General features: G+C 36.4%; 7 protein-coding genes, 1 long non-coding RNA gene and 2 pseudogenes across 20 annotated transcripts; 3 read left to right on the forward strand and 7 right to left on the reverse strand.

Annotated features, from left to right (window-relative positions):
- Positions 1 to 2,595: 2,595 nt before the first annotated feature.
- Positions 2,596 to 6,235, reverse strand: LOC18433176 (anthocyanidin 5,3-O-glucosyltransferase). Its single transcript, XM_006843277.4, has one exon. The coding sequence runs from the start codon at positions 4,588 to 4,590 to the stop codon at positions 3,145 to 3,147; it is 1,446 nt and encodes a 481-aa protein (XP_006843340.2). The 5' UTR covers positions 4,591 to 6,235; the 3' UTR covers positions 2,596 to 3,144.
- Positions 6,236 to 33,194: 26,959 nt separating this feature from the next.
- On the reverse strand, positions 33,195 to 36,795 carry LOC18433180 (UDP-glycosyltransferase 88B1). The gene has a single exon (XM_006843275.4). The coding sequence runs from the start codon at positions 35,376 to 35,378 to the stop codon at positions 33,864 to 33,866; it is 1,515 nt and encodes a 504-aa protein (XP_006843338.2). The 5' UTR covers positions 35,379 to 36,795; the 3' UTR covers positions 33,195 to 33,863.
- Positions 36,795 to 39,076, forward strand: LOC148783819 (protein FAR1-RELATED SEQUENCE 11-like; annotated as a pseudogene). Its single transcript, XR_016040207.1, has 4 exons — positions 36,795 to 36,927; positions 37,572 to 38,031; positions 38,120 to 38,446; positions 39,059 to 39,076. The product of XR_016040207.1 is annotated as a protein FAR1-RELATED SEQUENCE 11-like (transcript).
- Positions 39,077 to 40,365: 1,289 nt separating this feature from the next.
- Positions 40,366 to 41,926, reverse strand: LOC110007177 (uncharacterized). Its single transcript, XR_002280767.2, has 2 exons — positions 40,947 to 41,926; positions 40,366 to 40,684 (listed from the first exon to the last, which is right to left on the reverse strand). It is a non-coding gene; the product is annotated as an uncharacterized LOC110007177 (long non-coding RNA).
- Positions 41,927 to 60,003: 18,077 nt separating this feature from the next.
- LOC18433179 (WRKY transcription factor 22) lies at positions 60,004 to 62,154 on the reverse strand. Its single transcript, XM_006843274.4, has 3 exons — positions 61,174 to 62,154; positions 60,971 to 61,084; positions 60,004 to 60,867 (listed from the first exon to the last, which is right to left on the reverse strand). The coding sequence occupies exons 1-3, from the start codon at positions 61,572 to 61,574 to the stop codon at positions 60,411 to 60,413; spliced, it is 972 nt and encodes a 323-aa protein (XP_006843337.1). The 5' UTR covers positions 61,575 to 62,154; the 3' UTR covers positions 60,004 to 60,410.
- Positions 62,155 to 65,802: 3,648 nt separating this feature from the next.
- LOC18433183 (Tic22-like family protein) lies at positions 65,803 to 100,494 on the reverse strand. The gene is made up of 9 exons (XM_006843273.4): positions 99,872 to 100,494; positions 89,632 to 89,726; positions 79,880 to 79,959; positions 75,025 to 75,066; positions 74,826 to 74,953; positions 68,466 to 68,646; positions 67,485 to 67,663; positions 67,103 to 67,330; positions 65,803 to 66,442 (listed from the first exon to the last, which is right to left on the reverse strand). The coding sequence occupies exons 1-9, from the start codon at positions 100,300 to 100,302 to the stop codon at positions 66,199 to 66,201; spliced, it is 1,608 nt and encodes a 535-aa protein (XP_006843336.2). The 5' UTR covers positions 100,303 to 100,494; the 3' UTR covers positions 65,803 to 66,198.
- Positions 100,495 to 108,732: 8,238 nt separating this feature from the next.
- On the forward strand, positions 108,733 to 145,634 carry LOC18433182 (pyruvate kinase family protein). 9 transcript variants are annotated; one of them, XM_088864285.1, is made up of 7 exons: positions 108,733 to 108,793; positions 109,615 to 109,801; positions 110,988 to 111,071; positions 111,729 to 111,824; positions 113,795 to 114,273; positions 114,402 to 116,093; positions 145,147 to 145,634. In XM_088864285.1, the coding sequence occupies exons 4-7, from the start codon at positions 111,759 to 111,761 to the stop codon at positions 145,289 to 145,291; spliced, it is 2,382 nt and encodes a 793-aa protein (XP_088720411.1). In that variant the 5' UTR covers positions 108,733 to 108,793; positions 109,615 to 109,801; positions 110,988 to 111,071; positions 111,729 to 111,758; the 3' UTR covers positions 145,292 to 145,634. The 9 variants fall into 9 exon arrangements, with proteins under 9 accessions (XP_088720411.1, XP_088720414.1, XP_020522264.1 ...); XM_088864297.1 differs by having other exon boundaries at positions 108,786 to 109,051; XM_088864288.1 differs by lacking the exon at positions 110,988 to 111,071 and having other exon boundaries at positions 108,733 to 109,051.
- An 8,680-nt stretch (positions 145,635 to 154,314) lies between these two features.
- On the reverse strand, positions 154,315 to 188,326 carry CNGC1 (cyclic nucleotide gated channel 1). 4 transcript variants are annotated; one of them, XM_088864325.1, is made up of 9 exons: positions 188,258 to 188,326; positions 183,822 to 183,985; positions 178,512 to 179,325; positions 169,511 to 170,060; positions 167,845 to 168,057; positions 161,343 to 161,623; positions 160,609 to 160,720; positions 156,503 to 156,739; positions 154,315 to 155,432 (listed from the first exon to the last, which is right to left on the reverse strand). In XM_088864325.1, the coding sequence occupies exons 5-9, from the start codon at positions 167,857 to 167,859 to the stop codon at positions 154,734 to 154,736; spliced, it is 1,344 nt and encodes a 447-aa protein (XP_088720451.1). In that variant the 5' UTR covers positions 167,860 to 168,057; positions 169,511 to 170,060; positions 178,512 to 179,325; positions 183,822 to 183,985; positions 188,258 to 188,326; the 3' UTR covers positions 154,315 to 154,733. The 4 variants fall into 4 exon arrangements, with proteins under 4 accessions (XP_088720451.1, XP_011622946.1, XP_011622947.1 ...); XM_011624644.3 differs by lacking the exon at positions 178,512 to 179,325; XM_011624645.3 differs by lacking the exon at positions 178,512 to 179,325 and having other exon boundaries at positions 183,822 to 184,017.
- Positions 181,114 to 181,985, reverse strand: LOC148783820 (alpha-aminoadipic semialdehyde synthase pseudogene; annotated as a pseudogene).
- Positions 188,327 to 218,782: 30,456 nt separating the features above from the next.
- LOC18431121 (putative protein phosphatase 2C member 13, mitochondrial) lies at positions 218,783 to 239,535 on the forward strand. The gene is made up of 8 exons (XM_006841250.4): positions 218,783 to 218,934; positions 229,558 to 229,685; positions 229,791 to 229,889; positions 230,011 to 230,169; positions 234,335 to 234,421; positions 235,798 to 235,889; positions 236,698 to 236,772; positions 239,042 to 239,535. The coding sequence occupies exons 1-8, from the start codon at positions 218,828 to 218,830 to the stop codon at positions 239,201 to 239,203; spliced, it is 909 nt and encodes a 302-aa protein (XP_006841313.2). The 5' UTR covers positions 218,783 to 218,827; the 3' UTR covers positions 239,204 to 239,535.
- The last annotated feature ends 21,291 nt before the right edge of the window (positions 239,536 to 260,826 follow it).

Genomic DNA, 260,826 nt, shown 5'->3' on the forward strand with positions numbered 1-260,826 from the left:
AACACAAGATTCATAAGCTTCTTCATGAATCTCTATCACAGGATCTTGAGGCCAAGAAACTTGTTGAAAAGGAAACTAGTTCTTGAGTGACCAAACTGGAGTGGTCAAATTCGTTAGGGATTGTTGATACTGGAAATTGTTTGTGGAAGAGTTATAGAAAATCAATTGAGACAGAACCTCACTCTGATACCATGTTAGAATTCGTGGGAGCATACATACATAGACATTGAATGGAGAATGGAAATAGAACAGAACACGACTTATTTATGTGTTTCAGACCGAAGCCTTATGTCCATGTATCCAAAAGTCAATGGCTGCATCTTCACTATTTTGGATCACACAATTAGAGGAGATAATTATGGTATAATAACTTGATGACTAAATAACTTGATCTCTATCTTCCAGATACTTAACCTTATCAAGAGATATATATCCATACATCCATAATGATGTATATCAATATGAACCCACCGAAGCCATGGATCCAAAAGTCAATGGCTGCAACTTCACTATTTTGGATCACACAATTAAAGGAGATAATTATGGTATAATAACTTGATGACTAAATAACTTGATCTCTATCTTCCAGATACTTCACCTTATCAAGAGATATATATCCAAATATCGATAATGATGTATATCAATATGAACCTGAGATATCCATATCTCAACAAACCTATCACATGTCTGGGTGTTTGTTATCCATTATATTTATAACTCATTGCAATAGATGGACATCTTTGACTCAAATTTATAGGTGGAAAAATGAAGTGTATAATAATTTTGGACCATTTGATTGAATAGAGGGAAAACAAGGGTATGATATTTACAAGTAAATAAATCTAATGTCTAATAGTTAATATCGACAAAAAATATAAAATTTAGAAACATAAATCTGCAATCATTTTTTAATAAAATTAAAAAATATATAAATAAATTCATACTTGTAATGTGAAATAGTGGATAAAAAGACTTGAAAATAGATTTTGAAATGGTATGAGCTTGTGCTATTTTATTTTATTTTTAAATATTTGATAAGCGAGTAATGATCAATGAAGCAATCTTAATATTATTTTTTATTTTTTTAATATCCCATGTGCTATTATTATTGTTTTTTATATTCCCTATAAGCTAATTTATTCATTAGTCATTGCAATAGAAAAAACAAAGAAGAATAGTGCCATATCGAAGAAATGTGGAGAGCAAACGGCAATATAAAATAGGTGCAACCTTAAACAATCCAATTAAGATGCACCTTAAAATTTTATCATAACATATAATTCAGTTATAAAAATTTCTTAGTATTATCTTAAAATCTATTTTCATACCTAATTAGAAAATTTTAAATTTAAAAAATTGTTAAAATTAAATCGATCTATAAATACATGAAAATCTTAAAAATGAACGTTCCAGATAATGTATTGCAAAATGTACTATTTCTAAAACTCAAAAACATTTTTTTTTATGTTCATACATCCCAATGTTGAGATGATCGGAAGGGTTTATTCAACATTAAAACAACATTTTCGATAGCTTTTTGAGGTGCATGATTCTTACATTTTAAAGTTACAGCCTTATATAAATTTTTTTCATATAAAATTACTTAAACATTGGAAGCCAAAGCCATATATTTTGTTGGACATGTGTCCGGTAATGCAGAAGCCAACATATGGGGAAATCAAAAGCCACGTGTACAACTCAAGATGTGGGTAAATCATGAGCCTCGTGTCTCACATCGGCAACTCAACATTTGAATGGCTTATTGGTTGGCCACCACTATGCTTTTTAAATTGAAAAAGTTCAAAATTATAACGGGTACGGATTCTTTAAAATGCAACTTTAACCGATCCAAGGTGCACCTTAAAATTTTATTATTACATGTAATTTTGTTATTAAATTTTTTTATTATTTTAAAATCTATTTTTATATCTAACTAAAAAATTTTAAAATTTAAAAATAGTTAAAATCAAATAGATCTATTATATGAAAATTTTGAAAATAAACGGTCTAAATAAATCTATTATATAAAAATTTGAAAAATAAACGGTCTAAATAATACGTTGCAAGATGCACTATTTTTAAAACGTAAAAACCTTTTTTTTTTTTTATATTCGAACATCTCAATGTTGAAATGATCCATTAAAAAGTTTTTTCAACATTAAAACAATATTTCCGATAGATTTATGAAATACATTTGTGATTCTACATTTTAAAGTTACAACCCTATATAAATTTTTTCCAATTATAAATTTAAAAATTAAAAAAAAACGGAACCACCACTATGCTTTTTTAATTGAAAAAGTTAAGAATTATAAATTCAAAAATTAAAAAGCAAAGGAACTAATTGATGCATCCAATTATCTTTGAGCTTTTTTAATTGAAAAAGCTTAAGACTTATAAATTAAAAAAATTAAAAGCACAAGATCTGGTTGAAGCATCCGTTATCTCTAAGCTTTTTTAGTTGAACTAGTTGAGAGTTACAGAATTAAAAACTGAAAAACATAGGAACCACTTGAGGCATCAAGTTCTCTATGCGCTCTTTTAATTGAAAAATTTGAGAACTATAACATTAAAAATTAAAAAAATCAGTTAAAAGTTCCCTATGACAAAACTGGTACGAACTACTTTGAATAGATCGATTTTAGGGAATTTATCGGAATCTCGATATATTACAAGATCCATAATTGATAAGAAAAAATTTGATCGGCATCCCCCATTTTTCAAACCTTGATATAAACGTCACCCATTTTATTTTCATAAAAAAATAAGCCAAACGTCTTTTGCTTCTCTAGGGGCCGAACTACCAACTACATACCTCGAGAATTGCTTGTTGGGCTCAGCTATCTATCATGTCGAAGCAAGTTTAAACTTGCACTACAAGTAATATGCACCTCAAGACTTTATTGAAAAATGACATTTTGTGATATGGATAACGCACCAATCGATCTTTTTTACAAGATTTAAATGACATTTCATTAAAAACTTCCAAGATTTAAATTTTCCATATACTCAACTTCCAACCATAAACATAATTTCTAATTGAGAGAGATATAAATTAAAAAAAAAAAATTATATTATCTCGAGTGCTCAAATTTAGTTGGTCAGCGTTTCTTGTACGGTTACGTCCAAGGTCCAATTTCCACCTCAGGCTTCTGTTTCTAAGGAGGAGGGGAGGTGTTTTCCGGCATTGACCATAGCCTCGAGGTTCTTAAGGGAGGATCCACCCACTCTAAGCGCCCGGGCCGCACTGTCCTTAACGGCCGCCATCCGCTCCCTGATCCGCTTCCCGACCTCCGACTCCATGAGCTCCCGCACACACCGAGCCACCTCCTCGGCCTTCACGAATCCGTCGTCTCCCCTCTCGACCGCAACCGCCAGCCCCATCTCCCCCACCATCAGAAATGCGTTCATTGCCTGCTCTGCATAAATGGGCCATGCTGCCATTGGCACCCCCGCGCACACGCTCTCCAGCACAGAATTCCACCCGCAGTGGCTCACGAACCCCCCCACAGCTGCACAGCTGAGCACCGCCGCCTGCGAGGCCCATGACTTCATCACCAAGCCTTTATCGGCTGTACGCTGCAGGAACCCCTGTGGCAAAAGCTCCTCAAGGTCAGGCTCTGAGGGCCGGAGTCTCTTGGTCCTGTCATTGTCCTCCCTCGGAGGACTTCGCACCACCCAAAGAAATCGTTGCCCGCTGTTTTCGAGTCCGACTGCGATCTCCCGTATCTGTGCCTCGGAGAACCTCCCCACGCTGCCGAAGGAGAGGAAGACTACACTGCCCGCCGGTTGAGAGTCCAGCCACTGTAGTGTGTCATTGTCACCACCACTCCGGTCTTCGCCACCAACAAGAGGCCCAATCCAGTAGACCGGAGGTCGAGGGACACCTCCATGAGTGTGATCCATGAGGGCCTGCAGGGCTTTCAATCCGAGGGGCTCGAGCTCTTCGAATGAGTTCAACAGGATGCCTTTCCCTTGAGGTACCTTCGCTGAATGGTAGAGGAACCACTCATAGACCTTTTTATTTCGATCCTGCATCACCTCTGGAATGAGTGATGGCGGCAAGGGTGGTAGGCCCGGGAGCACAAGGTCGCAGGCGAGGTCGCGAAATTTCCCAGGATTTTGCTTGTTAAGCTCTGGGAAATAGAGGAACACGGTCAGGAAAGCGGCGGCCGATGCATAGAAGAAGTAGGCCGGCACGCCGAGGTCAGTGGCCACATCGAGAGCGGTGCTGCAAAAGCTGTCCATGACAAAGGCGCGAATCACAGTCTTCTCGGATATCGACTGGAGGGCTTGTGCTACGGCAGGCTTGCAGAGGAGGAGCCACTCGAACATGAAGGTCAAGCTATGGTCGATTTGTGTCACCGAGAGCTCGACAGGAGGGAGCTCAATGAAGGTGATGGCCTGAATTTCAGAGGCGACGCGGCTCATGTAGGGGGCGGTGGCGCCGGTCTCGAAGGGCGGTGTGGTGATGAGGATGGTGATGGAGAAGGACGGGTGGTGGCGGAGGATGAGCTTGCCGAGCTCCACCATGGGGATTAAGTGGCCGATGCCAGGAGAAGGAAAAAAAACCATTGTTTCACACATCATCACAGCCTCTGCTCAACACATCGATTACTTCCAATCGAATGCAAACTTAAGTTTTTTTAGGGTTTGTCATTCATCATTGAGGGTCAGATTCACGCCACCTGGTTTGTGATTCAGAGGGTCAGATTCAGGCCACCTGGTTTGTAATTCAGAGGGTCAGATTCATGCCAACTGGCCCATTTTTGAAACAGTTGCAGGAATAAATCCTACTTTATCTAAAGCTTAGGCTCTAAACAATGAAATTAGAACCTATCTTCAAATAGTATTTAGAAATGTGGTTTCAATACTGTAAATTTTTGTGATAGCTTTAAAATATAATTTTATTTTTATTTATAACGTTTAAAGCTTTAAAAATAGTGTAGTTCAATAGATCTATGAAAACTTGAAAATTGAAAGTTTAAAATGTATTACAAAATACACTATTTTCAAAATTTGAAATATTTTTTTTTCTCATGTCCTTGCATCTTGATGTCAAGATAATGCATCAAAACGATTTCTTCTAGTATGATTTTTGTGGTAGGCTTCAATTTAATTGTTTAAAGCCTCGGCTCTATATAAACTTTTCTTCAAATAAAGTAAATCCTGGTATCAAATCTTTATTTGAAAAGCACTTTCGGCATCCAAATCTTTAGGGTGGCTCTAAAATTGATTTTCAATACGAATTATGAAATTTGAAGATTAAAAAATGGTATAAAGCTTGTAAATCCGTGGACACATATTTTTAGGGTAAATGGTCGGTCTAGACAATGTGTCGCAATGTACATTATTTTTAAGATTTACAATCTTAATGTTTTTTCACAATCATAATGGTCATGGCTAAGATGATTGATTTAAAGGTTTTTGGACAACGCTATAATTTTTGGTGAGTTTTAAATTGTGCTTTTACTTATTTTGACAGGACCGCAGCCCTATCAAAACGTTTTCCAATTTTAAATCTTAAAACGAATGCCTCATAGTAAACATGGCGGCTTGTCACATCTAAGTTTAGAGGAAGTTTTAAAAAGCTGTCATGTATAGTAGAAATAAGGGATACCTCAAAAACTTACTAGAACATATTATTCTTATACTGCAAAACCTGCAAATCGATCATCTTGGCCTTCGGATATATGGATATAAAAAAGTTTTATTTCAAGTCTTGAAAATATTGCATCTTGCAGTGCATTATCTGAACCATCCATTTCAAACATATCAAGCATTTATAGATCTATTCAATCTCCACTATTTTCAGAGCTTTAAATTTCACATTAGGGACAAAAATAACTTTTTAGGCCGTTACAAAAATCTCTAATACCAAAATTACAACGTTTAACATAATTCAAAGGCATGCCTTATTTGGATTGTTTAAGGTTGACGCTTTACGCAAACTACGCCCTTCAAGTTTTGGCCCATAATAATACTCTCTGTAGTTTTGGCCCCTAATAATACTTTTTGTAGAACCTAGAGAGGAACAAGGTTCGTGTTGAATGAGAGAGGGATTCTTGCCAATTTCATTTAAGCATTTTTTCGTTTTTGGGTAATTCAATGGGCCTCCTATCCATTTTCTCAAATAGATTAAAAGTTAGTTTTTTGAAGTTGTCAAATTTAATGTCATTGAAAACCATAATGTAGTGACTAAGATGTAGGGGTGCCATCACACCCCAAACCCTTTTCCCAATATTTCATTTAAACGTAATGCCATGCTAATAATGGCGTTCTTAATTGCTCTCCCCCATTAAAATGGGAAAATGTACCCTTATAAAATTCAAAATTCCCCATGCTGAGATGTTCCATAATAATATGTAGATGAATAGGGTTTGACTCTTGTATTACTAAATAATGATGCCTTTAGCGAACAAATTGGTTCATCAGAGACTATCAATTTTACCAGCAAGAGGGCCATAGAGTGTGGGGACACGAGTGCTCGTTAAGACTCTTGTTATGATTTGGATATGAGCCATAAAGAATAAGGATTGTTTATAAAAGAAATTATTTATCTTTTATAAATAGAAGTCACAATTATTTTCACTCATTAGATGTTAAATTGGATGGTTTGGAATGAGTAGCGAAATCCTAAAAATTTTTAATTTGGAACTTTGTGTCTACTCAATCACACTCTTACAACCACCTATTTTAAAACTGAAGGGATAAGAATGATTGTGACCTATATGTATAAAAGATAAATAATCTATTTGTAGACAATCCTTAAAAAATATGTCATATCGAGCGAGAATGTAGAGGACTGCGAGGGCAGATGCCAAAGTCGGATGAGGTTTCTATTAGGCCTAGGTTTTATGAAATCAAAATAAAGTCTCACCTCAAATCTCGTCCAGAAAGCCCTTTCGGCAACGAAAATCTCCATAATGGCTCGAAAATCAATTTTCAATACCGACAATGAAAATTGAAATTAAAAAAATGGTACAGATCCTATGGATCTATGAATACTTTTTTAGGGCGAAATAGATGATCTAGATAATTTTTTATAATATACACTACGTTTAGAGATTGAAATCCTTTTTTTTTTTTCACAAACATAATAGTCAAACTAAGATGATTGATGTAAAGGTTTTACAATGCTCCAATTGCAATTTTCTATGAGTTATGAAGGGAGGCTTTCCTTGTTTTGATGGGCTGCAACCCTATCAAGTCATTTTCCAAGTCTAAATACACCATGCATTCATCTACGTGTGTGTTTATTGAGAGATGACCCACCCTCCATGGTGTACATGTCTAGAAGGATTTACAACTGAAATTTACAGCAACTGCAAGAATTATTTACAACTGAAATCTACAACAATATGGCAGTCTATGTATTTTCTGGTATGCTTTTATAGGCCAATCATGAGCTTCTACAAGCTAGACTGATAAGTCCTGAGCTATATTGAATTAGATCGACAGATGTGATGGGACTGCATAGTTAACACACACGTTATTTGATAAGTCATGAGCTTTATTGAATTAGATCGACAGATGTGATGGGACTGCATAGTTAACACACACGTTATTTGTATCGATCTTGAATCAAAATTTGTAGTGATCCATTATCTAGACTATGATGATCATGAATATAAAAAATAAATTATAATAGCATAAAATTTTAAAACATTTTTACTAAAATTTTTTCCTATCCATTAGATAGGAATCTTTAGTTGTGGGTGTTCATCTTAAAGGTGGACGTTTGTGATTGTGCGGGCTAGTGAGTTCCCCAACTCACAAAACACTTTTCATTTTTAAAAATTAGCATATTTGCACTTTTTAACTTTCTCTTTTCATAATAGTCATTATAGATGATAATTTTTTTCTGTTTCATGCCTAATTATAAGTATGCGTGTTATCCCATGACATGCTAACTTTTTCTAGTTTCTCTAATATTTTAAAGTTTTAGCATACTTGCACTTTTTAAATTTCTATTTTCATAATAGCCATGATAACATAATGCTTTGTTCTCGTAAAAGATAAGCGTCAATGCTAGACTATATCTTGCAATCATCTCGCTAAAGCGATCTTATAATTATATTTTCGTCCTCAGCAAAAGTACGAAGTATTAATATACGGAGATAGACTACAAAGATACCAATTATCTTTTTGAGGATTAGATTGAAAATTGGATGGTTTGGAATGAGTTATGAAGTTCAAGATTTTTTTTTTTAATTTTATATCTATTTAATGATAATGGTTTCTTTGTAGACAATCTCTAATATATATAGGTTCGAGACACAATACACGTATGTGAACCGTGTATGTGGCACACAAACGACGTCAAGATTCCATATGCCTCATGTGGACCTAGGGCTGGGAATGGGGCGACCGGTGCTGGCCCTGATCCCTATAGGGTAGGCCTAGGCCCATCCCGACCCTTCTCTGATAGGGCCAAAAAGGCACTGGCTTAAGTCCAACCTAACCCTTTGGAGGCAAGGCAGGGCCGAGTTGAGCCAAATGGGAAAAAAAATGAAAAAAATTAAAAATAAAAAAAACAAAGGGCGGGACCAAAGAAACAATAATTGTGAAATTTCAACAATGGGAACAAAATCCCAAAGAGAATAAAAATGATTTAGTTGTTCCGTTGACACATAGAGGAAGCAACATATGGAGGTGACACAATATTATCAATGCGGTGGTAGGCTTGAAATCAACTCCATCAATGATACAAATCATGACGTCCGAAGTTCAATGTTACAAGAAGGTCCACCACTACAACCGGTTCTTTGGAAGACAAAATGATTAACAAAGGTCCACAAGTCTATCGAAAACTGAGAAACTTACAATCAGGAAGTGAACCAGGAAACTCCTTCCTAATGTGAAATGAGGAGGAAGAGGATCGGTCAAAATGGCTAGTGACTCCAACGGATACATTGAGCCCCCTTTGTTATTCAAGAGAAAAAAGACCCCGGTTCGGATAGGTTATGTTATAAAGAGACTTCCTCATTTACAGTCTAACCCTATCCTGGCCCAAGTTTGGCCCTGGCCCACCCTAGGACCATATTTTGTGGCGGAGGTCCAAATTTTGAAGGGTCGGGCCACTCAGCCCTGGTCCACCTTCGGGCCATATTTTGTTGTTGCTGACCTAATTTTTAGGGCTGGGCCACCCAACCATTGCCACCATTATGTGGACTCAACTTGCCATGGGTCCTATGTGAAAAGCCTTTTTGGTGAGTTCTAACTCTAGAAGGGAAAATTGTTTCATGCAGGTTGGACCGCATTTCTACATATGTGGTCCAGAAGCATCTATCGTAAAGATGAATGCAAGTAGGTGTTCCATCTAAAAATAATGAAAAATAACGGTCCAAATGTTTTCTTATTAGAACTATTATTTCTAGTTTTTAAAATTTATTTATTTTTTCATATTCATGCTTTCCATGCTAGAGATTATATGTTTTTAAAAATTAAGTCTTAAAATCCATCTCCAAAATAGATTTATTAAGAGGCCCTCATTTTTACATATGCGGGCTTGGCCGTATAGAAACCGCGTCCTTCTAAAAGTATTTAGAGTCCACATGATTAAGAGTTTTCATTCTCCAAGAAATCCATTCGGAATTAAAAGTTAAGGAGAATTCTTTGGAAGGAGGATTACTGTTTTGGAGAAGGATTAAGCTTTAGGAAAGTCTTCTGAGTTCTACTAATATTGCAAAAAACGGTAAAAGTCTTTTCTGAACAAAGAGTTCTTTCAAAGTTAAATTCAGCTAAATTTAGACCTAAATTAATCTAACCTTGAAAAGTCCAAGCACTTTAAACTTTTTAAAACTAATCCATATTAAGCTAATTTAGACCTAAATTATGGAGGATTTATATTATTTAAAATTTTCCAATAATCAATTAAAAAATAGGTAAGGGCTAGTATTCCCACTCATCTGCCAAAAAAAAAAAAAAAATGATTAGAAAAAAAAATTCCATATCAACGACTTGGTGTGTATCGACAACAATGCGACACAAAGGATGTGGTACATATCGACACACATCAGTAATCTAGGATGAGGTGGAAAATGTCCATGTCTGTTCCAAGGGCCTCTAGTATCAACTTTAGGTTTGTGTGCCCTAGGATTTGATGATTTTCTGTTCCAATTGCTCCCAAGGTTTAAGATTGAAAGTTCTTAGACCAATTTTGAGCTTATCCCTGAGACCTTAAACTTGGGGATTATCTTTCTCCACCTGCCCAAGCTCTACTCTGACCTAATAGTCTCAGAAAATTGCCTTGAGGTCTAGTCCACCATTTAGAAGCCTTATAGTAGCCCTACAACAATTCATTTAAATAAGGAAAAATTTTACATAAGGTTACAACTTTAAAGTGTAGAATTAAAGATGCACTTCAAAAATCCATCGGAAAATGTTGTTTTAGTGTTGAAAAACACTCTAATTGATCATCTGGATATTGAGATGTATAAATATGAAAAAAAAGAAAAAGATTTTGAGGTTTAGAAATAGTGCATCTTGCAACACATTATCTAAACTGTCCATTTTCAAGATTTTCATATGTTAATAGATCTACTTGATTTTAACCATTTTTGGAATTTAAAATCTTATTATTAGATATAAAATTTGGAGGTACGCCATAATTGGATTGTTAAATGTTGCAACCTTATACAAACCACACCCTTTAAATAACCTAGGAAATCCACTGAAATTATAATCCTTCGTTGAAAACTTTTATTATAGACCATCGCTCACTTGTAGTCCAAAGGAGTACCAATTCTAACTCTTGGTTGGCTCGTTAAGATGGCATGCCTTGGCTGAAAGCTCAATGCAATGGTATGGCAATGGACTACAATTTTTTTAAAAAATTCATAACAATCTCACATAAGTCCATATGCATAACATGCTCCACAAATTACAGCAGCACAACATTGCAAGAGGAATCGAAACTACACAAATGTGGCTGATACAAGGCACAAGACAAACCTCTAACTTGCTCTTACTCTACTCTTCCATTCATAGCAAATGAGGTTGCTATAAAAAAAATACATCTATATATTTAACATTGCTAAAATGAATTGTATAAGCTATTAGCTCCCAGCCATCAAATTTTCATCGGGTGGTTCAAAATTTATATCCCTATCTGAAATTTAATCTTTTGTCTAGAAATCAGATCGCAATGAAATTTTGGATGTGTGTACTAAAAAATTAGGCACACAATTAATATATATATATAATGACCAAAATACCTTGAAAAATGAATGATGGGGTAATTTGGTCATCTTAAATTATTGAAAGTAATGCTTTTATATTTTTATATGGTGCGCAATAGTGTTTGGTATATACACTCAAATTTTCATCTTAATCTGATTTATATAAAAATGATTAAAATTAAAACAGGGATATGAATTTTGAACCACGAGATGAAGATTTGACGATTGGGAGCTAATAGATTATACTAAAGGACAATGTACTTTATAAATAAAATTTCAAAGCACTAATTTCTAAAATACCATTGTATCTTAGTAAAAATTTCTGATTTGCCGTTATTTAATGATTAAGTTACATACTAAAATAATTTTAAACAAAAAATAATGATTTTTTCAATAAATACGCCGATCACAACACATTTTAACGTTAACATTTGTATATAAATATCCCCTAAAATGAACATTGTAGACCCCCCAATACTTTTATTATCACACCTTGTTTTTTCTTGTATGTACCTTCAATCAAAAAGTCAAACAACATGAGACTAAAATGCTTTTCTCCTTTCTCACTTTCTCTACCGGGCAAGCTTTCTATGCTTCTCCTACAGCATAGAAGTTTTATCCTCCCCCTTATTCAACCGTTCATTCTAAATGGAGGGCTAAGATTGCCCCAATCACAATGTCACGTCTCTACACTATTTTATTTTTAATATTTTTTTCTATAAACTATTTTGATACCAAATTTTGGACGTTCATTCCTCTATTAAACTCGCACTAGAGAAAAATACAAAAATATATTTTCAATTAATAAAATGACTAAAATACTTCTAAAAGTTTCAAGGGGTATTTTGATCATTATATTTTATCGAAAAATTATTTTTAATATTTTGTATTGGTGTACCCCAATGAGAAGATGATATGTATCAAATTTCATATTCATAAATTTTTTATAAAAAATCTAAAAATAAAATACTTTGAGACGTCGGATCTAAGATCAAACTGTGAGTGGCTCTCTTGATCAAATATGGACAGATGGATGGTAGAGAGAGGATCAAACTTCTATGTTTTAGGGCAAGCATAAAAAATTTTCCTTTTTCTACCTGCCTTCTCTCTCTTTCTCTCTCTATCTACCATCTCTCTCACTCTCTCTTTCTTTATCCAAAAAAATAATCTCGAAAAAACCCAACACTTTCCTCTCTTTTTTTACCACAAAACCGACCACTTCCCTACTCGCTCTATTTCATTGGTAACCTCTCCTCTCTCTCTAATAGAAAACCCATCTTTACTTTGCAACTCGTGCAATTCCCCAATCATCGCTCTACAAAAATCCATACATTTGTGCAATTTGTGTGTATATTTCTCTCAATTTCTCTCGCTCTATATTTCTCTCTATTTCTCAAGGTTTTATGTTGCATGTGAGAAAATCCACCTCTTGAGAGCTCAGAGATCAACAAATTTTGGAAGGTGAATTATTTGTTAGGGACAGAAAGAGGGCGGCGACATAGAGAAAGAGAGATGAAGTGTGAATTATTTGTTAGGGAGAGAGAGAGGGTGGAGTCAGAGAGAAAGAGAGAGGCCGGGTAGAAAGACAGTGAGAGAGGGTAGGTAGAGAGAAAATGGGAATAGATAAGGGTGGGTAGAGAGAGAAAGAGTGAGGGCGGGTAGACAGAAAGTGAGGGTGGATAGAGAGAGTGAGAGAGGAGAAGAACATTTTAGTTTAAAGTTTTTTTTGACTTTTAACTAGGGGCAAATGCTAGAAAAAGGTGTTTGAGTTTACCATGTGATATTAAAAATATGGGTGCGTTTGTATAGAACCAAGGCTCTAAACAATCAAAGTAAATCGAGCCTTTATATATTGCGGAGAAATATTGTTTCAATACTAAAAATCTTTGTGATAGCCTTAAAATATATTTCCATCTTTAATTATAGAATTTAAATCTACAAAAATACTATAGATCGAGCAGATATATGAAAACATGAAAATCTTGAAAATTGACCGCCCAAAAATACGTTACAAGATACACTATTTCTAGAACTCAAAATCTATTTTTTTCTCATGTCCATCCATCTTGAGGTAGAGATAATCAATTTGAGCATCAAAACGACTTTTTCTGGTGAAATTTTTGAGGTAGGCTTTAATTTGATTGTTTAGCGCATCGGCTCTATATAATTTTTTTCCTAAAACATATTAGGGGAGGACGTCTACAAAGTTCAAAGTTCAATTTGGGGGTATAAATATATATATATATATATATATATATATATATATATATATATATATATATATATATATATATATATATATATATATATATATATATATATATATATATATATATATATATGTGTGTGTGTGTGTGTGTGTGTGTGTGTGTGTGTGTGTGTGTGTGTGAGCAATGATCTAATGCAACGACACTTCTAGAAAACCATGTTTGTGGTATTTGTATGAATTCAAATTTTGCACACACACTCTCTTCATCTCAATAATCAATCCCCCAAAAAATAAAAGTTCAATTTGAACCCTAGATATGGTCAAAATGAGTCCCCTCAAAAAACGAATCTAGACCATTAATTTTGTGAATTTCAAGATCTTATCCTTTTATAAACTCAAAATCATTTTTTTCTTTTTTAACATTGCTCATCTAATGATAATAAAACCATCCAACAAAATTAGAAATGAAAAAAATCCTTCTAAGGCCTAGATCTAAGCGTCTCACCAAAATGAACGGCCTATGTTAATTGGGCTAAAAAAATACTTTCTAAGTTGTGTTTTCAATTTTTTCCTTTTTTGTGATTGTTCATTAGAATGAAAAGAGTGCATATTTCAAAATTTGGATCAAACTAATGGCTATAAGATGGATTTTTAAGGTTTTTGCATCATATTATATACAACGGTTGCATGACATCATTGCTCTATTTATATATATGTAGGAAAATGCTGAGATTAGTCCACTAACTCATATGAACATATGAGTTCATATGAGTCCAATGGTCTAGGTTCAATCTGGGCAGATCTGACGATCACAACCTCATTTCGTATTTGAATTTTAATTTTTTTTACAAATCCAAATTACTTGAAATTTTAGGCGTGTGTTCTTCAAAAATAGGATAATCTAAGAAAAATATCAAAAAAATAATTTGCAAGAAATAAATTGACCAAAATACCCCAATAATATTTTAAGGGTAGTTTGATCAAATTATTTATTTCGAATTATTTTTAAAATATTTTTATTAGGTGTTCGTTGAAAAGAATGGACGTCTAAAATTTCAGGTTATTTGGATTTGTATAAAAAATATTAAAATTCAAATACAAAATATGGTCGTGACTGTCAGATCGGCCCAAATTCAATCTGGGCCGTTAGGCTCATATGAGCTAGTGGGCTAATCTCAACATTATATATATAAGATACTACAAAACACCTATAGGCGAAAATGAACACTGATTTAGCCTATCATCATCACCGTCCAAAATTCATCGCAAGGTCACGATTGTATGAAAGTGTTTTACTTTTCTTTTTTTTTTCTACAAATCGGAATGATCTTTTTTTTTGCAAATTATTTTTTTTATATTTTATTGGGTGTGCCTCACTAAGACGTACACACACTCCAAATTTCAGATCATTCCTATTTCTAGAAAAAAAATGAAGAAATAAAACATTGTCGGACAATCGTGACCGTACGATGAACTTTAGATGGTGATAAAGATAGAAAAAATCACTGTTTATTTTCGCCTATAGGCATCGGGAAGACTTTTCTGCTATATATATATATATATATATATATATATATATATATATATATATATATATATATATGAAAAACACGACGCAATGCCTACATGCAAAAATGAACAGTGATTTGGCCTACCCCCATCATCGTCCAAAGTTCATCGCACAGTCACGATTGTCCGGTAGTGTTTCATTTTTCATTTTTTTTTTTACAAATCTGAATGACTCGAAATTTGGAACGTGTATTTATCAAAATAAAAGAATCTTTGAAAAATATATAAAAAATATTTTACATGAAATGGGCAAGAGGCCACCCGAGCCGGACCTCGAGGCACTACTGCCAGAGGGTTTCCTAAAACGGACAGCAGGCGAGGGCCTGGTGGTGAAGACATGGGCTCTGTAGGTGGCGAGGTTGAACCACATGGCAGTCGGAGGATTTGTGACGCACTGCACTGCGGGTGGAACTCTGTGCTGGAGAGCGTCTGCGCTGGGGTGCCAATGGCAGTATGGCCCCTCTACTCGGAACAACATGTAAACGCATGGCTGATGGGTGGGGAGATGGGGTTGGCAGTGGGTGCAGCGGAGAGAGGGGAGGATGGGGTGTGGGAGCCGAGGCGGTTGCTAGGGTGGTGCGAGAGCTGATGGACTCATCACGGAGCATGAGGGTCAGAGAGCTGGTGGCTAAGCTCAAAGAGAGAGCGGCCGCCGCTCTGGCCGAGGGTGGAACATCTATCACCAACTTGGCTGGGCTAGTGAACGCATGGGCGGAGGTGCCACCACCACCACCACGCTGATGTCACTTTTTGAAAGAAGCATGTTGAATTCTCCGCCAAAGGATAATATAGGTGCATTACGATTTGTTAAACAACTTGATAATGTAGAATTCACTGATATCCAAGAGAAAAAAAATGAAAACAAAACAACGTATTATGGAGGAATGATGTTTGGGTATTATCCAACAACGAAGTGATGAGTATTGGTTCATGTATCTTTGGTAAGGAGAGGCGTTTTTCGCACCACACGTTTTCAATCTCGTCTCCTTAGAGTGGGGTCGATTCCTATCCGCATCTACAAATAAAAATATATAAAAATTGGGAGTGTCCACCAAGATACCATTTACTAAAAACAATTGTTGAGAAAAAAAATGGATTTTTAATTTTGAAAATAATGCATCTTGGAACATATTTTTGGATTATTAATTTTCAAGTTTTCATAGATATGCTCGATCTACATTATTTTTTAAGCTTTAAATTTTATAATTAAAAATAAAAAAATATTTTAAGCTTATCACAAAGATTTGTAATATTTAAACCATATTTCTTGACACTATTTGAAGGTGCACTTTGCTTTGATTGTTTAGAGCCTTGACTCTATACAAACCCCACCTTTTATTTTTTGTCAAATTGGAAGGTTTGGAGCAATGACAAATTTTTTTTTCAAACTATATGTCTATTCGATGATACTATTACGACCATCCATTTTGAAATTTAAGGGACAAGAATGATTGTGACCTCTATGTACAAAAGATAGATGGTCGTTTTGTATACAATCCCATAAAAATTTATATATTTTATACTATATAATTAGTATTATTTATATGTAACTAATATTAATATGTTTGGGTTGGTTGGTCTCAACTCAGACCCAACCCACTCGATAAGATCCATGCTCGTCCCAAACGCAGAACCCAATTAGGTCAAGGTCAAATGGATCCAGACCCAATCTAAACCTAGTCAGGCCGAGCACTACATATTTGTCATCTATATATATATATATATATATATATATATATATATATATATATATATATATATATATATATATATATATATATATATATATATATATATATATATATATATATCTTTCTCTCTCTCTCTCGGGTGTGGTTTCTATAAGGTTGCAACCTTAAACAATCCAATTAAGGCGCACCTCTAAATTTTATCATCACATGAAATTTTGGTGTAAAAATTTTTTAGGATTATCTAAAATCTATTTTCATATCCAATTATAAAATTTTAAACTCCAAAAAAGTTGAAATCAAGTAGACTACAAACCTATGAAAATCTTGAAAATAGATGATCTAGATAATGTGTTGCAAGATGCACTATTTCTGAGACTCAAAATATATTTTTTTCTCATATTCATACATCTCGATGTCGAGATGATCAATTAGACAGTTTTTCAACATTAAAACAACTTTTTCCAATAGAGTTTTGAGGTGCATTTGTAATTCTACATCTTAAGGTTGCAACCTTATGTAAACTTTTTCCCCTCTTTCTCTCTTTCTTATTTCTCTAAATCTCAACAAGGAAAAAAAAAATAGTGGAAGGGAGAGAGAAACCATCTCTTTAAGAATCCCTTTAAGTTTCTAGCTATAACAAATTATATAATAGTCTAGAATGCTTTCCTCTGACCATATGCCTATTTGCCTCCATAAGTTGTCTGGCCCGAGACTTTTCTGGTTGGATATTAACTAGTTGGAAGAGCCTGTTGTTGTTGTTATCATAAAAATTGATGGGGTAGTTGTTATGTTCTAAGCAGTTTTGGGTACTAAATTCTCAAAAAACTAGTCTCTATTAAGCACAAAATTATTTCTTGGAAACAAGAAAATCAATTTCAGCTTAAGGCCTTGATACTACATTGATGTATATTGAAATGCTGGAAAATTATACTCAAGAAAACCATCATCTTTCAAAGGACATGGTGATCAATAAGAATATTTTGCTTATTAAGTTAGATGATTATCTAAAAATAGATGAAATTTATTGGAAGCAGAGATCTAGAGTCAAATGGCTTAAGGAGGGATACAAGAATACTAAAATTTTTCATGCGATTGCAAATACTAGCAGAAGAAAAAATGACATCTCTTCTCTAAACTTGCCTAGAGTTTTGGAGGGTGATTCGTTGGGTAGGAATAATAACATCATTGTCCACTTTGAGAAAGCCTTTTCAAGTGAATTTCAGCTAGGAGTTATTTTAGATGGAGTACCCTTCGAGAGTCTGCCTTTTAATTTCGTGTTGGAACTTGAAAAAGAAATTATTGAAGAGGAAGTCAATCTGGCTGTCTTTGCTCTTCCGGAGGATAAGGCCTCTGGACCAGATGGATTCCCTTTTGTTTATTTCCATCGGCTTTGAAGTTTAGTTAAAAATGATGTGGTCTTAATGGTAAAAGAATTTATGATATCTGGCAAAGTGCTTAAAGGTGTTAACTAACTCTTTATCTCCTTAATTCCTAAGAAAGATATCATTACTGAAATTAGTGACATCAGACCCATCAGCCTTCTATCTAGTCTATACAAAATTATTGCAAAAGTCATTGCTAAGAGATTGAAGCGTAATCTTCCTTTTGTGATCTTTGATGAGCAATCTATCTTGACCAAGGATCGTATAATTATAGATAGCATTCTTATTATTCAAGAATGCATTCACTCAAGGAAGTTAGCAAAACAAACAGGAGTGACCATCAAATTGGATATGGAAAAAGCTTTTGACAGAGTTGAATGATAAGTCCTTCAAGAGATTATGAGAAGAACGAGGTTGGGCTCTAAATGGATTTCTTGGATTCTGGGGTGCCTCTCCTCGGCTCATTTCTCAGTCGTTATCAATGGCAGCCCTAAAGGTTTTTTCCAAGTCTCTAGGGGAATTGGACAAGGAGATCCCTTATCTCATGTTTCTTTTTACTCTAGTTGCAAAAGGCTTCAGTATGATGCTTAAGAATATTGTGAGGTCTAGTCTCTTTTCAGGGTTCCAAGTTTCCCCTTCATGGCTAGTCATTTCTCATTTGCAGTGCGCAGATGATACCCTGATCTTTTGTGATGCAAATCATGATCAAATCAAGAACTTGAGCACCTTTCTCTTCTGCTGGTAGTTAGCTTTAGATCTCATAGTTAAACTTCCATAAAACATTGATAGTGTGCATTTCTTGTCCCAGTGCCCTAGTGGACTCTCTCGCTTCTGTTTTGAGTAGTAGCGTGAATAAGTTCCCTCTCAAATACTTAGGGGCTTCTATCTCTGATAGTAAGCTATCTTGGGCAATTTGGGACTCTCTCATTTATAGATATCAAGTTAAAATAGACTTATGGAAGACCAAAACCTTGTCTTTGGGTGGCTGTATCACTTTGGTTAAATCTCCTTATATAAATCTGCCTATTTATCTGATGTTTATTTTGCAAATGCCCAGAGAAGTTATAAAGCACATTGAAAAATATATGTGCAACTTTATATGGGGGAATGTGGAGGAAAACCATAGGAAGTTTCAATTGGTGAATTGGAATAGGATTTGCACTCCGGTTAAATCGGGTGGTCTTGGAAAGATGAAATTCATGAATTGGGTCCTTTTATCTAATTGGTGGTAGAGAATTTTTCAAAACTCTTCTCATCTCTAGAAAGAGGTCTTGATTGAAAAATATGGTTTTGATCACATTTCTCATTCGATCAAGAAAGGTAGAGGTTGGAATATTTACTTCACAGATATGGAAGGACATCTTCAACTGCAAAAGGATAGTGTCAAATAATATTAGGTGGTTAATTGGTAATGGGGGTAACACTATCTTTTGGTTTAATAGATGGCTTGGTGATGCTCCTCTTTGTTCCTTATTTACAGCTCTCTTTTCCAAGGTTGTGCTTCTTGCTGCGAAAATTTCTGACTTAGCATTCCCTTCACTCTCGGGTGTGGTATGGAATATTAATTGCATTTATAACAAGCTTTCATATTATGTTATTTTGCAATTACAAGTCTACATCTCTCCTTGCTTTGAAGATGAGGGTATTTAGAAGATTGAAAACGATGGGGTATTCTCAGTTAGGTCTGCTTATAGACTACTCTTCATGGATATAGTTTGTTTGACTGATGCCACGCTTGGATTTATACAAAAATGGCGAATCCCCATGAAAGTACAAGCCTTCAATTGGGTTGCTTTTCAAGATTGATGCCTCACAATAGATAATTTTCACAAAAGGGGCAAAGTTCTACCAAACATTTGCCTTATGTGAGAAGCTGATGAAGAGACTGGCACCCATTTCTTCTTCCATTGTCCATTTTCTGCTTGTTTATGGTATTGGGCCTTCTCTTTATTGGGTCTCTTTTTTATGATACCTGTGAGTCTTGTCTGTGTGATTAACCACCTTAATGCTCCTGGATTACCAAAGAAAGGTGTAGTCATTTGAAAAAAAATTAAAAGTATTCTTTTATGACAAATTTGGTTGGAAAGAAACATGAAAACTTTTGATGCGGGGGGGGGGGGGGGGGCAAAGATCGAATTTTGCAGTCTTTATGGGATTGGTTCTCTTTCACTTCTGAAGGTCATAGGGTTCTTCGGACTGACCTTTATGTCAATCTAAGAAACTTAGCATTTTCTTTCTCATATTTGGGTCGTCCTCTTAGGATCTGACAGTTACCTCCAGAGGGCTGCTTCAAACTCAATTTTGATGGAAGCCCTTTAGGTAACCCAGGGTCTACTGGTGTTGGTGGACTTTTTCGAAAACATGGCAGTATGGTTCTCTTCTCTTATGTTGGACCTTGTGGCAATACTATGGCTAGTCAAGCTGCAACCCTCTAACAAGGATTACAAATTATTGTTGATAAGGGCTTTTTAAGTGATATTCTAATTGAAAGAGACTCCTTGAATGTTGTTAATTGGTGTAAACAAGAGCAGAGTGTCCTTTGGACGTTGCACACTCTATGGGTTAAAATACATGTTCTGTGTGTTACACTAAGATTGCAAATTTCCTTCAATCATACCTATTATGAGGCCAATGACATTGCAGATGGACTTGCCAAGAGTGGCGTTCAACTTCCTTCTCTGCTTATTTCTTATGCTTTGGTTTCCTCATTGTAATACCATGCTTTTTAAGCACCAATATAATACAAGCTCATAACATTTGTTAAAAAAAAAAATTATTATGTTTGGGTTGGTTGGTCTCAACCTAGACCCAACCCACTCGATATGATCCATGCCAGTCCCAAACGCAAACCCAATCAAGTCAAGGTCAAGTCGACCCAGATCCAATCCGGGCCTAGTCGGGCTGAGCACTGCTTATTTTTCATCTCTCTCTCACTTATGCCTTAATCTCAACAAGAACGAAAAATAGTGGAAGGGAGAGAGAAACCATCTCTTTAAGAATCCCTTTAAGTTTCTAGTTATAACAAATTATATAATAGACTAGAGTGATATACCTTCATTAAAATTTTAGGTAAATTATGAAATGCTCCATTTATAGGCAGAAACTACAAAGAAGGTTGATCAACCTATATTTTTTATTTTTTTCAAAATTGCCCCTCGAAAAACCTTTTTTTTTTTTGGTAGGGCAATACTTTAAAGCTTGGGACACTGTCCTAATAACAAAAAGGCTAAAAAAACAAAAACCAATAATCAGAATTTGGGTTAACCAAGTGGCAATTTTGAAAAAAATAAAAAAAGTTGGGTTGACCGACATTCTTTACAATTTTCACCTATAACCGAAGCTTTTTTGTATTTTACCTAAACTTTTAGAGTCCATACGTAAATCACTCTAATCTATTATATAAAAACTTACGTTATATAGTGTATAATAATATAAAATAATAATAATAAATTACATACTATACAAGATTATCACAATAAAATAAAGGAAAAAATTTATATAAAGTTGCAACCTTGTACTGTTGAAGTAAGGTGCATTTAAAAAATCCTACAACGGAGAGTTTTCTGGCATAGGAGAACCCTCCAACCAATCATCTCCACTTTGAGATGAATAGACATAAAGAAAAAAAAAGAATCCAAGCCCAAAAAGTAGTGCATCTTCTAACAAATTATTTGGACTGTAAGTGTTTCTTGATCTGCTTAATTTGTGCTATTTTTAAAATTTTAAATTTTATATCTGAGAATAGGTTTTGAAGCTATCATAAGGTCTTTCATGCCAAAACAACATCTCTGAGTAAATTTTATAGGTGCACCTTACTTCTACAATATAACGAGGCAATCTTATACAAACCTCACCCTAAACTAAATAGTACATATAAAATATTTGGGTCGGGTCAACCTAGACACAGACCCGACCCAATATGCTGTCGGGTCCCAACTTTTAGACCCAGACCCGACCCATGGCATCCAAAAATAGGACCTAGACCCGGACCCAACGTGCTATCGAGTCCCAACTTTTAGACCGAGACCCGACCCAACATGCTATCGAGTCCCAACTCTTAGACCCAGACCTAATCCATAGCTCCCAAAAATAGGACCTGGACTCGTATCCGAACCCAAGCTAGACCCAAATTTAGTTGACTATCGGGCTAGCGGGTCGACCCGCTCCATTGCACCCCTACTTTAGGTAAGGATTATGGGCTTAGGTCTATATGGGGGCATTTGGAAAGCCAACCTAAGAAGATTCTTGGTCGTGGTATTGTGCAATATCAGAGAAGAAAAGTTTTTACTCGAGCTATTCTAGTTTGGGTGTTATGGCCATTCTATTTTGGAGTGTCTTTTTTAATGTTTTGAAGCAATAAAACGAGGAGGGGTCCTTGCTTCTTCTTCTTTTTTTGACACATGGTAATTTGTTTTTTGTCCTACTAAATTTTAACTTTTACCCTATTTTGCCATTATATTTCTTTGAATTGCCTTAACTCTACTCCTTGTTATTCACATCTTCAAACCATACTTGCATACATGCATGCCCCATAATGGTCTACCCCTTTCTATTATTAACTAGGAAAATTTGAGAATGAGACTCTACTTTTGGTACAAGGTGGTCACATTCATCTTGATCATTAGATGTAAATTGGATGGCTACAAATATTTCATTAACCAAGTTCAAACTTCAAAAAAAAAATTTCTCGAACTTTATAATACATCTAAGCTATCAAATTTTACAAGGGATAATTGCAAGTAATTGTGACCACTTTATATTAAAAGTAAATGATCCACATATTTTCTCCATCCCACTTGCTCCGTAATGATTTAAAAATTTGAAATCCATTTAGCAATGGACGTTTCTCTATTGACATTTTCTTTATTAAGTGAGGAGGGGGTCCTTACTTAGTTTTTTGTTACGTGTTATTTTTTTTTCAATTTTTTCCTTCTAAATTTTAATTTTTGTCCTATTTCTGCCATTCTATTTCTTCGAATTGCCTTAACTCTCTATTCCTATTCATGTCTTCAAACCACATATACATTCCCAATAATGGACTACCACTTCCTATTATTAATTAATATTGTCCACATATGTTCTCTATCCCACTTGCTATTAATTACCATAGTGATTTAAAAATAATGAAATCTATTCAGCAATCGACCCCACACAATGTCGATATTGAGTAAGGGCATTTTAATAAAGGGTGAGGTATGTATAAGGTGTGAACTTTGTACTATTGATGTGAGATACACCTCAAAAATGTGCCAAAAATATAATTTTGGTGTAGCAAGGCCTTGCTATGATATGAAAATCTATTGCTGCCCATGTTTTTGCTCGGCTTCTCGTACCTGCTTCAAAAAATTAAGACACCCCAAAATAGAATACCCATGACACCCAAAATAGAATAGCTTGAGAAAACAATTGTCTTCTCTAATATTGCACAATACCACGACCAAGAATCTTCTTAGGCTGGCTTTCCAAACGCCCCCATATAGATATAAACCCATAATCCTGACCTAAACGTAGGGGTGCAAGGGGCCGGGTCAAGCCGATGGGTCAACTAAATTTGGGTTTGGGTCCGGGTCTTATTTTTGGACCCTATGGGTCAGGTCTAGGTCCAGGTTGACCTGACCCCACCCCGACCCAAATATTGTAGATGTACTATTTATTTATTGTGATAAACTTGTATAGTATATAATCAATTATTATTTTCATTATATTTTTATATACTATATATTGTAATTTTTTATATAATGTACTATTATATAAAGTGTTATAGCGAAAAGCTTAAAGGGATTTTTAAAGAGAAAGTTTCTCTCACCCTTCCACTATTTTTTTTTGTTCAGAGGCATAAATGAGGGAGAAATGAAAAATAAGCAGTGCTCAGCCCGATTAGGCCTAGGTTGGGTTTCGATCATTGTTCGAAAAATCGCCCGATCTAACCACTAACCGCCTGGTAAGATCGGAACCGGTTACTGGCCGGTTCCAGTTTTAGGTGGTTAGGGTGATCAACCGGTGTTTAAAAAAAAAATTCAAAAAAATGTATATAAATTCTCAAAAAAAAAGAATTTGATTTGTAATACATTTTTAAATATTCTATATATTATGGTAAAGATTAAAAATTGTTTTTGTCATTAATAGTCAGTTTTATATTTTTCCATCTTTTTTAGAATGGGTTAATATAAAATAGGTTAAAATTCATTTTATTTTAATTTTCAACTTCAATTGAATGTGTTTTATTTTAATAATTTTTTATATGCTTTCCATATTTTAGTAGATTTCTTTTTGTATTTTTTTTTTTTTTAAGATTTTTTTGACCGCTCGGGACTTGCCCAATTAGAGCGGCTGACTCGGCCGGTTTACCGGTTAGGCCGGTTAAACCGCTTCCAGGCCCAGGTCCGGTTAACCGTTCCGGTTCGATTTTGATAACACTGGTCTGGATCTAATTGACCTTGACCTGATTGGGTCTGCATTTGGGTTCATATGGATCTTATCGAGTGGGATGGATTTAGGGGTGGCAATGGATGGCGTCCAGGTTTTGGACCTCCACCCAACCCGTTGGGTCCAAAAGTTGGACCCATACCCATACCTGTCGGATCTCGGATCTATCTTGTCGGGTCCCGAGTCTAGTTGGGTCCATTGCCACCATCAATATGAGCTTTGTTTTTTTGTTATTTTTGCCCTTTCTTTATTATCTTATACCCATATTATTGACAACAATATTACAATCACCTGCCATGATATTTCAAAATGTCTGATTTGTCATTTAATAGCTAAAGATGACTACAAATTGTTTTTTTTTATGAGTCAGTGGAGAGGGAGCCCCTACCATCATAGGAATTGAGCTTAAGATGTAGCATTGCAAATCGTCAAGTATTAACCAATTAAGCCAAGGCTTTTGTAACAATCCTAAAATTTTTTTTAAAAAAAAAAAAAAAAAAAAAAGGGGGGGGGAAAATGATGCTTTTAATAGGTGACGGTCTGATTGAGTATGATGGTCCTTGGGAACCATCACTATTTTCAAAACTTTTGCTTTGGATTAACTTTTGCTTTGCCTTTATTTTTTTCCTTTGCCTGCTTTTGCCTCCTGCTGCTTGCAGCTGGCAGCGTCCTTTAGCGGACGTGGTTTTCGTACGATAAAAGTCTGCTTTTAACGCGACACCTCAGGTATGAGGTAGAGCGTAATAAAACAATATAATAATACGTTATAAGAATTTAAATAGGGGATGTGAGCACTCCTACCTTAAAGCAAAATTTTGAGATCCCTCTCTCTCTGGTCGAAACACAGTGAACTTCTCTCTCGAACCGAATTTTTTATCGGAAGCTCTCTCTCAAATAATTGTGGGTAAGTGACATCGTCTTTATGAAAAATAGTCTATTTTTAATAAATAGTGATATTTCCGTCTAGGATCTTTATTTTATCAGTTTTATGTGTAAGTGACTTCATTGTCTCGAAAAATAATCCATTCTTTTTAAAAATAAAATGAAATAATTATTTCTGCTTATTATCATGAATTTTAGGCGAGATAAATTTTATGCGCACGTGACCTCATTATCTTGAAAAATAATCTTTTTAATAAAAATTGTGATATTTTATCTATGTTAGAAATTTTGAATGCTGTAAATTAGAAAAATAAATTTATTTATTTTTCTTGTCTATTGTTAGAAATAAATGTGATATTTCTGCTTTTAGAAAAATTGTGATATTTCTTTCTACTGTTTTGAATATTTAGACATTGTAAAATTCATGTGCAAATGACTGCCTTATTATTTAAAAATTGACATTTTTGCAATTGATTATAGTATTGTTGTGAAATGTTTATTTGTGAATTGATATTCCATAAATTGTGATAATTCCGTATTCTTGAATTTTTATAAGAGTTTTTTTTTTATACATATTAAATTGGCAATTATGCTAGAATGCCTTTACAAACTGCTACCTTTCTAAATTTGAGCCCAAAATATTTGATTTGGTTATTTTTGAAATGTTATAGAGAGTGACTGTTATTAATGGTTTAAGTGAAATTCATATTAATGGTTTCAGTGATATGTTGAGTACATGATATTACTATTTTCGAATGTTTAAAGAGATTTAGAAATAATTTAAGTATGCAATGGACGCATCCGGTTCGCCGGTGAGGTATAAGTGGACCTATTTGGGACGTCGGTAGGGATTAAGTGGACTCATCCGGTACGCCGGTGAGGTATAAGTGGACCTGCAGGGATTAAGTGGACCTATCTGGGACGCCGATAGGGATTAAGTGGACCCATCAGGACGCTGATGGGGTATATAGGTGACCTACTTGGGATGCCAGTAGGGTATTTTGTGAAATCCTTTGAATTATGTACTGCCGTTAAAAGTGTTATAAGCATTTCAATTACTCGGATTATACTTAATTATGCAATTATTGAAAGTGAAATTGTTGATGCATTTCTATTAATAGATCTCATTTTGGAAAATATTGATATCTTTCAATCATGATTATTTTTAGGATTATGATGATCACTTACTGAGTAGCCAAACTCATCAAACTATGGTAAACATTTTTTCAGGATAACTATGGATTCATTTTGAGTGCTAGTCAAGATCAACCTTGGAAGATACTGTTGTTGTGCTAGCTTTCTTTACTTACTATGTAAGACCTCGCCACTGTAAATTTGTCCTATCAATAGATGTATATATGTTTTGTCTGTCACATCTCAAGAATAACAGTACTATAAATTCTTGGGGTGTGACAATTATGGTATCAGAGCAGTAGGTTTAAGATCCTTAGGAAATTTGAAAGGAATATACTTAAAAATCACATTTATTGTGTGTACAGACCGGGATAAAGTCAAGATCCAGAATAGCTGAAGCCAATGTGGAAGGAATTCACAAAGCCTTGGAAAATATGGTTGATTTAATGCAACATCAGATGAAAAACAACAATCCACCCAAGCAGTCAGTTACAGGAAATGGTGGGAGCAATATCGAACAATTTAAGAAATTAAACCCACCTTTTTTTAAGGGTGTTGTAAACCCACTGGAAGCCGAGGGATGGATTATGCAACTGGAAAAAATATTCGAGGTTATGGAATGTCCTGATGATAGGAAGGTGGCCTTGGCAATTTTTATGTTAGAAGGTGAGGCACAACACTGGTGGCGAATGGCAAAAGGAGTATTGGTAAAAGAAAATAAAACCTTGACTTGGGAAGTATTTCTAGAGGCATTTAATGAAAAATATTTCCCAGATTTTATTCGAGACCAAAAAGAAATGGAATTTCTAGAATTAATCCAAGGAAATAAGACAGTAGCACAGTACGAGGCCAAGTTTACTGAATTGGCCAGGTTTGCACCACATATGATTAATAATGAGGCAAGAAAGGTGAAGAAATTTGAAAAGGGTCTCAGGCCAGCTATTAGAAGCAGAATATCAGTCTTGAAATTAAGAACTTATGCTGAAATAGTGGATCGTGCTCAAATTGTCGAAAAAGATTTTAAAGATTACCAAAAGACGAAAAATCAGAACAGTCATGTTAGACCTACATCATCTAATCGACAACAGTTTGAAAGGCCAAACAAGAAGCCAAGGCCCTCGCCATTTCAAAACCCAATAGAACCATGTAGAAAATGTGGGAAAAATCATGGATCAAACCCTTGTTATTGGAATACCGGAGCCTGTTTTAAATGTGGAAAATTGGGACACCGGATTAAACAATGTCCTAGCTTACAGACACAACAGCTTCCAAAACAGGGAGAGATAGCTCCAAAGCCTCAGATGAAGGGAAGAGTATTTGCGATTACCGAGCAAGACGCTCAGGCCTCAAAATCAGTGATCCAAGGTACTTTTACTATCTTTCAAAAAGTAGCTCATGTTTTGATTGATCCTGGATCTACTCATTCATTTGTGTCACAACACTTTGCATGCCACTTAAAGGTAGAACCAGAACAATTAGAATACATTCTAAAGGTAGCCACACCGATAGGAGACTCAATTAACACCAATATAGTGTACAAATCATGTGTAATAAAGATAGAAGAAAAGGAACTGTTGGTTGATTTAATACTCCTGAAAATTCAAGATTTTGATGTAATCTTAGGCATGGATTGGCTTTCTGCATACCATGCAAGTATTGATTGTTATAAGAAAATTGTTACCTTTAGTATTCCGGATCAACCAGTATTTTACTTCAATGGTGTCAAAGAAGACTCCCCATCATATTTAATCTCTTGTATTCGAGCTAATCGCCTCCTTCAAAAAGGGTGTCAAGGCTTTCTTGCCTATATCAAAGAAGATAGGAAGGAAGAAATAAATTTGGATACCACTCCGGTTATCCGAGAATTTCCCGACGTTTTTCCTAAAGAATTGCCAGGATTACCGCCTGACAGGGAAATTGAATTCTCCATTGAATTATTGCCAGGGGTAGCACCAATTTCTGAGGCACCTTACAGAATGGCTCCTGCAGAACTTAAAGAACTGAAACAACAATTGGAAGAATTATTAGATAAAGGTTTTATCAGGCCCAGTGTGTCACCTTGGGGTGCTCCAGTACTGTTTGTCAAAAAGAGAGATGGGACTATGAGATTGTGTATTGATTATAGACAGTTGAACCAAGTGACAGTGAAAAATGAGTATCCATTACCTAGAATTGATGATTTATTTGATCAATTACAAGGATCACAAGTGTTTTCAAAAATTGATCTTAGATCTGGATACCATCAGCTTAAGATTAAAGGTGAAGATATACTCAAGACAGCTTTCAAAACAAGGTATGGCCATTATGAATTTTTAGTTATGCCTTTTGGATTAACTAATGCACCGGCTGCATTTATGGATTTGATGAATCGAATCTTTAGGCCCTTTTTGGATAAATTTATTGTGGTATTCATCGATGATATTTTAATTTATTCCAAGAATCAGAAGGAACATGAGCAGCATGTAAGAATGGTATTGCAAATATTAAGAGAAAATAAATTGTATGCCAAACTTAGTAAATGTGAATTTTGGCTTGAACAAGTGACATTTTTAGGACATGTCATATCAAAAGAAGGTCTATCAGTTGATCCTTCAAAGGTTGAAGCCGTTGTTAATTGGAAACAACCAAGTAATGTGACTGAAGTTCGAAGCTTTTTGGGATTGGCAGGATATTATAGAAAATTTGTAGAAGGATTTTCTGGAATCGTAATCCCATTGACTCGATTGACACAGAAAAATGTCAAATTTGAGTGGACAAGTGAATGTGAGGAGAGTTTTCAATAACTAAAAGTTCGATTAACTTCAGCACCTATTTTAACTATTCCTGAGGGGAGTGGGGGATTTGTGATTTATAGTGATGCTTCACATAAAGGTTTGGGCTGTGTATTAATGCAATATGGGAAAGTAGTGGCATATGCATCTAGATAGTTGAAAGAATATGAGAAAAAATATCCAATTCATGATTTGGAGCTAGCTGCAATAGTATTCGCTTTGAAAATATGGAGGCATTATCTATATGGTGAACAATTCGTAATATACACGGATCATAAGAGTTTGAAATACCTTTTCTCTCAGAAGGATTTAAATATGCCGCAGATAAGATGGATGGATTTCTTAAAAGATTATGATTGTACAATCCATTATCATTCAGGAAAAGCCAACGTTGTGGCCAACGCTCTAACTAGAAAATCTACGGGAGTCTTAGCTCATCTAATGATCCAAGAAATGCGATTGTTAGAGGAAATAGTGGATTGGCATCCAACTCCGTCCATTAATGGTGTGGTAAGTATGATTGCTAATATTAAGGTGGAACCCCAACTAATCCAACAGATTCGATTGGCACAAAAGAAAGACCATCAGCTTATAACAATTATAGAAGAGGTGAAGCAAGGAAAGAGAGATGAATTCTCTATATGTAGTGAGGATTTGCTAAGATTCAAAAGTCGGGTTTGTGTCCCGAATGATGAGAGTGTAAAGAAAGCTATCTTAGAAAAAGCACATCATTCTCGTTATACAATACATCCCGGAAGTATTAAAATGTATCAGGACTTGAAGAAAACCTTTTGGTGGAATAATATGAAAAAAGAGGTAGCACTATTTGTGTCTACATGCCTAACATGCCAGCAAGTAAAAGCTGAACATCAAAGGCCCGCTGGGTTGTTGCAGCCTTTATCGGTGCCAGAATGGAAATCGGAGCACATCTCTATGGATTTTGTCTCTGGCTTTCCTAGAACAAATTCAGGACATGATAGCATTTACATTAAGGAAATAGTGCGGTTGCATGGAGTTCCTGTCAGTATTGTATCGGACAGGGATACTCGGTTTACTTCTAAATTTCGGGCTAGACTACAGTCAGCCATGGGGACGAGACTCGCCTTTAGTACTGCCTTTCACCCCCAAACTGATGGACAATCGGAGAGGACTATCCAAACCTTGGAAGATATGCTGAGGGCCTGTGTTATTGACCTTACAGGAAGCTGCGATGACCATTTATCCCTGATTGAGTTTGCTTATAATAATAACTTCCAAGCCAGTATTCAGATGGCACCATATGAAGCCCTATATGGAAGGAAATGCAGGTCACCCATATGTTGGGACGAGGTTGGTGAAAGAAAGCTTTTGGGGCCAGAAATTGTCCAGATAACCACAGATAAAATAGCATTAATTCGTGAAAGGCTCAGGACAGCTCAGTGTCGGCAAAAGAGTTATGCCGATAACCGAAGGAGAGATCTTGAATTTGAGGAAGGTGATCGAGTTTTCTTAAAAATCTCACCAATAAAGGGTATTATGAGATTCGGCAAGAAAGGAAAGTTGAGCCCACGTTACATCGGACCATTTGAAATCCTGGAAAGAATTGGAGGTGTCGCTTATAGACTTGCCTTACCACCCGAATTGGCAAATGTCCATAATGTCTTTCATGTATCTTCACTACGAAAATATCAGCCCGACCCATCCCATATCTTAAAATATGAATCTTTACCGATCAGGAAGGACCTATCCTTCATTGAGCAGCCAATTTTGATACTGGATAGAAGGGTGCAAGTGTTGCGTAACAAGGAGATTCCATTAGTCCGTGTATTATGGCAGTACCATTCAAGAGAAGAGCCGACTTGGGAACGAGAAGACGAAATCAGAGCAAAATACCCCTATCTTTTTCAGTAATCAGGTATACAAATTTAGAGGACTAAATTTCTTTGAGGGAAGAATGTAACAATCCTAAAATTTCAAAAAAAAAAAAAAAAAAAAAAAAGAGGGGGGAAAATGATGCTTTTAATAGGTGATGGTCTGATTGAGTATGATGGTCCTTGGGGACCATCACTATTTTCAAAACTTTTGCTTTGGATTAACTTTTGCTTTGCCTTTACTTTTTTCCTTTGCCTGCTTTTGCCTCATGCTGCTTGCAGCTGGCAGCGTCCTTTAGCGGACGTGGTTTTCGTACGATAAAAGTCTGCTTTTAACGCGACACCTCAGGTATGAGGTAGAGCGTAATAAAACAATATAATAATACGTTATAAGAATTTAAATATGGGATGTGAGCACTCCCACCCTAAAACAAAATTTTGAGATCCCTCTCTCTCTGGTCGAAACACAGTGAACTTCTCTCTCGAACCGAATTTTTTATCGGAAGCTCCCTCTCAAATAATTGTGGGTAAGTGACATCGTCTTTATGAAAAATAGTCTATTTTTAATAAATAGTGATATTTCCGTCTAGGATCTTTATTTTATCAGTTTTATGTGTAAGTGACTTCATTGTCTCGAAAAATAATCCATTCTTTTTAAAAATAAAATGAAATAATTATTTCTGCTTATTATCATGAATTTTAGGCGCGATAAATTTTATGCGCACGTGACCTCATTATCTTGAAAAATAATCTTTTTAATAAAAATTGTGATATTTTATCTATGTTAGAAATTTTGAATGCTGTAAATTAGAAAAATAAATTTATTTATTTTTCTTGTCTATTGTTAGAAATAAATGTGATATTTCTGCTTTTAGAAAAATTGTGATATTTCTTTCTACTGTTTTGAATATTTAGACATTGTAAAATTCATGTGCAAATGACTGCCTTATTATTTAAAAATTGACATTTTTGCAATTGATTATAGTATTGTTGTGAAATGTTTATTTGTGAATTGATATTCCATAAATTGTGATAATTCCGTATTCTTGAATTTTTATAAGAGTTTTTTTTTTATACATATTAAATTGGCAATTATGCTAGAATGCCTTTACAAACTGATACCTTTCTAAATTTGAGCCCAAAATATTTGATTTGGTTATTTTTGAAATGTTATAGAGAGTGACTGTTATTAATGGTTTAAGTGAAATTCATATTAATGGTTTCAGTGATATGTTGAGTACATGATATTGCTATTTTCGAATGTTTAAAGAGATTTAGAAATAATTTAAGTATGCAAGTGGACTCATCCGGTTCGCCGGTGAGGTATAAGTGGACCTATTTGGGACGTCGGTAGGGATTAAGTGGACTCATCCGGTACGCCGGTGAGGTATAAGTGGACCTGCAGGGATTAAGTGGACCTATCTGGGACGTCGATAGGGATTAAGTGGACCCATCAGGACGCTGATGGGGTATATAGGTGACCTACTTGGGATGCCAGTAGGGTATTTTGTGAAATCCTTTGAATTATGTACTGCCGTTAAAAGTGTTATAAGCATTTCAATTACTCGGATTATACTTAATTATGCAATTATTGAAAGTGAAATTGTTGATGCATTTCTATTAATAGATCTCATTTTGGAAAATATTGATATCTTTCAATCATGATTATTTTTAGGATTATGATGATCACTTACTGAGTAGCCAAACTCATCAAACTATGGTAAACATTTTTTCAGGATAACTATGGATTCATTTTGAGTGCTAGTCAAGATCAACCTTGGAAGATACTGTTGTTGTGCTAGCTTTTTTTACTTACTATGTAAGACCTCGCCACTGTAAATTTGTCCTATCAATAGATGTATATATGTTTTGTCTGTCACATCTCAAGAATAACAGTACTGTAAATTCTTGGGGTGTGACAGCTTTTATCCTAAATGGGTTAGCCAGTGAAAATTTGGACCCCTACCCTTTGGTGAGAAAAGAGTGGAAGATACCATCATGGGGCTCAACGGTACTAATGCAAAAGCCACGGCCCATTCTCAAAAAGCAATCAAACCAATAGCCAAGCTCATAAAAACTAGTTTTTTGGGATAGGGATTAATTTGGACAATGACTACAAATTGTTATTCTATATGATCATTAATACACCTAAACGAATAGAGCATGAAATATTTTATCTTTAATAGTTTATGGGTATGGGTCGGGTACAATCAGATCTGAACCAAAACCCGAAAAGTGTTCAGGTCCAGGTTTTGGACTTAGACCCGACCTACGGGTCTAATATTGGACCCATACCCAGACCCATATCGGGTATACCCGTCGGGTCTCGGGTCGATCCAGGTCCATTGCCACCTTTAGTTGGGTCTAGGCTAAGACCAACCAACCTAAATATATCAGTATAAGTTATATATAAATAATAGTAACTTTTAATAAAAAAATATAAATTTTTATATTTTTATTTATAGATCCGGACTGCACTCGACACAATCGACCCCTACTCCAAGGAGACGACATTGGAACAATGTGATGCTGAAAAGCCCGTGTGTGGTACACGCTACACTGGAAATGCCATGTCAATGATACCGGGACCAATAATCAGCACTCCTGGTGGATAATACCCAGCACCATTCCTGGACCACATATTGCTTTTTTTTAATATTCTCCTTTGGGTCAGAGAATTCTACATTATCAACTTGTTTACAAATCGCAACGCACCAATATTATCCTTTCGCGGATAATTCCACAAGCTTCTTTCCAAATGTGACATCAGCGTGGTGGTGGTGGTGGTGGTGGTGGCCCCTCAAGCCATGCGTTGACTAGCTCTGCCAAGCTGGTGACAGACGTTCCGCCCTCGGCTAGGGCGGCGACCGCCCTCTCTTTGAGCTTAGCCACCCGCTCTCTGACCCTCATACTCCGTGATGAGTCCATCAGCTCTCTCACCAACCGGGCCACCGCCTCCGCCCCCACCACCCCGTCCTCGCCTCTCTCCACTGCACCCACCGCCACCCCCATCTCCCTCTCCCCAACCATCAGCCATGCGTTCACATGTTGTTCCGCGTAGAGGGGCCATGCTGCCATTGGTACCCCTGCACAGACACTCTCCAGCAAAGAGTTCCACCCGCAGTGCGTCACAAATCCTCCGACGGCCATGTGGTTCAGCACCGCCACCTGCGGAGCCCATGTCTTCACCACCAGGCCCTTTCCTGCTGTCCGTTTCAGGAACCCCTCTGGCAGTAGTGCCTCGAGGTCCGGCTCGGGTGGCCTCTTGCCCATCTCCTCACCCTCTGCAGGTGGGCTTCGCACCACCCATAGAAACCGATGCTCGCTTCTCTCGAGTGCCACCGCAATCTCGTTTAATTGTGCAGCTGAGAGCCTCCCCATGCTGCCGAAGCAGAGGAACACCACAGTGCCTGCAGGCTGTGTGTCGAGCCAGCTGAGTGACTCACTAGGGTTTCTAGAATCACCGGCGGCAATGAGAGGTCCAACACAGTAAGTCAGGGGCATTGGGACACCAGGTGCGCATTCCTCGAAGGCCAGGGCACGCATCCCGAGTGGCTCAAGGTCATGAAAAGAGTTGATGATGATCCCTCGCCCTCGTGGAAGCCGAGATGCGTGGTGGAGGCACCACTGATAGAGCTTTTGGCTGCGATCCTGCATCGAATCAGGAAATACTGATAGAGGCATAGGGGGTAAGCCTGGGATGAAAAGGTCCCGATCCAGGTCCTTTAACGTCCCAGGATTTTGCTTGTGAAGCTCCGGGAAGTAGAGGAATAGCACAAGGAAGGCGGCGGCAGAAGTGAAGAAGAAGTATGCTGGGATGCACAGCTCCTCTGCATCCTCAAGAACAGAGGTGCAAAAAAAGTCCATGATGAAGGCTCGTACAGGAGTTCTTCGAGAGAAGGACTCGAGAGCTTCACGGACGAGGGGCTTGAGGACGAGGAACCAGTCCATGAAAGTGGCGCACTGGTTGGGTGGTAGCGAGAGCTCGTGGAAGCTGATGGCGGGATATTCAGCAGCTATACGGCTCATGTAAGGTGCAGTGGCGCCAGTGTGGAAGGGGGGGTTAAAGGTGAGGACATGGATTGAAAAGGTTGGGTAGTGGTGGAGGATGAGCTTCCCGAGTTCCATCATGGAAACCAAGTGCCCCATGCCGGGAGAAGGATAGAGAACTATGCTTTCGCTCATCTTAAAGGAGTGCAGGCACATTCCACAGCGAGATTGATGAGGCCACACATGGAATGATGATATATATAGGGATTGTATACAATCAGACCAGACCATTTACTTCTGCAAATCTCAAATATTGTATAGAACCGAGGCTCTATGACTGAAAATATTTGTTATAGCTTCAAAACATATTTTTATTTTTAATTATAAATTTTAAAATTTAAAAAATAGTGTAGTTCGAGCAAATTTATAAATACTTGAAAATATTAAAAATTGGCAGTCCAAAATTCGTTGCAAGATGCACTGTTTACTATTTCCAAATTTTGAGATCCATTTTTTTTCTCATGTCCATGCATCTTGATGCCAAGATGATCAATTTGAGGATATTTGGACATCAAAACAACCTCTTCTGGTGAAATTTTTTAGGTGCGCTCTAATTTCATTGTTTAAACCCTCGGCTCTATATAAACGTTTTCTATATATATATATGAGAAAAGTTAAAATGTAGAATCACAGATGCACCTCAAAAATCTATGGAAAATGTTGTTTTAATGTTGAAAAAACCCTCTACTCGATCATCTCGACATTAAAATGTATGAAAATGAAAAAAAAAAAAAAATGGTTTTGAGTCCCGGAAATAGTGCATCTTGCAACACTATCTAGACTGTCCACTTTCAATATTTTCATATATTTATAGATAATTGGAATTTAAAATTTTTTAATTAGGTATAAAAATTGATTTTAAGATAATACTAAGAATTTTTTATAACAAAATTACTTGTTATGATAAATTTGTAAGGTGCGCCTTAATTAAATTGTTTAAGGAAGGCTTAGATCTAAACATCTTATTAAAAAGGATGGCCTATATTAATCAGGCTAAAAAAATACTTTCAATGTTGTGTTTTCAAATTTTTCTTTTTTGTGATTTTTCATTAGAATGAAAAGAGTATATATTTTAAAATTTTGGTGAGATACTTAGATCTAGGCCGTAGAAGGATTTTTTCATTTCCAATTTGTTTGGATGGCTTTATTATCATTAGATGAACAATGTTAAAGAAGAACAAAATGATTTTTAGTTTATAGAGGCTATAATCTTGAAATTCACAAAATGAATGGTCTAAATTTTTTTTTTGGAGGAGACTCATTTTGACCCTATCTAGGGTTCAAATTGAACTTTTTTTTTTGAAGGATTGATTATTGAGATGAAGAGAGAGTATGTGTAAAATTTGCGGTTATACAAATATCACAAACATGGTTTTCTAGAAGTGTCGTTGCATTACACTATGATACAACCGTTGCATTGGATCATTGCTCTATATATATATATATATATATAACTTTTCCCAACGTGTATAGGCGAAAATGAACAGTGATTTCGCCTGCCCTCATCACCATCCAAATTTCATCACACGGTCACAGTAATCCGGTAGTCTTTCAGTTTTTATTTTTTTTCTACAAATCCAAATTACTTGAAATTTTGAGCATATATACATCTTACTGAGGAGCACCTAATAAAAAATAAAAATAAAAAATAATTTACAAAATATAAATTGACTAAAATATCATGATTGATACAACATATAGCAAGAATATGTATGGTATGCCTCTAGGAATTTGGGTTGGTACTAACAATCATGGTGATACATGTTTCTTTGGTTGTCTTGCTATGTGACGAAAAAATTGAGTCATTCTCTTTGGCAATGAAGGTATGCACAATATCTTGTACTCTTTTTTGTATTATATAGATATTCCTTATAATGATGAGCATGTGTACATGTGTTTTATTTCACCTGGGGACTATTTTATTATGGGAAAGCTTTCTATATTCTCCCTACAACATACAAGTTCTACCCTCCCCTTTATCCAACCGTCTATTTTTTATTGCAGGGCTCAGATTGCCCCAATCATAATGTCAGGTCTCTACATTGTTTTATTTTTAATTTTTTTTTTTTTTATAAACTATTTTGACACCAAATTTTGGAAGTCCATTCTTCTATTAAACTCGCACTAGCGAAAAATATAAAAAAGTATATTTTTAGTACAATAAAATGATCAAATTACCCTTGAAAGCTTCAAGGGGTATTTTGATCATTAGTTTTTATCGAAACTTATTGTTAATATTTTTTGTAGGTGCGCCCCAATGAAAAGATGGCACGTACCAAATTTCATCTTCAAAACGTTTGTATTAAAAAAAATTAAAAATAATATACTTTGAAACGTCGTATCTAAAATCAAACGATGAGGGGCTCTCTTGATAAAAAATGGGTAGCTGGATGGTAGGGGGAGGATAGAACTTCTATGTTGTAGGGACAACATAGAAAGCTTTTATTACTGTGGCCAATTGTTGGTTTAAGGAATGGAAAGCACCCACAAACAATTCTAACACACCAAGACAAAGCTCTCAGAGAGGCAATACACCGTGGATTACCAAATACGATGCACGTATATTGCATATGGCATATGTTATCAAAATTTTCCAGATGGTTTAAAGCACCTCTTGGCTCATGTTACAATGAGTGGAACTGCGAATTTCACAAATTATATAATTTGGAAGTAGTAGAAGATTTTGAAATTGGGTGGTATTAAATGCTTGAATTCAAACAACCATATTAATAACTTGTGGGAATCACGAAAATCTTGGGCTTTGCCATACTTGAGAGGTCATTTTTATGCTGGTATGAAAACCACAGGTCGATCAGAGTCGATTAATTCATTGATGCAGCAATTCCTAAAGCCACAAACCCCACTCAAGGAAGTCATACATCAAGTATATGAATACTTACATTTTTGCGATACCATTGTGATTATCTATAATTATATTATTTTGTGCTTATTTGCTTTCTTGATTTTTGTAGATTGCAGATGTTGTAAACACCAGAGATCAAGCAATTTTTTGGCATACAATGAAACAAAAGTACCACAACATCACTCTTCTGACTAATATACTAGTTGAAGAGCATGCATCTCGTCTTCTGACTCCCTATGCCTTTTTATTGCTGTTAAAGGAACTTGTGGCATCATCCCAATATGCAACACATCAGATTAATGAAGCAACTTATGAGGTTACTCATTATTCAAAGAAGGAACATGGGAACAAGGTTACTTTAATGCCTGAGGATATGATTTTTTGCAGCTGCCAAAAATTCGAGTGTATAGGTATTATATGCAGACATGCAATTTGAGTCCTCCATAAAGTGTGTTACTTTTTCCAACTTCCAAAGCAATAATTGCCAATACGTTGGAGGCGTATCATATCAATGGTTCCAAGTGTTGCTCTAGCACTTCAAGAGGTTATCCTGAACGGGTTCAGACATTGCAATCAATGGCTTCAATAATTTCGTCAAAAGGTCCAAGAATCGATGAATGCTACAATTTTATTTATGATGATTTTTCTAGGCTATTGTCTAATGTTATCAATGGCTTTTAGGGACTTGTCTGGGTGAAACACATAATTTGTTATGTACAGGTGAGGAAGATAGCTCCGATTCTAGTTCTCAAACCATGGGTGTAAAGAATCATATACGTTCAATTACGAAAGGACGACCTAGAGCAAAGAGGTTCAAGTCTGCAACTAAAAACACTAAGAGGCTTAGGTACTGTAAAGTACTCTCATGTGGTCAAAGTGGTCACGATTTTAGAAATTGTCCTTCGAGAAAACTTGGCGATGGAGATGAAGGTCCATTTGAAAAACTTCCTAGTACACAAAAAAACTATAGAAAGAAAAGAAAAAAGAAATCTTGAAACTTTTTTTTCCATGTTGGATCTTCAACTATGACTCATGGTATCTTTCATAGGGGCCATTGTCTTTGTAATTGTATGCCATGAGGGCATGTTTTTGGGACCATATGTGTGTGTTTTGTTGAAGAAGACATTGATTTGTATGTTTTGAATCATAAACATGTTCTAATGAAGAGTTTATTTTGATGCTCCTTTGATAAGTCTCTCTCTCTCTCTCCCCAACTGAAATGAAAAATGAATGTTCTATGAGATTCTAAGCTGCCGAAATGATTATAAAAACTGTAAATCTTGTATGGGAAGCCTGTTATTCCTTTTCAAGTGTTCAACAGACACCTTTGATTGTTTTCATGTGGCTTGTTATTGTCTGTGCTGCATCTTCATCTTGATCAAACACCATGACAGCAAGGAGTGGAAAGAGTTCTGAGGTAGAGTCAGCATATCTGCTAGTGTTTTCAGATGGTATGTCTTCATTGTAGATATAATTAAGGAACTAAATGTTATTGGCTTCTTATATTTGAAGAATTTTTGGCAATCCATTGTCATGAAAAAAATGGTTGAACATTGAGCCCGACGGGCATGAATTCAATGAGGATGAAGTTGATACTAAGAGTGAGGATTAGGGCGAGTAAACTGTTATACAATGGCTAAAAGAGATATTAATTGGACTTTATTTTTGTTCATTTCTACCATTTTATAATTCTAATTGTATGCACATTGTGTAAAGATGTAAAAAGTGTTGAAAGCGAACCCACTAGAAGAGAACAGATGAATGAATTTACTGTTGTACTTTGGAAATGGGTTTTAGATCAATTGACAATGATTGTATATTAAATTTAAGACCTTTTTGTGTGGCCAATTGAAGAATTGCTTGTGTGAACACCTACACTCAATTATTGCTGCCATTTCCATGAAGCAATTCCTTTGCATCACAATTGCTTCCATTTCCTGCTACCATTGCAGCAATTTTCATTTTAACTCCTTTGCATTACAATTTACTACTGCCATATCCATGGGAAGCAAAATCATCAAAAGGAAAAATTGTCTTTATAGTTGTATGCCACCAGGGCATGTTGTATGGGACCATATGGGTGTGTGTTGTTGGAGATGACATCAATTTGTATTTTTTGGATTATAAATAGATCTTAATGAAAAGTTTATTTTGATGCTTCTTTAACAAATCTCTCTCTCTCTCCAATTGAAATGAAAAATGAATATGCTCTGAGATTCTATGCTGCCTAATCCATTTTCTTTTACTTGTTTCAATTTTTTTCTTTTTTAGTAGAGAAAGAAATTAATGTGAATTCTCATTATAGAGTGAGAAAGAAATTAATGCACATTCTCATTATGGAGTGAGAAAAGAGTGAACTAAACATAAAGCAAATTCTCATTATGTAGATCTTATGACACAAAGTGGACCTAAATCATTGGAATTCAACCTCAATGAATTTTTATTTAAGTACAAATCTTGAGACAGATGACATTCATATCTATAAGCCTCTCGAAAACATAATCCCTCAACCCAGTAACAAGCACTTCACAGAATAATTGAGGCCAATTGGGTAGCTTGACTGCCTCACTCCCAAGAAGGGGAGCCCGGTCCTTAATCCCCAACTGCATTGACATGTCCATGGTAGCTTGATTAGCTCAATCCAAATAATAGGAGCCCGGTCACTTGTCCCCAACTGCATTGACATATCCAAAAGGAATGGAGCATATAAAGCAACCAGCAATGGTTAAGAGCTAAAATAATGAATCCAAAAGGAACTGCATTTCAAAACACCTCTAGGAAGATTCTAAGCTCCAAAACAAATATTCTAACCATGACAATATTGAGAGTAGTGCATATTTAAAATAGAGTGAACATAATAATTTAGTCCAATAAATTGCAATTTGATACAATCATCAAACCACTATAACCCAAGTCACCAACAATAGCAAGCCCACCATAAAGAAACATAAGAGGGTGCAGTTATGTCATGCACCAAGGTATCCAAGCCAGAAGAAGAGTGGAAACTGAGCAAGTGCAGCAAAGAGCAGCAGATAGTGATTTATGCTCAAGGCCTTATCATAGCTCCTCACCTCAGCAAACAATATCCTCTTATACGTCTTCACTAAGAAAATCCCCAGCACAAGCAAGTCCATAGCATCACGAAATAATGTAAGTAAAAATGCGAACAAATGAAACAAGTGCAAGGTAAAACTCATGTGAAGAGTTCTATTTTGAAAACAAAGCTATAAAAGTAGCATATGGTTCTAAGAGAAATAGTCAATTTGCATTCAAGAGAATGCTATATATTCAAAAGTTAATGTTATTGACTAAACAACTGAGACAAAATGGGATAATTAATCACTTCTTTTTTTTCTATGGGCGAGAGAAAAACATTATTAGACATAACAAGGTGTATAATTCTAACAGGAGTATTATTTCAAACTCTTTCGCTACACTCCCTTTATTATTACTCTGCCACTTTGTGAAAACTCCATCTTTCTCCCACATTCTCACTCCACCTCTAAGATCATCCATCTCACTCTCTACCAAGGAGGCTTGGGGAGCTGCTCCTACCCCTAAAGAAAGAGATGTTGATAATGACAAATACAGAGAGAAAGGGGAAATGCCCTTGTTTCACCATCACTGCATAGGGGCTGTAATGCAATCGCCACATCTAGGATAAGGCTACATTTTTATGCTCACAGAAGTTCAGGCAGGGTGCCCACAAATAGGCAACCTTCTTGCTGTTTCCCCAACTTGGAGACCTTCAAAACCCAGATTTTTAAGCAGGGTGCCCACAAATAGGCAACCTTCTTGCCGTTTCCCCAACTTGAAGATCTTCAAAACCCAGATTTTTAGGCAGGGTGCAAAGCAGGGCTGAGATTAGGAGGGAAAGAAATATATTTGAAAAGACCCTATGCCCCCCCCCCCCCCCCCCCCCGTAAAAACGTGTTTTTTTCCTCAGAAAATTGAAAATATGAAAAAAACTATTCTACCCTTTAATGTTTATAGAAATAAATTCTCAACTGTGATATTTTAAGTTATTTTGATCAATGGTTTAAAAAACGGTTCGGTGACCCGGATCGAGCTTCCAAAAAACCGATCCTGATCGGCGAATCGGCGATCCGGATCGAGAATCGAGTGAATCGGTCAGAATAAAGCTTAAAAAAAATTCGAAAAAATTATTAAAATTCATTATAAATATTGTTTTTTAGGAATTCAATAAAAAATGAGGGTACTCCATTAAGAATTTTCATGTTTTTGAATGAATATGCGAATATTGATATGTTCTTTCCCTGCATGAACCGCCATTCAGCATTTAATTTAAAGTATTTCGTGCTCATCCCTATACTGTTGCTGTTGGGACTCGATATGTGAATAATATGGCTGGGATAGGGTGGCCTCAGAATCATCATCTCTCTCATTTTCTCTTTGAATAATATGGATTAAAAAAAAAAATAACAAATTTTCAAAAAAATCGATCATGGATTAAAAAAAAAATCACAAATTTTCAAAAAATTCTATCATGGATTACAAAAAAAAATTCGATCATGGATTAAAAAAAAAAATCACAAATTTCCAAAAAATTCAATCATGGATTACATAAAATTCGATCATGGATTACATAAAATTCGATCATGGATTACAAAAAAAAACAAAAAATTCAATCGTGGATTACAAAAAAAGAAAAAAACAGTTCGATCATGGATTACAAAAAATTCAATCATGGATTACAAAAAACTCTATCATGGGTTACAAAAAAAGCAAAAAACAAAAAATTCAATCATGGATTACAAAAAAAAAAACAAACATTTCGATCATGGATTACAAAAAAAAAACAAACATTTCGATCATGTATTACAAAACATTCGATCATGGATTACAAAAAATTCTATCATGGGTTACAAAAAAAAAAAAAAAAACAATCATGGATTACAAGAAAAGAAAACAAACATTTCGATCATGGATTACAAAAAATTCTATTATGGGTTACAAAAAACCAAAAAATTCGATCATGGATTACAAAAAAATCGATCAAGTATTACAAAAAAATCTATCATGGATTACAAAAAAATACAAAAAAAAAAAAAAACCGTACGGACTCGCCGATTTACTGTTCAGACTCGCCGATTCCGTACAGTGAATCGGCGAGTCACTGTGCGAAATCGTCCGATGCTCTCTAGAACCGGACGATTTTCGATTTTTCAACCGATCCGGTCCCTTTTCGCGAATTCCGAGTCGAACCGGGCGAGTCCGGTTCGACTCGACGTTTTTTAAAACGCTGATTTTGATATTCACTTCCTATTCTAATCACCAATTGGTTTTTGTGGGTGTTAGCCGACTAGCTCACCGCTATATATGAGCCCAACAATCTTGGCAGATCTTACAGTCACGACCACTTTTCGTATTTGAATTTTAGTTTTTTTTCTACAAATCCAAATTAGTTTAAATTTTTTGTATGCATTCTTCTCATCAATGCACACTTAATAAACATATTAAAACAACAATTCACAAAACTAAATTGATCGGAGTACCCCTAAAAAATTTTTGGGATATTTTGGTCAGTATATTTTTTGTAAATTAATTTTTTGATTTTTTTTATTAGATTCTTCTATTTTTTAAAGAATACACGCCCAAACTTTCAATTGATTTAGATTTTTATAAAAAAAATAAAAAATAAATAAAAACTTAAAATTCAAATACAAAACGAGGTTGTGACCGTCAGATCGGCCCGTATTCAATCTAGGTCGGTCGTTGGGGTCATATGTACCTGTAAGCTATTGGGCTAGCCTCATCCTTTGCTATATGTGTATATAAGGTTACCTACTTATACTATACAAATAAGGCGTGCTTATAAAATTTACTTAGAGAAGTCATTTTTGTGTCGAAAACCTTATGATGGCTTGAAAATATCTTTTCATCATCAAATATAAAATTTCAAATTTTCAAAATTTGTATAAATCGAGCAAAAGAAGAAACACTTTAAAATTTTGAAAATAGACAGTCCAGATAACTGGTTTCAATATCCATTATTTTTTGAACTTAGAATCTTTTTTTTACTTCATGTCCATTCATCTCGATGTCAAGATGATCACTTTGAGGGTTCTTCAATTCCGGAACACTCTCCTCTGTAGGACTTTTTAGGTACACCTTACTTCAATAGTACAAGGATGCAACCTTATATAAATAGGTAAAAGCTGAGGTTATCCCAATGGCCCAGATTGAATCTGGACTAATCTGATGGTCACGACTTCATTTTGTAATATAATTTTAATTTTTTTACAAATATTTATTAAATGAAATTTTAAACTTCCATTTTTTAATATTAAAAAAAAAATCGTAAAATATAAATTGACTAAAATACCCTTAATATGTTTGGAGGTATTTAGTCAATTTATTTTTTAAGGATTATTTTTTTGATATTTTATTAGATTCTCCTATTTTTAAATAGTATATTTTTAAAATTTCAATTGATTTTGATTTATAAAAAAAATTAAAATTCAAATACGAAATGCAATCGTGACCATTGAATTGGCCCATATTGTTGGGCTAACACTATGGCATTAGCTAGTGGGCTATCCTTAGCTTTATATATATACATATAGGGAAATGATGGGATTAGCCCACTAGCTCATATGAACATATGAGCTTAACAGCCCAGATTGAATCTGGGCCGATCTGATGATTACGGATATCCAGTAGTGCTTGAATTTTATTTACTTTTCTATATATCCAAATTACTTGAAATTGGTGTGTGTTCTTCTCATTAAGGCTGTAACAACCCTAAAATTTGTGGAATTAAAACATAATATTAATAGTGTCGATAGAAATAAACATAAAAATAAAAATAAAAATAAATAAATAAATAAATAAATAAAATAAAATAAAACAAAATGCTTATTGACGAACTTAGATTACAAACTCCGATAGTGTTGTGCTTTAACAAAATATTTCAAACCAATTAGTATTATTTTTGTTTAAATTGGTACTAGTCTACTTTTATAGTGTAGACCTTATGGTCTACACTTCCTTTTCACTATCTTTTATATTAAAAGAGATGTTTACCACCTTACGTTGCAACCCAACAAACCACGTTCATATAGTTAAGACACCTTTTAAAAAAGGTGTTGACATTTTAAAAGCTCTCTCTGATGCTATACTCTCTCTCCCTCTCATAAAAAGGTATTTTAACTTTAGAAAGTCTCTCTCTTATACCTCTCATCACACTCTTGCTTGCACTGCTGCACCTCACGTTCTGTCTCTCTCTAGACCTCTCACAATCCTTGCCCTGCCCTGCCTTTTCTCTTTCATGGCATTAAGCTTCATGGCCTTTCTGGTTTGGAGTGAAAACCCTGTAAATAGTTGGGTCGCAGATAATAATGAAACTAGCCTTTAAATACATTACTCATGGCTGCCATTGGGTTTCAGCCATGAAAACAATTTTGCTTTTCTTTTCAAGATTTCAAGAAGATTTTTTTTATCGGATAGTCATAGTAGCTTTAAGAGTGAAGGTATCATTTCTTGTGGTTTTATTAATGGCAAATCTATCATCGCGTCTTCTTCCTGGTTATGCACTGTGCCTAATCCCTGTATTGCCAAGAGGCGGCAAACTGTTACCTATGGTTTAAGAAACGGAGCAAAGACTCTAAAAATGGAAAGAAATTGTTACCTATGGTTTAAGGAACGGAGCAAAGACTCTAAAAATGGAAATGGTTTCCGCAATTCCTCGTCTCAAAGTGACACATAGGTAAGTAATCGCATTCTTCTGAAAAATAGTCAGTTTTCAATAAAATAGTGATATTTCTATCCAACATCTTTATTTTATTAGTTTTATGTGTAAGTGACATCATCTTCCTGAAAAATAGTCTGTTTTTAATAAATTGTGATAATTTTATTTAATTTTAGATTCTCCTAAAAGTTCGTCTATTGATACTAGACTATTATCATGTTAGATTTCAAGAATGTCCTTCAGAACTGTTACCTTTTAGAAATTATTGCACAAAATGTTTAAATGGCTACTTAGAGATATTTCAATAGAAGTGATTGTTATTAAAATTGCTTCAAGTAAATTCATGTTACTGTTATCAATGGTACTTCGCATATATGATATTGTTGCTTTCTGATGTTTAACGAGTTTCAGAGATAATTTGAGTATAAGTGGACCTGCAGTGATCGTTAGGACCTATCCGAGATGCCGGTGAGGTATGATCAGACCTATAAGGATTGTTAGGACCTATCTGGTTATGCCAGTAGGGACTATTTGGACTCATCAGGGACGCCGGTGAGGTATGTTTGGACCTGCAGGGATTGTTTAGACCTATCCGGTAAGGGCTATTTGGACTCATCCGATACACCGATGAGGTATGTTTGGACCCATCAGGATGCTGGTGGGATATATAAGTGACCTACTTGGGACGCCAGTAGGGTATTTTGTGAAATCCTTTTAATTATGCATCTCTGTTAAAATGTTTATATGCATTTCAATCATTTGGATTATGCTAAATTGTGAAATTTTAAAGAGAAACTATTATCTATAAATGTGTTTACTAGCATTGTTTGTAACAGATATCCCTTTTTGAAAATGTTTATATCTTCCAACCATGATTATTTTTAGGACTATAATGATCACTTACTGAGTAGCCAAACTCACCAAACTATAGTAAATATTTTCAGGGTAATTGCAATCTCATAGTTCGAATGCAGCAGGACCATCTTTGAAGAATTTGTAAGCATGATTGACATTCCCCTTGTAACTTTTAGTCAAATGAACCATTGTAATTTTTTTCTATCAAAAGATATATATTTATATAGCCTTTTATGTTAATATCAGTTGTGGGCAGACTTTGTACAGATTAAAAGAAATGGAAAATTTGTTTTAGTGCGAATATATCAGTAGAAATTTTAAATTTGTTCTATATATAAATAATATAAGAATAGTATGTCTCACCTCAGGAATGTTAGTAAACTTGGGGTGTAACAAAGGCACACCTAATTAAAATATGAAAAAAAATTATTTGTGAAAATAATGACCAAAATAGCCTCCAAATATTTTTGGGGGTATTTTGGTCAATTTATTTCATATAAAATAGTTTTTTTACATTTTTCAAGCATTCATCTATTTTTGATGAACACGCGCCTAAAATTTCAAGTGATTTAGATTTGTAGAAAAAAATTAAAATTCAAACACTACCGGACATCCGTGATCATCAGCTCGGCCCAAATTCAATCTGGGACGTTCGGCTTATATGTTCATATGAGCTAATGGGCTAATCTCATCTTTTCCTATATATATATATATATATATATATATATATATATATATATATATATATATATATATATATATATATATATATATATATATATATGTGTGTGTGTGTGTGTGTGTGTGTGTGTGTGTGTGTGTGTGTGTGTGTGTGTGTATGTGTGAACAATGATCCAATGCAATGGTTGTATCATACTATAATGCAACGACATATCTAGAAAACCATGTTTCTAGTATTTGTATGATCCCAAATTTTGCATACTAACTCTCTTCATCTCAATAATCAATCCTCTAAAAACCAAAGTTCAATTTGGACCCTAGATATTGTCAAAATGAGTTCCCTCCAAAAACGAATCTAGACCATTCATTTTGTGAATTTCAATATCTTAGCTTTTATAAACTGAAAATCATTTTTTTATTCTTTTAACATTGTTCATCTAATGTTAATAAAGTCATCCAAAAAAATTGGAAATGAAAAAGTTCTTTTAAGGCCTAGATCTAAGCACCTCACCAAAATGAACGGCCTATGTTAATTGGGCTAAAAAAATACTTTCTAGGTTGTGTTTTCAATTGTTTCATTTTTTGTGATTGTTCATTAGAATGAAAAAAGTGCATATTTCAAATTTGGATCAAACAAATGGTCATAAGATGTTTTTTAAAGTTGTTGCATCGTATTACTACACAATGCTTGCACGAAATCATTGTCCTATATATATATATATATCAACCTTGAAATACATGGACATAAAAAATCCTAGTCATAGGTTTCATCAATGATACACTTCCAAACTGACAGTCTGCCTTAATTATACAAGCCCTAGAATCTACTACATTGGCGCACTCCCCCAAAATCCCATGAAAACCTGATCACAAATCCTAAAAAATTCCTTCATAATTACTGAAAACGTTTCTTTGAATTCTAGATCATTAAACCAGAGTGGTCGTTTCCTCTTGATTCAAGGCTCCATCTTTGTTACAATGAAACCAAAGAAAGGTTCTCTTCTTTAGAAAGAACTAGTGGAAAAGGGTGGAGAATGAGGTTAGAGCTGCCTTGGCATCACTATAATGAGTTTGTGATGAGAAAGAGACTTCTTAAGATATTGTTATGCTGAGATAGAGTTCTTGATTGAAAAGAAAAGAGCGAGTGTTTTTGCTAATAGTTAATTTTTATTGTGTCGAGAAAGTGTTTCAATGGCGAAGAAAGAGTTTTTTAAGAAAGGGGCAGGGGTCGGGGTGGTAGCATCCCCACACCTAGTTACCATATCGTGGTATCCATTCCTATTATTGATATCCGCAATTAACACCTTCAAAATGTAACTCCCCAATTTATTGAAAAAATAGGTAGGGGTATGTCTTCCCCACTGAATTACCAAAAAAAAACAGAGAGAGAATGGGTTGTGTAATGTTTTATACAAGATCATCAATAAAATCATCTCAAACCGTTTATGTGTTGTTCTTGATGATATAATTGACCCTAGGCTGCTTTTTTTGAAAGGCCAACTTATTACAGATAATATTCTTATGGCGAATGAGCTTTTGTCTCTTTGCCATAGGAATTTGATGCGGCTAAAATGTGTTTACAATTTGATCTGAGTAATGCTTGTTATGGGGTTTCATGGGATTTTATTGTGGGTAGAATGCATGCACTGGGGTTTCCTGATATTTTTGTCTCATGGATTCGTTTATACATTTCTACTACTTCTTTCTAAGTCTTGACGAATGCCTATCCGAAAGATTATTTTAAAGGGACAAGAGGTTTGAGGCAAGGGTTTATCCCCATATTTATTCTTGTTGGTTATGAATTTCTTTAGTAGACAGATCGATTTTGGTATGATGCAGGGTGTGATACCAAGGGCTTTTTCTTTGGGGTGTGATTATGGGGTTTCACATTTATTTTATGTTGATGATGTTCTTATTTTTTGTGAAGCATCCATCTCATTGACTATTGCTGTGAAGGAAATTATTATCAATTTTGAGCTAACTACAAGTCAGATGTTGAATTCTTAAAAAAGCAAGGGCTTTTTCTTTGGCTCATCACAGGGTGGTCGTGGAAGAATCGTGAGGGAATTGGCATTCTGTGAAGGCTCCTACCTGTGCAGTATTTAGGGTTACCTTTATTTCATGTACTTTAGTTTGGTCAGGAAACTTATTGTTGAGATGGCAATTAGCAAGCTCTATGCTTAGTTTATGCAAGTTGTCTACAGCTACTTAAGTCAATGCTCAGTGCATCAAACATTTTTTGGGTTTTATCATTTATCCTTCTAAAACGGACTTGTAAAATGATAGAGAGGTTGAAGAGGAATTTCTTATTAGTAGATATAGCAAAAAGTAAAGGAGTTCATCTTGTCAGATGGAGAAATGTATGCCTCACTTAGGTGGAGGGAGGACTTGGGGTACGGGATATTGTGGATGTCAATACTACAGGTATGATGAAATTGGCCTGGAGGAACTTGGCCAATCCTTATTCCTTAGCACCGATACTTCATGCACTCTTCAATATTAAGAGTCTAAAGCCAATAAGGGGTCTTCTCATTCATGGAGAGGGATTTTACTTGGTCTATCACATTTGCAGGGTAATACAATGGTATATTGCCATTGGGCAGATGGTAGATTTTTTATTCAACCCTTAGTTATCAAGTCAATATCTTTCAGACATTTATGATGATGACGCTCATGATGATTGGAGGGAGCTTGTTCGGCGTATGGTGTCTGAGTTTATTACTAGGTCTACTCAAACTTCGAATGCTCCTTCATCTTCATCAGGTTCTTTGAGAGATATATGAAGAGAGGTTGAGAATTATACTATTCCTTTATAGTCTAAAAGGGCCTCATTGGTATAAATTCATTCTGCTATCAGTTTATTTTTTATCGAAGCAGCCTAGGATTTTGTTCGAGTTAAGGGTTCTTCACAGTCTATATTTCGTACCCTCTGGTCTTATCAATGTCATCCTCTAGATAAGTGGTTTTCTTGGATAGCCTTGCATAATTGCCTACCCACCACATTTCTTTTTCAGCAGAGAGGCATTCAGTTGGTCCCTTTATGTCCTTTTTGCAAGGATAGCGATGACAATATTGGTCATCTTTTATTTCTCTATATTTTCTCGCATGGTATATGAAGGTCAATAGCATGACGTGTTGGTAAGAGGTTCATTACTAGCGTTTCTGCTTTGGATATACTGAGAAATTGGTTGGCTTTCATATTTAAATCAGATGGACTTTCTACCATCTGGACTTCCTTGCTCTTCACAACGATTTGGCTTATTTAGGAGGAACATAATAGGAGGGTCTCTTACTCAAGTTTCTTAAGAACATAACAATTGGTTTAGCGAATCACTACACATGTGAAGGAGTTAGCAAATGTCATATTTTCATTTGTCTGAAAAGGCAATCATCAGATATCTTTGGATTACTTGGCATCAACAGAGCCCAAAATCCCTTCTCTCTGTGGCATGGTCATCTCCTGTACCTCAGAACTTCAAGTTGAATATTGACGGGGCCTCCTTTCAGAACCCTGGTATAGCAGGTGGTGGCGGGGTTATAAGAAATAGCAATGGTGGTTTTGTAGATGTATTTACTAAGCATTTTGGTATCGCTTCTAATAACCATGCAAAATTTTGTGCTCTTGAAGAAGGGATTCACTTAGCTATTTTAAGGAGATGCACCTCAAATAGAAAGTGATTCTTCTTTGTTGGTGCATGCTATTCATAATCGATGTCGTGCTCCATGGCGATGACAAACGATCGTTGACAATTGTAGGAGCAAACAATCTACCCACAACTGGTCTATTTCCCACACTTTTTGTGAGGCAAATACAGTAGATGACCTCTTGCTGAGCGTGCAGCTGCTACTTCTGGTGCTACTATTTGGCGATGTCGACTGCCTAATTTTATTTGCCCTCTCTTACTTCATGACTTAGCGCAACTGCCCTTCTATAGGGATGTAAAATGATGTGTAGATTTTTCCTTCATTGAAGAATGGGTACAGTACCTTCTCCCCCATTGACATACCCAAAAAAAAAGAAAAGAGAGAGAGAAAATGAGCAAAAAGGTAAAAGCGTTTCAACATAAAACACATTGTTGTGGACAGATCTAGGGTATAGACAAATGATATTTTGAGCTCATTTTAACTCATACTCCTAATGAATTGTAAACTATACTCCCCCTTGGATTGTAAACTTCAAACTTTATTGTCCTGAGCCTATACTACATGTTCTTTAATTAATACAACAAGGGAAATTTCTTTAAATTTCCCAGCTAGCTTAGGAAAAAAAACGGGTACCTATAGCATACCATGTCAAAATGGAAACTAATGCTAAAAAAGATCAGACTGAGGGCATTCCTACTTGGATTTAGAAAAATTGGGGGGGCAAACAAGATTTGAGGGATGAAAAAAATGGCAAAACAAAAAAAAAAAAGCTACTAAAAATATAAAAAGATCAAAGTCATAAAATAACTATAGAAATTAGTTTTTCAAACAAATTTAGATTAAAAATCTATTTTAAAAATCAAGCTTAAAATGAAAAGAGAAAACCAATTTTCATCTTCTGATTTCATCTCACAGGAGCATAGATAAAAAATCATGATTAGATTTTATAGAGTAGCTAAAACATAGTCAACCCCAATTCATTGGAACAAAGTTATGATAATGATGATGAGAGTAGCTAAAAAATATCATAATTATATATTATTTTAGAGGAAATAGATCACAAAAAGAGATCAACGAAGATAGCAAAAAAATGGTGGAAAGAAAACAACAACATCAATCTTAGATGATTTTTGTTTGGATCTAAAATCTTTGTTAGGACTTAGGATTATTGCAAATGAAATTAATAAGAACAGTTTGGGATAAGTTTGAAAGAATTTGGTAAAGTAAGAGGTTCGTATAAGGTGTCAACCTTAAAAAATTATAGTATGGCGCACCATAAAATCTTGTCAAGGGATGTATTTTTGGTGCCTAACCCTTGTGATAACCTAAAAATCTATTTTCACCCAATTTTTATGTTTAGAAGTCTATTTTTCTCTCCTATTTATACATATCAAGGTCAAAATAATTAATTGGAAGGCTTTACAGTGATGAAACAAACTTTTATGGTGGATATTTTACGTACGTGTTACTTTCGCGTGGTTGACATCTTATGTAAATTTTTTCCTTCGAGAAACAGTGAAATAAACCAAATATTTCTTCTATCAAGTTTAGAAAACTCCCAAAATTTGGACTCTTGAATTCTTCAATTTCGGTTTTTAATTGAAAAATAGTTGGTGCATATGGGAAAATGACCAAAAAAACTAAAACTTTCACACTTTTCTCGAATAAATGATTGAAAAAGAATGAGAATGGTGCACTGGGTTTTCATGATCAATAGACTTCTATTTTTTTTTCTTTTGCAAGAAGTCAGCTCCAGAGGGACTTTGCCACTCCCCTGCCAGTTTGGAACCGACTGGGGTGGTTCCAATTCCGCTCGATCAACGATTTTTTAAACATTGATGGAACTGCCGGTATCCCCTATATAATCTGAGCGGCTTGAGCAAATTTAGACCGGCCGTCCTTCATCGACAATGAACGGCAGATGTAAAAGGCTAACTGTTCACTACAGCCAACATGATGCACAGGCAAGGTATGATAACCGAAAGATTGGCTCCAACCCACCCATTGCAAAAACTAATTGGTCTCCGATGTCATCCAAATCAAACAAAGAATTCCATTGTCCATGAATCATTTTTGCACTTTCTAATCTTAGGCAACTAAAGGGATGTGTTAGCATATTGTAGGGCTGGTTCCTAAAGAAAGAAGCCAAAAAAAACAAATGCAAAACAAAAAAAAAGGGGGATGGTCATAGAACCAAGTACCCTAGGAATGGTATGATGAGCCAATCATCCCTTGATTTTCAAATAATGGAGGAGAAACCAGGTGTTTGGCGTAGAGGCGATTGCTGGTTTGGGGCTGGGCCACCAAAGGATCCAATTCCATGGAGTGATGGAATGAGCCACTAAGCAAACACATAATCATGCATTTAAGTAGCACGCCACATATTCATTTGATTGTCTCTCCTGAAATAATTTGGTCTCCTGATTTGGTTCTCTGCCGTTTTGGCACTTCTCAAGCAATGTTTTCTTTCCAAAAAAGTTTATACCTTATAAACCCATTGAAAAAAAGTTGTTTTGTTACTAGAAAATTCTCTAATTGATGATCTTGACTTCTATATATATGGATATACAAAGAAAAATGAATTTCATGCTCTAAAATTAGTCCATCTTATAACACATTATTTAGACCGTCCACTTTCAATATTTTCAAGTACTCAGAGGTCTACTATATTTGCACCATTTTCGAAGCTTTCAATTTCAATATAGGGGTGAAAAATAGATTTTTAGATCATGATAAGAGTTTTGGCACCAAAAATTCATCTTGCCGTGATTGTTTAAGGTTGATACCTTATACAAAACCTCACTCTTTTATATATGGGTGCGGTTTATATAGAGCCTAGGCTCTAAACAATCAAATTAGAGCCTACCTTCAAATAGTGTAAAAAAATGTGGTTGCAACCTTGAAAATCTTTATGATATTGTTAAAATATATTCTCATCTTCATTTATAAAATTTAAAGCTTAAAAAATAATGTAGATCGACATATTTATGAAAACTTGAAAATCTTGAAAATTGATGGTCCAATGGCGTAAAAGTTTATATAACGTGCCAAACTTATACTATATGAGATGAACCTCCAAAGACCAACACAAAAAGTTGTTCTAATGCTGGAAAACTCCCCACTTGATCATTGCGACTTTAAGATGTATGGATAATAAATAAATAAAAAAGATTTCGAGTTCAAAAAGTAGTACTTATTGTAATGTATTATCAAGTCTGTCTATTTTTATATTTGTCAAATGTTTCTAGATCTGCTCGTTATGCACATTCTTGGAGCTTTTAAAGAATGATGAAATTTCTATAAGGCCTAGGCTTTATGAAGACAAAATAAAGCCTCACATCAAATCTTCGTCCGGAGGGTACTTTTGGCAAACGTAATCACCATGATGGCTCTAAAATTAATTTCCAACACTGATAATGAAATTTGAAACTCAAAAAATGGCATAGATCTTGTGGATCTTTGAATACTTATTTTTAGGGTGAAATGGACGGTCTAAACTAATTTGTTATAATATATATTATTTTTAGAGCTTGAAATCCTATTTTTTTTCACCAATAGACTATTCAAGCTAAGATGATCGATGTAAAGGTTTTCCAATGCTTGAATTGCAATTTTAGGTGAGTTATGAAGTGAGGCTTTACTTATTTTGATAAGATTGCAACTCTATTGGTGATGGAGGTAGGCGAAATCACTTATTTTGATAAGATTACGGAATCAAAATAAATTCTCAGGCTATCATAATACGGACTATGCATCTTTTGATTGAGTTTGGAGAGGTATGCCTTGTTTTGATTGTATATATATATATGTGAGAAATTATTATATTGGACCCTCCCCCACTCATGTGTGTAGGACCTCAAAAGATCATCAATAAATTTAGTACGGATCTATAGAAAAGTCAAGTCCCACACCCATGTGATAATTTTTCTAGAGATTTGTGCCAACTTTAATGGTGATCCTTTGGGGTCCTACACACATGGGTGGGGGAGAATCCTGTAGGATCGTTATTATATATATATATATATATATATATATATATATATATATATATATATATATATATATATATATATATATATATATATATATATATATATATATATAGGAAAAAGCTAACAATAACTGGACATCTATATGCAATTATAATGAATAGTAATATAAGTGGAATTCTAGCCGTTAGATCTTTATCATGTGGTTCAGAATGCATATCACCGTATGAATTTTAATTCTTTTCTATAAATCTAATTAAGATGAAAGTTTGATTGTATATACCTAACACTATTACGCACCCTATAAAATATAAAAACATTAGTTTCAATAATTTAAAATGACCAAATTAACCCCGTCATTTTTTAAGGATATTTCAGTCATTTTATATTTTGAAAAATATTTTTTATATATTTTTTAGTTGTGCGCCCTATTTTTTAGTACACATTTCTAAAATTTCATTATGATCCGATTTCTAAAAAAAAAAATATTAAAATTCATATAGGGATATGCATTATGAACTACATTATGAAAATTTGACGGCTAGGATTTCACCTATATTACTACTCATTATATATATATATATATATATATATATATATATATATATATGGAAAATACTATGCAATGCTTATAGAAAAAAATAAACAGTGATTTCGCCTACCTCCATCACCATCTAAAGTTCATCGTGCGATCACAATTGTCCGGTAGTGTTTCATTTTTTATTTTTTTTCTACAAATCGGAATGACTTGAAACTTAGAGCGTGTATTCATCAAAAATAGAGAAATCCTCGAAAACTATAAAAAAAATATTTTACATGAAAAAAATTAACCAAATACCTCCAAAAAGTTTCGGAGGTATTTTAGTCAATTTATTTTTAGCGGATAGTTTGTTTTATATTTTTATTAGATGAGCCTCAGTAAGATGTATATACTCTCAAAATTTTAGGTCATTCCGATTTGTAGAAAAAAATGAAAAAATAAAACACTATCGGACAATCGTGACCACAAGATGAAATTTAGACAGTGATGAGGTAGATGAAATCACTATTCATTTTCGCCTATAGACGCTGAAAATACTTTTCAGATATATATATATATATATATATATCCACGAGGTTACTTTTGCTTAAAAGAAGTAAACTTTCCATCTTGAAAAAAGAAATCAAGCCTCTTCTATTCACGGCAGAGCAACGAGAGCTGCCTGTTTCAAGGTCCATCCCATCCTTCCCATTATATTAGAGCAAACCGCATGTTACAAATCTTTATCCACTATAGGAATTTCAGTTCAATAATTTTCTTTTTTCTTTCATTTTCGAATATTGATAAACCTTTTGCTAAATAACAGCCAAAGTTTGTGATGATACTAGTGGTGAATGAGGCAGAGTTTTGACTAAGTTGTGATGAACCAAAATTGGAATATCTCGGGCCAAAATCCGTTACCATGGACCATGTTTTTTTTAGCTCACCTCGAGCCTTGGGCTCGGTCCTAGTCTCGGTTGAGTGACTCAGTTGAGTCTAAGTGAATTCAGCTGAGTAGAGTATAGGGCCCAAAATGCCATAAAAACTTAAAAAGAAACTAAAAATAAAATAAAAAATGTAAACGCGAAATAAATCCAAAGGAGCACCAAAAGTCCAAAAAAGCTAAAAGAACATAGAAAATATGGATTTAGAAAAAATGAATTATATTTAGGGACATTTTAGAAAGAAAAAAAAAACATAAAAACAGGCAACATGACAACAACAACAAAAAACTCATAAATTCATTATAAAAGGTCATCATTATTATATAATTTTTATACTTTGATTTGATATTTTCTTTTTTTATTATTTTTAAAAAAAATTAAGTGGCCCGAGTTGCACCCGAGTGCTCAGCATGACAAAGGGCCAAGAGTAACTCAGCCGAGTTTTCAATCATTGGCGTGGATACTTGTATATATTAAACCTTATTTTTGGGTTTTATTTCTTTTTAAGGACCCCCAAGCAAGAACCAAAATATCATTTATTGATTTGAAGTTTGGCCAAAACTATATAAGGTCAACCCGAAAATTAGGAAATTGAGCTTAACTTTGCTTTGTAATAAATAAGACGAAGGGGGAGGAAGCATTTATTTCTAAAGAAAAGGCACCCATTTTGGTTACTACAAGGAATTTAAATATTTGAACATTGAAAAACAATTGAGGACCAGCTCATAATCGCTTTCAGAACCCCAAGTTGGCCACCCCGTTTCTATTATCTCCCAATTTTAGTCACCACTTTGACTCTATCTTATTATTTGTAGCGTGTGGCGAAGGGAAAGATGAAAAGTGCAATTAAAAGGGATTTCACACACAACCACTCCTTCTTATGGGGTCAATAATTCTCTGTCTTTGTTTATTTATTTATTTATTTATTTTATAATTCCGTGTTTTCATTCATTTTCAACCATTGTTATGGAGGATACCGACACATTTTTTTTATTATTATTTTTTTTTTTTATCCTAGGAGTGTAAACATTTTAGAAATAGAAATAGATAAATTCTCGACATGGATGGTGGAAACCGTTGCCCGGGCAATCGCCAACGTCATTGTAGCTACGCCTTGATCTCCAACATATTCAAAACCCGAATTAATAGAGTGGATTATCCACCCCAGATATCTGTGTCAAATCCTTTATTCGGATAGACGAGATCGGTGATCTAAAAAATATTTAAAAATATAAATAAAAAATATAATAGGGATATGTATATATGAGATTATATACTATGAGACCATTTATCTTCCTTACAAAGAGGTCCCCGATGTTATCTCAAATTGGATTGTTTGAGGTGTGTTACACAGTTCGAGAATAACTTTTTTCAAATTTGAGTGTTATGTTAGAAAATGTATTTTTGTATATTTGAGCCTTAAACCCATTGATATGAATAACTATTAACTAATATTATCATAATCAAAAGACTCTTAAGAGAGATATATACATACATATACATATCTCATTATGTATTAATAATGATGCATGTTAATATAAATATACATACTCTAGATTATGTCCTCCTTCTATTAAAAGTAAATGACCTCTCGTGTGCGTATATATGGTGGAAGAAATTGGTTTTTAAAATACCACTGGTATGTATCATAGACAAGCAGTTTTTAGTAGCTTTTTTTTAAAAAAAGCTAGTACTAACAATCTGAATATTTTATCCTATTTATCTCATGTTTGCATGCCTTCTAACATAAATCTTCCTCAATTTCCTAAACCAACCCTTGTCCTTAGAATTATTGCCAAAAGTAGCTTGAATTTAGCTGCATTGGATCTCCATACTAGAAAAACAAGGATTCCCGTTGAAAAAATAAAATACCTACAACTTTTCCCCGTGTAAAGAAAGGCCAAAGACGAGGAAATTCAAACATCTTCATTGCTAATCGGATCTAACAAGAACACCATTAATAAAAAGCAAGTCAAAAACCCTTCGACATTTTGTTATTTATACTTTAGAAAGGGTGTAGGGATCCATCCATGCCAAGGTTCGGTTGCACGAACCCGCCTAGGAATCCCAGCCATGGGCTGGGTCCGAGTAACCCGGAACCAGTATGGCAAACCAGCCCTGATTGGGTAGGTCCCAACTGGGCTAAAAATGGCCTAAAAATATCTAAAAAAAAACCAAAACAATGAAAATTATGTTTAAAGTATAATTAAATAAAAAATGTTCAAATGAGATTAAAAAATAGTGAAAAAAAGGATATTGAAAAGTCAATTTGTACCTAGATTATTTTAAAAATAATTTTAAAAAATAAAAAATATATAAAAATAAATATTTATGGCTAAAACACTTCCCAATCTCCCAATCTTTTCTAAAACATTAGGAAACATTAAGGAACCTAGTAAAAAAAAAATATCTTATATTTTTTTCATTTTTCATAATATTTTTTCATTTTTCATAATTTTTTTTAAAAAAAATTGAGTTAAAGGTGATCAAGCCGGTCGACGACCCTAACCAGCCACAAGAAATGACCGGTTAAAAATAGCCCGGCCGGTTCCAATTCAACCCGACGGGTTTCTCAAACACCATCCACCAAAACAACAAAACACCTTTTTCTTCCATCGCCCACGATTGTGGTCAAACAAGTTGCTTACAAAATCGTCTAAATATTGAGGACAGTGTGAAGGCATCTTAGCAACAGCATCACTTACGGCCATAGCTTAACACCTCCAACCACCCCAAACCTCATCTTTTAACCGTATCTAACGCATAAAGTAAAAGAAAATTGTTTCATGGAAGTTATCTAAAGTGTATTGTCCATAAATAAGATATGGACGGCACATAAAAAATTATAAAAATATTTTTTAAAATCTTAAAAGTTTATTTTTTATTTCATATTTATGATCATCTTGGCTTAGATAATAAATCTACAAAAGAAAATTCAAAAAAAAATTATCTAAAATGAATTTTAATGGGGCTGCATATTTACGTACATATGCGTCGGCCGACTCACACAAACCCATTCCTAAAGTAAAACCTCATCTCTGACTAGAGGCGTTTCTCACTTCTTTGACATCCTTATTCAACATGCTCATCGATGGGAAATCTTGGCCAACCCTAATGTTGAAATCATTTTCGATTGTTAATTTAAAATATAATGAAAAAAAGAAAAAGTGAATCAATCGAAAATACTTTGGAGCTACATAGATTTTTCATCCGTCGGTGCGGACAATATGCATTCGACAATGGCATTAATTAATAATATGGTACTTTTATTTTTTTCAAAAAAAATCTATGAACTAATCTAACAGCTAAAAGTGATTGTGATATTGTATATTAAAAATAAATGGTCTTTTTATATTTTATTCATGGATGCAAATGAAAGCCGAGGATACCGATGTTCCGGGTAACACATGACACGTATCCAAACACACAATCATCGCTGTAATCAATATAGAGACCCACTAATCTAGTCTTATATGCGCCCATCTGTGAGTAAGATGAATACTGGATGATCAAAATGCACTTCTCATGGGAACGCAACCAAAAAGCAACAAAATGGATGCACGTTAGGAATAAAATAAATAATCAATCCGATTCTCTGAAAAAATAAAAATTGCCGAGGAGTTATCATTATCATCGTTAATCGTGGTCGGTCGAAAGTCGAAAATCTCTCATTACCCACCCAAAATAAATGGAATTATGGTAGATGCCAAAGCGAACCCACAATTTGTGCACCCACAAATGTTCATATACAAAACAAGAAAAGAGAAAAAGTATCATCCTCTGGTTTTATTATTACTGTCTCATGGATGGATGAGGGAGAAAAGGAAAAGAAAAAAGAGAAGACTGAGGTGTGTACAAACTTGTTTCTCTGGTTTCTGATGAGTGAAATGTGAATATACTCTGTTTTAGTGTAAGCATTCTTTTTGTGGGTGGAGAAGAGATGCCTTCGAGTCTTGAGGGGACAAAAAGGATCGGAAAAATTAACAATAATAAACGCGCATCTCTTCCTCTTCCTCTTCCTCTGTCAATGGACCCCAAGAAGGTATCATCACACATCAGCTGAGCCAAGGAAAATCCCCAACAAAAGTCTCCGCAAAAGCCGATGCGGTGGCGCCACCGCCACCACTTTGGCCCAACTCTTCCAACTCCAGGAACAAGTCATCTTCTTCCACCTCCCCCTCTTCGTCTTCTTCCTCGTCCTGGTGCTTCTGAAGGTCGTTGCTGTTGGCCGCCATATTTAGCGGAGTGGTGGGGGAGAGATGGGGTGGAGAAGAGGCGGGCTTAGGATGATTGTGGGTTGGTGGTGGCTGTGATGAGGTGGTAGTATCGGCCGGAGTCGGGGAGGCTTCAGGTTTGTTCCTGGTGCTTCCGGCAAGGGAGTTTCGATGGGTGGGGAGAGGGTGGTTGTGTTCGGATGTGTAGGTGATTACGAATACTCCAGGGTCAGACCGGCTTCTCTCCACTTGTTTCCTGGCAGAACACCCCTTTGAGCTGCTGCATCTGTAGTAGCCCCTGTAGTGCCATTAACATTCGACATTAAGAACACGAACACATAAATGACTGGAAATCCTCTGCAACTCAATAGAGTATCATTTATATATAACAATAACAATACCTTGGGTAAGGGGAACCCTTAATGGGTTTCTGGCCGTATTTCCTCCACGCCCACATATCAGATGGCAGCCCCTCCGCAGGCACTTGGCACACCACCCGCCGCAACTGGCTCTTGCTGCATTTACATTTCGCCATTCTCATTATCCCCATCTCACTCTCTTTATTTCTCTCTTTCTTTCTCTCTCTAGGATTTTCAGGGCATACCTTCTTTTAGATCGACGAAGATGTGTATGAGAAGCTCCTGACACCGAAAGACCACGCGCCTGCTTCTGCTTCTGTTTCTGAAGCAACGGAGCTTCACAAGATGAATTGTTGGAATAAAAAGGCTTGTACGACTCTTCGAGCTCCATAGCGGGCAACGAGGATACCAGATCTGGGAAAGCAGAGAGGAAATCACCATCACAATCACCATTAACGGCCTGGTCAACCAAAAGCGCAGCAGTGGTGGTGGTGGAGGTGGAGGAGGACTCGATGGAGATCGCGCCACCATCGAACCAAGGGTGGCGAGGAACGCGCTCAGAGGTGCAACCACGCACCACGGCCTGCAAATCCCAGTCGTCCGCAGAAGAGGCCCAGTAGCAGAGCCCACCACCGCCCCTTTCCATATCCTCTTCTCAGACCAAGCTTGTTATTGCCTCGCCTCGGGGTGGGTGAAGCTTGAATTGACAGTAAATGGAAAGAGAGAAAAGCGCAACAAAGCGACGAAGAAGAAGAAGAAGAAGAAGAAGCAGGGGAGAGAGCGGGGCGCTGACTTTTGGAAAAGGCGCAGAGGTGGTGCAGGGGTTTATGTATGCGAAATGCGCGATTATTGTATTGCGGATACGGACACTGTTTGGGGCTTGACTTAGGCAAATGTCAAAGGAAGGAAGGTTAGGGATATTTAGAGAGAGAAAGGAGATGAGTTAGAGAGAGAGAGAGGGAGGTGATTTTTGGGTCGGTCAGCGAGAGATGAGGAGAGAGAGGGGCATGGTCAGCGTGGAGAAAGGAAAGCTGCCACCAGGGGACCGGTCGACCGCTGGCCGCATTCAGACATCGTTATCCCCACTTCTAGGGACCATCCACCACCTCTCTTTCTCTCTCCTCTCTCCCTCTCTCCCTCTCTCTCTAGCCGCACCTCTCCTCTTCCCTCTCCTGCTCTCTAATTCATGTGCCGCTTCTTCCTGCACAAACACTTATCTCTTCCACGCGGTTAGCACGCTCGACATGCCTGCCTACGTAGCAATGAGGTGAGTGCCTCTCAAAAATCTATTTTTTACATGGATTTTTTAACTCAATGACGTGTAATTTGTAATACGAAGATTATGATATAAAAAATTTATAAATTTTAAAAATTAAAAATAATAATTTTATGGATAAATTTTTTTATGTTTCTCACATTATATATTTCTCTTTATCCAACTTTCTATTGTGTATAGACAGTTGAGATGGTTACAATCACAATGTCATGTTTCTACACGATTTTATTTTTAATTTTTTTTCTATATAATATTTTGATACCAAATTTTTGGGAGTCTAATCCTTTTTTAAAGTCACGCCTATAAAAAATATTCTTAATAAAATAAAATGACCGAAATGATCTTGAAAGTTTCAATAGGTATTTTAGTCATTATATCTTATCGAAACAAAAATTTAATTTTTTTTGGTACATCCCAATGAGAAGATGGCATGTATTATATTTCACATTTATATAATTAATATAAAAATAAATAGATTTAAGATGACAGATTTAGATCAAATGGTGAGTAGCCGAATAATAAAAAAAACATATATAAAAAAAAGTATAGAAATATTTTTTAAAATTTCGTTAAAAAAATAGTTAAATAGTTAGTTTCTATTATTTTTAAATAGACCACCTATATTTTCGTACGTCGCAAATGAAAAGTGCGGTCTAGCTCGCATGAAACAGTATTTTTGTCTTTCTTTCTCCCTCTTCGATCCATGGACGCCTAGCCTAGAGAGAGAAAGGTGTTAGAGGGGGGGGCCGTGTCTAGAGGGAGGGGGGTTTGAGGTGAAAAGAAGACGCGTGGGATTAGGGGGCAAACCAGCGTGTCATCGCCACGTGCGCATCCATTCAAGTTGCACGTTCGCATCAGCTTGCTGGCAGACGCCCTTCCTTCCACTCCTATCTCGCGCATGAGAATCACGGGGCCCACCCGCTTCTTTTTTCCCTTGGCCTCCCCACTAGAAAAGAGCATCGACGGCTCAGATTACACAGAGTTGTCTGTAACCAGCTCCGGTGCTCCCTCCTCGTCGGGCCGCTACAAATCACAACCGTTCGATGAATGTTTTAATGATTGGGTTAGACGTGCGTCCCACCATTTCCATGATGTTGCGCTCCCTCTCTTTCCGTGGTCCACATGACACCCTCTCTCTGTGTATAAATATAGAGGGTGCGGTTTCTACAAGGTTGCGACTTTAAACGATCCAATTAAAGCGTGCATCCAAATTTTGTTATAATGAGTAATTTTGGTGGAAAAAAAATTTAAGATTATTTGAAAATTTATTTTTATATCTAATTATAAAATTTTAAACTCTAAAAATACTTAAAATCAAGATCTATAAACATATGAAAATATTGAAAGTGGACGGTTGTTGCAAGATGTACTATTTTTTAGACTCAAAATCTTTTTGTTTTCTATATTCATATATCTCGATGTCAAGATGATTAATTAAAAGGTTTTTCAACATTAAAGCAATATTTTCCGATGCTTTTTGAGGTACATCTTTTTACATTATAATATATATATATATATATATATATATATATATATATATATATATATATATATATATATATATATATATATATATATATATATATATATATATATATATATATATATATATATATATATATATATAAGGTTTTTCTAGAGTTAATAACCTTAAAAAATACAAAGATTAATTTTAGAATGAGTTGTGATAGATGCATTTATCAAAAAACTATTAGGGTGATAAAAGTATTTCCTAATCATTCTTTTGTACTTAGATGTCATAATCATTATTGTCCTTAAATTTCAAAATAGGTGGTTGTAAGAGTATCATTGAATAGACAATTAGACACAAAGTTTTAAAAAAAAAAAAAAAAAAAAATCTTGAACTTCGAGCTTTACTCTAAACCATCCAATTTGATATCTAATGAATGAGAATGATTGTGACCTCCACGTGTAAAAAAGTCTCCTTGTAGACAATCCCATAAATTTATTTTAACTTAATCATTGAGTTATGATAAATTTGAAATTTTTACAAAAGTAGTAATAGTATTTTAAAACATAGTATCCTGAAATTTAATTTGTAGAATACTTTTATCCTCTAACAAAAATTTCAACGTTACTCTTTACTCTTATAAAGATAATAAAAATACATCTTGTCTTCTAGTGATATTACACAATAACATTTAAAATAAATAACATTTAATATATATATATATATATATATATATATATTTGTGTGTGTATGTGTATGGAAAAGGCTTCCCAACGCCTATAGGTGAAAATGAACAGTGATTTCGCCTACCCTCATCACCGTCCAAAATTCATCGCACGGTCATGATTATCTAATAGTGTTTCATTTTTTTTTTTTTTCTACAAATCGAAATGACCTGAAATTTGAAATGTATGTACATCTTAGTGAAGCGCACTTAATAAAAATAATTAAAAAAATAATTCGAAAAAATAAAATTATCCAAAATACCCCCAAATCTTTTCAGGGGTATTTTGCTCAATTGTTTTCATAGAAAATATTTTTTTGATATTTTTCATAGATTTGTCTATTTTTTATGAACATGTAATCCAAATTTCAAGTCATTTTGATTTGTATAAAAAAAACGAAAAATGAAACACTATTGGACATCGTAACCGTACGATGAACTTTGGACGGTGATGAGAATAAACAAAATCATTGTTCATTTTCGCCTATAGGCATTTTCTAGTATCTTCTTATATATATGTAACTAGTAAATCTTTCGTTCACATCTCACTTTAATGTGAAAAAAGTTTATATAAAGTTACAATCTTAAAATGTAAAATTAAATTTACACCTCAAAAATCCATCATAAAAGGTTGTTTGGATGTTGTAAAAACCTCTAATTGATCATCTCGACATCGAGATGTATGAATATGAAAAAAAAACAAGATTTTGAATCTGCAAAATTGCATATTTTGCATCACATTATCCAGACCATCCATTTTCAAGATTTTCATGTATTTATAGAACTACTTGATTGCACAATTTTTTGAGTTTAAAATTTTATAAATAGAGATGAAAATAGATTCTCAAGTCATCCAAAAAATATTTTTTGTATCAAAATTATAATTGTGTTAAAATTTAGAGGTGTGCCTTAATTAAAGTTGCGACCTTCTACAATCCACACCCTATATATATATATATATATATATATATATATATATATATATATAAACCTCGTCTCTCTCTCTCACGCACATTAGGAGCCTTCCGTTAGTTTTGTGAAGATCACATTAGGAGGCCTTCCGTTAGTTTTGTGAAGATCTTGGTGGTTGAATAAGCAGTAGTGGAAGTAGGAGTGTTGTCCAAGTTGGAAGTGGAAGAGTTAAAAAGAGATCTTCCATGGATAAAGAGACTGAGATTGTATGGCCCACCTCTTTCTAGCAAGTGGAGGCCCGAAAAGGAACAAATTTTTGAGGTCCTAAACCATCTTTACCAATAATCAAGGAGGAATGCCCTCCTTTTGGTGGCACATGGATACCATGCATTTTATTGAGAAAAAAAATAAAAGAAAATAAATCTACTCGCTATTGGATAATTTACCAGATATAGAAACAGCTCAAGATGTAGTAGGAATACCATGCCATGTGGACTCAATATTATTAATTTTATTTATAATAATAGCAATAATATATAGCAGAGAGAGAGAGAGAGAGGTTTGTATATACAAAGGAAGATTATACAATGCAATTAGCTTACAGATTTATGAGAGAGAGAGAGAGAGAGTACACCTAAATACACAGGAAGATTATACAGATTTCAATTAGCTCAAAGATTTCTCTTGAATTAGATTAGAGCCCCCCCACCGCTAAATCTCTACTTCGAAATAACCTGTGATCAAATTGGTTTTCTCGGGCAAATTCTATTCTTTGCTGACCATTCCGCTTCAATATGACCCTCATGCCATTAGCATTTCCCCCACCATAAAGTCTGTTTTACTGTCTTTAATTATATTTGTCCACACTCAAAAGACTTCCTAAACAATCAGGGTGAACCCATTCTCGTTATAGTTGAATAATCACCCACATTAGCCACGAAGAGGGGATCCTTCTCTTCATCATGTTCAGTTAGCTTCTGGCTTTTCTGCTCTAATTCCTGTGTGAGTTCCTCCATGGTTTTCTTCAAGTTCAATTTGTTCACACGACCTGCCTCGCTTGTTGATATGCCAACCATTGTGATCCTTGGGAGGAGGGGATTGACTCCAGCTTCATCAGCTTTTGATTGCATTCTATAAACAAATAATCAGGTTGATCAATTCAAGTTTTAAATTCAAATTCTACAGGCTTAATTATCAAACAAGAGAATACATGCATACAGCCTCATACTTTATAGGAGGAAATATACTACCATACAATGGACTATGGAAAATCATAGTCGTCCATTGGGATCATCACCATCCATCACATTGGACAACAATGATCCCAATGAAATGGACCATGCTTCTCTAGTGCATAGGATCAATGTTAGCAGGATTGGACCATCCACTGAACCGACGAGGGCCTATTCCAGTCAAAACTAGTTTGACTGCCGGTTGGACCGGACTATCAAAAAAAAAAAAAAAAAACTAAGAATCATAGTTTAAAAATACAAAACATATCACCAAAAAAGATACAAAACCTATCACCAAAAAAAAGTTCCCAACTTTGTTTAACTGGTCAACCCGCCAAAACCGGTTAAACATTGGTTTCCAACCCAATCATATTTTTGTTTTGCGCCAAACCAGCCAAGCACCAATTAACAGTATGACTGGTTCGACCAGTTGGTCCGACTTGATCTTGATAACTATGAATGGGATTATAGTATGCATTTGAATAGAATGGAAAGCAACACATCCATGGTGTCATTCCTCCAAAACAATAAAAATGGCGAAAAAAAAATGATTTCAAACCTCGAATTGGGTTTCATCAGGGTATCTCGTTTCTCAGGTTGTGCGGATCGAGAAAACCAGTCTCTGAAGGGAGAGGCAAAAGGTGAAGGCCTCAAATTCTCAGTCCCTAGGTGTTCATTGCTTTCGTTTGGCTCAAAACCTAAGGAGCCATTAGAATCTGTTTTCGAGATGGAGATGTTGCTTTCTGAGCTGATTGATTCTGTGGCCTTGAGAAGGGAAGCTGCACTCCTGCATAATGCCTTAATACCTCAACAATGGCCTTCAAATATCTAGGGTTCCTCATTTAAAAGTCTCCCGACAAAGAAGAAAAGTAATGGATTGCAAGGAGTCCGGATGAAATGGAATTGTACATGTTTTTGAATGGAAGAAATTGTGAGCATACCTTTCTTCGAATGAATCGACCAGATAGGGAAACTTTGGCTGGATCCCAGTAGCCTTTCTTAACCATCTATTCCCCAGAAGCACTCTGTCAACAACATCAAGAAATTGAATCTCTGCAGCCTTGGAGATGAGACTAAGTGGTAGGGCAGGATGACCCATTTCTTCCAACACTTCTTGAACCTGGCAACCATTACTCCGTTAGCACTACTTGCTTGGTGGTTTGAGACAGACTTCAAGGTTTTGAACCCTTGACCTCCCTCACCCAAACTGGGCTGTATACCCCTAGGCGGAAGCTTAAGGGGCTACTCCTCTAGTATCAAAAATCTTACACCATGCAAATAAAATCGCCCACACTTGTGTTCTCAAACCTAGACTCTGCTTAAGTTCAAATCAAGTAGGCAATCCAAACTGAGCATTAGATCTTACCATAGTGAAAACCATATCAAAGCAACATTTCTCAGGAATTCATATTGCTCGGGCATAAGACTCTGCCCTTGCCCGAGCCGAGTTGCTCAGCCTAATCCGAGTAGAATAGGCCGAGTGGTGTACACATTGAAAGAAAGTAAGAGAAATCCCAAAAAATGGAAGAAAATAAAGAAAGAGGGAGAACAGATTTGGGGGCAGAGAGAGAGAAATGAAAAAATGCGGAGCACATTTCAACATGCAGGGCACATTTCAACCTCCCTTTTAGGGTGGAAGAGAGAGAGAGAGAGAGAGAGAGGAGGGATTGATTTCCGTCCCCTTCATGTGAGTGAGAGAGAGAGAGAGATATCCCCTTTCAAAGAGAGATGCAAAAGAGGGCCAGAACTTCCCCCCTTAGAGAGAGAGAAACCCATGTACCTGAGTGGGCACATGGCTACTCGGCTCAGCCATTGGCCGAGGGTGAGTAACTCAGGCGGAGTCCTAGTGGATTTGGTCAAATTGCTGAACACTGTTAAATATGAAGTAGGTAGCACTATGTAAAACCCTTGCAGATGGATACCTCAGGGGGTTCAAAAAGATTGTCGAAGTTCTCTTCAACCACCTCCGCTGCAAGGTTATCATCTATGGCATCTCTTCGACGCTGCATGTGTCGATTTTGTATTAATGTGTGGAAATGCTGATCAATTGAAGCTTCAAGGATATTGTCTAGCAAGGTTTTGTCAAAGAAATATGGTGTGTACCTGATTGAAGACAATAACATGCGTCAGGATACAACAAACTTGTTTTAAGGGTCTAAAAATTTTGCAGGCAAATTGAATACTATTAAAAAGTCAAGCCAAAAAGTTGAACAAGGGAAAATAAAGGATTCTTTGAATAATCATAAAACACCAAGTAGACAAGTAAATGCAATGAAATGAAGATAAACGCCCCTTATTTCTTAAGTAAAAATTATGTAAAAATTAATTTGTTCTCTGCCACCACAAACTAGGTCATATGTCATAATCTTTGTGTCAAACTCTTCTCATTTAGGTTTTCCAAATATGTCATTCCTATTTGCACTGTTACAACTGCACATATCACTTGGCATCTTTGATTAGAATTATCATTTCAGGAAAGACACCATACAATTGGAAAAGATGACTCATTTGGTCTCCCAAATGATTGACTCAGCCAATTGGAAACGATGACCCACGCGGCCAATCGCCTAAACCGCCTAGGCGGAACCTAGGCGGGGCACCTAGGCAGCTTGCGTCTAGGTGCTCGCCTAGGCACTACAGTCAAAGCAGCCACCTAGGCGCCGCCTCGATGCAGGTTGCCGAGGGAAGAAAAATGCCCTCAACTATAGTCAAAATAGTAATTTTTACCCCCTAAAAAGGGGACAAGGATTTTGGGGGATATTCTAAACCCCCAAAACCAAATCCGTGCTCCCCAAAAACACCTCTATTTTGTGATTTATCGAAAGATCGATAATTTTTTTATTTTTTTTATTTCATCCGAAATCAAAGGCAATACTTTGTGGTAGTTTTCAGAGCTTCTTGTGGTCAATAATGAGGACTTTTAGCGATCGAATAGACGAGGTTTCGGCTGACATCGTTTCCATTTTGATATTTTTTTAGCATTATGACATTATGATATTTGAATAAGGGTTTCGATTTCTTTTGAGCTATAACGTACTATGTTTTGAATCATTTGATCAATGTTCAAGAAGGCGTAGGCGGCCGCCTAGTCGCTAAGGCGGGCACCCAGACCCAAAGGCGGCCTTCATTGTCTTTTTTTTTCTTAAAGTTGGTCCTCACACCTCCCCCTATTTTATTGTATACATTATACAATAATAATTATGAATTAATATTGTCTTTTTAGTTTACCATATTTTTTGGTTTACTAATAAATTAATAATTACTCTTACATGCAAAAAGCATTTTCAATAAATTAATAATTACGAATTAACACCATCTTTTTTTTTTACCAATAAATTAATTACTATCACATGCAAAAAGCATTTTCGAGAAATTAATAATTACGAATTAATAATATCATTTCGTTTACCAATAAAATTAATAATTACAATTACATACAAAAAGCATTTGCAAGAAATTAATAATTACGAATTAATACTATCTTTTTGGTTTACCAATAAATTAATTAGTATTGCATGCAAAAAGTATTTTCGAGAAATTAATAATTACGAAATAATATTATCTTTTGTTTACCAATAAATTAATAATTACTATCACATGTAAAAAAGCATTTTCGATAAATTAATAATCACTAATTACAGATAAATTAGTAAATATGAATTAAGAATTACGAATTAATAATCACAAATTAATTATTATATTTTCAAGGCAGTGCCTAGGCGCCTGCCTTTTACATCGCCTAAGCAGGCGTAGAGGATTCCGCCTAATACTGCCCGCCTTACCCACGCCTAGTCGTTTACTGAAAAGTCCGCCTAGGCGGCTGGGCGGCCGACTTTTCGAAAATTGCATTTGATTTTTTTTTTTTTTCCTTTTATGATATATTTACATGTTTGTAGTTAAAAGATTGATTTTGTTTTGTGAACTGTGATTAATTGATTATTAACTCATTTGGACAATGAAATTGGTCCTATATCGAATTCTTTTATGAATAATTGGTTCTTATTTTGTACAATGTGTGATGTTTTGATATCCTATTAGTTTTGTTTTACTTTTTGGATATTTTACATACTTGTAGATGGAACATTTACCGATTTATTTGGACTTATATTTTGTGAATAGTCATAAACTTTGGATGAAATTGATATTTTGTGAATATTTGATATCCAAAACCAAACTTATGGATATTAATTAATAAATAATAATTATATTTTAACTTCTATCTTAATTCTTATGTGAATAGTCCCTATCTGTCGTCTGGCTGCCTAGGCGGCCAGGCCCACAAAACGCCTAAGTGCCCGCCTGCGCTTTTTTAAACATTGGACTCAGCTTGTTAGCCCAAGCAAATGTGCCACAGATTCCAGAGATCAGAAAAGTAATCTCAATGCCAAACAATAATGGGTAGCTAGGAACGACGGATGGGAACACCAGTTGTCATCATTGTATTATTCCTTCAACCAATTTGCCATGCTTCCCTTTAAAGAAGCACAATGACAATGCATATACGATAACCAAGGATGCAACGACAAAGCGCATAGGGATTGTGCTGCGCATTGAATATTCCATTCGGTTCTTGTATAATTCAGTCATACCAAGAAATCCTTTTATTCTTGATCAAGAATCTTCATTAGGAAATTGCCCTTTTAAAATATCTATGTAGACCGTCTCTCCTTTTAAAGTATCTATTTGCCATCTATGGACTCTAGGTCAATCTCCGATTTGTATCACCAAGGTACCCTCCATGGGTTTTCACTCCTCACCTAATGGGCTACTTAGCTGTATGCTGACGATACCATTGTTCACAGATGCTTGCACTACTTAGCTGCAAAACTTTAGCTCTTCTTGAGATGCTATGAATTATCCTCTGGTATGAAAGTTAACTTCAACAATGCTAGGATACTTCGGGTGAGGATAGAGCAAGATGTCAACGCTCTCAGTTCCAACCCGGGTTACTTCTGATGAGTTTCCCTCCACTTACTTGGGGTTGCCCTTGGGCTTAGCTAAAACCAAGAAAAGGACTTTGGGACCTAGTAATAGAAAACTTCCAAAAGAGACTTGCCGATTGGATATTAAGGAATAGAAAGCTTTGATGCCATACTTGCAAGTGTGGCATCAAAGCTTTAACAACTCAGGAGAAATTTCTTGTGAACTGGAGGGCCGGAGGTGAAAAATATTCATCTAGTCGCCTGGAAAGAAAAATGCAAACCCAAAAGAGCAGGTGGTTTGGGTACAAGGAATTTGAAAAAACCAAACATATAGGACACAGCAAAGGACCAACTGTGGAAAGAGTTAGTCTGCAGTATGGGGGTGATGAGGATGGTTGGTTTGCAAAGTTTCCTAGGCATAGAGCATCTCGATCTTGGTTGAGCATTACCACGAGCAGAGCCTGAATCCTGTCCAGGGCTATATTCAAAGAAACACTAGGTGATAAGGTAAAATTTTGGATGGACCTGTGGATGGGAACCCAGACCTTCGCTGACCAATGGCAGGGACCAGATTCAATAGCCTCAGACTTGCTCATGTTAGAGACTATGTGGACAAACTAGAGGGCCTGTCAATAGGGACTACACTCTTTAGTAGGGCCTTAACTGAAAATGAAGTACTAATTTTTCTAAACCTCAACAATACTTGCAATCTGTCTTCCCTCGGAGGGGTGTGGTCAACTGATTTGGGGCCCCTCACCAAAAGGAGTTTTCATGGTTTCTTCCTTTTACTCCTCGTTGCAGCGTCTTCATTCCTATAACCCAATCTTCGGTAAGATGTGGACTGTCCTAGCACCGCTAAAGATACAGGCCTTTGCCTGGATACTGGACATGCCAAAATCTCCCTATTGACCACCTACAAAGAAGGGGCTCTCCATTCCTAGTCATTGTATTATGTGCAACAGGATGAGGAGACAGCCACCCATTTATTTTTCCATTGCCACGTTATCTCTCCTCTATGGGTCAAACACGTCGATTTATTCGTTGAGCTGTGGCTCTACAGACAAAACTTGAGGCAACCCTTTCACGCTTACTTCTGCCCTCTGCTCCCTAACACAGGTTGCAAGATATGGACACCGACAATTCTACCCTTTCTCTGGACTATATGGAAGGAAACAAACTATAGACTCTTTCGAGCTTGGGCACAACCATTACCCTCTCTTCTTAACAGTACCAAAGCCTCAATTGTATTCTGGTCACAGAAACTGCCGATATTCGCTAATTTGGGCTCCTCAGTTTTCCTCTCCAATTGGCACAACGTCCTCTTGTTAGCCCCTAGACCCTCCTCAGCCTGGGTGAACTGGGTCCCTCCTCCACTGGGCACGTTAAAGCCAAATATAGATGGATGCTCCTTAGGGAGCCCAGGACACTAGGGGTACGAGGGCATTCTATCAGACCACAACGGACGGATTCTCTCTTTCTCATGCTACATAGGACACAGATTTCGCTACACCTAAAATCATAGCCATCCTAGAGGGCCTTCAGCAAGCTTCCACCTTAATAAATAACACCAAAAACCTTTTAGTGGACAGAGACTGCAGCAAAGTCATCGGCAACCAGGAAATCAACTCCACCTTGGCGACTAACCCATTTCTTTGACCACAATCATTTTATTTGCAGGGGACTTCGAGTTACATTCAGCCATAATCCAAGGGAGGCCAACATAGTAGCGGATAGATTGGCCAAAGAAGGAACTACCTTGCACTCACAGCACAATATAGAAGCTCTACTCTCTTTTTCCTCTCTCATCCCTCCCATAATTCTTTCCTCTTCATCTCCCTCTTCTTCTTCTACACTTTCTCTTGGACTTTTATAACAGCCAACACCTTGTAGGCTCTCTGCTCTTTTTACTTTCTTTCTTTTTCTTATTGCACCCCTTCTTTGTTTTTTGAGCATCCGAGCTTGTGGGTAGTCAAATAGGGGCATTTTTGTATTCCTCTAAAATACTTAATATTCCCTCAAAAAAGTATCAATAGAGGTCCAGAAACTATTCTAGTGTGTAAAGCTTTCAGTGTTCCAGAAAGCTACTTCTTTGGGCAATTCATTCCCATAGATAAAGAGTCCATCTCCATGATCTGCCAAGTTGATCTGCATTATCCTGGATCATATGCAACTGGGGAAGACTTGTATTTCCAAGCATTGCCAACAGCCAGCATACAGTGAAAGTTTATGAATTGATGTCACATGATCAATAAACCAGAAGTACTACAAGACATAGGTCATTGAGTAACAATATTTTCCTTTCATGCCAAGTGAAACACTATATATCAGTGTCTAAGAATACAGATGGGGCTGCCCAGATGTCCATGTGTCATGAGGGTGCCTCGTGTTAGAGGTAACCCAAAACAGAGAAGGGGTGGGGGATTGGGTTCTCGAGGGTACTTGTGTGTGTGTGGCAGGGGATGGGTGGGTAAAGGGATAGGGGTGGGGGGTTTGGTCTGATACCAAACCCCCCTGATTGAATTTATATAATAATCATCAAGCAATAAAGAGCACAGGCTCTAAGCAGAGGTTTTGTCACAGGGACAAGTGCCATAACATGATGCCTAAAGTTTGATTCTCACCAAGTCCCAAGTAAACATTCAAAAAAAATTGTTATTCAAGTGATAAAAAGATAAAACTATTCATAAGGTATTTTGTGGGTTATTGGAAATCTTGAAAAGAAAACTAAAACAAAAGCCAAAATTGAATAAAAAATACATCGAAGCTCAATTGTGAAAAATATCATCAAACCCTAAACCCAAAATTGAAATGCACTAACCTTTCGAAACCCAATCAAAGTTGGCTCAAGTAGTGAGCTTTGATAGCTGAAACACCTCTTTGCTACCACTTGTCTACAGACGACCAGCTTTTAAATTCTTAAGCAACAGATCATATGTGCCAAAAAAAATTCCAATCTTCAAAAAAAGCTAAAAGATCTTGTTTTATTTTTTAAAAAAAATGTTTCCATCTCAAAATCAAGCACAGTAGATTAGCCCAAAAGCCCTTTTCCCCCATTTAGGGGAAAGAAGACCTACTCTTTAAAAATTACGGCTCCAGAACACAAAACAGGAGTTCAACCGAGTTAAAAAGTAGCTAGCTTATCGCATTTACTACTCTTTATGATTCTTTTGAACTGCTCACATAATATCAAGTCCGATCATACATATGTGACTGTTGGTACACTCAAATTCAGGTCAATTAATAATTGCGGACAGCAAGAGAAACTTGTTGATAGCTTACTGTAAACAAATAAATATGTTAATGTGCTATATGTGCCATTCACTATTGAACAGAACTACTATACAAGTGAGAAAAACATACCACTTTATTCCATCAGTCGTAGCTATTGCAATACTTAAATTTCGAGCAGTAAATACAGGAACACCCTCAAGCCTCCTCTTAGCTCTTGTACGTGAGACTGTTTTAAGAAGTCTGTTAGCAGCCTTGACCTGTTCATGAAGAGCCAGTAATTGGTAGGGATGCAAGTAACTCGCTACAGGGGTTTGGGAAATTAATTCACCTGCTTTTTATTCGGAACAAATTTGAACATATGAGGCTTTTCCTGCATGAAAGGTAAAATAATGTTGAAAGTTCAGTTGAAGCAGCACAAGAATACTGGGGAACTCATAATAATTCAAAAACCCAGTGTCTTGATCAAAAGGAAGCAAGGTAAAGAATTAAGGAAGCAGCATTCTTGCAATGATGTTTAAAGCAACAGCCTGCCTCAGGGCCTAGGCGGCACCTTGAGGTGGTCCTCAGGCCGAAGCTCTATGCCTTGCTGAGGAAGGGAGCCCTGGGTGGGTGCCTAGGTGGCTTTGGCACCACCTAGAAGAAGGCCTAGAGCCTTGGCCCAAGGCAGCCAAGGAGGGTGCCCCGAGCGTGTAAGGAACCAAGGTGCCCAAGGCAGCTATTAGCACTGAGGGGACTGAATCTCTCTCTTGCCCTCTTGTTAGACAGCTATTAGCACTGAGGAATCAAGAATATTAGCACTAAGGAATCAAGAATATTACCCCAAATAATTCGGATAAGGCTTGGATGACGATGATGAATCAAGAATATTACATGAAGTACATAAAGCAGCAAGCCCATGTGACTCTCTCCTACCTGTCTTCTTTTTCTCTCCTCTCTTTTGTACTCACAGGACTCTCTCTCCTCTCTCCTCTCTTCTCTCTCACTGTCTCTTCAAGCAAATCTCTCTCGCTCTAGCATCTTTTAGGCCTGCCCAGGCGCCCACCTTTGAGGAGACTGCTTACAGCAAAAGGTGGGTGCCTCATAACATGACCACCCTGGTACCCACCTAGCCCCTAGGCTATGCACCCAGGGCTCACCTTGGTATAGGCCCCCAGGCAGGTGAATTTTACAGCAATGCTTGGTGCATACTTCATTGTGAATTTGAGATTTGAGTATTGTGTAATACACTGATGTACTTTATAAACCTGTCACTAAGAAATGTCATTGTTATGTAATGTATGCCCATTGTGAGCCCCCCATGGGGAAAATGCCCAGCACTTGCAAAGCATGGCCCTTCACATACTAAACCTAACCAGAAGCTCATCTAGTAGTGAGTGCAACTTTAGCTCGTTAAGTTGCTGATTTCTCTTCTAACATTATCCCATCCATTTTCATATGACTCAACTTGTATTATTATTTCTAAATCATAAATTCAAGTATTATGCCATAGGTCCACAAGAAAAAGAGAAACAAACTTGAGCAAAAGAAACTGGATTATCTTGTGTATCATTGTAATCAAAGGTTGAAGGATCACTCTAAGGAGCGGTTTTATATCGACCTCATTGTTGCGAGAGCCATGGATGATTCCAATGAGTGGCTGGTTAATGCTAGAGAGCCTCAGGTGCTTCCTAGAGAGAGTTTGAGCTGGGCCAATTTCATGAGGCTCTAAGAAGCTCATTGATCCCTGTGCACACGACAAGATCTTCCAGCAAGAGCTTGAGGACAACAGAGGAGGATGAGGACTAACGCAGAGGCAACATAGGAAGAAAAGCACCATGTTGAGGAGGGGATGACTTTTATCATGATGGGTAAGCATCAGATACAAGGGGCAGATGTGGAGATGGTAGTGATGCTGGAGGGTGTTGGCCTTGATGATGAATCTCAGTTCACAATGTGAAATTTGATTCCTTGTTTTGTTATGCAGGGACTTGGGAATGCAGCCTGTGGTCCATAGACTCGATTTTGAATTTTGTATGGCTAATTGTTGTTTTATTTCAAGTTCAACTTTCAAGTTTAGACAAGTTTCAATCTTCTAGATTTCTAATGTTTCAACTTCCAATCTTCAAGTTCCAAGCTCTTGTATGTATGAAAACAAAATGACACAAAACACGCTAAAAGTCTAAAACATCTTTTTAATAAAGAATCATAATTAGTGGTGTTTGGTATGAAAACAAAACCCCCTGACATCCCCCTACCCCTCTACATTTTGTTTAGGGCGCCTCATTCATCCCACCTAGGTGGTCCCTTCTGAAAATTAAAACACGAGCTGCAACTTCTATACTTTTGCATTAGGGATGTTCTAATTCTAATCGTGCTTTGAATTCTTACTCTAAGAGGCCCGTTTGGATAGGAGGAAATTAGAAATCCTAGATATTTGAAATCCAAGGAAATCTATGGATTTTCAATATCAAGGATTTTGTCATGGATTCATCAAATCTCTTGTTTGGATAAACTATACAAAATTCATGGATTTCTTGCAATTACTTCCATGTCCATTGTTTGCTAACAAAACTTGATACAATTTCTCTCTCCAAAATTTTTATATACTTTTTCTCTCTAAAACTCAAAATTTGGAATAGTGTATCTATAAAAAATTTAAGATAGTTTCTCTCTCTAAAATTTGATAGGGTGTCTCTCTCTAAAATTTAATATACTTTCGATCCAAAATTTAAAATTTGAAATTGTCTATCTAAAATTTTGAGATAATTTCTCTCTCTAAAATTTTAAGATTCTCTCTAAGACTTAAAACTTGATATAGTTCCACTCTACAATAATTTTGAGATAGTTTCTCTCTAAACATTGTTGAGTAGTTTCTCTCTCTAAAATATGATATAGTTTTTCTCTCAAATTTTGAGATACTTTCTCTTTCTAAAAGCTAACATTTGATATAATTTCTCTCTAAAAATTTTGCGATAGTTTCTTTTTCTAAAATTTTTTATGTACTTTCTCTCTCTAAAATTTGATATAGTTACTCTCTTAAATTTTAAGAAGCTTTCTCTCTCAAAAACTTCATGTTTGATATACTTTCTCTCTCTAAAATTTTGAAATAGCTTCTCTCTTTAAAATTAATTTGATATAGTGTCTCTCTAAACTTTGATATACTTTCTCTCTAAAGTTTAAAATTTGATATAATTTCACTCTCTAAAACTTAAATTTTGAGATAGTTTCTCTCCCTAAATTTTTTTGAGATAGTTTCTCACTCTAAAAATTTCATGTACTTTTCTCTATTTAAAATTTGAGTACTTTTCTCTATTTAAAATTTGATATAGTTTATCTCTCTAAAATTTTATTATATTTTCTCTCTCTAAAGCATAAATTTTACGATAGTTTCTCTCTCCAAAAAATTTGAGATAGTTTCTGTCTAAAAAATTTTAGTTAGTTTCTCTCTCTAAAATTTGATATAATTTCTATTTTTAAAATTTTAATATATTTTCTCTGTCTAAAATTCAAAATTCGAGATAGTTTCCCTTGAAGACTCAAAATTCAAGATAGTTTCTCTCCCTAAAAACAGAGATATTTCTCTCTCTAAATTTTTGTTTTTGGCCATTTCTCTTTCTAAAATTTATAATAGTTTCTCTCTAAAAGTTTAAGAATAATTTCTCTCTCCACAATTTTAAGAATACTTTCTCTCTCTAAAACTTAAGATTTGATATAGTTTCTCTCTGTCTAAATTTTGAGATAGTTTATATTTCTAAAACTTTTTAGGTACTCTCTAAAATTTGATATAGTTTCTCTCTCTAAAAAATAAAATATGAGATTGTTTCTCTCTCTAAAAATTTTGAAAATAGTTTCTCACTAAAAAAGAGATTGTTTCTCTCTCTAAAAATTTGCATGTACTTTCTCTCTCTAAAATATGATAGTTTCTCTCTAAAACTTAAAATTTGAGATAGTTTTTCTCTCTGAAATTTTAAGATAGTTTATCTCTCTAAAAAAATTTGGTACTTTCTCTCTCTAAAATTTTAACATACTTTCTCTAAAATTTTAACACAATTTCTCTCTTTATAAGTTCAAATTTGAGATAGTTTCTCTCTAAAATTTTGAGATAGTTTATCTCTCTAAAAAAATTTGGTACTTTTTCTCTCTAAAATTTTAACATACTTTCTCTCTAAAAGTTAAATTTGAGATAGGTTTTCTCTATAAAAATTTTGAGATAGTTTCTCTCTTTAAAAAAATTAGGTACTTTCTCTCTCTAAAATTTTCATACCTACCAAATGCTCCCCTATGTTTCAAGTCGAGGGAGCCAATGAGTGAAATCCATGGGCCGTGGAAATGCAAAAAAACAGGTTTTTGTGTGGAAATGAAATCATGGAAAAGTAGGTCTTATTTCCATGATTTTGATTTTCCTGATTTTAAGTATCCTAGTCATTAAACAATCCAAACTGTGGATTTTGATAATATCCAAGATATTAGGAATCCATGCCTTAAAATCCATACTCAAACAGGCCCTAAAGAAATTTCATCGAGTTTCTCTACTTGTTGCATGTTAAATGTGTTCTAAAATAGAATTTTTACTAAAACTCGGGTTGAACTTGTTAGAGGCTTCCGTCTTCATTTCTTATAGAATAATCACGAATATTTTGGTGATTAAAGATTGGCTACCAGAAATTCAATGCATAATCTCCCCATCAATTATTCAAATAATGGCCCGCCTAGTGCCTAGACAGACCTGAGGGGAGGGCCATCTAGGAGCCAGGTCCCTGGGCACGCACACAGGGACCTTGGGCGTGCCTAGCACCTAGGCCTAGAGGGCTCCTAGGGACCTAGCAAGCCTAGAGGGAAAATGCCCCTCGGCTATGGGCATTTTCAGTCATTTTCCCCCCAAACAGGATTCCTGGACACCCCCTACCCCATTTCTAAACATGGGCCGCCCAGATCCTTGGGCACCCGCCTAGGCACTACACAGCATAGGCACTGCCCATTGTTTTTTAAAATATTGCTCACCATTACGCTGAATAAGCATATTTTTTTAATTATTCAACCATTTCATTTACCAAGTTCAAAACTTAACCAGATTTGCCAAGATTTATATGTTCTCCTACAACATCAAGATGTCAAATTTATGACATTAAGGTATATCTGAAGAGATCACCATCAAATCACTGGGCAGATACCAACCATATTACTGCAATACAATAGAGCCATACCTTAAAATGCTCATAGGCCACATCAAGGCGACAAGCACCCACCATACCCGTTGGAATGTTCAGCTGCTTTACGTATGCCACTACAAGAATAATGCAATTTAGAGTACAACTTCCCATCATTCACTAAAATAAGCTTCTGTTCAATAATAATTCAGTTGCTTTAGGGCATAGAAATCTGCACTTCATACACAGTATAGTGAAATCAAAGAAGGGAAAAGAAAGTATGGATCGCCCCTGGCATTAATTGCTATTTCCTGATGTTTGTATTTTGTTTTGCTAATAAAACTGAGATGTCATTATGCTATTGTCTCTGGATCTACGTGGGTCAAAACCATAGAACAATTTTCCTTAAATGTAACATATGTAAGATACAGGCATGTTATCCATATTGCAATCTCAATGGCCAATACCAGCTTAGGGCGTGCATATAGAGATTTGATTAGTTCCAATGTTAAGAATACACTTAGAATCACCAAAAAATGACTCCTAATATTTCGAATGCTAATAAGTAATGGGTGTAAATGAAACAAGCAAAACTAGCAAAGAAAGATTAAAGTACATATCAACATCATCATATTAAGGAAACATGTTCAGATGCATACAGTTAATGTATTCAAGTTCAACTTTCTGGCTAACCTGTATTAGTTCACATTCAACAGAAGACAGTTCAACTGATGAAATACGAGATTCTTGTCTGTTTCTACCGTAGTTATTTCTCCTAAGAATACCATCACTCTCTTTAACATTGAGAGAGAATCTATCACCCCTTTCCCTTATTGTATGAAAAATGAACAAATAAGGAAGAAGAACAGCCTAATCCCAAACTTAAACTACAAGGAAACCTTGTTAAGTACCATTTCCAAAATAAAAGCTAATTATCCTATCAGCAAAGCAAAGAAACCTGATCACTATAGTAAGATCCTACCACTATGTTCGTGAATACTCAATTCTTCAAACAAAGTATTGCTCAATCAATAAATCACTACACACCGATTCAACCTAAAAAGACAAAGTGCTCCACTCCAAAGGAACCACATCTGACGCCTCTCTATGGTATATAAAATATTCTCTGCAGTATGCACCAAGTAGAAGTATATCAACCTGCTAGCAAATAAAATAAGACCCAGACACTCTTTAGACTGGTGGGAGTCAAGGACATGAGTTCCATTAAGCTAAGTGGCAAGAAGTGTATCCAACCAAATGATCATTGAGTGCATGGTGCAACATAAAGCAAATGAATAGGTTCTAATGTCTTAGCGGACATTTAGGCTATATAATTAAAAGAATAAATTATGGAGGTAAATTGTATGATCAGGAAAGCAGTGAAATATGGAATGGGAAGTTGAATAGTGAGTAGGATATCTGGTGCTTGGAAAGCAACTTGCGATATGAATGAAGAGGCTAGAAGTGATTTACAGGTGGTAGTGGGTAACAGATAAGAGGTCTCAAATTTGGCAGATAGATGTTAGGGTGATATTATCTGGATGCCTTTTCCCTTCATTAGTAGAGTCCATAGACTTTTGAGTGAGGTGGGACAATATTTTCTGAAAGAGCCTCAAGGTGTAAAATGGATACCTCAAGGTGTCAAATGGATACCAACCATGAAGAGGAACCCAAAAGAGGAAATTATGGAGTTAACAAACATTGGAGATAAATCAGGAAGTTATTTTACGAATGAAGAAAGCACCTAGTTCTGGAGCTAGAGGCTTCTGGACGTTTTTTCTTTCTTTTTTTGTTTGAAATGTTACTTTTTGTATGTTGGAAATATGGCCTATCAAGGCCTAAATTCCAGTAGTCTCTCATTCAGCGGGAACGATTGAGAGATTGAAATATTGGCGCCATGCGAAATGGAGCCCAGATTCTTTTACCCCAAGTACGCATGAAGTATCGAGAGTTCACATGTTGAGAAATCAGGTGTGAGGATCACCTCCTAGTCAGGATTTTATAAGTTAGCCTCATGTTTAGTTGCGATCGGCCAGGGCTTGGAGAATCCAAACGAGAAAAATAGAACGCGAGTATTTATTGAGTATTCGCCCAGTATGGAATAGTCAAGACTTATGGGATATAAGTCTGTATCCTGAAACGAGACCGTTACATGGCATATGCATTTTCATTTCGTATGGGAAGTCACTCTTCTAAATGCATTATCCGAGTTTGAAAGAGCCAGTGCACATGTGCTTTACGAGACCCCTGTAATTGAGTTAGATCATAACCCACAAGGGTACACCTATAATCCATTGAGAGCCAGATGATCGAAAGTTCTGGCTCAACGGCTTTGATATGGCCAATTATGTGTCACTGCTTTAGGCTGTGGAACATAAGTCTATTGGGTTGATCTGAAACTCGACAAAACATCATTCGAGAATAGACCAATGGAGTACTCCGATACCTACAGTTTTTTTTTTTTTTTTTTTTTTTTGAGTGTTTACTCTGATACCTACAGCTTGAGATCGCACAATACCTTTTGTCCGATTTTATAATGATGAGAAAACCTAATAATTGCTCAAAAATACTTTAAATATTTATTGTGAATTTTAGAGAATTTTTCGAATTTTTATTTGCTAAAAAAAATGAGGTTTTTCAAATTGTTTGACTCAAATTCCACTTTAATCCTGACCTGGTAGTGCCATGTGGCATCCGAGTGGCCATAGGACTGCCACATGGCTCCCCACGACTCACTCTAAGATCATCACCCAGCTAGGCACTGATCACTAGGCGGGGGGACCAAATTGGCATTTGGTTGCTTGTTTTATAAGGGGTTGTGTTATGGTGTCTTGTTATATATTGTTATATTTTGTTATAGGGTGGGATTTGTATAGAGCCTAGACTCTCAACAATCAAATTAGAGCCTACCCTCAAATAGAGTCGAGAAATGTGGTTTCAATACTAGAAATCTGTGTGATAGCCTTAAAATATATTTTAATCTTCATTTATAAAAATGTAAAGTTTCAAAAATTGTGTAGATCAACAAATCTACGAAAACTTGAAAATCGACAGTCCGAAAATGTGTTACAAAATACACCATTTCCAAAACTTGAAATCCATTTTTTTCTCATGTCCATGCATCTTGATGTCGAGATCATCAATTTGAGGATATTTGGACATCAAAACAGCCTCTTCTAGTGAAATTTTTGAAGTAGGTTCCAATTTGATGGTTTAGAGCCTCGGCTCTATATAAACTTTTCCCTCAATTATATAGTGTTATCACTTAAGGCCCCTTTTTTATCACATCTTAATTAATTGACACATGGGCCATGCATGGCATGAGTAAAATTTAATTAATTTATTTATTTGATATTAAAGAGAAAATGGATTTTCAAATTTAAGTGGAAAAATATCTTCACACACATGTGTGAAAGGGGCATTATCTTTAAATTGATTGGTTTGAAATTATAGATCTACAAAGTGATTGGTTTTGATAAAATAGAATATCTTCACGTGTGTGAGCTTTACCAATTACTTCTTTGCCTTAACCCTTAGTGGTTATCTATTCTAATAAATTATTCAAAAACTAAGGGTGTTTTTGTAAGGGCATATTGGATACAATTGAAATAAAAACATGGATCAAGGACAAAATAGTAAAGTGGTATAACTTAGGGTTAGGGTGAATGATAATGGTGTGAAATCACATCCCTTCATCCTAGTGGTTGGATGGGGATGGGTGGCTAGGTACATTAACCTCTCATGTGCCTTTGAATTAGTGCATCAAGGGTGTTGATTGAGTCCAAGGTTACACCCATGTTATAAAAGCACATCATGAGATAACAAACCCTAACTATCTCAACTCTTGAACCATTTTGGAAAATTTGTGCTCCCCCCTTTTCTAAAGCTTTGTGGGAGAAAATTGAAGCGAGAGAGACCCTACGTTCTTTTTCACAAAAGGCTTTTAGAGTTCCATTGATGGTGGTCCTCCTTTCTTATGCTTAAGTCCATAGTGTGCATTTATCAAGGTAAACTCCATTGAAATTTTTTTTCTCATAAGTTCATATTATTGACATCTGTAGTTGCTAGAGTTTTGAATTTACAAAAGTTTCATTGATCTTAGAATCCACATTTGATCATCTTTTTTATCATGCTTATTCATAGTGTGGTCCTTCATGAGTTATAGCCTATATGCATGAGAATCTATGATCATGCATAATATCCATTGATTACTTTGCTTCAAATCCATCAAATACTTTTGTCTCAATGTGACACTGAATTTCTAGAAGTTTTTCATCACATTTTTACCTATGGGCGTTCATAATCTTTTCATACAAGACCACCGTGTATAGTTTGGCTGTAACTCTCTTATTTTTATCCGATTCGATTCAAACCTTTTGCATTCTGTTTTGGATGATATTGCCACTGTGTTGAAATCTTAAGAAGTGATTTTAAGGTGTATAATTGCTTCCAATTTAGATTCGACACTCTTGTGAGATTGAACCACTTTTGTACAATCCGAAGGGGCAAAATTAAGTCCTTATAGGGCCTGATTCCGTGGCCCCGGCACAAGGGGTTCGAAACATGGCTTCCCGATTTTAATTTGGCATTCTAATTCCCTGTTTAGTTGATTTTATTTCTTAGAATTTTGTTTAGATCAGTTGTATGTTGTATTTAAGCTTTGGGATATAGTTTATGTAATTTGTGCTATGAAAGTATAATTCTTAAGCTAGTCTTGCTTTCTATGTAATTGCCCCATAAGGGGTTGGTACTTGAGTTTATTTACAGTGGTTTTACAAGGCTAGAAACGGTTGTAATTGTTATTTAAAGGATTGTAACTTATTCACTTAGCTTGGTTTTAAGCAAGTGGCTTGTTGAAGGTGTCTATTTTGCCTTGTTTTTCGACTTGGAAATTTGCTCTAGTCTTTGTATCCACGGTCATTGTATTGATAAGGAAAATGCACAAAAAATGGAACTCAACGAATTCTATGTATAACAAGTTATTTGGAAATAGGATGGATGATTCTCCTTCAAAGTGGGTGTGGTCGAAGGAGGTCCCCCTAAAGCTTCGGCTTTCTTTTTGTTATCACAGAATAAAACCTCCTCATTAATCATCTCTAACATAGAGCTATCGTTAACCAGGTGATATTCATATAAGGGAGAGGAAGAGTTGACGAATCATCTATTGATGCATTGTGATTATAGCTAGAGATAAATTCTTTCATGGTGCCTCCTACATTCCCTTGTTTGTTCTAGGAATGGACAGGAAAGACCTGAAACAAAAGGGACCAAATGCTTAGTGGTCTAACAAACCGATTATATTTTTTTGCTTTGTTGCGCTTGTTCTTTCCCATTTGACTACTCTCTTTATGTCAGTTTCAGTGTTATCATTTTTAACTATTCCACGAAAATTCATCAGACGATTACCAAATTTCACATTTATAAGATGAACTATTTCATGCATCTTTTCCTAGGGATTGACCATACATATAGAACACTTTTTTAATCACAGTCAAATTCTTCATGGAAAGATCCCCACAAACTTCAACAACCTCTCACCCTCTAATAGAATGTGACAAAAGATTATGTACAAACTGCACAAAAGAGAAACACGTTATGAGTTTGATAATCAAAACCCAACTAAAGAGAAACATATTTATTTCTACCGAAAAGATTTATATCTGCTCGCTCAGTCATATCCACCGTTCACTAAATCTAGCGGCCGATATGAGACCCGTTCAAAAGGAGAAACCAGGGCATCTGGTTGCCCTCGATTGAATTAAAAAAAAGCGTGATGGTGCAGTTCCATACACCTGCAACCAATCTCCTTCTCTTTTATTTATTTTTTAAAGCCTATACCACCACCTTTTTCGCCTCTCTCAGTCTCTCTCCTCTAAATCCATCTCTCCATCTATCATCTCCCATTCTCTCTCTATGCTATCTCTTATCTATATGCTAAATCCGTCTTATTCTCTTTGAATCCATCCCAAACTCTTCTTACACATTGCTCTACAACTTGAATCCGTCTCCAACCGCCCGATTCTCCCCTGCCTCTTTCCATCTCTCTTTGCCCTAATTCCACTCCCAACCCCCTTCTCTTATCTATCACTATCTTATGAAGAGAGAGTAATGACAATGGAGACGTAGCATTCACATGGCAACGGACTTACAGATTGGCTATGTTTAGCAAGAATTCACTCATACCATAGTCTTTGTTGGGATCCATGAGGTTGCTGCCTCACATATGAGAGCCAGCTTCATTGCAAAGTGATTTTGCATGAGGAGATTTTCGTGTAAGGATTCAAAGGAATGGGCCAAAAATTTTATTTTAGCTCATAGATATGTCGCTGCTGCTGTGACTTTGTCAAGTCAATGGCGTTGGATTTGCCAACCTCATGGCTTGTTGGTTTTCATGCTTTTTGCCCAGCCCTTATATCAAAGGTCCAAGTTTCTTTAATGGAAAAGCAGAATCTCTATTTATAAATGATCTCGAAAATTTTTCCTTCTTTCAAATGGATCATACAGCTCACATCGTACACAAGGGGCTTGCTTCTTTCTACCAGTTTTGAATCATGAATAAGGCGAGTTCAAGCCAAAAGATTAGTCTTGCTTGCATTAGTTTTGAATCAAACCAAAAGGCTTTTAGCTTCCCATTGGTTTGGTGCCCAAGACTTGGTCCTCTCTAATGGCTCTCAAGTGAAGGTTAACAACACCCATTTGGTTATGCATGGGTTTCCATTGATAATAATTATAAAAAACAGTAAAAAACATATGTATCTTTTAGTGTTGGATTATATTTTGCAGGCCGAGTTTTTGACAAAAATGTCTACGAAAAGCTAAAAAGTTTGGTTTCATGGAACACCATGTTTGCTTGATACTCGTCTTGTTTTTCGGTTAAAGGTTGTGTGTTACAACAAGATCATTGTAATCAGCCCCTTGCTGAATTTGCCCTTGATATACCAACAGTGTTCAAAAAAGCGGACCGCCCAGCGCCTAGGTGGTCTAGAAGGCCTGGGTGCATTGCCCATGTCAAGGCAAACAAACTGGACGGCAATCCCTGGGCGGCCGCCTAGGCGGTACAGAACCCGCCTAGGAGGGCGCCCAATCCTGGGAGGCCGCCCAAGGCCTACGCCCTGCCTAGGTGCGGAATTTTATTTATTTTTTAGTCTGTAATCATTTTTTTTTTAGTTTGTATTCATTTTTTTTTAATATAAAGCGTTTGAATGATAGGTTTTAGGTTCATTTCAAACTTAAACCCATAATAACCCATTTTAGAGAGAAAGAAACCTCATGAAAACTAAATTTGTGACTTTCATTAGATCGAAGTACTTCTCAAAGTTACGAAAAACGGATCCAAACATCACCCAGGTAGATTTGATTTAGTTTTGGAATTTTATAATCCTATTAGAGGGTGCTTTTTATTATTTTAGCCCCAGAAAACATCTCAGAGGTGGTAGTTTGGAGTTCGAGCAATCAAAGTAAGTGCACAAATTTATTTTTTAGATTGCTTATTTTATTTTGAGATATCTTCTTCAGGATCTAGTCGAAGTGGAGATCCGGGTTGAAAATATGGATATAACCCGAATCCAGATGCAATTTTTGTGAAAAATATACGAAAGGGGGAGTAAACCGGTTTAAGAAGCATCTTGCCGGTATTAAGGGTGATGTTGCCCCTTGTAAAAATGTTCTTGAAGCTATCAGAGAGGAGATTAAGCAATATATGAGTTTTGTAAAACAAAAACAAGAACAAAATCCTTGTCATTTGAATAGATCTATTTCTGCTACTTCTAGAAAAATTGATCCGGGTTGGAAGTATGGTTATAATCCAAAACCAAACGATAAAAATTGTATAAAGTGTAATTTTTGTGAAAAAGATACCAATGGGGGTATTAACCGATTCAAGAAACACCTTGCTGGTATTAAAGAGAATGTTGCTTCTTATAAAAGGTTCCTAAAGCTATTCAGGATGAGATTAGACAACTTTTGAATTTAAAAAAACCAAAAAATGATGAAAATGAGCCTTGTTCTATGGAAATATCTTCTCCAGGTTCTTCTAGAAGTGGTGATTCGGGTTGGAAGCATGGTTATAACCCGAATCCAAATGACAAAAATCGTATTAAATGTAATTATTGTGGAAAGGATACTAATGGGGCATTTACCGGTTTAAGAAACACCTTGCCGATATTAAGGGAGATGTTGCCCCATATAAAAATGTTCATGAGGCTACCAGAGAGAAAATTATACAATATTTGAGTCCAGGGAAGCATAAAAAAATAGAAAAGGGTAGAGCAAGCAAGACTCCTAGGGCCTCATTTGCACATGCTAGTAAGAGGGAGGTAGAAGAAGAGGAGGAAGAGGCAGATTCAGAAAAAATATAGGACGAGCGTTATATTGAAGAGGGAGATGACTCTAATGATGATGGCCTCAATTCTAATGCATATAATGAAGTTGACCCTATTCCTTCTGATGATGATGACTGAAGACTGTTGGTGTTGAGTGACTGTTGACAGTTGTGTTAAGTGTTGACTATTGTGTCCTAGAAAGTATATTTTCTGAATTTTTGTATATTTTATTTTTCTTATTTTTAGTTTTTACTTTCTCGTTTCTAGTTCTACTATCTAACTTTTGTGTGTACAATCTATAGTGTATCATACTAACAGTGTATGCTTGTATGGTTTTACTGTTTTAACATGAATGAAAATATGGATTATGGTCTTATGGATTATCAAAATTCTCTTCTCGACTTCTATCTTCTTTTTTTAACTAGGATTATGGTCTTATGGATTATCAAAATTCTTATGGATTATGGTCTTATGGATTATCAAAATTCTTATGGATTAATCGTTATCAGTCATCAGTCACTCACCAGGTTTTTTTTTTTTTTTCCAACTGCGCCGCCCAGGCGCCAACCTAGGCGATGGGCGGCCTGGACCCCCATTGCCGCCTAGCACTTTTTGAAATTGTCAACCAATGCAATTTGCATTCAACTTCTTGAGTAAATTCTTCAGTAATGGATACGTATGTTCAATGATTGTAGCACTTTCTCTATCTTTTCTCTTCCCATTATACCTAAAAGGGCTCAGGATATTGGTCTATAGCTACATGGAACCTCTCTGCCTATGAACAAGAAAGGGTTTGTGAGGGATGATTAAGAGCAGAGAGAGGGGACAAAGGGCGTTGCAACAGATGACAATGGAGAGAAGAGGAAAGTCATGCAGGCGTATGGCACCTGCATCAAAGTTCTTAATTACTATGAGGGAACCAATCGTTTCGGTCTCGAAATTTTGAAATAAAGCTCTATCCACCACTCGACTTAACAAACGGTGGATACGGCTGAGGGAGCAGGTTTATATTATGCTCCCACAAGAGCATATGCCCTTATTTCTAAAAAGAAAAACCACTAATTTCATATACAAATCCAACAATAGCTTTTTAAATATCTTAGAGTTAATTCTCCTTTCTTAACAATACCCAGGTTTGCTCTAAGGAGATATGAGAATTAATCTAAAAGTAGCCAAGGTAATTATTAACATTGCAGTAGAATAAGCTGGTAAGAAAGGAACAAAAGGGAAACATAATCATACAGAGAACCTCTTAACAGCCAGTAATCATCATCTTTTCAATCTATCCAGCACCAGAATAAGCTCCTAGAGAGACTTGTATAAGTCTCTTGTAAGCACTGAGAGTTGCACACACACACACACACATATTCTCTATTTAAGTGCACTGAGAGTTGCATACACACACGCACACAGATATATATATATAAAGAGAGAGATACATACACACACACACAACATACATCCTAAACTTGATAGTCAATGTAATACCTGCGTCACCCAAATCCATGAAAAAGCGAAAAACAGGACCATTCCTCTCATTTTTCATAAGCATACTCAACCCCTTTTTTATCCAATCTGGGACTCTGCATTGTAAAAGCAACTAATGTAAACACATGGAGAGAAAATGGAGGGAGCAGACAGAATATTAACCCAGCTGATTGATATTAAAACAATATCCTTCAATATCACACTAATATCCATGCATGAGACCACAACTATCTCAACCATGGAAAAGTAAAATACATACTGTAAAGGGAAAGTATACCAGATGCATGGTGGTATACAGCTTACAAACAGTATGCTGCATACATCATGGTACACAATCCCAATATATAAATCATCATTGTATGATAGACCAGTTAGAGAGTGGCTTTTTATTATTAATAACAAAAATTGTAGGTTTTTATCAAAAACCCAAAAGAGATTATTAATTGATCAGCCTACACTTTTAAAAATATTCGAGACAAAAACGTTCAGTGTCAAGGATTTTTGAGATCAAGGTTTCCATCAAGGGTTTGCATGAGCTAAAAAGATTTGCAATTTCTTCACAAAGTTGGGTCGGTCTTTGATTGATTTGAATCCCAAGCCTATTCTTAGGTCTTTGATCCAGCCCTAATCTTTATTTTCTCAAAAAATAAAAAAAAAACCAAAAAAAAAAAAAACACACACACACACACAGATCTTACATTTTGATACATTTAAATTTTCCGATTTACTCTTCATCCAAATTTTTCAAGAGCTAGGATCTCCTAGATCTGAACTCGAAACCCAATAATAGTTCGGAGGATTTGATTTGAGTTGCTTGGGGAACCTTTGGTGTGAATTTGACGCATCAATTCGCCCCACCCCCTAAGATTTGGGGATCAGCCTCAAGATTCGGAATTTTTAGGTAGATACGATATGATTTCATTTTTATTTCAAATATTTGATTTATTTTTTACAAGTATTACTCAATCTAGTAATAGTTGTTGTTGCATTTTTGTTGTGGTTTATCAAATGAAATAAGTAACATTCTATTTTTTCCCCCAATTTTCTTGCACTCAAAGATTTTTATAACCTATAGCGAGTCTGATTCTAGTATTTATGATATTTTTTTTTTTTTTTGATAATAAATGTTAAAGTTTTTTTAAAATATGATGATACTAATTATATTGCTTTAATGCATTTTTCGATGCACCTGACATAGTGCTCTCTCTCCAAAAATTCAATAATTCAATTTTTAAATTTTTTTTGATGTGTAGAAAAGGATTATTTATTTATCCATTAGCTCAATATTGCTGATGGTTCAGCTAATGGTTATCTTTTTTCAATTCAATGATATCGAATACATTTTTCATGAGTTTTTGATGCACCAAGCATGCTTTAAATGTATTGAACATGGTACTATCTCTCCAGAAGTACCATATTTCAATTTTTTCATGTTTTGATACATAAAAGATATTCATCATCATCATCTGAGCCTTATCCCAACTATTTGGGGCCGACTGCACAAATCTTGTTACACCATTTCACTCTATCAAGGGTCATACCCTCAATCAGACAATAGGTCACCATATCTCTTCTCACTACTTTTACCCATGTCGTTTTGGGCCTTGCCCTTACCCTTTTAGAGCCTTCCACTTTAACCAAACCAGCCTTCCTAATTGGTATTCTTATAGGTCGACGATATGCATGCCCAAGCCACTTATGTCTTTCCCTCATCTTATCGCCTATTGGAGCCACCCCTAAGTTCTCTTGGATCTATTCATTCTGAATTCTATCTTTTCTTGTCATGCAACTCATCCATCTCAACATCCTCATCTCAGCTACACTCATTCTATGGATATGTTGTTTCTTGACCACCCAACATTTCATCCCATAAAGCATGGCTGGTCTTATAACTGTCCTATGATTCTTCCTTTTAATATTCATTAGTATGTCGTTATCACATAAAACTCAGGAAGCACAACTTCACTTCGCTCAACCAACTCTAATTGTATGTGCGACATCTTCCTCAATCTCTCCATTCTCATGGATTATTGACCCCAAATATCAAAAATAAAAAATATCCTCGCATTGCTTAAATGCCTCTTGGAAAATATCTTGATGCATACAAAAATATTTGAATGTGTAAAAGGACAGTTTTATTCAGAAAATTCAAATTTTGTCATATTTGGATGTAAACTTGAATATATACATATCTTGGTTGGGTGTTAAGCCTTCAACATACTAGTTTTTGTAGGTTTAAGAGATATCGCAAGAGGATTCGACAATTGCATAATGGGGTAAACCCACGGGAGAAGAGCAAGGGGTGGGTAAGGTGTGGACAGTGTGGGAAGGAGATTACAAGCAGTGTAAATTGTGTAAACATAACCTCGCCAAAATTTAAGGTGTTGCATGACATACAAAGGTGCCTAGGCTAACTAGGGAGTAAATGCAAAGAGCTATTGATGTAGCAAAAGGAAAAAAGGTGCAGACACAAAGGACACATAGGAGATTGGTAGTGAGTTACAGATACCCAATTTGGAATTGGCAAATTTCCTTAATTCCTAAAACCCTAAATTCCCAAAAACACGTAAATGTGAACCATAAGAACCATACTAGCCTAGTACATCACAGCCTGCAATCTTGCCAGCCCAGATTGATCCAAACAAGTAGACAAACCTATGGAAATCTAAGAAAACCTGAATTGGACACCCAAAAACATGTAAATATTGAACCAGATTGCCACCCGAGGCCTTGGAAGAGTGTCCGGCTTGATCTTGTAAAGAACTAGGATTGGCTTAGTCCAACGACACAAGGCACATAGTCAAGTCCAAAGGGTCTGACAACGAATATCCCGTTGTCAGTATTTTCCAGGACTAAATGAATTATCACCTTATGTTGACTTTCTAGAAGGTTCTGGACTCTGTTTTTTATTTGACTCAATCAAAACCCAATGAAGCTTAATCCTAATACATGTAGAGCCTAAAGATAGACCTACAACTCCCAATCACAATTGGATTAATGCCTAACCAAAAGCATCTATAAAGCTCCCTGACCTCCCATATATCACATCTAAATATCCTAGAATTTCCTTAGAAATTAGAGAAAAACCACTAGATAGAGCAAAACCCTAAAAACCCTAGAACTAGAGTCTAGAAAACCCCATAAAACCTAGGTGACCTAACCTTAAGCCAATTATCTACAATCCTAATTATCTATCTTCAAAAACCCTAATGTTAGGAAGATATTGCTTTAAGCACCAAAATTAGTGACTCCGCACAAAACTAAAAGTTGGGTTCTTCTTATCTTTATCAATGATGTCTTTCATGAGGAGGCTCATAATGTGTGCTAAGCATCCAGACCAAAAAATATGGGGATGGCGGCGTTCGGTAATTGTTCCTGCACCTCTGCAATTTGCAACATTATCATTAACCACTTGAACGACATTGTAGGTTCCAATAGAGTCTATCGCCTTCAAAAGAATATCAGCGATGTTTTGACTAGTCATCTCAATGGAAAAGCAATCATGCCCCTTGAGGAACATTGCCTTCCCACCCCCCTCCGAAACTATTAGCACATTGATCAAAGACTCATTTTTTTCGTTGCTCCATCTATCTGATACAAATGAAACTCCATAAGTTGTCCAATCATTCCTTAAGGGAGCCAGTGCCCTCGCGATTCTGCTTCTCTCCTTACCCAACAAAGATGTCCTAATGTTATCATATTTAGGAGGGACGTAGCCTTTTGGCCCATTATTAACAGCATATACTATTTTATGAAATGTAGGGCCATTGGTGACATTGAATGGGATGCTGTGCGCATAGAAAAAGCGTCATGAGCACTGAACATATGAGAAAGTTTTTCTTTTTCTATGGATCGTGGTTTCGTGAGGAATGAGGAGGTATCCGGAGAGAACAAAGTTTTTGGCTTCTTTGCCCTCTCATACAACCAAACTACCTCTTCCTCTTCTTGCTTCAAAGCCTCCCTTTCTTCCTTTGACACTTTAGAACACTTTGCAATTCCTTGAGACGCCTGCCCCGGGGACATATCCAATAAATGGGCCCGCACACGAACATAGAGCCAGTATATGGAGCTTTTCTGCAATTGAAATTGCAGATCCACTTCAAATCAAAAGCCACATTGTCTATTACAGGGTTTTCAAACTCGTCCCCCAACCCTGCCATAATAATTTATCATAAAATATCATTTTTTTTCGATGTAAAAATTTGTGTAAAAATATATCTCACTTGAACTCAAAAATACTTTTGGATGTAGTTCTTAATCTCTCTCTCTCTTCTTCTTCTCTACTACACACATGCTCTCTTACTGAGAAGAATAGAACCACATATCTCTCTCTCTCATCTTCTCTAATGTGCATGCCCTCTCTCAATAAGAAATAGTGAAATACAAAACCATCTCCATATATCTCTCTCGCACGCCCTCTCTCAATAAGAAATACAAAATGTCTCTAATGCGCACACGCTCTCTCTAAGAAATACAGAGCATCTCCCTCTACTTCTCACTAACAATTTCAGTTCTCTCTTCCAATTCCTACACCTATCTCTCTTGACTCTCTCCCTAACAATTTCAATTCTCTCTTTCCCTCTAAAATTTCAATTTTCTCTCTCTATCTCTCTAACAATTTCAGTTCTCTCACTCCCAATTCCTACACCTCTCTCTCCTGACTATCTCTCTCTCTAACAATTTCAGTTCCCTCTCTCTCTAAAAATTTCAGTTCTATCTTTCTCTATGTCTCTAACAATTTCAGTTCTCACACCCAATTCCTACACCTCTCTCTCTCCTGGCTATTTCTCTCTCTAACAATTTCAGTTCTCTCTTTCTCTCTAAAGATTTCAGTTCTCTCTTTCTATATCTCTAACAATTTCAATTCTCTCACTCCCAATTCCTACACCTCTCTCTCTCCTTAATATCGCTCTCTAACAATTTCAGTTCTCTTTCTTCCTCTCCTGACTCTCTCTAACAATTAGAGCTCCCTCTCTCTCTTTTACAATTTTAATTCTCTCTCCCAATTCCTACACCGCTCTCTCTCCTGACTCTCTCTCTAACAATTGCAGTTCTCTCTCTCCCAATTCCTACACCTCTTTCTCCTGACTCTCTGTCTCTCTCTAACAATTTCAGTTCTCTATCCCAATTCCTACACCTCTCTCTCTCTCTCCTGACTCTATCTCTAACTATTTCACATCTCTCTCTTTTTCTCTACGAGGCCCATCGACCCAAGAGTGAGAGAGAGATTGTCCCTATGAGAGAGAGATTGTCCCTATGAAAGAGAGTGAGAGAGAGATTGTCCCTGCAAGAGAGAGAGAGGGAGGGAGTGACAGGGGAAGCCAAGTAGACAACACAAATAGAAAGAGAGAGAGAGAGAGAGGTGGGGCGTGCCACCCATGGAGGGACTTGAGGGCCCCACGCTTCTCGGTTGTGCTATATGCCCAGGTATCATAGGGTTTTACAACTCAACTCGGCCTATATTGTTAAGCTTTGTTTGAGTCTCAACATAAGAATTTTTAACTTCAGTCCCTCTAGACCATACTACTTGGAGTTCATTGTTCCACTATCATAAATTGATTACCTTCTCTCGTAAGGCCTTTAAATGGCCACAAAAACCCAACAAACCACCACAACTTCGTGTAATACAGCCAAAAAATTTGAAAAAGTTCGTATGAAATTGACTCAAGCAATAGAGAAATACGTATTGCTATAGCTGTCGAGATATAAACAAGCAAGAGCATCAATGTTCCAACTTGATATAGGAAGAGAAACTAATTCGGAAACAGGCATATCTCTTCCCGCATTTTCTTCCCTCACGCTATGAGCCACCACGCCATAGTAAGCACAATAGAGGCCAGGTTCAAGAATATAAGAGCATGACTCGCATGGATAAAAAGCAAGGAACTCCCTTGAGAAAAGGGTAAAGCAACCATAAAGATTAAAGTTGTATTTATGTATATATCAAAAGATTGATTTGGAAGCCCGTAACACACACTTGCCCATGGTAAGGTTACTGGGCTTTGGATTTTTGGGAAAAGTCCAAAAAAAAAGATAGAGAGAGAAGATAAAGGAGAACAGAGCAGTCCATAAGAACATATCCAAGAGAGATTCCAAGATGCCACCAACATCAAAAAAATATGGGCCTAGGAAACATGTGTCATCCAAAACAACCACCAAAAAATACAGAACACTACGACCCATCAACCCCAAAAAATGATGACCCAAAGTTACCATGGACTATGGGTCGACAGCGGAGCACGTAATCATGTCATCAGTAGGAACAAGGTCATCCATAAGCAAAATGATCGAGCGTCGTTAGCCAAAATCAGTGGATAGGTCATGATGCACAGAGAGAAGCTACTGCAACTCTGCTTCTAGCATGTTGACTTGATCCTTCATAGTCCTTCGCACATCCTCCAAGACCTCGTTGACCCATTTTGAGCTCGCAACTTCCTCTTGCAAGTTTGAGTTATAAGTCAACAAGGACTCATTGAAGAAGACGGCCTCGTGTGACCTCTCTGCATTAGATAGCTCTATTCCTACATTAAACATGAATAAAAAAGCCTCACGAGCAACAGATTGCTCTGCTGCTCTCCTGTTAAATGAAATACCACCCGTGAAGTGTAGTCTCGAATGTGTACAATGGCCTTATACATCTTAGCATCAGGAAAATCATATTTTTCTCATTCTCAAGTTGTAGAAGATGCTTATATGAAACAAGACCCGAATCAGCTCCACATTAATGGGGGGCAGCTTAAGGAGGGTCTTGAAGGTTAATTGAGGACTGATTGGCAATACTTCATGGTGCATGGATGTCTTAATGAACTATGTTTTATGTTGCATGGATGATGTTTTAATCCTACAATGTGGTGTTATGGTGCATGGATGTTGTAATGCTACGATTTGCTGATATGTAGTACTCTATGGGTTATGCTATTTGTTCATGTCATTCTATGGAAGATGCCACACACTTTTGCTGATCACAAACTGCTTTGTAAATGGTTTGTTGTTAGTTTATGGAAGATGACCTATTTGTTCCTGTTGTTCTATGACAGATGCTCTTTACTTGTGCCGATCACAAATTGTTTCCTAAATGGTTTGATGTTGTTCTATGGAAGATGGTATTTACTTTTGCCAATTTACAAACTAATTTCTAAATAGTTTGTTGTTGTTCTATGGAAGATGCTAAAAAAATTTACACGATCACTGACTGTTTTCTAAATGGCTTGTTGTTGTTCTATGGAAAATGGTATTTACTTTTGCCGATCACAAACTGTTTTCTAAATAGATGCTTTTAATTCATGTTTTAGCCTTGCATACTACAGTTGATCATTTCATTATGGTTTAGTGACATTAGAATGGATGAGGAATGGTTTTCTTTTCTATTTTTAAATTTTGCATAAGGCCTTCCTCCCACGAAGTATTATAGGTATTAAATGGCCACCAGTCAGTCCTCGATTAACCTTCCGGCCCATCCTCAAGCTGTCCCCCGACAATGTGGAGCTGACCTGGGTCTTGTTTCATATAAGCACCTTCCACAACTTGATACTAAGAAAAACAATGCCCCTGCACCATATTATGTGATAACGGAATATGATTTTTCTAATATTAGGATGTACGAGGCCACTGTACACATTTGGGACCACACTTTCATGGGTGGTATGTCATTCAGCAAGAGAACAGCAGAGCAATCAGCTGCCCGTGAGGCTGTTTTATTCATGTCTAATGTAGGAATAGAGCTATCTACTGAGAAGAGGTTGTGTGAGGACCTCCTCTTCAATAAGTCCATGTTAACTCATAAGTCGGACTTACAAGAGGAACTTACGAGCTCAAAATGGGTCAATGAGCTCTAGGAGTATGGGTAAAGGACTATGAAGGATCAAGTCGACAGGCTAGAAGCTGAATTCCTATCCATTGATTTTAGCTAGCACCGCCAAGTATTTTTGCCTATAAATGCCCTCGTTCCTACTGATGACAAGATCACGGGCAATGATGTCGACCCATAATCCATGGTAATTTTGGGTCAGCATTTTTTGGGGTTGATGGGTCGTAGTGTTAGGTATTTTTTGGTGGTTGTTTTGGATGATTCACGTTTCTTAGGCCCATCTTTTTTTGATGTGGGTGGCGTCTTGGCATCTCTCTTGGACATGTTCTTGTGGACTGCTCTCTTTTCCTTTATATTCTCCCTCTATCTTTTTTTTGGGACTTTCCCCAAAAATCCAAAGCCCAATACCCTTGCCATGGGCAAGTCTGTTATGGGCAAGGTCGGCTTCGTGCTTATAGGTGGTGAGGAACCAGAGCCAGCAGCAGCACCAAGGGAATCCAATCGGCTTCAAAGGTCTGCAATTGAAGGAGTTGATTGCGGAGCGAATACTAGAGTAAATTATGCCGGGTGTGAGCGCTCATAATCAATCTCTTGATATATACGTAAATACAACTTTAATCTCTATGGTTGCTTAGTACTGCTTGTTTCGAACGAGACGGAGGGTGTGGGCCAATACTCTTTAGGTCTTTCACTCTAAGAAATCTACTTCTAATTGGCCTACCAAACCCCAACCCAATCCCGCCCTAATAAGTGCGTCTCAAACTGACCCCTTAAGCCCAAATATCACTAGAAGGCCCTAAAGTCCCTATGGGATCGACAATCAAGGATAAGGTAAAGAGGGCAAAGGGGCCTAAGAGCAAGTGAGCTTGCAAGCTCTTGTTTGGATAATGATATGGCCACATAATCCAGACAACAATAAATAAGCGCAAGAAAATTTTGACAATAGAATCGTAATAACAACAATTTCCCTCTACATTTTCATTTTCATCATGTCTGCCCATTTTTATGCCTATTTACTAGAGGCACCAGAAAGCTTATAGTTTCAAACTCGTAACCAAACTTATTTCCCTGTTGATTCACATAATCCAGCCAAGCCCGTCACAAATTCATTGCTTAATAAACATGACCATTGTGCCAATCGTTTAACCTTTTTTCATTTTATATATTCCCAATTCTGCCAAAAACCTAATCTCAAAAAAATTCCACCAGAAACCTGTCATATCCACTTCTATCTCTTTCTAAGCTTCAACCTCTATATTTTCATCTCTTCAGCCTCTAGATTGTCCTTGAGGAAGTTGTAAAAATCTTGTTGCCTGGCATCACAAGCAGCTCCATGCATAATTTCACATTAATGACATTGGAACACTAACGTATTGAGGTAGCATTAAACCTGCATAATATCATCACGGCTATATCTTCTCACGTCAACCATATACTTAAGATCTTAGAACTAGAGCTACTCTCATATATCCACTTGAGCTGAATGTGAAGTTATCATCTAAGCTTGGCAGATAGGTTCAGGACATGCGTGTCACTAACAATTTGTGGGCAGTCTTCTCTACATGATTATTTCTCGCCCAAAAGTTATGCATGTTTTTTTTTTATAAATAAAACATGTTGTCCATGTGAGTAGACAATTCTGACATCTCCGCATAAACTAAATTCTTTGTCAATTCAGGGCCTGTGAATAGACAATTAATGGCAGCTCCGCAGAAACTAAATTATTTGGCAATTCGGGGCATTATTTGAACTTTTAAAGTACAAAATCTACACAAAGCGTTTGGCTTATTATTTTCCTCCACTGCCTATCTCTGGCAAACTAACTTAGAGGATACCTAGATTCTACGAGCTGGAACGCCAAATATTCAGCAATCATGACTCCATTAATGTTCTCGTGGTAAAACAATTATTTCATGGGGGAAATGTGAAGCAAGAGGTGGTAACTAAGTTTTTGTGTTATGTTACAACATCAAGCCAAAAATTGTTAGTTCATATCATGTTTTGTGCAAACAACTATGGAGCAACTTCAATTGTCTAATAATTTCTTCTTTAATTAAAGGCCATCATGAACAATAAAACAAGCCATTGACTAATTTTGGCCACAAGAACATCAGAAGAAAAACTCTATTTACCGATTTCTTTTTTCATTTCCATAGTTCTCTTTCACCAATTTTTACTTGCCATATCAAGTTGAAAGAAGCTGTAAGGGTTCATGTTATCGAAAAATAAAGGACTTCATGTTATTAGTTTGATGTCCTTGAGGGAATTTCAATCAGTTTGATGCTAATATTCTTGCTTATAAGGAATGCAATCTTTCCAACAAGATGTAAGAGGCAATGCAAACCTAAGGGTTGCACAAGTGACAAAATCAAAATACGCTCAATAAAGCAAATTAATCCCCAGCAAAAAGGGTAAGCATCACAAAATATTTACCTCGCTGAGAATGGGATTTCAACACGAGAACTAACAGCCATGAGGCCTGTACCAGAAGGGTCACACATGCTGAATACTTGCCCGACAAAGGCTGGACCTCCCTTCAAATTCGAGGCTAGCCCATCAATCCTCACGTTAGAGGGAAACCCACTTGACATCCTCTTCACTGAAGAAGAAGGAGAGGCTAACTCATTGTTCTGATAGCTCGAAGACACAAGAGAAGAGGACGAGAAGGGCGAAGACATGGCCATGGCTCCATCTGCGAAGATGATGGATTCTCCACTACTTTTGGTGGAACTGAAAATCTCTTTGGGCTTTGGCTTGTTTATGTTGAGAGGGAAAGTAGAAAAGAGCTTGAAAGGAAGGGATTGGAGAAATGTAGCCATGGAATCTTGAGATTTCTGAAACGGCGACTCCGGTCCAGAAGCCATCAGAGCAAGAAGAAGAAGAAGAAGATTTTATCTCTCTCTTTCTTTTTAAGCTAATTGTGATTGCGAGAAGGCAGGTGAACAATCTCTTCACCCGCTGATTTTTCTAAATCGCGCGAGAGGGCATGAAAATATGTTTGGTTCCATTTTCTGAAGGAAACGGGGTGATGGTATTCAAAACCATTGGATTTAAATTAGGAAAAAATTTATACCCGGTATCTTAAAAATCCATTGGGAAAGCAATCACTTGAGGGGTATGCGGTTGCTTAGTTGGGTTTTAATCAAAGGCACTCTCGAGGGACATTTTTGGGGGCGCATCTCTCTTTTGGCAATTTATTAGGGGGACTTGTTTTTTTAGGTAAATTAAAATACATAAAACCTTCTTTCACAAAGAATAAGAAAATGAGAGAAAAAGCTATCCTTCGGGTGGGTTTGTTTTTCTGAGAAATATATTCTAAAAAGTTGAATATTTTGTTTGAAATGTCTAAAAAATTATGGATATTATGTTTGATAACCTCTTAGAATATTAAAAAACCCATAGATACTATGTTTGATAACATATATACACTATATTATATATAACATAATATAATATATTATATATATTATATATAATGTAATATAATATATTTATATATTATATATAATATATAGTATAATATAAGATAATTAAACATTATATATAATATAATAATATAAATATTATATATAATACAAATATAATATAATATAAGATATTTATATACTGAATAATGATCTTATAGAACCTTTCTCTACCCATGTATGTAGGATTCCAAAGGATCACTATTAAAATTGATACGGATCTCTATAAAACTTATTACATGGGTGTGGGACTTGACTTTTCTATAGATCCATGCCAAATTTAATGATGATCCCTTGGGGTCCTACACACATGGGTGGGGGAGGGTCCTATAGGATCATTTCTCTTATCTTAAAATCTATTTTCATATCTAATTATAAAATTTAAACTCCAAAAATAGTTAAAATCAAAGAGATCTATAAACATATGAAAATCTTTAAAATGGACGGTCTAGATAATATGTTGCAAGATGCACTATTTTTTAGATTAAAATTTTATTTTTTTTTATATTCATACATCTTGATATTGAGATGAACAAATGAAAGATTTTTCATCATTAAAACAACCTTTCCGAAAGATTTTTGAGGTGCATATGCAATTCTACATTTTAAGGTTGCAACCTTACGTAAATTTTTCCTATCTATAATAGAAGTAGAATCTTTGATTTATAAGTTCTCGGTTGGTGTGGTGGTGGTCGGGTTGTCCATGCTAGGGGATTTGAACTCCCAACAAAGCCAAAGTTCATGCAAGCATGCTAACCAAAAAGACACCTTAGCATATCTAATTTATATTTGAGCTCTTATTATAATAAACAACGTCATTTTTTTTAGAAAGGGATTATAAATATTTGGAACCCGTATAAATATTCGATTATTCAAAATAAAAAATTATTAATTTTGGTATTTGAAAAACATAAAATTGTAAAATTTGTGGTTTCGAAAAACTAAAACTTTAGAGATTTCGGTTTTTGAAAAATCAAACATAGGTAGTTCAGTCTTTTTTAAAAAAACACATTATGAAGTTGAAAAAACAGACATATCTGTAATAAAAGAAGCTAAAAGGTACTTTTGTAATAACAATAAATATAATGAATATTTATATAATTTTTTCAAAAAAATTATATAAAGTTGCAACCTTAAAAATATAGAAATAATGATACACCTAAAAAATCCATCAGAAAAAGGTTGTTTTAATGCTAAAAAAACCTCTAATTGATCACCTCAACATCGACATGTATGAATATGAAAATAAATAAAAAAATATTTTGAGTCCTATATATGGTGCATTTTGCAACACATTATCTTGACCGTTCATTTTCAAAATTTTCATATATTTATATATCTACTTGATTTTAACTATTTTTTTAGTTTAAAATATTATAATTAGATATGAAAATAGATTTTTAGATAATCCTAATAAATTTTTACACCAAAATTACATGTTATGATAAAATTTGGAGGTGTGCCTTAATTGAATTGTTTAAGGTTGCAACCTTATACAAACCACAACCATTACTTTAAGGTTTTGGAGTTCACTTTAAATCATCACGGATACTTACAAAAAAATTGAGTTTCTAGACATTCCGGAAACTTACGCAAGAGTCTTATGCAAATATTGAAATTTAAAATAATGCTTACATAAGTTAAATTTTACAGGAAAACTTTCTATACTTCCCCGCCATATACCTTTTATATATTTCCCCTCCTATCCGGCCACCCAGGTTAAATGGTTGGTTGAGGTTCCTTGTCTCAAAATATCACAAGTGAGCACCGATTGTGTGATCTAGATATGATGTCTCATAGTATTTTTCTTTTAAATTTTTCTACGAATCATATGAAGATGAAATTTGGTATTGTCATCGTCTCAATGGGGAAAATATTAAAGAATATTTTTAAAAAATAAAATGAGCAAAATGCCCTTAAAACTTTCAGGGGTATTTTGGTTATTTTATTTTATGGATAGTATTTTGTATATTTTTAGCAGGTGCAAGTTTAGGAGAGGAGTGGATACCCTAAATGTAGCATCAAAATGTTTTATAGAAAAAACTAAAGGATAAAATAATGTATAAATGTGACATTGTGATTGGGGCAATATCAGCCAGCCATTCAAATCTGATAGTTGGGAGATGGGGAAATATACAAAATATATATAGCAGAGAAATATATAAAGTTTTTCCATATTTTATGATTAAGTATTTTCCTTTATATCCCAATTTGCATTTTTTCAAAGTTAGAAAGCAGTTTGGACATTGGATCTCAAAACTACTTTCTTTTTTTTTCCCTTTTTTTATAACTTGGATGTGGACATCTAACATCTAAATGCTCTTTCACCGAAAAAACGATAAACGTGCACAATTCAGACATCCATTGCCTAAATAGCCTAAATTTGTCCCTTTTTAGCCCAAAAGAGCGGCTTAAATTATTGGATGTATGATATGCTTGTATTGCTCAAAAAAAAAAAAAAAAAAGAAGTCTAAGAGGTCCAATTTTGATTAGATGATTGAGAGTCCTAACTTTTTATATTAGATTAAGCTCAAATTTTGGACAACCATACCTCTCACCAAGGCCAATGGAGAGCAATTGAGAAGCAAATTCAAAGTTGGGGGTGAATCAAGCCGTGAAAGTAACCTCTGTAGTGGCCCAACTCTCCAAGACCAAAAGCACAACCCGACCTAATTGTTTGAAGCCCTGTCAAAATCTTTATGGTCTCTTGGTCAAGCTAGTTTTAGGCATGAAGCCCTAAAATTTGCACAATGATGGTTAACTGATGGTAAAAAAAAAATGGGGATGTTTTGGAACCAGAGAAGATTCAAACTCACCATACCACACTCAAAACTTGGCTAGGAAATTGTCAAATAAGCCAAGATTTCAACTTGGTCAAAACTTTGATTGTTTCCCGCCTTTAACCATTTGAAACATATCCTTATGTTGATTCTAGGGTTTTTAGACCCTAAAACCAATCAAATAAGTCCCAATTGACTGTTGATTAAGGTTTCAATGGGCAAGTGTAAGTAAGCATGTGGCTGGGTGCATCCTCGTTGAGAATGTATCCAATCTTCCTCTTCCATGAGATGTAATTTGACCCATTAAACTCTTCGAACTTACGAAACTCGGCCATGAACTTATTGGAAACCACAACGGTCATAACCAAAAAAACATATAGAAAACAAAAAAGAATAACAAGCAACAAAAACACAAGCATTGATATCATTGAGAGCAACTATAGTGGGACTTGCTGAATTTCAAAAGTTTTCTTTACAGTTTTTACAAATAGCTACAACCCCACTTACTGGTGGTGTTACATAATTCCACCATCATGATAGCACAATAAAGCATGGAAAGGAAACAAGAGTAGCCCATAATTTATTGCGATCATATTCCCAAAACAACCATTAAAGAAAAAAACATCAATAAGAGTACATATCAAGAAAGTTGCCTAGGATCACCTCCAAAGGCTCTATACATCCTACATGATCTCCTTAGATCAATGACACACCAATCATAAGGCAAAGTCCTATTCCTCCACCTTGATTAGGAAGAAAAATAAAAGGAGAAGTGAACTCACACCCTATTCTCTAGCGGTTTCTCTCTTATTAGGCTTTATTTTTATCTTTTAGGGTCTCTCTCAAGTGACTATGCCTAGGGTCTCAGCTTCTCTCTTCTTCTTTTTTTTTCTCATGTAACTTCCCTAGAGCCTTGCTTTTCTTTTTCAAGTTGAGTTTAGGTGAAATTTAGAGCCGGAATCTCATGTTTTTTACATAAAGGGCAAAATGGGATCAATGTCCATTTAAAATTACTTATCTAAGGTATAAAAAGAAATTGATTTTGCCTTTGATTAGAAATAGGAAATCTATAGGGCGAGACAGGCTTTTAATCTCAGTCATTCGTTCTACAACCAGCCACCATGACGTAAGAATGAAAATCACACCACCATGGGTATTTTTTCTTTCATCATCATCATAATCATCATCATTATATCATTTTCCCAATTAATTGAGGTCGGCTATACGAATCTCGGTTCGTCATTCTGCCTATTAAAAGTCATACACTCAATGACGTCATAAGTCCTCATATCCTGTTGAACTACTTCCATCCACGGCCCTATTGAGCCTACCCCTTGCCCTTTTCAGTTTTTCTACTTAACTAACTCACACCTCCTAACAGGTGTTGTACTTGGTCGGCACCACACATGGCCAACCCACCTAAGTCTACTCTCTCTCATCTTATCGCCTACTAGTGCCACACCTAAATTCTCTCGAATGAATTCATTTTGAATTCTATCATTTATTGTCTTGTCACTCATCTATCTCAACATCCTCATCTCTGTTATACTCATTTTATAGATTTTTTTTTTTTTGTCCGCCTAACATTCCACCTTATAAAGCAAAGCTGGTCTCACAGTTGTCCTATACAACTTACCCTTCAGCTTCATTAGTAAGCGGCAACCACATAAAATTCTTGTTGCACATCTCCACTTCCCCCACCAAACTCTAATTTTATGTGCAACACTTCATCAATCTATCTATTTTCATGGATTATCAACCCAATATATTGAAAGTGTCATCAATCTTAACTACTTCATCATTTCTAATCCTATTATTACTAAACTTGCATTCCATAAATTCTGTCTTAGTCATGCTAATTTTAAAACTTTTGGAAGCGTCCCTTCAAAATTCTAGCTTTGTGTTGACGTTGTTTCGAGTCTCTTCACTCAAAATTATATCATCTACAAACAACATACACCAATGTACATCATCATGTATGTCCCTAATTAAGTCACCCATAATTAAGACAAAGTGGTACGGGCTCAATGCTGACATTTGATGTAGACATATTGTCACAAAAAACTCACTCATCTCTCTACTAGTTAGTGCTCCATAAGTTTCTTTTAAATTTTCAAATATAATTCATTTCCAATGTTCAAATACAATTCATTTCCGAATCCCAAAAAAGGGTTCACAATAGGTTTCCTAATACCACTAGAATTCATAATATCTCTCCAAAGAAGTTATAAATATTTGATATTAGGAAAACATAAATACATAAAAGAAAATTGTTTCATGAGTCAGAATGCGCAAGAACCTACTAACTTACAAACATCCATCCTAAAGGTAGATGTTATCTAAAGTGTATTGTCTATAAATAAGATATGGACGGTGCAAAAAAAATACTAAAAAATTATATTTTTTATTTTAAAAATTTGTTTTTCGTTTCATATTTATGATCCTCCTGGCCTAGATGATGAATCTACAAAAACAATATTAAAAAAAAATCATTAAAAATGAATTTTAGTGGGAGACCACATATATACATATAAGTCAGCGACTCATAGAAACCCCATCGATACAAGAAACACCCATTCCAAGACTCCTAAGATATAAAACACCCTTGTTTTAATTGGACCATTACTTTAGTTTTACACTAGAAATCCCATGCCTTGTGGGCTCATGTGACACTTTTGGGATCCATGTGGCCACATATGTACTACATGTATGGCTCACATATGTCCAATGTGTGGCGATATCATATAGCCCATATGTTTATCTTTTTCACTTATTGTAAAGAATGTTGGGCTCCTCCAATTAGAGCCCTCTCACATGAATATGGACGAGCGCAGTAGAACGTAGATATATGGGACACAAAAATATGCTAAAGTCGATATGTGTGTATGAGTGGTAAAACATGCAAATAAAATAAATAAGAAACAAAACTTACTAGCACCAAGATTTATGTGGTTCACCTTTTCAAGCTACGTCTACGGGATAAAGATACAAATCCGCTATTAACTTAATGGTTACAATAGTCTTCTTATAAACAAGCTTGATTTGGCTTCCTAATTTCTTTTAGAGACTTTCTCTCTCTAGGTTTTTATCCTATGAGATTCGCTCTCTCAAAGACTTTCCTTCTCTCTAGGAATTATATCTTCCTTAGGCTATTCTCTCTCTACGAGATACTATGATAAACCCACACAAATACTATATTTATCTCTTTTTTTTTCTATTTTCTCTCTATAAATAAATGATTTAAGAAGATGATCATTGACTCTCTTTCATCATATTCTTCTCTCTAAGAAGAAAGATAACTATATCTCTCTTTTTCTTTTATGTCAGAGAATAATAACTCTCTCTTTTTCTTCTCTCTAAGGGCATGTTTATTTTTTTGGATAGTATTATTTAAGAAATAAATCTTTATGATTTTCAAAATGTTCCGCGTTTGACGTGCGGATTCCATCAAAAAGTAATCTTTCAATAAAGTTCCCAATCCTTTGCTAAAAATTGAATGATTAAGCTCTTAGGGGGAAGGTTACGAACTTAATCATTCAAAACATTTTTGTTGATCATTATTCATAATAGATATTACAAATACATAATATTAATATTAATACTATGATATGATATAATATAATATTGCTATAACATAGTATTATATAATATAATATTGTTATAACATAGTAATATATAATATAATATTATAAGATTACGTCTAATATATATATTATATTATATTAATATTTATTTTATTAATATAACTTATATTATAAAGTATATATTGATTATATATTATATGCTATTATATATGGGAAAAGGTTATATAGAGCCGAGGCTCTAAACAATCACATTAGAGCCTACCACAAAAATTTTGCTAGACAAGATTATTTTGATGCCCAAAAGTCCTCAAATTGATCATCTCGACATCAAGATGCATGGATATGAGAAAAATTTTGATTTTAAGTTACGGAAATAATGTATTTTGTAATGCATTTTTTGACCGTCAATTTTCAAGATTTTTATAGATCTATTAATTTACACCATTTTTGAAGCCTTAAACTATATATATATAGAGATGAAAATATATTTTAAGGTTATTACAAAGATTTCTAGTGTTGAAACTACATTTCTCGATACTATTTAAAGGTTGGCTCCAATTTGATTGTTTAGAGCCTAGGCTTTATACAAATTGCACCCATTATATATTATATATAATATATAAATGTAATGCATATTTTTATTATATTAAATATATATCATATATCATATTTATATTATTATATTATATAATACATGAATATCTTATATTATACTAAATATTATATTATATATAATATATAATAGAAATGATCTTATAGGACCTTCTCCCACCCATGTGTGTAGGACCCCAAAAGATCACCATTATATTTAATACGGATCTATAGAAAAGTCAAGTCCCACACCAATGTAATAACTTTTTTAGAGATCCATGTCAACTTTAATGGTGATCCTTTAGGATCCTAGGTGGAGAGAGGGGTCCTATAGGATCATTACTCTTAAAATAATACTAAGAGTTTTTTACAACAAAATTACATGTTATGATAAAATTTGGATGTGCACCTTAATTGGATTGTTTAAGGTTGCAACATTATAAAAACCGCACCTATTATAGATAAATTCAAAGATTCTACTTGTATTATAGATAGATTCTGCTTGTATTAGATATTCGATTTTTTAAAAACAATTTTTTTTAAAGATTTAAGTTTTTCAAAAACTGAAAATGGGTAATTTTATCTTTTTAAAAAAATTGTTATGAGGTTTAAAAAACGAGTATATATGCAATATCACAAACTAAAAGGTATTTTTGTTATAATGCTAAATATAAAAGATGGATACGTAATTTTGTTCCCAAAGTAAATAAAAGAGATTCAGAAAAACAATAAAATAAAAAAGTTATCTAAAGACTTCGTAGAGTTTTACATTCATATGCCAGGTAAGCAGGCTCAATTAGACCCAGCCACGTGGAAAAATGGCACGTGCTCTCCACGTACTCTGTATAAACCCTTGTCTCTTTCCTCAGTGAGATGTTTTAGAGAGAGAGTGGAAAAAGGTCCATGGGCCCTTCTCACCACACTCTTCGAGAGAAGGTATAGCTACTCTTCTTCACTTTTTGATTTCTCGATTTTAACCATTTATGCACGCTCATCTTTTTCGTCATAATCTTTTCATCTGATTCTTTGAGTTCATGTAGCATCTATGGATCCATTTCGATTCTCGTACTGTCTTGTTTTAGTGGAAATATGGTGGTTATGAGGCTGAAATTAAGGACATTAAATTCTGTGATTTTCAAGGGTTAACTTGTTTATGGGAATAGTTTCTCTCTGCATCAGCAACTTGTTGAATTGGTGAGCAAAATTTCATTCATCTGGGGTTCGGTGGGCTTTTTAATGGAATGTTTGGTTGCAAACTCTGTGAATTTTGGGTCTGAAGAAGTCTGGATTCAGATTTTAGCTTATCTATTTCTTTTGCTTTCCATTTTCTCCCTCATGAGGAAAAACTTAAAAGTTAAAAAGAGAGAAAAATATCAATAAAGCTCCACAATCAGATGAAGAAATCACAATTTATGAAATTTTACTGAGGTTTTAAAACTCAGACGAGTCCACTGGGACGCAGCCTTTTGCCATGCTGAGTTCTTGTGTACAAATTTGGGTAAACTAATTTTTTTTGTTAAAAATTATAAAATTATTTATATACAAGTTTGATGTTTTTGATGATGAATTGTGAGTCTTTCTTGTCATATGTCATAATTGTTTTCAGCCATAAATCATTTTTTCTTAAATCCATCTTTTATATATTTTTGCATCTTATTTGGACTTTGAATGTTGTTAATAGTTTACTTTGCATGTTAATTTCTTTCTTACAGTTTTCTTGTATTTGTTCCAAAATGCCTGTTTTTGGGTTTCTACAGTACTTGGGCAAGTCCACTCAGACTCGCCTGAGCCCGAGCTGAGTAAATGAACCTTGGATTTTACAAAACCAACAAGTTCTATTGAGGAAAGAGGAAGTGGGGCACATCTGGGAGAAACAATGATCAGAGGAATCAAATAAAATTCGATAAATTCTTAGCCTTTGAGAAGAGGCGAAAAGGAACTTTGGTAATTAATATGGGTGCCTGTTGCAGCCTATATATATAGTATTTTTTGTAACTGCAAATGTAAGACACAGAATGTTAGCAATTATCCCTGAATTATATAATGAACTCCATGTGGCGTGAAAGCCATAAATGTAATAGATATAATCTCGCCCTTGCATCTCTAATTTAAGAGATATTGTCTTGACATAAACTCATCTCTTGTGTTCAAGACTGGACATATGTCATGTTGTCCAGTTGAAACACATGACAATAAATTTGGATTACGGTTTTGCTTTAGTATATGAAGGAAAATACTTTTCATCCTCTTTTTGAGTAGAGGGGTTGTGTACTGTACTGTTTTTATAATACATTTTGTCTCCACCAGCCTCCTCAAGCAATATTCTTTTTCTTTCTTATTTATTTGATTTTGTGTGGCAACTCACAGAATCTATTCTTGACATTAGCATTGGTGACTTTTGCTCTAACCACTGGCCAAGCAGTACAATCGATTTGGTTGTTCTTTTAAGGGGTAATCAATCATAAACATGAGTGTAACAGGGTGTGTGTGCATATTTTCCATCCAATTGTCATTCAAATCAATCGACAATAGAGATGAGCCACTACTCTTATTTTAAGTGAATGAGTGGAATAGCAACTCATCTCCACTGTCTCTTGTTGAGGGCAGACCAATGGCTGGTCTGTTTGCCCTATGATATAAAGTATAAACACATCATATGTATATTCCCCTTATTCAAAGTTCAATATTTGCAAAATTTACATTTATTGTTAAATTTTGCTAAGATTTGTTGAATATAGCAAGCTGTATCTGAGTTTAAGGGGGAACAGAATTGATGACAACATGATTGGGTGATTGAACTGTATTGGTAGAATGTATAGGATAATGAAAAATTTATTTGCATCCCGAGATGCATGAGGTCACTGTGTTTTTTCATGGATTCAGGATCTGAACCACATCGTAGGCTACTGCAAATGCATTGCTGCCATAGATCTGTGATTTTGCAGCTCCAAAGTTAGTGCAGATCTGATTATATGTGAATAATTAATATGATCGGTTCAAAAACAAGTTCAAAATAGGCTATCTTTTAACAGTTCAAGATTCTTATTTTTTTCCGAAGATTTGTTATCATGGTGTTTGAGAGCATCAATCTGTGAAATTTGAATGCAAAATCCTTCTCTAATGTGCGTAGGTTGATGCACCAAAACCGCACCTTGGATAATTTATTTTGATATTTTACAAGTTGGAACATAGTGAAAGGGCAACAAGAAATCGGGTACTCACCAGCAGAAATGCATTTCAAATTGCTGCACGTAGGCTCAAGTTATGCATCCTCATTATGACATGTTCTAGGACCACATAAAATTCAATTATTTCCATTCATGGATATCTTGTTTGGTACTTCTTATTAGGATATATCTGGCCGTCTTGTTGTTATCAAGCTCATCCTTCCAGATGTCTTGGTTTGTAATAGGAGGCATTTTCTTCATTGTAACTTAAATTGATTTATTTCATGAGGAAATTGAAGTGAAATTCATGAATTCCAAAATCCTTATGCATACTGATATTGTTTTAATTTTCTGCTTTCTTATCATTTTTTACCATGTTATCCGGAAGTAGTTGGTTTATGTACTGGCTGTTATAACTTTCATATGTTGAGATTTTATTCAACTTAAAAGAGTATGGCTTACCAATTTGAGAATATTTTTTAAGAGACATGAGATGCCTTTATAATTCAGTATGGGTGTCCATTGGACCTCCTTAGAGATGTGTAAAGAGAGCTTTCACTAAGTGTCTGCCTGCTTTGTTGCTTTTTATTAATATTTTTGAAATTGGCCTATTGTATTTGGTGATTGATTTTGTTAATTATATGACCTAGTACCCCTTCCTTGAGAAGTGACTGAATAATGTGATCTCTTTGCATATTTTTCAGGTTAATGTATGATCACCACTGTGGTTGCAGATGATGCTGGGGACATTTTCAGCTCACCTGGTCATGGGCCAGTGCCAGCGCCTTGTACCAAGCCATGTACTATTTCTATCTCCCATTATCACTGAGTATCAATATAGTTCATAACTTGAAGGTGCTGCAGTTTACCTGCCTATCTGCAGTTCATAAACTCATTCAGCTGATGAAGCTGTGATCATATCTCAGAAATGAGATGAATGTGCTTCAATTATAAATTGACCTGAAATGTGGATGCCCTGGAATTAGAACAATTTGTCCTGATGTTTTGCCTTTGTTACATTCCACAATATATTACCTGGGTCGTGTTGGGCCCTTCAATTACATCTACATTGCTCCCTATTTTCAGATGGGTCACTGTGGTTCCCAGCCAATTAGTTATTATCCAAGTTTCCAATCACTTGAAGTTTAATATGTAGTTTCACTTTCAAAATCCATATCATGTGCATTTTCTGGAACCATGAAATGCTATATCTAGGTAATTATGTTTGAACTCATTGAGGCAAATTATGTAATTATCTAAAATTCTCACTTCCGTGCAATTGTCACTGAACTTCCACCATGGTTGTCTTATGCTGTGAATGTTCTTTTCCCATTTCTGACAGTTTGGCCAAGGGATATTCATGGGGAGTGGTCTGGATAATGGTGTGCTGTGTTGGTCTAATGCTGCTAAGCTTATCATGGCAGTTGCTGGCCTTTGCATGTGACAACTGACACACTACCTTTAGAATATATTCCAATGGCGGTTCCTATCACAACTAAACTTAACTAATTTCTACCATACAAAAAGTTGAATTATCTATTTTATGAAATTTATGAATATGAATATGAAATATAATTCTTGAACAGGGAGGATGGATCAATACACGATGCTGAAGAATATGCTATTAATTTTCTCACACCACTTTACAAGCAACATCAGCATATATGTAACTTATCCGTTTTGGCACAGTTGAGGAGCATGTTTTTCTATAATTTTTTCCATATATTTTCCACTTTCATTGTTGTACATATGCAATGATGCATAATACAGTTTGTTGATAATTTTCGTCCTATTTTTTCTTTAATGTTCTCTATATATTTTCTACTTCCATTGTGTTGATAACAAAAGCATAACTCAGTATACTCCCTCAAAGATGAAGCATGAGTAGCCAAAGCTTTGCTCACTGTATATCCTTCTCTACAAGTGAACACCATACAATATGTTAGATGAGACAATCTGGGGCATAAGAATACCATTACTATGTAGCATCTCTCAAGTAAAGTGATAAGAGTCCACCTCAATATTCTTCATTCATCATGAAGTACAGGATTGGAAGGATACTAAATAACATGGATATTATTTCATAATGGGACAAGGATATCTAATCTGATCCTAAATCTGACAATAGGGCACAAAACAAACTGTTTCAGCATTGTAGTTCTTGACGTAGCATTTGTCACTGGGAATTGAAATGACTCGCTTCTTACCTCCCTGAGAAATCAACAAAGTATGCAGTGGTATATCTCCTCATATTTTGAGGGTTGCTCCATCGGAGTTTGCCAATGTCATCGTCTAGATGGTCTTGTGATGGGAAGAACCAAAAACAGTCAATGTTCTCCTGAAATGAGATACTCTGCGTACTTCTGTTATGTGACAGCAATGCATCTAGGTAATCTTCTGATGTTGAGACCCAAAACATAAGAACCTAAGCCCAAGCATTTCATCTGATAACTGTGGATAGAAATCTGCCTCAGGTGGGAGATTTTAACATTATTTTGTAATGAGTACATTTCATTGCTCGTAATTTGTGGTATCTAAAATTGAAGTTCACCTCTGTTTTTTGTTTTCTATTGCCCTGTCATTAAGGTTATGGATCTTTGTGCTTCCATTTATATTTTGAGCCTATGTATCATTTCCTTTATTGTATTTTTGCTGTGGATGATCCTTTCAATTATCTTGATGCTTACTTGGGTTTTGCTTTTTTTTTTATTTATATTCTTCTCATTGGTGCTTATAAAGTCCTAAGCTTGATTGACCTGCTGAACGGCAGGAAGGTTGGGGTTACATTGGCTGTGATTTTACTTCTCCAAGAAAAAAGTGCAAACTGTTGCTTTCAGTTCCAAGATGTTCACTGTCAAATGAAATCTTTGGGAAGCACCTCATCCTGCTTTCCCCCAAAGCAAAGGGGAAGTCAGCAGCATACCCACTTGTTTTGGCTAGCAAACATGGAAAGAATGATCATGAAAAAAGCAGTTGCAAACCCTACAATCCTGATGAAAAACTGAAGTCCACCCTTTATTCTGCAGAGAAAAATGTAAGCCCTGAGTATGTGGATGCAAAACCTGTTGATTCATCTTCCTCTTCAAAGGAAGAAGTCTCAAAGCATGACCCCTCGTCCCTATCCTGGGAGGTGGCTATTAAAAAGCCTGTTCATCAGCAGGGAAATCTTCTTGATAGGCTAAAAGGTGTGCAGTTGCATGTTTTAGCTTTGGAGCAGTGGAATGCTTCTCGATTGAGAAAGTGCCATAGGTGAGTGATATATTTTTGCTGAAATCATACAAATCGCACTAGTAGGTAGGTTTGGCTTGCAATTTCATATGGGGAGCAGGAAATGTGCTACTAGGTTTTACTTGATCTTCTCAATGCTTGGTTTGCAGGGATTACTTTGCTAGCGCAACAAATCTAATACATTATGTGGCGTTGCAATCTCTTGATGTTCAACAACTCAAAGAAGACCTTTCTTCTGTTGGTCTATTAAATCTGGAGACCATCAATGCATATGTTCTTGCAAGTGTTACCGCAGGCATTCAGTTGTTGGAAAACCTATCCAGCAATCATGGAAGCACAAGAGAAAACATTGTGCTGCCTTCATCTATGATTGATAACTCAAGCGTGATAAATCCAATATCTCAACAAGAAGGTTTAAGGTATAAGCAACGTGAAATAAAGGACGAGCTCAGTTTACATGAAATGAAGAGAAGGGCTTCTTTGCATGCAGAAAAACTGTTGGGTTTGCATCCAGATGGCAGGCCTGTTCACATAATGGTGACTGTTGGGCAAGAAGCCATGCAAAACGAGAACCTCATTAGTGATTTACTCAAGGCAGGCACTACTGTAATTAGAATTAATTGTGCACACGATGATTCTAATGTCTGGAGAGAGATAATTAGAAGAGTGAAAAACTGTTCACAATTGCTAGAGAAACCTTGCAGAGTAATAATGGACTTGGCTGGGCCTAAGCTTCGAACTGGGCCCCTAGAGACTGGTCCGCATGTAATGAAAATAGCGCCAAAGAGAGATGGTAAAGGAGCAGTGCTTTATCCAGCACATGTTTGGCTGTCTTATCCTGGTGCGAGACCTCCTTCACACTTATCTCCTGATGCCGTGCTATTTGTCGACAATAAAGAATGGCTTAGGAACCTCAATGTGGGTGACATTTTAAGATTTACTGACACAAGAGGGAAGGTTAGGACATTGAAAATCTCTGAGAAATTTCCTGTATTTTCTGATGTTGGTTGCTTGGCTGAGATATCCAAGACTTCCTATATTGAATCAGGTACAGAACTACATATTAAGGGGAGAAAAAACAAACTTGGGTGTGGTAGAGTAGTAGATGTGCCTGCTGTTCAGCAGTTTGTTAGATTGAGAGTTGGTGACTTACTTCTTATATCCAGGGATTCCTCCTTAAAATCTAACGATTATAAGCGCTCTTCCATAGGAACTGCGAGAATAACATGCTCTTGTGGTCGTCTTTTTGATTCTGTCGAGCCGGGTGAAGTTATAAAATTTGATGATGGAAAGATTCAGGGCATTATACGGGGGGTAAGCATGTCAGAAATTTGTGTTTCTATCACTCATGCTGCTCCAAAGGGCTCAAAGCTTGGTTCTGAGAAATCTATTAACATTCCTGAGAGCAATATGCAGTTTGAAGGTCTCACTGTCAAAGACCTGGTGGATCTGGAATTTGTTGCTGCTAATGCAGATATGGTTGGTGTGTCATTCGCCAATGATGTCCGAGATATTGTTATGCTTCAACGAGAATTAGAAAAGAGAAAGCTTGGAAATTTGGGCATTGTGCTGAAGATTGAAACCCAAGGTGGATTTGAGAAATTGCCACTTCTTCTATTGCAAGCAATGCAGTCACCGAATCCATTGGGTGTCATGATTGCCCGGGGAGATCTTGCTGTAGAATGCGGATGGGAAAAACTAGCTGATATGCAGGAGGAAATTTTGTCTATCTGTAATGCAGCACACATACCAGCCATTTGGGCAACACAGGTTCTGGAAACTCTTGTCAAATCTGGTCTCCCAACTAGAGCTGAGATTACTGATGTGGCAGCTGCAAGAAGGTAAGATGGTTAAAAATTTGGTTTTTTTTTTCTTCCCATTCTTGTATTTTGATGGGATTTTCGTGTTGTAGAGATTAAGCTATTTTCTGCCATTGATACCTTGCAAGGCGCCTTGTATCTTAAGAGTCTTCCCTTCTAGAATAAACAAGGCACATGCCTCCAAGTTTCTAAACCTATATAGCACTGCCTCACTAACAAAGAAGCTCAGTTTCTAAATCGCATATCACATCCTCGTTTGCTTTGCATTATTTTTGGAAGTTAATCCTTGAACCCCTTTTTGGATGCGTCACAAAGCATTCTATGCAAGGCAGGCTTATCCGTGATGGAGGCATAACGACTTTTTCTTAGAAAATGGCCGCACGGTGGATCTGTGCCTTTTTACACACAAAAGTCGGCATAACACCGCATATCGCTGGGAACAACTTGAGCACCAAACAGCTTGTGGCTATAAGATCTACTGTGTGACAATTATATGTGCATCCAAACAGGGCCTTTGATCTGTTTACCTTAATACTTATCAATAAACACTCAATTATCCTGTGCACCTTTTCTATATCACATATGCTGAAAATCATTTTGATCATTATTGAGCAGCATTTACATACTGCAGTCTACTCTTACCTAACTGATTATTTAACAGTGGTGATGGTTGATGGAAATAGTATCTCTATGATTCTCAAAAGAAGTGATCATTTTTCTTAGGAATCATGACTTCAAACACTATGTTCAGGAAGGGGGGGCTACATCCTTCCCTTTTTTTTTTCCCCTTAAGTTTAATTCTTTTGTCCATTTCTCAGATACTCTGGCAAAGAGTATATGTTTTTTCTTTTCCAACCTATTATTGTGTGCATATTTCTTGATGTCAAAATCAATTGGTGAACCACTTATAAGGCACCCAAAAAATGCTTAGTGATGATTGTTTTTATCCTTCACCAGTCAGCCCTAGGAATTGAGGCATTATCTATTCTAACTGGGATGACAGTCGACAGTTTCTGTTAACATTCTTTAAAAAGAGTGACATTCTTCACCTTCCATGAGGTGTTGATTGCTTTCTCAACAACATTAAATGTCCTCATGTTGACAACTTTCTTCTATGTGGTGTTTGTCAATAGCAGACCTTTTGTCCCATGTTGCTTCCAAACCTTCATGCCACTTTCGTTATGGAAACTTGAGCCCATCTTAACTGGATGGGGCATTCTTCTTCATTGCATTGCCTCTTACATTTTTATGATATCCTAAAAATAAGGGTATACAATAAAATTTAGTTGAAGGTGTCTTGCACATAATCATTGTTCAATGATATGTGTTTTGATTCATTTCACCCTAGAGCATTTGTGTACCCGTGTCTTCAATATTGGGAAGTGGAATGAAAAATATTTTAAACCCTGCTGTTCTTCACCCAATTTTTTTTTTTTTTCAATTTCACTTCCAACTTGATCTCGCCTGGCAAGTGCAGTGTGATCTTAAGTCAAATCCTTTGAAGTCCCACAGAAAATGGTTGCATTATAAAATCGAAACTTTATCTCCCTCCACTCCACCCATTCCTTAGGCATCCTTTTAACTAATTTACAGAAATCCATATTGGCCTTTTTTTTGATACATAATCCATATAGAAAATTTGGGTTTCATGTTTTAAAGATTTTCATGGAGAAGTTGACCTATTTGTTTGACAACATATGGATCTATGGTTTTGTGGTCTCTAGTTGTTCAATTTTCATAAAAACTTGGAAACAAGATTTTTTTTTTTTTTTTTTTTTGAGTAAAGTTAACTTTTGTATTGCTGTAGAGTGTTAGAGTACAAAAGAGGGATCCAAGTACCCACAAGTCGGGTCTCTCGGTCAAAAAATAGGTCAAGAGACCCCATACAAAAGTTGGGCTTATGGACCTGTCCGATTACAATAGTTATACTCGTGAGTTACAAAAAATGGGGCTTATAAACTTGCCCGATTACAAGATCTGTAGTAAGGTGTAACTAAACGCCTATGCGCTCTCTGTGGTCCAGAGCAAAAAAGGAGATGGACTGAGTGGGGTCTTCTGCTTGGGCCCTAGCTCCGTCTTTCGCCATAAGATTGGCGAACTCGTTGGATGTCCTACAGGTATGCTTCCACAAGACGATTATATCCCTGCAAGTGTAAGCAATCTCATCAAAAATCGAAGATAGGTACCATGGACGTGGTGAAGTACTTGCTGCCCAAGAGATGACATTTTGGGTGTCTCCTTCCACCAACAAGTGTGATCTCCATGAATTGTCGAAGCTTTTAAGACCCAAGAGCAGAGTCATGGCTTTAGCATACTGAGAGTCTTCATAGCCTAAGTATTCAGAATAAGTGAACAAGATATTGCGATGATGGTCTCGGAAGACACCTCCGGCCCCAGAGAGCAGCCATCAAAATTAAGCTTAATGGCGCCTTCTGGAGGTGGCAGGCAGTTGTTGGGTCTTTGGAGCTTCTGTGGTTGTAGATAAACGATGTTTTCTTATTGGCTGAGAAAAGTGTTAGCTGAAATCCCTGGGAAAGCCCTGTGGTTGGAAGCCCAGAAAGTTACTAGAGAAGTAACCTTGTGGAAGAGAACCGAGACTACGTTTTTGTGGCCTTGGACGACCCTGGCATTCCTTTCTAACCAGATGACCTAGATAGTAGCTGCGATGGCAGCCTTCCACAATATTCTTTTGGCCTTCGGCCAATGACAAGCGTAGTATGAGGAGATAAGAGCCTTGACCGAGGGCGGAGTGACCCATTGAAGGGAATCCCTTTCTTTTGGAGCTGGTCAACTGTGAGAGCCCGTTGAGAACAAGCAATCCAGTTGAAGGTCTACACTTTGGGAGGAGCAATGGTGGACCAGACCTTGGAAAGGACAGAGATACGATTGAGTGGGAAGGTGGGGGGTTGAATAAGCTTTTTGTAAAATGAGGCTACTGAGAAGGTACCAGAGGGAGCAAGGGTCTAGACTAGGGAGTCCCTCCCAAGTGGAGCTATGAAGATGGGATACAAAGCAACCGAAAGTGAGAGGAAAAATCTACTTTCCTCTTCAGTGAGGTTTCGTTTGAAAGAGGGGTTCTAGACTCTTCGGCCCCCTGAGAGGACCATTTCATCTGCTATGGTAGAGTCTTTGTTAAAGGCAGGATGGTAGAGGGATGGAAAGAGGTCCCTTAGAGGAGTGTGTCCTATCCAGAGGTTTGACCAAAAGCGCACTTTTGTACCTTCTCTAGGATGAAATCGGATGGATTGTTTGAACAGTGAGAGGCAGGAGGGAAAGGACTTCCATGCTCCTGGGGCCCTACTCGGGGATTTCCTCTCAAGCACCCAAGTTTCTTTAGAAATCTCATATTTGCTATGTATGACCTGAACCCAAAGGAAGTTAGTCTGGGTGGCTAAACACCACCACCATTTCCCTAGTAGGGCCAAGTTGTTTTTTCTTAGGTCCCTAATCCTTAGCCCTCCTTGGAGTTGGGTAGTCGGACCTTATCCTAAGAGATGAGGTGACATTTGGTTTTCTCGTCTTGTCCTGACCAAAGGAAATTCCTCTTTAGTTGGTCTAGACGGTTGGCCACCGAGGCTGGCATGTCGAAGATAGACAGTAGGTACACCGGAGCATTTGCTAATGTTCCTTTGACCAGCGTAGTGCAGCCGACCAGAGAGAGGTATCTCCCTTTCCAACCTGCCAAATGCCAGTCAACTTTTTCTATGACTTGGGACTACTGTCCCCTTTTAGGTTTTCCCAGTCCCAAGGGTAGACCCAGGTAGGTGGTGGGAAAGTCCTCCACTTTGCATTCCCAATTTGGAATTAGTGCCGTGGTTTCGGCGTTTGTGAGTGCCACCCCCATCATCCTTGATTTATCCATATTGAGTTTGAAGCCTGTAGTTGTCTCAAAGCATTTGAGAAAAAGCCTTAGATTTTCAATTTCTTCTGGACAAGCGTCTAAGAACACCAAAGTGTCATTTGCATATTGCAGATGAGACACTATTGGGCCTTGAGGACTGCAATTGAAGCCAGTGAGGAGACCTTCCTGGTACATATGAGTGATTGAGCGACTAACGACTTCTACTACGATGGCAAAGAGAAAAGGGGATAGTGGGTCCCCTTGGCGGAGCCTCCCCGAGGATGGAAAGAACCCTTTTGAAGTTCTGTTAATGAGGACAGAGAAGTGGGGATGAGAATAGCAGCCTCTCATCCACTTTCTCCAGAGGTCCCCGAATCCCAGTCTTGCCATTGTCTCGTCTAGCAATGAGCAGTCTATGTGGTCATATGCTTTTTTCCAATCAATTTTGAAAATAAGACCAGGCTTCTTGGAAATGTGCCTGAAGTGTAGGCCCTCGTGTGCCACTAAAGCCCCATCTAGGATTTGCTTGTCTTTGATAAAGGGTGACTAAGACGGTGATATGATTAGGGGAAGTACTTGTTTTGACCTTGAGGTCAGAACCTTGGCCAAAATTTTGTAGGAGTCGTCTTTTTTGTGTGGGACCAGTGGCAGACAAGTTAAATCTCTCTGCCTGAGTTTTTGCACAATTGTTTTTTCCTGAAAGCTCATTGTAAATCTTTGTATTTGGGCAACTCTATAAGCCCTTTTTGTACAAGATAGTCTAAACAATTTTTTGTTGAGTCCCCAACTATGGGTGACATCGGACCACTCTTTCCATGTAATCTTTTACCATTATAATACAAGTTAACTTCATAAAAAAAATAAAATTTGTCGGAGGAGTTGAGCATGCTAATTGGACGAAAGTCCTTTAATTCCTTTGCCCCTTCGACCTTAGGAACTGAAGCAATGAAGGTGACGTTTGCTTTATGAAGGATTCCCCGTTGGAAGAATTCCTCAAAGAAGCTTTTGAAGTCTGCTTGGAATGTATCCCAAAAGATTTTGAAAGGGGCAATGGGGAATCCGTTTGGACCCGGTGCTTTGTCTTTGGCTAAGTCGTCAATAGCCTTGGAAATTTCCTCTTCTGAGAAAGGGCCTTCTAGCTAGAGTGCTCAGTAGTCCAGAAGGGTTAAGAAATCAAGGTTCGTCATCCTTGGTCTTTGACCCAGAGGGGCAGTGTAGAGAGTCTTGAAAAATCCAAGGATGGTCGACTCGATTTCCACTGGCTGAACCAAATGGTGGTTATCCACCTTTATAGTGGAGATCGTATTGTCTCTTCTACGACAGTTAGCTATCCAATGGAAGAAACCGTAACATGGTCCCCTGCCTTTAACCATTTAACTCTAGACCTCTGGAACCAATACAGTTCTTTTTTTAGAGTGGAGAAGTATTCCAGCTTGGTTTGGGTTCTAAGCTTTGATTCCGTGGCTGTCATAGGTCTGGACTCCTCTATTCAATCAAGGGCTTGGATGGAATTGAGCAGAGAGGCTTTGGTTTGGGAGCAATTTCTCAATATGGACTTCCTCTAGGTTTTAAGGGAGGCGTTGAGGATTTGGATTTTGGTTTGTAGCCTATAACCTGTTCTACTTGAGACCTGGGTTGAAAAAAGGTTCCACCAAATAGGAATCAGGGTGGAGAGTGAGTCCTCTTCAAGCCAGGCTAGTTCAAATCTAAAAGGCTTCGGTCCTCTCTTGACTGCTTGGGTGTCTAGGAGAATGGGGTAGTGGTCTGAGGTGGGTTTAGGCAAGGCTAAAGCATGAGATCCCGGAAATTCTTCCTCCCAGTTCAAGGATCGGAGAAATTTATCTAGTTTAGAGAGGGATGGTTGAGAGGAGTGGTTGGATCAAGTAAAACGGTTACCTTGAAGATGGATATTTAGGAGTTCATGGCAAAAAATAAAGTCCGAGAAATCCATCATTCCCTGAGAAATGGTGGTATTGGCGTTTCTCTCGTGAGACCATCTGGTAGTGTTGAAATCCCCACCCAAACACCAAGCAGGATGAGGTAGGGAGGCAACTTGGTCCAAATCAGCCAAGAAGCGAGGCCTGAGGGAGGCTGAGTTGGGGCTGTATATGGTCGAGAATTTCCAAGGGAAACTGTCTGAAGTTTGAGAAAGAAGGCAGTTATCGAAAACTCCCCTATATGGGAAGATAGGAGAAGGTGTTCTAATGGGTTCTAGATCACCCATATTCCACCTAATGCCCCGACCGCAAGCATAAGGGCATGGCCTTCTACCCCAAACGAGGCGAATGAGTTGGAGGGAGGGCTCCGGCTGTTTGGTTTCAGTGAGATTTAAGATCGAGGGGAGGTGTTTAATAGTCAGGTCTTTGACAACGTCCCTTTTGGACGCTTGTCCCAATCCTCTTACATTTCACGTAAGGATCTTCATTGCTTAAGGGTGGGGGCAAAAGAGGAGGCAAGTCTAGCAGATCTCCTCGGAGAGGGAGAGGAGGTTATAGGTGAGGGCCCTTGTAGGAAGTGTTTGTCGTATCTGATCGAGGAGAATAGGTTGAGGAGCTCCCTTTGTCCTTTGACACTCACCTTAAGCCGGCTCTGTGCATCTGCGAGCAGGAATTGGTGTGCTGGGCCTTCGGGGCCTTCATGTTGGAAGCCCATGACCCGGTAGATTTCCTTCATTCTTTCAAGTTCACAGTTGTTCCCGTCCCCGTCGACCCCCTCGGCATTGACGTCAGCCGAAGGGGGAGAGATGGGTGGTTGGTAACCTAGGCGACTCCCTGTCTAGCGATTCCCTAGGCACAATTGGTGACCTGGGCGACTCCATGTTTGGCGCAGAGAGTAAAGAAAGAGAATTGATAGGGTAAAGGTTAGGAGGCAAGGTGGGATTGATTCAAGGTTTGGGGATGAGGAAGGGACATGAGGGTAAGTTGGGCCAGGGGAAGCGGGAGGAGGGTCAGATGTAGGAGTGGGGGAGGATGGGGGGCTGGGTGCGTCAGCTCGGGGTGGAGCAGTGGGAAGAGACAGACCAGAGGTTTGGAAACCTTGGAATGTAGTAGGGAAGAAGGGGGATTGGACATTGTAAAAAAGGGAAGGCGTATTTGGGGGAAAAGGGGAAGGGCTAAGGGGGGTGGCGGTCCTAGTGTACAGGGAGGAGGGGTGATAGGTCAGGAAATGGTGGGATTGGGGGGGGGGGGGGGGGGGGGGGGGGGGGTAAGAGGAATATAGCCAAGGGAAGGATGTTGGGTAGGTAAAGTGCAAGGTTCGAACCCGGCAGATGTGAACTAGGTTTGGAGTATAGGAGAGATGAGGGGCAAGCAAAGAGGACATCAAGGCTGGGTCAAGGGGAGAAGGGTCTAGGGAGTGCACTGCCGCTATGCGGTAAGGAAACTATGGTCTATCCATATTAGGAAAAGGGGGAGAAGTCGGTATCTTGATAGGCTGAGCAAGTCCAACCTCGGTGGTGGGGTTCAGAGGGAGGAAGGTGAATGCTAAGAAGGGTCTTGATGGGCTGAACAAGTCCAACCTCGGTCTTAATGGTCCACCAAGCACCATCGACTTAGCCATTTGCCCGTATCATCTTGCCCAAGGCCTTGCACCAAGAGTTTTGCTGCAAACCCACATATGTGCGTGCATCTGTGCACCACACTACACCGGCCCAGCCCGGCCCATGCCCAAGGTCAATCAAGGCTAAAGGAATTACAGTATGAATTTAATTTGTGTTTTCTTTCTGCTCATGGCTGGGGGAGTACCTTCAGCTTTGATTGACCTTGGGCATGTGCCGGGCTGGTGTAGCGTGGTTCACAGATGCACGCACATGTGTGGGTTTGCGGCAAAACCCTTGTTGCAAGACCTTGGGCAAGATGATACGGGCAAATGGCTAAGTCGATGGTGCGTGGTGGACCATCAAGACCAACAAGTTGAGCCTTGGTTGGTCGGACCATGGACAGCCAAGCGATGGGACATGGTATACATTTTAAGACTTTAGTTTCACTTTCACATAAGACTTAACCCATTAAGATATCACATAATCAATTATTTATCAAATAAACTAAAACAAAAAAAACTAGAATATCAAAATAAGACACATTGTGCAAAAAAAGAATCAATTATTCATAAAAGAATATGATGTATGCTCAATTTCATCGTCCAAGTGAGAAAAAAAATTCAATAAATCACCAAAAAAATCAATCTTTTAACTACAAACATGTAAATATATCATAAAAGAAAAAAAAAAGTAAAAGAAAAAACACATGATTGATAACATATGTTGTAGCAAAATAAAATCAAAACCCTCTTTCAAATATGATAATACTTTAAAAATATCAAAATCAAATCGATGTCGGTGCAAACCTCGACTATTGGATCGCCAAAAGTTTTCAAAATCAACTACTAGAAGCTTCAAATCCACCCACAAACTATTACGTTCGTTTTGGAAAGAAATCGAAACAATAAAAAATTTATTGATCTTTCGATAAATAAGAGTGGGTTTTTCTCACCTTAAAGGCCATGGATTTTCTATTGGGGGTTTAGAATACCCCCTAAAACCCTTTACCTCTCTTTTTAGGGGAGAAAAATTACATTTTTTTATGCTCATCGAGGGTTTTTTTTCGCCCGCCCACAAGTTGTCACGGGGCGATGCCTAGGCGGGTACCCAGACAATAGTGCCTAGGCAGCGCCTTGACCACCTAGATGAAAAGCACATAATGCCCACGCCAAGACTGCGCCAAGGCATTTTTAAATTTTTTTGCCTAGGCAAGCCCCCTAGGCGTTCGGGCGGACGAATTTTCAAACATTGGATATACCTCAATGGGCAGTTGGGTTGATCCTAAGCGTCAAGTGTAGGAATTCGACTTTGAAATGTGTTATTACCAGGCATGGGTTTGTGTAATGGTCATGTTAGAGTGGGTGAGTGCACATATAGCAGGCTGAGTGGATATTAACAGCCACAAAATGACTATGCATGTTTGAATTGCATGCATAGAGAGATAATGAATGACCTATGAAGGGGTTGACTAGACTCCTAAGCCCCCTCAATGAGCCATGTGAGAAGTCATTGATGGTTGGGTATGGACTGGTGTAACTGGCACATTGTGTGGTGGATAGTAATGGTGGTACAGGCCTTAATGGCCATTGTAAATGAGGATGTGTGTATGTGGGTGCTTACTTGAGGCAATATATACCCACTAGGCCCTTGAGGGGCATCTGTGGCTATATACGTAAGCTAGCAGAGGGTTTGTATGGTAACACCTCCCCTTGTGTTAATCTCAAAGTGTGTGTGCATTGGGCCCAAGACTATAATCTCTATGGTTTATAGCCGAGATGTTAATATGAGTACAAGAGTTCCTTTGATGCTTAACTCTTTACTCTAATTTAAGAGAGTCTTCGATTTAAATTTCATTTCTTCACTGGCAATTCTACCATCCATGATTCATTGCGATTTTTGCCATCCAAACATATCGATATCCTTTCCCTTCCCATCTGTCTGAGCCTTTGGCTCCTTTATTTTGGTGTCCTTTGAACCATATTGTGTTGTTTTTGTGCTACATGTATCCCTCTCTCTCTCGGGTTTTTTTTTGGGTTGATTTTTTGAAGCTGTTAACATTTGTATCCTTCTTGTAAGATGGTTATGAAGGGTGTTCACTTCCCTATTCCTGTGCCATATCAAACTGTGATATACGTTGTGCTGCCTCAACTACAGCTTGGTCATTTTGGCATTTGCATATTGCTTGGGCTGCAATGGAAAGATAGGTCTCTTTGGCAGCTATGGGAAATTTTTTTGCAGTTTGGATCTACCCAAGTACTATACAGTGCATGTTTGAAGGAACTGGTGGGGCTCATTGACTTTGAGAGTCCAATGGGAGGTTAGGATTTTGATCATTATGCTTGGAAGGGCCAATGATCTTCTAGGCCACAGCTCCAAGCCAGAAAAGGCCTCCAGAACATTCTCTCTCAGCAGAATCTTCTTCCTAGATGATGCAATCTGGCGCTTGGACCTTGTTTTCTCCTCCTGCCGTTCTATTTTGGCCATTGTTTCTTCTTCCAAAATATCACTGCTCTTTTGAGGAGCAGTGTCGTTCTCTCTATCCGTATCATTGTTTCCATATTCCATTCTCAATGGGTCGACTTTTGGGTTCATTTTCTCCCTTTTCTTTGAGAAAATTGTACTATATAATATATTATGTTTAATAAAGCTGCACATATACAAAAAATGGCAACCCACAAGCCTGTTGCTCTACATTACATCCAAGAATTTCTCGGATCAACAAATAAGGTGGGGAAGATGCCCCCTGTGGAGCAGCACCAGAAAAGGTGCTAGGTGCTACCTGTAAGACTCCCTGCGGCACACTCTTTGGCAAGAGAGTTGATCATCGCATTGGCCTCCCTCCAAATGTGTCTAAAATTAGCTTGTAGAGGCCTGCGAAGGTTAAAAATGCTGTCATATAACTGCTCTGGTCTCCAACGATATGGAGCTGATTTAGAAGCCTATAATGTTAACACTTGTTGAGTCCCCTCCCGCTATTAGGGAGTTTCCCCATGTTGGATCGAACAGTTGAACCCTTTAAGTAGAGCAACTGTCTTTGCCATTGTTGAGTCAACAATGCCTATGTGCCATTCTGATTTTTATCAAAGGATCATCCTGTTACATTGAAATGCTTGTGTATACCCAAGAATTGGGCTGCATGGAGGTAGCTCGGTCGAGTTCTTCTCAAACCTCTCTCTCAATTGAGGTCTATTGGGGCCGTAGACCGCTGAGACTTTCCATTGAAACTAGTCAAACAAATTGAGTACGAATAAGACCCAATGTACGCAACTTAGCAGGTCATGGATAGATGGTTCCCAAATGACCCAAATGCCCCCTGAAGTGCCTTGGGCTTCCCCTTCACAGGCTCGACTTCTCCAGACCTGATGCACCAAGGGGCAAGAGGGAGGCTGATCTCTGTCTCGATGATAGCTAGGACACTTATGGGAGTATGCCAAAATGCTGTGTTTTCTTAAGGAGGCAACCTAAACTGTAAATACTTCATACAATAATTTACATTTGGGGGATTTGGAGGATGTCCAGCTCCTTTGGGAGTGCCCAGGTACTTGGCTCTTTGAGGTGGAAGTGCTGGGGGGTTTCTGGGATAAATGCCTTCTCCCTTGTCGTAATTGATGAAGTGTATAGAGGACGAGTCCAAGGTAAGGAAAACGAAAATTTTATTGTAAACAACTCATATTACACTTTTGTGTACACGATTTACAGCAGCGTATATGGCGGCAAAACACTCACTTCCTTTTATACATTCACTCCAAAACACAAGGATCACTTCAAATATCCCTCAATGCACTTCCCACTCAAAAGGACACCATAGATATTGAAGAGAGTACAGTATGATTTTTCTTGATCACAATTTATCCACATATATATAACTGATGAATTGACACAAACACTTAGAATACAAAAATTTTTACATGACACATTAGCCCAATGTTTACAAGATAAAAAGCGAAAGACAAGTGCACAAGTTATTATGGCGTGGGAAGTCGAAAAATAAATCTCCAAGTACCCTGATGACTCCCTAGGATTTAGTTACAACCTTTGTTATTGTCCCCTTTTGATAGCAGAAGATTCAAGGCTTTATGATTCAATCAATGGAAAGCATGCACCATAATGAAATCATACCACACTAGGATGGGTGTTAAACTCAACAATGTTCAAGGAAATAGGGCCTAGATTCAACCACGTGTGGGATAGAAATAGGAGAGCTCAATGTGTGGGAGAAAACAAGCAAACGTTTACGGATGGTTCGTGGAAATATCATCATGGATGCGTTAAACAAAATGCACATGATGGAGGATTCAAGGAGAGTATTTCTAGGGGAATAAATGAAGATTTTGCTCACTGATATCTACAAGAATCTTAGAAAAATTCAGATGCAAAAACTCAAAGAAAGTTGATAAAAAACTACACCAAGTTACTTAGGGATGCATACATAAGGGCATATGAGCTGAAAGGAACAATAAAATGGACTTTTATGAACCATGGAATAAGTTTTACGTTGCTGTAGATGGGATTTGCAGCATGCAAATGAAGTCCACATGATGAGGGAATAGGATTCTCCAAGTGAGCCTTCAAAGGTATGTGGGTGCGAGTATCCATACTATGTATTAGCTCTCACTCAATTCTCACTCATGAAACAAAGGCCTAAGGTAAACAAGGCTGGGTGGGGCGTGCCTCTTGTGGCTCTCTCTACCTCTCTAAAAATGTGCTCAAGTGTTATGTGAAATTAGGTCAAGTGACCCCTTTAAATGTGGTGGCTAGTTTGGGTTTAGTTTTGATTGAATCCTAGCCCATGAGTGGACCATCCCAAGGGTTGAGACAGGCTTTTCATTCTAGCCTATGTGATCACCCTCCATGGCTATCATAGGATGGGTGTGATAAAATTACCTTTGTCACTCAGTCCAGCCATAATTACCTCATTTCCCGTAACTGAATTTGCATGGCAATCGTCAAAAACCTGAATTTTTGGATGCCACATTCATCACCCTTGATTTCATAAAAGGATGATCAAGATTTTGTATCACCAAAAATCTCTCTATGTGGGCTGTGCCCTTTTCTAGGGTTTCTCTTATGCATTCAAAAATTCATATCTCATAAAGTAAAAACATCACTCTTAGTGACATTATTACATATATGGTGTCATATGGTCACACATGTGGTGTCATAAGTCACACATGTTGTGTCATAAACACACACAACCAATGAATTATCAACACACTAGGAAATCACTTATTTTCTTTAAATCCTAGTAGCTAGAATTTCCAAATTTAAGTGCAATAGTTAGAAATTCAATTTCCACACTTGCACACACTTGCAAATGTTAAATCCACTCAAAAGCATACTACACATAACCGTAGCAATTGCACTATCCCTACATGGCCTCCATGTCTAGAAAAGTGCACCCATGTCATCTCCATGTGCAAATGATATGGCTGCCATGTGGGGCCGTGTGGCACACATTGGCCACTTGTGTGCCATGGCTGTGCCATGCTCCACATGTTCAGGCTGTCCTTAACTGGAATTAAGTGCCAAGAAATTTTAAAAACCATTTTTACTCAGAATAAAAATTTAAAAAAATTCTCAAAAATCACCATAAATCTTTTTTTTTTTGAACACTAACTATTAGTAGCGGGTTAGCAATTTTTGAAACCGTTAGTAGTTTTCGAAAGGGGTTAGCATTGGTAGGAATGGAACCGAGATCGGTAACCGAGTCACAGGTGGTGCTATGACGTTGACCTTTATCCATTCCTAATCATTCTCTATCAAACCAAATTAGTTTGGCATCCAAGAAAAATATAAATCAGAAAATTTATTCCTTTAGGAGGTGAAATTGGGCTTATGGTACTCCACTTGGCTAGCTTAAGAAAATAAGGCTATTTTATGAAAACAAAGCCATGTTCCGCAGTCTCTGGCAGGGGCACATACTTGGTTTCTCAAAGTTGACCTAATAGGTGGCCTAATTTCTGGATATACAATAGATTTTAGGTGCACCCCTGAGGGCATGGACTCTAGTGAATGCGGGGGGATAGAATGGGGTGGGGAGCCACTCTACTCACATGCCACATAGATCCTTATCTAACCATGAGATCTTGTAGAGATTCAAAACGCTGGTTATCTTAAAAGCCCAACTTAAAATTGGATGAGATCCAAAGTGCCTTGCACCTTATAGTTGGATAGGATCACACAATCGCAAACTTCTTCGATGCAATAAGTGGTACACGACTTCCTCAATTTATCCCAAAAAAGAAACAGTGCACCCACCATGGGGGTCAACCCATAACCTTTTGTTTTTGTGTTCATATAATAATAATGATGATGACGATGATAATAAAATAAGAGAAGTTTATGGAAAAATCTTTATTTGTGATAAGAGTTAACTGTATTGCTATAAAAAGTTGTTGTACATGGAGTGTTTACACCGAGAGTCCCTCCATGACGGGACTATTCATAAAAAATAGGTCAGTCGACCCTATACAAAATGGCCTTATAGATCTACCCAAAATTATACAAGATTTACAATGAGATTACAAAAAATGGGCTTAGAGTATTGCCCCTTTACACAAAGACACTTTGATCCAAAGGAACAAAAAGTAGCTGGCCGAGCACTGCTACACCTTGGTCCCTCTGTGGTCCAGATTGAAACCGGGGCGAGACCCGGTTTGGTCTTCAACATGAGCCCTAGCCCCGTCCTTTGCAAGGAGATCGGCTAACTCGTTTGTCGTCCTCAAGGCATGCGTCCATAAGACGTCCATATCCCTGCAGATATCAGCGATCTCGTCAAAAATGGAAGCAAGATACCATGGAGGAGAGGATCTCCCTGTTGCTCATGATATTATGTTTCTAGTGCCTCCCTCCACTATTAGGTTTTGCCCCCAAGATTGGTTGAAGCTTTTGATGCCCAAAAGAAGGGCCATTGCTACCACATACTGAGAGTCTTGAATGCCAAGATATTCTGAGTAGGTAAACAAGATTGCATGACGCTGGTCTCTGAAAACTCCTCCCGCTCCGGCATGATCGTGGTTTCCCAAGGAGCAACCGTCAAAGTTAAGTTTAATGGCTCCTTGTGGGGGAGGTTGCCAATTATGGGATCTCTTAGCCTTGCGAGGACAATGGTGCATAATGTTTTCCCAATGGCTTAGGAAAGTGTTTGCAGGGAGCCATGAAAAGATTCCGTGGTTGGATGCCTAGAAAGTTACTAAGGAAGTAACTTTGTGAAATAAGGCTGGACATTCGGTAGCAATTCCTTGGAATATCCTGGAGTTTCTCTCTTTCCAGATAATCCAAACGATAGCTGCCCCCGCTGCCTTCCAAAGAGTTCGTCCTGCCTTCAGCCAGTGAGAAGCAGGGTAGGAAGATAGAAGTTCCTTGACTGTTGGAAGCATAACCCATTGAACCCCACAAAGCTGCAATATATGACCCCAGATTTTGTGGGCCGTATTGCAATGGATGAATAGATGGGAGTTTGATTCTTCTTCACATTGACATAAGACGCATCTATTGGGAATGGGAATGCCTCTTTTTTGGAGCTGATTCAGTGTAAGGGCCCTTTGTGATCCCGCAATCCAGTTGAAGAACTTCACTTTGGGAGGTGCAATAGTAGACCACATCGTGGATAATACCGAGGGGGGGTTGAGTGGAAAAGTGGAGGGCTGAATAAGTCTTTTGTAAAAATATGCCACCGAGAAAGTACTAGAGGGTGCAAGAGACCATACCAACATGTCCCTTCCTTGTGTTGCAATGAAAGAATTATGTAGGGTAGCTGAAAGAGAGAAAGTGTAGTGATTCCTTCTGAAAGAGGGGTTCCACTCCCTTCGGCTTCCCACCACTGCCATTTCTTCTGCAACAGTAGCTTCTTTGTTCGAGACTATGTAGTAGATGGAGGGGTAAAGGTCCCTTAGGGGAGTGTGTCTGAGCCAGATGTCTGACCAGAATCGCACTCTTGTTCCCTCCCTTGGATGGAATCGGATCAAGTTCCTGAAGAGAGAAAGGGATGATGAGAAAGATCTCCAAGCACCTGAGTTGTTGTTGTTTCTCGTTTCTGGAACCCAAATACCATCGAAGATCTTGTATTTCTGTCGTAGGACCTGGGCCCATAGAATCAGTCTGGGTAGCAAGACGCCACCACCATTTACCTAGGAGGGCCTGGTTATGTTTTCTTAGGATTTTGATACCTTTTGCTGTCTTGGGAGGCAAACTTTGTCCCAAGAGATTAAGTGGAACTTAGTGTTCTTTGCTTGGCCCGACCAAAGGAAGTTTCTCATTAGTTGTTCCAACCGCTTAGCCATAGAGATTGGCATTTGGAAAGAGACATAAGGTAGACCAGAGCATTAAGTTGCTTTGATTAGAGTGGTACGACGTGCCTGTGAAAGGTATCTACCTTTCCACCCCGCCAATCGCCGATCGACCTTGTCTATGACGTGTGACCATTGTCGCTTTTTAGGTTTTCCAAGGCCTAAAGGCAAGCCTAGGTACATAGTTGGAAGTTCCTCCACTTTACAATCCCACATCGGGATTGGTTCCTGAATTTCAGCATTGGGGATTACTACCCCCATCATCTTAGATTTTTCCATGTTGACTTTGAAACTAGTGGAGCGTCTAAGAATACGAGTGTGTCCTCTGCGTACTGCAGGTGGAACACAACAGGGCATTGAGGAGAGGTTTTGAAGCTCGAAAGGAGACTAGCCTGGAATAGACGGGAGATAGAGCGACTGAACATTTTTGCTGTAATAGCAAAAAGGAAGGGGGATAGGGGGTCCCCTTGGTGTATCCCCCTCGCGGAGGAGAAGAAACCTTTTGGAGTACCATATATGAGGATCGAAAAGTGAGAATTAGAGAGGCAGCCTCTCATCCAATTTCGTCCAACGATTTGAAAACCCCATTCTTCTCATAGTCTCATCCAAAAGAGACCAGTCTACGTGGTCGTGGGCCTTCTCCCAATCTATCTTAAAAATGAGCCCCGACTTTTTAGACAAGTGCCTAGAATGAATACTCTAGTGAGCTAATAAAGCTCCAACTAAGATTTGTCTGTCTTTGATGAAGGCAGATTCGGATTGAGAAATGAGAGAGGGAAGGACATGTTGCAACCTTGAGGCCAGCACTTCGGCCAGGATGTTGTAGGAGGAATTAAGCAGGCTTATAGGACGAAAGTCGTTAAGGTCCTCGACCCCTGGTGAAAAAATTCCTCGAAGAAACTCACGAAATCTGGGCGAAAAGTTTCCCAAATTTTTTTGAAAGGGGCTATGGGGAAGCTGTCTAGACCAGGGGCTTTGTCAATGGCTAAATCTTATAAGGCTTTTAGAATTTCCTCTTTCAAAAAAGGCCGCCCCAGCCAAAGAGCCTAGGCTTCCGTAAGAGAAAGGAAGTCCAAGTCAGCCATAACAGGTTTGGGGACCCAAGGGGGCTGAGTGCTTTGTCAATGGCTAAATCTTCTAAGGCTTTTAGAATTTCCTCTTCCAAAAAAGGCCGCTCCAGCCAAAGAGCCTGGGCTTCCATAAGAGAAAGGAAGTCCAAGTCAGCCATAACAGGTCTGGGACCCAAGGGGGCTAAGTGATTTGTCAATGGCTAAATCTTCTAAGGCTTTTAGAATGTCCTCTTCCAAAAAAGGCCTTTCCAGCCAAAGATCCTGGGCTTTCGTAAGAATAGCCTGTTCGATTTCTTCCGGCCGAACTAGATAGCTGTTATTGACTTTGATGGTCGAAATGGTATTGTCTCTCTTGCGACAATTAGCTATCCGGTGGAAGAACCGTGTATTCTGGTCTCTAGCTTTGAGCCAGTTGACTTTAGATCTCTGGAACCAATACAATTCTTCTTTCTTGAGATTGGAGAAATATTCCATCGTTTTTTGGTTCCTCAAATTGAATTTGGCTTCTGTTAAGGGACGTGACTCCTCTGCTTTGTCGATTTCCTGAATGGATTTGAGGAGGGATTCCTTGATTTGGCCATAATTCCCAGGGATGGAATTACGCCATGTCCTCAAAGATGCTTTAAGAAGTTGGAGTTTAATTTAAAGCCTATATCCTGCTCTTCCCGAAACCTGACTAGAAAAGGAATTCCACCAGGCCGGAATGAGGGTGAGTAGGGTCTTTTCTTCAATCCAGGCTAGTTCAAAGCGAAAAGGTTTAGGACCTCTACTAAATGCTTGGGTATTTAGAAGAATAGGGCAATGATCTGAGGTGGGTTTGGCCAAAGCCATGGCATGGGAGCCCGGAAAAGTTTCCTCCCAGTTCACCGAAAAAAGGAATCTATCAAGTTTGGATAGGGAAGGTTGACGAGAGTGATTGGACCAAGTAAAGCAACTACCTTGTAGGGGTATATCTAGGAGTTCGTTCCAGAAAATGAAATCAGAAAAATCATTCATTCCCTGAGAATGTAATCTCCACCTGAGATCCGTCTACAGGTGAGGTTGCGTTCCCCCTAGGTGCGCTTTGCCCCATCTCTCAATTCCTCTGACATCATTGCATTTGGGATAAAACCTGGCCACCAGACACGTTGAGAGTTTTTGTGCATGTTGCTTTGACTCCTCAGTTGGGGTTGAGATGATACAAGGGAGAAAAGGAGAGGGAGCCGGAGTTTTCCCAGACGGAAGGGGAGCGGGAGTAGGATCATTGTGCTTAATGCCAGAAGTTACGGCGTGGGAGAAAGTAGGCTTGGTAGGTTGCTCGATCGTAACTGGTTGAAGACCATCTTCCTCAGGAGATGGACGAGAGCCAACCGGACGAGAAGGCTGGCTACCTGAAAGCAGAGAGAGGGGCAATCAAAAGGACGAGGGGAGAGGGGAAAGAAACGGTCGGTGGGGACGAAGAGGGTGGAGGGAACGCAAGGATGATGGGGACGAATACCCATAACCCATCAAAAGCCTTTTAGTCTTAGTATGGAAAAAATCTTATTTTATTATCGAAATTTGATAACAGTCCCTTATATTCTATAAATTGCACGGAGATCCCACCTTTTGAGTGCACATATCTATTTTAATTTTAAAACTTTGCTATACATTAGATTAAGCTCAAGTTTGGGCATTCATACTTCTCACCATCCTGCACATGTAAAACAGATAGAAAATTGAGAAGGGAAATTAAGGTAAATATCCGTTTGTATGGTATTACAATATATCATATATTTTCATTTACATGCATCTCCCTTTTTTTTTGGGTTTTTTTAACTTTTTCCAAAAACCGCCCTTGATTCGGAACTCCAATTTCCAACCCAAGTATTTATTTTTTTGACTTAATTTTTGGTTTGGAACTTCAAGTTCCTAAATAGATCTTTTGCTAAAAAAGCATTCGGAGCTTTAGGTTTCGAACCAAATTGAGTAAAAGACCTGTTCAGAACTTACAGGTCTAAACCATGTAAAATCACAAAAGAAACTCCACCCCTCAAAATCAAGAGTATAAATGACTTATGTGCATTGAAAATCAGTTTTCACTAGTACCTTAAGAATCACTTAGGGGCACATTTTTAGGTAAGCCAATGATGCTGCTGATGCTCTAGCTAGGGAAGGCGCAAGCCTCAATAGTCTCGGGGCTTGATTTTAAGCTTGTATCCACCCCCCCCCTCTTTTTTATGCCTTTTCTATGTAAAGTGTTTTTTGGGCCCCTTGGAGGTTTTTGTACCGGGCACCCGCCAATTGGGCTTGCCTAAATTTTTTTTTATGCTCTATCTGGCCACGATCTTCTCTGTACTCCTTTTATTTCATTAATATAACATTTAACTTACTCAATAAAAATAAGATGTGTTTTTTAAAAAATCATCTAGGATTCTGAAGTGGATCTCATGTTTTTTTTGTTTTCCTTTTTTTTTTATAATAATTTTGCCTGAAGACACTTGAAGGAGCATAATGTAAGAAGTTAACAAAAGGTAAGTTTGCATTTAATGAGCTGGTGTTGGTTAATAAACCCTTTCCTTCTTGACTTCTTCCATTAAATTGTGAAATGTACACTTGCTCCCTAGGGGGGTTTTTTTTTTTTGAGGGGGGTGGGGGTGGGGGGGTACTTAACATTGTACCCATAGGTTTTTATTTAATTCCAAAATACCCATCAAAATGGACATGGTTTTGAGTTGGAATAGTGTAAAAGGTGTAAAATGTTAAATAGTTGAAAAAGAGGTGTATTTTGATAAATTTCCGTTTCGTTTTGTTTTTTTTGTTTTTAATTTTGAGATCCATTTTAGAATCCCCATATAACTATTTTTAAAAATTAGATTTTCGCTGTAATAGTCATTTATTTGAGTGCTTGAGATTACAATGTGCTTCCATGGGAACGCATTGTGCTCCCTCATTTTAAGGGGTGCAATTTTTGCGATTTTACACAACAGTTGTGAATCAGTCTTTTATTCGGTTCGGAACTTCAAGTTCCAAACGACCTATCATCAAAAAGAAATATTAAGTAATCCAGAAGTTTTGAACCGGATTTTTTTAAAAAAAAGTCCGTTTGGAACTTGAAGTTCCGAGCAGGAAAATAAGCCAAGAAAGGAAATACCCTTGTTCGGAACTTGGAGCTTTGAACAAAGGGCATTATAAGGAAAATAAGACAACAAAACAAAGGGGCATGCAAAAAGGGACACTTTTTACTGCAAAAAAGGGATATTTTGAGAAATATATTTATGTTAATTTCTGAAAATATAGTTCAATGAAAATCAAATGACCAAAATATCCCTAAAGTTTTGAGGGTATTTTTTTCATTTTATCTATTTGGGATTTATATGTGCCTGATGTTGAGGCATGAATACCCAAAATTTGAGCTTAATCTAATATAGATGAGAAAATAAGATTAAAATACAATATGCACAGAATGGCTCCATTCGAAGGACTTCCACCTCCTTCCCTTCCCTCCTCTACCAGAACTACGTCCATCTCATTACCGTCACCTCCTCCCCAGCTCAGCCTCCCCAACCTTCTCAACCCCTACTGCCACCCCAGCCCCCTTCGCCTCCTCACCCACCCCCCCCTCCCCCCAACCACCTGGTCCTGCGCCTACTACCTTGCCCTCCCCCTACTCCTCTCCATGGCTACTCCACATCCCAAAACATCATTTGCCTGTCGAGCCCCCATATCTCCACCTAAAAGCGAAGGTTCGCTTCCTCTTATCGGCTTTGTCAGCCCCAGAAGGAATGACATTAGGGGCATTGAGAAACTGGGCAAACACTTTTGGAAAGACCCGTATTTAGGATGTCGCGGGCTCTCTAATGGCCTTATCCTCTTCTCATTTTCCTCGAAAGCTTCTGCTTGCAAAGTTCTCTAGCCCGAGAATTTGTCCTTTAAAGGGGCTTCTTTCTCCTTGTTCACTAGGTCTCCACTATTCGGAGCTTTCAGGAAACAAAATATCTGACTGAGGATTTCAAATATTTCGCTCCAAGGTTTCCATCCTTTTACCTTCAAACTCATCGGTGATCTTTGCAGATGGTTTGTCTCTATCCATTGGAGCTCTAGCGAATTCCTCTTGATGGACACTATGCAACTGCTACTCGAATTATTGAACCCCTAGTCCATCCCCTCTAAACTTTGGTTGCACATTGAATGAGTATACTTTTGCGTCTACACCACCTGGTCTACCGGCTTCTCCGCCTTCCAACTGCCACGTCCAGCCTCCAACCCACCCGCATCCCTCTCCTCCTAGCAATGGGTGGATCACCGTCTGTTCTCGAAAACGGCGCAAGGCATTGCAGCTTCTCAGGTCCCTCCATCCCAAGATCCATGATGCTCCACGTCGAGCAGCCATCCTACTTGTTGCTGAGGCTGCCCCTGTCAACCCTCTCGGCACCCACCCTACCGTGGATGATGTGGATGGCCTGGATTCTCTGCACCCAGCTGCCCTCGCACCTGTCACTTGTTGCCCCTCAGCCACTGTGACCCGCCATCTATCCACTTCTACTGGCTCTTCACTCCATGTACCTCCTACCTCCTTCCCATCCCTCATTTCCTTGAGCCCCCTAAAACCCTCCCACTCATCCAAACATATCCCTCATCGACGAAACCCTACTTTCCTCCCCTCTCCATGGCACTTGCCTTCTGTACCACCCATTCACCCATTCCCTTCAGCTGCCCTCTCCTTTACATAGTACGCAGCCAGTCCCCTCTCCTCCATCTGACAATGGCCATTCTTTTCCCTGCCTGAGGCCTCTACACTGCCACCACCTGGGCCTCTTCCCTGGAAGCCATCTTCTCTTGGCTCTACACTCTTCCTTTCCTATCCACTAGCCGTTGCTACTCTCCTCCCATCATTGCAAATCTCTATACTGCCCCCTCCTCGCGCTCCACCCTTGATCTAGACGCCTCTGTGTTGCATCCGGCTCCCTTGCCTTATTTTTTGCAGGTGGTATCGCCTCCCCCTCCCCCCTCCTCCAGCCAGCTTCTCGCATCTCCACCCCTAGCCTTTGAGCTCACGGTCCTTGTCTCCTCTCATACTCCCCTTCTCCCTTATCCTAGCTCCTCTTAACTGCCCTTTACCGACCTTTGTATCTTCCTCCCCCTTCCCGTCCCCTTTCCCATCCCATCCTCTTCATTCCACTCATTTCATCTACCCTCAAAACCCCTTGCAGTCTTTCCACCCCCCCCGGCCTTTGGCATCCGAACTCCCTTCCTTATCACCCCCCTATTCTCTCTACTCTATTCTTTTTCCCTCTTTCTTTCCTTGGTACCCTCCCCTCCTATCTCTTCTCGACCCTTACCCCCTTCCACCCCAACCTCCCTCATCTGGCTTTTTCCCCTCCCCATTGATCCCCCTAACCCTCGCTTCTTTAATCCTCCCTCTCTAGCCCCTAGTCCTGTCCCACGATCCATATCTCCCCTTGCCCCCCTTTCTCAACCTTTCACCTCTACCCTACACCCTACCCCTCGCCCTTCACCTCTCCTTCTTCCACCCCCATGTTCTCAAATCATGCCCTCCTCCTCATGTGGAGCCCCCTCGATGCAGATGGCTGAACCTTCCTCTCCCAATGGTGACCCATCCCCCCTCCTCGACCCCACCTCCTTCCCTCCTCTCCACTCAAGCTCTATCTCAATCTCCAGTTGGGGCTACCCCCCTCGGTGGACTCAAATTTCCTCAATTAGATGGGTAACACCTAAGGCAATATCCCGGAGATGCTCAGGGTGGTGGGGCTCAAGTTCAATGGCTCGCCAAAGGACCTAGAGAAGTTGATCAAAATGGACGCTCATAATAGGCTTAAAGTAAGCGGCAAAGGAAAACAAGAACTATCAAACCTAAGCTTGGGGATCAATTACGACTCCGGTACTCCCTCCTCTGCTAGTGCCCCTCCTCCTCAAGAGGTACTCTTGGCATCCCGAACCCCCATACGCTCGTCTAGGCGCATCCGTGCCTCCTAGCCCTCGAATTAAGCTTGTCACTTGGAACATCAGCGGCCTGGGTGATCCCCTCAAAACCAACCCTGTTAGGCCTTTTGCACCGAACGCTGCCCCTGCATTCTCACCATCATTGAAACACCCTCCCCCTCACTAGCTTAGGTTCGTCAAGTTTGGGGCCTCAAGCCTTGCCAGTGGGTGGCTCTGGATTCTGTTGGAGCCTCTGGTGGAATATGGGTCATTTGGGACCTGTCTTCTCACACCTTAGTCTCCTCGCACATCACCTCATTCACTTATGACCATCATCCTTTCTAGGATCTCTGATGGGTTACCATGGAACATGACAGTCTACGACCCCAATTCCAAGTCAGTTAGGACCTCCTTTGGAACAAGTTAGACTTTGTTACCCCCCTCTCCCCTGCTCGGTGGTGCATAGGTGGTGATTTAACATCACTAGGTGGTCCTTTGAGAGAAAACCTCAAGGATCTCTCCAGTCACGTCAGACTTCTCAGATTTCATTTCTAGACACGACCTTATTGACATCCCTCTCCTAGGGCTGCGTTCACTTGGTCCAGTCACTCTTCTTGTCCCTCTCTTTCCAAATTAGACCGTTATCACCCACTCTTTGGCCTACCCAAACCAACTTCTGACCACAAACCAAACCTTCTTAATACTCTCCTAGGCTTCACCGGGCCCAAACCTTTTCAATTCAAGCTAGCATGGCTTGAGGGAGCTAGGCTTTTCTCCCCTAATCCTCTCTTGGTGGGCCTCACTCTCTCATAAAGTCCACGGGTGGGCAGGTTATTGCCTTCCAAGAAAACTCCAACTGCTTAGAGGCTTCCTCAAAACTTGGAGCAGGCAACTCCCTAGGAATTTTCATGCCCTTAAAGAATATTACCGTATAGCCATCAACTTTTGGGACCTCACTGAAGAATCTCACAATCTCAGCCAGCAAGAAATCCTTCTTCGGCAATAGCTTAAACTAGTTTACCTTAACTCCCTCAAAAAAGAACAAATCTATTGAGCCCAAATATCTAGGGTCAAATTGCTCACATGCGGGGATCTCGATATGGCCTTCTTTCATACAATTGCAAATTGCCATAGGAGAGAATACCATCTCTCAACTTGTTGTAGAAGGTGTTACCCTTGACCTACCCCCTCAAATTGAAAATGCCATTATCGACTACTTCAATTCTGATAATGGTGATCAGAGCACAACAAGTAGCCATGAGTATCTTCTTTGGGAGCGACATATTCTTTTTAATTTTCGCTCATATTTGGAGGATGAAAACCCTAAGAGGGCTTCCAAGAAGAACAAGAAAAGCAAGAAATAGTTTGAATGTTTTCTTTTAGTTTTTAAGGCTATTTTAGATTGTGTTTTTATTTATTTCATTGTTGGACCAGTTAGGGACTTTTTAGATATTTTAATTAAAGTTAGGGAGTTTAGCTTCAAGTTATACTTAAGTTAGGACCTTTTGGTCAAAGTTAAATGTATGGACAAATATTGTCCAAAACAATAATTTTCCATTATAAATAAGGGCGTGGATGGGTTGCAGAGTCATTCATGTATTTCTCTTTAAGAAAAAGAAAACTTTGTATTGTAAAAGAAGCCTAAGGCTTGAGCCATAGGTGGGAGAAAGCATTGAGGTTTCTCCAAAATTGCTTGTATCGAGGTGCTTTCGTGTTGATTTTCTATGTTTCTTCAAGTTCTCCTACATCAACTTCCCTCTTCAAAGCGAAAGGTTAAACCCATCACTAAGATGGCTGATCTCTCTTTCCAAACCCCTCCCCACCGCGCTCTTTGGCTGGAACGCCCTTTCTCTGAGGGCGAAATTCTCTCATCCATTGCTGATCTCGGCCATGACCGAGCTCTTGGCACAAATGGCTACGGCAGGAATTTTAGGAACCCTTTCACCAAGACATCATTGCCTTTTTCGAGGAATTCCATGAGAGCTGGATGATAAAAAAGAGCATGAATGCCACCTTCGTAGCTGTCGTTCCCAAAGTGGAAGGGGCAGAAAAACTCAAGGACTTCAAACCCATTAGCCTAATCAACAGATCCTACAAAGTGTTAGCCAAAGTCCTGGCCTCTAGACTCAAGGAGTTATTAGGCTGGGTAATCTCTCCCCACCAAGGGCCTTTTGGGAAGGACTGCCAAATCTTGGATGGTACCCTTGTATCCCACGAGTGCATCTATTCTAAATACCAATCTATGATTCCGGGTCTCCAGATATAACCCGATTGGGAAAAATCTTATGACCATGTGGATTGGGAGGTCCTAGATGAAACTCTTCACTGGATGGGCTTCGGGGCACATTGGCGCAATTGGATCCAAGGGTGTATTTCCAATCTAGTGTTCTCGGTGCTTATCAACGGCTCACCGAAGGGGTCTTAGACAAGGGGACCTCTTCTCCCCTTTCCTCTTCGCCACAGTCGCAGAGGTTTTCAGTAGGTGTTTGGCCAGAATGTATCAACATGGTCTCTTGGAGGGCTTCACGTGCTCCAACATACGCCCGACTAGCTCTCATGTTCAATACACCAACAACACCATCGCCTTTGGTGGGGCATCCGAACAACATTTGGATTCGCCTCTTCTCTTTCTGAAGTGCTTTGAGTTGGCCACTGGATTTAAAGTGAATATGGCCAAATCCAAGATGATCGGCCTCACCATGGAGCCTTCCGCTTCGGACACTCAAGTTTTCCCTGATAGATGGGGATGTGCGGTGGACCATCTTCCATGCACCTACCTGGGTCTCCCTCTCTGCCTTGGCAAACCTAAACTCAGGCAATGGGGCACATCATTGGCAAATTTGACCGCGCAGATCCTTGTCCCCTGCAGGTAGAGTTACCCTCATCAAGGCCACCTTTTCAAACGTTCCTATATTCCAGATGTCCCTCTTCCATATGCCCCCTACTGTCGCCTCTCGCCTCAAAATACTCATGCGCAAGTACTTGTGGTCCGGCGATAGTGCAGCCAAGAGATACCACCTCATTTCATGGACCACAGTTTGCAAGCCAAAGTCTCAGGGGGGACCTGGGTATTCACTCCCTCAAACTCAAAAATCTGGCCCGTTTGGGCAAATGGTGGTGGTGCTTAGCAACCTAGGATGGCCACTTGTGGCAGATCGTACTTCGGCACAAATACTGGCTCCATAGTTCCCCTGGCTACCCCTTTCTTCTTCCTACAATTCCTGCTCTGTTGTGTGGAGGTCCTTCCTAAACTGCCTTTCTCTTTCAAAGTTAATATCCGCTTCCATGCTAGAGTGGGAAACAACATAAGGTTCTGGTCCGACCTCTGGATCGGCCATACTCCCCTGAGAGACCTTTTCCGAATCTTTTTTGGTCTTGCTAGAGACTCCAACACAGTTGCCGACTCCTTCGAACCTATTGGAGCCTCCCGTTCTTGGAACCGAAATTTCTATAGAAACCTCCTTGATGCAGTGCCCTTTGCCTTCCTTCAAGTCCAAGCCCTCTTACATTCCGTCTACCTCTCCCCCCATGGACTAGACAAAACCATCTCGTCCCTCACCTCAAACGGCTCCTTCTTAGTTGCCTCCTTTTACTGTAAACTTCAATCCTCCTCTACCCCTGTTCACCGGCCCACTCTATTGTCATTAAGGCCTGGCAGCCCTTCATTCTCCCCATCCAATTTTCCTGCGGGATGCCACTCTCCGAAAGAGATTTGATTGTTGATCAGCTTTGCAGAAGGGGAATGACTACAACTGCTGCATCATGTGCACAGAAGATGAGGAATCCAATCCTCACATTTTCATCCATTGCAGTATATAGCCTACACGCCTTTGAAGGATACCCTTCTCCTCTTCAACTGGTATTAGGTTACCGTGATGTCAGTGCCCCAACTGTTCGAGATGGCGAAGTTCCTCCCATGGGCATCTTCAGGCATTCTACTGTGAAAGGCCTCTGTAGCAGCCACCCTGTGGGCCATATGGATTGAGTGTAATGATCGTATCTTTCAAAGTTGCTTCTCTCCTATCCACACTCTCAGGGACAACATCAGATCCAAGGTCATTTTTTGGGCCTCTAATCACAAGCTCTTCAAGCATCTCCCCACCTCTGCCTTCCACCTCAATTGGCAGAATCTGCTCTCCCTGAGGCCCCTCGACATCACTTTGGAGGCCCTCTGATCAAGGCAAGACCAAGCTCAATTTTGATGGCTTCTCACTCGGCAACCCCGGTCTCGCTAGCATCGGAGGCATTTTCGGGGATCATTTAGGCACCTCTCTTTCCTCTTTTGCCTAATCCATCGGTCGAGCTGACTCCACCGCGGCTGAAGATTTCGTCCTCCTCGAAGGGCTCAAACTTTTCAACCCTTTCTGGGGCACCCATCTCATAGTGGAAGGAGACTCAAGAAATGTTATTCTTTGGGTCCCGAGGGTGGCAACACCTTCGTGGAGACTACCCCACGTCTTTGACACGATCTTCGACATTTGCAGGTCTATTCCGGTTTCAAGTACTCATATGTGGCAGTAGGCAAACCTTGTCGCAGACGCCCGTGCTAGAGAAGGAGCAGCAATGACAGGAGACTAGTTGCGCTCTGCATGTTGTGGTTTTTTTGGGTTTCCGGCCATCCAGCCACTAGGCTGCCTTTTGTTGTATATCATTTTTTGGCTTACACCACTCTCTCGGTGGTTTTTGTGAAGTGATCATGTTGTTGGCAATCTGTACATTTTACCCTTTACTTTAATACAATTATAATAGTGAATACGTTAAAAAAAAAAAAACAATATGCGCTCTCAAAAAGTGAGACTTGAGCATAAAATATAAAATGTTGGGGAGGTTTTTTAAGTTTCGATAATAAAATGCAATGTTTCGTTGAATTTCGTACCACTGCTACTAATAAGAGTAATAGTATTATATTATTATTAATTATTATTATTAAATATAATAATAACAAAATAATAGCCTGATTATTAATATAGTAATAGTACTATTGGCGTTGTGTATTCATCATCATCATCATCATCATTATTATTATAAGTACAATCACAACGAAGGATTAGCCTTACTATTAATATAATAATTGTAGTATGTGCATTATGTTTGTATTATATTTTAGATTTATCATAATATATGCTTTTGAGTGATGATATCATAGATTTTACCTTATATGTATTATAATTTAGGCTTATCATATGATTGTATATGCTATCATAATTTCATAGTTTACATTCTATGTTTTATTGTTCCATATCTATGAGTTTCTCTAAGATATTGGCTACCTTTGTTCATGCCATATTTGAAACCAGTATGCTAAGTAGATAGATCCAGGTATTTATGCAAATAAGGAATCACATACACATAGGAGTGCGATATCAAACAATTTATAAAAATTTAAAGATAAAAGATAACATTTATTTACAGGGTACATTATCCAAAACAAAGAAAAACATTTATTTACCATTTCTTTGTAAACTACAAATTACATTTGAAAACCTGAGAAAAAAAGAACACAATCTTAGATGCATATCACTTGTGGAACTCGTGGTTCTAGGTTTGAAGCATGGCTACTTTATTCTTCAAGCATGTAAAGGCCCCCAAATCTGAAGAACAAGCCTAACTGAAAACAAAACAGAAAGAAGACCATATTGCCCTGAAATACTTCTTGGAAAGGTCGATAGGCCTTTGAGAGAGAACTCACCTTGTTTCAGTGGGGGTTTGATAACCCTGGGATTTGGGGTTGACAGAAACAACCCCAAGTTCTAGATCCTGCAAATCATAGAAAGATGAAGAAGTGAATGAAACCTAAAAACTGATGAAAAGAGTGAAAAGAAGGACCTTGAGTCTTGGGGCTCCTGTTTCATCTGAAAGCCCTTTGACGGGCAACATGCTGATTTTTCATGAGTGACCACATATCAAATATATGCTGCCGACCAAGACAAGTATGGGTATGTGGCGCTTCATACTGAGAGGTTAAAAAGAAAATGACTGGCTAGGGGCAAATTTAATTATTTGCATTCAATCAGATATAACCAATATTTCTGCCTCCCTGTGACTTGCAAATATATATCTTACTGACTAATTGACTTGATGTAATTGTATGCACCATCGAACACATGTGGTTCATTGATTACAACTGATTTGTTACGCAACATGGACGTGTGTCCTGCATCCGTTGGCACACCAATTATGCGAGATCTGTCTGATGCTTTAGAAACCTAAACATTTTTTCTTGATGTTTTTTCTTGTAGTCTCACCATAGAAGTACTTAATATCACCTAAAACCCCACTTTCCCCTTTCTTGAAATAGCATACGGATGAGTGGGTGTTTGAAAGGCAAATTTGAGACTCACATTTTTGACATGCATATTATTAGACACTGTTATATGCATGTGTGTCTATGTAATATAGCTGGTTTGTAATTATTTCTCCTTCCAATCTGTTGCAGAGCAAGATGCATTATGCTTAACAAAGGAAGGCACATTGTAGATGCTGTTTCGACTTTGGACTCCATATTACGTAATAACTCCCTGGAGATGAATGTGAAAGACGCACTAAAGCCATTGTTGCTCTCTAGCCTTCTTACACAGTAAGCAGCAATATTTGTTCTTCTTGCATGTTATTTGCCTCAATGCAGCTTGGTAGGCTAAAATCAAGAAGCGTGTGGCGTGTAACTACTCTATCTTGGGGGAGTTTGAGTCGGTTCCAGAGGTTGATGACCAAAAAGGTGCGCTGATGGATAGTGCGGTCCTCAAACTAGCAGATATTGCACTCTGGGAAATATTTTGTAATTCTAACAGGGATAGGAGAAAGGTAATATATCTATGGGGGCGCAATTCACTTGATGTACATCCCTTTTTCAATTGTTTTTTGTATTCCGCGAGTTTCCATATAATTAATAACATTAGTGTTGATAATGAATCTATATTGGCAGAATTCACTTGGCGCACAACTTCATTTGTGGCATGTATACAATATGTACATAGCATTGTGTGCGTCTCCATGAAACATGTTGTCTTTCTCTTGTTGACAAGTGTTTGAAGTAATGTATCTTAGGAAACACAGGTGAAGTATGGATTTCAAAAGCGTGTATGAATGAATGGGTAGAGGGAAGCTTCAATTCGTTTTGCAGTTTGGTCACTAAAACTGAGGTTGAAAGATTTGGGACTTGAATTTGGTTTGACCAACCCAGCAACCCCGCTCAACTCAGCATTTACGAGCATTTGTTTCTGTTTTATGTGTGTTGTGGGGTGGGAGGTTTTTTTTGTGGGTGGGGGATGCGGTTGGGTGCATAGGCTTTGAATTGGGTGTAGAGCTACCTTATTCATGTGTGTAGAGAGGGCAGAAGAGCAGCACGTAGAAAAACAATACCTAAAACTCTTCTTTGCATGAAGAGATATATTGGAAACAAAGGTCAAGAAATGGCTAAAGGAAAGTGATAATAACACAAAATTCTTCTATGCCATTGCAAATTCAAAAAAAGAAGACGATGTATCTGGGATGGTATTTTAAGGGAATGGGCGAAGGAGATAAGGAAACCAGGAATAATGAGTTTGTAAAATATTTTCAAAAGTTCTTTTTCGTGTGACTTGAAAATGGGTGATAAGATGGGACGAGTACCTTTTATAAAAGGGAAAAGTTTGTATTGAGTTGAGGCTCTAAACAATCAAATTAGAGCCTACTTTTAATTAGTGTTGAGAAATGTGTTTTCAATACTGAAAATCTTTGTGATAACTTTAAAATATAATTTTATCTTTATTTATAAAGTTTAAAGCTTAAAAAATAGTGTATATCAAAAGACCTACGAAAATTTGAAAATTGTGAAAATCGACGGTCTAAAAATGCATTACAAAATATATCATTTCTGAAACTTGAAATCCATTTTTTTTCTCATGCCCATGCATCTTGATGTCTAGATGATCAATTTGAGGATATTTGGGTATCAAAACAACTGCTTCTAGTGAAAATTTTAAGGTAGGCTCTAATTTTATTGTTTAGAGCCTAAGCTCTATACAAACCGCACCCTTTATAAAATTGTCAGAGTTACATGCAAAGGAGTTAGAGGCGATTGAAACTGAAGAGGAGTTTAAAAGGGCAGTTTCATGATGGTAATGGAATTTTGGGAGAGGGGAGTTACTGACAAGGCCAATAGTTCAACTTGCATTGCTCTAGTTCTCAAGAAATCTTGTATCTTGGGGATTAATGATGTTTGGCCCATTCATTTGTTTACAAGTATCGCCAGATCATTAGTAAAATTCTAGTTGAAAGAATTAAGGTGGTGTTTTGCAGGTCCTCAATCTGCTTATATTCACAATAAAAAGATAATACAACATTCTTATTGCTCAAGAATACGTTCATTCAAGAGCTTTAAGCAGAGACTTGGGTATTTTATTAATATTGGACATGAAGAAAGGATATGATCATGTCGTTTGGAAGGTGATATTGGCGATCATGTATGGGTTTTGGTGTTAAATGGATCCAGGGGTGTTTCGATAGTGCTCACTTTTTAGTCTTGGTAAGTGGCAGCCCAAAGGTTTTCTTGAGGGCTTGGAGAAGAATTAGATGAGGTGATCCACTTTCACCTTTCTTATTCACTTTAATAACATAAGGATTCAATATTATATTACAAAATGTGGTCAAAAGATGATGTTGTAGTGGGTTTAACGTCTTTGCAAATAGGCCATGCGTTTTGTATTTGCAGTATGTTGATGACATTCTAATGTTTGTAATGCTGGTGTGAACCAGGTCTTATACATTTGAAGGTTTTGCAATGCTTTGAATTGGCGTTGGGACTAAAAGTTTACAATTGTGGTGGCATGTCAGTTATTCTCTTGGCTATCATATGGGATGTACTTTGGAGCATTATACTATAAAAACTTGGGAATGCCTCTATCATATACAATATTGTCTAGGCCAGCCCGGGACCCTTTCTTTGAAAGATTCAAGTGAAGTTAAGACTTATAGAAATATAAGCTCCTTTCTTTGGAGAGGCGTATAACTTTTATGAAAATCTTCATTGGCTAATCTTCCAATCTATCAAATATCACTTTTAAAACAAATAATTAGGAATGAGCAATGAAATTTTTTGCCGGGATCATATGAGCATGTTAGTGGGGGATAAAGTACGCATTCCAAAGAAGGAAGCTTGGGGCCTTGGCCATAGTATTGTTGAGCCTCATGATGAGGACTCTGGCTCCATTCTCACTAAAAGCGTAGGGGCTCAAAAAATCCCCACTAACTTATCATTTTTTTTAGAATGGCCTGGAGCCTTGGCGGTAGTATTGTCGAGCCCTATGGGAAGGTCTCTCACTCCATTATCACCAAAGGGTAGGAGCCCAAATCCAAATTGACATACCACTTTTTTACTTACCCTAAAAGAGAAGCTTGGTATAAGAAGGCAGAAGTATGTGAATCATGCGTTGGTTACAAAATGGTGGTGGAGATTTTTGAATGATGATCAACAATTATGGAAGCAAGTGTTCCTCGTTTCTCTTAGTTCGGTGATACAGGCAGGGCGCCTTCTCAACAATCTCAAGTTTGGAGGGAAATTTTCAGCTGGAAATCAGTTGTTGAAAATTATACTAGGTGGCCGATTGGAAGGGGAGATAGGATTCAATTTTGGCATAAAAAATGGCTGCGGGATAGGCCCTTGAAGTATACTTATCTTAAATTATCTGAGAAGAGTTTGCAAACTGATGCAAGAAAATTTTAAGGAACAGTAAAAGCAATAAGAAACAGAGCTAGATACAAGCACAATTAAAAAAAAATTAGGGTTTTTGTTCTATACCCAAGTTAGGGTTTCAAAAGCCTAAGCTTTTTTATTTTTCAATTTCTAAAAATCATGTAGAATTAGCCCCTCTCAAAGCCTCACATATCTCTTATATACTATATTTCAATGTTCAAAGGCATTATATGTCCATACAATGATTAAAATAACTTGTATATCCTAATTTAAATTTAATCTTATAATGGCAGTTTTACCCCTGTGAACAATACCCATGAATAGTACTAGTGAATATTACTCATGAAATAAATAAATAAAAGTTATAAAAACCCTAGAATTCTTAAAAAGCTAAAAATACCTTAGAAATAACCCTAAAACTAAAATTATAATATAGGTCCTTTAAAGTTGAATAAAAATATAAAATAAAAATAATTTTTCCTTCCATCATTCTTCTCTAGTTGGAGAAAACTTGTCATCAAGTTTTATTGTGTGTTAAGATAAAATTGGCGTTATTCCGGTAATATGCTTCAACTCGAATATTGTAAATATGATCTTGTAACTTGTGGGCTATTGCACTAATCACAATACAACGGCTATGCATTAGAATTGAAAAAATCTCGAGGAAATGATCATAGTCGGTAGAATATTTTTAATCATATAAATTTATTGAAATTGTATCACTTCAGCCATGTATCTTTGTTGAATTTGCCCAAACTCAGATTTAAAACACACCATGGGTGCATCTTTGAGATCAACGACTAAACCAACTTCACATATCAAATCTCTTTTCAGTCCTTCGTCCTTTTTCTCGTCGAATACCAATTCAACAACAAAATCTTGATTATCATCTTAGATTGAATCTCCTACAATATCTTATTATTCATCTAAGTATGCGTCGATGATTGGTGGCAGATCCCAATCTACATTCTGTTGATTTTCGATACGATATGTGTCAAAATCAATATTTTTATCCTGCAAATTGAAAACTCTAGAGTGGTGTCCCCATATCTAGGTCTTTTGTCATTATTTCATCACTTGATTCCCCACGTGGAACGCAAAAGTAACTTGTACTCAAGATCCTCTTGGGTTGATAGATCATCGTCTTGCCCACTATTAAGGCTCGCGAGCTGATGTACTTGCCTTTTAATTTCATCAATTATGTCATCTATAGGATTATAGGGTGGATCTAAAAAAATCTCCCTTCTACTGGCCTTTACGCTACCATAGAGTTCATCGAAATCACAAACTCTAGGCAAATAATCAACAAAAAATTGATGTAATCAGCAAGATCTATGTTGTTTTGACCAAACTTTGTTCAAAATAAGCAAACCCCAACACCTTTTTCTTTGAGTAGGTGTCAAGAGCAATAAAAAGCATACACAAAAAAGATATCAATTTTTTGACATCTTAGATCTGCTTCTGGAGAGAGAGCATTCAGCTTTTGTATCTCGTGCCATACCGGCTTTTGGATTTTTGGAACATATGCGAATTTGGCATAATTAATGGGTTCCAGGCACCTGGAATCCAGAAGCCAATTTGGCACATAAATGTGTTAGACCGGTTTCTATGCTTTATGGAATTTAAAAGTCAGTCTGATACAAAACTGTGTCAAACTGGCTTCTGGAGTCCAGAAGCCAATCTGGCACATTTGTGTGCCAAACTGGATTCTACACTCCAGAAGTCGATCTCGTAGAATTTGGGCAAGACCGGCACCAAGAAATTTAGAAGCCAAACCGGCACAAATTGGGTTGGAGCATCTTTTGGAGGCCCGTGGATGCTTGATGCTAGTTTGGTACATGTTTGTGTTGGACTGTTTTCTGGAATCCCATAAACCAGTTCAGCACATTTTGTGCATGACTAACTTCTAGAATTTCAAAAGAAAGTTCGGACCAAGTTATATGAAGAATCTTACAAGACTTGAGGGTTGGTTGCAAGCATAAACATTATTGAGGTTAAGAGTGTAGTTTACAAGAATATTTAGGGCTGGGGGTGCTGGGATCGAGGTTATCGATTTGTGGAATTTTGGATAAAAAGCCACATCTAAGACCAAAGTTTATTAATCTCGCCAAGGTATAATTGATATACAATGTCCTCTTTCAACATTTCAATCTTGTGTCCTTGTAAGAATCACTATCACCACTCCTCGTGCCATTTTTTTTTATATATGGTAAATCCCAATCTACAAACTTTTTTTTGTATGTAGATTATTTCTCTCTACATACAATGCAGGAAAATCGCCTCTTTTTTCAAACATGTATCCAAAATATCTTCCCAAATTTTCACTAATGCTCAAGGAACCTCCATCTCCCTTTTGCACCATTAAATGATGTTCATCGAATCCCCTTCAATGACTCATTTGGAACCAATATGTTTTGCAATTTTGATGCCATTGGAAATCTGTTTTGCAATTTTGATGCCTTGCAGCAAAGAGCTCGTCTCAACCTCCTTTGCAGTAGTAATCCTAGTTAGTCCATGATAATGCTTCAATATCACCCAATTATGATCTCTTAACAACCCACCTATTCCACTCCTCCTTTTGTTTCCAAAAGAGCTGCCATCAAGATTTACTTCTATAAAACCTTTTTCAGGTGGATCCCAGTTAGATCTTTGGGTTTTAACATTATTTACTTCCATCGACTCCGTTATCATATGCATCAGTTCCAGTCTATATTTATACCCCAAAACTCATTTATGATGGAAGCCCATTTGGGAAAAAACCTTCTTTTTTTCTAATGTTTAGCAAAACCCTCGTTATATTTCAAATGTCCTTATGTTCCTTTCTTTTCATATATCCCAAATTATAGTCCCCTTCGCTCTATGGTATTCCCTTCTGTTCCTTGCTTTTCCATATCTCCCACACTATATCCCCTTCATTATGCTTTATGGTATTCCCCCCCCCCCCTCTAAAAAAAAACTCTTTTATTAGTATCAGTTTCAAACTGTCAAATATGTCCCTAGTCCGATTTATTAAACTGACATTGATTCCGATCACTTCTATCACTCACCAAGTACATTTAGTATATTCAATGTTCACAAAGTAGACACAGATTTACCAATATCTTCCCCCTCTTCTGCAATCATTACATTTACCAATATCTTCCTTCGAGTCAAGGCAATATTATTATATATTGAGTATGCCTGATTGTGGTGGTGATTGGCCAGGGCTAGGAGAACCAACATGAGTACACAAATAACCTAAGTATCTATCTGGGTATTGACCATGTGTAGAGTGGTCATAACTTAATGGACATGAGTTTGTACCCTGATACAAAATGACACCACAACATGTGCACTTACAGTCATATTCTGGGAAGCCACTCTTCTATATTATGATTCAACTAAGAAGAGCTAGTGTACATGTGTTTTGAAAAGGCCTCTATATTTGAGCAATTACATGTCCCACAGGGGTGCACAACCATTGAGAACCTGATAATGGAAAGATTGACTAAGGTGACTTTGATGTGATCAATTATATGTCTCTGCCATAGACTATGGAACATAGGCCCGTTTTGTCATCTTGAGATAACGTAGACCTTCATTTTAGGCTAGCCCAATAGAGTATTCTAATGCTTAATGTAAAGGCTAAATTTTTATGTTTTTTTAGAATTTTCTGGATTTTTTTCTAAAGCATAAAAAAATCCATTTTACACTTTGTTTGGAGAAAAATCCAAACAAGAACATCCCGGCTATAAGGTGACCACGTGGCAACTCAACATCCCTCCATAATGGTGACATCATCATGACATGGTAATCTAGGTGGTGGTCCTCCTTTAGAATTTATTGATTTTTTAATTTATGTTATATAGTTTTATGAAATTTTTAACCTGTTATGTCACATGGTATGGTTCCCACAAATGATTTTGGTGTCATGTGATAAGGGTCATGATTAATCAAGATATTTTAGCCTAAATCTTAACTCATGGGAGAAATTAAAAATTAAAGTAGCTTTTGAGTGGCTGTATTTCATTGGTCAAATACATGGGAACTTTTTGGGATGATATTTTCTAATTGGTTGATTTATAAGATATTTTTCTTACAAGGGACACCTTTTCAAATTGCCACAACGGTAGGCCCGTACCTTTATGAGACTTTATTATTTTCATTAAAAGCATTGGTCACTTATGGAATTATCAAAAGACAAGAAAGGAAATGATTTATGGTTCAATGACCTTATGGTAAAATGGCTAACTTGAGATTTTTGTGGGGAGATAATGGTGTGAAAATCACATTCATTCATCTTGATGGTTAGATGTGGATGTGCGGTTAGGATCTAAGTCTTCTCATGCATCATAGATGAAAAGCATCAAGGGTATAGATTGCTTCACTAACCATCACTTTAATATATATTTATAATTTAGGTTTCATAAACTCTAACTCACTTCATTTGCAAACTTTAGAGAGAGAAAGGCAAAGAAACCTTGGCCTCCATGTACCTCCTATTTAGTACATTCCTTGTGTTCTAAAATTTGAGCCACAAGCAACCATGGTGTTCCCCTCTCTTCATGGAAACTAGCTAGCTCAAACTCCACATTTGAGAAAATCATTTCGATCGTTTTTCTTTTCATTTAAGGTTCATCTTCTTCATGTTTGACCACTATAAATCTTAAATTTCAGTACCTCTTTCATGATATTATCTTAAGTTTTTATGATCTTCCATGTCCAAATTGAACTATATCCATATTTGCTTTCAATTTGCATAGTCTAAATTGATATCCCATCTTCTAGACAACTTTTCTTCCACCATTTCACCATCTGATTTTTTGAGTGATTATAATTTATAGATCAATAAGTATTTACCGTCTCTAAGGTTTCATGTAGAAAATTGTGCAAGCTTAATTGCTTAAGAAATTGCCTTATGCTAAAATACACCATGGACACATATGTGCTTATTGTCAAAGCCAATTAATCTCCATTTCTCTCGATAATTTTGATATTTAATATTCAACTTTTTTCTCTCATTTTGAACCTATCTAAGTGGTGAAAAAGTATTTGCATGCTTCCTATGGTTTAGTGAAGTAAACCCCGTGAGAATTTCAAATAATATGTGCTTTCATCTATGGGATAACGTTAAGTCCCTAAAAGCTACAATTGATGATCCGGGACAAAAGGTTCGATCATTAGCTTCCCATTGGGTTTCTTGCAATTTTATTTACTATAATTTAAAGTGACTTAATATTATTGCTTTGAAGAAATTGAGCATGTCATATTTGAAACATGTTTGTTTTTATGTCAATTTAGCTAATGCTTTAATACCATGATAAATCCTTGGTCATAGACCATGCAAATTACATTCAAATATTTGGCCATAAGCATATTTTGAGTTTAAGATTTTATAATTAAATATAAAAATAGATTTTCAAATATTCCTAAGAATTTTTTACACCAAAAGTACATGTCAAGATAAAATTTGGGGGTGCATCTTAATTGGATTGTTTAAAGTTGCAACCTTATTTAAACCACACCCTTCAATTTTATCACCTTTTCTATTTATTGGATTAAGCTCATATTTAGTATCTCTACACTTTCCAACATCATACACCTATAAAAATATTAAAAAATAGCTTAAACCCCCATTCTATTTAAAGGTATTTTGATAATTTTAAATTTTTCAAGTATTTTTAATATTTTAATAAGTCAACAGGGTTGAGATGTATTCACATAGCAAGTTTGAGCTTAATCCGATGTATAAAAAATAAAAAAATAAAGATACACTTTAACTCTCTTTTTTGAATTACCGGTTGATAATTTTACAACATGGGCAATTGAAAAGAATTTGATGGGAAAATAAATGAAAGGGGTTGGGTATTGTCTCAACCACCAACAGTTTGTAGATGTATCTTTTTAAAGGTCGCAACTTATTAGCCCTCTCGATCAGATTAGCCACCGGAACAGTTAACAACACCAAATAACATTTTTAACTAGTATCATACTCACAGTAAAATAGAGCTTCAGTATCCCAAGTTTCGTCCAGAAACGAGGATAGACGAGTTCCAACCCAGCCCCGAAAAAGCCTCATACATTAGCATCCATGTTCTCACTTACCAGGAAACTAATTTTTCTTTAGCAATTGCCAGAGCAAACATGCTCTATCATGGTCTGTACTTCCTACTATACACGACAATAATTAAGACTGTTCCATGCGATTTTTTACATAACCAGAACTAACACACTGAAAGGGAAGACTGAAGTTAGAGATCCGTGGCCCTTCTTTTTGCATTGGGTCTCTGTTTAAATGAGGGATCGAGGTTGTTATCTCGGAGCTTGTACCCCAACCAAAACCACACCAACCGGAAAGAGACTTTGCACGCATGCTAACTATCAGCATCCGAACCAAAATCTGGTTCAGCAGGCTTTTGTAGCCTCACCAGCGGGGTCCTATCTGGCACCCTCCTGCGCCCCAGCCTCGCGTTCCGAAGTGCAATCGCAGCAAACCTCGACACATAAACAGCAGCCCCAAGGCTTGGGGACATGGTCGAACCATCCCTCGCCATCGCAGCTCTCATTAACCTATCCTCCTCTTTATGCAATGACTCCTCAATCTTCTTTCTACAATGCCTTCTCCATGCAGCTTGAACGAAACAAGCAGCCCAAGTCCTCCATTGTGGAGAATAGAACCTGAAAGTATGGCGAAGCTGCTTGCTATGAAGCCTTCTAAACTGAGTGGCCACAAACTTCAAGTCGTCGGCCATGAGAGCAAAGGCCTCAACCTCTGAAAGGGCCTTTACAGTTCTTGTTGAGGAAGGGAGATTAGATGATGAATTAGGGTCCAAGGCCCAAGTGAGAAGCTCTTCACCACAGAAGTCGCCTTCTTTAAGGAAATCAGAATTGAAAAAACCAGTCCTTCCTCCATTGGTAGTGACGGTCTCTAGTCTCCCCCTCATGATGAAGACCATCTCATCGACTGGATCACCCTCCCGTATGATGTAGCTGCCTTTGGTGAAGAGAGATGGCTTCAGGCAGTCACACAAGGCATCGAGCAACTGGTCATCCATGGTCCCAAACATAGGAACCTGCATAAGCATGTCAGTTGTATCAAAACGTCTTCTGTAGAACCTCAAAAGCATGCTAAAATTCGTTATCTTAATTTAAAATAATAACATTGGTCGTGATCGGTAGATTTAAAAAGAATGAGCAACTTGAAGAGCCATGATATGCTATTGTACTTCAGCCATTGGACTGAAATAATACAAAACATTTATAGACAAATAAATTCCACAATCAGTAAATTTCTGAAAGTAAATAGCAAGAAAAAAAAAAAAGTGAACTTAGGTGTCCTTGATTTGCCACAACAAACAAAATAACCTATGTAACATGGAAATGTGCGTGTATGGCTTTTGGCATGTGTCAACACACTAAAGACATGAGAATGGCCTGAGGCCTTGGTGGTAGTACCAACGAGCCCTATGATGAAGTATCTGCCTCCATTCTCACCAAAGGGTAGGGGCCCAAATCCCTACCGACTTACCCTTTCATTCTCACTAAAAGGTAGGGGCCCGAATCCCCACTGACATACCCTTTGACTTACCCAAAAAAAAAAACACACTAAAGTCACGACACTCACGTATGACACTTTGAAAATATAGGCACTTCTTGTTAACCTTTTTTGTTGAAATCTCACTATAAAAATACTTCAATATCCCATAAAAGCTGACCTCCCCCTTCATCTAAATGATGTATAGATATGTCACGTCAAAGGGCCCACCATCGAGGTTGGTATTTTTGACATATTCGTAACATCAGTAATAACAATCCCTGCTGTTTATTTTAAAACAATATAGATACATGAAAGCCATTGTTGTGAAGCCTCATATCTGAATCCTATCTTGAAACCTTGGTTTGTACTACCCCATAAGAAAATTGCAAATTAGTACCATGCTTTGAGGTTGAAAAGGGAAGATTGAAGCTCTTCTTAATGAGATTTTTAACACTTGGCAGGAAAATTGAATTTAAGACAACATTAGAAAGTGGTTAGTTAAGCAAAGAGAGCAATTTCCATTGTCTCAAACGACATGGAGTACGTTGTACATGAAAGTATATGATAAATAGCTAAAACAGAAATCAAAGGGGAGAAACCACTCACTCTCTTAAGTAAACCCAAGCAAAGATGTCTCTTTATGTCCCTTCTAAGATCCTTTGGAAGATTACGAATCAAAACATCTTCTTCCACCCCTCTGTTTTCCAACCATTTATATTGTTCATATGTCCTGATACGTTCCCTTAAGCTTTCAGGGAGCATTCGATGGGACATCCATTGCTCCGCGTCTCGCCGTTTTACCCTCATTTCTTCCAATCTTACAGTAGTGGACTGCAAATATGTCTGAAGCAGAGGCACAAAATCTTGATCAGAAAATAGCGACACACATAATGAAAAACCATCAAAATATTCATATGTAGCAAAATGGAAAGTACCACAAATGTTGAGGTGTAATGGGTAAAGTAACAAATAACAGACAAGGGGGCTAATATATAAGATCTGGGGCAAACACTAACCTTAGCAGCACAAGTTATTAAAGGTTTCTACGGCAAATTCTCTGGGAGAGAACAGATCTAAAGAAGAGAAATTCTATTTTCTGTAGAAATGCAGCTCATTTGGAGTTTCTCATGCCTATCACACCAAAACACTGAGGAACATTAGTCAAGAGGATTCCTATTGGACAAAAGATTGATGTGTTTTTCTCAAAAAGACCTAGTAGCCTGACCTTATCTTGAGGATTATCAGTTTTGACATGTGCAATGGTGTGGTAGGGCCTAACTTACATGAACTCATTTTTATTACCTGGCATGGATCACATGGTATTGAGATTAGATTAATGATTTGAGGAGCAACAAAGTGATTCATGTTTGGGTGACAGGCTATTGGAGGTTTTGGTAATATTTCACCAATTTATCAGAATACACATAAATTATCAACTATTCAACTCATGATTATACGTCCTTTGATGGAATTTTTGAAATTGGATCAAACTAAGTGGGTGAGATTTTAAATAGTTCATCTCTTGGGCGCTTTTTCGATAAATTTCCCTTTTTCTGGAATGCAGGTTTCCTTATCTTTATTGGATAAAATAAAGTCCTACAATATTTGGTTTGATATTCCAGAAGATAGCACACAATTTCTTTGATAGAGTAATCAACTCACTCATAATTAAATAAAAGGTATCCCCAGTAATTTGAACAATCTTGTTTAAAATAATGTCCAGGTAAATTGAAATTCTGAATATGAAAGAAGCTTAACACCCCATAAGATCCAAATTTTCTATCATTTTGAGGTAGATTAACCCTTACCAAGTCTTCTTTGAGCAGTATCCCAGTCTATTACATGTCCCTGTTCCATATAAGAGGGGCAAACAAGATTGAAGGCCGCAAAGGGAGTCAACACAAGGGAGAGCAGGGAAGTGGGAGCATACTTCACTTGGTAAATTGGGACAATGTCTAAAGACAAAGAATATCGGGTTTGGAAGGATGAGACAGATGAAAAAAGCATCTCCGGGCAAATGGCATAAGTGACATGCACTCTCCCAATAAAGGAGATGCTAAGGTGACACATACATTGGCAGGGGCCAGGTAAACATAAATTCCCTACCACAAGTTATGACATGCACATCCCCCACTCAGAGAAATGCTAAGGAGATCCATCGTCCAAGTGCAATGTGGGCAGCCTCCTTAGACCATCGAACTTCTTGATTACCAATAGACTCTGTCCAGTAAGTTATTGAGTTGTTTATTTGGAGACACAATCAGCTGATAAGAATGGGAGAGGACTTTGGGTTAATCGCCTCGGTTGTCTGGGATATAGAGTGAGATATCTTCCATTGAAGTCATATTTTCCCAGAGAGATCAGGTAAAGGGTTTGATGCATTGTGTGGCCAGTCTTCTCTATGGACTAGACTTGTGAGTATTGCATCTAAAGTGGCCGACCAAGAGGCCTTGGCTAGGAATGAATTGAGTGGCAATGTTTATGTGTGTGAGGTGGGTTGATGTGTGTGTGTGTGCATGTATGTGGATGGGGGGGAGGTTGGGGGCAGGGATGGAAGTGGTCTGTTGTCATAGGTTCATAGAGAGAATGTCAGGGACAGAGATAGAGGTTCTATGCCAGCTCCTAATATCTTTGGGGTAGGTCTTTATCAGAATAAAATTTAAATATAGAATTGGAATAGGTATCTGTTTTGTTTCGTGGATATGACAAGATGCTGGGAGCCCCAGCTAGTTTGGATTTCTTCCTTGTTTCTTCCTTTTATGCAGTGCTCTAGGACAATACAATTACCCAGATTGTCATGGAGCGTTACAAATCCTCCTAGAGACCCCTTCGGAAGTTCAAGATCAGGTACTAAATGATTGATCATCTACAACATGGGACTACAATTCTTAATAGGTGCTACACGTGTTGAGAGGCAGAAGAGTCTGTGGATCAGCTCTTCATGCATTGCGCTTTACTAGAGATGCCTAGGGTCTCTTTCCAGACCTCTTAGGAATCTCTTGAGAGATGCCTTCCTTTTTTAAGAGCAACAACACCTCGACATTATGGTTCCTCTCAGTAATTTGTCTCTGCCCTTTCTTTGTTTCTCAACCTTTGCATGTAATTCCATTTGACCTCACCAACCAGTGCAACTAGATTATCCAATCTTAATTCTATATGTGTGGTTGCTTATAAAACATATGAGAATTCAGATTTCATTTTTAGGGAATTGTTTGACTTAAATGCTCGAGATAAATACATATGAGATTTGAGTATGGCATACAGGGTTCATATACCCAACCTTCAGTTAATCACGATATGCCAGGTAAATGATGGTTTCACCATCTGTAGCATCATTTATGTTGGGTAGCTCACACAGTTAACAACATTAAACACCCCTTTGTGCTTCTGTACAAACTGGAGTGAACATAACCCCTATTGATATGGACCCCACTCCATCTACTTCAACCCTCTTCTGTTTTGCTAGCTTCCTATGGAGATCTGCTCTCCGAGAAATGCTTCAACTTCTAGACAGATATATAATCCTTCATCTGAGGTATTTAGCAATACTCCATGACAAGAAATCTGAATCTTCCATGATCCTTTTTCCCATCCAGAGGTTAACAGGAAGTGTTTAAGAATAATGCTTCAAATATGTCTTTCAGGACAGCAGTATTTGCTTTTATTGGTTACCAACACTCATCCAATTCAACATGTTAACTTATTGTGTATTAATCTCATTTCCATTGAGGAAACCTGATTTTGACCAAAAGTACTTGGTTATGTTTCTCCATATCTGCTTTATTCAGAAACTCTAAAGAGTCTCCATATCTGCTTTTTTCAGGCAGCCTTGCATTTTGCTACAATGACCATTGTGGCATTGGGTCGATTTTGTATTTTGAGAGAGTTCATTTTGATCTTTCAACATGCCTACGTTTTTTAGTGACATTAATTCCATATTTACTCACCGTTACATTTGAATGCTCTTGCACAAGCTTAATACGAGTTTTCACTGATTTTCTTGCATAAGAAGGCTGATCATTTTATCAATTGGTTCAGGTTGACTTTGTGGCATCGCTAGCCTATAATTACGAAAACCGACATTCCCTAATTTGAGGGATTTGTTTGTTTTAGGGCCAGTTAACCAAGGATTGTTCTTTCTAAAATGTTGGGGGAAAGCACAGTAGGTTTTACTTAGGCTCTTATTTTGGAAAAAGGTAGAAATATTTGGGTAGATCAACACTTAGGAGCCTGTGTTTGCAAACTCTCTTCTAGAGTTCTTTGTAGACTTGATTTTAGTTGGACTCACATCCATCTCCCTCAATTTATTATTTTAGTCTTAGATTGATATCTTTGCATAGAATCCACTTTTAGATCCCTAGGCCTAATTCTAGGGTGGCAATCCGGTGCCCTTCATAGTGTCTTAATCAAGCCCTTAGGGAGTCATGACCCACTAGAACTTTAGGCCTGCCAAGAGGAACAATAGCCACATAAAACTATTCAAATATGCTCTTGACTGTTCATATTAATTAAGTGATCTTTGCAGCACTCATCCTTACAAATCGTTCCAGTTCTAATACGTGGAATTGCATTGAAATTAAAGATATGGATATCCTGACAATTACTAAAAAGGATATAAGTATATACTGATGTACACCCAAGGGCACACATCCAACAGTCAAACACAAATCCATGTTCAAAAGAATTAAGGCTGAGTAGATATAGTAAATAACCTGCATATTGCCAATTAGAAGAGCAAATAACACCAAGCCCATTATGGCAATTAAAACAGCAAATGCAATCTCCCAGACGTAAGTGCTGGTTGCTAAATTTTGGCCAAGAGAACTGCAAAAAAAAGCAGAATTTATATATTAGCATAAAAGATGTAGCAAATTGTAATTAGTAGCAAGCACATTGGCTGATACATCTGATATTTAATGCCATCAGAACCTTGATAGAATGTTCAAATTAGAGAACCAGTTTCCTTGACATAACAAACAAAGAGAACATGTAAGACTGAGAAGGATAATTTATCTAGTGCAAATGACCCGAGATATGCTTGCATAATTTGACCATCTCCGTAAAATACATGCACTTGAACTGCTTGTCAATCTAATATTATAATAAAGTCTAGTAGATAAAATAGATATATGATGTCAATGAGTCCATATAGAAGTCATGTGTAACATATGCAAACAACAGTAACATTTCTGCATGGGAGCCAATTTCCATCTCATAGAATATAACTTTTGCATGATTTTTTGTGAGGCATGTAAAAAGTTTTAATAAATGAATCCATTTGTGCACTTTACGAAGCAAGAATAAATGGTAGTGATAGTGGCAAACACCAGAAATTTGAGGATAGTGAACCAAGTATTCAATTAAAGTCACATGAATAATGGAGATGAAGAGAAAGGAATATAATCAAATTTTTAGATGTGAGTGGAAATGCCATACAAAGCCGTACCTAAGATTTCGAAGACCCCACCAAAAGCAGTAGAAGATTTTCTGAGGAAAATCTCTAGATTTGACAATAGCAGAGCTAAGAGCTGGGCTGTATATCCCGAAGTCAAAACCCCCCGTAGATTCAAGTGACATGGGGCACATAGCATTCAGGAATGAGGTATTTTGAGTTGGTTGTTCTGTTCCACAATATATAGATGACAGGCATCCTTTTGGTGCACACTCCTTTCTCCAGCAAGCATCTAGCCTTTCAATTGCAAGTAAATACCAAAATGCTCCAAGTATCTGATAGACAAGAAATTTTCAATAATATCCACATGAATTGAAAAAAAGAAAAAGACTCCAAACTTCTGTGCCAAGTAATGAAAATAAAATTAAATGAACATATAATTAATGGATTGGCGACGACGCAGTTAGTGCTGTACTTCCAACTAAGGGCACCACCAAGTACTAAGATTCCCAGACGAAACTATCTTAAAGGACGGGAAACAAACATAGTTCGAAGAACCAAATAAAGTCAAGAGTATTGAGTAACATCGATGTTTCAACAGAACATTGAGGAATCACCTTTTACACAAAAGGTGGTGATTTGTGTTCAGGTCAGTTAGATGATTAGGTACCGATATGGAGCTGTTCTCAGATGCAAAGTCTAAATATGCTACAGATGTTTATAGGTGATATTGACATGCCAAAAGGACAACATCAGTGCAACTAAGATTGCCTCAAATCCGGTGTTTCCTAACAGAGACGAGCAAGTGAACTCGTGCAGCTTTGTTATGCTCCTTCAAAGGATGAGCTGTCAATTAATTACAATTAGCTAAAGGCTTGTTTGGTATTCCCACAATATTGTGGTATGGAAGCAATATAGCAGGGGATCTACTTGTGCTCAATGTGGTGTGGGACGACACTGCCACAAGTGAAGCCATCAATGGGGAGGATCTTTACCTAATTCAAAGCAGGCCACATAATCCGCAGATTGTGGACTGAATGGAGCACATAGTTCCCCACTTTTTCCGCCAAATGGGCCATGGATCAGTTGAAGTACAAGGAAATCATCACTTTGTAAGTTGTCACACATGTCCCTAAGAACTTCAGTTTATGAGGGTTATTGAAAGATGCATGTATGGGTAATTGAAGTATATACCATGTAAATATATATCTTATATCTTTCTCGAGAGGTATTTCTATAATGTACCCCAGGGAAACTCTTGGCATGGTAATTGGTTGTGTTGTATAAAAGGGATTATCCCCCATTCTATGAATAATAATCAGATCCACGGGTTCTAACAAAATGCTTTGTAATAATGGACATCTGTATGGTTTCAAACGGCAAGGTCAGGCAATACTATCTCTAATCTACAATATGCGCTAATGATACCCTAGTCTTCTGCAACACCTCTGAAGAGGAGGTGAACAGACATTGGTTGTTTTGGAGATGCTTTGATGTAGCCACTAGTATGATTACTAAAATGGCAAAATCCAAGCTTATAGGCAAACCAGTTCCTGTTGATACCCTCTCTGCCCTTGTGCCCAAGCTGGTATATGCCACTAACAACCTCCCAAGAAATACCTTACTCTCCCCCATTGTGTTGGTAAACCTAGCAGGGCCCTTTGGGACCCGGTTATCGAAAATTTTCATGGGAGGTTGGATCCTTATCAAAACCTATCTCTCCAACCTGCCCATCTATTACATGTCCCTCTTTCTAATGCCTTCTAGTGTGGTCAACTCCTTAGAAAAACTCATGAAATCATTCATGTGGTCGGAAGATAGATCCAATACAAAGATCCACATGGTGGCCTGGGACCACATGTGTACTCCGAAACACCTTGGTGGGTTAGGACTACAGAACCTCAAACATACGAACCTTGCTCTCTTAGGAAAATGGTGGTGGTGGTATGCCACTAACCATGACTTCTTGTGGTTTAAGGTCTCTCTTCACAAATATGGCATGAATGCCATAGACTGGGTCCCTCTCAGAAGGCCAAGCAATCAGTCCTCTGGTAACTATAAAAGGACCTTTGAGGTCTCTCTTCACAAATATGGCATGAATGCCGTAGACTGGTTCCCTCTTAGAAGGCCAAGCAATCAGTCCTCTGGTATCTATAAAAGGACCTTTTCCTCATGCTAATGGTTTTTATCCTTTGTTAGGTTTAAGGTTAACTAAGAGAAGGGAATAGGATTGCTCTATGGTCTGACACCTGAATTGGGAAGCGACCTATTACGAACTTGTGGCCAAACCATAGTTACCCAGGGAGGGAGGGAGCGAAAAAAAACTCAGGGATAGAGAGTGGAAGAACAGAGCAAGGAAGCTGCGAAGTTCCTTGATCGAGGAAATGAGCTCCATACATGAGCAAATGTAGGAATCGAGATCCCTGCCTTCTAAGGATTGAATTCCATATTTACAAAGGAGCGGATCCCTTATAGGATGGGAGCGCGTTTTGCGTGTTAGAATCAAGGTTCCAAAAGTTCAATTATACATTGTATTGTAGCCTGGGAGCAAGTTCCATTCAACAATATTTTTAACTTTTTCCAAATTCACAAACCTAAGAATCATGTTACTGAAAGTCTCTTGGACCATTTGTTATCAATGGAGCAAGATTTCACAAATGAGTAATGTTACTAAAATACCAATATGGCGTAGTACCTAATAAATCTTTGGGCACGAATGGACCTTTGTGCCCTCAGCAATCTCTATCTTTCTCTCTCTCCCTCTAGCTCTCTCATCAACTGGTGAAGGCATTGCAGACTTTTATTTATGGACTCTTATTCACTTCAAATTCCTTAGAGGAATATTGTGGTCTATCTCCCCCTCAACAATGTCAAGTACAAATTCTCTCGACCATCCTTTATATCTCATCCCAATTTCTTCTCCCTCCTTTCCCTCACTTGTTGAATTTCTTTGAAACTAGCCACACGTCACAATTCATCAGGTACGTAAAGTTTTGAACAGTAAAATATATAGGAAATCATGGCATTTAGAAAGTTTGTAGGTCATAAAAAAAAGGAGATCTACACTCCATTGTATATGAACAAAAAAATGTGTCGTCCAACTCGTACCCAAAACATAGGATACTTGATTCCAGGATAATGGAACCGTGGTTCTACTTACCCATGAAATTTTTGGAAGGGATTTGGGTCCCATTAACATAGGGTAGAGACCTCTAATTCCTGGATCATCCTTAATATCAAGCAATTGCCAAAATAGAGATCCCATGTTTCAGATAGCTAGATTAAAGATCCAGGAGCAGAAGCGACCCCTCCTTAGAAGATCCCAGTAACTAAGGGCCAAACTCTTTCCAGACCTCTTTCCTCTTGCCATAGAATTTGATTGTTTTGAACCTTCCCATCAACCCTTGGTGTGGAACCCAACCTTTAGAAAACCACCCTCCAGCACTAAAAACTGAAGACCTTCTAGTCTCCACAGCCTTTTGCTGAACTCCTTCACCAATACTTCCAACCACCCCTTCCCACTCTAGAGTCTTCATTGTATCTTCTTCTATAAAGCCATATTGCATGTTCTTACAAACCCTTCTCCTCTAACCAAAGACCAGATCACTCCCATACCTCCAAGAATCCAAACTTTTGATTCGCTAGTGATCTGCAATCGCAAGCTTACAGTAGACCATCTTCAAAGGAGAGGTTTGCCACTTGCAAATTGTTGTTGCATGTATCCCAAAGCAAAGGAATCACAAAGCCATCTATGCATCCACCGTTCCTTCGTTGTCACACCTTGAGCATCCCATTTGAAGGGCTTCAATTGGCAATGGGTTATGCCCAAATCAACAACAACTTTTCTCTGCCTTCTTCTCCCCTCCCCCCTCCCCAACCCCAATGCTGGTCTCTTCCTTTGGAGAGGCATTCTTTTTACAACCCATTGAAAGATTTGGAGGGAGAGAAACTCTAGGATTTTTAATGGACAATAGAAGCCCATGTCCTACATTTTGGACTGGTCTTGCAACCTTGCTATCTATTTGGGCTTCTAATCATAAGCTCCTCAAGCACTTCACAAAGTTTGATTCTTTGATTCTTTAGGAGAAAATCTCACACAAACGTCCTAGACATCCTCTGTCTTCAGTGTGGTTCCCCCATGCCAGGGCACAATAAAACTAAATTGACACTCCTTAGGTGACCCCAGACCTTGTGGCTTTTGGGGAACTTTCTAGGACTCAAAAGCCAATATCTTGTCCTCTTTCTATGGACCTATCGGCACAGGCGACTCCACCTGGGCACCGGAAAATGAGCTTTTGGAAGGTCTCAAAGGGTTTAACCGTTCTTGGGGAAAAGCCTTGTCACCATGGGGGACTCTCGAAATGTCATCCTATGGGCACAAAGAAAGCATCAACATCCTTGGCATTTCACTCACATTGTTGACCGGGTTTGCCACCTTCAGGCCTTTACAAGTTGGCTTTCATCAATCTAACTAGAAGCCAATGTAGCGGTAGATGCTCTAGCTTAGGAGGGTGTTCTTGCTACTGTTGTTCCACCAATTCCATGGAGCCTTGTATTGTTTGCGGCTTTAGTTTTGAGTTTTAGTTTTTTGGACTGTATAATGCTCTCTATTATCTCCCCCCATTTCTCTCTATCTTCTTGCCTCCACTATGCACTCACTGTACTATCTCACTAGCACATACTTTACATTGTTTCAGTTTGTTGCTTGCACAAATTACTCCCCCACACACCTCTTACTCACCTCCCACTTTGTCCATCTCTCTCTCTCCCTTCAAAACGATTACCTTCCTCTTCTAACTCTTAAACCTCATCTTCTCTCTCTGCCTTCTCTCCATATCACCACTACCTTAGGCCTTTCCTCTTTACTCTCTGTCTCTCTCTAGTCCTAGCCTCTTCCCTCTCTCCTCAAACCTCGTCTCCACTCTCCTCTCTCTTCTGCATGCCAACGTTTTGAGTTTCTAAGCACCCGATAGTGGGCTTCCATTTGTTCCTTTGTTAATGAAGTTTGAGCCCCCAGCATGTGGGCTACAACCTTTTTCATTATTTTTTGAGGCTGAGCACCTAATTTGTGGGCTTCCATTTGTTCCTTTGTTGTTGTTGTTTTTGCTAAGCCCTTTGGTATTGCCTCTAACAATTATGCAGATTTTCTTGCCCTTGAAGAAGGAATTCATCTAGTATCCAGAGGGATTGCTTTCCTCTGCAAATTGAAAGCGATTCATCCTTACTTGTAGATGTCATTCATGATCGTTATCGTGCCCCATGGAGGTTACATACGGTTGCAGCTAATTGTCGGAGCATACTCTCCACTCGTATCTGGTCAATTTTCCATATTTTTCGTGAGGCTAACATGGTAGACTATGCGCTTGCTAAGAAAGTCTCTTTTAGTTTTGGAGCTACAATTTAGCATTGTCGACCGCCGAACTTTATTTTCATGTTTTACTACATGACTTAGCGCAATTGCCCTATTGTAGGGTTGTAATGTAATGAGTTGTTTGTCCCTCAATTTATATTAATGAAAAAATGGTAGGGGGCCTTCTCCCATACTGACTTACCCAAGAAAAAAAAAGCACCTAATTTGTGGGTTCCTTTGTTTTTTGGTCTCATGGGGTTTGAGCACCTGTCTTGTGGGCTGCAATATACCCATGTTTTTTACAATATTCTTTTGTGTACAAAATACCATGTTTGTGGGTTGCCCAATATGACTATAAGTGAGGAAATTGTAAACTCTATATCAGTGATATTTTTTTTTTTATGGACTCTATATTAGTGATATATTCTTAATAGTTTCCAAAAATAAAGGAAAATGTTTTGATAGAGCAGCAGCCCTATCAAATAAGTAAAGCCTCACCTCAAAACTCACTGAAAATTGCAGTTCTGGCACCAAAAAACCTACGAATAAATCATCTCAGCATTGACCATTGTGGTTGTGAAAAAAAAAAGGATTTCAAGCCCTTAAAATTGCCTAATATTGTAACACGTTATTTAAACTGCCCATTTCACCTTAAAAATAAGTGTTTACAGATCCACAAGATATCTACCATTTTTTGAGCTGCAAATTTCATAATCAATCGAGGAAATTGATTTTAGAGACATCAAAGAGATTTCCCATGCTCAAAGTATTTTCTGGATGATATTTCAAGGTGAGGCTTTACCTTTTTTTTCGTAAGGATTAGGCCCTATAGAAACTACATCCCAAAGAAAATGGTTTTGCTACACCTATGTATGCAACACAGACGAACTAAAACTCAGCACAATCATGAATATTTTTAATTGATGATACACATTAACAGTTAATTGGTGTTAGAAAATCTTTCAAAATTAACAGAAAAAGAATGCATGAAATAAACTAAAACAACTCACAAGGTAATAGAATTTCAAAAATATAAGTATTACATTTAAAGCAAATGGGAAACTAAAAACCATAGGAAAATAAAAAAAAAACATCCCATGATGTCCTATGGAGGCAGAGCAATTCTATCTTTCAATGGGATGAATCTCATTTGAACTAACAGGAAACAATCTGCACTCTTTGCACATTGTACAATAAATTACTTACATGGCTTGCAAGCATGTACAGAAATAGATTGAAAGCAGCTCCAGCCCATGCCGTTTCAGTTATCAGGCCAGAGGCCTTTATAACCTCTTTGTACAGGGGAACTATTCGAATGACTCTAGGTATATACTGGAATAGAATAACAAACCGCAGCAGGTTTTTGGTATTCAGTGGAACGGCACCACTCAATTTGGGTATAATAAGCAAGATAACAACCTGGACATAACATTAAGTTAAGAGAAGTTAGTACCAATAGTCGCTAAAAGATTCAAAATAAAATATTAACAAGAGAATAACTAAATGCCGAAGTTTACATATAACAAAAACAGCAGCAAAGAGGCTACAAAGGACTAGTAAAATTAGCCCAATTATATAAAGGGATTGTATACTATGAGACCATTTATCTTTATTTCAAGGAGGTCGCAACTACTTGTAGCCATTAGATGATAAATTGGATGACTTGGGATGTGTCACAAAGTTCAAGGAAATTTATTTTGAACTTTTGAGTCTAGTTAATGACACTCTTCCAACCATCCGATTTGAAATATGGCAAACAAGAATAATTGTGACCTCCTCATAACAAAAAGTAAATGGTCTCTTTGTATACTTTCCCTTAGATTACTGTTGAGGAAAATTAAAAAGGATACAAAGAAAATACTTTGGAATAATTGAAGGGAAACTGTTCCGAGAAAAAGATAAGAAATGCACTAATTTTAGGTCATTTCAGAAATGCTGCATAAAACAGTCGAGCATCTCTGATTTTCATGGATAAAAAATGTAGATGAGAAGCCTTATGGATGAAATCGTTAGACATTCATAAAAGGATTTGGGACATTAAGGATCGAATTTCACGAAACAGAAGTACAAGACAAATTATAGATAGTACTGCTTTCCAGCATAAGGCTATATATTATGGAGAGTACTTAGTGCCATTCTTTAATTCCTTTTCTGAGATACTCCACTTCCTTAAGGCATAATCACAGAACTTTTAACTAAATCAGATGACAGAAATCTAGAGCAATGAAGATAACAAAGAAACAAGTAACTGCTCATCTGTCTCAATAAAATAACCATTCGAACCACACACCTACCCATCCTGTCAATATTTAATCATCACATGACAAAATATTTATTGCTTAAATGCATCATATTTTTTCTTAAGACCACTCCGTCTGATAGTTAGCAGTATGAACATTTATCTATGAATGTGCATACATATGCATAAGTGATACATCATATGTGGATTGCAAAAAGGATTAGCATGCTCTAGAAGAAGGGACCCACTAGAGCACTTAAGCATGTTAGCACAGAAAAAATACTACGAATCTAGGATAAATAACCTCCTGGGAAGTTCAATTATCCAGTCACTCAAGCATTGTCAACACTTACCATTCATACTTTCATCCGACCCCCAAACCGCTCAACAGTTAGTATGGGCTCCAATTACTACAGTTGGAAGCTAAGAAGTTTGAAGAATAATTTCACTCGCCCAAGGTGGAAGCACGAGTAAAAACAGTAGAAATATCAAGGGATCGTAAACTCTTATTAGGAAGAGTTGGTTTGCATCAAAAAAGATTGTGTTTGTAAAAAAGAAATATATAGAATTCGCAAAAGATTACTGATTTAATGAGCTTGAACAACATATTAAAACCTTGACTGTACCTCATACCTGGGGTATTGGTAGAACAGCAAGAACATCAATTATAAAGTATGGTGCCAAGTAGCGTTTTGCTATTGCAAAAGAATCTTCAACCAAAATCCCTTTTCCAAAGACTCGAGAGGAAGGGGCAATGAATCCAGTTCGAAATTGAAAGAAAATATGCACCACATAAAAGATGTCCGTGAAGAAGCGCAACACACAAGCAGTAGTTTGCAACTTGTTATCCAAATCAAGACAGTTCGCATCCTTGCTAATGACTGGAATGTATAAGAACAAGGGGTCCACAGATACTGCAAGCACACATGTTGCCACGAATATTTTGTTCCATGTTTGGAGAAATTTTCCCTGTGGATCAAGTACCTTTTTCTCAGACTCTGAGCTTGGCTTCAATGAATTTTGCGAACCTCGGAAATGAAAGGATTGGCCAATGGTTTTTATCCTTTGTGATCCCTGTTCAAAGCCTCTATGAAGCCTGTCAGATATAGACCCTATTAATCCATGTTCGGAAGAAAAGCTTTTCCCCCCACTTGAGGATCTCTCTGAACTCAAGTCTTGAAACCTGATAATTTTGTGACAGAAGTCAGTGTTCGATATTGTAAGTTATGAAAGCAAAACATTAAAATTATCTATTGAAAGACCAGAATACTCTCCATTGCTAATCCATGGACCAAGAATCCAACAACCAGAAGTACATTAGGATTATGAACAGCTATATTCATAAAAAAGGTAATATAATGGTTATACAGCCCATAGTTACAAGAATCCACCCTTTGAACTAGAGTTCCAGCTCCCAAGTCAGCTCCAGTGATCTGAAGGAGGGATCTCAAGGGGGGGTGCGATTTTTTATTTTATGGACCTTGTTTCCCTTCATTAGGAATCTTGATCCCCTCCTTTAGGGATCTCGATCCTAGTAATCACGATCCCCATATCTTAGGGATCGCGAAGTGTTTGTACTGTGGACCTCAATTTTCTTATATGTGGGATCAAGTTTCTTATCTAAGGGATCTCGATCCACGGATGGAAGGTGTCTCAATCCTGATACCGATTGGAGCCAGATTCTCAAAGCATCATATCTGAGTGGCATTGATACACCAGACCATTGACCCTTCAATAAGGGATCGATATTCCCTTGACATAGTATCTAGATTCAAAAGGACAATGGATAGAATTTTTTTCTTTTTTGTGTTTTTTTTATTGGAAGCTGGAGCACAAACATATTTACTTAATATAACCAATTAACATACTCACCACAAAGTGGTAATGTATCTTTTGTAGGTATCAAGAGCACAAGAATTAAGAATAAGATTACCCTGGCAGGGAGTAGGAAGTAGGGAGAATGTAAGAGTCATTGACCCAGGGAGGAAGTAAGGAATAAGTCAAAAATTTTAAAAAAAAGTAAATACATTTATAAGTAACATGGCCCCTGCTAGGAAATTTGCTAAATAACTTGACCACAAACATATTTAGTTAATATGATCAATCAACAAACTCACAAAGTGGTAATGTATCTTCTGCAGGAAACAAGAGGACAAGAATTACGAATAAGGTTATCCTGGGGGGGAGTAGGGAGGAGGGAGAATGTAAGAGTCATTGACCCAGGGAGGAAGTAAGGAACAAGTGGAAAATTCGAAAAAGTAAATCCACTTGTAAATAACATGGCCCCTGCTAAGGAATTTGCAAATAACTGAATATTATACGTAACAATACAAGGGCAATACAGTCATGATGTTGTGATCCCTGAAGTTGTTTTGTAAAACTTCAGCAGGTGGTGTTCTATGAATGTCAATGTGTCGATCATCTAGTCTCGTGCATCCTCAGCACCCTACCCCTTCTCGTGGCATTAAATCCTCTCTCCGTTATCAAGCAGCTGCTAAGCTATAAGAAACGACGAGGAGAAGATGGACAAAAACTACTTCTTAAATACATAGATGCATTATATCATTGCACTAATATGAGGACTCAAAATGCAAGCCAAGAGTCAAGGATTGGAGTTAGACTCAAGAGTATGTCTGCAGCTCTGTGCCTATGCGGTGTGCAATGAAGGTAGGTTGGTAACTGAGTGAGTCGGCCGATTGAATACCGTATTCAACTATTCACTAGACCTCAGATGATTTTGAAGAATTTAAGACAGAAAAAAAGTGAGTAATTTTATACTTACACTTCACATTCTAGCAACAATATTTAATGATAATTGAAGAAAAGAGAGTGAGTGACAAACGAGAGTCGAGAAAGAGAGCATTTAATGCCTCACAAATGGGAAGAGGATGCCATCATGGTGGAGTAGTGGACGACTACACTAAAACAGGTGAGAAAGCCTCTTTGACAACAAACATTAAGAGGCCCGATGTTTTCAGGGCTCTCACGGAAAGTAATAGAAGGCCACATCAGTTGGATGGGGGAAGCTTTTGGAAGCATATGAACACAACAGTGCCACAAATACAATTCAAAGCTCTCTCCATTTGAAACTCTTATGCACATAAGTGCACACTCAGACACACACACCCTAAAATTTGTGAAGAGTTGTATCTGCTGAATAACAATTATTGATGAACAAATTTATAATATCTTTATTCACATGCACGAAGCCTGAATCTGTTTACTCTTTACCGACTGTACACTGGGACCAAGCCTCCTATCAAAGAAAACACCCAAAAACTGCAAAACGAGTACAATAAAATACAGCTAAAACAAAAAGTAAAAGTAAAACTAGAAATAGAGAGTAAATGGGATCTAATTCCCTCTCATGTCTCTGCTTTAACCCGAATCTTCTTAAACGAGAGTTTCACTTCAATTTGTTTGGCTAGGAAGAGAGGGGATACACATGGCCTTTCGGTCCAAGTAGTAAACTCTTAAAGTGGAGTTGCCGGATGGCAATAACAGTACAAGTGAAGTAAGAAATGATACAAACCCAAGATTTCTTTGGCATGTGAGTTAAGGATTGAAGAGTGATAAAAGAAAGGAACGGAAAGGAATGTGTTCTTGCAAATACAAAGGGAGAAAGAAACAGGGAGAGAGCAAGAAAGAGAGAGAGAGAGACCACTTTTTTTTGGTTTTGAAAATATGAAAGTAAAAACTTGAAATTCATTATGTATTTATAGGGAATGATCATGTGAGTTTTCAAAATACAGGATTGTGTGATTTTCGATCCCGGTCGTTCATTCAAAATGCAATCTGGACGAAACCTCCCCTTGTACCAGTTAACAATTAAAGAGGTGTCTATTAGAACTATAAAATATTTCAACCGACTTAACCACCCAAGAAGCTCTTCTCCTGACCAATCTCTCATGCACAAGAACTATTCAATGCTTGTATGGAAAGAGGTAGATGTTTCACAACTCAAAATCCAAACTTTTTCTTTGATAATAATCATCTACTGATACATAAATGGTCCCAAAATTATGAATCAATAAAAAATCTCCCAAGTATCTATGTTGTCCAAGACAGTTGTTGTACAGGATGCTCCCGTGGGAGCATGCTATGCACAGAGCACTATTAAGTGAGATATTTTAAGACTCTTAGACTTTTAGGCACCTGTTCTTAAAAGAAGCTTAACATTAAAAAGTCTTAGACTTAAGACTTTTAAGAATCTATTATAAAGAGGCAGATGACATGTACAAAGGGAGCACGTGTGCCAAAAAATTCACAATTTTCATGCCGTTGACCAGGATGCACATGCAATTCCCTTCAGCATCGGAATTTCTAGTGAAATATTATAACATTAGATCAAAGCACTAGATTAGTCAAAGAACAAAAACTTAAAAATTGGATAGTAGAATGAGGTCAAGAAGTGTGAAGTAAATTGGCCTGAAATTTTACAGTATTATTCTCAGATTCCAAACTTCGACTCATTCTGAATTTTAAATAAGTAAATAATAATATACTGCAGAGGACCTGTAACTGAATAATATACTGCAGAGGACCTGTACATGACACAAGAGACATTATGTTACAATGCAGTGGCGAGGCTGTCAGGCTACTGTGACGGTTGTGCCTTATGTGCCACCCTAATGGAAGATTGCCCAATGACCTTTGCCAGTTCTCTAAATGTCTAAATGTTCTTGGTCCTTTGTGTATCTCTCCTAACTTAGTTTTAAGAAACCGAAGGCATTAAGGGAGAAGGCATATAAAATTTTCCTAAAGCTCATAATTTTTTTTGAGGAATGTTGACTTTTGTATTGCTATAGAGAGGAGTACAAAGATGTGATTATCCGAGAGTTCCCTCTAGGCAGGATTCTCAGTAAAATTAGGTCAGCAGACCCTATACAAAAAATTGGGTTATAAGATTACCCTCTTACAAAACTTTACAAGCAAATGCCAAAAATAGGGCTTATAAAAGTGCCCAGACACAGTGAAAAACAGTGCGATATGTACGAAAAGGGAGCCAAAAAATGTTAGGTTGTGGTCCAATGGTCCAGTGCAAAAGAGAATGTGGACCCGGTTTGAGCAACCTGACCCCGACTTCTAGTGCCGTCCCTCGCCAACCAATCTGCGAAATCGTTGGACGTCCGCCAAGTATGCTGCCATGAGAAGTTCATAACCCTGCAAGTGTGGTGAACCTCGTCAAACATTGGGATCAAGTACCATGGAGGATCACTTGTTCGACTAGCCCAAGAGATGACATTTTTTGAGTCACCTTCAACTCTTAGACTTGAGCCCCAAGAAGGGTTGAACTTTTTCAAAGCTAGGAGGACGGCTAAGGCTTCCGCATGGTGAGAGTCCTTGAGGCCAAGGAATTCGGCGATACTTGGGAGTATATCGCCTCCATGGTCTTGGAAAACTCCTCCTGCCCCTGCTGGGCCAGGGTTCCCCAAAGAACATCCGTCGAAATTTAATTTGATGCTGCCTTGGGTTGGTGGTAGCCAGTTGCTTGGCCTTCTTACCCCCTGTGGTTGATAATGAAGGATGTTTCCCCATTGTGAGAGGAAGAACGTTCCTGGAATTCCCGCAAAGAATTTTGGTTGGAGGCCCAAAAGGTAACCATGGTGGTTACCTTATGCAAAAGTGCCGGGGTCTCAAGTTTAAAGCCTCGGAAAATTCTTGAGTTTCTTTCCAGCCATATTATCCATATAGTAGCAGCTATAGTCGCCTTCCACAGGATTCTTCCTGCCTTAGTCCAGCTTGAGTCAAGATTGTGGGTTAGAAGGGCTTTTACCGAGGGGGGGTGACCCATTCTATGCCAAATAATTGTAATACCCTGCCCCACAGGTCAAAGGAGAAGTCACACAGCAAGAACAAGTGAAGGTTTGTTTCCTCCTCACATTCACAAAGAGCACACCTATTAAGGATGGGGACCCCTCTTTTTTGTAGATGATCGACAGTGAGGACCTTAAGTGAGAAGGCAAGCCCATTGAGGCTCTGCACTTTTGGTGGAGGAATAGTGGACCAAAGTCTAGAAAAGGGATCAAGGGTGGTGGGTAAGGAGGTGAGACTTTTGTAGAAAGAAGCAACTGAGAACTTACCCGATGGAGTTAGTGTCCAGACAATTTCGTCTCCCCAAGGGAAAGGAAAAAGAGGGAGTGGAGGGTATCAAGAGCAGTTGGAAATCAGCGGTTTCCTTTTTGGTTAGGTTCCTTTGAAATGAAGGATTCCAAACCGTACGGCCTCGTAAGAGGCTTAATTCCTGGGCTATTGACGAATCCTGGTCTCGGGCAAGAGAGAAAAGGTTTGGAAAGACCTCACGGAGGGGGGAGGGTCCTAGCCATAGGTCTTGCAAAAATCTTACTCTCGATCCTTCTCTTGGATGGAAAATCTAATGTGCGTCTTGAAGGTGGCCAGGACTGTTAAAAGGGACCATAGAGTGTGGCCCATGGACCATAGAGTGTAGTAAAGCTCATAATTCGAACTCCAAAACGTCAAATGCTTTAGTGTGGCGCATGGACCATAGAATGTAGTAATCCATGATTTAAGATCACTAGATACCTTAAGAAAGATATCCTTTCCAAATAAAAACAATCCCAGCATGTTGCCCATCCAATACATTGGATCGATACAGTTTGCATTTTGCAGGTATGAACTCGCATTGGACGGTGCAAGATACATGGCCTGCATGCGTGTCCGCATGAATAAGAAATGGACTCTGGAAAAGAACTTAAAGGAGCCTCGCCTTTAAATATAAACCCCACTATAAAGTTTGATTGACTCACTAAATTGAAGGACCAATCTCACATTCCAGTGCATTTACTTGTGCCCATCAAGAATTTTTTGCCCCATGCATGTGAAAGTACAAACATGATATTAACGTGCACCAATAATTAAGTCATCCCAACAAATAATAATCATAATAAAATATTCTACTAAGGACAATAATCACCTCAAATAAGCTATGTATCCCCTACACTAATCATGACCATCTAACCTATGTCCAATTTATTGTTGTGCCCTTCACCCAAGGTTTCCGTAGTCCAGTATTCAATATATATAAGGGGCATTATTCTAATATTATCTGAATGATATCTGTTTTATTTATTTTTTCTCCATGTAATTAGCTGCTTAATTCGATACAATATATGCAATTCTTTTAAATAAAATAAAATTTGATTCATGAGCATTGGAAAGGAGGAATGATAATTATAGCCATGCATTACAATCCTATGGTATGCTAGCACATTGCTAGTTTGGTGCACAGCAAGATGAAAGATGGGATGGTGCATATTGTGTTTTCGACTTTTGACCTATGATTTAGATACAACACTCAAGAGGGCATCGCCTAAAAGTGCACAGCATGCAACCAGAGCATAGAGATGGAGGCAGAATCTACAATCTAGACTCTATACAACCACGAATCATAACACAGGATATTGTGTTACGGTCGAGGTAATAATGGATTGTGTTCCATAGTAATTGTCTAGCACAATATTTTAAAAACTAGCGGTTTGGATCAGGGACGGCAAATTTGGACCTAGCATCGGTCTAGATCGACATGGTTCCTTTCTAGTCCGGCTACCTTTGACTCACCCTGTTCCACAAGGGAACTAATCGACTATGTTAGGGAACCGGGCGATCCCGCTGCTGGTTCGCACACATTTTTATTTTTTAAAATTTTCACGTCTTCAATTTTTTTCTATTTTTTATCTTCATGAACCGATTCTCAAATTTCTTGCATCAGTCCGATTTGCTAATCTGGTTTGGCGATTCGCCATTCCAAACAGGATTTCTAAAAGCTCGATTCTCCTAGCAAATCCAGGTTCTAAACACTGGTCAAGAAGTTACTAGTATTATCAATACAGCGCTAACAACAATTTGCTAGTTTAAGGATAATCCAACACTCACTGGTTGAGGCTCCAACTAATAACAATTTATTAGTTTAAGGATAATCCAACAATTTGTAGGAGTTTAAGGATAATCCTTAAACTATTTGTTAGTTTAAAGACAATCCAACAACTTTTAGGAGTACAACACTAACCAGTTGAGGCTCTGGTAATATCACAGTAATCCATTGCAACACCTAAAATTTAATGCAGTGCACATAGTATGTACTATTTGATTACTTACTTTTGTGTTATGGAGTATGGGTTCTACACTCTATAGTGTATAGTGTATAATAGTTAGTATAGTATATAATGTGTTAAAGCATATCATCTAGCATATTATTCATCAGAGTTTTCAAACCTAGCAATCTGGATCTAGAATCACCAAACAAAACAGAGATTCAACAGGCCATGTAGAGGCCTAGTAATTACTATTTTATTTCTTATATTTCTTTTAATGCTTATCTAATGTTCTCCTAAGCGACCCCTAAATCACCACCTCGCAAACCCATTTCATTACTGTTTTATTTTTTATATTTATTGCATCTTTTCTGGATCACTGTTCTAGATCGATGGTCCAGCAATCCAATCATCCAACACAGATATGTGGGCTAGTCGACCTAGCCCACTGATCCGGGTGCTTTGGAACATTGGTATTTTTTGTAGTATAGTACATGGTATATAGCAGATGAATGTATCGTACAGCAATAGCATATATAAATATAGTAAGGAAAAAGTTTTTATAAGGGGTCGACCTTATACTATAGAAGTAAGGTGCATCTCAAAAATCTATCTAGACGGTCCATTTTACAATTTTTAAGTTCTCTTAGATCTGTCAAACTACACCATTTTTAGATCTTTAAATTTTCTCAATTAGGGGTAAAAATATAGTTTTTGGTCATCATAATGGTTTCAAGCACCACAACTTTTAGCAAGATTTAGAGATGCGCCTTGGTTGGATTGTTTAAAGTTGACACCTTATACAAACCACACCCTCATAGTTATATTCATATATAAAGCAGCAGACAATAGTAGTATAGGGTACCATAGTATTTGACATAGACTGGCGGCATAGTACTACAATTTTATAATTTTATACATACTCTTATGTTGTACAATAGTGTAGTATACAACAGGATAAAGTTTATCTTGCCATATAGTGATGTATTCAATGCAATGTAGTACATGCCCGGTATAGAGTACATGGTATAGCAATATAGAACCACAGTTCTACAGTCAGGAACTCAGGATCAAATCGCAGTGGACCCCCTATAAGTGTGGTGCAATGCTACAAACATTGCACAAGAATGTTGGATAGCACAATACATAACATTTTTTTTTTTTTGATAAATGTTAACTTTTGTACTACTATAAAGAGTTGGAGTACAGTTTTTGGTTAATCCGAGAATGCCCTCTAGACGGGACTCTCGATAAAAATAGGTCAACAGACAGCGCAATACATAACATTACTACTACATACAACATAATACAATACAGCACAATTAAATGCACCAGTGCATAGTATGATAGATGGACCATATAGAAATAGTCGCACTATGTTAGACACGTATATGAAGTTATTAGAAATAGAACCTGTGCAAGACAGTATTGTAGCATACATAACATAGTAGCTAGGGACAGAATTAGATTTACTATTATATAATTTGCACTATAGTAACCACTTAGCAGTGCATGGCAGCTATAGTTCAGCATCTTGGGCCAGCAGTTTATAACAGTTGGGCCATAATGGTGCAGCATATTACCTTAGATCATAGTACTTTACAGTAGTGCATTGAACAATAGAATGAACATATCATGAAGCATATTTTCTTGCTGCTTACAAAGCATGGTGTAGCACACTTAAATTTTCTAGTACAAAGTTATGAACCATAGAGCAGCAATGTGATGGGTTCAGAGGAGATTTCCTTTCCCATAAGTTGAGTGACTCAGACAATTTTCCAACAACGCCAATCCCATACATGGGTACAAAGCACTTTCTCTGTTTAGTTGTGTGATGTTCAAGTCGTAGATTTGTTGTAGGGATGCCAACTCCCTGGGTTGGAGATGTCAGTCTCCTAGCCTGGGATGATCATATGCCAGGGGCGAATCTGGATGCAGTAAAATTCTTTCTTTCCTTGTATTTACATTGATATCGGTCTACTACCCTATGCTAATGACATCGGCTTTGGGGTTGTCGATCGCCCAACTTCTCTCTACGTTCATGCTCTCGTCGATGACGTCGTGCATCAAACCCATAAGTGCGATCAAGCATAACATCAAGTTGTTCCCACTCAGACTTGTGCTCACCCCGACCTCCACTAGAACTCACACAAAATGGATCTAACACCATAGATCTCATATTGTTCGATGTACGTTGTTGTGATCATTGTTTCTGCAACAACCTTTCAACAATCTATGTCAAGTAGTCGATTTTCTTGTATATTTGGTCATGCTCGCCATTCCCACGGTTGCGGCCCCCACAACCAGCCATCGCAGTCGCTAACCCTTTTCGAACCGTGCTCTGATACCAAATGATGCGAAAGGAGTTTGGGAAATTAAATCCGGCCTTCTTTCGATCTGAAACAAGCAAAAATTCCACAATAATGGAAGGCAAAATGTGGCTATAAATCAAGCCATGGAGAAGAAGATATTTTTCTTCATTCATAAACAAACTCTCTCTAGAAAAATATCAAGTTCCTCTCTAATTGGGACATCACCCCTCTTAAATACAAAATAAAAAAACTAAAAGAAAATCTCTCTCTCTACAATCCACCCATGTCTCTCTCTCTCTCTCTCTCTCTCTCTCTCTCTCTCTCTCTCTCTCTCTCTCCTCACGTAACTTCCCATGAATATCTCTCCCAAAGTCATGTAAATCCCCTTTTCCCTTACTTTCCTATCTTCTCTCCCCTAGATCCTATTTTCAAAGAAATATCTCTACCTCCATAAAAAAATCTCTCTTTAAATCTTAACCCCCATGAAAATAAGAGTTTCCCTTTAGCTCTCGCTTCCCATCCTCGTCTACTCCTCCATACCCACATGTCCCATTAAGTAAACAACTCACCCATAAAAATAGCAATTAACTAAATTCTAATTAAATACCCTTTTTACCCCTCATACCTTAAGTCACAATTCAACCAATAAAATAAAGAAATTACACCCATGGCCCCTATAAAAATAAATTAAAATAAAATTCCCAAATGCGATTTGCATCATACTCCCCGTCTTGAAAAAAAACTCATCTTGAGTTTTTGTTATGGTATCTTCGGCTTCCCTTAGTTGGTCATGAAGTCCAACATCTCCACACAAATGTTCTTTATAAGGCATGAAACTAAACAATTTTGATTCACCTCCGATTGTTATCCTTTTGGCATATAAAGTGGGCAGTATCAAAATCAACTATCTTGTTGAAGAAGAAGCATTGTTTCCAACCCAAAAAAACTGGAAATATACCTGCACAGGAAATATAATTGTTGACAAACACGTCCTGCACCCAGAATTAGAACCGCCAGTCTTTCCTCTAGGTGATCTCCTGCCTGCACCATTTTTTCACCAACCTTACCAACCTTTAATGAAAATCTGTTTGTACCTCTCCTGGAGACTCTAGCCTCAGAATCATCACTTGGATTAGTAACAAAAGACAGCAAATAAACTATTTGGTCAAGAATGCTTTGGTCATCGACACCAACTTCAAGTTCTGCGAATGACAAGGCATCCGCACTTTGACCCACTTCACATCTCACTTAATGAAATGAACCACCAACAGCCTCAATAATATCCAATGCCTCATTGATAAAAATTCATCAAATAAATGACCACTACGAGAAACCAATATTGTGTATTTCTTGCGGAGGCCATTGCAAGGGTTTAGCGGTGAATCAACTGAGTCAGAATTTCTCATGCATGGAATATATTCATATAAAGGTGTAAGCACTCCTTTGTGAGATGTGCAACCTCTTCTTAAATGAGGTAAATCTGAGATGTTAATCGTAGAGGCCAAGACACCAATAAAATTGGATAGGACATCTCCAATATATTGGGTCGCTTCTCTTGCAACCTCAGTTGGAAGAATGTCAACCGCTAGACATATTATACCCTCGCCCTCATATCCTCATGATAAGAAGTTGTGAAGGGATTACTTAAAGAAAGGTTTCTCTATTGACGTAGTTTGATTAACACACTCAATTGAACCGGCAACATCACATGTTATATCAGAAATATCAAAAAGTGGGAATCCTTTTCTCATTATATCTTGTAATTGCTTAGTACTAAGCAATCGAGGAAATCTTCTTTCACAATACATGCAATTCACTATTACTGTTGCATATCGTGCAATTCTTTCACGGAAAATGGGAATGCAGTGTTCTGGATGTGCCTAACAGTCAGCCTTATCAAATGTTTTTGTTGGGTCCAGAGGTGTGACCAAGTCTTCACAAGTTACAACACAAACATATACTTGGAAGCTTCTCATTGATGCCATAATTGAACAAGGTCTCCAGCCATTCCAACGAGTTCTAGAAGAATGGATGGATCAACGAATGCATGAGGTAAAAGCTTAAAAATCTCTTGTGCACCTTAAGAAATAATTCATGATCCTGTGAACACAAACACAACAGGAGATATCCCAGAGGGCAGTCCGAGTGTTGTTATTTCTTCACCCACAGCAAGTATCTTTTGCCCAAGCCACTAAAAAATTCTATCATTCCAACTCTGTCAGCAAATTTTCCAAATGCCAGCAGCCTTCTACCATTTTCACCAACAATAAGCTCGTAGTCATATAAGGATGCTCTCTCCTTGAGAATCTCATCTAACAAAGGAAAGTTCTCCCTCTGAGCTTTGTGGGTATGGGAAAAAAAGGTATAATCTCTGTCAAGCTTAATCATCTCCATCTTTGGTTGCTTGACTTCCAAAATGATGCCACATTCTGACAAGTCATCTGATATTTCACAGCCAACATCTTCATACTCAAAACCATGGTGAATGCGTTTTGTGCATGGCTGCACAATTATGCAGTCTATTCCGCTTTTATTGCTACAACTGTGTAGAAGACGAGCACAATGTTATGGGCTCGAAGGAGATCTCCTATCCCATAAGAAGCAAGACTCAAACAAAATTCCAACAACGCCATTCCCATACATGGGTACAAAGCACTTTCTCTGTTTACTTGTGTGATGCTCAGGATAGCAACTTCCCCGGTTGGAGATGTTAATCTCTTAGCCTGGGATGATCCGGTGCCAGGGGTGGATCCGGATGCAGTAAAATTCTTTCTTTGCTTGTCTTCACTGATTTCGATCTACTATCCTATGCCAATGACATCGGCATTGGGGTTGTCGATTGCCCAATTTTTCTCTGCATTCATGCTCTCATTGATGTTGCCGTGCATCAAACTCATAAGTACAATCAAGCATAACATCAGCCCGTTCCCACTTAGACTCGTGCTCACGCAGATCTCCACTAGAAGTCGCACAATATGGATTTAACACCGCAGATCTCATCTTGTTTGATGTATGTTGTTGGGATGTTTGTTTCTGCAACAACCTTTCAACCATCTCTGTCAAGTTGTTGATTTTCATGTATATTTGGTCATGCTCGGCATTCCCACTGTTGCGACCTCCATGTCCAGCCATCGTAGTCGCTAACCCTTTTTGAACTGTGCTCTGATACCAAATGATGCGAAAGGAGTCCGGGAAATTAAATTAAGGCCTTCTTTCGATCTTAAACAAGCAAAAATTCTACAACAATGGAAGTCAAAATGTGGCTATAAATCAAGCCATGGAGAAGAAGAAGTTATCTTTCTTCATTCATAAACAAACTCTCTCTGGAAAAATATCAAGTTCCCCTCTAATTGGGACATCACCCCTCTTAATACAAAATTAAAAAACTAAAAGAAAATCTCTCTCTACAATCCACCCACGTCTCTTTCTCTCTCTCTCTCTCTCCTCACGTAACTTCCCATGAAAATCTCTCCCAAAGTCATGTAAATCCCCCTTTCCCATACTTTCCTATCTTCTCTCCCCTAGATCCTATTTTCAAAGAAATATCTCTACCTCCATAAAAAAATCTCTCTTTAAATCTTAAACCCCATGAAAATAGGAGTTTCTCTTTAGCTCTCACTTCCCACCCTCGTCTACTCCTCCATACTCACACATCCCATTAAGTAAACAACTCACCCATAAAAATAGCAACAATCTAAATTCTAACTAAATACCCCTTTTACCCCTCATGCCTTAAATCACAATTCAACCAATAAAATAAAAAGATTGTATCCATGCCCCCTATAAAAATGAATTAAAATAAAATTCCCAGATGCAATGTGCATCAATGTTACATGCTATATTGATCATCAAGTAACAAAAAGTTTATCGATCAAAATAGTAAAAGTCACAACAAAAAGTAGTTTGAATTCTTCCAAGCAGCTTCATGGGTCCTGATAAGCAATATATCCCAACAATTAATCATCTAACCAAAACATGAGACTTACTTATTTATGACCCCCAACATATCATTCGTGGACTCCTTGACATGACACTAGTATCTAGCATATGACATTAGTTTAGGAAATAACAACAGCAAAACATATTAGAAGTTCCAAAGTCTAAATTCATGTTTTTCAAGGGTTCAAACTTTAAAACCATAGCCAATCCATTATGTAGGTAATTGCGCTTTATTCAGATTCCTGAAAATGATGAACATATACTCATAAAACATATTTGCATCTGCAGTATACTAACAAAAGTATAGTCATGTTGGTATCTTATACATGGTTCCATATCTACGTTATAAGAATGACAATAAATTTTAACATATTTTTCACATCTACATTGTACAGAACGAAGAGAATTTTTAACATATTTTGCAAAGCAATTACAGAAAAATTTGCAAAAAATAAAGTAAAAAAAAACAATATTGATACTATATGAAGCAGCATCAAGCAATGACAATGAAGTATGGAAAGAGATAATGTAGTGTGGATGACCAATATGTTAAAATGAATACTAGATGAGAAGCAGACATCCTAACCTTATGCAATAAAAGCAAAATGAATGTAATAAAAAAATCAAAACAAGCACACACACCTCACAAATTTAGGCATTCCGTGACTCATAGCTTAACTTAACAATGGTGTGATACACATTCAGAGAAGCAATAGGATCTCTATCAAGTAAGTTCTCAACGCACTGAAGAAGAAATCTCAATATATGCCCCTGTAAAAGACCATTCTATAGCACTCTTCTTCTTCCTACAAAGCAAAAACAAAGGAAGGGCATCATCCTGCAAGAAACAATTCCCGCAAAATTATATTAAAAAAGCATATTTATATGTAGAAGACACCATTATGACTGTGAAGAACAACAATTATTTATGGGTATACATGCAGGGACCTGTGTAAAACGTTTCAAGCATGCATTTATCAAAATGTAAAGTTTCTAAGAAAGATTGTATGTATTCCATGCAATTGGTATAATTGTACTCGTAAGAATTTAGAAACAATATCTATTGTTCTTTGGTATGGCCTCCATAGTGGATTTCTACATGTTTTACAAGTAATAATGCACAATATTGGCAATTTGGTACATATTTCATGATCAATAATCCCGTATAGGTTTGTTCTTAATTTCCTTTTATTTTCTTTTCAGAAGATTCCTGGAATGGTTTTGTACAAATTTCAAATACTGGTAAACATGGAATAGATAATACAGATTCAAGAATAGTTTCCAAAAATACATTAAAAAAAACAAAAAAACAGTTCTCTAGGTTTAAAATTGGATTGGTGGGGCAGATCCCCACCCACTGATCCCGGTCCGGATTGGACGGATCAGAGAATGGCATAACCAAAAAAACAAAAACATGTTATATAGTTTAATATTTGTGTTGTCAGACAATCTGGCTTACGTTTTGTTGGCTAGACCTCCTAACCTCTTATCACAAGGTCAGGGGTAAGAATCCCCAATCTTACCACATGAATTTCTTTTTCACTCAGACCCCCATTCTTTTTTTCTTTTTTTACACTTACTACATACTTGTTTCTAATGTTGAAGGTTCAAAAAATTAGAAAGTTGTACCTCATGAGGTTTGACCTCCTAACCTCTTATCACAAGGTCAGGGGTAAGAATCCCCAATCTTACCACATGAATTTCTTTCTCACTCAGACCCCCATTCCTTTTTTCTTTTTTTTCACTTACTACATACTTGTTTCTAATGTTGAACGTTTAAAAAATTAGAAAGTTGTACTTCATGAGGTTCAAACCTCTGACCTTGTGGGCAACAAAAAGACTTGCTAACCAAATCATACATTTTAAATTTTTGTTATAAAATCACATACTACATTATATAAATTAGCATATCACCGATTCTGGATCAATGATTCCTGATCCAGAATTCCAGATTGATGATCTTTCAAACATGATACACACTAAATAGTATTCTGGGGCCATTAAGAAATAAATGTAGGGATAAGAAGCATTTCCTGCACAATCATATTCAAAAAGCATAGTCTATTTAGAATCAAGGTTCAAAAACTCAGTTCCGGCTTGGGGCCAAAAAGGTCTAATGAATAAAAATTGTTAACAAAATTAAAAAAAATTAAAAGCAAAGTAAACTATAAACAACACTAGAAAGTCTAAATTCCATATATATATATATATATATATATATATATATATATAACAGATGGATTTAGAAAAAATCATTTTATAGTTGGAAACATTTCAGAACAACCCACAAAAGGCAAAATATAAAAATAGGGCATACGACAACAAAAACTCACAAATCATCATCAAAAATCATCATTTAAAACATCAAATCATATATGAAAATATTTCATCATTGCTATACATTGATTTTACCCAAAAAATATATAAGTCTTTTTTTCTGATTTTTTATTTTACCCGAGTTTGTATGAATACTTGGGTTGTCAAAGGGCCAAGTTTGAGTAAATCCGCAGAGTCCGAATGGACTCAACCAGGCTTTTGAATGCCATTTAGAACACATTAACACACCATTGTGATAGTGAAAACGTTAGTTCTTAGAAAAGTTGAAGAAGGCACAAGGCTGTCATCTTGCAAGAAGAAATTCCTACAAAACCATATTCAAAGGGCATAATTTTATTTAGAAAACACGATTGAGACTGTGAGAAACAACAGTTCTGTGAGAAGTTGAAGAAGGCACAAGCCTTCAACATGTGCATGAAACATCAATACACATGCAGGAAATGAAACATCGGTACTATGTAAAAACAATTCGGGCATGCGCTTTATGTAAGGTTTCTGAGAATAATGGTGTGTGTTCTATGCAATTGCTATGATTATATTCATATAATTTCAGAAAGAAATATCAATGATATTGCAATGGTCACCGTAGAGAATTTCTTCATTGTTTTGCAAGAAACAATCCACAATCGAGATCGATTTGCACAATATCGGTTCTAATTTCTAGTAGATTTGCACAATATCCCAAGTATATAATGGCAAAGGGATTTCCACTACATTTTAGTGTGGTTTCCTATTATAAACTGATGTATTGGGTTTCTAATAAACAAGATACATATCCCAAATAAGTTTGTTATGAATTTTGCAGAAGATACCTGAAATGGTTTTGTAAAACTTTTAGATAATGGTACCTGGTATCCAGAATACAAACCCAAGAAGAGTCTCTGGAAAACATTCAAAGAACCAAAAAGAAAACAAGAAGAAGAAGAAGGCCTCTGTATAACCACACAGTGACTTGGCATGGGACTGTCCTAGATAAATTCTAGGAGCTATTAAGAAACAGATGGATGATGAGAACCAATCCCTGCACAACCATATTCAAAGAGCATAATTTCATTTAAAACACACCATTGTGACTCTAAAAAATATTAGTTCTGTGAAAAGTTGACGATGGAACAAGTCTCTCATCTTGCAAGAAGCAATTCCCACACAACCACATTCAAAGAGCACAATTTTATTTAGAAGACACCACAGTGACTTTGAATAAATCAGTTCTGAGAAAAGTCGAGGAAGGCACAAGGCTTCAGCAAGTACATGAAACATAGCCATTGGTATGCATCCGGGCACCAGTGTAAAAAGTTTCCAGCATACTTTTTTCAAAATATACGGCTTCTGAGAAAGATAGTATGTGTTCCATGCACTTCGTATGATTGTAGTCATAAGATTTTGGAAAAAATCTGTGATTCGTATTGTCTCCATGGTGAATTTCAACTATACAAGTAAAAATGCCCAATATTTGTAATTTGGTACATATTTCATGCGCAATTTACACATTATTGGTTCAAATTCTGCAGAAAATTGGTCAAACATCCCAACAGCATTTTGGCAAATGATTTCCACTACATTTCAGAGTGATCTCCTATTATATGTGGCTCATTGGGTTTCTAGTACACAAAATACATATTCCTTGCAAGTTTCCTATCAATTTGTGCCGAAGATTCGTGAAATGGCTTTCTACAAATTTCATACACTAATAGACCTCGTATAGAGAATACAGACTCAAGAGGGGTTTCCGGAAATCATCATCATCATCGTCAAAGCCTTTTCCCAACTGATAGGGTCGGCTACACGAATCCTGGTCCGCCATTCTGTTGTATTAAGGGGTCATACCCTTTGCCTTTTTTGAGTCTTCCACTTGAACTAACTCGCACCTCCTAAAAGGTGTATGCCACACATGGCCAGCCCACCTAAGCATGTTCTCTCTCATCTTATCGCCTATTAGTGCCACACCTAAATTTTTCCGAATGTATTCATTTTGAAATACATTCAAAAAAAAAAATAAGCTTCTTGATTACTACACAACAACTCGATATGGGGACATCTCCTTGATGAAGCCTAGGAGGGATTAAGAAATAGATGCAGGGATAAGAACCAATTACTGCACAATCATAATCAAAGGGCACTAGAATGCACTATTGTGACTGCAAAAACAATAGCCTATGGAAAGTTGACGAAGCCATAAGGTCCTCACCTTGCAAGAAGCCCTACCCACATAATCGTATTTAAAGATCATGATCTTAATTAGAAGACACCATTGTGACAGTTAAAAAATCAGTTCTCTAAAACGTTGAAAAAGGTACAAGGCCTTAACAAGTGCAGAATACATAGTTATTAATATGCATGCAGACACTGGCATAAAAAGTTTCCGGCATGCTTTTTTCAAAATACAACGTTTCCAAGAATTATTGAAGGGACTTTAAAAGAATTCTACAACTTAAAAGGATAATCACTTCATACACATAAAGAGATTAACATACAAACACCAAAAAGGCTAGAGAAAAGCACAATTTGCACACTATCTAATATGGTTAACAGTAAAAACCTTACAACTGAACATCCAAAACTCATAACTTGCCAACCTCTCTATAATATTCTGAAAATTTCACTCATTAGCTTCGAAGACCGCACTTCTAACAAGTATTTAGGGACTTAGTCGCAGAAAATATAGGGATATTATCAAACATATGTTTGCATTATACACACACAAAAACAGACACAGCTTGAAAAATGAGGAAGCTGGTTACCTTATGGATTCAGGGACCTGTGGGAAAGAACAGGCAAGGGGAGAACTACAAAGGCTTAGTCCTCTGATCAACATGGAAAAGGCAATCAGATCGTATATATAAAATCGACGGCGGCCAGTTTAGAGAGAGAGGGGAAGCTTCTCTGGAGTTTCTGGGTCGCGATAAAGACTTTGAAAACAGAGTATGTGGGGTTGGGCCATGTCTGGAACTCTCCCTCTTTGTAATCTGCGGCCATGTCTATGCAGTGAGTCAGGATAAAAATCTGAGCACGATGGACCCACACTGGGACATACTGTGGAAAATGTGTTGGTACTCTTATGGCCTGTTTGTTGACTAGTATTTGTGAATTTGTGAATCCCGGTCATTCATCAAATCCGGGGTATACAAATTTTAGTATGCTTATGCTTCAAATCCAGGGTATACAAATTTTAGTATGCTTATGCATGTATATAAATTTTAGTATTTATAGAACATGGTACAAGGATCAATGTCCTGGAGTACTTCTAAATCGTAATTTTTAGAGATACATATATTTTATTATAATCGAAAAAAAAATCCAAATAAATTTTTTTTTTTATCAAAATAACTTTCACGATAGTCTTTTTATCGTAAAGAACATTACAATAATTTAAATATTGAATGAGTATTACGACATTACGGTAATTTAATTATTGAAGGAGTATTACGGTAATTTAAATACTTATTACTGTAATATTGCCCACACCTTATTAAAAGAACACAAAAAAATTTCTACTCTCTTGGGAGTTTACTATTTATTTACTTCCTCGACGAAAATCCATGCTGTATTTTTCAAATTTCAAATTTTTAGAATTTAATCTCTACTACTTATAGAATAATTTCAGCCGATGAAATTTTCCAAGTAAATTCTTCTGTATATTAGAAAAACCTAACACTTCAAGATTGAATAGAAACTATCCAATTTTCAAAGAGATAGATTTAAGTGTCACATAACTCACAATTCAATTATTTTAAAAATAATTTAGTAATTTTTATATAGTTCTCAAAATTTTAGAACAAAAACAGTCTTAAATAGATGTTTTCAGGCAAAGGAGTAGATCCACAACATGAATTTTTTGAAAAATAAAACTCTGAATAAGACTACTGAAGAGAGGGGTAGCCTGATATTAGCTTCGGTTTGAAACTTTTCAACCACTAGGGGTTTGGAATTAACTGGGAAAGTATTACGGTAATAAAAATACCGTAAAGACTTCCCTATAATAATAATTCAAACTATTACCGTATTTAAATTACCGTAATACTCTTTGAATTTTTTATGGTGTTTTAATTACTGTAAAGCTTAAAATATATTACAGTAAAAAGACCACCGTAAGAGTCATTTGGTCCCAAAAAAACCGAAATTTGTGAGAAATAATGTAGGCGAGGTTTTGAAAAGCTAGGGTTTTTTTTTTCCAATTTTACTAAAATAAAAGTATATTAACGATAATTTCCCTACTTTTTAAAGTGATATACCATGGATCATTTATCGTTTTTACAAGGAAATCATAATTACTTCTAACTATTAAGCTTCAAAGGTTTGGGGTGTGTTTTAAAGATCAATAAATTATTTTTTGACCTATAAATCTAGTCAATGACTGTGCTCTCCATATAATTTTACTTTTTGTTTTTTTTGAGACATTTACTTTTAATGGGTTGTCACTCAAGGAGTTCCATTTAACTTGAGGCCACTATCCTCATTCATGAAATGTACAGCTTAATAACCATGGTCTATGTAATTACCTTGCATTTTTTTTGTCTATGTTAGTATCATCTAGGGCCAGTTTGGATGTACCCAAAATTGGAATATTTTTGGATTGCAATCCAAAAATCTTGTGAAATGGACTTGACCGTTTGAACAACTACACGATTTTGCCAGAATTTTAAATTGGAAGAAAAAAAAATTTCGTGTCACGGCAAAATTCACCGTCCAAAAAAATTTCAGTTGGACTTGAATTTTTTCTGATGGCATTTTCCTTCGTCTCCTTTCGCGCCTCTTATGCTCTCTCTCGCCTCACTCTCTGCTCTACCTCCCTATCGTCTCTCTGCTCTATCTCGCCTCCATGCTCTCTCTCTCCTCTGTCACCTCTCTGCTTTCAGTGACAATGCCTTCTATCTCTCCCGGTGACAAGGCCCTCTTTCTCTCTAGTTTTTGTGTTGAGCGAGAGACGAAACTTGAGAGAGAGAGAGAGAGAGAGAGAGAGAGTTGTTGCATTGGACATTGAAACCCACCCTGATCTCCATTTCAGCACATTAAAGCCCTAACCCTACTCTTCACTCTCTCCCATACTTCTCTCCATCTCCCTACTTTCCCTCACTCCCTCTCGGCACTTTCCCTCTCCTCACCTCCCTGCACATTGGGAGCAAGCAAAAGCCCTAACACCATTCCTCCCCTCGCCGAAGAAATAAAGTCAAGAAGACCAAACGCAAAGGAAGCAGTAAGAGCGGGAGGCATATTTGCACTCCTCTCACAAAAACTTGAATTTTTTCAGATGGGCCGTCTCTCATGAACTCATGAACGATAGAAACGCCCAAGGCCCATCTCTCTACTTTCTCTCTCTAAACTTGAGTCACCAAAAACCAATCACCCCAAATCCCATCTCTGTAAAAACTATCAATCTTTTGCTCCCAAGCTTCAACACCGAAAGAGTCGAAAACCCCAAATCCCATCTCTGTAAAATAGCTGAGGAAGAAGAGTTGTATGGTCCGAAATGGAAGAAAATGGGTGAAGAAGAAGAGTTGCATAAACTAAGGTTTGGGCTTTGGCCATGGTGCCATTTTCTCTCTCTAAATGTCAATTGCAACTCATTTCCACTCCACCACCATGCTTGGCTGCCTGCATAACTACAACACCAGTTTTGAGTGAGGTAAGCATTCTCTCTCTCTCTCTCTCTCTCAAATGGAGCTAGTAGGACTTGTATGAGGATAGAGCGTATGTTGTTGCCAGAGAAGTGCAAATATGCGTCCCACCCATCCTTGCTTTAGCGCCCTGTCCCTCCGCGAAACTCATTTTAATATGTGCACACCATCCAATCAGTCCAACAAACTAATAAAAAACGAAGATAATATTTATTAATAAGCTTGAAAAAAAATTACATTTTTTTTCAATGGGAAGGTTTTTTTATTTGACATCCAAACCGGCCCCTAACTATCTTTTTATATTACGTACGATCTTTATAGCGTCATGGTACCTAAACATTGAACTATAGCTGGGACTATTCTAACCCACGGATGGGATAGTTAGATGTCGTTGAAATCAAACCACCTCATACTTATAGAAAAGGAAAAAAAAAACTAACACAAGAAGCAATACGATGTCAACCAGTGCTCGAAATCACTACTCAAGGCACGTACTTGGCCCATGCCCGATCCGACTACTCGGTTCGAGTCGTAGTGACTCATCCTGAGTAGTGTCGAGTACTATAAGAGCAAAAAATATAAAAAAAGCAAAAAATAGAAAACACATGTTTAAAGTAAGATTAAGCAAAACACATCAAAGCGAGGTTAAAAAAGTAATAAAAATATATTTTAAAAAATGTACTTGTGATTGGGGGTATTTTTTAAATAATTTGAAAATGATGGGAAATGTAAAAATAAGTATTTATGGCAAATAAATTCTTTATTTTTTAGGATTATTTTATTTTTTTAATATCCCCAAGTGGGACACCCAACTCTGAGAAACTTAGGTCGCCAGGGAATCGAACCCGAGGGCGAGCCCAAGTACTTGGCCTGACTGATTGAGACTCGGACCGAGTAGTGAAATGCTGATGTCAACAACATAGAACTACCCCATACATTGGTCAGGCCCTCATTTGGGGCAGTTCAATTTTTGGGGTATAATCATACAAATAAAAAATTGAAGAAAATATTTTATGATGCTAATGTAGTGAAAATTTTGAATAAAAAAACATTACAAAAGGACAAGAATGTAAAATTAGGAAAAGTATAGCCCATGTAGGAATTCCACAATTATTTTTTGATAGTGTGTAAAATTTTTATGATTTTTGTAACATAAATAATCCCAGCCCACCATGATTATTTAAGGGGCCCATTTCCTTTTTAGGATTCAGATTGCTAGGAGTCACTTTTTTTGGAAAAGGTTGGGCAATTATGTTTGGTTCGCTTAGAATTGACATTTTCAGTTGGAACCAAGATTTCTGTCAGACTCCTGTATGCTCATTTTAAGCGGAAATCTCAATTTCACTAAAATAGGTGGAATTAACATTTCATGGAAACGACCCATTTTTCACATACCCATATTAAAATTTTAGAGAGGGAAACTATATCAAATTTTAGAGAGAAAAAAATATGAAATTTTTTAGGGAGAAAAAATACATGAAATTTTTTAGAAAGAGAAACTATTTCAAATTTTTAGAGAGAGAAACTATCAAAAATGTAAAGTTTTAGAACGAGCATCTTAAAAATTTAGAGAAAGAAACTATCTCAAATCTTAAGCTTTAGAGAGAGAAAATATCTTAAAATTCTAGAGAGATAAATTATATTAAATTTTAGATAGAGGAATTACTTAAAATTTTTAGAGATAAATATCTTAAAACTTTTAGAGAGAGAAACTATCTCAAATTTTTAAGTTTTAGAGAGACAAAATATCTTAAAACTGTAGAGAGGGAAATTATATCAAATTTTAGATAGAGAAAGTACCTGAAAATTTTATGGAAAGAAGTTATTTCAAATTTTAGATAGAAAAACTATCTCAAAATTTAAGTTTTAGAGAGAGAAAGTATATTAAAATGTTAGGGAAAGAAATTATCTGAAATTTTAGAGAGATAAATTATCTCAAATTTTAAGATATAGAGAGAGAAAGCATCTTATTAGAGAGAGAGTAACTATATCAAATTTTAGAGAGAGAAACTATCTCAAAATTTTTAGAAAAAAACTATTTGAAATTTTAAGTTTTAGATAGAGAAAGTACCTTAAAATTTTAGAGAGAGAAACTATATCAAATTTTAAAGAGAGAAACTACATGAAATTTTTAGAGAGAGAAACTATCTCAAAATTTGTATAGAGAGAAACTATCTAAATTTTTAAGTTTTAAAGAGAGAAACCATATCAAATTTTAGAGAGCGAGAGTATATAAAATTTGTAGAGAGAGAAAGTATCTAAAATTTGTATTTCCAAGAAAATAATATTGCAGGCAATCCAAACAATGAATTTGCATTTTCCTGGATTCTACCGCATGCAATCCAAACAACATATTCTATATTCCAGGAAATGTTGATTCCCGTAAATAAAAATTTCAAGATACACTTTTCCACATGATTAAAAAATCCAGAGAACCAAACGGGTTCTAAGGGAACAAAAATGTCTCACTCAATTTTCAAACTCAAACTTTGGGTGTCAGAAACTTTGGGATGATTTGGTTGGTGTTTCCATATTTGCAACCTGCAAGTTGTATTCTTGAAGAATCTTTGGGAGCTTGGGAGCCTTAGAGAAAGGTGGAACTAGAAAATTAGTAACCTCGGACTCTCTTTTAGTAACATATTTGTGAAATTTGGGGAAGAAGAGGACCAAGGTTTAAGCAGAAAAAGAGAAGGGGACTCGATCAAGAGAGAGAATAGGGACTTAGTTTAGAGGGAATGGACCGAGCTAGTGTTTTGATCAAGGAAAAAATAAAAGGCGGTTAAAAATGAATTAAGAGAAGGATGCAGTTTCTGTAAGGCCTACATGTTGAAGTTGCGACCATCCATTTATTTGGATGGTGCAGATTTTGCACACCTCCCAATTTGTGAAACTGGGTCACAACTCCCTTGTTTTTTACCACAGAAACCAATATACACAGTTGTGGCATGGGACCAAATTGTTATTTGGGTGCAGTTTGCATACGGATGCATTCATGGGTGTAAAGGTAAGGTGCACCTTCAAATTTTATAATGGTATCTAATTTTGATATAAAATATTCTTAGGATTATCTCAAAATCTATTTTATATCTAATTGTAAAATTTTAAATTTTAAAAGTAGTTAAAATCAAGTAGATCTATAAACATATAAAAATCTTGAAAACGGAAGGTGTAGACAATATGTTGTAAAATGTACTATTTTTTAGACTGAAATTTTTTTTATTTTTCATAGTCATACATCTTGATGTCGAGATGATTAATCAAAGGATTTTTCAACAATAAAACTACCTTTTCTGATGGATTTTTTAGGGACATCTGCAGTTCTACATTCTAATGTAGCATCCTTATATAAACTTTTCCATTGTTTTTCACTACTTTGTTTCAGAAGTCAAGCGCATGTAGAGCACGTCGAATACTCTATCTATCTCTCAACGCACACACAACAAATACTAAAAGCTCCCAAGGCTCCCCATTAAACCTTGTATTGTATATGCTCTCCAATCTCCTCCAAAACCCTGTCTCTCTCCATTGTTGCACCTCTACAATGGCAGCCATGAACTTCTTCCTTCAGATCCTTGACTTCCGTCTCCTCTCATCCCCTCTCCTCTCATCCTTCTCCAATCTAGTATCAAAGGCGGAGTCTTGCTTAACCAACCTCTCTCTCTCGAAAAGTAATGGCATGAGTTCTCAGCCACGACAGCGAGAGCCAAGTGAGAGGAACATTCAGTGCATGTTCTTGGGGTGCCCGGGCATCAAAAACATGCACTAGTCGCCTCCTTCACTTGCTTGTCATCCCTCCATGTTGCCAGTGGTGACCTACTCAAAGAAGAGAAGAGCAACTTAATTCTAAGTAAGAAGATCAAGGGAACTGTCTCTGCTAAATCCCCCTATTGCAAAGCTGGCCCCTCTTTCTTTTGCTCTCATTGAAATGGACCCCTTGCTAGAAACGCTCTCTCTATCTCCGAAAAGTCCTCTTGTCCAAATCTCTTGTCCTCTCTCTGGCATGGTGGTGGAACTAAATGAACCAGGTGGTGGGTGCATATCCTTTTACCAAGAAATTTTTGGGAGGTAAGGCACAAATGTCAGGGTGCAGAGCACTTTAAAATTAGGGCTTCTTCCTTGAGAAAACACATAGCTCTCACACCCACCTATACCCGTACTCCATCGGGCTTTCTATGCTTTCCCTACCAACTGTTCATTCTGAATGGAGGGCTAAAATTGCCCCAATCGCAATGTTACGTCTTTACACTATTTTATTTTTAGTTTTTTTTCTATATACTATTTTGATACCAAATTTTGTACGTCCAATCCTCTATTAAACTCGCACTAGCGAAAAATATAAAAACAATATTTTTAATAAAATAAAGTGATCAAAATACCCCTAAAAATTTAAAGGGGTATTTTGGTTCTTTTATCAAAAAAATATTTTTAATATTTTTTATAGGTGTGCCTCAATGAGAGGATGACATGTACGAAATTTCATATTCAAAAAATTTATATAAAAAAAACCTAAAAATAAAATTCTTTGAGACATCGGATCTAAGATCAAATGGTGAGTGACTCTCTTGATCAAAATTGGATAACTGGATGGTAGGGGAAGCATAGATCCTATGTTGTAGGGAAAGTGTAGAGACCTTTCCCTACTCCATCTCCCTCTCTCTCGATCTATCTCTCTCTTTCTCGATCTAATGGTCTCCCTTCTTTCAAAGGGGTTCTTGGCAAGAAATACAAAACATGGTGAAGAGAGAAAGAAACACATAATTATAGCCAAAGCTGGGCACTTGGAAGAAAGAGGGAGGTTACTGGCAAGAAATACAAAACATGGTGAAGAGAGAAAGAAACCCATAATTATAGCCAAAGCTGGGCAGTTGGGGGAAAGAGAGAGGTTACTGGCGACAAATACAAAACATTGTGAACAGAGAAAGAAACCCATAATTATAGCCAAAGCTGGGCAGTTGGAAGAAAGGAGGTTAATTGCAAGAAATATAAAACATGGTGAAGAGAGAAAGAATCCCATAATTATAGTCAAAGCTGGGCAGTTGGAAGAAAGAGGGATAGAGAAGTATGAATAGCTGGAGAAGTAAATAGGGAGAGGAGAGAGAAAATTAATAATACCAAAGAATTAGCCACAAATGTAATGAACCTTCTGATTTTTCAAGGAGAAAGATAGGGATACAAAGGGGTAGAGAGGCAGAGAGAACTAGAGAGGGAATTTAGAGGGAGAGCGATTCCGTTGGAGGTAAAAGATTTTTAAGAACAAAAAGAAATAAATGTTTATAGATCACAGTGGTAACTAGGGCCTTGGGTTCTCCCCATTTCTCTTATTCACTCGTAGAAAAGATATGGATCGTCCAAATTAATGGACAACGTTGAGGGCTGCAGCCCTTGTTATTGTCATAGGATTGTACCCCTATCAAAACATTTTCCTTGAGAGAAAGGGGGTTTCCCCATCTCCCTATCTTTGTGGAAGGCCGCAAAGCACCCTTTGGGTGGCTTGAGACTTACTCTAAATAGGAGAAAAATGGGAGAAATGTACTACATTTCTCCGCTTTTTCATACTTTTCTCTTGTCGCAAACTAGGGAAAGTAAAAATATGATATGTTTTCATTTTTTTCAATCGTCAAACTGCACCTTAGATGGGATGGACGCTTGGATTGAGTTCATCTCATTTTGAGAACTGGTTGAACTTGTTTTGTTTTCAAAACAGTGGAAAAAATCTATTAGCTAAGGACCCATTTCTCATTTCCTTGTCTCCAAAGTAGTGTATCTTTTTGTTTTACTAGCTAAAGACCCTTTATCATCTCCTTGTATCCAAAGTGGTGTATCTTTGTGCTTTACCCATTGCAAATTTCTTTTCACTATTTTACAGTAAAAAGTGCTCCAAAACCTTTTTATGAAGAGCCAAATGAGCATCGATCCATCTATTTTTTACCACAAGTTACGTGATTCAACTTTACCTAGAAAAATAAAAATAAAAAAATCCCATGATTCAAGTGTCACATCCAAATTCAAGGGAATAAATTAGGCACTTTTTTATTTGGTAAATCAGTGGGGGAGAAGGCCCCCTACCTGTTTGCTATTAAATAATAATAAAAAAATACAACTCATAAATTTACAACCCTACAATAGGGCAATTGCACATCATCATGAAGTAAAGAAAGTGAAATACAATCAAACAGTCTAGTGCGTCAAATGGTGGCATCAAAAAAAGTCATGGCTTTTCTAGCGAGTATGCCAGCCACCTTATTGGACACTTGATATTCATGTGAGATGTACCACACATGTCCAATAGGTTTTTGTTGGCAGTTGGCAGCAACAATGTGATGATGCCATGGGGCTTTGCGTCTATCTCGAATGACATTGACTAATAGAGATGAGTCACTTTCATTTTGTAAAAGAAAGCAGTCTAACTTGATGGTGAGATCCACTTTGACTTGCAAAGCATGAAACTCTGCATTATTATTTGAAGCAATGCCAAGTGGTTATGCAAATACAACAATAAATATCCATCTTCACCTCTGACAATCCCGTTTCCACCTACTCATCATGGATTATGTAGATAAGCTGCATCAACATAAAATGGCCTAGGCGAGGTAAGGAATATACAATCGGGATCAAGGACTTTGCCTACTCATGCAGCTATTGAAAGAAGGATACATGTGATCTAGCAAGAGTACATAATAAATTTAGCAGGAGTACATAATAAATTTTTTCTTTCTTTTCCAAATCTTTTCTATTCTTCGCGGTTTAGATCACTCACAAGAAATCCTTTTACAAAATAACAACTTCAAATAAAATAAATAAAAAAATACAATAGGATATCAAGAACTTGAAACTATTCAAACTATACTTTTCATTAACAAAAGAAAAGACACAACTTATATTTGGAAATGAAAGATTTAATAAATAAATATTGAAGAAACAAAAGATGGTGCCAGAAATTACCTCAACCGGGTTTCTTACACCCCACATCAGATCACCACCTTCCGATGGGACGGGATCTAATGGTTAACCTTCAATCTCAACCGAGAAAGCCAGTTTAGATAAGTTATACCAATTGAACATGAATCCATTTGATCACATACTCAAACCCTAAGTGAATCCCCTTAGCAACCTAGTTTGAGAGATATGCTTCTCTTTTCTACTACAACCCGATAATCTAAATCCTAAAGAGAGATGAGAGATCATGAGAGAAGATGACAAACACTATAAGAGAGTAGAGATAACCACCATGAGATGAGAGAGTGTGGGGCGTGCCTCTCCTTGGACCTTTCAAGAGAGAGAGAGAGAAACTTTTTTAAGAGAGAGATTTTCCCTAGAGTGGGGCTTCCCCCCTTAAATGGATGAGAGAAAGAGGGAAAGTTATGGTAAGAAATAAGGTGTAGAGATTTGGGTAAGGTACAACCCATTTTTATAGTACTTGAACAAGATTAGGGTTTTTTAGGGTTTTCTTTTGATTATCTCTCATATGAGATTGAATATATACAATTGAACTTGAGTGACTTGTGAGGTGAGAGATATGTACCGTTCATTCCATAGATAGGTCATCAACAACATATGGAATGTGCTAGAACCAGTGTTTAAAAAAACGCCAAGTCGAACCGGACTCGCCCGGTTCAACTTGAGAATCGACAGTAGCGTCTCGAATCGCTCAAAAAAATCGGGACTCGCCCGGTTCTATAGAGAACCGGGTGAGTCTGTAAAGTGACTCGTCGATTCACTATACGGAATCGGCGAGTCCCATGAAGAACACGGGCTGCACAGTGTTCTTCACGAGATTCTTCAAAATTTGTCATTTTTTTATCATTTTTCTTGTTTTTTTTGGCATGTGATCTAATATGCGGGCTTTAAATAGCTTTATTCAGCTTTTTCATGGATTAAATTGTTGAGAAATTTTGTGTTTTTTGACCACGAAAGTTGCATTTTTTGGGTTTCCGCCTTTCCATGTGTTTCATGCCAAATAGGGCATGAATCTGTCCAAATTTGTAGCCATTTTGATCGTAAAGTTGTTTATCAAAACCTTTTGTTACAAATTTATGATAATCGTTGAGAAAAACATAGTTATTTGGAGATTGAAGGCTCCGGTTCACAAAACCAGGTAAGAAGTTTGGGTTTTTTTTTTTTTCTGCCATATGAATAATTTCACTGCATATTTTGAAGATAATGAGTTCAATTTGTAAGGTTTTTAATCTTTGTTGTGTCTATTATGATTTAACATATTCAATTTTATGTAATTTGGTCAATTACAACATGAATTTTTAGATGAACACAGAGATGTCTGTGGAAAAAAATTTCTGCTGTTTTTTTTTTTTTTTTCCGACTTTCGATTTTTTGTTCATGATAGATTTGAAATAATGTGTTAGATTTCTAGCGTTGTTAATCGTTATAGTGTTGTTTATAATTAGATGTATTCAATTTGATCTGATTTATTCAAATTGAGCTTCATTTTTTAGATTGAATGACTGTTTGTGAAGAAAAGAACTGCGTTTTTTTTTTTTTTGCTCAATTTAATAGATTTGATTTGATTTATTGATGATAATGTGTTCAAAATTTAGGGTTTTGATTCCTTATATTGTTGTTTATCAGAAAATGTACTCAATTGGATGTAATTTATTCACTTAGAGGTGGATTTTTTAGTTAAAATGGCTTATGTAAGATGGCTCTGTGAAGAACAGAATCTTTTTTTTTTTTTTGTTTGTTTGTTTGTAATCCATGATTGAATTTTTTGTAATACATGATCGAATTTTTTGTAATCCATGATCGAATTTTTTGTTCTTTTGTTTTTTTTTGTAACCCATGATAGAATTTTTTGTAATCCATGATCAAAGTTTTTGTAATCCATGATCGAAATGTTTGTTGTTTTTTTTTTTGTAATCTATGATCGAATTTTTTGTTTTTTGCTTTTTTTGTAACCCATGATAGAGTTTTTTGTAATCCATGATCGAATTTTTTGTAATCCATGATCGAATTGTTTTTTTCAGCGTTTTAAAAAACGTCGAGTCGAACCGGACTAGCCCGGTTTGACTCGGAAATCGCGAAAAAGGGACCGGATAGGTGAAAAAATAGGAAATCGTCCGGTTCTAGAGAGAACCGGACGATTCCGCATAGTGACTCGCCGATTCACTGTGCGGAATCGGCGAGTCCGTGAAGAACACGGGTTGCACAGTGTTCTTCACGGATTCTTTGAAATTTGTCATTTTTTGATCATTTTTCTTGTTTTTTTTGGCATGTGATCTGATTTGCAGGCTGTAAACAGCTTTATTCAGCTTTTTCAAGGATTAAATGGTGGAAAAATTTGTTGTTTTTGGATCACGAAAAATTCAGTGTTTAGGGTTTCCGCCTTTTCTGAAATTTCATACCAAATAGGGCATGAATCTTTCAAAATTTGTAGGCATTTTGATCTTAAAGCTGTGAATCAAAATCTTTTGTTACTAATTTGTGATAATCGTTGAGAAAAACAGAGTTTTTTGGAGATTGAAGGCTTCGGTTCACAAAATCAGGTAAAAACTTTGGGATTTTTTTTTTTCCGCCATTTGATTTATTTCACGGCATATTTTGAACATAATGAGTTCAATAATTAGGGTTTTTAATCTTTATTGTGTCTAGTATGATTTAAAATTTTCAATTTTACGTAATCTGGTCAATTACAGCAAGAAATTTGATATGAACACTGAGATGTCTGCGGAACCAAATTCCGCTGTTTTTTTTTTTTTTTTTTCCGCCTTTTGATTTTGTTTTCATGATATATTAGAAATAATGTGTTAAAAATTTAGGGTTTTGATTCCTTATATTGTTGTTTATCATAAAATATACTCAATTGGATGTAATTTATTCACTTAGAGGTGAATTTTTGAGTTAAAATCGCTTACGTAAAACGACTCTGTGAAGAACAGAATTTTTTTTTTTTTTTTTTTGTAGCCCATGATAGAATTTTTTGTAATCCATGATCGAATTTTTTGTAATCCATGATCGAAATGTTTGTTTTTTTTTCTTGTAATCCATGATCGAATTTTATTTTTTATTTTTTATTTTTGTAACCCATGATAGAATTTTTTGTAATCCATGATCGAATGTTTTGTAATCCACGATCGAAATGTTTGTTTTTTTTTGTAATCCATGATCGAATTTTTTGTTTTTTGTTTTTTATGTAACCCATGATAGAGTTTTTTGTAATCCATGATTGAATTTTTTGTTATCCATGATGTAATTGTTTTTTTCTTTTTTTTTGTAATCCACGATCGAATTTTTTGTTTTTTTTTGTTTTTTGTTTTTGTAATCCATGATCGAATTTTATGTAATCCATGATCGAATTTTTTGTAATCCATGATAGAATTTTCTGTAATCCATGATCGACTTTTTTGTAATCCATGATCGAAATGTTTGTTTTTTTTACTTGTAATCCATGATCGAATTTTTTGTTTTTTTTGTAACCCATGATTGAATTTTTTGTAATCCATGATCAAATTGTTTTTTTCTGTTCTTGTAATCCACGATCGCATTTTTTGTTTTTTTATGTTTTTTTTTTTTTTTTGTAATCCATGATCGAATTTTATGTAATCCATGATCGAATTTTATGTAATCCATGATCGAATTTTATGTAATCCATGATCAAATTTTTTGTAATCCATGATCGAATTTTTTGTAATCTATGATCGAATTTTTTTTTTTTTTTTTTTTTTTGTAACCCATGATTGAATTTTTTGTAATCCATGATTGAATTGTTTTTTTCTGTTCTTGTAATCCACGATCGAATTTTTTGTTTTTTTATGTTTTTTTTTTTTTTTTGTAATCCATGATCGAATTTTATGTAATCCATGATCGAATTTTATGTAATCCATGATCAAATTTTTAGAAATTTTGTGATTTTTTTTTTTTAATCCATGATCGAACTTTTTGAAAATTTGTTAATTTTTTTTTTTAATCCATGATCGAATTTTTTGAAAATTTACTGTACGTTTTTTTTTTTTTTCTTTTTATCCATGATCGAATTTTTTGAAAAATGATGATTTTTTGAAAAGATGTGAAAATCGTGATAAAGTTTTGATTATCATGATGTATTAAACCCAATTTTTAATTTTTATTGTTTGAGTTTGCTGTAATTTTTTTTCTTTTTTTTCCATGATCGAATTTTTTGAAAAAAGATGATTTTCCGAAAAGATGTGAAAATCGTGACAAGGTTTTAATTATCATGAGGTATTAAACCATATTTTAAATTTTTATTGTTAAAGTTTTTGTTGAAAAAATTGTATGTTGATGGATTATTTATGCAAAAAAATGCATGTTATTATATTTTTAATACAAAACTGTATTTTTTTTATCTATTGTTCATTGATTTTTTAGTTGGAATGACTGATGTTAGCCGGCTCTTTGAAGAATTGTTTTTATTATTAATTTTTTAATGCAAAAAATGTATGTTCTTGATAATTGAGTTGTAGCCATGTTTGGAGCTTGCATTTTGTATTATTCTAAATGTTTGTAATTGATATGTACGAAAAATATTATTGTCAAAAAAGGTATTTTGCAATAACAAATAACAACGAATATGATTACATGAACTACCGCAACATATTATCACTACATATGGTAATTATTTTTCTTTTTGAACTGTCAGGTTAATTTAAACTTTTTACGTCTTAAAACAGTTGAATCATGTCAAGATCTACAGAAGACCCTGCATGGCAACATGGGGTCAGACTTGATCCCAACAAGAAAGACAAAATTATTTGTAATTACTGTCAAAGAGTGATAAGTAGTGGGGTACATAGGTTCAAGCAACACTTGGCAGGGGTTAAGGAAGAAGTTTCTGCATGCACTAGTGTCCCTAGTAATGTAAAAAAATAGATGGTGGCAATTCTTAATGCTAGCAAAGGTAAAAAAATTGCCAAACATAGAATGAATGATGAGATAGCTAGTTTATATACACCATCAAGCATGAATGATACAGAAGAGCAATATAATTATGACCTAGAAGGGCAATATAATAATGAGCTGGACATGGCCACAAGATTGAGTTTACATGAACAATATCAGAGGGAATGTGGGTTTAGAATGCCTGGTGGGTCTAGCTCAGACATGCATGGTGGGCCTAGCTCCGATATGCATGGTGGGCCTAGTTCAGATATGCATGGCGGGTCCAGCTTGAGCATGTATGGCGGGCCCAGCTCAAATATGTATGGAGGGGTTGGTGGCAATATCTATCAAGGAGAATCAGTTGTTGAAGAAATTGTTTCTAAGTTACCTAGGAGTGCCAGTATTGTAGGTCATGGTCGTAAAGACCCATTTCTCTCAAAGCTTAAGTCACAACAGATGACCCTAAAAAGCATGGTTAAAGGTACAAGAAACATGTTAGGGAGATATGTTGGTAAATGGTTCTACGATAAAGGGATTCCCTTTGATGCAGCTAATAGCTCATATTTTCCACCTATGATTAGTGCAATCCAGAGAGTCGGGCCCGGGGTAAAACCCCCGAAGGCATATGAGCTCAGTGGGCCAATATTAGATGAAGAGGTAGAGGAAGTTAAAAAGTGGATTGAAGAATATAAACAGAGTTGGCCAAGGACAGGAATTACTCTCATGAGTGATGGTTGGTTGAATAAAGTTAGCAAAAAAGAGTTTTTAAACTTCTTGGCCTATTCCCCAAAAGGTACAGCTTTTTTGTCTAGCAAAGACGTATCAGGGACGAAGAAGGATGCAAACTTCTACGTACAACTATATGATCAGATAGTGGAGGAGGTGGGAGATAAGCATGTAGTCCAGTTTATTACGGACAATGCGCGTGTATGTGTTTCTGCGGGCAGCAAGTTGATGGATAAGACGAAGCATCTAGTATGGACCTCGTGTGCTGCATACAGCATCGATCTTATGTTAGAGGAAATCGGTGAGATCAAAATTGTGAAGGAGACTCTAGATGAAGCAAAGTTGGTGTCGAGATTTATATACAACCACTCTAAAATATTATTTCTATTTAGAGAACACTCTAAGAAAAAAGAGATAATCAGGCCTGCCATAACCCGCTTTACGACCGATTACTTAGCTGTGGACTCCATTCGACAATCTGAAGGTGCATTAAAGAGATTATTTACTTGTGAAGAGTGGTTAAATGACCGCCTCTCGAAGTCCAGTACCGGTATAAAAGTGGATAACATAATCTCAAATAGGTTGTTCTGGTCTCGATGTTCCAGTGTTGTAGAGGCCACTGCCCCTTTAGTCACGGTGTTAAGAATGGTGGATGCTGATAAGAAAGCTACCATGGGTATCCTTTATGAAAGTATTGAGAGGGCGAAATCAGCTATTGGGGAAAAGTGTAATTTTGCTAGCAAAGTGATTGAGATTATAGAAAAGAGGTGGAACACCAAATTTGGACGTCCAATTCATTATGTTGGTAAATATATATTTATATCATTACAATTTTTCAGTTTAAATCATTTTTTTATGAAATTGTAAATGACATTTTTCTACCTATATATTTTTTAGGTTACTACTTCAACCCAAAATTTTTCTATTTGACACCTGAACAACCCCACAAGATTATGGAAGGGGTCAGATACATTATTGCAAGGTTGGAGAGAAGCTATCGAAACCAAGTAGCAGCAATACAAGAGGTATTATTTAATGTTTGGGTAAGAACTTCATTGAGTTGTTATATTTGTGAGGAATAATGCACTAAAACGTAATATATTTGTTTTAGCTTGCTATGTATAGGGATGCTATAGGATCTTTCGGAACTAGACTTGCCAAAAATTCTCGAACTATGATGGATCCAGGTTATCCCCTCGCTAATATTTTGTTTATTCATATATTTAATCTTATGAATTGTTCTTGCCCTTACAATGCTTTTTACATTTTAATCCAGCTGAATGGGGGAGATATATGGTACTGATGCACCTCACCTAAAGAGGATAGCAATCAAGGTGCTCTCCCAGACATGTTTTGCTACTGGCTGTGAGCGCAACTGGAGTACGTTCCAATGGTTGCACACTACTAGGAGGAATCGACTCGCTTCTGAGAAGCTTCATAAACTAGTGTACGTTCATTATAATTTAAACCTCAGAGAACGACAAATAAGAAGGAAGCTTGAAGACTATGGGCCGATAGACTTATAAACAATATTTGTCACAGACACAGCAGACCAATGGGTAGTAGAAGAGGAAGAGCCAGTGTTGCACAAGAGAGCGTTCCTTGAGGCTATCGGTGATGAAGATATTGAAGAAAGTGATGAGTAGCATGAAAGAAAAAGCAGCCAGCCAATGTATCCACAATATGTCGGTGATATTGTACCTAATGAGGGAGAGTGGGAAGGGGGTCTAAGAGAAAATGAGAGAGATGATGATTCTGAGGCCACCCTATCCCAGCCATATTATTCACATATCGAGTCCCAACAGCAACAGTGTAGGGATGAGCACGACAGTGTAGGTGAGCATGAAGAATAGACAAGCTTCGGGGATTTTGGATTGGGAACACAACAAACGCTAACACTCAGGGATTTGGGAATAGTCAGACACCCGCTAATATCGATGATTCTTTTTTAGATCGAATCAATGAATTGTCAAACGAATTCAATCAATGGCACCAGCGTGACCAAGAAGAACAACAACGTTGTCTATCATTTTATTTTTAGATCGTATGTTACTAATTTTATGCTTTATTGTAGTCCATGTATGTTGATATACTTATTCCATGATAATTCTATGTTTATCCTTTTGTGTGATGTAAATTAAATGTTGAATGGCGGTTCATGCAGGGAAAGAACATATCAATATTCGCATATTCATTCAAAAACATGAAAATTCTTAATGGAGTACCCTCATTTCTTATTGAATTCCTAAAAAACAATATTTAAAATGAATTTTAATAATTTTTTCGGAAGCTTTATTCTGACCGATTCACCCGATTCCCGATCCGGATCGCCTATTCGCCGATCCGGATCGGTTTTTTGAAAGCCCGATCCGGGTCACCGATCCGGTTTTTAAACCATTGGTTTTTTTCTTTTTTTGTAATCCATTATTGAATTTTTCTTCTTTTTTTTTTTTTTTTGTAGTCCATGATCGAATTTTATGTAATCCATGATCAATTTTTTGTAATCCATGATCGAATTTTTTGTAATCCATGATCGAATTTTTTGTAATCCATGATTGAATTTTTTGAAAATTTGTGATTTTTTTTTTTTAATCCATGATCAATTTTTTTTTTGTAATCCATGATCGAATTTTTTGAAAATTTGTGATTTTTTTTTTTAATCCATGATTGAATTTTTTGAAAATTTGTCATTTTTTTTTTTAATCCATGATCGATTTTTTAAAAAATTTGTGATTTTTGTTTTTTTAATCCATGATCGATTTTTTTTTTGTAATCAATGATCGAATTTTTTGAAAATTTGTTAATTTTTTTTTTAATCCATGATCGATTTTTTTTTTGTAATCCATGATCGAGTTTTTTGAAAATTTGCTGTACTTTTTTTTTTTAATTTGTTTTTTATCCATGATCGAATTTTTTGAAAAATGATGATTTTCCGAAAAGATGTGAAAATCGTGATAAGGTTTTGATTATCATGATATATTAAACCCAATTTTTAATTTTTATTGTTTGAGTTTACTGTACTTTTTTTTTTTTTTCCATGATCGCATTTTTTGAAAAATGATGATTTTTCGAAAAGATGTGAAAATCGTGACAAGGGTTTAATTATCATGAGGTATTAAACCATATTTAAAATTTTTATTGTTAAAGTTTTTGTTGAAAAAATTGTATGTTGATAGATTATTTATGCAAAAAGGCTATTGTTATTCTATTTTAATGCAAAACTGTATTTTTTTAATATGTTGTTAATGCATTTTTTAGTTGGAATGACTGATGTTAGGTGGCTATGTGAAGAATTGTTTTTATTATTAATTTTTTAATGCAAAAAATGTATGTTCTTGATAATTGAGTTGTAGCCATGTTTGGAGTTTGCATTTTGTATTATATTTTCCTGAATGTTTGTAATTGATATGTACGAAAATATTATTGTCAATAGAGGTATTTTGCAATAACAAATAACAACAAATATGACTACATGAACTACCCCAACATATTATCACTACACATGGTGATTATTTTTCTTGTTGAACTGTTAGGTTAATTTTTAACTTTTTACATCTTAAAACAGTTGAATCATGTCAAGATCTGCAGAAGACCCTGCACGGCAACATGGGGTCAGACTTGATCCCAACAAAAAAGACAAAATTATTTGTAATTACTGTCAAAGAGTGCTAAGTAGTGGGGTACATAGGTTCAAGTAACACTTGGCAGGGGTTAAGGGAGATGTTTCTGCATGCACTAGTGTCCCTAGTAATGTAAAAAAACAGATGACGGCAATTCTTAATGCTAACAAAGGTAAAAAAATTGCCAAACATATAATGAATGAGGAGATAGCTAGTTTATATACGCCATCAAGCAGGAATACAGGAGAGTAATATAATAATGACCTAGAAGAGCAATATAATAATGACCTAGACATGGCCACAAGATTGAGTTTACATGAACAATATCAAAGGGAACGTGGGTTTAGAATGCCCTGTGGGTCTAGCTCAGACATGCATGGTGGGCCTAGCTCAGACATGCATGGTGGGCCTAGCTCAGACATGTATGACGGGCCCAGCTCAAATATGTATGGAGGGGTTGGTGGCAACATGTATCAAGGAGAATCAGATGTTGAATAAATTGTTTCTAGGTTACCTAGGAGTGCCAGTATTGCAGGTCATGGTTGTAAAGACCCATTTCTCTCAAAGCCTAAGTCACAACAGATGACCCTAAAAGGCATGGTTAAAGGTACAAGAAACATGTTGGGGAGATATGTTGGTAAATGGTTTTATGATAAAGGGATTTCCTTTGATGCAGCCATAGCCCATATTTTCCACCTATGGTCAGTGCAATCCAGAGAGTCGGGCTCGGGGTAAAACCCCCGATGGCATATGAACTCAGTAGGCCAATATTAGATGAAGAGGTGGAGGAAGTTACAAAGTGGATTGAAGAATATAAACAGAGTTGGCCAAGGACAGGCATTACTCTCATGAATGATGGTTGGTTGAATAAAGTTAGCAAAAATGAGTTTTTAAACTTCTTGGCCTATTCCCCAAAAGGTACAGCTTTTTTGTCTAGCAAAGAAGTATCAGGGACGAAGAAGGATGCAAACTTCTACGTACGACTATATGATAAGATAGTAGAGGAGGTGGGAGATAAGCATATAGTTCAGTTTATTACGGACAATGCGCATGCATGTGTTTCTATGGGCAGCAAGTTGATGGATAAGAGGAAGCATTTAGTATGGACCACGTGTGCTGCACACAGCATCGATCTTATGTTAGAGGAGATCGGTGAGATCAAAATTGTGAAGGAGACTCTTAAAGAAGCAAGGTTGGTGTCGAGATTTATATACAACCACTCTAAAATTTTATTTCTGTTTAGAGAACACTCTAAGAAAAAAGAGATAATCAGGCCTGCCATAACCCGCTTTGCGACCGATTACTTAGCTGTGGACTCCATTCGAGAATCTGAAGGTGCATTAAAGAGATTGTTTACCTGTGAAGAGTGGTTAAATGACCGCCTCTCGAAGTTCAGTACTGATATAAAAGTGGACAACATAGTCTCAAATAGGCGGCTTTGATCTCGATGTTCCAATGTTGTAGAGGCCACTGCCCCTTTGGTCACGGTGTTAAGAATGGTGGATGCTGACAAGAAAGCTACCATGGGTATCCTTTATAAAGGTATTGACAAGGCGAAATCAGCTATTGGGGAGAAGTGTGGTTTTGCTAGCAAAGTGATCGAGATTATAGAAAGGAGGTGGAACACCAAATTTGAGCGTCCACTTCATTATGCTGGTAAATATATATTTATATCATTACAATGTTTCATTTTAAATCATTTTTTTATGAAATTGTAAATGACATTTTTCTATTTATATATTTTGTAGGTTACTATTTCAACCCAAAAATTTTCTATTGGACACCTGAACAACCCCACAAGATTATGGAAGGGGCAGATACATTATTGCAAGGTTGGAGATAAGCCATCGAAACAAAGTAGCAGTAATACAAGAGGTATTATTTAATGTTTGGGTAATAATTTCATTGAGTTGTTATATTTCTGAGGAATAATGCACTAAAACATAATATATTTGTTTTAGCTTGCTATGTATAGGGATGCTATAGGATCTTTCAGAACTAGATTTGCTAGGAATTCTCGAACTATGATGGATCCAGGTTATCCCCTCGCTAATATTTTATTCATTCATATATTTAATCTTATGAATTGTTCTTGCCCTTACAATGTTTTTTGCATTTTAATCCAGCTAAATGGTGGGAGATATATGGTACTTATGCACGTTACCTAAAGAGGATAACAATCAAGGTGCTCTCCCAGACATGTTCAATACTGGCTGTGAGCGCAACTGGAGTACTTTTCAATGGTTGCACACTACTAGGAGGAATCGACTCGCTTCGGAGAAGCTTCATAAACTAGTTTACGTTCATTACAACTTAAACCTCCGAAAGCGACAAATAAGAAGGAAGCTTGAAGACTATGGGCTGTTAGACTTAGACACAATATTTATCACAGACACAGCAGACCAATGGGTAGTAGAAGAGGAGGAGCCAGTGTCGCACAAGAGAGCGTTCCTTGAGGCTATCGGTGAGGAAGATCTTGAAGAAGGTGATGAGTAGCATGAAAGAGGAAACAACCAACCAACGTATCCACAATTCGTCGGAGATGATAGTGATATTGCACCTAATGAGGGAGAGTGGGAAGGGGGTTTAAGAGAAAATGAGAGAGACGATGATTCTGAGGCCACCCTATCCTAGCCATATTATTCACATATCGAGTCCCAACAGCAACAATGTAGGGATGAGCACGACAGTGTAGGTGAGCATGAAGGATTGACAAGCTTCGGGGATTTTAGATTGGGAACACAACAAAATACTAGCACTCAGGGATTTGGGTATAGTCAGACGCTTGCTAATATCGATGATTCGTTTTTAGATCGAATCAATGAATTGTCAAACGAATTCAATCAATGGCACCAGCGTGACCAAGAAGAACAACAATGTCATCTGTCATTTTATTTCTAGATCGTATGTTACTAACTGTATGCTTTATTGTAGTTCATGTATGTTGATATACTTATTCCATGATAATTCAATGTTTATCCTTTTGTGTGATGTAAATTAAATGCTGAATAGTAGTTCATGCAGGGAAAGAACATATCAATATTCGCATATTCATGCAAAAACATGAAAATTCTTAATGGAGTACCCTCATTTCTTATTGAATTTATAATGAATTTTAATAATTTTTTCGGATTTTTTTGAAGCTTTATTCCGACCGATTCACCTGATTCCCGATTCGGATCGTCGATTCGCCGATCCGGATCGGTTTTTGAGGTGCCCGATCCAGGTCACCGATCCGCTTTTTAAACCATTGGCTAGAACCATTATCCCCCACTTCCTAAATTATTTTCCCATCAATTAATTCAAATACGAAATTAATATATCATAATATTATCTTTTATTATTTTATGCTCAAGCCTTGTCATACATATTAAAAATATGATTCAAAATCTCTACAAGGCTCAAGCTTACCAAATACATATTTCTTACCCCACAAGACAAGAGCTTTTACTCTTTAAAAATGGCTAGTTACCTAGGTGAGGCGTGCCACCTTTTGTGGCACCTAATGGGCCCCACCTAATTTTCTATATATATATATATATATATATATATATATATATATATATATATATATATGGTGGGCCCAAAGGTCTTAATGGGCCTCCCATACAATTATAATATTTATATTTTTAGAAAATCATAAAATCATTATTTGAATATTTAAATCAATATAAAATCAATATCTTCATTTTTATAAATCCAAATTTGATAAATAAAATATCCAGAGATTTAAAAAAATTCAAATAAAAATTCTAAAAATTATATATTATTAAAAAAAACAAAATTAAATACTTCAATGGGAAAATGATCCATATGGTCAAGGAATAAATGTGCACTGGGGCACTTCACCTTCAACTGTGGATTACGGACTACCCATGCTTTCTCAAACCGACCTAACGTTGCCCATGACCTACAGTCCATGCAGGAGATCATTAATGAGTCACCAAAGTCTAGCCAATGGGCAACGAGTCACAATCCTAGTTTATGGATTTCAGGTTCTCCCTTATAGACAAACCAATGTCACTCAGACTTTGACGTAATCCATAGTTCAATGGTGCATAGGGGTATCTCTCGCATATACACACGCTTCACCCTGAAAGGTGGTTCGCTTTTTAAAAAACGGCTATCAATATGCATACTGCGTGATGGCATATGAATGAAGCTTTGACCCTGTCTCTAAAGGCCTCCATCACACACAAGGATCACATAGTCCATTGGCTCACTCATCCGGGCATAATCCGATCTCATCAATGGATGATCCATCATAACCCTTGTTGGTTTTAGTTTTTTATGCCCACATAATCATGAGTTTTTCCAACCAGACTAGCCTAGCACGTTGAACACAATCCAGTATTATCAAACATCGTTTGCTTAGTATGGTCAACAAGAGACCATACTCCCACTGAGTTCATGTTCCATTATATATTTTCATTTTACAAGCACTCATAAGGCCTTTAATGGCCACACTCACCCAACAACTATGTGATGTGAAGATTGTCTGTTATGGCTTTTTTAGATATGTAGAAAGTCCAAGCCTTAGCATCTGCCATCTCTGTAACATACAATGTAATCCTCTTGACAAGTTGTTCCCTCTTGGAAAAGCTTCCATGAAGGACCCGACAATTGCACTCCTCCCAAAGCATCTAAATAGTAGTGAAGAAAAGAAAATACCTATTGTAGATTAGGCACTTGAATAATGTAGCTGATTTTTTCACAAAAATAACCTCTATCTCTCTCTCTTTAAGTTTATCACTCCTATCTATTTATATTATACATATATGTGTGTGCTTGTTCGCACAAAAAGATTCTACATTCATGTAGAAATATAATGTCAAAACTTACTCTCTCAGACAAAGCCAAACCTTGTGTATTTTTTAGGATCGAGAATTTTGGGGATGTAATCTTTTAAACCTAGTTACTAACCTCAAAAAATATATATATATATTCATATTTTAATGAGAGGGTGGACATTTTCTCTTAGCCCTAAACTTCTATTATTTTTTATTTGTATTGAAAAGAAGTCGTCGTTTTTTTTTTTTCCTTTTTATTGGTTATTTGGTGTTGGAAAAGTTTATTTTTATTGTCTAGATTATTTTTTGATGTCTATTTGGGTGATTTAATAAAATATACAGTTATCAACTCAGAATATGCTTGTAACTTGGATGTAGAAGGTGTTCATATTTGTTTGTAGTTTTTGTTTAATTTTAAATGAAAAGTGTATTACACTTAATTTGTTATTTCTTATGTATTAAATTATTTTAAAATATAAGGATTACTTGATGGTTGCATGTTCAAATATTGCTATCTTGAGTTCTATGTGATTTTATTATTATCTTGTTCTGCATATTTTACTATTTTTATTTTCTTTTTCAACATATTTTACTATGTTTTTTCTTTGATATTTTAGTTAATGTTTGTTCCTATTTAGTGGACGGTTCAATGCATGATAAAATATGTAGTTTATGTAAATGTCACTTACATATTTTAAGATTGTTAGTGTTATTTTTTTTTATTTTTAATAAATTTTTTATTTTATTTTAGATTCTTTATATGTGGTCTTTTCTCTTCTTCTTTTTTTGGTGTCTTAATAATTTATTTTTATTGTTTGGACTATTATTATTTTTGGTTAATTAGGTGATAACAAAATATGAAGTTATCAACTAAGAATTATGCTTATAGCTTGGATGGTAACATGTCTCCATATTTTTTGTAATTTTTATTTATTTAGTTTAAAATTTATTGTATTTAATTTGATATTTCTCATGTATAAGAATTACTTCATGGTCTCTTGATGAATAACCATGCAATCCTTTTCTTTTTAAAATGTTCTAAATTTTTTCACTTTGATATTATTTTTTAATTTTCCATTTCCACATATTAAACTATAGCTTTATTTGATATTTCAATGGATATTTTTTTCTTATTTGGTGATGGTTGAATGTATGAAAAAAACTGTAGATTTTTATTTTATGTAAATATCTTTTATATATTTCAGATAATTAATTTTATGTAATTTTAAAGATATGTTATCTTATTTTAGATTCTCTGTTTTTGCTATCTGCATTAATGTTTTATTTTATTAGATAATTGGTGGTAGATTATATATAAGTGTTATATTATATTATTTCTAATGTTATCACATGCCACTAATTTAGATGCGCGCTTAGCTCGCTTAAGAAGTAATTTTATAATTTATTTATTTTTATGCCCTTATGGGATGTAAATTTTCCTAATATTTAACAAATAATATAAGATATTGATCTTTGGATCTATTTATTTTTATTTTTTATCTTGCATATTGCAATATGCATTAGCAATATCTATTATTAAATTGACTGATCAAGATATTTGTCCGAAAATAAGTGTATTTTTTTATTATTAATGTTGATAGTATGTGTAGTTATCCCCTCTTTGATTTAATTGTGTAGATTGAAGCCTTTTGACTTATTACGTTAAGTAATTACGTACAATACGTGTGAAGTTTGTGTTTTTAATTTTATTTTGTTTTTAGGTAGACGTGAAATTCATATGTTTTATCAAATAGCCAAATATCCATCAAGAACGTTGAGCTATTGAATGAACAAAAAAAGAGAAATAGTAATGCCTTTTGTATATTCCAAATTATTAATGATTTTTTATTTTTACATTATTTAATTTTTACTCTATGGGTTGTTCATATATTTTGTAGGATACTTGGGTGTTGATGAAAATAGCATTTTTTTTATTTTTATAACAAATTCTCAAATTTTACATAATAAAAATTAAAATGCTCAATAGAAATCATGCTTCTTTTTTTTTTTAATAAAAAATAAGTAATAGGAAAGAACAATTTATTCTTTATTTATTACTTAAATAACTTTGTATTGTGATATAAATTTTTTACTTTTTAAAAATTATTGGCCATGAATTTTAAAGGCACAAATTTTTATTTCTTAATATTTAAAATAAAATATTGTATAATTCTACCAAGAAGGAGCCAATTTTCAAATGTTTTATGTTCTTAAATTTTGAAACTTTCAACGTCTTTAATTACATCATGACTAACTTCTCTATCTAACAAAAGTTATACAGTATTGCAAAAAATTATTCTTATTATTCCATTCAAATTTCATCCATCAATTTTCGTTTGTGAGAAATTTTTGGACTTCTACAGATCATCGAGTTCCTAAAATATTATGCTTACTTTTTAGAAGAAAAGTATATATTATATTATTTCTAGTGTTGTCACATGCCACTAACTTAGATTATCGCTTAGCTCGCTTAAGAAGAATTTGATAATTTTTTATTTTTATGCCCTTATGGGATGTAAATTTCCCTAATATTTAACAAATAATATAAGATGTTGATTTTTGGATCTATTTATTTTTATTTTTTATCTTGCATGTTGCAATATGCATTGGCAATATATGTTATTAAATTGACTGATCAAGATATTTGTCCAAAAATAAGTGTAGTTTTTTTTTTCAATTATTAATGTCGATAGTATGTGTAGTTATCCCCTCTTTGATTTAATTGTGTAGATTGAAGCCTTTTGACTTAATACGTTAAGTAATTACGTACAATACATGTGAAGTTTGTGTTTTTAATTTTATTTTGTTTTTCGATAGGAGTGAAGTTCATATGTTTTATCAAATAGCCAAATATCCATGAAGAAAGTTGAGCTATTGAATGAACAAGAGGAGAAGTAGAAATGCCTTTTGTATATTCCAAATTACTAATGATTTTTTATTTTTACATTATTTAATTTTTACTCTATGGGTTGTTCATATATTTTGTGGGATACTTTGGTGTTGATGAGAATAACAATTTTTTTATTTTTAGAACAAAATCTCAAATTTTACAAAATAAAAATTAAAATGCTCAATAGAAATCATGCTTATTTTATTTTTTAATAAAAAAATAAGTAATATGAAAGAACAATTTCTTCTTTATTTATTACTTAAATAACTTTGTATTGTGATATAAATTTTTTACTTTTTGAAAATTATTGGCCATGAATTTTAAAGGCACGAATTTGTATTTCTTAATATTTAAGATAAAATATTGTTTATTTCTACCAAGTAGGAGCCAATTTTCAAATGTTTTATGTTCTTAAATTTTGAAACTTTCAAGGTCTATAATTACATCATGATTAACTTCTCCCAATTTTCAAATGTTTTATATACTTAAAATTTTAAACTTTCAAGGTCTATAATTACATCACGACTAACTTCTCTATTTTTAAAAAGTTATATAGTGTTGAAAAAAATTATTGTTATCATTTCATTCAAATTTCATCATTCAATTTTGGTTTGTGAGAAATTTTTGGACGTATATAGATCATCGAGTTCCTAAAATATTATGCTTACTTTTTAGAAAAATATGTAGTGCAAATAATACAGTGAAATGAAATTTTGTTAAGTAGTTAATGGCTAATTTTATTTTTTAAATATAAATTTTCCTTATTTTACAAGTTTACATCTAACTTAATAAAATTTTCCTTATTTTAAAACTTTGTCTAACTTAATTGTGATACTTTATTATGCCTTTCCATGCATGGTTGGTCATAAATTGTGAGGGAGAGAGGGAGCGAGATCTCTTCATGTGGATATGATAAAAGTCTCTTTATTAAGCTATGGTTCCTTGAAAACTCTGCATTTTCCTTCTTTATTTTTACTTAACCAACATGTTCTTGAGGACTTCTAAAAAATAAACTATACTTTATGTGTTTTCCATTTGAAGGAGTGACTTTTTTGTTTCCGTTACAAGATGTAAACAACTCAATGTATATTTATAAAGGAAAAATTTTTATATAAGGATGCTACTTTTATAATGTAGAACTACGGATGTCCCTCAAAAATCCATTGGAAAAAGTAGTTTTAATGTTGAAAAACCCTTTGACTGATCATCTCAACATCGAGACGTATGACCATGAAAAATAAAAAGATTTTAAGTCTCAGAAATAGTGCATTTTACAACATATTATCTACACTGTCCATTTTTAATATTTTCATATGTTTATAGATTTACTTGATTTTAATCATTTTTAAAATTTAAAATTTTATAATTAGATATAAAAATAGATTTTGAAATAATCCTATAAACATTTTACATCAAAATTATATACTTAGATAAATTTTGACCTACGGATGCATCCGTGTCAAATCTTTACAGAGAGGCACTATAAATTATGGAGAAGGGGAGGGCCTGTATTAGGTCCTTTGGCCAGACATTATATGGGCCCTTTATTAATATGAGAGGAATAGAGTTTTTTAATAGGTATATTTGGAGGTGATATATTTTTAGGAAGGAGAGAGATTCTTAATAGGTATATTTGGACAAAATCTAGGAATAAATATGGATGCTAATATATACTTATATGTTTGTTAAATTTTTATCATAACTCTTAAGATCTCCACATGAGATCTCTTTTTTTCGGTTGGCTTTTCTAGCACCTACCTTTCTAAAATTGGTTTGGAGAGCAATATAAAAAGATACTCTCCATTACATATTTATGTGATTATTTATATGACCACTTATTTCATTTCTACATACATTGTATGTAGTCCCACTAATTAAAATTAAGGATGAGGTTTGGATATGGTGCCCTCCTTACACTGTAGATTAAAGGGTGTTATTTCTATAAGGTTGCAACCTTAAACAATCCAATTAAGGCGCACCTCAAAAATTTATCATAACATTTAATTTTGGTGTACTTCCAAATTTTATCATAACATTTAATTTTGGTGTAAAAAATTATTAGGATTATCTGAAAATATATTTTTATATCTAATTATAAAAATTTGAAACCCAAAAAATGGTTAACATCAAGTAGATCTATAAACATATGAAAATCTTGAAAATGGACGGTCTAGATATTGTGTTGCAAGATGCACTATTTCTAAGACTCAAAATCTTTTTTTTTTTTTTCATATTCATACATCTCGTTATCGAGATGATCAATTTGAGAGTTTTACAACATTAAAATAACTATTTTTGATAGATTTTTGAGGTGCATATGTAATTCTACATTTTAAGGTTGCATCCTTGTATAAACTTTTTCCTAGATTAAAAGTGCACCTCTAAATTTTATTTAGAGATGGAGTTCTAGTGTAGGAAACATTATGATAGCTTGAAAGCCTATCTTTATCCTTAGTTATTAAATTTAAAACTATAAAAATATAACAAATTGGCATATCCATAAACATTAGAAATTCTTAAAAAATAGAAGGTTTAAATAATTTGTTACAGCATGTATTATTTTTAGTACTTCACATTTATGAATTCTGTGGTCGAGATGATAAAATTAAATGACTTTCTAACCTCAAAATAGTCTCTAGAGGATTTTTGAGGTGTAGGCATCTTATATGAGCAGTTATGCAATGTATAGAAAATGAGCACAGTATGATGCGTCCAATCCCAGCGAAATTTCGGCTGAAACGATGACATTCGGAAATCCCGTCCACTGTGAAGGGAAAACGGAGTAAGTGGCAGCAGCTATGTGCATGTGCGTGCCACGTGGCCACTTATTCAGGATGCCAAAGCCCACCCGCTCTACCATTTTATAATGTCATTCTTCCTCTTCATCCATCATATTATTTCTCTATATTTATGTGCAGCCCCATAGCTTCTTTTGCTCTCCTTTTTATATTTGGGACCTGATGATTTTTTGTATCATAATCAATCAATCTTAGGCCATTCCATAAAAATAATTTCTTCTCTCTTGCTAGATCTGTCTCTGTAAAGGACCACCACCATTTCCTTTTTTAGCAGGTTTTGCTGGATTATCCGTGGTTCTTAAACGTGTGATTATAAATAAATAATGTTTATTGAAGAGGCCTGCCTGGATTTTGTTCTAGGTTTCTGATCTTTTCGGCGTGGGATTGGTGGCTCTTATTTGTTTGAGGAGGTTAGGTTGTTGAAGAGATGAGATTTTTATTTTTTGGGTTCTCAATTGGCTTTAAGAGGATGTGATTATGTGTTGTTGCATAGGCTTGAATTAATTCAATAGTTTGTTGCATCGGTGTGAATTGATTCAATAGTCTTGGTAGGTCAACTAGTTTAAAGATTGAATATTTTTGCAATTAGAAGATCGTTGCAGGGAATTACTTGGTAACTATATAGTGGAATTCTTCAGTCACAAACTAGATCTGATCATGGTTATCGGTTTGGGACCCATCAATTTCAGAGGTTGAAAAAAAATTCACTTCTTTGTGACGTATCACCGGCCTGGCCTTCACAATCGATCGACAAGGGTTGGTTTTTTTCTTCATGCTAAGGCTTCAAAAGCTGAGTATTAGAAGGTGAATCAATAAAATAAAGTGTGTTTCTTTGGTAATCTGTTATCTTTAACTGATTTAGTTAGATGGTATGCAACTTTGGCCTGAGGGCTGCTTTTTTTCGAGCTGGAGCATCTGTGAGTCTTCTCGGAAGAGAGGGGCGATTGTGGGGTTTTAGTGGGGGAGTGAATGCACGGCCAGGATTGAAGTATCCTCTGTGTTGTAAGTTTACGGGAGCCAGAAAGATGATGGTGGATACGAATAATAGCACTACTGATTCTTCTATAGTGGATGTCTTGCCTGAGAAAGACAATGTCGAAGATGGTGGCTTTGCTAGCGGCGGCTGGCGAAGGTATCTGTTGTTGATCCCTCTCTCTCTCTCTTGCTTTCCCTTGTTTATGTCTTTCAGTTGGATTCCCTTTCCTCTTGATTAGATATGAGAATTTGTTTTGTTCAAAATATCAAGATTATCCATAATTGTGCATTTAAATTGTTCTGTGGTAAGAGCAGACGTACCAGATATCGGCTGGCATGGTTCATGATCGACATTGGTATTCACAAACCAATTAAACACATACCGGAAAACATGGACTATCATGTGATAACGTGGTTCTTAAAAAGAAAGAAAGATGTTGTGGATATAGTTTGCTTTTACTGAATACGCTGCATGAAGAAACACGAAAAATAAATGAATGGTACTAGGTAATAATAAGAGAAATATGAATAACTATGACAATTGATGTCGTGTTACTTACCTGAAATGTCAGTTGCATAAGTCTTCATAGATTAAAGATGTTGTCACATTGATGTCCTAAAATACTTTATGCAATTATCAGAAGAAAATAGTAGAATTATACATGCCCAGAGATGAAATGATCGTATTCCCATGAAATTTTGGTGAATTGAAAATCAATGGAAACTTGCATAGACAAGGTTTGCTGTCACTATCCAAAAGATAACCTTGGGGTTTGCATTATAGTAGAAGACCACCTAGGGATTTGCACTAGATAGCTGTACCTGCTACATTAATCCCATCACGTTCCCATGAGGACAGCTTGAGTGTGGATTGTCAAGCATCATCCCACAAACTTTGAGCTATTCGAAATCCCTAAGTGGATAGTACATAATGGTGTCTGACATTTTTGTCCTCTTTTTATGGGGTTTTCATCATCTCAATGGAAGGTCGCATTCTTGCCAAGTTTGGTAGGACTGCTAGTTATCTTGGGAAACATTTGTTTTTATTTATCGAAGAACTAAATGAGTGGAATTCTGTTACCTTTTGTGTACTGTACAAGTTGTCCTGTGTGACAATATATGGTCCATAGGCAAGTCATCCTCACCGATGAATTGTGGATATGAGCCACTTCTTTCTTTCTCTCTTTTTTTTTTGGAGTGGAGATGAGCTGTTGTTGTGCTGATGGTGAGCAACAGAAGCCATGCTTCTAGACACTATTCCATTATCCGACATGTGAATGCGTGTCTTTGTGTGTCTATGTGTGTGTGTCTATATATATATGTATATGCATGCATGCATGTGCGTGTATGCACGCGTGTGTGCGTGTCTGTGTGAAGAGGCATCTGATCATTTGTTCATTATTAAGATTTGATCAGCATAGGCATTTCACGAAGGCATCCAACAATTGTACGCTATGCTGTGACGGGGGTGCTGAAGTTTTTTTTTTTACGTGAGCTAAACAAGTAGCCCTTGCTTTATTTAGCATTATATTAACATGCGGTAATCATTGCGAGATGGGGTGCTTCCAGGATCCACTATGGAACAATTAAGGAGATGAATTCATTGGATGAATTCCAATTGGTGGGGTTTCATGTTCAGAACAAGAAAACAAGTTCCCTTTTGGTTTGACATGTGGTGTAGGAGGCTTTTCTGCTATCACTCTTTCCAACTGTGTTGGTAGGTCGGCCATTGAATCTTGCTTGTTAGAAATTGCCTAGGGGTAAGTGCAGTGTCCTTATTTAGGAGGAAACTTAGGGATTGAGAGTTTAATTGGATGTAAGTTTTTGGCCAGTCTGGAGTCTATCTTGATTTCCTTCACTGTTGTTGTATAGAATCAGTTAATCCCCCGATCTGTTTGAGATATTAGGATTATTTAAGCGTTCGATAGGTTTGACACATTCTTGGTGAGCTCGTTTTCGTTCATCTGTCATGTCAGCATTGTACATGGCCCATGCCATAGTTGTTGAAGGTGGGTGTGGGTGTGGGAGCGAGAGCGGATGATTATTGCTTGCAAGGAGTTCCGTAGTTTGGGAGCATTGGTACAATGCACATTTAAAAATAAAAGTAAATGATTAATTACAGTTTTTTAAATAATATTTAGATGCACCATTAATATACTAGAAATATATTAACAGTTAACAACATCAAAAAACTATACCAGAAATATATATATTACACTTACAAATAAACCTGCTTGTGAGTAATGACTCATAGTTATTTACTTGGGCCTTGTCATCTATAAGTCCTTCACAATAATATACTAACGATATTTATTTAGTCTTACATTGTCTATGACAATGAAGGATGTACTTCACATATTTCATTGATTTCAACAAGTAAAAGGCAAAAATAAAGCCATGCGGTAGAGAGCAGCTAAATGTCAAAATATAGGGAGAAAATAACAGGGAGAGACAGGGGAGAGACATCATTCCACTTTTGTATCACATTTACTAAAACGATGATAGGTTAAAAATCCCATAATCAGTTGTGACATAAGTTGGACCTGCCATTCCCTACCGAATTTAAGTTGGACCTCCCTACATTAAATTCGGTTTAGTGAGCATTGAATTTAGAGTGTTCCCTTTATAATTGATAAAAATTTAAACATCTCTTCCCCTTGGAAAACTTTATGGAACATGAATTTGAATAATTATTGCTGGCTTTTTATTGATGTACAATTATTGCTTTCTTTTTTTATACATGTAGGTTTATTGAAATCTTTTTTGATTCATTGCCTTTATTTGTTGTTTTCCTTTTAAAATATAAGAATATAGTTGTGTTGACTTGTTGACCATCCCCAATTAGAATGGACTTCATGAGATAACCGGAGAACGATCCCTCTCCTGGAGTGTGGAATAGCATTTCCGGAGTGGGATCACCACCCATGATTGGAAATCCTGGTAACTAAGGCATGTCCTATGTGAGTGGCACGGTTCATACTGGCTTCACCAAGAGTGCTTGCTCGTGGGCCTTTGCGCTTTATTGGACGAAGTTCTTTTCTTTGAGCACTTGAATCATCAAGGCTGCTAGTTCCCCTAAATAGCTTACTTATGTTAGGACATTTTTTGCCCATTGGGTTACTAATGTTGGGAAACTGAGGAAATTATTGGCCACCTCTTTCAATTTCCCCTTTACTAGTCAGTTGAGGAGTTTCTTCCTTTCTAGGTGAGCTGGTTCATGCCTTCTTTTGTGGGGGCCTTTAGTTAATGCCAGAAGGGGTGCTTGCTCGGGAAACTCTTACCTCCTGGCGATCCTTTAGGTATATTTGGAAGAGTCGTAATCGTAATGATCTTTGGGCTCCACACGATCCTCTACAAGAGGATAAGGGGTGCGATTATTTCCTAAGCTCTTGCATGTGTGCAGTCTTGTTGGTGAGAACTCAGGAGTTCAGTCCTTGTGGGTGTGGGAGGAGTTTCCAGAGATAGCTGGGAAGTGCTTTGATGCCCTTCTCAAGCCTGCTAGGGATATCTTTATCTATGCTGATGTATTGTTGCTCATATCTGGTTCAGGGTTTACAAGGGTTTTGCCTTCTATTATTGAGGGTGACTCAATTTACTTTTTGGGCCGTTAGGATTCCCATGGCACTTGGCCGATGTTGGGAGGATATTCTAACCTATAATGAATGCATTGCTTGCACACCTACAGGGAAGTTAATGACATGGCTCTTGTACTTGCTAAGGAAGGAGTGGGATTGTGCTCTTTATGCATGTGACCCTCTCACTCGGACCTTCGCATATCATCTCTTTGATACACCACTTCCCACACCCTCATCCCCACCCACCCCAAATCCCTCCCTAAACTACCTCTTCTTTCTCTTTTCTTCGATGCACTCATCTCGGTTTGTATACACTCTCTTGAGTGAAACTTGATGTCTACCTACTGTCTTACTAATTCAATGAGACTAAAAAGTAAAAAGTTCATGGATGCTTGGCCAAATCTTTGATAGATGGGCTCATATACTGTGAGATCACTTTCTGGATTGTAATGATTCATGGTGCCTCTTTGAATATGGTAAAGGGGCTACTGAAGTGTGCTTTTGGAGGCTTGGTTGTCTAATGCAGTAGACTTGGGCTCTTCTTGACGCTTCATTAGCTAGGTTCTGTTGTTTACACATTGATGCTGTTGAGGTGCCCAAGTTGTTGCCTGACTAGGTTATCCTTAAATTTGGGTTAGGCTTTTGGGATTGTTCATGACGTTGTAATTGATAGAGTCTGTTTGACTCTTGATACATATAAAAAAGTGAAATGTTTGACGAAAACTGAAAAAAGAAATAATGAAAGCTGTGTTCAGGAAGCTCCTTTAGTCTCATTCATTGACATTAAACTGTTTACTGTTGTGTTTCATTCTTTGAATTCAGTTCAAGGATTCCTCAGGCATTGACTGCACTTACAGACTTCATGTCTAGTACCATACTAGTGAAGGCTACGTGCTCCGCACATGTTGTGAGTTATTAATTTAGACTTTTTTAGTTTTATTCATGCTCTGATGGGAACATTTTATCACGTTTTTGTTATAAATATAAATTATGAATGATATCAAACAGGTGCATTATGTGATAGCTATGGTATATATATCTAACACAGTTGCATACATTACTGATATGGGTATAGTGCATTGGCGATTTATGGTATTATGGTAATACATATGATATGATAGTATGGGTATACAATTATAGAGGAGAGGTTTCAAGTAGAGATAGAAAAGGAGCTTTATGTAATTGGGACCTTAATAATATCAGCATCTTAACAATCGATTGTATGGCTTACTACCACGGGTTCGATTTCTACAATTGAGCTTTGAATTTTTTGCATCAGCCATCTGCTCCACTATTTAATGTTCTAACTTGTATTTCTTGAAAGGTCTGTCAAGACAAAAGGTGGAACGGTTCGCAAAGAGAGGAAAATTACGAGAAGAGTTTAACATGACTAACACGACTCAATTATTACATTATAATTCCAATAGAATCTACATTGAAATGTTGACAATATACATTGTGCTGAAAGCCTGAAACAGACCTAAACCTTCATAAGTGCAAGAAAACTAATAGACTAAATGGATCTAGTGAAATATATTTGTTCTAGCATAATGTGTATTTCTTGACATGCCAGCATGCTGCCTTTTACATCATTCTTACAGCTAGATAATCCACTTATAAAGTATTGATATTTTTGAAATAGGCCAAAAATGGATCAAACTCCTTGGTGTTGACCCTAGAGGACACAAATTGCAATGAGACCATGTTAACAGCAAGGATGTGCAGCTTGAATGTCACTATATGTGGTGTTGCTGTCTTTCATTCTACCATGGAACCCTGTCACAGTAACTGTTGTATCCCACGGCGATCGAATCATGTTAAAAACAAAGTTTTTTTGGATTCCTAAGTTCCTAACACCTTCTACTAAATTGCTTCATTTAATGACTTAGAGTTTGCATATTTGTAGTGGCTCAGTGGTTTCATGTGTATCACCCACTTTACATATATAAGGGATCAAAATGGTATTGGTGGCATTATCTGGCTTTGTCCCTCACCCCACCATCTCATTAGATCATACTTTTCTCAAAGTGCACCTATAGGTTCTTTATACATCGAAATTCCTATTAGCACTCTGTCCATTAGAACTCTATTTCTTAGCTTGAAGGTGTCAATCAAATTTCCTTCCTTGCAACGAGCATAGATGGGCACAAACAAGTGATTTAATCAAGCTTGACGGCCTTTACGCTCTCTTTAAACAACTTCAAAGCCTCTCCCTTATTCTTTTCCTAACTATGCCAATCAATTGGTGGGCATAGTTACTGGTAAGGAAGTTTTGATGTTTTCCTTTTTCTTTCTCTCTCTTACTCTGTTTTAGGCCCTTTTTTATTCTTGGAGAGTGAGAATTTCATTTTGTGTAATCCTTTGTTGACTCTCTACGTATTTGATTCCTTGAACAAAATCTAAAGTGTTATTCACCTAGAATTAGTCCATGCGCAAAAAAAAAACAAAAAGAAGAAAGAAAAAGTGTTATGTGAAAAAAATAAAAGAAAGACACTTTGATGGAATCTATCTAAAAGTAAGGATCTTAGAAGATGGATGGCAAAGGAGTAACCAAGGTGCAACTAATACATTAAAATGCCATTGGAGTTGAGTCACTTGAATCTGTTATGGAAGCTATAACTCAGATGCTGGACCAAAAAAAGAATCATCTTGAACAAGTAGAAAGGTAAATATAAGAATATCCTGCACACCTTAGGGTGAAACCTGTGTGTAATTTTTATGTTGCCGTAACACCACTGCCTAAAGTGAAACACCAAATTTTGGTTTATTAAAGTTAAATTGACTACTTAGATTAACTTGCTGGACTAATGCAGAGTAAGTGAACATTCTTCACGTCCGAAGACTCCACTGCTATCTAATTCTGATGGCTGCACACTAGTCTCCCACTGCTTAAATTCGATTTACTGTTTTATTATTATTTTCAAATTTATTTTTTACGAGGTGCTAAAATGATAGAAGTTTGCTGCCCTTTTCCTATATTGACGTTGGTTATTTTTTAAAAAAATAAGAAGTAACAAGTTGTGGGCAATATCATGCATATATTTAATTATTAGCTTTATTGTAATTCATCTTAATATTGAGAAGAGTTCTTCCTCTCGTTGTCAAAACCAAGGGGCTAAATGGCATGAAAGGCATAATTTCTTTTGTTATGTTTTTTAATGATTGCTAATGCTGTTGACATTTGCTTTGTGACTTTAATCAAATGTCTCTCAAATTGGAATCCACTTTGCATTCTGGTTTCTAGAAAGGAAAAAAAATATAGGCAATCACATATGATCTGAACCACATACAGTCATGGATCTTTCATTAATCGACCCATTTTCTTCTATTGTTGTATTTTTTCTCCTTATTTTCTTGGGGTTTTAATGAATGTACTCCTAATTAGGCTAAATATTTACCATTAAAAATTTAGCTTGTTTCATACCTGAATTTATATTCCCAGCTCTCTACTATAGTGATTCTCATGTCTAGTACTTAAGCTCTTGAGATTGTTTGGTACTTAGGTTACATGAGGATATGATGTGATTCTCATTAGTTTGTGAAGGTCAAAGCAAGTAAGTTCATTCTTTGTAAGAGCGACTACCAGAAATCAATCCCATTTATCAGGATACAATATTGATCATTTTAATGAGTAAAATGCTAAATAGTCATTTTTTAAGTAAGTTAAGGTAAATTAAATAAGTTTTAGAGAGAGTAGGTTGAATAGATATAGTTCAATTTTTTGGGCTGTCAAATCTGAGTGTTAAAGAAGCCAAAGTCATGTTTTTTTAAATAATCATTTGTTGATTCTTTTATTATCCCATGAATTTGAATCCAAAAAATCTTCCTTAGTTTACGTTTTTCACCTGAGGGAGAAAGTAGAGTTTGTGCTCCCATGGGAGCATAGTACACACACTAATATATAATATAATATTAGATTGAGGGCGAAAACATAGTATAGTGTACTTTTGAGGGATTACATTGTCCACTTACCCTCTCATATATAAGATCCATATAGGAGTATTTTCTTGTTCTAAAATTTATGGATTTAAAATAGCCAAATGAATGTGTGTGTTTATATATATATATATATGATTTTGAGTTTCGAAATGCTTATATCTTATTGCTTATTTTTTTCTTTTCTTTTTTTGGAAAAATAATCATCTGGTGATGCTTTCACTTACCCCCTTAAATATTAAACCAATTTAAGAGTATTTTTTGGATCTAAAATTTTGGGATCCACCTAAAAAATGACCAAATGAGTATTATTTGAAAAAAATGGATTTTGAGTTTTTAAACAATTAGATTTGACTTCCCCAATTTTTTTAGGAAATACTCATTTGGTGATTTTTAAGTGGATCCGAAAATTTTGTATCCAACAAATCTTCTTGAGATTTTTCACCTAAAATGTCATGTGGCCTTTATTGTCCTGCGGGAGTAAGATTAGATTGAGAGTGAGAATATAGTAATGCATTGCTCCTACGGATTCACATTATACACTTTGTCCTCTTAGATATAGCACTCATTCAAGAGATTGATAATTTAAATTTAATTTTGCTTGTTGATTATTAATGTTGTTTGATTTACGAAATTGTTCTATTTACATTTTAAATTTCTAGAAATTTAACTTTCTATATAAAATGTCATCTATTAAAACCAATATTGTGAAATAAAATCTCCTTCCAGGATAATATGAAATTAGTTAGATATGTTATAAAATATGAATTCTAGTGTCATCCGACATCCCACAAAATTGGGAGTCCTAAAAAAATACCTTAATACCTTACCTTGATTTTTACCGAAGTTGCTCCTGTAGGAGCATATTGTGATTTCTTCTTTTTCGTGGTAGGGTTATTCATGATTTATTATATAGCATTCAAAGCTTTATTTTATTTTTGTCTTTAATATAATATAATGTAAGGGTGTATAAGGTGCACCTTATACTATACAAGCAAGGTGAACATCTAAATTTTGCTAGAAGATGTACTTCTGGTGTCAGAAACATTATGATGGTTTCAAAGTCCATGTTCAACCCTAATTATGAATTAAAATTCTAAAAATGATGCAGATTGAGCAAATCTATAAAAACTCGAAAATCTTGAAAATAGACAGCCCAAATAACTTATTACGAGTTGCATTATTTTTAGGGCTTGAAATTCTTTCTTTTTCTTTATTTTATACATCTTGAGGTCAAGATGATCAATTGGAAGGTTTCTAACTTGGGAAAACTGTTTTCTACTAGATTTTTGAGGTGCACCTTACTTCTAGAGTGTAAGGTTGCAACCTTATATAAACTTTTTCATAATATAATGTAACAACATATAATACATAATAATATGTTATAATATATAGCATAATATAATATAATATAATACATATAATATTATGAAATAGTTGGGATACGGCTCAAATGATGAGAATATTGTATAAGGTCTACACATGAGCGTGTTTATTTATTTTGTCTTAATAATATAATATAATATAAAATAATATATATGTATATATATCATCATCATCATCATCATCATCATTTTAGCCTTTTCCCAATTAATTGGGATCGGTTACATGAATCATGGTTTTCCATTCTGCTCTATTAAAGGCCATCTCTTTAGTGAGGCTATAAGTCCCCATATCTTTTGGGACTACTTCCAAGCACGTCTTTTTTGGCCTACCCGTTACTCGTTTCAGTCCTTCCTCTTGAACTAACTCACAGCTCCTAACAGGTGTTATACTTGGCCTAAGTTTACTCTCTCTCATTTTATCTCCTATTGGTGCCACGCTTAAATTCTCTCGAATAGATTCATTTCTAATTCTATCCCTTCTTGTCTTGCCATTCATCTATCTCAACATTCTCATCTCCACACACTCATTCTATGGGTATATTGTTTTTTGTCCGCCCCATGGAGCAAAGTTGGTCTCACTGCTATCCTATAGAACTTTCCCTTCAGCCTCATCATGAATATCTATATATATATATATAATATTATATATTTTATCAGGTCTTCACTGTGAGCTTACAATAACTCCACCAAAATTTTGGTTGTTTTTGGCGAGAGATGTGGGTGTGTGTGAGAAATATGCATATTCAGGTACAACCCTTTGGGTGTATATTATGTCTTTAGTCCCTCACATGACACACCCATAAAAAAGATTCATGAACAAAAAATTTTGTTTTTCTAAATTAACAAAGAAATCAAATGTTATTTATGCATTAAAATATTTTAAATATTTATTTTATATGTAGATATGTAAACCAGCAGGACCAAAAGAGTAGTAGTTTGTAAGGAAGTTCATTTACCCAAAGAACTTGTCATCGAGCCTATACATGAACTTCCAAAGACCTATTCATCTGACGCGTGGTTCTGAAGAGAGCTCATGCTTTATTTATAGTATATGGTTATTCTCTACTTTGTTGCTTAGAGCATCATTCGTGGAGATTTGGATTCTATTCTTTACTGTTATGTCTTCTAATTTTTGTTCCTGGAAAGTTTAGCTATGCAATCTCTTAAGGAATTCTGATAGGCATGTAGTTGCTTCTCGTTTATGAGTTTACATCTTACTGATTTGGTGTTCGTTACTACGCATTAATCCTCGTGGATGAATCATTTCTAAAGTCATGCATCACTTGAAGTGGATTTGAGTAACTTGCTGCACTTGTCTTTCTGAATTTGGATTTGGCATCATGTGGCATGGATTTGGCATCATGTGGCATCTTCACTTACGGTCCCTCACCTTCTCCTTTTTTATGTTTTCATGTCAAAGTTGTGCTTATGTAAATGAACTACAGTCAAACATTCTGGTTTCTACGTGTATTAGAAAAAGAACTCAGCATATTCACTTGTTCAAAGAAATGTTGTAAATATGTACAAGGCTATGCATGTAGAAAAGTTAGCAGCATAGTAACACCTTTGTTCTGGTGTCTGTCCTATTCATTTGAGAATAGATCTATATCATCATTGTACCTGAAAATCGTCTGTACGTTTCTTTAAAGAATCTATATTCTATTATTATGATTTTTTATGAACATTTCCATATGCAAGTCATCTTTTATATATGATTTCTTTGATAGCCAATGAGTTATTACATGGTTTATTGGGAAGCTATTGTAGGATTACATTTTTTTATATCCGTTCCATTAAGGCCTTTGGCTCTATGGATTCTCACACTTTGTAGACTTCAGTTCTTGATATATGGTTCGCTTTGTTATTGTTTTGAATGTTTGTCAGTGAGGATGGAAAACTAAGCTGTGGGTATTCAAGCTTTAGAGGAAAAAGATCAAGCATGGAAGATTTTTATGATGTTAAAACTGCTAAAATCGATGGGCACACAGTTTGTCTGTTTGGGATTTTTGATGGTTTGCTTCCCCCAAACTCTACTAAATTATTTGATTTGTTTATATTTTGCTGGTAGAACTTTTCGATCTGGAAATTTTGATTTTTTTGTTTCTCCTTGCTCGCAGGTCATGGTGGTTCGCGTGCTGCTGAATATTTAAAGGAACATCTTTTTGAGAATCTCATGAAGCATCCGCAGTTTGTCACCGACACCAAATTGGCTATAAGTGTGTCTGGCATTTTGATACTCATTTCCTAACCAGTTTCTTTGCATATAAGGTTTGCTTGTTTTGAACTCATTGAAGAAACCTTAATTTTGTTTGATTGGTGATACCTTGTGAATTTCAGGTGAAACATATCAAAAGACAGATTCGGATTTTCTGGAAGCTGAAAGTAACACTTTCAGGGATGATGGTTCAACTGCTTCAACAGCGGTGTTGGTCGGTCGCCAGTTATATGTTGCAAATGTCGGAGACTCACGTGCAGTGATATCAAAGGCAGGAAAAGGTATAGCAGGTTTCTAGTTTACTTCATTGTTTCTGGGAGGAATTACCTCTGAATGACAAATACATGATGTTTCATGATGATGTACTTGTAGCGTGATATGGTCCTGATAAAATTTGAAATGTGTAATGATTCCCTTGTTATCTTTGTCTATATATATAGTCTATGTGAAGCCACTAAACTTTATAGTCTGGCAAGTGTGATTACCTCATCGAAACCAAAGGTTAGTTTGGATATCGAACAAAAAAAGCTCATCATTTGGAAAACTTGCAAGTTTCTGAATATACATCCAAATAATTTTAAAGTTTTATTTATTTAGCTATAAAGTCGTTTGGCTGTTTTCATTTTTTTATAGTTTGAACCAGCTTATTTTATCTAAATGATACGTTTGTTTGGCTTCCAAAGGAGATATTTTGTTATAACACACCCCTTCAATGAAAGTAATAGCAACCCTCTAATCAAAACATAGCAGTTTCTGCCATCCAATCTCTTGATCATTATGAAGCCTTTGCCTCCAAAAGGCAAAGCCTCTTATGTCCAAAAAGCCCTCTAGTCATCCAATCTCTTCATCAATATCAAGTCTTTCATCTTTCTCACCTTCTTAGCAATTTCAGGAAAAGCTAAGAATAAATTTAGAGGTTCCAAGCCTCCATCTCTGTCTTTGCTTGGCATTAAACGCCATTCCTAGACAAAGACGCTCAACACTGGCGATTGTGATTCAGGACCAAGTCTCAATGAGACACTCAGGCACGCCCAAATCCAGTACCCAGGAGTAATCTTTAATAAGACACTTGGTGTAAGGGCATCATTTGTCATTAGTGAGAAGTATATTTTTAAAAGAGGCCAAGGACATTTATTAGTTGTTAGAAAGCAACTAATGCCTCATGTCGATGATGCCACCTTCCGTGTAGATGTGACATCTCATGTGGGTGATGTTATTCTTTGCAATAGTTAATAAACGTTTTTGGTTCTACAAAAAATTCAACTTGATTAATTACCTAAAGTACCTCTAGATATAAGTCATTTATATTGAGAAGGGTAGCAAGTGTAGTTTTAGGGCATACACCACAAAGGGAGAAGCCTAACAAAACCAGGGGGTGTTAATGGTTCGGGTCAACTTGGGTCGGTTTAAGGTCAACCCTGATTTGGGCACTAACTTGATTGGGTCCTAGTTAGACCTAGACATGAGCCGGACCTGACTTAGGCTTGTCTTGGATCTAGGTTATTAGACCTAGACTCAACTCGCTGAGTTGGGTAAAGAAAACAAAATGTGTTATAAATATTTTATAATATATAAATAATATTCTTATATATTATATATAAATATCAGCTCGGGTTAGGTGTGGTCGATCTTGACCCAGACCCAACCCGATAAAGTCTAGGATGGACCTAGATCCAGACTTGATTTAGGTTAGCTCCCTATTATTTGGACTCGAACCCGACCCATTGGGTCCAATATTTGGGTTTAGACCCATACCCATGTTAGGTCGAACCGTTGGGTCGATAAGTCAACCCGACCCAATTGCCACCCCTAAAAATCCATAGAGAAAGAAGTGGATCATTACAAGTTCCACTAGCCCAACCAGAAAATCACTAGTTTGATTAGCCTTTTAGCTTTTCTGGCTCAAAGACTAGATTAGAATGAGCTTTGAGTCCAGTTCTCAACTCACTTGCACAAAATGGTAGGGGGGTCCAGTCTTTTATAACGTGCTTGGAATGGAAAGTTAGCTAAGAGGGCACTACTATATATGAATCTATTTTCTATCACTTTTTCCTTCGATCTACCCACAATTTGTGGGGAGAACCCCATTGATATACGTGAAAGAAAAATTGGTTGAGAGAGGAACACCATATCAAAATTTGAGTTCATTTGGCCATGGGAATTATGAGTTATGGCCATGTCTTTGAGAGGAAGAAAACTTGAATGTTGTTGGAAATTGGGTCCCCATTGCACTATGCACTTTTTGCAAAAGTTTGGTGGTCCATTAGGCATTGCTGCAAAAGTGGCACTTGATTTGAAACATAAGCTTCTAGTGTATTCGGTGACGGATATCTAGGGGCTCTTTTGCAAATTTGGGCTGTTTAGGGGCTGGCATCCACTTTGTAACCCTGAGAGAGATCCGAAGGGCCATTCTAAGTCATCCAACTTCCGATTGAGCTCAATTTTGGGATTTTAGCTTTTTATCATAGTGCGTCCCTATCATGAAAGTTTTGAATCATTTGGCAATGGATTTCATAGTGCTCTTTTTTAAATTGAGGGCTGACTTGGGCACTCACTTTGTGTTTCAGCTTTGGGAGCGACATTGTGGTCATTTGGTGTCGGATCGGCTCGATGCTTGGAGGGTAACCTTGGGGTAACTTAGGCTAAAGTTAAGGACCTTGGATTATAGGTTTGTGAGGTTCTATTTCAGCTTGAGCATGCAGTTGGCTTGGGTTTTCTTCGTCTTTAGCTAGGGGCTCCTTCTCATTATCTAGAGAGGATCTACAATTATTGGGCTCAATCTTAGGCTGCTTTCATCAAGGTACCGGACCCTACCTACGATTTAGTCAAGTGAACTGGGAACTGGACTCAAATCTCATACAGTCTGATCTTTGAGTCAGAAAAGCTAAAAGGCCAATCAAAACTGGTTTGATTTGCTAGATGGTTTAATGGAACCTTTTTTTTATCTATTTCTTTCTCTATGGATTTTTAGTGGTTATTGGGTATGGCCGACCTACCGGCTCAATAGGTTGACTTGACACGGGTATAGGTCTAGACCCAAATGTTGGACCTGATGGATTGGGTCTGGAACCAAATAGTATGAACCTGACCTAGATTCGGTATGGATCTTGGTCCATCCTTGACTTTATCAGGTTGGATTGATTCTGGGTCAGGATGGATCCCACTTGACTCGACCTGATATTTATGTATAATATAATTGTATACTATTTATATCTTATAAAATATTTATTGCACAATTTGTTTTCTTGACTCGACTTAGCGGATTGGGTCTGGGTCCAATCAACTAGACTCAAGGTCCAAGTCGGGTCTGAGTTAGGTCTGGGTCGAGCTAGGACTCAGTCAAGTCAGTGCTTGGATTAGGGGTGACCCTAACCCGACCCATTAACCCCTTAAGTTTTTTTAGGCTTCACCCTTTATAGTGTAGTCCCTAAAATTACACCTAATACCCTAATTTCTGAATATAAATGACTTATGGGTACTTTAGGTAATTAATCACGTAAGTTAAAATTTTTATGGAAACAAAGATATTTAGTAACTATTGCAGGAGATGACATCGTCCACATGAGATGTATATTGTCCACATGGGGGGGGTGATACAGCATCCACGTGGAGCATTAATTGCTTTCTAACAACTAATAAATGCTATTGGCCTCTTCTAAAAGTATCTATTTACCTCTCACTAATACCAAAATGCGCCCTTAGAATGTTTTTGCATTAAAAGTCAGGGAAAAAGGTGTCCAATGAATATTGGGTAGGTTAAAAGGTATTGTCGTAAGCGAGTAGTCTAAGAAAAGCTATATATATATATATATATATATATATATATATATATATATATATATATATATGAAAAAGCTGGGATTAGCCCACAAGCTCATATGAACATATGAGCCCAACGGCCCAATCTAACGATCACGGATGTCCGGTAGTGTTTGAATTTTAATATTTTTTCTACGAATCCAAATCACTTGAAATTTTAGGATGGTGTTTATAAAAAATAGTTGAATATTCGAAAAATATCAAAAAAATATTTTACATGAAATAAATTGAACAAAATACCCCTGAAAAGTTTCCGGGGTATTTTGGTCTTTTTTGCCAATAATATTTTTTTATATATTTTTATTAGGTGCGTCTTGATGAGAAGAACGCACACCTAAAATTTCAAGTGATTTGGACACCAAATGAGGTCGTGACCGTCAGATTGGCCTATATGGACATGGCGAAAAAATCATAGGGCTAAAATGAATTTAGAGGGCGTAGAAATTTTTTATAAAAAATTGCAATTTAAATATTAAATATTTTATTTTATTTTACATTTGATTGTTATGCTACATAGACCCTACTATTTAAACTTGTGTTATGTTTGTTATTTATAGTAGATTCAAGTCAACTGTCTTTGATACATTGCAGGCAGCATTACTAATTGCAGGTTTTTCTTTATGTCAGCCATTCCCCTTTCAGAGGATCATAAGCCAAACAGAAGTGATGAGCGCAAGAGGATAGAGAATGCTGGAGGAGTTGTTATGTGGGCAGGTATGTGTTCCCTATGTGGCTCATGTTTCCCTTTGATGAATTGCAATATTGCTGTAGAAAGAAGAAAATCTACAGAAACACAATGCTTGCTCTTGTAATGGCATAAAATCTCATGGCTCCCTATATCACAAACATTGCATGGATTCCACCCTTCTTAGGGTTTGGAGACCATTTTAGTGGCTTCCAAACTTGCAACCCATTTTGGGTCTTTTGGTCCCTTTAAGTACCCCTTACAATGATGGAACAACCAGGAAACGGTTCACTGATTGTGAGAACATGAGTGGCTTGATTTAGAAGAAACTTAAGGCCAAGGTACATGCGTATTGTGGGGCAGCAACTTGTGGATAAGTGTAACTTGGGGCAGCGACCTGTGGATGAATGTGACTATAGCCCTTGTCTGCTAGGGCAATAAATCTGACGCTTAACTTAGCAATGATTAAATTTGTTAGAATCTAACCCTTGAAATCGATTAAATTTTTAAGATATTTCAGGTTCTGATTAGTAAAGGCTGCAAAGGCCTATAATGAGCTCTATATTGAGGAGTCTTAAGGTTACTGAATGTCCATCTTAAAGCAAGGTCAAGGTCTTGACCATTTATCATGAATTTCGTATCATTGATTGGCTGAAAACTAAGCCTGTTTTGATAATTCTGTTGAACTTGAATTAGTGAAAGAAAATAATTAATAATTCTGTTGAACTTGAATTAGTGAAAGAAAATAATTACTTTTCAACATTTTGATGAGAAAATGAGGGTAAGTTTGCTCGAGTTCAAGGGCATTTTCATATGCTAAAGTTGGTGCGATTTCATGTTTGGACCGAGTGGATCATTTTTGATGATAGGTTGGCTGGGTTTGAACAAAAACTTGAGGTGGAGAGAACAAGCACATGAACTTGTTATGTTGTTTATCTAGCAAGGTGCCTTTTTGGTTGTTCACAAATTTATGACGGAATGCTTTCGGATGTTTTCTTATCAATTTCGGAGAATCAAGTCAATTCTCTCTATTGGTGAACTTGCTTTGTACCTGTATGTTTATCATTTACAGACACGGTGTGTTTGTATTTACTTGAAGGGCACAATGTTCAAAATGTAATTTGCATGGAAATGGGGTAGTTTCAGTTTTATTCTAAAATTTGCAATAGGTACTTTTTGACATAATGTAATATGGCATGCTGGAGTCACTTTTAATTGGAGCCCAGTGTGCAACTGCGTTTGGCCAAGTGTTTTTTTTTTTTTTTTTTTAAATCGACATTTTCTTCGCCTTGAGGCATGTAAGAAAAGAGCGGCTTCACCATGTCTTATTTGTTGTCAAAACTTAAACACAATTGGCTTGTCGTAGTCAGATGAAGTAATTAGATATGAAACTATTATCTCGCAGGTACTTGGAGAGTAGGAGGTGTCCTTGCAATGTCCCGTGCATTTGGCAACCGGTTACTGAAACAGTTTGTAGTGGCAGAGCCAGAGATTCAGGTAATTCATAGGATGGTAATGTTTAAGAGTTTTTGACTACTTAATATAAGATAATAGAGAGCCTGAGATTCAGGTAATTAATACGATAGTACTATTTTAGAGTTTTTGACTACTGAATGTAGTTAAAGAGTACCTGAGATTTGGGTAATTCATAGGATAATAATATTTGGAGTTAATGTCTAACTAAGTGTAGTTTAGAGAGATAGGGTATTTCCCTCCTATAATACCAGGTAAAAAATATAATTTGCTCCAATAAAAAATGTAATTTGCTCCAACTTTATTTTATGTGCATGCTAGCATCCCAACGTGATGCTACCTGACAATCTAAACAAAGAAAGAAACGGGATTTGTCATACCTTTCTATAGATAAAATATACGAAACAAAATTGGATACTAGAATTAAACATCAGAGAGGAGTTGACTTCTGCCTCTTATCTAGAGTACTAAGAATTTGTCATCAAAGCTACTCTATTTTATCTATCCTTTCCTTTTATAAGAGATTTTTTCCTTATACGTACATTCACAAAAAGAATTTTCATCTGAGAACTATTAATTACAATAATTTGCTCTTGTATTAGAATTTTGGTGGAATGTTTAAAAGCGTGTTGCCTAAGGAGCATTAGAAGTAAACGGGTTTTCTGCATGGACACTTTGCCTGTTATGACCTATCCTAGTAGCATAGGTCTGGACCTGTTAGTTACTCAGTGATGAGGAAATCAGGGAATGCATCAGGAAAGTGACTTGCATCTGTCTATGAATCAGGAAAATGAGTGATGGCACTGACATTATCTGTTGGATGCATTTTCAGGAACAAGAAGTCACTGAAGATCTTGAGTGTTTGGTCTTGGCTAGCGACGGCCTTTGGGATGTTGTGCCAAATGAGGTCTTTCTCAAGTCTTACCTGATTCTCAACAAATAGCTACTTAGAGAGAGAGTTTTGCATGCAAGAAAGACTAATTTATGGTGCACACACTTTTGGGGTGGAATTTGGCGTTGGACGTGTTTTTCTTGGTTATCTTAGGAAAAACGATCTTTTAACGTAGTGATTTTTTTTTTTTTTTCACATTTTGTATGTGTTTTTATTTTCATTGTTTCCATTGGTAAGTGTTGCATTTAATCATTTGATTGTATTCTTATTCTATTTAAAGTCTTGAAAGAGTTAAAACTTTTTGTATAGAATATACTAGAAGTTTTCTTCTTCTTTTGGATAAAGAGGAACTTTTTTAAGAAAACAAGATCATCATTTGATTCACCTTATAAACAATCCCGAAAAGGAAACCAGAAAATAAGAAAGAAATCCTTTGCAATCTTGAAACTTTAGATTTATTTGTCCCTCAAATGGATGGTTCAGAGTCCGTTTTAGGAGATAAAAAGTACATGACTGGAGTCCTTGGTCTTTTGTGCTGGTAATTCAGGGACAATGTGGTCAATTCACTTGGGGTAAAATAGAAAGTGATATGTAGTGTTTTGTCTAAATAGTGATGCTTTGTTTAGCTTCTATGTATTTTTAGGATTAAATTTTTATATTTAATAAATGCTTTGAGGGATTGTACGTTACTGTTGGGTTTCTAATGTATAGGGGACTTGGTTGGTAGTATTTTAGGTTTAGGTTCATTTCTTGGTTCTTAAGTTATGGATTTATGGATTTATTTTCTTATAAATAGGGTCTAATGGATCCTTGTACAAAGATTGAGTTATCATTTATGTGTCAGAACTTTCGGGTTCTTGAGCTTTTGAGCTTCTTTCATGGTGGTTGTGGTCTCCTCGTTGTGAGTCTTTTACGCTACCTGGTTCTTGCTGTATCAAAGTGGTAGTAGACCAGGCTCGATTGCATAGGTTTAGAGATCTATTAGCCTCACGTGATCCTCAAGACCCGAACTGTTGCCCTGTTGCACTCTTGATGGCAGACTTTTTTCAAGAAATGGATCAGCTGATGGATCCTATGGCTTATTAAGCTGCAAATCTGAAAAGCTTGTTGAGTAAGAATGACCTAAATGTTATTTGCATCAACTACTCCCCAAGTTGGGGACATTTTCAAGAAACTCTGAAAGAGAACTTATTTGACAGTGTTTATTCGGAGTTCTGAGTTTGATTTGCCTCTACCTTATAAAGTGAGTGAATATTAGTTTAGATGAAAGACGAACCCAATTCCAGGGACAACTCGCATAAATTTGTTGAAGATCAAGCACTATTAACATCCATTTTAAGGATGTTGAGGCAGCAAAGGTTTGATGTAGAAGAATGGTGAATCTTGGCACTTCTCGAAGGTTAATTCTAGAAGCAAATTCTACAAAATATAAAACGTTTACAGAAAACTAGTGGAGGGTGTCATCCCATGTTAAAAGAGCAGTTTCAAAAAGTGAATTATGGGAACCTGATGATGGAATTTCACAATGAGCTGTTGAATGAGCTGTTGAAGTCGAGGATGAGTTCCTCAGCCCAGGGAGAATGATGGAGATAAAAAATATGGGAGTTGGATTTTTTTGTTTTTGTGTTGGAAATTCAGTGGCCAAGTGGTTGATTGATGAGCTAAGGAATAAATAGGAAGCTGATATGTAGTGTTTTGTTGTGCATTGTTCGGTTCTAATATGTTTTTAAGATATAATTTTCGTATTGCATTCTTAGGATGGAATTCTTGTTCTCAGTAAATGACCGACACATGGGGGACATGGTTGGTGGAATTTTAAGTTTAAATTCTTTTCTTGTTTCTTGAGTTTAGTCTTGTCTTTTTCTTTTCTTTTGAGTAGTTTCATTATTGATTGATTGAATTATAATTCTGTGTCGGAACTTTTTAGTTATTGAGCCTTGAACTCCTTCCCTCTTTTGAAGGGGTTTTACCCATTCTTGCTGCGGCATCTGTTTTTGAGAGTGAATTGTTCCAAAGCAAATTTTCTAGTTTTTATTTTTACATTTTAATGGAACTGGCCATGGAGTGGCTAATACAATCTGAAAGTTTTCAGATTCAAAAAAATTTCTAGTCTCTCTCTAGTCACGAGACGAACCAATGCAAGCTAGGGCTAGACCAGCTACTATGCGCCCTTCTGTTATTGTAATCTTATCCCTGTAGTTAAGAGGAACTATTTGATTTGATGTAACATCAAGATCCAAATAAGGAAGTGTGGATGCTGATCTGAGCTTTGATTCCTGATTAGGATGCGGTGTCCCTTGCTAAAACTGTGGAGGAGCCTGAGGCAGCAGCCAGGAAGCTCACAGAGACTGCCTACATGCGTGGCAGTGCCGACAACATCACGTGTGTCGTCGTTCGATTCCATCACAAGGCGGACTTGGACTCCCCACTTTCTACTGAAGACTAGGACTTCTCGCCACCAACACCGCCAAAAGAAAAAACTCTTATAAGTCACTTCTATCGGCATTCTTAAACCTTTGATTTTATTTTATTTTATATTTAAGTTGCTTTCTTGTTCTTTGTAGTTTATTTATTGTATTGCTTGTTCTCGTTTGGTATTTCCTATCTTGTTTCTATGTATTTGAAGTTTTGGGCATGGATAGATGTGCTTGAAACACTCTTTGCACTCTGAATCAAGGATCAATCCTGGCTAAACAGGCTTGATGGTTTTTCAGCACCCATGTATGTATTACATAGTACTTATGAGGAAATTCGATGCTCCTGCAGGAGCGTACTATCTATGTCCTCTCATGTAGAATCCAATTAGACCCAATCCATGGAGTATTTTGGTAAAACGTAACCCCATGATTTAACAGTAAGAGAGGTGAACTTTCGAACCAGATCTGTACTGGCCTTGAAATGGATGATGCGTCAAGACTGAACATGGTTTGATTTTAGGAGGTGAGTTATAAATAACTCGATTGTCAAGATAAACTCATTTGGCTACTCAGGCGTTAAACCAATAGGAGGCGAGATTTGAAGGACTCAAATTTATTTATTTATTTTCTCCAGATAATCAATTTTTTGGGCATGGTATAACAATGAATTATATGTTGAATGTATGTGAAAAGAAAGCGTTTAACCGACTAAATGTCTCCTTTGGTTTCTGACGGTTAGTCCTCTTGTGCGTGAAACCATTCCAGGTTTCAGTTTAAAACATAAAATTTCATTATGGTGTGGTTTGCATCAGGTTGCAACCTTTGATTGAGGTGTAACCTTGGGTCTTGTGATGCAATTTTGGTGCCGAAAGTTCTTTGGTGCAAAATTCTATTTTTATTTTTAATTATAATATTTTAAAATTTAGAAATGGTTTAAATAATGTGGATCTATAAATATTTGAAAATCTTGAAAATTGACGGTATGGATGATGTATTGCAAAATGTAAAAATAGTCTTGAAATTACTTTTTCTCTCTATACACTGCAATGTCAAGATGATCAACATCAACACAACCTTTTTTCGAAATTTTTCACATTTGTGCTTTAATTTTGCATTTTAAGGTGTCAAGTTTATATAAACTTTATATATATATATATATATATATATATATATATATATATAAGATCTCTATTTTTTTTTTTTAATTCAAATTTGAGTAATTCAAAATATACTAAAAAAAACTGATTTTTTTATAAAAATTAATATAAATCTGTGTTTTTACTTTTCCAAAAACTTTCTGAAAACTCTTGTTTTAATTTTGAAGGTCTTATTTTTCAAAACTTCCTTGAAACTTAAACTTCTCGACGTGAAATTTGAGTTTTGTTTTTGAGATAAGTTAACTGTGGGGCCAAACCTTGATTATTGGTTTAAGAGAAAGTTTCATCAATGTTTTTTTTTTTTTTGGGGGTACCAACACAACATAATGTATAATTTTGATTAATTTTAGGTTATTTGGACTTTGTTTTATGTGCTTTTATTGGCTGCAAGCCTTTACTGATATTCTTTTCCTTGTATTGACGGTCCTATGCCTCAGGACGTTGTCTTTGTTATATGTTTTGACTTATAAAAGCATTTGGCAAACAAATTGTCAAGTGGGATAGTATGATCAATGCAATCTATGACATGAGAATATCACTATTGTATCTATCTATCTATTTTATATTGAGCGAAAAGACTACCACACTTATTCTTTCGCTACGTGTCGCATGGTATTAATAAGGGAAATTATCGCTAGTATACTTAAATTTTAATAAAATTGTCAAAAAAAACTCCAACTCCTCAAAACCCCGACATACTCTTTTTTCCAATTTTCGATTTTTTTTGGACGGTAGTCTTTCTACCGTAATACATTTTGATCTTTACGGTAATTTAAATATTGTTACAAATTGTGATAGTGTTACGGTGTATAAAATATCATAATAGTATGGAATTATATTACGGTACTTCGACAACCGTAATAACTAATCTTCTTTTTATGATATTTTTAATACCGTAATTGTTTGAATTATTACAGTAATTAAATTACTCTAATGTGTGGTGAAGTCCTTACGATATTCTTATTACCGTAATAAGTTGAAAAACTTCAAACCGAAACTAATATCAAGGTTATCCCTCTTTTTTTTCTTTTGAAAATTTTACGTTCCTCTCAACCATGTCTGACACACCCTCAGTATTAAATCTTGATAACGGGAGATATACATGATTTTTGCTTAAAATTTCTCCATATTTGGATGATAGTATTTCGTTGCGCAAGGTTTTTGTTCCGGCTTTCCTATTGCAAAGTTTATTTAGCAAGAAACCTGATTTTATTTGGATTAGTGAGATCTTTTGTAATATAGTCTCTCTATCTTTCTCTTTCTATTTACCCATGTAATAACTTTTTTAGATATCTGTACTAAATTTAATGTTGAAATTTTGAAATCCTATATACAAGTCTTATGAGATCCGCCCATACCTACTATGTGTGCAGGACCCAATGATTATCATTAAATTTGACACAGATCTACACACATGGGTGTGACAGGGTCTCATAGGATCATTACTCATATGAACATATGAACCCAGCAGCCCAGATTGAATTTGGACCGATTTGACGATTACAGATGTCTGATAGTACTTGAATTTTATTTATTTTTCTACAAATCCAAATCACTTGAAATTTTAGGTGTGTATTATTCTCATCAAGGCGCACCTAATAAAAATATATATAAAAAATTATTCATGAAAAAAAACCAAAATACCCCCCCAAATATTTTCAGGTATTTTGGTCAATTTATTTCATATAAAATATTTTTTTGATATTTTCGAATATTCATATATTTTTTATAAACACACGTATAAAATTTCAAGTTACCAGACATCCGTAATCGTCAGATCGACCCAGATGCAATCTGGACTGTTGAATTCATATGAGTTAATGGATTAATCCCAACTTTTATATATATATATATATAGATAAATATAAAATCTTATGATCACCTATAGGCCAAACTAAACAGTCATTTCACCTCTCTAGTATCCACCGTTTGTTTGTATTTAATAAAATGTTGAGCCGCGATTGAACAAAACCTCTAACTGCACGAACAAAACATTCCAACTACGCAAGAAATGAATGGCCCAAAAGCTTCAAACCCAAATTTACTTTCACCAACAACCCACTTTTCGTTGCTCGCTCTCTTCTCTGACCTAATTTTATTTTAACCAATATCCCTCTTTGCTGGCTCTCTTCTCTGCAGGGCGGACGCTCCTCTTCTCTCTTGCAGTTAAAGACGGCTCAAACCCTCTCGATCTTCTTGGCTAACCCTAGGGTTTCTTTAGCCCTCAAATCAGCGGATCCAACTTCTTCTATACAGGGAGAGAAGAGGGTTTGGGAGAAGATTTGTCTCCTTGCTGCGGCGTAAACCACGGGGTAGAGGGAGAGATTTGGGGGCTAAACGGTGTAGAGAGAGAGAGAGATTTGGGGGCTTCGTGGGGTAGAGAGAGAGAGAGATTTGGGGGCTTCGTGGGGTAGAGAGAGAGACATAGATGGCTCCTGCTGCAAAATAGAAAAGGTCTCTCAAAGAGAGAGACGCAGTTATGCTGAGCTCTTTGGCCAAAGAAATGCATCTCAACGTTCTGGTTTTTGATGTTTGTGAGGAGAGAGAGAGGGAGACTACTTGTTCAAACCAAGTATAGGGCCACCGCCATTGCTCAGAAGAGAGAGAGAGAAGCGGAGCATAGGGATAGCAGAAGAGAGGGCAGCTAGAGAGAGGGAAGGCACGCAGAGAGAGAGTGGGCAGCTAGAGAGAGAGGGAAGCCACAGAGAGAGTGGGCAGCTAGAGAGAGAGGGAAGCCACGTAGAGAGCTGCAGCTAAAGAGAGAGAGGGCGGCTAGAGAGAGACAGAGGCAACGCACAAAGAGGGGGAGGTCAAGGGTAAAGAGAATTTTTTTTGAGGTTTGAAGCTCTTTCAGTTGCGGCGAGTTTCAATTTAACGGTTCGATAGGGTAGGGAGAAAGAACTAGGCATTGTACTTGGTGGCTTCCATTTTTATATATATATATATATATATATATATATATATATATATATATATATAAATTAAGATTAGCCTACTAGTTCGTATGGACATATGAGTCCAACGATCTAAATTGAATTTGGACCGATTTGACGATCACAGATGTTTGATAGTGTTTGAATTTTGTTTTGTTTTTTTTTTTTTACAAATCCAAATCACTTGAAATTTTAGGTGTGTTTTTCTCATTAAGACACCTCAAATAAAAATATAAAACAAATTATTCAGAAAAATAAAATGACCAAAATACCTGTCAAATTTTTAAGGATATTTTGATCAATTTATTTCACGTAAAATATTTTTTTGATATTTTTTTAAGATTCACCTATTTTAGATGAACATACGCCTAAAATTTTAAGTGATTTGAATTTGTAGAAAAAACATTAAAATTCAAACACTACCGGATATCCGTGTTCATCAGATCGGTCCAGAATCAATCTAGAACGTTGGGCTTATATGTTCAGATGAGCTAGTGGGTTAATAATCTCTTATATATATATATATATATATATATATATATATATATATATATATATATATATATATATATATATATATATATGGAAGCCACTACGCAATGCCTACAGGCAAAAATGAACAGTGATTTCGCCTACCCTCATCATATACCCCAAAAATATTTTTTATATTAGGTACGACGTACTAAGATGTACATACGTTTTAAATTTTAAGTAATTTAGATTTGTTGTAAAAAAAAAGAAAAATGAACACTACCGGACAACTGTGACTGTGCGATGAAGTTTGGATGATGATGAAGGTAGATGAAAATACTATTCATTTTCGCCTATAAGTGTTGGGAAGAGTTTTCCTATATATATATATATATATATATATATATATATATATATATACTATCTTCAAATAGTGTTGAGAAATGTGTGTAAATTGATAGACTTAAAATATATTTTTATATTTATTTATAAAGTTTAAAGTTAAAGCTTCAAAAGTCGTGGAGATCAATAAATCTATGAAAACTTGAAAATTGACTGTCCAAAAATGCATTACAAAATGCACTATTTCCAAAACTTGAAATCCATTTTTTTTCATGTACATACATCTGGATGTCGAGATGATCAATTTGAAGATATTTGGGCATCAAAACAACCTCTTCTAGTGAAAGTTTTGTGGTAGGCTCAAATTTGATTGTTTAGAGCCTCGACTCTATATAAATTTTATATATATATATAGCATCAAAACAACCTCTTCTAATGAAAGTTTTGTGGTAGGCTCAAATTTGATTGTTTAGAGCCTCGACTCTATATAAACTTTATATATATATATATATATATATATATATATATTGAAGATACTACAAAATACCTATAGGCGACAATTAACAGTGATTTCACTTTCACTCATCACCGTCCAAAGTTCATCGCACGTTCACAATTATCCGATAGTGATCATAAAAAATAGGCGAATCTAAGAAAAATATATAAAAAAAAAATTTATATGAAAAAAATTGACCAAAATACCCCCAAATGTTTCAGGGGTATTTTGGTTAGGTGAACCTCACTAAGATGAACACATAACAAATTTCATATTTAATATAATTTGTACAAAAAATACTAAAAATAAAATAGTTTGAGATATCAGATCTAAGATCAAAAGGTGAGTGGCTCTCTTGATCAAAATTGAACGGTTGGTTGGTAGGGGAAGCATAGATCTTTTATGCTGCAGGGAAAGCATAAAAACCTTTCACATGGTCGTGATTGTCCGGTAGTGTTTCATTTTTCACTTTTTTTTACAAATCGGAATGACCTGAAATTTGGAGCGTGTGTACATATTAGTGAAGTTCACTAATATATATATATAAAGTATTCTCAATGCCTATAGGCGAAAATAAACAATGATTTCACCTACCCTTATCACCGTTCAAAGTTACGATTGTCTGATAGTGTTTCATTTTTCATTTTTTTCTACAAATCAGAATTACTTGAAATTTAGAGCGTATGTTCATAAAAAATAGGCAAATCTATATAAACCGTGTCCATATACAATTTTCTATAGAAACCGTGTATATATATATATATATATATATATATATATATATATATATATATATATATATATATATATATATATATGGACACGGTTTCTATAAAAATGCGGGCTTGGCAATAAATATATATTTTAAATATAATTTGATCCTAAATTTTTAGAGAATATATAATTTTTAGAGATAATGAATATGAAAAAAAAAATTGAAAGCTAGAAATAATAATTATATTAAGAAAACATTTGGACCTGGACCACCTATTTCGCCTACCCTCATCACCATGCAAACTTCATTACACTGCTACAGTTGTCCGGTTGTTTTTTAATTTTTATTTTATTCTAAAAATCTAAATGATATAAAATTTGGAGCATTTGTACATCATAGTGAAGTGCACCTAATAAAAATATTAAAAAAATAATTTGTGAAACAAAAATTGACCAAAATACCCATGAAATTTTTGGGGGTATTTTGGTCAATTTATTTCATGTTAAATATTTTTTTGATATTTTTGTATATTCACCTATTTTTGATGAACATACGCTCCAAATTTCATATCATTCTGATTTGTAGAAAAACAATGAAAAATGAAATACTATCGGACAATCATGACTGTGCGATGAACTTTAGACGGTGCTGAAAGTAGGCGAAATCACTGTTCATTTTCGCCTATAAGCGTTTTGTACTATCTTCCTATATATATATATATGAAAATTTTTTTCCAACTCCTACAGGCGAAAATAAATAGTGATTTTGCCTACCCTCATCACCATCCAAATTTCATTGCGCGGTCACGATTGTCCGGTAGTATTTTATTTTTCATTTTTTTCTACAAATAGGAATGACCTAAAATTTGGAGGGTATGTACATCTTACTAGGCACATCTAATAAAAATATAAAACAAATTATCCATAAAAAATAAATTGACCAAAATACCCTTGAAACTTTTCAGGGGTATTTTGATCAATTTTTTCATATAATTTTTTTTTTTTATATATAATTTTCGAAGATTCCCCTATTTTTGATAAATACACGTTCCAAATTTCAGGTAATTTCGAATTGTAGAAAAACAATAAAAAATAAAACACTACCGGATAATCGTGACCGCACGATGAACTTTGAACGGTGACGGGAGTAGGCGAAATCACTGTTCATTTTTGCCTATGTGAGTAATGATCCTATATATGAGTAATGATTCTATAGGACCCTCTCCCACCTCTGTGTGTAGGATCCCAAAAGATCACCATTAAATTTGACACGGATCTCTAAAAAAATTATCACATGGGTGTGGGACTTGACTTTTTTAGAGATCCATGTCAATTTTAATGGTGATATTTTGAAGTCTTATACACATGGGTGGGGGAGGGTCCTATAGGATCATTAATATATTCAATACAACAGAAGGGAATACTATCAAATCTATACATCGTCTTGAACAAAACTTGAAAATTCAAGGAGTTGCTACTACAGTACCAACTGCAAAAACTCCAGAACAAACAGTAGGATCCTCAGCAACCCAAATGGTTGTATATGAAACAGTAGCCACACCTTATAAATTGAATAATACCAATATAGCTCGAATAGAATTACTCCCACACATAATTGAACAAAATAATTATACAAATATTTGTCTTCATACGCTTGGACAACAAACAAATAGACTAGAAAATTTATTACAACCTCCTACTTACAAGGAGAAAAAATAATTATTTTTTAAACCACCTCCTGACTTGAATAAGGATAAATTTCATATTGGAGATGACAATACAACACTTATGGGACAACTAATTTCTAAATTATCTAAATTAGAAATAAAATATCCCAAACCTACAATAGTTCTCCCAGTTCTCCCAGATAATGATAAAGGAAAAGCAAAAATCCCTGAACATGATAATATGATTCTACAAGAAGAAATACTTTTCCAAACTACTGAAATAAAAGAACCACCTATTACCAATACAATACAAAATATGCAAGAGGCATTTTCTGAAATACAACTTACTCCTGATAGTATAAATCGTATCAATTATAGTAAAAACTGGCAACCCATAAATGCCCGACCATATTATAAAAGGCCAACCCCAGTTGACAACCAATTAGAAGAAGACCTAACAAGTCATACTTCTACATACACAGGTCGAACAATTATAGATTGGAATATAGATGGAATTTCTGATCATAGAATATTAGATACAATGAAACACATGACTATGTACGCATCGGCATGTAAAATGGCTGGTAGTCATGACCAGGAAACTGCAAAAGCCATAGTTTCAGGATTCACCTGGTGGCTTAGAGGGTGGTGGGATTCATATCTTAATGAACAAACAAAACAACAAATATTAACTAATACTCGACAATGGACAACAAAAAATGAACATAACCAGGATATGATATATTCTGAAAGTGATGCTGTCAACTCTTTAATATATACAATTGCTCTTCATTTTATAGGAAATACTTCGATACTTGCAGCCAGGACTGCTGATCTTTTATCCAATCTACGATGTCCTACACTATCACACTATAAATGGTATAAAGACGTCTTTTTCTCCCGACTACTTATACGGGAAGATAGTCATCTTGACCACTGGAAAGAAAAGTTCGTAGCCGGACTACCTTACCTATTTGCTGAAAAGGTCAAAGAACGTCTAAAAAATAAAAATAGTGGTGTCATAAATTATTCCCAATATACACTAGGAGAATTATCCTCAGAAATCTGTGCTGAAGGCTTAGCCCTATGTACAGATCTGAAACTCAAAAAACAACTTGATAAACAAAATCTAAGTGGCAAAAAAGAATTAGGAGATTTTTGCCAACAATTTGGCTATCAAATGGACCAAGGTCATATAGATAAAACAAAACCGCATAAAATCCATAAAGTGTATAAAAAAAAAAAACATCGAAATAAACCAGACAAAATATATAAGTCTTTTCCAACCAAGCAGAAAAAATATAAGAAATTTACAAAACGTTTTGCTTCTAAATCATCTCAAAATAAGAAGAAATTACCTGTTTGTCATAAATGTGGCAAAGTAGGCCATTATAAAAGTCAATGCAAAGTTAAGCAAAAATTAGACTCTATTACATTAGACGAATCCATCAGAAATAAAATCTATGATATTATTCAATTATATGATTCATCCGATAGTTCAGAATCAGACACTACTTCCTCCAGTAGTGATACTTCTTTTATAGGAACAATACATAATGACGAATTCTATTGGTCTGATAGTTCGGATACAGAAAACGAAATATGTCAATGTCCCATTACATCTTCTGATATTCATACATTAACAAAAGAGGACAATCTTATCTTGGATTTAATAGAAAAAATACCTGATCCGAATGGAAAAAGAGAAATAATTACTCAGTTTATCAATTTAACTAAAACAAAAATAAAACATACACCATTAGTTAAACCTCCTGATAATTATAATTTCTCTGATAGTATGAAACGAATCAGTCAACATGAAACCACCCAAAAGGAACCTACTATTGCTGAACTCAAGGCTGAAGTCAATACAGTAAAAATAGAATTATCCCAATTAAAAACAAGGATTCAAATCCTCGAACTTCATGATAATACCTCCAAACTACATACTGAAGAAGACATAGTAGAATTTAATCATTTACTCAAATCATATCATCTCAAAGATTATTTAGATCAAATGGATCACGATGAATCATCTACTAAACATTCAGTAAATGTTTTAAATAGAGTAATAACACAAAAATGGTTTGTATTAATAACCATAGTAATAAATGATGAATATGAATTCCAATCCTTAGCATTGGTCGATTCAGGTGCTGATCTGAATTGCCTTAATGAGGGATTAGTCCCTACAAAATATTTTGATAAGACCACTCAAATCCTCAATACGGCTGATGGTAGTAGACTCTTTATTAAATACAAATTATCCAATGCTAAAATTTGTACGGAAAGACATTGTTTTCCAACTCCATTCATAATGGTCAAAGGACTCAGTCAAGCTGTGATCCTTGGCGTACCTTTTCTTACTTTGTTATACCCAGTTACAGTTTCTCATACAGGTATTGAAACAAATACTCACGGTACTCCTATTAAATTTGAATTTCTTGATAAACCAAAAATTAAAGAAATGAATACTGTTAAACAGAATATGAAATACAAAGAAAATTTCTTAGGATCTTTACAACTTGAAATCAAACATAAACTTATCAGCGAAAAGCTCCAAACTCATGAGATAATACAAAAAATACAACAACTCAAACATTTTATTGAAAAAGAGATATGCAATGAATTACCCAATGCGTTTTGGCATAGAAAACAACATATTGTTGGACTACAATATGAACCAAGTTTTAGTGAAACAAAGATACCAACAAAAGCTAGACCAATTCAGATGAATACAGAATTATTGCAAACATGTCAGCTAGAAATAAACGATTTACTCCAAAAGAAATTAATACGTCCTAGTTCATCTCCTTGGAGTTGTTCTGCTTTTTATGTGAATAAAATTGCTGAGCAGGAAAGAGGAGTTCCCCGGTTAGTCATTAATTATAAACCCCTTAATAAAGTCTTAAAATGGATTCGGTATCCCATTCCAAATAAAAAGGACTTACTTGATAGATTATTACATGCTGTAATCTTCTCCAAATTTGATTTAAAATCTGGTTTTTGGCAAATCCAAATAAAAGAAGAAGATAAATATAAAATAGCTTTCAATGTTCCCTTCGGACAATATGAATGGAACGTTATGCCTTTCGGCCTTAAAAATGCTCCATCTGAATTTCAAAAAATAATGAATGATATCTTTAATCCTTTTTACAAATTTATGATTGTTTATATCGATGATGTTTTAGTCTTTTCTGAATCAATAGAACAACATTTTAAATATCTTCATACTTTTATTCACACAGTAAAAACAGCTGGATTAGTTGTTTCTGCTAAAAAGATAAATCTGTTCCAAACAAGAATAAGATTCCTAGGACATAATATCAATCAAGGAACAATCATTCCAATTGATAGATCAATTCTCTTTGCTGACAAATTCCCCGATAAAATTCTAGATAAAACTGAATTGCAACGATTTTTAGGATGTCTAAATTATATAAGTGATTTTTACCAAAATCTAGCGTTAGATGCTAAACCTTTATATGATCGGTTAAAAAAGAATCCTCCACCCTGGACTAATATTCATACTTTGGCTGTACAAAAACTTAAACTAAAAGCCAAAGAACTTCCATGTTTGACTTTATCTGATCCAACGGCTTTTAAAATTATTGAATGCGATGCTTCAGAAATTGGATTAGGAGGTATATTAAAACAATCAATTGATTTTAAAGAACAATTAATACGTTTTACTTCTAAAGCATGGAATCGTACCCAAAAGAATTACTCTACTGTCAAAAAAGAATTGCTAGCCATTATTCATTGTGTTTGCAAATTTCAAACTGATATTCTTAATCAATATTTTTTAATTCGCACTGATTGTAAGGCAGCCAAAGACATTCTGTAAAAGGATGTCCAAAATCTTGTGTCAAAGCAAATATTTGCCTGGTGGCAAGCTATTTTATCTGCTTTTGATTTCTCTATTGAACATCTTCACGGTTCTTCCAATTCTCTGCTTGACTTCTTAACCCGTGAATTTTTGCAAGGGGGACCGTATCCTACAACCTAAGGACGATACCATCTCATCTTACGGTTTTTCCTCCTACGGTTTGCAACTCTTTCTCTCAAATAAGAAGATCAATAAGAATAGCAATATGAATCCTCAATCTTCAGATACCAAAGAAAAACATCCAATGGATTTAGTCCCAAGTAATAGGTATGGGCCTCTTATGCCCATCCATTCCTCTCTTAACCTGACACCTATGTCACCCCTTCGATCCTCGAACGTACCTGAATATTTAATCCAGACTCCTCCTCAAAGTCCCATATCTACTCCAAGCCCGACGTTTTCCCCGGCGTCATACCCACATAAACAAACCTCAACCTCTGCCAAATCCGTTTACATAGATACTGCTTTTCTACCAGATATAACCATTACCGATGCCCATGTACAACTTGACCCATATAAAATAGCTCCCCTCTACCTTGCAAATCACTTGAATCCATCTTATGGCATTAAAACCCGTGAATGGTATGAAGCCATTCTCATGGAAACTGGTTCAGTATCTATTGTCCACTTCTACCAAGGTACTACTAAATTATATGCATATTCGAAATTCCAAATCAAAAAATTGCTTTCCTATGAGGATTGAGGATGTAATCCCCTCCAGGGAAAAAGGTTACTAAATCTAGAATTTCCATATAAATCTTATAAATATTCTGAATACATTGAAGCATGGCATAAAGTATTTGCCTACCAAAATCCAAATAATACTCATTCCTGGTATATCCAATTCAAACTTCCTGTCTTAGAAAGATTCCCCAGTTGGTTTCGCCATTGGTTTTTGATATGGGGATCTCAAACCCAAATATTGCCTGATGCTTTTCAGAGTCTACAAACAAAATTTGCTCAACATAATACTTGCACCAACCTAGATGATTACCATCTCTACTTCATGGCAATATATCAAATCCCTTGGATTCTCAAATGGGAATACTCCATTTCTGAAAATAATACTAACAATTATGAGTATATTCCCCAATTCGGCAAAACCTTGAAAGTCAAATGGTGGGACATTTTCAGTACCAATCCTGCCACACTACCTTTGAAACGAATGCCTCCACAACCTGAAACCTTCAATCCAGTGTCAAATAATACAGTCAGTCTTCCTACATTTTCAGCCTACCTCAAAAAACTGAAACAATCACATCCCAATGCTACTTTTGACGAAATAGAGCAAACACTACTTCATGTTTTTGCTCCCGATACAACTATGCCAGCAACTTCAGAAGAAACAGTCCAATCAGGGAATCCCCTATTAGATGATTTCAGCCAGAGGCCTACAGACTGAATGACCCGACCTAACGGTTCGATTCCCTTCTTCAGCACCGACCCAACGGTTCGATTCCCTTCTTCAGCACCGATATGACTGCTACAGCATAAAGAAAGATAAAATATTCCCTTTTTCAAATAAGACAAAATAGAGACACAGGAAAGATTCCCTTTTCATATGAAGACAAATCCACGCTGCATAAAGGACAAATCATAAAGTGACATCGCCCCTTCACAAAGATGCTCCTCACCGATGTGACCAATTTGGGGTCACATCAGCGCATAACAACGGCTCCTTTTCCTTCTTCTCCCGCACAAACGATACTTACCTACCGACGATCGCACGAAGCTCCACTATGCAAGATTCCTCCATCACTTCATCAGCCACCAGCATACCAGAGCTCGCCACGTCTCCCTCATCAACATGACATGTCCCCTCTTCGTACCATCTTCTTATCCTGAAGAATCCTTCTCCTGCAAGCTATCCATTTTCGACCACAACTTCCTTCCACTAATCCCACACTTTCCTTCATCAGCAAGCTACTGATTTCAGCTACTCGTCTGAGACACAACCCTCTATAAATACCTCTTCATTCAAGCAAAGAAGGCAGAGCGTTTTCAAGTAAAGACCAGCAGCAGCAGCAACCAAAGTTCTTCTCAAATAGTTCTCAATAGTTCTCTTCTCTTCTCAGTTCTCTCCTCTTCTTTTCCCTCAGATAGCTTTCTTTCTCAATTAAGCTTTACTATCTTCAACTCGGTAACGTCCCTATGACTTTGTTTATTATATATGTGTGATTGTCATCTTTCTGATTTACCTTCTTATTATCCTTACGAATGGCGAAAGTTTGCAAGTCTTTGTATCTGTAACCAGTAAGTCATTTTGTAATCAGTTCTGTAATAAATAGTGATGCAATTTAAATTTGTATTTACATTCAAAATCCAAGAGTATACTCATACTTCGTGGATTATATTTGATATTTCTGTACTTCCGATTTTCATTATTATCTTCGTGTTTTTATATTATGTCACTATCTTACAAAAATTAGTAACTGCTAACTCCGTAATTTTTCAATATCTTCTGTAACGTCTAGAAATACGTACAGTAATTCTAGCAAAAGTCATAGGGTAGATCTTAAGCGTAAAATGGTATCAGAGCCAACCCTGTTTTAGAGATCTCATAGTGTTACAAGTTCTGCTATCTTAAGAAACTTAATAAATTAATCCATTAAAGAAAGTTGGTCCGAGAGTTAAGACACGAGACGAAAAAGTCTTATGCAAAGTACCGCCAAGGCCGAGGAAGAGCCGCTTAGGGAAAACGCTGGACTTTTGGTCGTCCTGAGTTGTCATTATCCGCAACCTAATAATGGAGAAATTTATTAAGAATCTGACAGATGCCACAACTAGTAAAACTAATAGAACTCTAAGGATTAAGAACAAAGAAGAAATCATTATTAATGATATTGAAAACCAAATACAGAATTGGAACATACCAAAGGTTCCAATATCAGATATTTACAAAAAAGGTACATTCGACCTCAAAATCGGATATGCCATAAAAACAGTAGAAGAAACTCTCTCTGTTACTAATAACCAAGAAGATTTTTAGTTATTATCCCAAAAAATATTACAAGTCCATAAAAATAGAAATTATAAATATTTACATATAGGACTAATACAAATAGCAGTCAAACATTTAACTCGCTTAGGATTAAATAATTCTATTTTAGTCTGTCTACGAGATACTAGACATAATAGATTTTCAGATTCTCTATTAGGAATGGTCGAATCTAGTTTATGTAGTGGACCAATATATTTCAACTGTTTTCTAAATTATTCTGTATCACTAACAGATCCAAATATACTAAATGTTTTTATCTTTAAACCTCAAAACACAAGGATTTGATATGGTAACAGGTTCGCAAAATATTGCTATTGTATATCGGATATATTATAAAGTAATAACTACTCTATGTCCAAATGTACTCCAAATGGATACTAGGGGACAAACAATATTTTTTCAAACTAATATGGAAAAATCAATTACAATTATACCAAAAACAATATCATGGTCAGATATTGTTCTACCCTAAACATGGGCTATCCATAATGAAAACCAACCATCACAAAATCCTATTCAAAATATTCCAGACAAGATTATTGAATATACAGACGGAAATATTGAAATACAATTTACTACAAATAATAGAATTATGGATAATGCATCCATCTCAGAAACTTCAAGTAACCATTCTTTTCGAGATCCAGAACCCCCAAGAAAATCCATTACTACTTATATTAGAATTCCTCCAATAATAAGTATTCCATCAACACCTATCCCACAGATTGATGGACTTCTGCGAACATCTGATAATATCATTATACCCCAATATAGACAAGCTGAAAAAGAACCTGCTGAGGCAGAATTCGTTCAAGTATTACAGCTTGAAGAAACATTCACCCGAGATGATATTATCAAAGATTTTTTATCTCCAGAAAATAAAAATATTAGAGAATGGTATGTTAAAGAATTTAAACCCAGGCAAGTCGAATTATTTCATTCTTAATTTAACAAATGGAGACGAAAGGGAAATAAAGGAAAATGCTTTTTTGACTGGTTAACGGACACCTTAAGCCAGCACAATATTCCTGACTTTGAAATAAATACAGTAGAAACCCAATATACCGTATTCAATATAACAGAAGGGAATACTATCAAATCTATACATCCTCCTGAACAAAGCTTGAAAATTCAAGGAGTTGCTACTACAGTACCAACTGCAAAAACTCCAGAACAAACAGTAGGATCCTCAGCAACCCAAATGGTTGTATATGAAACAGTAGCCACACCTTATAAATTGAATAATGCCAATATAGCTCGAATAGAATTACTCCCACACATAATTGAACAAAATAATTATACAAATCTTTGTCTTCATACTCTTGGACAACAAACAAATAGACTAGAAAATTTATTACAACCTCCTACTTACAAGGAGAAAAAACAATTATTTTTTAAACCACCTCCTGACTTGAATAAGGATAAATTTCATATTGAAGATGACAATACAACACTTATGGGACAACTAATTTCTAAATTATCTAAATTAGAAATAAAATATCCCAAACCTACAATAGTTCTCCCAGTTCTCCCAGATAATGATAAAGGAAAAGCAAAAATCCCTGAACATGATAATATGACTCTACAAGAAGAAATACGTTTCCAAACTACTGAAATAAAAGAGCCACCTATTACCAATACAATACAAAATATGCAAGAGGCATTTTTTGAAATACAACTTACTCCTGATAGTATAAATCATATCAGTTATAGTAAAAACTGGCAACCCATAAATGCCCGACCATATTATAAAAGGCCAACCCCAGTTGATATCCAATTAGAAGAAGACCTAACAAGTCATACTTCTACATACACAGGTCGAACAATTATAGATTGGAATATAGATGGAATTTCTGATCATAGAATATTAGATACAATGAAACACATGACTATGTACGCATCGGCATGTAAAATGGCTGGTAGTCATGACTAGGAAATTGTAAAAGCCATAGTTTCAGGATTCACCGGGTGGCTTAGAGGGTGGTGGGATTCATATCTTAATGAACAAACAAAACAACAAATATTAACTAATACTCGACAATGGACAGCAAAAAATGAACATAACCAGGATATGGTTAGCAAAAGTCATAGGGTAGATCTTAGGCGTAAAATGGTATCAGAGCCAACCCTGTTTTAGAGATCTCATAGTGTTACAAGTTCTGCTATATTAAGAAACTTAATAAATTAATCCATTAAAGAAAGTTGGTCCGAGAGTTAAGACACGAGACGAAAAAGTCTTATGCAAAGTACCGCCAAGGCCGAGGAAGAGCCGCTTAGGGAAAACGCTGGACTTTTGGTCGTCCTGAGTTGTCATTATCCGCAACCTAATAATGGAGAAATTTATTAAGAATCTGACAGATACCACATTATTTTTATTTATTATGTCATTATTTTAAAAAAATTAGTAACTGCTAACTCTGCAATTTTTCAATAATATATATATATATATATATATATATATATATATATATATATATGTGGGATAATCTAAACTTCACAACCCTTCAAATTACAAAGGTTCAAGATAGAGAGAGTCGTGAAGGGTGGATTTATTAATTTCGTAGTGTATTTTTTTTAAAAAAGATACTTTTTGTTTACCAATTGTGTAAATATTACTACAAGACAAATGATACTTTTGTTATCTCCATAAGGGGTAAAGTTGAAATTTTAACTAAAAGACAATGACACTCTACAAATAAAGTTCCAACACACTAACTTCCAAAATACCATTGTATTTTTGTGAAAATTTCAACTTTGTCCTTACTGAATGATAAAGTTACCCATTTAAATAATTTTTTAATAAAAAAGTAGTCATTCTTTTAATAATTACACCATCACAACCCTGAACCTTTGTATTTTACGGGGTTATTAACTCTAAACAAACCCCTTATATATAAATATTGTAATGATCCTATAGGACCTTCCCCCACTTATGTGTGTAGAACCCCAAAGGATCACCATTAAATTTGACACGGATCTATAAAAAAGTCAAGTCCCACACCCATATGATAATTTTTCTATAGATCCGTCCCTAATTTAATGGTGATCCTTTGGGTCCTACACATGGGTGGAGAGGATCCTATAGAATCATTACTTATATATATATATATATATATATATATATATATATATATGACTTTCATAGAATTTAGAATTTGTAAATTATATTGTCATATTTTTTTTAAAATGGTACGTTAAGATTATACTTTAAAAATTGCAATATCTTTAACCAAATGGTGCGGTTTGTATAGAGCCTAGGCTCTTAATGGTGATCCTTTAGGGTCCTACACAAATTTGAGGTAGGCTCAAATTTGATTGTTTAGAGCCTCAACTCTATATAAACGTTTCCCCTAACAAAAAAATGCATAAAATTTCAAATTAATTGTAAGGTTTTACCGAATAGAGTCAATGGACATAAGTACATGATAGCGATCAAAATAAGTTTTTTTTACATAATAAGCACGAAAAAAATAGGGAAGTGATACCCCAAAATGAGCTTTTTAGACCTTCTACCCCCACCTTAACATTTCTTTGCTCTTCTTTTTAAACTATCAACTTTTCTTACTAAAACCCCCTAACCCAAAAAAAGATGAGTTAAAGACAATTTTACCCCTATTTTCACTTCTACCCGTTACTCCTCCCGTTAACCTATTTACTTTGCTTTCCTCACGAACCCTGGTTTTTACTCATTCCTCTATCTTCCTCACGCTGACGGCTTCTTCTTCATGGCTCACAGCTTTTTTCTTCACCACCACGGCTTCTTTCCTCACGGTTTTCTCTATTTTCCTTAGCTTCTTCCTCACCTCTTCTTCCCATCGGATTTCCTCTCCATTAGCTTCCTCACGTCCCTCTCCACGAATTTCTCTCTCCATTGACTTCCTCACACTAATCGAATCTCTCTGTAGGCAAAATAAATAACATATAGAGGAAATTCCAACCCAATATGGAAGTATTGAGGAGAGGAGAGAGAGTGTGTCTATGTGTTTGAGAGAGATAGAGGGAGATTTTGCACAATATAGAGGTATTCTAGAGAGAGAAAGAGAGATGGATATTTCGCACATTAGAGGACTCTAGAGAGAGAAAGATAGAGATTTCACACAATAGAGATATTCCAGAGAGACAGATTTCACACAGCACATATGTTTTCTAGACAGAGAAAGAAGGTTGTTTGGTGAAAGAAAACCAGTATTTATAGCAAACAAAGAATGAAGGAACAAACCAAGAACTTGGAGCATTTTTGGGGCATCCGACATTTTTTGAATGCACTTTGGAGATCACAGTCCGGCATTTATGAAACGCGCTCCGGCAAAACTAAAACTCACTCCGGCATTTTCTGAAAGCACTCCAGAGATTAATTCACTATAAAAGATCAGTCCGGCACCTGTAAAAAGCACTTCGACAAAATTAAAAATCACTTCGGTGTTTCTTGAATCCGCTCCTGAGATTGATTCACTATTAATAGGCAGTCTGGAATCTAAAAAATGCATACCGTCAAAACTAAGAAGCACTCCGATGTTTTCTTAATGCACTCCGGAGAATTTTCACTATTAAATAAGCACTCTAACATATGTAAAATGCACTCCGGCGATATTAGAAAGCACTCCGGCATTTGCTGAAAGCACTCTGAGATTAGTTCACTGTAAAAAAGCAGTCCGACATCTGTAAAAAGCACTCTGGCAAAACTAAAAAGCACTCCGGCTTTTCTTGAATTCACTCCGGAGATTGATTCATTGTTAATAACCAGTCTGGAATCTGAAACACGTGCACCAGCAAAACTAAGAAGCATTCCGACGATATGTTTCCTGGATACACAGGCACTTCAGTTTGGCGTTTTAGATATTCGATCCGGCATATTGTTTTCTCATAAGCACTCCGACAAATAATAACCACGGTCTGGTGTTAATGGAAATTGGGATCCCTTCGCAGGATTTGATGGCATGTTCAAGGTACAGAAAGGGATATTTTAGCAGAAAAAATAAACCTTTTTCAGTTGGGGGTTTTAGTAAGAAAAACTAGTTTTTTTAAAAAAATGAGTAAAGAAAGATTACGGTGGGGGTAGACGGTCTAAAAAGCTCTTTTTTGGGGTTTTTGTAAAGTACTTTTCCCCAAAAAATATTCCTATAAATTCAACGAATATGAATAAGTAAGAATGCAGTGCCATAATCTGTTTTTCATTGAACATGTGAGGTTATCTCCCTCATCCTCTCTTTGCCAGAAAAAACCTGAAGAGGCAGCAAGATTCTCAATTTCTCTGGACATGGCAGCAAGGTTCTCAATTTCTCTGGACTCCCTTTTGATCTGATTATATGTGTAAGCACCTTAGCCCAGAAGTCTCACCTTGGCCCAGAAGTCTCTCTCCCTCATCCTCTCTTTGCCATAAAAAACCTGAAGTGGTAGCAAGGTTCTCAATTTCTCTGGACTCCCTTTTGATCTGCTTATCAGTGTATGCACCAATGTTTTAAAGTGCGGGATGCGGCCCTGATGAGGTGAGGGGCCGATGTGGCGATGCAGCCCAGATGCGGGTGCATCACGATGATGCGGTTAATAAATGTAAAAAAATTCTAAAAAATATAAAAAAATAAGTTAATGCATAGAAAAAAATATGAGAATGATATATGTGATAGTAGGTATTTTCGTTTAATGATTAACTTCAAAACTATTAGCTGTTGGAGATTCTGTAACCAGGTATCCACTATCCCTTGATAGAAATTAGAAACTTGAAACCAGCTTCATAAAGCATTCAACAATCAACAACCATAAGCACAAATTTGCACCATAAGCACAATCATAAGCACAACCATCAACAACCATAATTACAACTATATGCGCAAAATAGTGATATTACAAAATACAAACTAAAAGTCAAGCTCAAGAAGAGTTAGTAGTTAATAACTTAATACAATCATCCATTCTGATAGTCAATTTTGAAATTTGAACTTTATTTTTTCAAATATCAATCAAACAAGTCATCTTGAGAGTCGTCATGCGCATCATCAATATCATCCTCGACGGCCTCCATGTATTCTTCTTCATCGGTCTCTTCTGAGTCAGCTTCCTCCTCGACCTCTGAAGCTAATGTGCGAGTGTGACTAGCAGCTCCTCTACTCCTTTGTGCTCTAGTGTTAGGTCGATCTTCTTCATTAACCCTTGTTGCTAGCTCGACATCAAGCCATGTAAGATCCTCACCCTCAAACACACGCTCTAGTCTTGGATCCATGGTCCACTAACTTATGGAATCACCATCAGCTTCATATAATTGAATAGGGTTGAGCTTCGTGCGATTTTCATACCTCTCCCTAAGCCGTTCGTTATATCGCACATAAACCAAATCATTCAACTTTTTATGCTCCAACCTATTTCTTTTTTTTATATGGAGCTATGGTAGAAATTTGAAATCAGATAAATTAGATTTTAGATTAGAAAATTGAAATTCAGGAAATAAGGATTAAGGAATAATGAGTAAAGGACTTACATGCTCAAATGTACTCCAATTGCGCTTACAACCAGATGAGCTACATGTGAGATTCAACACTCGAATGCGACACGTTGTAGATTTGGTGTCTCGCTTCCATATAATGCCCACCATGCAGTTGTATAATAGTTTATAATTTAGAATATAGTTAAAAATTAAGGGGATAAAATAAACAATGGAACTACACATAAAGTAAGAGAGAAGTAATATAATTTTTGGGTTTTGGCGTTTACCTGGATCTGTAGTGTCCCTATTTCGAGTGACAATATCTCTCCCAAAGTTTCCCAAGGCTAACTTGAACTTAATCAATTCATGGCTCTGGATCTCATCCTGGATATCTTTGTCTGGCACCAACCACTCAAGCACATCTAAAAACCTACCATTTATTACACGATATGACTCAATGGATAGGTGCTTGTAGTGAAGAGATGGGTTTAGAAAATAACCGGCTGAATGGACGTGCCTGTGAAGCTGGGTATCCCATCTCCTATCAATAATTTCAAGCATAGC

Source organism: Amborella trichopoda, chromosome 1 (genome assembly GCF_054954075.1).
Source record: "Amborella trichopoda isolate Santa Cruz 75 chromosome 1, AtrichopodaSantaCruz75HAP2 v2.0, whole genome shotgun sequence".
NCBI lineage: Eukaryota > Viridiplantae > Streptophyta > Magnoliopsida > Amborellales > Amborellaceae > Amborella > Amborella trichopoda.

Coding starts and splice junctions, on each gene's coding strand:
- LOC18431121 (XM_006841250.4), top strand. CDS start 218,828: ATGATGGTGGATACGAATAATAGCACTACTGATTCTTCTATAGTGGAT. Junction 218,935..229,557: donor GCTAGCGGCGGCTGGCGAAG/GTATCTGTTGTT, acceptor AATGTTTGTCAG/TGAGGATGGAAAACTAAGCT. Junction 229,890..230,010: donor CGACACCAAATTGGCTATAA/GTGTGTCTGGCA, acceptor TGTGAATTTCAG/GTGAAACATATCAAAAGACA.
- LOC18433179 (XM_006843274.4), bottom strand. CDS start 61,574: ATGGAAAGGGGCGGTGGTGGGCTCTGCTACTGGGCCTCTTCTGCGGAC. Junction 61,085..61,173: donor CTTCGTCGATCTAAAAGAAG/GTATGCCCTGAA, acceptor ATGTAAATGCAG/CAAGAGCCAGTTGCGGCGGG. Junction 60,868..60,970: donor AAGGGTTCCCCTTACCCAAG/GTATTGTTATTG, acceptor ATGGCACTACAG/GGGCTACTACAGATGCAGCA.
- LOC18433180 (XM_006843275.4), bottom strand. CDS start 35,378: ATGGTCTGGTCTGATTGTATACAATCCCTATATATATCATCATTCCAT.
- CNGC1 (XM_011624644.3), bottom strand. CDS start 183,850: ATGAGTCACGGAATGCCTAAATTTGTGAG. Junction 170,061..183,821: donor GGAATGCCTAAATTTGTGAG/GTGTGTGTGCTT, acceptor CAAAATTATCAG/GTTTCAAGACTTGAGTTCAG. Junction 168,058..169,510: donor CTGTTCTACCAATACCCCAG/GTATGAGGTACA, acceptor TGTTATGTCCAG/GTTGTTATCTTGCTTATTAT.
- LOC18433182 (XM_088864288.1), top strand. CDS start 111,759: ATGATGCTGGGGACATTTTCAGCTCACCTGGTCATGGGCCAGTGCCAG. Junction 114,274..114,401: donor CGATTGAGAAAGTGCCATAG/GTGAGTGATATA, acceptor CTTGGTTTGCAG/GGATTACTTTGCTAGCGCAA. Junction 116,094..145,146: donor GATGTGGCAGCTGCAAGAAG/GTAAGATGGTTA, acceptor AATCTGTTGCAG/AGCAAGATGCATTATGCTTA.
- LOC18433183 (XM_006843273.4), bottom strand. CDS start 100,302: ATGGCTTCTGGACCGGAGTCGCCGTTTCAGAAATCTCAAGATTCCATG. Junction 89,727..99,871: donor GAAATCCCATTCTCAGCGAG/GTAAATATTTTG, acceptor TTTACAATGCAG/AGTCCCAGATTGGATAAAAA. Junction 67,664..68,465: donor ATCTTTTTGAACCCCCTGAG/GTATCCATCTGC, acceptor AATGGTTGCCAG/GTTCAAGAAGTGTTGGAAGA.
- LOC18433176 (XM_006843277.4), bottom strand. CDS start 4,590: ATGATGTGTGAAACAATGGTTTTTTTTCCTTCTCCTGGCATCGGCCAC.